At 43.8% G+C, this 288,358-nt stretch overlaps 5 protein-coding genes across 21 annotated transcripts; 2 read left to right on the top strand and 3 right to left on the bottom strand.

Annotated features, from left to right (window-relative positions):
• Positions 1 to 57,680: 57,680 nt before the first annotated feature.
• On the top strand, positions 57,681 to 94,415 carry SNAP25 (synaptosome associated protein 25). Its single transcript, XM_084830450.1, has 7 exons — positions 57,681 to 57,752; positions 59,733 to 59,774; positions 72,997 to 73,045; positions 82,126 to 82,243; positions 87,597 to 87,722; positions 91,603 to 91,747; positions 94,347 to 94,415. The coding sequence occupies exons 1-7, from the start codon at positions 57,681 to 57,683 to the stop codon at positions 94,413 to 94,415; spliced, it is 621 nt and encodes a 206-aa protein (XP_084686576.1).
• Positions 94,416 to 132,764: 38,349 nt separating this feature from the next.
• MKKS (MKKS centrosomal shuttling protein) lies at positions 132,765 to 154,278 on the bottom strand. Of its 4 annotated transcripts, XM_084824895.1 has the most exons (7): positions 154,181 to 154,278; positions 150,686 to 150,753; positions 148,578 to 148,816; positions 143,711 to 145,103; positions 139,346 to 139,521; positions 136,910 to 137,020; positions 132,765 to 134,341 (listed from the first exon to the last, which is right to left on the bottom strand). In XM_084824895.1, exons 4-7 carry the CDS (start codon positions 144,699 to 144,701, stop codon positions 133,901 to 133,903), a joined length of 1,719 nt encoding a protein of 572 aa, XP_084681021.1. In that variant the 5' UTR covers positions 144,702 to 145,103; positions 148,578 to 148,816; positions 150,686 to 150,753; positions 154,181 to 154,278; the 3' UTR covers positions 132,765 to 133,900. The 4 variants fall into 4 exon arrangements, with proteins under 4 accessions (XP_084681021.1, XP_084681019.1, XP_084681016.1 ...); XM_084824893.1 differs by lacking the exon at positions 150,686 to 150,753 and having other exon boundaries at positions 153,669 to 154,278; XM_084824890.1 differs by lacking the exon at positions 150,686 to 150,753.
• On the bottom strand, positions 144,908 to 154,278 carry LOC146358977 (uncharacterized). Of its 2 annotated transcripts, none has more exons than XM_084824928.1 (2): positions 154,181 to 154,278; positions 144,908 to 145,103 (listed from the first exon to the last, which is right to left on the bottom strand). In XM_084824928.1, the coding sequence occupies exon 2, from the start codon at positions 145,058 to 145,060 to the stop codon at positions 144,908 to 144,910; it is 153 nt and encodes a 50-aa protein (XP_084681054.1). In that variant the 5' UTR covers positions 145,061 to 145,103; positions 154,181 to 154,278. The 2 variants fall into 2 exon arrangements, with proteins under 2 accessions (XP_084681054.1, XP_084681049.1); XM_084824923.1 differs by lacking the exon at positions 154,181 to 154,278 and adding an exon at positions 148,578 to 148,767.
• LOC146358976 (uncharacterized) lies at positions 148,606 to 154,278 on the bottom strand. 2 transcript variants are annotated; one of them, XM_084824915.1, is made up of 2 exons: positions 153,669 to 154,278; positions 148,606 to 148,816 (listed from the first exon to the last, which is right to left on the bottom strand). In XM_084824915.1, exon 2 carries the CDS (start codon positions 148,795 to 148,797, stop codon positions 148,606 to 148,608), a length of 192 nt encoding a protein of 63 aa, XP_084681041.1. In that variant the 5' UTR covers positions 148,798 to 148,816; positions 153,669 to 154,278. The 2 variants fall into 2 exon arrangements, with proteins under 2 accessions (XP_084681041.1, XP_084681036.1); XM_084824910.1 differs by having other exon boundaries at positions 154,181 to 154,278.
• A 2,830-nt stretch (positions 154,279 to 157,108) lies between these two features.
• Positions 157,109 to 277,544, top strand: SLX4IP (SLX4 interacting protein). Of its 12 annotated transcripts, none has more exons than XM_084824842.1 (9): positions 157,109 to 157,181; positions 167,774 to 167,835; positions 176,785 to 176,838; positions 239,709 to 239,798; positions 245,001 to 245,124; positions 254,339 to 254,416; positions 256,869 to 256,957; positions 274,618 to 274,727; positions 275,607 to 276,699. In XM_084824842.1, the coding sequence occupies exons 3-9, from the start codon at positions 176,812 to 176,814 to the stop codon at positions 275,812 to 275,814; spliced, it is 726 nt and encodes a 241-aa protein (XP_084680968.1). In that variant the 5' UTR covers positions 157,109 to 157,181; positions 167,774 to 167,835; positions 176,785 to 176,811; the 3' UTR covers positions 275,815 to 276,699. The 12 variants fall into 12 exon arrangements, with proteins under 12 accessions (XP_084680968.1, XP_084680941.1, XP_084680951.1 ...); XM_084824815.1 differs by lacking the exon at positions 167,774 to 167,835 and having other exon boundaries at positions 157,132 to 157,452; positions 275,607 to 275,743; positions 276,614 to 277,544; XM_084824879.1 differs by lacking the exon at positions 157,109 to 157,181 and adding an exon at positions 157,188 to 157,452 and having other exon boundaries at positions 167,779 to 167,831; positions 276,614 to 277,544.
• Positions 277,545 to 288,358: the final 10,814 nt, after the last annotated feature.

Raw genomic sequence — 288,358 nt, 5'->3', positions numbered from 1 at the left:
CAGTGTCTCTGAGTATGTGCAGAATGCCTTTCCCACAGCGCCCACTAATCATATCCAGTACAGACAATTTCTGGGAAGAAGGCTTCCAGGGATGACATCCAAGCAGTCTTGGGCCCAGGTGCCTGGAAATCATGCACTGGGGATGGAGCCCAGAACTGCCGATGATGAGAAGAGGTGCACCAACGAAGCAAAGGTTTGCAGCAATGCAGACTTGGAAAACACAACCGCAGAACTGGGGACCATCTCTCTGGGAACAACTTTCCAGTAGGACCTGCCAGGGCAGAATTCCACAATGGCCCATCTGATTGCCAAAGGCTGCAGGCAGTGGAAACTGGATGAAGCTGCTGATGGTTGCTTTTGTGTACATCAGCCAGAAAGTTATTCCAAAAGTGCAATGCCTGAGATGACTCAGGGCTCTTGATGCCAACGAAGTTGCACGCACGCAGGCACGCACGCGCACACACAGACAGGGAGAGAGAGTGATCTCAAGGGAAAGAGGAATGCATGTCTAGTATCCCAAGATACTAGGAAGCTTTCTTTGACGCTTAATGGAAACTAACAGGTCTCTGAATTTCAAAATAACCAGAGCAACTGTGCTGAGCCTCTTCATCCAGCTGATTCAATTGCTATCCCACTGAAAGGAGGAAGCATAAAACCTCAAGTGAAAAATGTAACTCTTAATTTCCCTTGCTGTCCCTTTTCTGAGCCAAGGCTTGGTCCACAAAGGGTCATGCTTGAGTCTTTCTACATTATTGCACAGAATGTTGTTGGACATTTAACCCAGGACAGCTGCATCTGTAACAGAATGTGAAGGCCCAGAAAAAAAAACAACTGGAAAAAGTCAGTGTGTGTGTGTGTGTGCTGTTTTTTCGGGGGAGGGGGTCCCCCAAGGTTGTTTTTGTTTTTTTTCCAAAAAATTGGAAAAATTGAAAACCTTTAGATTATAAAATATCTTCTTTTAGAATTTGAGTCAAGGTGTTTATATATTGTTACCCAGCCTTTATTACCTTCAAATGATTTCTAAAAAACTATGTAATAAGAAGATTTTTATAGAAAGACTGGAGATGTAAAATGTCTGGAAATAACGAAGCCAGGGGGAAATGGTTTTTAATCCTTTCTGTAAGACTGTCAGCATAGTTATTTCTTCCCTTTCTTATGAAAATTATTGATCCAATATATCTTTTACTGATAGACATCTTGGTATGCTCCAAGTCATGCTCAGTTTCCCAGCATGTGAATAGAGTCACCGTATCATTATATGGAAGAAAACATACATTCTTGACAGTTTGGGTTTTGTTCTACAGAGTTTCTGAACTTGTCTTCCTCTGCCTCCAGATTTTCCTCCTTCTTCTGTCTTCTAGGATGTTTCAGCTGTTTCAGAGACTACTTGCTGAAGTTCCCTCTGGTCAGGCAAAGACTAGGAACCTAAAATCTGCTATGTATAACTTGGTTTGCTCATAAAATTAATCATGTTTGGTATAGTACATTTTTAAAGTATAGTTTATTCAGACGTTAATTACAAATTAGTGAGTTCACTTTTTAAAGTTTTCAACTATAATAATTTTATGAGCAAACCACGTTATACATAATATAACTTTAGGAGCATAAGGCTGCTTTATGTTCCCAAAGCAGTCTTCCTTAACTTGGTGCCCTACAGATGTTTTGGACTACAATGGCTGGCATTACTGACCATTGGCCATCCTGCCAGAGGCTGATAGGAGTTGAAGTCCAAAATATCTTGAAGGCACCAGGTTGGGGAAGGCTGTCCTAAGCAACAAGGTGACTATAAAGAGTGCTCAAAAAGAAAGAAAAAAGTATTGCATATGTTTCAGTTTTCCCACAAATTTCCAGGTCCCCCCCACCAAAAAAAGATGAAAAAAGCTGGGGGGGGGGTTCCCATAGCATCTAAATCTCTGGAAATGTTATACCTCTAATCTGTAATACTAACAGAAACATGTCTAAGAGCTTCAATAAAGCCTAACTTTGAATTTGCAAGGACCTAGTATATTTTACATGGGTTGGATCCGGACTTACTTATACTTTGAGAAGACCCAGTGAAATCAATAGGACTTAATTGCAATGGGTCTACTAAGTATGACTATGCCTGGATCCAACTCAATGTATATACGTTCCATTGAAAGCATGGAACTAAGGACATGCAAATGTGAGGTCAACCTTAAAGAGAGAGGATACAAAAAGGAGATACAAATCCTCCAGTGCAGTTCTCTGTAGCCAAAAGGACTGTAGTGAAGTCCAGTCAATGCCATGTGCAAAACTGCTTTATACCGAGTCAGAACATTTGTCTGTTTAGCTCAGTTGTGTTTACTGTGTCTGTGACTGGCAGGAACTGCCTGAGGCCTCGGGCAATGTTTTTTCCAGCCCCACTAGCTGAGATCATTTTATTTTACTTTGTTTTGTTACTGGAGCTATCAGGGACTGAACCTTGGACCGTGCACCTGCAGAGCATGTATCTACTGCTGGACTACAGCTCTTTCCCAGGAGCCACCTTAACATAAGAGTTATGGAGCGAGCGAAAAAACTGTCTCTTTTACCTGTCCTGTTCCCTTTTTGTTGTTATATACAAAAAACAGGGAAATACCTCTTTAATATAGACTCTTCTGTCATGTTAACATTTATGCCCTAATCCCACCTGCCCACCCGCTTGCTGCTGTATCTCTGTCATCATTCCCTCTATTTCTGATGTTCGGGAGTGAGTGCCATTGCTTATCTAGGCAAAATGGCACCACCCATGCACAAGAAGGAGGTATCAGCATATTCAGGGGATCCCCAATGTTTCCAGTACTACAGGAAAAAAAATCCTTAGGGAAAAAAAACTCTAGGGGGTGGGAACCTCAGAAACAGCCCATTGAGGACTGAACATGCTCAGTGGCCCCAGAATGCTGACTCACTGTTGGCGGGGGTGGGGTGGGGAATGGAATAAAGTATCGTGGAGGAGGAAATAGCTGGCTTACTGGAACAGTCAGTAGGAGCTCTTCATGCTGCAACATTCTGTTGAAGCTCCCACTTATATTCATGTGATCATGGGGGTGGGGTAGAAATTGAAAATACCACTGGGGCAAAAAACCAGTTGAATGGAACATGATTTAACAATGGAAACTGTTACTCCCAAGTTATTCCTAGATCGTTTTATTATGTTCCACATGGAATGGTTCTGTGCTTCGTAACATTTTCAGTTCTCAAACCCATTTCCAGTTCCCAAATAAACACCCTCAACCCCCAAATAAAGTACTTTCTGATATTTTGCTCCTGAGATTATGTGTGGCATATTCTATGTGGCAAAAACCAGAAGGAGACAGTTCACTTCTCAACTCTGGGCCAGCTCTCCCAAGTGTGGCACCATGATGATCAGCAGAGATAGATGTCTGAATTGGTGTCTATATAGTGCAGGAATGGTTGTTGGAACGGTACACCAAGATTTTGTTTTTGCCCTAGTTTGGAGGGGGGGGGACGGCAGGGCAAAGAAGGAGGCATTTGGGCAGCAAAATCTCTTGACCCGCTACTGGCCGAAGTAAAAGCAGCCCCACAGTTTTGTCTTAGCAGCAACCCAATCCAGAACACATTTACTTGTGTGTAACTCCCATTCACATCAGTGGATCAGGCCACTAGTGGATAAATGTCGGGATAAATGTCGGACTTTAGTTATATGCTCCGTAAAGAATTTAAGCAAGTGGTGAATTATGCAATTGCATTTTAGGTCTTGCACAATACAAGAGCTTAAAGTTAGAGGCAAAACCCAGTAGTTCCATGTGATGCATTTGCTGTTGGACTGTACCGCTTCAGATTATGCTGAATGGAAAAGTGTAAAACTAAACGCCCTAGACATCCCAAATTAGGCTAGAACCTTCTCTCTGACATGCAATTATTTTATTAGTTATATTTATATCCTGCCTTTCTGGTCCACACATTGCTGGTTATATGCAGGTAATTTGGGGAAATGGGACAATCAAACATTCTGTCACTCTTGCTCCCCATCTGAAGTGGCACAGTCCAACCACCAGTATATAGCATGGGGCTGCTGATCGTGTGGCTTGGCTGTCAGACATGTCCTTACCCACCTTGTTGAATGGGGGCCTTAGGGCTCAATTTGACAGCCTTTTAAAGAGATTAGAAATATCATTACTGACATAAATTGTTTCAGTAGAAGTAAATGTATTCTGCTGTAGTTAATTTGCTCTGGTTTTGATCCTGTTCATTTGCTTGAAGAATCTTCCTTCCCAGCTGAATTTACGTTGTATTGATGAACATTTTTGCTGAACAACATTACAGAGCTAGGCTATTTGCATTCAAATTTGCTGGAGGGGGATGGCAATATCTGTATCTGGTAACATCTGTCCATCTGTTATTCACCTCTAGAGCCAAGCAGATCCATAGTAAGCACAGCATTCAAATGTTATGGCTCCTATGTGGAACCTGTGCCACACAGAAGAGTTTTTCAGTATCTTTTACATTGAGGGCTATGCTCCTTCCAGTTAATCCTTACTTTGGGAATGGGTGGCACAGGTTTGCAGTCCTGGACTCAGCTCTGTACCTGGATGCCAAGGTCTTGGTGGAGGCCAGGAGTGTGTTTGCACAGCTGGGGCTAGTGCGCCAACTGCGCCCGTTCCTAGAGATGTCTGAGCTGGCCAGTCATGCATGCCTTAGTTACATCTGGTTTGGACTATTGTAACACACTCTATGTGGGGCTGCCTTCAGACACTGTTCAGAAACTTTAGTTAGTCCAGAATGCTGCTGCCAGACTGTTTACCAGAGCTGGTTACAGAGAGCACATGACTCCCTTGTTACAACAGCTTCACTGACTCCCGGTCTGTTTCAGGGCAGAATTCAAAGTGCTGGTTATAACCTATAAAGCCCTATATGGCTTGGGACCTACTGCCTGAAAGATTGCCTTCTCCCATGTGAGCCAGATCTTAAAATCTTCGGGAGAGGCCTTTCTTTCGATACCACCACCTTCAGAGGTATGTTTGGTGGCATTGCAAGAGAGGGCCTTCTCAGTGGCTACTCCCAGACTGTGGAACTCCCTACCAAGGAAGGCTTGGTTGGTTTGCTCCCTATACACTGTCCTTCTACCAGCAGACAAATGCCTCCTTCTTCAAGCAGGCCTTTGGCGTGTAAGCGGGTCTGTTGGGCTGGATACTATTTTTATTCTGTTGTTCTGGTGTTTTTAATCATGTTTTAATGCATTGGTTTTATTATTGTTTTAATCAAGTTTTATTTATGATTGTAAGTCACCCTGAGTGCCATTTTTCTTGGTAGAAAGAAGCGGTACACAACAAATAAATAAATACCCCTTAAAAACTGTTGGGATGAGTGGTACCCCCCAAATGCCTTTGCTTGACATAAATGCAGTAGGTATGTACAAAGTGGAGCATGTTATGCAACAGAGGTACAGAACCTCTGGCCTGGGGGCCAAATTCAGCCCTCTTGGGGTCCCAATCTGGACCCTTTCCCTGGACCACCAATAACGTGGTGGTTTCCTGGCTTTTGTGCAGTTTTGTTCCCATTCTAAAAGGTTGAAATGCCTCTCTTAAGGCTTTGTTACTGGCTGTAAGAGCTTTAAACTACAATATGCTGGCATATTTGGTAGGAATGCTGGCAAAATCTGCTGCAGACCCAAATTCCTGAATTCCCAGGAATCCAACCTCTGGATTCTGCAGCAGACTGGCACCCCCTTACCTGGCGCATCCGCCGTAGCTTGCGGGGTGGCTCTCTGTCTGTAAAAGGCACGATAGGCTAATGGTGGCTACCATTAGCCTATCATAGGAAAATTACAGCCATAAATTGCATTGTTTATGGCATTTGTGGCCATCAAGCACTTCTTCCTATGTAAATTGCGGTGTAAAAGCCTGCAATTTCCATAGAAGGAAGTGCTTTACGGCTGCAAATGCCATAAACTATAGGATTTACAGCCTTAATTTTCCTGCGATAGGCTAATGGCACCTTTTAAACAAGCAGACACCTACCTTGCAAACTACAGCAGATGTTCTAGGGTTCCATGGAAATCTGCGAGGCCCTAAGCAGCCCGGATTTCCCTGCGGCGGGCCCACCCTGACCAGACATCATGGGGGGTGGGGTTCGTCCATCCCTAATATTTGGTATTTTTCACCCCCACCCCTCTTTGGCCCACTTCTTTGGCCTTTGGTCCACCCACCACTGGAATGTGGCCCCAAGGAGCTTTTCCGAAATGGAATCTGGCCTCTTGGGTGAAAGATGTTCAACACCTCATCATACAGTTTTGGAGCATGTCATCCAAAGGTGTCGCATTAATTAATCAGTCTCATCTGATTGGAAACTGCACATGCCATCCTGGAGCTTCCTTTTCTTGCAAATTTTGAAAACGTTGTGCAGCTCAAATGTTAAAAGGCTACCCGAATGATGTGCATATGCATGGTCAAATATATTGTTATGTTGCACTCCTTAAAAGGATAGTATTACCATAACTTTATAGTATCCCTTCTTTGGTAATGATAGATATGATATCTTGTCTTATCCAGTTGCAGAGGCTGCACGCTAAGCCAAGTGAAAAGAAAGACCAGGGGCAATTTGTCCTGAATGTTTCTCTCTGCCTTTGGATGATGAATGCTCATCTGGCATGGGCCAATTGAATTCATGCTGGTTGCAACCATCAAATGCATTTAGCTTTTCAGCAGGAACTGTACCAAACCATGTGTATTTTGAGTTTTAAAGAGCCCACACTAAAAACTATTGAACCCAAACTTCAACATCAAACAATTACCATCACATTATCAACGCCCCATAGGAATATGTTGACTTATACCTATCAGTACACATTTGCAGTTACGTACATTTACACAATTTGATGATTTAATCAAGCAGTTGCAAATCTGCTTCTTTTGTTTACATTCTGTGTTTCATAGATCATGAAGTACAAGAAATTAAACATTACTGTGAATAAATGAAATGGTTTCCCTCCCCCCACGTATCACCTTTAAATTGTGATAATGATGAACATACAGGTGTTGGTGTTGCTAAAGAGAATGTGTACAGTTCCGTGGTGAAGAAAAATCTCTGTTTTATTATTCGGTTTACTGCACTCTTGAGGTATGTATTTTTGGCCCAACCAAGACTCTGGTAGTTCTGGATCAGAATTTCTTTCTTACTTTGATGTAAGAATTGATTTTAGATTTTATTTTTTAATAAATAAAATTTTATAGTTGATTTTAACTGAGGTATTTACAAATAAGAATCAAGTGTTGATGATGACCATGTTAAACATATGAAGTTGCACTGCTGATCATACAAAAATGGGTCAAGACAATCTACTCTGACTGGCCATTGCTCTCCAAGCTCTCGAGCATGACTATGTGCCACAGGGCTATGAATAAATGCATCAACACAATTTTATGAACACATAAATAAAAGTAAATGTCTTGCTTTGAAAAGGACATCATATTTTGCTTGTAATTTCATACGGTGTCTGCATGTAAGCCTTTTACTAGCTTTCAGATGTGACTTTTAACTTAATCAATGGCATTTATATATGATTAGTTTCTCACTCTACCAGCAGTATGACTCAGCATTAAAAACATTAATGCAAGGAACGGCGGGGTGGGGTGGGCAGGGGGGAATGCCATTGCTAGTATACTTCAACCTAGTAAGGGAGGTAGCTTTTTATACATGTTTTAGTAATTATAGAGTTCCATTTCATATTACATTTACAATATTCTTTTGTCCAACATTTACTACCAGAAAATCTGGATAACATTAGAACCATCCTTGCTGAGCATAATTACTAATCATAACTAAAATGGATTTCCAAATCTACAATTACTAAAAGAGGCTTCTTTACATGCAGCTTCTGACACTACTGCCTGGTATTCAGTTTCCGCTTTGAAACCTACTAATTAATTAGAAGTAGCCTATTAGAGTCACAGACAATAGAAAAATACCAAATGGTGCTTAGCAGGGCACTCCATGGCAATCACTAGAGTTTGTAGTGGTATGCTGGTTTTTAAAAAATCTAATAATAAACTCTCCCAGTCATACCAAGACCTGTCACATGTAGGGTGATAGGCTCCAAGGAAGTGCCCGTCTGTGGGGTCAGCATGCAGAGTTCCAGCATGCAGCCTAGTATTGTCTCTCCAAGGTCTCAGCTAAGGTGTTTCCTACCCCTGCTACGTGAGATCTTTCTAATTAGAGATGCCAGGAATTGAACATGGGACCTTGTTGTGTGCTCCGTCACTGAGCTAAGTCTTCTCCCTTAACAGGCACATCAAATCAGAAGTATTGAACCTCTTTCAGCCTGAGGGCTAAATTCAATTTTGGAGAAGCTCTCAGGGGTTGCCTTCCAGTGGTGGGTGGAGCCAAAGGCAAAAGGGGCAGGGCCAAGAACACCAGCATACAGTCAGGGCCAGAAATATTGGAACAAGGATAACTGTTTTGGCAGTTGGCCTCTGTACACCACCACATTGAAGTTGAAAGGAAACACACCCAGATGGGAGTGAAGTCAGGACTTCCAGCTGTAATTCAAGGGGTTTGACAAAAGTGGGGCACTAACCATTCAGGAAGTACAGCCAGTGGCATACATACACACCCATTGTTGGTGGCTTGTAAGTAATGGAACGAATGGCTGACAAGCAGCTGCATGGCCAGGTGTGGCCTGTTTCCTGGGTACCCCAAGACCAATCAAGCAGATAAAAGGCCTGGAGGTGGTTCTGAGTGTTACATTTGTATTTGGTAGCTGTTCACTGGAACTCCCAACATGAGGTCCAAAGAGGTGTCCATGCGAGTGAAGGAGGCCATCATTAGGCTGAGGAAACAACATAAACCCATCAGAGAGATCGCAAAAACATTGGGAGTGGCCAACACAACAGTTTGGAACATCCCGGAAAAGAAGGAATTAACTGGCAAGCTCAGCAACAGCAAAAGGCCTGGAAGACCATGGAAAACAACTAGAGTGGATGACCACAGAATTCTGCTCGTGATGAAGAGGAACGCTTTCACAACGTCTAGCCAGGTCAAGAACATTTTTGCAGAGGTAGGCATGTCATTGTCAACATCTACAGTCAAGAGACGGCTTTATGAATGTAAATACAGAAGCTTCACAACAAGGTGCAAACCACTGGTAACGCTCAAGAACTGAAAGGCCAGATTAGCCATTGTCAGCAAACACCTAAAAAAGCCTGCCCAGTTCTGGAATAAGATTCTTTGGGCTAATGAAACCAAGATTAACTTGTACCAGAATGATGGGAAAAGTATGGAGAAGGAAAGGAACAGCTCATGATCCAAAGCATACCACATCATCTGTCAAACATGGTGGAGGCAGTGTTATGGCATTGGCATGTATGGCTGCCAATGGAACCGGGTCACTGGTGTTTATTGATAACCTGACTGCTGATAAAACCAGCAGGATGAATTCTCAAGTGTATAGGGCTATACTTTCTGCTCAGATTCAGCCGAATGCTGCCAAACTGATAGGACGCCACTTCATAGTGCAGATGGATAATGACCCAAAACATACAGCAAAAGCTACCCAAGAGTTTCTCCAGGCAAAGCAGTGGGATGTTCTTCAATGGCCAAGTCAGTCACCTGATCTCCACCCAATAGAGCATGCTTTTCACTTACTGAAGACAAGACTGAAGGCAGAAAGACCCACAAACAAGCAGGCCTGGCAAAGCATCTCAAGGGAGGAAACTCAGCATTTGGTCATGTCCATGGGTTCCAGACTTCAGGCAGTCATTGACTGCAAAGGATTTTCATTCAGGTATTAAGGGCGACCTTTAAGTTTGAAATGATGTTGGTTTGTTCCATTACTTATGAGCCACCAACGATGGGGGGGGTGTATGCCACTGGCTGTACTTCCTGAATGGTTGGTGCCCCCCTTTTGTCAACCCCCTTGAATTACTGCTGAAAGTCCTGACTTCGCTCTCATCTGGGACTGGTGTGTTTGCTTTCAACTTCAATGTGGTGATGTACAGAGGCCAACTGCCAAAACAATTGTCCTTGTTCCAATATTTCTGGTCCTGAATGTATTTTAGTTTAAAGCCCTTGCTGCCAGTAACAAAGCCTTAGGAGTGGCATTTCAACCTTTTTGAATGTGAGAAAAAACTGCACACAAATCAGGGAAACCACTAAATGATTGGTAATCAGGGGAACGGGCTGGGGGCAGGGGAGGGGAAGGGGGCCTGTCCATCTGAGGAACCCTGGAGACCCAGATTTGGCTTGTAGCCCTGAGATTCAAAACCCCTACATTAAGGTTCAATATACAAGCTAAGGCTGTGATCTGTAACTCAGTCCACAGTAATCCTATAAAGATTGATTGGATTTCTCACAAGAAATTTGCATTGAAATTGTGGCTTTATAAGAGTTGTGTGTGTTTTAAGAGATGTGCATGCCTTTGGCTTACACAATGCGTAGTCAATGGGATAAGTCAATGGAATGAGCTCTACTGGGCTTTTTCTGGGTGTCCATATACATGAATGGAATGGTAGTTTGACATTTGTCAGATCTTGCCCTGTGTTTTCTACACTGATAGGAAGCACTTTCCACCAACTTGATTTACATCCGCCAGCTGTTTGAATTACTGTTGTCCTCAATGTGTTGCACTGTGCTGTTTAGTGTTGAGGAAGTATTTATGAGCCAGGATGTGTCTGGGTGGAAGGGGGAGTGAAATAGAGGGGAAGCATGCCCCTATAATTGTGGTCATAGGTAGGAGACAGGATGGTATGATAGAGCGGGGATCTCAGAATGATGGAAGACCTAGATGGGTGCATGCCATCCCTTTCTTGGATCCCTCTACCATACTGCTGGTTCCTGGTGGCCTGGCTACTGGCCTGGTTGCACTGTTGATGAATGTCAGGTCAGTATGTAATAAGACCTCAGTCATCCATGGTTTGAATATGGATGACGGAGCCCGACCTGGCATGCATCACTGAGACCTGCATGGGTGAACTGGGTGGTTTAGATCTGACCCAGCTTTGTCCACCTGGGTACTCCATACAGCACCACACCAGGCTGTAGGATTGGGGATGGTGGAGTCACCATGATCCATAAAGTTCAATCCTGCTCACCAGGAAACCCTAGGGACAGCCTATGAAGGCCTATGTCTTGCGTTGGGCCAAAGAGATAGATTGGGGATGCTATTGGTATACCACCCACCATGCTGCCCAATATGCAAGACCTCAGCCTGAACAAGCTGGCTGAGGTGGTCTCAGATGTGGTTTTGGAGAACCCTAGGACCTTGGTCATGGGGAATTTCAATTTCCACACTAATGATGTCTTAACAGGACCATGATGTCCATGACAAGCATGGGGCTGTCTCGGTTTGTCATTGGCCCAACATATAGGGCAGGGCATACCCATGATTTGGTCTTTGCCTCTGGCCATGAAGGTGGTGGTCTAGGTATTGGAGGAAGGGGTGGAAATCACCCCATTGTCATAGTCAGACCACATCCTAACTAAGTTTGATCTCACAGTGCCAGTCCCTCACTGCAGAGATGGGGGGCCCAGTAATATGGTCCATCCTTGGAGACTTATGAAATCTCAGAGATTTTCCAGTAGCCATTAGGGATGGCGGAGAATTCCGCCACAGATTCCAGTGAGGCTGGATTCTTTAGAATCCGGCCCCCGGAATCCGTGGTGGAACGGCCTCCTGTCCCCCCCATGGAATCCCCCCAGGATGGCACTTACCTGGGGCGGATGCGGCAGCGGCAGATGTGGTGGTGGTGGCGGCGGCGGCGGCAGGTGTCCTGGCCAGCTGTGGCAGGACTGCTGCCGACACCATTGCCATCCTTGGACCGTGATAGGCTACTTAAGAATTTACGTAGCCTATCACAGCTAACCTGAAGAAAAAAAAAAACGCAGCATACACAAATGGCGGCGGCTACGGCGGCCGCCATTTGTGTTCCCTATTTTTCGCCAATTTATCTTACGTAAATATTTACGTAAGATAAAGCGGCAAAAAATAGGGAACGCAAATGGTGGCCACTGTAGCCGCCGCCATTTGGGTACACTGCATTGGGGGGGGGGTTGAGGTTAGCCATGATAGGCTATGTAAATTCTTACATAGCCTATCACGGTTGTCTGGCTGGATGCAAATGGCGGCTGCTACGGTGGCCGCCATTTGCATCCACACCAGGCCGTCCGTGGCTGGAAATCCGGCTGCAGACGGCTCTGGCCGGCTGCTCCGCGGCCTGGCTGTGGAGCGGAGCCAGCCGTCAAGGATTCCGGGGGGGAGGACCGGATCGCCTCTCCCCCACTGAGGATTCTGTGGGGAGGACGGAGCAAAGGTGAGTTTCATACATCCCTAGTAGCCATAGCCAGGGATTCTGTTGAGACCTTTATCGCACTGTGGAATGGCGAGGCATGAAGGGCCACCAACACAATAGCTCCTGAGTACCTTCTTCAACACTGAAATTCAGATAGCCCCTTGCTTTTGCCTTGTTCTGGCGAAGGGGCTTGTGTAACTCAGTGAAGCCATAAGCTATGCCATGCAGGGCCACCCAAGACGGACAGGTCATGGCGGAGAGTTCTGGCAAAATGTGGTCCACTGGAGAAGGAAATGGCAACCCACTCCAGTATTCTTGCCAAGAAAACCCCATGGAACGTATCACAAGGCTAAAAGATATGATGCCGGAAGATGAGCCCCTCAGGTCGGAAGGTGTCCAATATACTACTGGGGAAGAGCAGAGGGAATTTCCAAGTAGTGCCAGAAAGAGTGAAGTGGCTGGGCCAAAGCTGAAAGGACACTCAGTTGTGGATGTGTCCGGTGGCGAAAAGAAAGTCCGATGCTATAAAGAACAATATTGTTTAGGAACCTGGAATGTCAGATCAATGAATCAAGGTAAGCTGGAGGGGGTCAAACATGAGATGGCAAGATTGAACATCGACATCTTGGGAATCAGCGAACTAAAATGGACACGCATGGGTGAATTCAGGTGACCATTATATCTACTACTGTGGGCAAGAATCCCTTAGAAGAAATGGAGTAGCACTCATAGTCAACAAAAGGGTGGGAAAAGCAGTACTGGGGTACAATCTCAAAAATGACAGAATGATCTCAGTACGAATCCAAGGCAAACCATTCAACTTCACAGTAATTCAAGTCTATGCCCCAACCACTGAGGCTGAAGAAGCTGAGGTTGATCAGTTCTATGAAGACCTACAACACCTTCTAGAACTAACACCAAAAAAAGATGTCCTCTTCATCATAGGGGATTGGAATGCTAAAGTAGGAAGTCAAGAAATCACCAGGATAACAGGCAAGCATGGCCTTGGTGTACAAAATGAAGCAGGACAAAGGCTAATAGAGATTTGCCAAGAGAACACGTTGATCATAGCAAACACTGTTTTCCAACAGCACAAGAGGCGACTCTACACATGGACATCACCAGATGGTCAATATTGAAATCAGATTGATTATGTCCTTTGCAGCCAAAGATGGAGAAGCTCCATACAGTCAGTAAAAACAAGACCTGGAGCTGACTGTGGCTCAGATCATGAGCTGCTTCTTGCAAAATTTTGGCTGAAATTGAAGAACATAGGGAAAAACACTAAACCATTCAGGTATGACCTAAATCATATCCCTTATGAATATACAGTGGAGGCGAGGAATAGATTTAAGGGATTAGACCTGATAGACAGAGTGCCTGAGGAACTATGGACGGAGGTCCGTAACATTGTTCAGGAGGCAGCAACTCAATCCATCCCAAAGAAAAAGAAATGCAAGAAAGCAAAGTGGCTGTCTGATGAGGCTTTACAAGTAGCTGAGGAAAGAAGGGAAGTGAAAAGCAAGGGAGAAGATATATCCAACTGAATGCAGAGTTCCAGAGAATAGCAAGGAGAGACAAGAAGGCCTTCTTAAATGAACAATGCAAAGAAATCGAGGAAAACAATAGAATGGGAAAGACTAGAGATCTCTTCAAGAAAATCGGAGATCTCAAGGGAACATTTTGTGCAAAGACGGGCATGATAAAGGACAAAGAAGGCAGGGACCTAACAGAAGCAGATGAGATTAAGAAGAGGTGGCAAGAATACACAGAAGAACTATACAGGAAAGATCTGAATGTCCCTGATAGCCATGATAGTGCGCTCACTGAACTTGAGCCAGACATCCTAGAGAGTGAAGTCAAGTGGGCCTTAGGAAGCATTACTAACAACAAAGCTAGTGGAGATGACAGTATTCCAGCTGAGCTATTTAAAATCCTGAAAGATTATGCAATTAAAGTGCTGCACGCAATATGCCAACAAATTTGGAACACTCAACAGTGGCCACAAGACTGGAAAAGGTCAGTTTACATTCCAGTTCCAAAGAAGGGCAATGGCAAAGAGTGTTCAAACTATCACACAATTGCGCTCATTTCACATGCCAGCAAGGTTATGCTCAAAATCCTACAAGCTAGGCTTCAGCAGTATGTGAACTGAGAACTACTGTAAGTACAAGCTGGGTTTCGAAGAGGCAGAGGAACTAGAGATCAAATTGCCAACATTCGCTGCATCATGGAGAAAGCAAGAGAATTCCAGAAAAACGTCTAATTCTGCTTCATTGACTATGCTAAAGCCTTTGATTGTGTGGATCACAACAAACTGTGGCAAATTCTGAAAGAGATGGGAGTACCAGACCACCTTACCTGTCTCCTGAGAAACCTGTACGAGCGTCAAGAAGCAACAGTAAGAACCAGACATGGAACAACCAAGTGGTTCAAAATTGGGAAAGGAGTACGACAAGGCTGTATATTGTCACCCTGCTTATTTAATTTATATGCAGAGTACATCATGAGAAACGCCAGGTTAGATGAATCACAGGTCGGAATTAAGATTGCCAGGGGAATTATCAACAACCTCAGATACGCAGATGACACCACCCTAATGGCAGAAAGTGAAGAGGATCTAAAGAGCCTTTTGTTGAGGGTGAAAGTGGAGAGTGCAAAAGCTGGTTTGAAACTCAACATTAAAAAAACTAAGATCATGGCATCTGGCCCCATCACTTCCTGGCATATAGAAGGGGAAGAAATGGAAGCAGTGAGAGATTTTATTTTCTTGGGCTCCAAGATCACCGCAGATGGTGACTCTAGCCATGAAATTAAAAGACGCTTGCTCCTTGGGAGGAAAGCTATGGCAAACCTAGACAGCATAGTAAGAAGCAGAGACATCACCTTGCCGACAAAGGTTCGTATAATCAAAGCTATGGTTTTCCCATTAGCAACATATGGCTGTGAGAGCTGGACTATAAGGAAGGCTGAGCACCAAAGAATTGATGCCTTCGAACTGTGGTGCTAGAGAAGACTCTTACAAGTGCCCTGGACTGCAAGGAGGTCAAATCAGTCAATCCTAAAGGAAATCAACTCTGAGTGCTCATTGGAAGGACAGATACTGAAGCTGAAGCTCAAATATTTTGGCCACCTAATGCGAAGAGAAAACTCCCTGGAAAAGACCCTGATGCTGGGAAAGATTGAAGGCAAAAGGAGAAGGGGATGACAGAGGATGAGATGGCTAGATAGCATCACTGATGCAATGAATATGAATTTGAGCACACTCTGGGAGAGAGCAGAGGACAAGAAGGCATGGCGTGCTATGGTTCATGGGGTAACGAAGAGTTGGACATGACTTTACGACTGAACAACAACAACAACAACAACAACAATTACCAAGGAGCTTCAAATGATGAAACAGGCTAGAAGATAGGTGGAATGCAAGTGGTGTAAGACTCATCATGAAGCTGACCAAACACACCAGAGAGTGTATAATCATGCCTACTTCATGGGGGTGAAGGCAGCAAAGAAGGCCTACCTTGCTGCCCCCATTGTGTCCTTGGGTGGCCATCCAGCTGAGCTTTTCTGAGTGGTCCGGGGGCTGCTTTCCTTTACCCCAGTGAATATACCCCAGCATTGGAACCCTTGGTAGATTACTGTGATGAGTTTGCCAAACACTTTCAGGGCATCATCACTCACCTTCATGCCAGCTTGGATACCGCTATTGATACAGCATCAGTTGAGGTGTCCAGGGCACTGTCTTGTTTTTGAAGCCTGAGAATGTGGACAAGATGCCTGCATCTATGCAAGCCATCTCATGCTCTTTTGACCCCTGCCTTTCATGGCTTCCTCAAGCTAGCTGAGACAGACTGACCGGGTGGATCACGGGAGTGGTGAACGGATCACTGTGTGATGGTGTGGTACTTGCTGTCTTGAAGGTGGTGGTGGTGTGACCACTCCTGATAAAACCCTCCCTGGAACCAGCGATTCATGACAACTATCACCCAATCACAAATGCCCCCCTTTTGGGGTAAGGTACTTGAGAGAGTGGTGGTATCCCAGCTGCAGGTGCTCGTGAATGAAACTGATTATCTGGATCCCTTCCAGTCTGGGTTCAGGCCCAGTTTTGGGACAGAATCAGCCTTGGTCGCCCTGATGGATGACCTTCTTCAGGAAAGGGACAGGGGGAGTGTGACCGTGTTAATTCTTCTTGATCTCTCACTGGGTTTTGGTACCATTGACCACGGTACCCTCCTGGACCACCTCCATGAGTTAGAGGCACTGTCTGACAGTGGTTCAGTTCATACTTACAGAGTCGGTTCCGGAGAATAGCCCTGGGAGACTGTGCCACAGTCCCCTGGGACAACCCCCTTTTCCTCGCCTCCGCACTGTATTTCCGAGCACAGAGACATAGCTTAAACTACACACTAGCTACAAGGGGGAGGGGGGGACATGGTTTCTGGGCTCTGAAAACCCTGTTTCCCACCTCGGATCCCAGAAACTGAAGAGTCCTATGTCCCCCCAAACACTGTTTAGGGGGCAAAGGATTGTTCTCTAAATAAATAAAATAAATAATTATTATTATGTGATGCCACATTTATCTGTTATAATGCATTGTACGAGGAGCCTAATTACAGTATATTCAGCTCATAAAATAGATGTTTGTGGTAACCAGCTGTTTGTATAAGAAAATAACTGCTATTTTCTTCAATGCTTTAAATTGCAGTAGCTAAGACTACTGCATTCACTGGTCAGTTACCCCTCATAATGGACAAAATGGACTTCCACCAGTGCACTTTATGTGGCTGGTCAAGAGAAAAGATAAATTCTTCTTCTTCCTCTTCCTCTTCTTTGGCAATACTTTGCTCTCTGACAGCAACAGTTGTTCATAAATTAACTCAGGACCAAGAAAGATCAAACACAATACCTTGTTGAAGACAAGAAACAGCTGGCCAAAGCAAATACAAGTCTGGCAATCAGGCATTTTTTAATCTTAAGAGCCTCTGGCTCTTGCCACACAGCAGTTATGTGCCAAGAGATGTTCTGTAGGCACATGCCTCTGTTTTACCGTATGTATTTTTAAAAAAAGGAAAAGAAAAAATAGAACAAGAGCCTCTGTTTCTAAATAAATGTTACTGATTTGGGAAAGCAATTTCTGCCTTTTTAGGCTGCAATCCTGTACCCACTTAGCTGGGAGTAAGCCCCATTGAACTCAGTGGGACATATTCTGAGTAGACTTGCATAGGATTGTACTGTAAATGTAACTTCCAGTGACTTTTAACAGTACACTGCGATTTTGCAGTCATTTTGAGATCCACATGGAAGATATTTTTGCCCAGTGTGCTTTGGGAGTTCCCTGCCAAATTGATGCTCACAGCCTGGAAAATCCCTGGGACTTTTTTTTTTACACTGGACATACAGCATGAATTTGAGGTTAGTGTGGACTATTGATCACCCACATAAAGTTTATTTTCTTTGCCCAGAGGCATTGTAGGCTCCAGATGTTGGGAAGCTCTTGGTCAAGATGTCCTTCCTGAATGGGTCTCCCTCCTTTCCACTGTCACCACTGGCCATGCACTTTCCCTCTCCCTCTGGGACCAATGCACACCACTATCCACAAGGTGAGGGCAAGGCAAATGGAGGCTTCTACTTTTTGTCCTTGCTCTTGTCCCTGCTTTGCACACTTGGAGAAGGCAGGCAGCAACAGGAAGGAAGAATTGGAGAAGTGGGGCTGGGGAGCTCTGGGGTTCGGTAGTGAGTCCCCTGCTACAGTGTGGGCCTTGGCAGGTCCCCGATGATGCCAAACCATGATGCCAAGGGGCCAACTAACAAGAGCCCCCTGGACTTGCTCTTCCTCTTGACCATTCCAACCTGCTTGTTCACCTGCCTCTCGCTCTGGCTCAGGCAACAGTGATGGTGGGAAGGAGGAGCAGCAGATGCCCCTCCCACCTTGCTCACCGGCCCTCTGCCTGTCAAGCAAGCGAGTGGTACCAATGGTGAGAAGAGGAGGAGGAACAACAGCCACTGTGAGAAGGTAGACTCACTGAGCATGGGGGCCCATGGACAGTGTCTTGCCTGGAGCCTTCAAAAACCAGGAGCCGGCACTGCCTGACACTGGCCCTGCACAAAGGGTTTGACAGCCAGATAGTGTAGCTGCAGTGGCTGCATTATCAGGCTGTGACAGAGGGCCATGAAAGCCCCTTTGGCATAATAAGTGACGGTTGTGTGATGGTGTGACGTGTGCCTCTTGGACTGTGTCCATCGTGAGCTTAACCAAAAAATAAATTGCACTGTAGGCACCAGCTTTTAAGCACTAACTATCTCAATGTACTGAGTCCAATATCACTAAGGTATGTAAAACAGGGTAATAATGTAGGATATTACATTGCACTACACGTCTATTCTTACAGACAAGCAGATTGTTTTGAGACAGAAGGATTTTGGATGCACTAGTTAGTGGGATGAAGACCTGACAGTCTTGTCCGCTTTAGAAATGAGTGCATCAGGAAAGAGAATAGAAACCCCCTCAATGTTTTGAGAATTATCTGACCATGGTTTTAAAAAAAGGATTCATCATTTATGTTATGCTGTAAGGAAAATGTAACTTTTATTAGATAGATAGATAGAAAGATAGATAGATAGATAGATAGATAGATAGATAGATAGATAGATAGATAGATAGATAGATAGATTTCCTACATTGCAAGGGGGATTTCTAACGCTAGATCTACACTAGTGCTTTTTATAGGTATCGAAGTGCACTGATGACTGTTGGGGCACATTATATATTCCATATACCACTTTTCTAGCTTTATTTCCCACTTTTTATTCCGTATTATCCAAAATACCGCAACAGATGTCATTGTGTGTGCTACAAGGTATAAACGCACGAGAGCGATATAGCGCCACTATGATGGGATCATATTGATATGAGACAAGGTGTAGATCTGCCCTAAGTTGTCAAATATTCTCTCTCCTCTCTAATGAAGGATGAATTAAGTCTAATGAAGGCTATTAGACTTAAGTTTCATGTTCATCTTTTCTGCAGGTTAATATACTATGTTTTGGCATCTACTCTGAGAGCATATTCTAGCCTTATTCCCTGAGTAAGTAAAAAATACACCAAGACCTTGAAGAAGCAGCTACCCATTGTCACAGTGATCAAAGTCATGCCTAGGGAAATTACTGTCAGTATTCAATCCATCACAGTGCATAGGTTGATACACCAATTTTGACCCTATCTGGACAAAGGTGGCCTTGTGACCATTCTTCATGCTCTGGGAACCTCCTGTTTGGATTGTTGCAATGTGTTATATGTGGGGCAACCTTTGAAAATGATCCAGGGACTGCAGATAGTTCAACCCAAGGCAGATAGATGGTTAATGGGGACTGGCTGATATGATCACATGATGTCAATACTTTGCCATCTGCACAGCTGCCAATTCATTTCCAGATGCAATTCAAAGTGTTGGTTTTAACTTTAAAGGCCTAAATTGCCTGGGACAAGGTTACCTGAAGGAACCTCTCCTATATTTACCTACCCCAGCATTAAGATCATCACCTGAGGCCCTCCTCCAGGTGTCCGTGCCAAATGAGGTGAGGCAGATGGCTACAGGAGGGAGGCTCACCTGGCACCTACATTATGCTCTTTTTCAAATTCACACTCTTCTATCCTGGCTGCTGGTTTGCTTCTAGGGATGGGGGAGAATTCCACCACAGACCCCAATGAGGCCAGATTCCAAGAATCCAGCCCCATTGGGACCCATGGCGGAACGGAGCACTCACCTCCGCCTCCCCCTGGAATCCGTCCAGGTCGGATCTGTCTCTGCGTCGATCCTGCGGAGCCAGCCGCAGCCGCTTCACTGGCGAATGTTGATACGGCCAGCAACCATTGCCGTGCCGTATCGCTGTGCCTAGTAAGTCTTCGGACGCAAATTGCGTAGTGGGCGCCATTTGTGGCCATAAAGCTGGTAGATTAGCCTAAATGCAGCCATTTACGGCTGCATTTAGGTTAATCTACCAGCTTTACGGCCGCAAATGGTGTCCACTACATCATTTGCTTCCCTGTTTTTTGACGTGATAGGTTATGCAAATATTTGTAAATGGCTGCATTTAGGCTAATGTACCAGCTGTATGGCCGCAAATGGCACCCACTATGCCATTTGCATCCGGAGACGTACTTAGACAGTGATACAGCCAGCCGTATTGATATTCGCCAGCGATGTGAAGTTAGTGGCCACCTTCCACAGGATCGACAGGGAGCGGAGCCGGCCTGGACAGATTCAGGGGGGGCAGATCTCCTCCCCCTGCAGGCGGATTCCCCCGCGGAACAACGTGTAGGGAATCCGATCATTCCTATTTGCTTCTGTTTTTTGTGCTGCTGCTAGTTTTATCTTTTTTGGATCCAATTAGGGCTGCAAATCAGGCTGTTTCAGAGGTGCCTTACTGAGATCCGAGGTGGTCCAAAGAGAAGCTGGTCGCCGCCAAAGCACCTTGGTCCACCTTGGAGATTTGGAGCTATTCTGATGCTTTCTGAAGCCCAGGCAGCCTATCTTTAAATGTATCAACTTCTGATAGATCAGGGAGGGGGCGAGGAGGAGGACGAAGGGGGGGAAGGGCAGAGGAGGGGGAGGAGGGATGGGGAAATGGTGAGCCTTGGCAAATGGCAACTCTAGTTGCTAAATTCAGGCTGAACTTAACCCAGCAGTCTCCAATCAGTGACACTGGTGGAGGAGGAGGAAGGGGGAAATACTGTATATATTGGAGATCAGCCTTTCTTCGTTTCACTGTGAAAGAGATGGTTACAGTTGGTTAGAGAGAGAGAGTTGGCTAGATCTGTGGTGTGTGTGTGTGTGTTGTACTGCAGCTTTGTTGTTTTTCTTCCTTCCCATCCATCCCTTCTCAATTCAACTATTCCCTTTCCTTCTTTTCTAAATTCTTTATTTAAAAAACCAAAAATATTTTAAAGGTACTTCTGTTTCCTCCTTTCCTTGCCTTGTTCGTTTCCCCCCTCCCCGCCCTTCTCAATTCAACTAATTCTTAGTAGTTTTCTCTTTCTTTCTTTCTTTCTTTCTTTCTAAATCCTTTATTAAAAAACAAAAAAATATAAAAAATAAGTACTTTCCTTTCCTTGTTCTTGGCTCCTCCCCCCCTTCTCAGTTCCTGTATTCCTTCCCTTCCCATTTTTGAACTCTATACCTTTTCCCTAAAAAAAAAAAAAAAAAAAACCTTTTCTCTTCTGTTAGGATTACAGATAGTGTACTGTTCTCCCCCCACTCCTCTTGTAGGTAGTTCTGTATTTGCTTTTCTTTTGCTTGTGTGTGTGTGCACGTGTTTGTGCTTGTGTTGTGGTCAAGCAAACAGTGTGTGGCAAAGCACTACACACAAGTCCACATTTCAAAATACAGTGGGGAAAGCACTACACATGTTAACATATGTTATTTAAATTTAATACTACACTGTGTGGCAAAGCAAGCCCAATAGGAAGCATCTAAAGGGTCTTGGCAGGGGTAGAGGTGGACAAGGTGCTGTTGGGACCCTTCTGTGCAACCAGTGAAAAGTTATAGCTCTTTGCTTTGAGAGTTTTTGTTGGAAAAAAATCAAATTTTCCTGCACCTAGTACAAAAACTACTGGGCTAAACTGTCTGAAATTTGGCAGGTGGAATCAACTCCATGGGGGGCTGCCAGGTCCCCATATTTCATGTATTTAACATGAACACTGAAAAAGTTATGGCATTTTCTGTTTTCCAATGAAAGTCAATGGGAAAACGTCAAATCCAAATAATTCGGATATCCGAATTTCGCTTCGGCTCCAAATCTGAAGTGAAGCAGATTGGGTCTGAATCAGTCTGAAGCAAAGCAGGGCTGATTCAAAAGGTCTGAATCAGCATCCGAAGCAAAGCAAGGGGTCCGTGCACAGCCCTAGATCTGATTTTTTAAAATTGTTTTTATTGACTTTTATTTTATTTTTTTACGTGCAGACTGCCCAGAGAACTTCAGTTTTGGGGTGGCTTAAAAATGCAATCCAGTGTCAGCTCCAGGTTTTTGAAGGCCCTTGGGCAAGATGCTTTTGATGGGCCCCCTCCCTCAGTGAGTCTACTTTCTCATAGCTGCTATTGCTCCTCATCCTCTTTCTCATCAGGTTGGAGAAGGCCAATAAGAAGCTTGCTTCAGATGGAGTTGGGTGTATATGCAAACATATTCTGGGATTTAGGAAAGTAGATCATTTCCATAGGATGATCAGTTTGCTGCTTTTTCTGTGGAACTGGATGACCCTTGATATCAGCAAGGTGATACCTTGTTCTGACAGACAAAAGTGACAAGTAGTCTTGTGGCATCTTAAAGACGCTTCTAGATGACTTTTCATGGGCTACACTTTCAGGGTGGGCAACTTGTGGCCCTCTGGATGTTTTGGCCTACAACTCCCATCATCCCTCACTATTGACTATGCTGGCTAGGGCTGATGGGAATTGTAGGCCAAAACATCTGAAGGGCCATGAGTTGTCCATCCCTGAGCTACAGCCTACTTTGGCTGATGCGTGAGGAGCATGAAGAGGTGCAGAAAGTGCATGTGTGTATACTGTGCCAACAGGTGGAGAAGCAATTGTCTTTTGGCAGTAAGAAAATATACTTATAAATACACACATGAACACAGGAAGCTGCCTTATACAGAGTCAGACCATTGGCCCATCTAGCCCAGTATTGTTGACACTGACTGGCAGCAGCTCTCAGCGGTTTCAGGCAGGATCCTTTCTGTGCCCTACCTGGAGAAGCCGGGGATCAAACCTGGGACCTCCTGCATACAAATCAGGTGCTCTATCACACTGAGCTATGGCCCCTCTCATACATACACAGCCATCCTTCAGCTATCATATTACTCAAGTGAATGCCTCTATATCAAAATCCACTGGTTGAGGATCTAGCCCAGAAAATTCCAGAAAAAGCATTTCCTTAGAAAATGTGGCACAGAAAAAGAAGCACCTCGGCTAATAACAACACCATGTCCAGAGCTGAACTTTTTAAAAAATGAATTACTTCTAATTAATTAGGGGTGAAATATTAAGCAGAATCTCATGGGGAGCCAAAAACTCATCAGCAGTTGAGTAACCATATGACCGTTTAAAGAGAAGCGCTCGAGGAATGACTCAGCTCTGATAGTGGGAGGATGATCTGCAGAGAATAATTTATCTAATGGAATCTTGCCTCCTCTTTCTTCATGTATTTTCCACTGACACGTCTCAAGACATGCATATACATTGCCATACCTGTTTGCAATTAATTGCTGGATTTCTACAAATAATTCTTGATTTCTGTTCTGAGTTCCTCATAAACTGACTGCAAATATCAGAGTTTAAAGGCTTCTACTGTTTTGATTGCAGATTATATGCACAGAATTCTTTACTGGAGATGTTGATGCTCCATGCTAGTATATATTGGTCATCCAGTTCTTTTATTCAAAGTTAGCCCATCACATCATCCAATTAAATCCAGGGCTTTCAATGACTTCAAGATACTTAAGTTAATGTTTTCAATGGCTATGTTTGGACATGATGCTATGTTGTCATTTAGCATGATGAGAATGAGCTGCAGCAAGCCTCATATGCTCCCCCTTCTCCGCTCCTTCTCTGGTGTGGACACGAGGAGATCAGATGCTTCTGCTTCCATTTTAGATTCACTGCAGCTTGGCATGATGTCTGAACCCTAAACTGTGGCTAACCTTAACTATGGTTAGAGGAAACAGATCAGCTTTGTAAACCATGGTTTGAAGTTGGCTTGTTTCCACTAACCAGAGTCAAGATTAACCACAGTTTGTCAGGTTTGGATGACATGGCAAACTGTAGTTAATGCAAAATGGAACCGCAAGTTTCCAGACTCCCCACAGCCATGTTGGAGGAGGAAGGGGGAGTGTGTGAGCCTGAAGCTTTCTGTAGCTTGTTCTCTGCTGTGGTTTAGCGCAGCCTTCTCCAACCTGGTGTCCTCCAGTTGTTTTAGGCTACAATTTTCAGCATTCCTGAACATTGCCCATGCTAGCTGGGGCTGGTAGGAGTTGAAATCCAAAAGGGAGAGGCTAATTTAACACAACGTCTAATTGCAGCCAATGACTGAACTTTGCTCAGCTCAATTTGAAATTGGCTTGGTAGTCATAAGCTTTCTTGCCCCCTAGGGATTGTTTGGTTTGGAATCATATGTATGGGTCAGACATCCCTCTAGTTTTTGTTTGTTCACTCAGTATGTTATTTTGCAAACCACAAGCCTGTTTTAAAGGTTCACGTCGTTTCACAGCAATCAAGAAGAGTTTCATTGAGAGTAGAGGTTTAAATTTAAATGGCTTCTGCACATGCACCCACAGCAGCTGGCTGCATTATGGAATAAAAGTAAAATGCTCATGATCTGGATTCAACAGAAGTCTCATCCCACAATGTATCTCTTTGAACTCGGTATGTTCTCATGAGCCTGGGATCAAGGTTTATTGAAGGAATTGGTGAATCTGGATAGATGTTGCTTTGATATTGACTGCCACCTTTTCAATTGATTCATGAAGGCTTCAGGTGTATATGTGTCATATGTGTCATATATACACCTATGTGTCATATATACACCTGAAGCCTTCATGAATCAATTGAAAAGGTGGCAGTCAATATCAAAGCAACATCTATCCATCCATTCTGTCATTAATCTAAGATAGATGATAGATAGATTAGATGATAGATTTGGTTATATCAGTGTATCATCTAATATATCTAATCTAGAGAGGGCTTCCTGATGTGGTCTTTTCAGCACTAGGTGAAGACCTTCTTTATTTTCCCTGTCTTTTTAGTCCATCAGTTTAAAAAGAAGGCGTTGTTGCATTTTTAGTGCACTGCTGCTGGATTTTACTGTGGTTTATATTTTGGTTTTATTCTGTTTTAAATTTTACAGGTTTTAATACTATGTTTTATTATTGTAATGTATTTTATGGTTTAAAACCATAAAATGTGAACCAACAAGAGAGTTTTGTACTAAATAAATAAATAAATCTATCTTAGATTGATAAATGATAGGGTAGATAGATTCTATGATAGAGATAGATAGATAGATAGATAGATAGATAGATAGATAGATCCTGCTCTTCAGTCCAAAGGACACTCCACATTGAAAACTAGCCTTTCAGAGAACAGTTCTAGCCTAGTCTTTTCCCCGAGATGCCAATTTTCTATGTGCATGGATTTGTTTGTTTGTTTATTTGTTGTGCTGAAAAGAATTTAAATATGTGAGCCCCTAGCTGCAGCCTGAAGTGGTACATCCCAGAAATAGGTTGACGACCTTAGGGATCATTATACCTCAAGGATTTTTTTTTCCTGGGAGTCAAGGGAAGTTCTGGTGGGGTTCTCTAATTTCAAGAACTGACTTTAACCCAAGCTTGATCATGTGAACCCACCAGCCCTGCCTGGTAGAGAAAACAGAGCCATTTGTTTATTCCCAATCAAAACCAATGCTGACAAGGCTATCATTTCGCGTTTGGCTGCTACGCAATGCAGTAAACTGAGCTTGCAGCCTTTTCTCTGAAGTCTTAGAGAAAAGTGAGATCTAACTGATGTGCTACAGCAATTGCCTGTTCTTCTGCAAGGCATCACTTCACAAAATGGCTGCCATCCAAGGAGTCTGCCAAAATTTCAAACGGTGCATTATGACAACAAAATGGCCACACTCGCATAACTAGAAAGGCACAATGAAGGCAAAGTATGGGAGGAAGGGGTCCCTCTCTTTCCTCAGAAGAAGTCCAGTCTGATTCCATTTCTTCAGCACTGCAAGGGGATTCAGCATTTCTGTCTAATGTCTGTAACAGTAGAACTGGATTGTACAGCGGATGGCAATTCCTCCGACAATCAGTGTGCTGCAAAAGGGCTGTTAGCATGAAATATTAAAATGGCAGCTTCAAACTGATTTTCAATTTTAGATAAAATGAGTTTGCAACTTGTTTTTTTGAAGGTGTCTTCAGAATGCAATGGATATTCAGAAAGCATATACTGCAAAGGCTGGTGCTGTATTATTTATTTACAATATTTATATACCGCTCCACATCAGAAGATTTCAGAGCGGTGAACAACACAGTAAAAGAATAAAACAGCAGGTTAAAAGAGTTAAAACATTTTTTAAAAAGACAAACCCTAACAAAGTGGAATTTAACAAACCACGGCTGGTCATGCAAGGAAGGCCTCTTGAAATAACGTCTTCAGGAGGTGCTGGAAGGAACACCATGTTGGCGCCTGCCTGACCTCTAAAGGCAGGGAATTCCACAGGAAGGGGGCCACCACACTGAAGGCTCTTTTCCTGGTGGACTCCAGCTGGGCCATGGGTCCATGTGGAACCACCAGGAACATGCCCTCTGATGACCTCAGTGACGGGAGGTTGGTAAAGACGGAGGCGCTCTCTCAGGTATCCTGGTCCCAAGTTGTTTAGGGCTTTGTAACTAGTACTAATACCGTAAACCTGGCCCGGTAATGAATAGGCAGCCAGTGCAGTTCCCCCAGCAGAGGAGTTGCATGCTGAAAAGGGGCAGCTCCCGACAACAGCTGTATGTGGTGGATTGTCTCAGAGAATAGCCAAAACAATATCCCAGGATTCCTAACACCAAATTTAAGGCCGGTATAGATTTGATAAGCATTGGGGATGCTTGCACTTTTTAAAATTACTAGTGTTGTACTATTTTATGCTGCAGTTAAGGCTCCAGCAAATTTTTGTCATGAGAATCTCACGCTCCTTTGCTGCAGAGAGGAACTATAACACAGCCCAGCCTTCTCCAACCTGGTGCGGTCTAAATGTTTTGGACTTCAACTCCCACGATTCCTGACCACTGGCCATGCTGGCTGGGGCTGATGGGAGTTGAAGTTGAAAACATCTAGAGGGCATCAAGTTGGTGAAGGCTGAAATTACCAAAATGCTTCTTAAAAGTAGGAAACCAATCCAATCACTTCTTTCTCCCCCCTCCCCCACATTTCCCTAAAGCTCAGTCCAAGTGCATATGCACCTGTGAAATTGCTAAGTATGTTATAAATTGCAAAATGCCCATCATGATCATGCTGGAGTGTGTGAATGTGTATGTGTAGAATGACAGCCTATATGGTAAAAGGATCTTGAAAGTGCTGGTAGGTGGGTGCATGTGGAATACATATCTATGCGCAGCTCTCCACATAGATGCACACTGTACTTCCCAGTGGGATTTTTACCAGAAGAGGCCAGGCCATGCAATGTCTGCACTGGAGGGCAATTTTTTTCCTCATACCAATGGTAGCTGCGCAAGTGCAACACCTTGCTGTTGCCCGATGGGAATGGATAACCACTGTTGGGTTGTCCATTCACTTTACTATGGGTGAAAGTAAAAGCCAGGATGGTGTCTAAAGCTGCTCCCCACCCAAGGTTCGCCCAGTGTCTGGGGCAAGGGGACTCATTTAGCCCCTTCTCAGCTCCCAGACTGCATCCTGCCTACTTGGACCATAGAACTTAATGAATGGCTGAGAAACAATTCTGTTCTTCTCTGCAAAGCCTCGCCTCTTCATCTGCATATCCCCTTGCTGAGTTCTGCTTCTTGGTCATGCTAGATGTGATGGAACCTTGATGGAATGGGTTTTGCTCATTGGGGGTGCTCTTAGATCCATCATTGTCACTAGAGGCACAGATGGTCTCTGTGACTCAGAGTGCATTATATCAGCTGAGACCGATTTACCAACTACGACCCTAGCTGGACAGAGATAGCCTTGCAACAGTTATTCACACTCTGGTAACTTCCTGTGGATTATTGCAAAATCTTATATGTGGGGCTGCTTTCAAAAATGGTCCAGCTATCCTCCGTTAGTCCAAAATACGGCAGCTAGATGGCCAACTGGAACTGGACGATCTGATTATATTATACCAGTACTTCTCCATCTGCTCTGGCTGCCAGTCTGATTCCAGGCCCAATTCAAAGTGCAGGTTTTAACCTTTAAAGCCCTAAATGGCTTTGAGCCAGATTACCTGAAGGAACATCTCCTCCCATCTTAAGGTCATTGTCTGAGGCCCTCCTCCAAGTGCCCCCGCCAAATGAAGCAAGGCAGGTGGCTACAAGGGAGAAGCCCTTTTCAGTGTGGCACCCCATTTGTGGAGTACCCTCCACAGAGAAGCTCACCTGGCACCTACATTATGGTCTTTTCAGTGCCAGGTCAAACCCTTTTTATTCTCCCAGGCATTTTAAGAACTTTTTTTAGTGATATACTCTGCTGCTGGTTTTTATTTGGTTTTATTTGCTGGAACAGTGTTATTCTTTACTGCTGGCTTTATCTTGGTTTTGTTCTGCACCATTTTTATTTTTTGCTTAATCTTTGTATTTTATATTGTATCATGGCAGGTTTTACATGGGTTTTTTTTAAAAACAATATTGTATATGCATAGGCCCTTGTGGCAATATGCTTTATTAATTGATTTTGAAAAAGTGCTTTAGTATTATGTATGGTGTCATATGTAATTTTTATGATCACTAATGTTACAGCCCCCTGAAGAAGGCCTCAAAACAAGGGACAGGCTGAAACACATCTGGCTTCTTGTTAATAAATTATTTTTGCATCCTGAGAACCTGTTTCTCTTCTTTGTGACCTACTTTGGATTAGGGATGCATGGATTGAGTAAAATCTGTTCCATCTGTGTTTTGCAGATTGACGGGTGCCTTTTGTTCCACTGTCTGCCCATCAACGGAATCAGATTTTTTTTTTGTTTCCAAATTTGCACAAATGTGAATTTGAGCAAATGCACAGTTGCACAAATCTGCACTTGCGATAATGCACAAATTCCCCCCAATGCACATTTTCATGCTTTAGCCTATGGGAGAGATGTGAATTTTTGGCTGTTTTTTATTTTTTCTTTTCTTATTTTACTATGACAGTATTTGTGCAAAATTCAGGAAAATTAGAAAACTGGTCCACAAATCCATGGAATTTGCCCAACAAGGGAAAAGCTGGTCCTCTGCAGAATCTGTGTGTCAGATCCATGAAAATCCAAACTCATTTTGTTCCATTGCAGATTTCTCTGATATCCCTACTTTGGATACTCACCTCCCTCTGCATTTTGGTTTAAAAGTCCAGTAAAAATACATACATACATACATATTTTCCAGCTCAAGCTGCAAATGAGGATTCATGGTTTCTAGATACCTGAAAGGTTGCCTTGATCTTCACTGCCCCCATTTTTCCATCTAGCAGCAAAATATCAAATACAGGCCCTTCAATATGTCAACATGACCCCATGAACAGAAGCAGACGATTTTGACAGAAGAAGGATGGTTCACATGGCTTTGTTGCCAGAGCCCTTCTGGAGAGAATGATTTTCAGGCATTCTCTGAAAGTGGGCATGCTTCCAATCCTGGCAAGTTTGACTCATAGCCTAACTGATGGCATTGAAGTTATTGCACATTTGCTGCTTTGCCCTGGGAAGACTAGCCCCACCTTTATCTCGTGAACTTCTCCTGAAACACACCAGGTAAATGGACTCTTCCTAGGAGATGGATTTAGAAATCCATTGCTTAAATTCATGTGACTTTTTAACAACCCTCTTCATATATTATTATTTATTCATGTTATTTCTATAATGCCTTTCCACCAACGTCATCAAGGTAGCATACGACAATTCAAATAAAAGCAATGATAATCATAAACAGAAATATAAATATATAAGTAAAAAACAATAACATCATATTCAAGCATTGAAACAGGGATGCAGAACCTCTTTCAGTCGAAGGGCTGAATTCCATTTCAGAGAAACTGCACAAAAGCCGAGAAACCCCCAAATGATTTGTGGCTGGGGAAAAGAGGGTACAGCCTTCTGGAGGCTGGATTAGGGCCATAGGTGGGTTAGATTTGGCCCATGGGCCTGTGGTTGAAAGCCCTCATTAAAAGCATGTATTTTAACTCTTTTCCAAAAAGGCAGAGGATAGGAACCAATCTTAGCTCTGAAGGGGGGTAAGGGGAGACATGAAAGAGGTGTACAAAATTATGCATGCTGTGGAGAATGTGGATAGGGAGGCATTTTTCTCCGTCTCTCAAAATACTAGAACCTGGGGTCATCCCATGAAGCTGATTGGTGGGAGATTCAGGACAGATCAAAGGAAGGACTTCTTCACACAGTTAAAGTATGGAACTCGCTACCACAGGATGTAGTGATGGCTACCAATTTGGATGGCTTTAAAAGGGGGTTGGACAAATTCCTGGAGGAAAAGGCTATCAATGGCTACTAGTCTTGATGGCTATGTGCTACCTCCAGGACCAGAGGCAAATGAGCCTATGTACACCTGGTGCTGGGGAATATGGGTGGGAGGGTGCTGTTGTACTCATGCCCTGCTTGTGGGTTCCTGGTCGACAGTCGGTTGGCCACTGTGTGAACAGAATGCTGGACTAGATGGACCCTTGGTCTGATCCAGCAGGGCTCTTCTTATGTAAGATGGTAGGCTCATCACATGGGAGCTTACTTCCCATTGACTGCTACTGCTCTAAGGGCACAATCCTATGGGGATAGGTGGTTGCCTCCGAACGCAGAGGCGACTGCCTATCCAATGCAGGGCAGGAGATGCACGGAGGGGATTGTCCCCTCCTCACAGTGTGGGCTCCGAGGTCAGTTCCCAGAAACCCACATATCCTATGGCCGTCTAGCCACTGACTAGTAGCCATAGTAGCTCCCTCCGAAGATGAAGAGATCATCTCAAGGTGAATTACCAAGAAATGAGAGTTAAGGCTGCAAGCCTATGCACACTTACCTGGGAATAAGTTCCACTGAAGTTGATGGGATTTACATCTGAGTAGACATGTCAAGGAATGCACTGCAGATCAACTAAGCTATCCTGTGATAATTGTGGTAATCAACTGAATAACCTTGTTCAAACCCATGCATTTGTAAAAGAGTCTCAGCTGAGCATGGATGTCACTTCCCCTAACTGAATAATCAATGAATTTCTCCTTTACTCATACTTCTACCTGTAGGTCCTATATGCACACACACAAATTCTAACACCCACTCACCTCTCATATACCAGAATAAAAATGAATGAAAAAGACTTGGTATGAATCAGCTTTTTATATATTTCTCCTACAGCCTGGTAATAAAAAGAGACAAAAAAATTTGTTCCTCTCTAACAATTAATTTCAAATAGTCAGCTAGCACTCAGGTTTTATCTTGGTAGGAGGGGCATGAAAGAAAGGGTAATTAAGATAACTGTTAGAAAGGGGAGGACTGAAAAACACTGTAAAAATGCAGGCTGCAGTGTTCAATAGTTTGCTTCTAAGCTGATATACAGTCAGGGCCAGAAATATTGGAACACGGATAACCGTTTTGGCAGTTGGCCTCTGTACACCACCACATTGAAGTTGAAAGGAAACACACCCAGATGGGAGTGAAGTCAGGACTTTCAGCTGTAATTCAAGGGGGCTGACAAAAGTGGGGCACTAACCATTCAGGAAGTATAGCCAGTGGCATATACCCCCCCCCATCATTAATGGCTTATAAGTAATGAAACAAACCAACATCATTTCAAACTTAAGAATCGCCTTTAATACCTGGATGAAAATCCTTTGCAGTCAATGACTGCCTGAAGTCTGGAACCCATGGACATGACCAAATGCTGAGTTTCTCCCTCGAGATGCTTTGCCAGGCCTTTACTGCAGCTGCCTTCAGCTGCTGCTTGTTTGTGGGTCTTTCTGCCTTCAGTCTTGTCTTCAGTAAGTGAAAAGCATGCTCTATTGGGTGGAGATCAGGTGACTGACTTGGCCATTGAAGAACATCCCACTGCTTTGCCTGGAGAAACTCTTGGGTAGCTTTTGCTCTATGTTTCGGGTAATTATCCTTCTGCATTATGAAGTGGTGTCCTGTCAGTTTGGCAGCATTCGGCTGAATCTGAGCATAAAGTATAGCCGTATACAGAATTCATCCTGCTACTTTTATCAGCAGTCAGGTCAGCAATAAACAACAGTGACCCAGCTCCATTGGCAGCCATACATGCCCATGCCATAACACTGCCTCCACCATGTTTGACAGATGATGTGGTATGCTTTGGATCATGAGCTGTTCCTTTCCTTCTCCATACTTTTCCCATCATTCTGGTACAAGTTAATCTTGGTTTCATCAATCCAAAGAATCTTATTCCAGAACTGGGCAGGCTTTTTTAGGTGTTTGCTGGCAAAGGCTAATCTGGCCTGTCTGTTCTTGAGCATTACCAGTGGTTTGCACCTTGTTGTGAAGCTTCTGAATTTACATTCATAAAGCCGTCTCATGACTGTAGATGTTGACAATGACATGCCTACCTCTGCAAGAGTGTTCTTGACCTGGCTAGATGTTGTGAAAGCGTTCCTCTTCACCATGAGCACAATTCTGCGGTCATCCACTTTAGTTGTCTTCCATGGTCTTCCAGGCCTTTTGCTGTTTCTGAACTTGCCAGTTAATTCCTTCTTTTTCAGGATGTTCCAAACTGTTGTGTTGACCACTCCCACTGTTTTTGCTATCTCTCTGATGGGTTTATTTTGTTTCCTCCGCCTAATGATGGCCTCCTTCACTCGCATGGACAGTTCTTTGGACCTCATGTTGGGAGTTCCAGTAAACAGCTACCAAATGCAAATGTAACACTCAGAACCACCTTCAGGTCTTTTCTCTGCTTGATTGGTCATGGGGTACCCAGGAAACAGGCCACACCTGGCCATGCAGCTGCCTGTCAGCCATTTGTTCCATTACTTACAAGCCACCAACGATGTGTGTGTGTGTGTATGCCACTGGCTGTCCTTCCTGAATGGTTAGTGCCCCACTTTTGTTAAACCCCTTGAATTATAGTTGGAAGTCCTGACTTCGCTCCCATCTGGGTGTGTTTCCTTTTAACTTCAATGTGGTGGTATACAGAGGCCAACTGCCAAAACAGTTATCCTTGTTCCAATATTTCTGGCCCTGACTGTATTGGCTTACCACACCAAGCCATGGTTTGCAGTAACCATAGTTTAGAACTCAAACCATGGTTGAAACTTTCAAACATACAACAGGCAAACCATGGTTTATGGCTGCTTGGCTGCTGTCATTATCCATTCTCCTAGCTCTCAGCTTCATAAATTGATGGGCTTTCCCACACTGGAGGCCTTCAAGACGAGGCTGGACAGCCATCTGTCAGGGATGCTCTGACTTGGATTCCTGCATTGAGCAGGGGGTTGGACTCAATGACCTTGTAGGCCCCTTCCAACCCTACTATTCTATGATTTTATGATTCATGATGCAGGAGCATCTGGAAAGGAAGCAAAGGCTGTAACTATCGTTTGTCAATTGAGAGATCACATTAAACCATAGTTAGCACAAATTATGCTTTGCAAAACCACTTCACACTATGGTTTTTGGTTCTGGTTTGCCAGCTAATTACAAACCATTGTTCTTCAGTTCAGACTTCACCCCTGACCCAACATAATTAAGTTTCCATAACCATGGTCTGGTGTTATGTCTGAATGGAGCTAAAGAATAAAAATCTATCTAATAATGCAAACCAACCTTCCTCAAGCTGGTACCTTCTAGATGCTTTGGACTACAACTCCCATCAGCCCCATTCAGTAGGGCCAGTGGCTAGTGATGATGGGAGGTATAATCTCTGGGTTGTACCACTTCAGACTGCAAGTGGGGGGCTTAAAAAAAGGTACATGGAAAATAAGTGGCTCCCCTAGAATGTGTCTTTCTTTGGGCAGGGAACATTTTTGTACATAGGAAGGAATAGCCAATCACTTGCCGGTCCCCCAGTCAGAAGTGGTATAGTCAAGACAGAAGTAAGAACTAGAGCTGAACCGCCTCCTCTATGCTGGAAGGAGCAGTTCAGAGGAATGGGCTGCAAATAAGATTGGGCTGCATTGAGGGAAGGCTCACATGGCCTGAGAGAGGGGGGGAAACCAAAAGAGTTGTAGAGTTGTATAAAATATGCATATGCTAATTTATATGTATAAACGCAAATTTGGAAATAATTCCTATAATTTAAATAGAAATACAATACATCTTGCCATAATAGGGAAGGCTTGACCCAGGTGATCTGTGTGTCTGCTCAGTTCACTGTCCAAAAGCTAACTGTTAAGGGGCAAGTTCAAGGCCTCCAAGCTCACTTCTCCATCTTATGGTTCTTTGTCTTGAAACGAGACAGCTCTTCAGGTAGAGGGCTGTTCTCTGTAAAGTAGGATGCATGGCCACCATAGAAGGAAATGACTATGGGGGAGGGAATCAGGGAGATAAAATAATGTTGGGGGCAAAATAATTGAAGGGGGGAATGGATGTAGGGGTTCCTGGAAGGGGGAAATAATGCTGAGGGTCTGATGCATGGCACCCACTAACCCTACTTCTGCCTACTCACTTTTTAGTCTCTTGGTCAAGTCATGTCTCTCAGGCTCGCTAGTTTGCCTTCTTCAAGGCAACAAACCAAAGGGGTGGTTTGGTATTTGAGGCTCAGACCCCATCTCTGCCTTGTACCCAGTTTTCGGCCTTGGGTTATTCACTTATTCCCATCTAACCCAGTGTTCTGTTTCCATCTATGGCCAGCCAAATTCCCCTGGAAGCTCACAAGCAGGGCATGGCGGTGTGATGGTCATCCCTTTTTGTATGTCCCTAACAGCTTGTAGACAGAGGTAGACTGTCTCTGAATATGGATGCTCCATTTAATGGCCATGGCTCATAGGAGGTGCTTCCATGGGCAGAGCTGAGGTGGGGCAAGTAGAAAAAGCTTTGGGTTTCACTGGGGAAAGGTGGGCAGTTGGCAAGGCTTGGAATCATCAGTAGAACTTGTAGCACCCCAGCATTTTGGAGGCACCAGTGTTCCCTGCTCAGAAGCATTGAGTCTTCGAGCAACCATTATCCCAAGACATCTCATAGGACCACAGGAAGCCGCCTTATACTGAGAAGGCCCATTGGTCCATCTAGCCTAGTACTGTCAACACTGACTGGCAGCAGCTCTCCAGGGTTTCAGGCAGGAGTTTTTCCAGCCCTACCTGGAGATGCCAGGGATTGAACCTGGGACCTTCTGCATGCAAAGCAGGGGCTCTGCCACTGAGCTACAGCCCTCCATGACTTGCAAGCTGCAAAACTATGGTCTCGTAGTTTTGAGGCTTGCAAGTCATGGGATAAAGCAGTGTATTGCACCACACTTTGAAATGACACTAAAAGGACACTGCCTCCATCTGTGGTACAGTTTTCAGCATATGAGCATAATGAGAAGAACCAGCAGCAAAGGAAAGACACCTGCGCTGAGGTTTGTCCTGTGAACCTGCATTGCAGCAAGGTGGTGGTGTTGAAACAGCCATCTGAAAGTCCATGGATGTGAAGGATTCACAGCTCCCCTGGCAGTCAGGCTGCACCACGGGGCCTTCCAGGTGAGGGACAGACCTTGACAAGACCGCTGAGGAAACAGGACCCTGGAGCAATGAAGAATTATTGTGTTCTTTGGGAACTCAGAGCTATTAGATCAGAGTCCCACAGAAGGCAATAAAAACGCATAAAATGCTTTGTCACCCAGAGAGATCCATTTTACACAATTCCCCAGTAATCAGCAATAGTGTCTAGTTTCCTGCTGTGCTTACTGCAGTGGGTGTCAGATGCCGCATCTGTCTTGCTGGGGTTGCTCCTGAAACGCAGCCCGCTTTTTGAAAGAGCCCTCCCTGTAGCATTGTATCCATTATGGTTTTTTTACGTATTGTCTGTTGTTTCCTCAATGCTGTTGTCAAATCCTCTTCCCCATCAGACTGGCTCTGTGACGCAGCTCAGCATCCTCAGTACTGCCCTGTGGTCAGCCTGGCTCAGAAAGCCTTGTGACCCTTTTGCTTTCCTTCTCACTGTGGCTGCTGGCCCTGAGTCATGGGGCTGTTGTTGTTTCATGTCACTGTGGAACCACTTCTATTAATATCTCTCTCGCCCTTGGACCAAATCGGCCTCTAATTCTTAATGACAAGTGTCTAATGTGGCTCCACTGAAGGTTACTATCCATGTAAATAAGAACAAATGTAGCCCATGGAGCATTTGGAGGCACAATTAATTTTGTTGGTGCTGAGCCTTTTACCACTGTCATGTCTGGCCCCAGGTTTTAGGGGGCCAAAGTGCCTTCTGGTGGGCTCCCTCCTCTATCAGGGGGCCCTAATAGGCCTTCCTGCCAGCAGTGCTCTGAGTCATACAGCTGGGTTTTGTTGCCATTTTAATTTCCCATAATACCCCTGATGTAGAGCCACAGAGGCATTTTGTGGGAAATTAAAATGGCAGCATGACCCAGCCACCCAGTACAGTGCAGAGAGTCAGAATGGGAGGGGGGTGGATTAAAGGGAACCCAGGGCAGGTATCAGCAGGCCTTATTAGATGTCCATGGCTGACAAGACGTGACTAGCCCAGACCTCAGTAAAATTGTATTTCTTCTTTTCTCTCGGGTTTAGTTCTCATTGGAATGTCCCACTTCAGAGGTACAGAAACACATGATGTAGTGTCCCGCATACCACTCCCCCACCCCCCAAAGCCCTGCATATAAAAAAAAAATAGAGAAGGCTAGGCTAGGCTAGGCTAGGCTAGACTGGAACCTGTCTCCACAACATGCTAGTTTTCTATGTGTAGGGCTTTGTTTGTATGGAGGAGCATTTAGTCAAGTGACACATACACACACCCTTGCAATCTGGAGTGGAACAGCCCAGATGCAGATTGACTTAACTCGGTCAGGACTAGGCTTCTGTTCTGGGCGTTTACAGAGCTGATATATAATGCTCTTTTCTTGGGGTAGACTCTGCCAGCTAGAAACAGAACCAAAGGGTGTGCAGCTCAGACACCGTTTGGCCACTGTACCCTGCCACTAGATTAACACTGACTATATTAGTCATGGATGGCAGCAGGAGACAATTCAAGATATGGGTATTCAAGTTAGGGAGGCAAAATCAACACACTTTTTTTAAAAAAAATAACCCCTCTGAGTGGTAATGTGAGTTGGTGATGGTAAGCTAGTTTCCCTTTTATTCTGTTAGTTTATGCTCCCCCCGCCACTGCTTTAATACAAGTTTTCAGTTTGACAACGGTATAATTTTCAGATGTTGTTGACAACCGCAGGCATTAGCCTAAATTAAACCTATTAAAAGTTCGTCTGATATTAGGGTTGTCAGCAATTTTGTAATACATGAGGTAAATATGAATCTTCTGAGAATCCTTTGTGAAGCCTAATTTTAGTCCTCAGCAGCAGCATTTGGCCCCAGGCCCACACACAAAATATTGAACTGAAGAAGGGTTTCATCTTCATTTCAAAGTATTGAAATGTTTTTACTCACCTACTACTAAAACGTTTTGCTTTAGAGCCTTGGCATCTATATGAAAAGGATCATAATTTGCATTTGTGTAGGAATTTAGCATATTTAAAGTGTTTCACAAACATTTCTGATCCTTGCAACAACCCTGTAATGTAGGTGAGACTTATTATCTCCATATTTCAGATGGGAGGCTGAGAGGTTGTTTTGGCTTGCCTAAGGCTGTCTCCTGAGTTCACAGCACACTTTGATTCAAACTATGATCATCCTGCTTCATAGCTCAGTTAAGAGTCTGCCATACATTTTTGGTATTATTTTGGCCAAAATGTTTGACATAGATGTTTGGCAAATAAGTGAGAGACTCAGTCAGAAATTTTTGGCATTGATTTTTCCATGTGCATCATAATTAAACACTACCAAAAACCTCAGATATATTTTATCATTGCTGAGAAGATTATGAACAACATTCATGTTAGTATAACCAGAGTTAAACCAGAGACCTTTCGGCAAACCTGAGGTCCGTTCATTGAGTACGTCAGAAATATTGATAGTTCAACAGCACAGCCTGAAAAATATAAAATTATATACGTATGTTGAAGCCTTGTAATTCCAGCCCCCAAGTTAGATTTATAGTTTACTTTCACTATCAAAACTATTCACCAGGCCATGCCTTATTTATTGTTCGTCCCTCACTTAATTTCTTTCCAAGCATGACACTGATTTTATTGTCTGTACTGTAGATTTTGTTTCCAGTTTATTTTCTGTATAGGCTCTGATTTTGTTATTGTTGTTACTGGCCACATTTATGCTAGGTTTTGTAAGATTTTTTTAAAATGTATGTGAAAATTATGAAAATTTCTTTACAAATGAAAAGTCAAAAACTAAACCAAACAATATTTTAATGTGTCCCTATTTGAAGGATTACAGCTCTGTCCCAGCAATCTCAGCTGTGATGAGCTGAGATGAAAACAACGTGACATATAATCTCATCCTTAAATATATATATATATATATATATATATATATATATTAGTAAAACTTACCCTTATTAAATAATAAGTAATAATAATTAATAAGTACTTATCCTTATTTAGTTTTCTGGAGAGGGACAGCATACAGCACATAGCCAGCACTAAGCAAATATAATACTCTGGCAGTCCTCCTTAATTTGTTCAACCAAAGTCTTTGCATAATAAGTCTGGACAAATAGAAATACTCCTGATGTCTTTCCCATTCTGTTGTTTTCCTCGATTTCTTTGCATTGTTCATTTAAGATAAGAAGGCCTTCTTGTCTCTCCTTGCTATTCTCTGGAAATCTGCATTCAGTTGGATATATCTTCCCCTTTCTCCCTTGCTTTTTGCTTCCCTTCTTTCCTCAGCTATTTGTAAAGCCTCATCAGACAGCCACTTTGCTTTCTTGCATTTCTTTTTCTTTGGGATGGATTGAGTTGCTGCCTCCTGAACAATGTTACGGACCTCCGTCCATAGTTCCTCAGGCACTCTGTCTACCAGGTCTAATCCCTGAAATCTATTCATCACCTCCACTGTATAAGGGATATGATTTAGGTCATACCTGAATGGTTTAGTGGTTTTCCCTATGTTCTTCAATTTAAGCTGAAATATTACAGTAAGAAGCTCATGATCTGAGCCACAGTCAGCTCCAGGTCTTGTTTTTACTGACTGTATGGAGCTTCTCCATCTTTGGCTCCAAAGTACATAATCAATCTGATTTCAATATTGACCATCTGGTGATGTCCATGTGTAGAGTCGCCTCTTGTGCTGTTGGAAAAGAGTGTTTGCTATGATCAGCGTGTTCTCTTAGCAAAACTCTATTAGCTTTTGTCCTGCTTCATTTTGTACACCAAGGCCATGCTTGCCTGTTATCTCGGTGATTTCTTGACTTCCTACTTTAGCATTCCAATCCCCTATGATGAAAAGGACATCTTTTTTTGCTTTTAGTTCTAGAAGGTGTTATAGGTCTTCATAGAACCAATCAACCTCAGCTTCCTTGGCCTCAGTGGTTGGGGTATAGACTTGAATTACTGTGATGTTGAATGGTTTGCCTTGGATTCATACTGAGATCATTCTATTGTTTTTGAGATTGTACCCCAGTACTGCTTTTCCCACCCTTTTGTTGACTATGAGTGCTACTGCATTTCTTCTAAGGGATTCTTGCCCACAGTAGTAGATATAATGGTCACCTGAATTAAATTCGCCCATGCCTGTCCATTTTAGTTTGCTGATTCCCAAGATGTCGATGTTCAATCTTGCCATCTCATGTTTGACCACCTCCAGCTTACCATTCATTGACCTTACATTCCAGGTTCCCAAACAATATTGTTCTTTACAGCATTGGCTTTTCTTTTCACCACCAGACACATCCACAGCTGCGTGCACTTTCGGCTTTGGCCCAGCCGCTTCACTCTTTCTGGCGCTACTTGGAAATTCCCTCTGCTCTTCCCCAGTAGTATATTGGACACCTTCCGACCTGAGGGGCTCATCTTCCGGCGTCATATCTTTCAGCCTTGTGATACATTCCATGGGGTTTTCTTGGCAAGAATACTGGAATGGGTTGCCATTTCCTTCTCCAGTGGACCGCATTTTGTCAGAACTCTCTGCCATGACCTGTCCGTCTTGGGTGGCCCTGCACGGCATAGCTTATGGCTTCACTGCAAGCCCCTTCACAACAACAAGACAGTAATCCATGAAGGGGTAAATAATAAGTAATAATAATTAATAAGTACTTATCCTTATTTAGTTTTCTGGAGAGGGACAGCATGCAGCACATAGCCAGAACTAAACAAATATAATATGCTGGCAGTCCTCCTTAATTTGTTCAACCAAAGTCTTTGCATAATAAGTCTGGACAAATAGAAATACTCCTGATTATGTAAATGACTGAGTTTCAGATAACAAAGATAAGAAGGGGGATCCTTGGAGGATCGACTTACAATGTCATTAGGAGTAATCTAGAAGCAAACCATTTGAGGACTGCAGCTTAATTGCCTTTAGAAAGATGAGGTACAAAGGCTGAGAACAGGGCTTCTGTATCAATATAGTTGGACAGAAGAAGGCATTTCTTCACATTTGTCTGAGACAGGAGAGAACAAATCAGCAGCACCGGCTGAAATTCCATCTTCTATAGCAGACTTTCCTGCATTGGTCTTGTCGCTGTAATTGCCTTTAAAGATGTCAAAGATCTAACACTGTACTTCTAAAGGGGCAAAGAGCAAACAACACTACTTTAGTTTCCCAAAAGGGAAAAATTATTTCGGGTTGCTCCGTGAGGAACAGCAGCAACTCGGTTTCTATTTGCTGTGTTTATGTGGCTTACAGTGAATCCTATATCCCACTACATCCCACTATTAAACAAACCCCACGGGCCAGGTTTGGCACCGCTGTTGTCTGTTTGCCATATTTGCATACCCTTCTAAGGAGCTCAGAGTCAGAGGACAAACATGAGCTTGTCCTATTTTGTCCTCCTCTCCACCTCCTCACAACCATCCTGCATGGTGGGTTGGGAGAAGAGATTATGACTGACCCAAGGCCAAGTGGAGAGTTTCATGCCTGAGCAGAGATTTGGTTCCAGAATTCAGTGATGTCAGTCAAGCACTCTATCCACTACACCAAACGGGATCTGTTTGTTTGTAGGATTCCTGACTCAGAACTGATTTCTGATTTACTTTATTTATTTAATCAATTTATAAACTGCTTGACTATATCTAAAAAGGCATCTCAAAGCATTTTGCAACATACCATTTTTAAAATACAAAACAACCACTTTTAAAACATTTGGGGCGCAATCCTATTCACATAGGCCTCTGAACACTTTATAAACTGATGCCACAGGAGTCTGAAGTGTAGAACAAATGAACTACTTAACACCGAGCAACTCTTACTACAACTGAATTCCAAATGGCTGCTGCCCTGGGTATACATATCTTCTGCTGGTGTTTCCCAGAGCTGCTGTCCTCCATATAATGATTTATGGAACGTGTTGATTCCTTCTCTGATAGAACAACTTGGGGAGCATTGTTATAACTCTATGAAATAAAATCCATTACCCTGCCTATGATTGTGGAAGACAAGACCAGCCCCCATCGTGCGCCACTTTCTGTATTCCGAATCCCAGCCCACACCAATATGAAGCAGTGAAATAAGAGCAAAGAAATACATGGATAAAATCTCCCGCACAGAGGGAAAGGTCTTGATCCTCTTGAGTGGAAAGGATTTTGCTGCATCTTTCCATTAATCTGCTGGTCATGTGACAGAAATGGATGCTCTAGAAGCCCAATCCATACCCTGGCCTAGCTGGTTGGTCACAGCACAGGGGAAAAGAAGTTTTGGTCACAGATGTGGGGCTGAGGGGAGACGTTTTGTGTCTATATTAGTACAAGATAAATCCTCCCCTGCCAGACTGTGATTTAATTGCTGGCGGGTGTGTGTAGAATGCTCTGGAGGGCTGGAAGTGAAGTTTGGCATTAGCATTCAACACTGATGGCCTAAACCAGGAATGTGTAATCACCAATGCTACTATATCCTGCAGTGTGTAGTTTTTGGGATTTCCTCATAGTAAGATTCCTGAAAAGAAAGTGAGCTGTAGCCAGGAATTAAAAGTCATGGAAGCAAATCAGCAGTATGCTTTGGAAATGAACAAATAACTATTGTACATCAGTGGGGTTCTGTTCAACGCTCCTGTGGCTAATTTAATTTGTTAGTCAGCCTACAAATGCTGAATGCTAGAAAATGTGTATGAATAGCAAAGCTACATGTTTTATACAGCCATCAATCTCAGCTCTGTAACATTGCAGGAGCAATTTGACCTCCAATTAATGATTTGGTGTGATTATGCTTGTATGATTTTGCAGTTCAAATGTGACCACCAATGGGGATAGTGGCATGGCTAAATCAAATCGTTTGTACCGTTTTTAAATGAGGCACACCTGGAAAACTAGAGGTTTTCTTTCAAACATCAGTCAGTGATTGTTTAATGATTGTATTGGGAACCACTGATACTGCTATTATGGTCCAGGAGCCAATGGAATGGGTAAGTTTGGTGGCTGTCCAAGTTTCCCAGATTCTTGTAGGACCATTCCAGTCTGTTGTGCCCTTGTTCCCAAGGAAGATATGCAAATTAATAGGTCAGGATCATTTGGGGTTCATCTTTAAATACATACCTGTTCAGATTCTCCCTCGTTTCTGTTGAACGAAGTTGACTATGCCTGTGGTTCTGAGAGTATGAGAAACAGAACTAACACTGCCTCAAGTGATGAGGTCAGACTTCACAGAATGGAGTCGGTAATTCTCAGAAGGCACAAAGTGATGGGTGCCAAAGACCATTGACAAGGGTGTGGGGTTAAAAACAGCCTGAACTTTCCATATAAGGATAATAGACCTGAATCAATACCCTCTTGAGATTGCTCAGGCAACTTAACCCAACATCTGGAGCTGTACTGGCAAGGAACTCTTGCCTCCATGGCTGCTCTGGTGAGGGGCACCTGCTGCCCCCAATACAACATTGCAGGATCATGAATAGCCCCACTTGAGGCCCATCAGACCTTCAGTGGAATACCAAGAATTGGGGAAAGGTTTCAGAGGGAAGGAGCAGTCAGCAGAACCTGTACATCAGACTAAGCGAGGTATGCAGGTCACCTGGTTAAAGTCTTCCACACTATAGTGAGATATAAAATATAATAATAATTTCTAAGTTTGCATATACATATAAATTAGCATATGCAGATTGTATGCAAATTGGTGTCCTCTGTTGTGCTTTTTTTTGGTGATGCATGTCCTTCTTTTTCTTTTCTTTGGGGCAATTCACATGTGGCCAACCTAACACACATTTGCACAAGCAGGCAACCATTACTAGATTGCTCACGCTAAGCAGGGGTAGGGATTGTAGGATTTTAGAAAGAGCTTGGGAAGGGGCTGTGTAGGCTGATTGTGTATGTGGTGAACATGTCAGTCTGGTTTAGCACATGGTCTTTGCTTTCCAGAGAGATTCAGACAGTAAGAAGGAACAGACCCTGTGGTTCCCGTAACTAAGGAGGATACATGCGGCAGGCCTCCATTCTTTTTTAACTAATTTTTCTTATTAAAAAATTAAAAAAAGAAAAGAAAGGGGGGGGGAGAAAGAAAAAATGTGACTACATAGATTTAAATATATCACTTTCCATGCATACATATGAAATGTATATATATATATGTATGTGTGAACGTGTGTGTGGGTGTATGTGTGTGTATATATATATATATATATATATATATATATATATATGAATGAAAATACAGGTTTCTAAGAACTGTATATAAACGTCAACAAAAGCAGGCCAAATATCCAAATAAATATCCACTCGCAGGTGGCGTCTATACACCACCTGTTCAAATGTTGAAAGAGTTGTAACTTCTTCAATTCATTGAATTATAAGGAGGTGAGTGTTTATCCTTCCAGTATTGAATCCAATATCCTTCCAAGAGAGCTTCGGCTATTGGGCGGTACAGAAATGCAATAAATAAATAAATAAATAAAAATATTGGGCCGATCTACATTGCGCCCGCCATCGCAATGAATTCAGTGTCCCGTCGGGTTAAACACTCTAGCATTAAAATGTGATTATTCACACTCACCCATTTTCCCCATTGCAGTGCTTCATTGAATGCGCAAGCTCGGTTCACACTCGAGCGCTGTGCTGTTTTCCTGCTGTTTTCCTGTGCGCGCTTGTCTGATCTCGGAAGCTAAGCAGGGTCGGTCCCGGTCAGTGCTTGGATGGGAGACCGCCTGGGAATCAGGCTTCCTGAACTGAGCAGGGGGTTGTTCTATCCCTTCAAATGAGATTAAGTTTTACCCCCTCCTATCCCCCGCTCAGGATTTTTTTTTTTTAATTAAGGCGTTATCCTTGCAGAATCGGGGCTTCTCTGCGATGTTTTTTTCCCTAACTGAGGCATCATCTTCGAAGCTTCGATGTTGTGAAGCTTCGAAGATCATGCCTCAATTAGGGAAAAAAACATCGCAGAGAAGCCCCGATTCTGCAAGGATAACGCCTTAATTAAAAAAAAAAAAATCCTGAGCGGGGGATAGGAGGGGGTAAAACTTAATCTCATTTGAAGGGATAGAACAACCCCCTGCTCAGTGCAGGAAGCCTGATTCCCAGGCGGTCTCCCATCCAAGCACTGACCGGGACCGACCCTGCTTAGCTTCCGAGATCAGACAAGCGCGCACAGGAAAACAGCAGGAAGACAGCACAGCGCTCGAATGTGAACCGAGCTTGCGCATTCAATGAAGCACTGCAATGGGGAAAATGGGTGAGTGTGAATAATCACGTTTTAATGCTAGAGTGTTTAACCCGACGGGACACTGAATTCATTGCGATGAATGAATTCTCAAATTCATTGAGATAGCATCTGAGATCAGACAAGCGCGCGCACATCCAGCCCTTTGCTTGTTGCTGAGGAAATGGGGGCTGCTGAGGAAGCTATGTGATCGGTTTGGTTGCCAGAAGAAGACATGGTGCCGTCAAGAGCTGTGATTGGACAGGAGGGAAATACAAACACCGCCGCATATGGACAGGTGGGGGAGGGGACTACGACCGGATACGGTAGCGAAGGCAGAAAATCAGAGCACATTAAGGGGAAATACCGGGATATTAGGGTATTGAAAGCGGGAGCACGGAAGTGGGAAATTCCGGTTCCAATTCGAGGCGGCTACTGCATAGTGTGAAAGGCAGGTGGTGAAACCTCATTGGAAGCGAAAAAAGGTGGTAAGTATAGATCCAGCCATTGTAATATCAGTCTTTTAGCTGTGAGAGCAGTGCAGGGAATCCATTTGCGCGGACCATGCACCAACTTCCAGGAAGCAGGTAGATAATTTAAGAGACCACGTCCATCAGTAATTATTAAGGAGTGTTCCAATACAACACAATACAGTGGCAGGCCTCTATGAAGGCCGCATGAGGGGGTGGGAGCTGCTTGTTAACTCCCCCCCCCTTTGCTCACACATTTACCTCAGGGCTTGTCATAGATGGCCTCTTATCCTATTAGTCATGACTGCATACTGCATGGTTCCATTGGCTTTGTAATGACAATGTTAACTTTATATGTAGTCCTATATTGTGGCTGGGTGGACATCTTATATGTAGTCCTATATTGTGGCTAGGTGGACATCATCGGGGATGGTGTTCCAAGGTACACACATCATGCGCAGCGGTTAGGGTGGAGCTGCACGTGGATTTACCCAGCCTAAGCTGCTTCCCACCACGTATTAGCCAATATTATACATTGGGACACATGTCTACACATGCGTGTGAGATGCCACTGGAAAGCAGCCTCTGCTGTGTGTGTGCGTGTGCATGCGCACATGTTTCCCCCTCGTAGGAAACATGGCCATATATCAGACTTTCAGTGAAAAGGACAGCCCCTTCTGCTTAAATCATCATATATGAGTCCACTGCTTAGAATTGGGGGCGAGGGGGGGAGAAAATGGAAGAACTTCCTTTCCCTTGCTGCAGAAGTAAAAAGAAAGAAAGGAAGGAAGGAAGGAAGGAAGGAAGGCAGCAACCTTGTATAAAAATAAAAAATTAATTAAATACAACTTCCACACAAAATAAAGCCCCCAAAAATGAAATACAGAAAGTAGACCATTTTTGCTTCTAGTCCAGGCAAAGGAGGACTTAACAGGGACATTTTATTGGAATACCAGGCTGTGCTTCAGGAAGTGGGCACTGGGAGAGAAGGAGCGGTGGTGCTGCCCTGCAGCTTGGGTGATGCTTAAAAAACGGCATGTTTTACAGGAGTCCTCCTGTGAGGCATGTGTGCAGCATTGAAGGATTTAGAATTATTTGTTGCCAGAATATGAGTTAATATTTTATACTTTACCAAGGCTGTGGTGGTGGTGTCATTTTTTTAAATCATTGTGTTAGGATATAATTCATGCTTTTCAAAGGAAAAAAATGTAGTGGAGTGGTATGCTATTTGTTCAGATGATAGGGTACTAGTTATCTAGATTCGTGAGTAAATAACCAGTAGATGACTGAAGATCTGTGAAGCGCATGGCCATAACCATCAAGTGTCGCTAAAATCCCACAGCTTTACTGGGGCTTTCCTGCTTAAACACAGGAGCACAACGGGCTCCCTTTACACACACTTCCCTTCCCCCCTTCCCCCCTTATCTACGTTGTTCTATGTGTTTTATTATACAGCCAGATGGCACTGTGGACTAGCTCCTCCTATTGTGGGATTTCCTCTTTTCAAGAGGGAACTCGATGAGCTGTAATTTGATAGCTCATTATCTCCGATCTTTTAAAAAATGGGATAAAGGTCATTTAGCATCCTGGAGGATGACAGCATTATGTAAAGGACCCATAAACCTCCATGATAACCAATCTCAATAGCAGGATAAAAGCCACATGTGGAGAAGCCCCATGCCTCTGAAACAGTGATTCCTGATTATACTCAGGTGCTTTAGAGGCATGAAGTTGAATTGGTGATAGGCAATCTCTCCTTGGCCTGATTGGGAGTCAACCCAGTATTTATGAGCTTTTCCAGTGAGCATCTTAAAAAAAATACTAAATCTATTTTCCAAGAGTTCTCTACCAGTTTGTGATGTTTGTACATCTGTGCATGCATGCCACACACATGCACATTATCACGTTGCTCCCTGCAAATTGTAGCATGATTGGTAGCACATACATAGCTGGGATCCAGTTAATTTGTTCATGTAGCACAGCGTGCTTTGGAAATTGCCTGTTCATTACATGATTCGCTACCAAGCAGTAAACCACATGGTGACCTATGATGACCTCTTTAATAGTCCAAAGAATTGAGGAGAGAGAGGGAAGGTAGGCAGTGGAAATGGGAAGAGAGAGAGAAGGTAGGCAATGGAAATGGGGAGAGATCTGCCTGATTCTTTGCAAAGCATAATACTATCCTCAGTTGGCCCTTTAGTTTATAATAGGAGATATATTATCTCATTTGTATTTAATTTATATTATATTGGGAGAAGGTGCAGAGCAGGTGAAGTGGCTTCTCTTCACACAGCCCTTCTCCACTGAGAGAAGCGCCGCACACAGTGGAGCTGGTTCCCGAAGGATGCCCTGGAAGGATTTTCTTCCTGAGGCACCCACAGGGGACAAAATGAGTTCTGGGGCATGGCCACACCGCCTGATATCATTTGGCCCACAAAGAGCTGGGCAGGGATCATGCAGCCCCCCCTCCCCCCCATCTGGCTGCCTGCCCCTGGTTTATAACATGCAGAGCCCCTGCAACGATGTGTCACTCTTAGGAGAGATACCTTCAGTTAAGTGCTGTTGCAAGAGCCCGCTGTCCCCAATTCAGTTCTAGAGGGGTTTTTTCTCACATGGCAGTGCTCTTTGGTGGTAGAGACTTCCCCATTATATGCCTGTGCTGCAATATTTATTAGAATTTCCAGGTGTCATGGAACTTCAGATGTTATTATTAGTATCATCCTCATCATTAGTATTAGTATTGTTAAAAATCTGCATGATTAAAACTGTATCTCTGCTGGATGAGATAAATGCGGGAAGAATGGACACAGACATGGATACCTGACGAGCAAAAATTTTCCATTGATTGAGGAATTAGCGGGCACTTTGAGGATGTCACAAAAGATCCTAGTTTTGATCTATCCGTTCCTTTCCTGATGGGCTCAGTCATAGGGTTTACTCTGCTGGCCAATCCTACAAAAGTGCAAAAATACTTTTGACTAAAACCAACCAGGCTTGTTTGTTTGCTTACCAGCGGGATCGCCAACAAAATGTTTGGGCTTTGTTTGGGCTTGCAGCCATTCCTCCTCTGCCCACCTGGTTTTCTATCCCCCCGATCCACCCCCCCACAACAGTCAGCCAGCATTCAATGGCCACTGAAAACGATCTCATTTGGGCTTTGGGGGGTGGAGGGGAGGTTCTCCCTAAAAATAAATGTAAAGAATTTTTGTGCTTTCTCAAACTTCAGGGACCCTCTTGTGTGTGGATGATGCCATTTTAGCTACATAAGGACCAGCAGTCTGAGAACTGAGGTTGCTTTTCGTATATACTAGCAGTATATACCAGCAAAATGTTGTAATGTATTCCTGATCTGTGTGTGTGTTACCTGAGCCTGTGGCTGAGGGTTGCAAAAACAGAAGTTAGCATCAAAGACAGGAGTGTTTGCGCAAATCCAGGAACTAAAAAAAAAGTCTGATTCTGTCGAAGGGCAGACTGCAGAACGAAAGGTGTCTGGCAATCTGTGGAATACAGACGGAACAGATTTTACACAATCTGTACATCCCCAATGCAGCTAATGCTTCTTTTATACATACATTTTGGCAATGCCCAGTAGTTGCTTCTTTTTGGGAGGAGGTTATTATAAGGGTAAAATTTGTACTGGAATATTTGCTGATGTACACATTCTTTTAAATTATTTACCTGCTTCATGGGAATTAACGAATGGACAACTTGAGTAGAGCAGGTGTAGGCAGAAGGTAGATCGCCAGATGTTTGGGACTTCAACTCCCAGAAGCCCCTGCCAGCATGGCCAAGGGTCAGTAATAATTTGCATAGCAATGGATCTCAGTAATTTCAGTGGGATTTAATCCTGGGTGAGCGTGCAGAATAGGGTTCTATAACCGTTCTTTTCCCCAAAGCTAAGGATTTTAAAATTCTATTGGTTTCCATTGGACAGAGTGAATCATGTGATTTACTTTCCTGTTGCATGCAACGGGCTATAAAAGTGCTTAATTTTGGCTGGATTGTCCACTCTAATTATAATTAGGAACATCAGTAATTTAAGTGTGCGTGTGTGTATATGTTTTGCTTGTTAAACTAAGTCTGCAGTCCCCAGTGGAGCTTAAAAGAATTAGATACTCAACTTGATCATTTAATAAGGTTGTTGTTTGGACCAGTGCAGACAAACTAAACAAACATTGGCTACTTTCCTAATACACGGACACATCAGCCAATGTACAAGCACAACATTCAGAGTTCAAGAAACTAGAGCTTTGCCAAATTGTGGTGAGGTTTTATATTCTTTGTGAAAGTTGCTACTTCATAACCCAAGAAAATGTTCACACACAAACACACACACACTCCTTGCTTTCCACTCTTTCACTCATTTTTGCACCTGCTTGCAAGCCATTCTTCTCCCATTCTGCTACTACTTGGGATGTGTGAGAGGGAATGTTAAAGCAATTAGACTATTTCCTTGCACTGGGTTATAGGTGCAAATGCACATCCTGTTACAACTAATGCAATGCAGAAGAATCCCATCTGCATTCAGATGTGCATTTGGTTGCCAATCCAAATGTGCATCTGCCTGCTGATGTCATTCCTCTGCATCGCATTATTTTCAAGGCAACGTGCATTCCAATACATGGGAGGGTGCTGGTTGCCATGGCAACAGGGACATGTTCCCTCTTGTCCCTGACATCTGTCCCATTCCAAATAGTTTCACACCCTTTTGCAATGGGCTACAAACATTGCCCCCAAAAGTGGGGCATATGGGGGGGGGGAAATGCTGCTAGCATCATTCTTCTGCCACCATGCCCCCCCCCCCTTTGGTTCAGCATGACTATTTTTCAGTCTGATCTGATGAGAAGCTGTTTGAGGCTTTGAGTGTTAAACCTTGATTCAAAGAACACAGCCTGATTTGTTTTGTCTCTCCTCTCTATCCTGTGCTCCACAGCACAGCTGTAATGCTAATAGCACATAATTAAGAGAATTTATTGTGAAGATATTAAATAGCAGTATGTGGAGACTCTGCAGGGCCTGTAGCTGGAAATCAGAAATTATTCTTCTGTGTACTATACCTTTTGCAAATGAGTAACCTCATTCAATTACTGTACATTTTCTATAAATAAAGATGAGTCATCCCTCCAGTGGAGTAACATTAATTATGACTAAATTTTGATATACTATCTCCTTTACTTAAAGGGATTGCCTGTGTTGCCTTACAAATTTGAAGGACCTTGTCAGAACAAATCATTTATTACAAAATATGTCTTCTGTTCTGACCCCTATGGGTTGCATGCATCTGTTGCTAAATTCTCCCCTGCTGTGGGTGTTACAGCTCATAAGAAGCTACCCTTCTAGGAAAAAGTAATCAAACCTTTTCACAGATTCAGGTCTACATAAGAGGTGGTACAGTATTGCGACAATGTTTTAAGAAGTTATCAAGAGGTGGCATATAGGGCTGCTGGAACTTTTGCAAGATACTGCTGTGCAAGATCTTAATGCATGAAAAGGTGTATCTTATTCCTGTAAGAAGAGGTCACCCGTCGAGCAAGCCTTAGGATGTACTTCCGGCATTTTGCACATTTTTGCAGTTTCTTGTAGAAGGAACATAGCAAGCGGTACTCAGATAGGACTTCAGTGGGAGATTAGAAACTCTTAGGGTGCAGCCCTTTGGTCCCTGGGAGGGCATCCCAAGGGCCATAGCTGTGAAGCTCTTTCCCTGAAGGTGGAGAGAAAGGTCCACATGCAGAGAGGGAGGTCCTCTCTGGAGGTCCTCCTGGGACCGGCAGCGGAAAGCTCCGCCTCCATGGCTGCTCTGCCGTTGCTCTTCCAGTGGTGGCAAGGGCAAAATGGGGGTATTCTGGTTGTGTGTGTGTGTGTGCCAGAGTGGTGGATCAGGAGAGGTTTTCAATCTGCTAGACCCAAAGCCCCCTCATTCCCCAGACACCCACCTACCCCAGAACAGGGGGAAACTACGCCAGCCTTGGTGTCATCCCCCCCCCCATTGGAACTAATGGGGGGATTTGAACATAAAGAAAGCCAGTGCGGCGTAGTGGTTAGAGTTTTGGACTGGGACTTGGCTTCTAGTCTCCACATGGCCATGAAGCGCACTGGGTGACTTTGGGCCAGTCACTGACTCTCGGCCTAACACACCTCACAGGGTTGCTGTGAGGATAATGTGGAGAGGAGGAGGACTATGTGAGAGAGAGAGAGAGAGAGAGAAAAAAGGCAGGATATAAATGTAAAAATAACTAAAAATATAAATGTAATAATAATTTTTTAAAAGGAGGAGAAGGGGGGAGGTAAAAAAAAAAAAAAAAGCCACTTTCTCCACCTTCTGCCCTGGCCTGCACAAGCCCAGTAGGGCTTAAGAAGTGATAGTTCCTCCACCATGGAGTCTCCCCCCTCCCCCATGGGATTGCTCTGTTACTATCCCATCTCCCTACATTAGTTCTTAAGCATACTTCCTAGCCTTGACTAGATCATGCGGCATGGTGCACTCTGCCTTATCTTTCGATTCCTTCACAGACGGATATACAGAGGAGAATCACCTTTAGCGTGTTATGGGTGGTATCATAGGCTACCACTGCACTCCTAGCACGACCGGAACAAGCAGTTTTAGAAGCAACGCTGGAAATGAGAGGGGGGGAACACTCATCTGTGAGCTCTGCTGACCTGCCCCGTTCCAGAAATAAGCAATTCTGCTCATTTCAGGAACTGCTTGTTCCTGTTTCATTAGCACAGGGGCAGCACAGCATCCTGCTCGATAGTTTTTTTAAAACTAGTTCATTGATCCTTTTTGGTAAGAAATGAAATAACAATATTATCGTTTGGTGTCCTTACTGAAAACACTAAAAAGTAATAAAAGGAAGAGCATAAGTACATTGATGGCAAAGGCAATGGCGTTTTCATGTTCAGAACATGCTGGCTGCGCTAGGTTTTCAGATTTTTTATTATTATCGTTATTATTTATTTTATTATTTATTTTATTATTTTATTATTATTATTTCAGATTTTTATTTTTTATTTTCAGATTTTTATGCCACCTTTTCGGTATATATTGCCAAAGTAGTACACAGCCAAAAATTAAAAGAACAAAATCAACATGTCATAAAATGCCATTTAAAAAGTTAAAAATCCGAGATCCTATCAAATAAAAACAGAATAAATAAAGAAATGAATGACAGAACAGTAGGGAAGAAAACATTTTAAAAACTCAACGTCCAAAGGCACAACCGACAAGAAAAGTCTTTGCATATGTAAATCGACCAATTAAACCAAACAACCAACACAAAGTTTAAATCCAAGACAAAATCATCAGCAAAGTAGACGATAAGATGTAATATTTGCAAACTGTAGAAGACAGCAATTTCATGTCAATACCAAAATAACTTTGGCCAACTGGATCCAGAAGATAAAGATTTAACCTACTTTCTGAAAATATGGCATTCCAGGACATCATAAAATTATTTGTGGGAGGTGAGCTTGGCAGCAGCAATGGATTTCTTCTCTGAATTCCATATAGAACTCTTTCTTCTCATGAGTGCCCACTGAGAAACACACTGTACTTCCCCAACCCATTTGATGTCTGCTCGCCTGCCTATCATCTACCTTCCATGAAATTCAGCCAATAGATGTGGGAATACTAGGGGGTTGGCTCCAGAATTAAGCTGGATGAACTGCACTGGCAAAAGTGGACTCCTTCCCCCCCCTCCACTCCTTCCCACTGCAGCCCCTCCAGCCTCCTGAAAATACTACACAGAGAGTCAGGAGACCTTTCTGCATGGGGTGAGCTGTAGTGTGGGGAGGAGGGGGATGCCTAAAAATTGGATGGAGGGACTTTCCCTGAGCAAAGCCTTTCCTCTCATAGAAGGTCCCTTCCTCTCACAGAAAGCAGAGCCTGGATCTAACCCTGTATGTTTTAATGTTGTGATGTGCCTGACTTCCTTTGATTGGTATGTCTCATGGTATCCAGTGCTGTGTTTCTTGCTAGAAGGATCACAGAGGAGGTCACAGAAGTGCAGCTTTTCCCAACCTGGTGCCCTCCAGATATGTCCGGGGAGTATGGCCCCTGGAAATTATGGGAGTGCAGTCCAAATACACCTGGAAGGTGCCAAGTTGTGGATAGCTGTCATATTGCTTTATTACCATCCGCCATTTTTCTAATCCACTGTGACTTCTAAATATATTGTAAAATGTTTGGGTTCCTGCAGTGAGCAGGGGGTTGGACTCAATGGTCTTATTGGCCCCTTCCAACCTACTATTCTCTGATGCTATGATTCTATGGCTCTAATGTAAATGGTTCTAACAGAAAATCCTTGTGATGTTTCTCTGGTATTCATTTTTTTTTTCTGGTGTGTGCATGGAAGGACAGCTTACACCGAAGTACTGTTTGGAGCAGGGAGGAGACTCAAAAGATATTGATATGAAATAAATTCCTTTTAATCAAAGAGGTGCCAGTGCAATATAACGCTTGACTGCTACCTACAGCAATTTGGTTTGTTTAGTTTGCCATGTCTGTGAGGCTGCAGTTATGTCAACATCCAGGCAATTGACTCCTGATCAGTTTTAACTAACAGATCCGTGTTAGCAAGAAGAATCCTGTCTCCCACAGAGACAGTTTGTCATCGAGGGAAAGTGAACATTAGTGATGGCTGTAAACAATATTCAGCATGAAGTTTGCCTAAACTTAATTCCACTCACTGTCAAGGAACATAGGGCATACACAAGGCATTTATTGTGTGTGCATCATTCCCTACTCATGGTTGTTTCCGGGTTCTTTAGATGACAACGTGACCCTCCAGTTTCACTTCTGTGTCTAACCAGCACTTTCGGAGAGTTTTTTTTAGAGCAGGGGAAATGCAGCATTTAATTGTGAAAGCGAGAAAAAGCGTGATTTCCTCTTGTGTTTTTGCTGTATTCCACTATAGCACAGTGCCACCTAGAAGTTACATAGCAGGAAACACTTGTAGTGCTCAGATCTTAATTCTGCCACTAAACCAAAAGTGGATACAGCTGATTAACAGCTGATTAACAGCCTCATGCAGAAAAACTCAGAGTTGGGAAGAGTTGTCTGTTGCTGAATTCCTCCCATCAGCTTAACCAGAAGACTGGGTATTTGTGGTGTGTGTGTATGTGGGGTCAAGTATTTGGGTTACTGTTGGCCCTTCCATTTCCCCTCTTCATCCTCATTCCAAGCAGTCACTTCAGGTGCCCAGTCTTCCCCAACCTGGTGCCCTCTAGATGTTGTTACTGTAACTCCCATTATGCCTAACCATTGGCCATGCTGATTGGGATTGCTGGGAATTGAAGTCCAATGTATCTGGAGAATACCTTCCCCTTTTTGCTTTATTGTCAAACATGTTCTTGGTTAGTGCTGCCTAGGTCTCCCACATTCAAAAGCCAATAAAATCCTGCTTTTCTTTTATTCTGCCTGTTTTGTGGGTTTGGATTAAACACCCCTGAGTTCTATGCTATGTCATTTTTTTAAGGATCTGCACAAGACTCTTTCTATTGAGTTACATAGTTTCCTCTGTTAGCACTCACCAAAATAGTGAGCTTTTCTATACAAGGCTGTTAATATGCTGTATCTACTTTTCATTTCGTCACAGAGTTGAGATCCGAGCACTACACGAAGACCCTTTTCTTTCCTGCTTTTACACTACATAACGTCTAGGTGGCACTGTGGTATAGTGGAATAGTGCAAATACACAAGTGAAAAAAGCATTTTCTTTTCCTTTACAAATAAATGCCCCACTTTCCCTACTCTAAAAAATACTTGCTGAAAGTGCTGATGCAGAAGTGAAATTGGCAGATCACAACATCCTCTAAAGAACCCATAAACAACCATGAGTACGGAATGATGAGTGCACAACAAATGCCTTGTGTAGAAAAACTCACATTCAGAGACAAATCCTCTCTTCTACCATTCTGGATGTCATCACTGGCAGAAACCATTCCACTCCTCATGTGAAGTATATTAACAATCCTTTAAAAAAAAATTCTATAGTTACGGTCATTTATTTATTTTCTCATATTTTTACCCAACGTTTGGCTAACAACCCCCAAACGTTTAAACATGGAGGGGATTTTGAGTGGCTTTCCTCATTAATCAAGAATCCGTATTCACTCTAAATCTTTTTGGATATAGAAGTAGTTGCTTCACTTTGCCTTAACCAAGAATCCTTCATCAAGAATCTGAATGGTACCTAAAACAGGGGACTTCTTACAGGGGTTTCTGCTTCTTACAGGGGGTTCCCCCAATAGCACAGTAGAGGTCAAATTCGGTTGAGGTTCTCTACTATAGTTAGCATGATTGTTAATCCAGCTCTACTGCTTACTGATACTGTGATTGAGCAAACGATATATACTTCATGGCAGTTGCTCTTGTCTCCTCTACTTTCCCTCTCACTTCCTTCTCTTCCTATGAGAGATAAAAGACAAAATATATAGATAATGTATCCCATTTGGGTTTTTTTCTGGAACATTGTTAACTAGGCATGTATCTGACATGTCCAGTGAAACATGTGTGTCATTAAAAAAAAAAACCCAGTGTCATCTAAAACCACAACTTCTGGAATCATTACACAGATTTTTTCTCATGCTTTTTTTCTTGCTTAAACTTACAAATGGACAACAATAATCTACATAAGAGAAATAACACAGAAAATTCAAAATATTTACAGGCAGGCATTACAGAATCTAAACGAATGCAGTTTTCACTAGAGATGTACAAATGTGGGAGAGGAAGAATGGATCTAAAAGACAGAAATAAATAATGCCCATACTTCCAAAGACAGTTCAATGGCATCACTTAACTCGTACAGATAGAGCTGGAATTTCAACCAGTAGATACTGAAGAGAACCACTTTTGGGTTCCATACTGAGACCCCCACTTTAAAAATCCTGGTCCTAGGATTTCCTGTCAGTTTACACTGATAGTGAATTTGACTATTTGGATTATATTGGACCTCCCAGTCTGTCACACAGGTAAAAGATGAGCATTTTCCTGCTGTTTCTCCCCAGGAACCCTGCCTCATTGTGAAGTGGGATGGGGAAGATTATGCACTGTACATCGTCCATGATCAAAAGATAGGATGTCATGGCTACTTCCACTTATTAGGATTAGAAAGCAACATTGCAAACCCCCAGCCTGTGGGTCTAATCTGGCCCGCTGGGCTCCCTAATCTGGTGCATGGAACCTCCCAGAGTTCCTCCAAGGAGTGGGGTTCCCCCAAGCCCCACCCCCTGGAGGTAATCCCCCACTGGAGATTAGGGATGTAGCGGTATAATCCCTCTAATATTGCGCTTATTTAGCTTTCCCAGCTCCAAACTGCGCATATTTAAATATGTGCATTTTTTTAACTTCCTGTTTTACATGGCAATCAAAGGCGCGAAAATGGCGGGCACTCACCGAATGGGATCACGGTGAGTCCTGGAGAGTGTGAGCAGGCACGAGCGGGGGGTGAGCAAGGACAGCATCTCGGCGGGCACAGTCTGGGGGTCCCAGGCAGGGGGAGCTCGACGAATTCCTGGGCCTAGTTGGGTGCCTGCAACATCCCTACTGGAGATAATACTCGCTGTTATTTTTGATCTCAGATCAGAGGTAACAGTGGGTATGTGAGTGATGGCCAGATCACTTTGTATGGTGCTGAGAGTCCTTGTAGGGACACTGGACACTGCGCAAAGGCAGAGACAATGTATACTTCCTTGAGGGTGGAAAGGCAGCGGAGAAGAGCATGTTCCCACATTCTTCTTTCAGTGGAGGAAACCTACCCGTGGACAATGTTTTGACAAGATATTTTGTTGTACAAAATCCATTATACCAGTCCCACCCACAGGCAAATGATCTCTATTCAAGATTTGAAGTTTGGGGCACTGGATGCGTTGTGGTAGATTCTATTCCTTTCCAAGGGTGATTTCGGTGCTGTCATCAACTATGGAGAAGTTCTGAGAACTTTGTTGCAAATTCTTCCCCGGGCAAATCTGAGCTTTCCATTTGGTTGGTTTGTTCGACAACGTTTGAGACGGTGATTTTATAAACAGAAATGAATCAGTTCTGCTTCGTGATTGCACTAACCATACATTTGGCTTCCTATTGAAGAGAATGACTAATAGCCCAGAAATAGAACAACATCACCTTGGGAACAATCTGTGAGCGTTCCCTACCTCATGAGAATTGCCAGCCACAGTTAAATGATTTGATGGTGAGAGCAGTAATCTAAGAGTGTTTTTGAAAATACTGGCTCTGACGCACAAATCGTCAGAAACCATTTGTTGGTGAGACCACTAATCTAATGAGGTTTTCCAGAGTACTCACTGTAACACACGAATGTCCAGTGCGCAACTTACTTAATTTTACTCTACTTGAGTTTATTCCTTTCTGGGGTTTTTTCTCTGTGTGTTCTAGGCTAGCAGGCAGGACAAAGGAACCATCTTGATCCAGAAGCCGTGCCAACTCACCCACAGCCAAAATGGCAGAAGATGCTGATATGCGCAATGAGTTGGAGGAAATGCAGCAGCGTGCTGACCAGATGACTGATGAGGTGAGGGAAATGTGACAGAAATTATAGTGGGAAACCGCAGCTTCATGTAGCTTGTTGTCCATGAGCTAAGACCCGACAAATGAATCTAGAAATGAGGAGACAGAGTAGAATAGAATTCATCTATTTGATGGATAGCAGCCAACGGTGCTCCGCATGCCAGCAGAACCCACCAGTGACGCAACAGGAAGCTCGTGCTTCCTAAAGCAACAGGAAACAAACCAAAACATGTGTTTCCAGACCGGAACAGGTCAGTGGAGCTCCCAGAAGGGAGCTCTGCTGAACTGTCCCATTCTGGAAACAAGCATTTTAGCTCATTTCTGGGGTTGTTCTAGGAAGCCCTAGCTTCTTGTTGCACCAATGGTGCATCCCTCTGGCACAACACAAATGGCAGGGGTGCTGGTGCAGGGCACTGTTGGATACTGCCCTATATTTTCCAGTCCTGCTACCTTGGATCATGTGAACTGGAGAGGCCAGGGATTGAGCCTGAGGATTTCTCTGTGAAAAACAGGGTCAGAATCCAATGCTGTCCATCTGCTAGCTGCCAGTTCTGATCCGTACATGGCCAGGCCCCACCAATTCTGGTCCACAAGCAGCCCCTGCCACTTGCGGAAGGACAATTTAGCACTTCCGGAGGCAACCCCAAAGGAGCAAAAACGCTTGTATCTGGAAGGGAGCAGTTCAGCGGAGCTCCTTTATGTGAGCTCTGCTGACCCATCCCCTTCCAGAAACGAGCATATTCAGTCATTTTGGGTTGCCTCCGGAAGTGCTAAATTGCCACTCCACAAGTAGTATGGGCTGCTTGTGGAATGGAAGCAACCTTGGATTTTGCCGCATGCACTCTACCGCTGAACTACAGCCCTTCCCACAGGGTAGTCAAAATGCAGAAGGGTAAGTGTTGGGACTCTGCCCAATGGAGATGGTTTCCCAAGTTCCATTGTTGCCTTTGTGAAGTCTTCATGGAGGAAGGATAAAGCTCCTTGAAACTGGGGTGTGTGTTTTTTAATCAAATGTTGTATTTTGTGCATAATGAGTTCATATTTTCAGTCCTTTTGGGTTATGCTTCTCGGCTTTATTGCTAACAAAGAGTCCATTGCATCTAGCTGGCAAGTCCTGCTTGTAAGCATCCCATAGGCATCTGGTTGTCTCCTGTAGGAAACAGGATGCTGGATGAGACATGCCTTTGGTCTGATCCTGCAGGGCTGTTCTTATGGTCTTATGTTCTTAGCTAGTTACGGATCTATCGGAATGTGTACATATGTGTTTGTACATATGTGTGTGTGTGAGCCATATCGAGTGCTGTTTTAGGTTAAAAGGTGAGGCATAACATTTACAAATAAATAAATGTGCATTGAGTTCTTTTACTTCTCATTGAAGGCTTATTGTTTCTCGTGGGACCATGAAATGCCACCAGCACCTAGAACTCATAGCATTAAAGTAGTCTTCACTGCTACTCCCCTCCATCTTCATTCCCAAACATGGAGAATTTTGGCTGTAAGGTTCTTGCTTCTTCCCAGGCATAAAACCAGAGTAAGAACCTTGTCCTGTTGAGCGACACCGAACCTGAGGAAGCTGTGCCCTGTTCTAGCTAATGTGGTGGGAAACCACTTAGAAGAGTGACAGTGTGGTGTAGTGGTTAGAGTGTTGGACTGAGACTGGGGAAACTCAGATTCGCAATCCCTGCTCAGCCACAAAGCTCTCTGGGTGACCCAGGGCCAGTCACCACCTCTTAGACTAATCTGCCTCACAGGGTTGTTGGGAGGATAAAATTAAGGAGGGTAGACCTATGTTTAGTTGAACCTTGAACTCCATGGAGGAAAGGGAGGATCTAAATGCAATGGAAAAATGAAATGAAACAGACTTCGTCTTTTAAAAAAAAAACAACTGACAGCATTTGATTGCATTTTGCGTCTTTCATAGGTGAAAGTTGTACCAATTGTAACTCTCTTTCTCTCTTTGTTTCTCATCTCTTTCGCCTCTCAGTCACTCGAAAGCACCCGTCGCATGCTGCAGCTTGTTGAAGAGGTAAGGATTTCATGGTTTATCGTTATTTTTTTCCCAGTGGCTTGCAGGAGTTGATCCTTCTTGAAGTCTATGAAGAGAAATATGATGATGCTCACAAATCATCTTGTCAAGATGCTCACCTCTCTGAACACAATGGTTTTGTTTTCCAAAGCACCTTGTTTAGGATGAATATACATGTTCATCCAACACACATAACCAGAAGCTTTCATACGTGTGGTGCCTTCACCATGCATAGGTACATGTGAAAGATGATTGTTCCTGGGAATGTGCATAGCAATACCACACAATGAAAAGCTTCTTGCAGCTGCTTTATGAGCCCCTATGGTGAAGGTGGAAAACTTGGGGCCCTCCAGACATTTTGGCCTATAACGCCCATCTTCCTTCACCATTGGCTATGCTGGCTAGGGATGATGGGAGCTGTAGACCAAAACATCTGGAGGGCCACAATCCCCCCCCCATCCTGCAGGCATGGCAGGGAGAAGGGTGCATACAAAGAAGACACCGTGTGCTTGGTAGATGAACATACAAATGCAGGTAAGGCCTTAATAGAGCAGAATTTCTTCCATTTCACAACAATACAACTCCATGGGGTTGAGGGGCATTAAATTTGGTTTTCTTCATAGTGAATCACAAGACGTTCAGAGCTCTTTCCAATACATACTGGGTGTTGATTCACGTTTGGACAGAAATAATAGCCCTTTCACATACGCCCCTTTCAAATGTTTGGCTGTCAAGTGTAAATGTGAGGGGAGGAAATGGCAGTTCTTCACGATGAATGACTTTAACGTACCTAAAAGATGATGGTAGGGCAGGGCGGGGGGAAGCTGGCTGAGGAGCAAAGCGGCAAGCGCTTGTTATTTACTTATTATTACATTTATATCCCACCTTCCTTCCATTGCGGAACTCAAGGTGGCTACATGTGGTTCCCAGGTGGTCTCTCCTCCAAGCAATGACCAGACCCAGACCTGCTTAGCTTCAGCAAGGTGGCTGCCTCATGTGCCGTCAGACTATGCCCTGGAACCGTGCAGCTTCACACAAGCAGGCCCCAGTGGCCTTCTCCCTTGAGGCCACTTCCCCTTTCCCCCAACCACCAATACTTTGGTGGTTTCCCAGTTTTGGTGCCTTTTTCCCCTGCTCTAAAAGGTGGGAATGCCTCTCCTAAAGCCAAGACACTGGCAGCAAGAGTCTTAAGCTAAAATATGCTTGGGGGGGGGATTTTGGCACCGCCCACCGCTGCAGTGCACACCTTCCCCTGGCGAGCTTTTTCAAAATGGCCTTCAGCCTTCTACTTGAGAGAGGTCCTGCACCCCTTGGCTTAACCTTTCCCCCTTTGGGTCTCCTTTCCTTTGAAACTTCCCTCCACCCAGCTGCTTTTACTCCTGGTAGTATTTTGGGCCCAAAGGTCTGGAACCCCGTGGAGGTAAAACACGGCAGGGGTGGGGATGGGGGCGGAAGTTCAAGTAGTGGTGCAGCGAGATCAATTTAGTCCCTGGACTTAGTGGTTGTATGGGTGTCCCCTTAGGTGGCCACATCATGCATTGCTTCAGTTGTGAGGCGCACAAGTAACATTTCTCTTCCAACCCCCTCCCATTGCCATTCTATGAGTTAAAACTGCTCCTGCATCCCTGACATGTTAGAAAAACCACAACATTCTTTGCCAGCCCTGATTTAAAAGATAACAACACTCTGAGCATGTGCAGTTTGGCATTTTTGGCTCACTTAAATCACAGCACCATCAGGACTGCGAGAATAAAATGGAGTTTGCCTCTGCATCTGCTGGGTGGTCATTTTGGGGTCCCCTGCATTGTGGGGCCCTGGACTAGCTGCACCATTGGTTTCAGGGAAACACAGACCAGCAGGGGAAGGGTTGAGCATTGCCTTTCCCCACATCCCTTGCCCACTTCAAAGCATCCCTCCCCACAGGCACAAGCTGGAACTTCTGGAACTTCATTACATGCCACTGCAGTGCAATGTGTAGTTTGGTCTACCCAGGGCTAGAAGATTGTTCAGTCTCCATTTCCATTTCAGCCTCTCCACTGAAACAGACGGCAAAGGGGGTCTTAAGCACTCACTGCAGTGGAACTTTCTTAAGCTCTGATATCTATTTATGGAGTGCCAAAGGTTACAAGGGCAGCCTTCAGTTCTTATGACCACATCAAGTGCCAGGACATTTGATCAAGGAGTCATATTTTTAGCACATCACCATTGTCAATATGATGCTTAGGGCTGATTTGCACAAAGGCATTACATTTTAGGCTTCTTGTAAGTCAGGCTAATTGTGTATGTGTGTTTTGTCTATCCGGGTCAGTGAAGCACTGAACGCTCCACAGTGAGTGCATATCCCAGTTTGTCACAGTCCTGCAAAGACCTTTCAAAAGGACATCGAGATCTAGGCTCATGCTGGAATGCACAGATGGCCACATTCAAATCCAGGCTGATGTAAAGAAAAAGTCAGCATGGGTTGGATATTGGCCCCTCCTCAAGTTGTCATGTGAATCATGCCTTCTGTTTGGACATTTTAGGCTGCCTTCTGCTGCACCGGTCAATCTGGGCTGCCCAATCTTATCTGATGATTATTGGCTTTCAGGCAAGGGCCCTTCACAGCTCTACTGCCCATAACCCTTTAACTGTGGATTAAACCCATGACTTTCTGTGTACAAATGAGTTCAAGCACTGAGCTATGCTCCCTCTCATCTATGACAATGGAACCAATTACCTGGGGAGGTGGTGGGCTCTCCCACACTGGAGGCCTTCAAGATGAGGCTGGACAGCCATTTGTCAGGGATGCTCTGACTTGGATTCCTGCATTGAGCAGGGGGTTGGACTCGATGGCCTTGTAGGCCCCTTCCAACCCTACTATTCTATGGTTCTACTATTCTATGATTCTATTTAGGGCAGGGCTGTGGAACGTTAGACTGATGGGCCAAATCTGTCCCATGGGGTCCCAATCCAGCCCTCCAGGGGTCCCCGGATGGTCATGCCTCCTTCCCCCCGGGGTCCCAATCCAGCCTTCCAGGGGTCCCAAGATGGCCACACACCCTTCTCCTGGCTGCATCCCCTTCCCCTCGATTGCCATTTGTTTGGTGGTTTCCCAGCTTTTGCGTGGTTTCTCTACCACCACCACCACCACCACCACCACATTCTAAAATGTTGAAACGCCTCTCCTAAGGTTTGGTTACAGTCAATAAGAACTCTACACTAAAAATATGCTGGCATTTTGGGTATTTTGGCCCTGACCATTCCCCCCCCCCCGCCCCCATGGAATGCGGCCCCAGAGAGCTTCTCCAAAATGGAATTTGGCCCTCGGGCTAAAAGCGGTTCAACATCCCTGAGCTAAGTGATAAGAAGTTCTGTGAATCTGCCTTATACTGGCTTAGACCATTAGTCCATCTAGGCCAGTATTGTCTACTCTAATTGGCAACAGCTCTCCAGGGATTCAGGCAGAGCATCTTTCCCATCACCTCCCACCTGACCCTTTGAACTGAAGGTGCCAGGGATTGAACCTGGGAACCTCCTGCTTACAACGTATGTGCTCTACCTCCTGAGCTCTCGCCTCTCCTTCACTGAGGGCGATGCCCTTGCTAAATCATTGAAGGAATGTATCAGGGTACTGCAGTAAAATGAACAGCATCTGCAAAACGGAGAAAAGTCTTTCCCCTTAAGACGCTTGACCTCTGGGCTGATTCTAAAGAAGTAAAGCAACGAGAAAAAAGTAATTTTTCATGATAAATCAGCTCAGAATTTTGGCAAGCTGCTTCGGAGAAGATCAGTTATTGAGGAAAATGTCATGATCTACTGGGGGCCATCTACATGAGCCTTTTACTCGGCGGCGGGGGCAAGTCGAGGTCCTTTTTATTAGATGACGCCACTTCACAGCCATCCATGGTTTTCTCCTGGAAAATGCAGATTTCCAAGGAGGTGTTTTGCGGCAATGTTTTTGGTTTGCTGCGGGTTTCCTGTGGTTGCGAGTCCTCTGCCCCTTCCCCGAACTGACTTCGCATTTTGCGGTGAGCGTGTTGTAGGTGTGCGTAGTGCTTGCGTCGCTCTGTGATGCCCCTTTACTCCCCCCATCCCTTCGCATCTGCACAGTTACAGAGGCACAGAGACGTGTTTTCATCTATTTAATCACACTTTCACACATTTTTGCAGCTTCGTATCTTCGCAACGGTTGCTTTTGGACTCAGTGCCCAAGGGCCGGGGGGGGGAGGTCTTGAGGGAGGACCAACATCACTCCAGCCACCATTTCGGAGTGATGGCTAGGCATATACCACTCACGCTTATAAGTGCGAACCATCGCAAGAGTCTCAGGCTGGGGAATTGACAAACAGATGGCATTGAAATGAAGGAGCACAAAACACTCACTTTTTAAAGTAAGGACGGACAGAAAGACACAGCAGAGCCCCTAACATACAAAACAGCCACTGAAGTGTTGCACTCCCACACTCACGGGACTGCACAGCTGCGCATTTAAGTATAATGGCAAATAAAAGGGCACGGGGGAGCCTCTTAGGGAAGCATGCAGTAAACTGCGAGTGTATACCACCAGAAGTTACTTCAAAGCTGAAATGCTGTGCAGTTGCGACGGGGTGAGGGGGGGTGAAAGCAGTGCCATGTAGATGGGGCCCTGGTGTTAGGATTGCACTGAATGTTTGTGTGTTTTAATTTTTGCAGTGATAAGTACGTGTGTGTGTGTGAGAGAGACAGACAGACAGATGACAGAGAGAGAGAGACAGAGATTTTCTCCCAAAGAACAGCACTCCCTATAATAAGGCTGCAGTCCTAACCATATTTGTTGTTGTTGTTGTTGTTCAGTTGTTAAGTTGTGTCTGACTCATTGTGACCCCATGGTCCATAGCATGCCGGGCCTTCCTGTCCTCTGCTCTCGCCCGGAGTGTGCTCAAGTTCATATTCATTGCATCGGTGATGCTATCTAGCCATCTCATCCTCTGCCATCCCCTTCTCCTTTTGCCTTCAGTCTTTCCCAGCATCAGGGTCTTTTCCAGTGAGTTTTGTCTTTGCATTAGGAGGCCAAAATATTTGAGCTTCAGCTTCAGTATCTGTCCTTCCAATGAGCACTCAGGGTTGATTTCCTTTAGGATGGACTGATTTGACCTCCTTGCAGTCCAGGAGACTCGTAACAGTCTTCTCCAGCACCACAGTTAGAAAGCATCAATTCTTCGGCACCGGGCACTCAGTCTTCTTTATAGTCCAGCTCTCACTAGGGATGGCGGAGAATTCTGCCATGGATTCCAGTGAGGCCGGATTCTTTATCCGTCTGCGGTGATCTTGGAGCTCATGAAAATAAAATCTGTCACTGCTTCCATTTCTTCCCCTTCTATAAGCCAGGAAGTGATGGGGCCAGATGCCATGATCTGAGTTTTTTTAATGTTGAGTTTCAAACCAGCTTTTGCACTCTCCACTTCCACCCTCAACAAGAGGCTCTTTAGATCCTCTTCGCTTTCTGCCAGTAAATCCCACTGAATTGCATGTGAGTTATGATCATGCTGCACATCTCTTTTTGCTATGAAATCATGACTTCCTACACACACACACACACACACACACACATTGGCCTATTGTTGTTGTTACAAAGGAAAAATGGGATGGAAAAAATTACATTGCTTTTCAAGAGGAAGTGAACTCTGAATCCACACATAAATATATATATGAATTATATATACCGTGTGTGTGTGTGTGTATTAAAGATATATATTATATATAATTTTAACATGTGTATATATTGATTCCTCCTTCATGGATCACTGCCTTGTTGTGGCGAAGGGGCTTGCGTAACTCAGTGAAGCCATAAGCTAGGCCATGCAGGCCCACCCAAGATGGACAGGTCATGGTGGAGTGTTCTGACAAAATGTGGTCCACTGGAGAAGGAAATGGCAACCCACTCCAGTATTCTTGCCAAGAAAACCCCATGGAACATATCACAAGGCTAAAAGATATGATGCCGGAAGATGAGCCCCTCAGGTCGGAAGGTGTCCAATATACTACTGGGGAAGAGCAGAGGGAATTTCCAAGTAGCGCCAGAAAAAGTGAAGGGGCTGGGCCAAAGCAGAAAGGACACTCAGCTGTGGATGTGTCTGGTGGTGAAAAGAAAATCCAATTCTGTAAAGAACAATATTGCTTAGGAACCTGGAATGTAAGATCAATGAATCAAGGTAAGCTGGAGGTGGTCAAACATGAGATGGCAAGATTGAACATCGACATCTTGGGAATCAGCGAACTAAAATGGACAAGCATGGGTGAATTTAATTCAGGTGACCATTATATCTACTACTGTGGGCAAGAATCCCTTAGAAGAAATGGAGTAGCACTCATAGTCAACAAAAGGGAGGGGAAAGCAGTACTGAGGTACACTCTCAAAAATGATAGAATGATCTCAGTACGAATCCAAGGCAAACCATTCAACATCACAGTAATTCAAGTCTATGCCCCAACCACTGATGCTGAGGAAGCTGAGGTTGATCAGTTCTATGAAGACCTACAACACCTTCTAGAACTAACACCAAAAAAAGATGTCCTCTTCATCATAGGGGATTAGAATGCTAAAAAAGGAGGTCAAGAAATAACTGGGATAACAGGCAAGTATGGCCTTGGTGGACAAAATGAAGCAGGACAAAGGCTAATAGAGTTTTGCCAAGAGAACATGCTGATCATAGCAAACACTCTTTCCCAACAGCACAAGAGGCGACTCTACACATGGACATCACCAGATGGTCAATATTGAAATCAGGTTGATTATGTACTTTGCAGGCAAAGATGGAGAAGCTCTATACAGTCAGTAAAAACAAGACCTGGAGCTGACTGTGGCTCAGATCATGAGCTTCTTATCGCAAAATTTTGGCTTAAATTGGAGAACGTAGGGAAATCCACTAAACCATTCAGGTATGACCTAAATCATATCCCTTATGAATATACACTGGAGGTGACGAATAGATTTAAGGGATTAGACCTGATAGACAGAGTGCCTGAGGAACTATGGACAGAGGTCTGTAACATTGTTCAGGAGGCAGCAACTCAATCCATCCCAAAGAAAAAGAAATGCAAGAAAGCCAAGTGGCTGTCTGATGAGGCTTTACAAGTAGCTGAGGAAAGAAGGGAAGTGAAAAGCAAGGGAGAAAGGGGAAGATATCACCAAATGAATGCAGAGTTCCAGAGAATAGAAAGGAGAGACAAGAAGGCCTTCTTAAATGAACAATGCAAAGAAATCAAGGAAAACAATAGAATGGGAAAGACTAGAGATCTCTTCAAGAAAATCGGAGATCTCAAGGGAACGTTTTGTGCAAAGACAGGCATGATAAAGGACAAAGAAGGCAGGGACCTAACAGAAGCAGATGAGATTAACAAGAGGTGGAAAGAATACACAGAAGAACTATACAGGAAAGACCTTAATGTCCCTGATAGCCATGATAGTGCGGTCACTGAACTTGAGCCGGACATCCTAGAGAGTGAAGTCAAGTGGGCCTTAGGAAGCATTCCTAACAACAAAGCTAGCGGAGATGACAGTATTCCAGCTGAGCTATTTAAGATCCTAAAAGATGATGCTTTTAAAGTGCTGCACTCAATATGCCAACAAATTTGGAACACTCAACAATGGCCACAAGACTGGAAAAGGTCAGTTTACATTCCAATTCCAAAGAAGGGCAATGCCAAAGAGTGTTCAAACTACCGTACAATTGCATTCATTTCATATGCCAGCAAGGTTATGCTCCAAATCCTACAAACTAGGCTTCAGCAGTATGTGAACTGTGAACTACCAGAAGTCCAAGCTGGGTTTCGAAGAGGCAGAGGAACTAGAGATCAAATTGCCAACATTCGCTGGATCATAGAGAAAGCAAGAGAATTCCAGAAAAACGTCTATTTCTGCTTCATTGACTACGCTAAAGCCTTTGATTGTGTGGATCACAACAAACTGTGGCAAATTCTGAAAGAGATGGGAGTACCAGACCACCTTACCTGTCTCCTGAGAAACCTGTATGAGTGTCAAGAAGCAACAGTAAGAACTGGACATGGAACAACTGATTGGTTCAAAATTGGGAAAGGAGTATGACAAGGCTGTATATTGTCGCCCTGCTTATTTAATTTATATGCAGAGTGCATCATGAGAAACGCTGGGTTGGATGAATCACAGGTCGGAATTAAGATTGCCGGGAGAATTATCAACAACCTCAGATATGCAGACGATACCACCCTAATGGCAGAAAGTGAAGAGGATCTAAAGAGCCTCTTGTTGAGGGTGAAATTGGAGAGTGCAAAAGCTATTTTGAAACTCAACATTAAAAAAACTAAAATCATGGCATCTGGCCCCAGTACTTCCTGGCATATAGAAGGGGAAGAAATGGCAACAGTGACAGATTTTATTTTCTTGGGCTCCAAGATCACCGCAGACGGTGACTGTAGCCATGAAATTAAAAGACGCTTGCTCCTTGGGAGGAAAGCTATGGCAAACCTAGACAGCATAGTAAGAAGCAGAGACATCACCTTGCCAACAAAGGTTCATATAATCAAAGGTATGGGTTTCCCAGTAGCAATGTATGGCTGTGAGAGCTAGACTATAAGGAAGGCTGAGCGCTGAAGAATCGATGCTTTCGAACTGTGGTGCTGGAGAAGACTCTTACAAGTCCCCTGGACTGCAAGGAGGTCAAATCAGTCCATCCTAAAAGAAATCAACCCTGAGTGCTCATTGGAAGGACAGACACTGAAGCTGAAGCTCACATATATTGGCCACCTAGTGCAAAGACAAAACTCACTGGAAAAGACCCTGATGCTGGGAAGGACTGAAGGCAAAAGGAGAAGAGGATGGCAGAGGATGAGATGGCTAGACAGCATCACTGATGCAATGAATATGGACTTGAGCACACTCTGGGAGAGAGCGCAGGACAGGAAGGCCTGGCGTGCTATGATCCATGGGGTCATGAAGAGTCGGACACAACTGAATGACTGAACAACAACAACAATATATTGGTTGTTGAAAACCTACATAAGTTCACCATGCTTGATATACAATATAGAGGAAGTTCCCAAGCCATGGCAAGCATGGGTGTGGGTGGATTGGGTGTTGGTGGGAGATTCCGTTGCCTTTCAAGTGAATTCATTAGCACATTTCATGAGCCATTGAGCGACACCATGGTGTTAACACAGACTGTAGTTAACTAAGGGAAAGGAGGGAAAGGAGAGCTGGAGAAATAAATAACAGCTCATGCCTAGAAAATGGTTCTGCAACCATTCTTGTGTCTTTAGGCAACTGACACTTCCTTTTAGTGTCTTCTAACTGCTGACAATGTCAGGCTGTCCTAGTAGATTAACATCTCTCCTGCCTCATTCAAAACAAAATCATAATGCCAGACTAAATGAAATAAAATGTATTGAATTGCCTGCCTTAATATGACTTCTCCGGTCTTCCACTGGCCAAGCATAAGAAAGTTTTGGCTTAGATCTGCAGAAGTACCCCCTGCACCGCAATACACCATGTTAAGTATGATCCCCCAACCCTCAAGAAAGCCTGGAGGTGCTTGGGGAGCTGAGGAAGGGACAGGAAAGTCCCCTTCCTCCAATCTGCTCTGTGAGAGTTTCTTAGGATCCAAGCCTTTGTCTTTACCCGAACAACTTTGAGCCAAACATAGTCCTTAGTCCATCAGTCCAAATATAGTCCACTAACCCTGTACTGTGGCCTGCCAGGTGTTTTACGAAGCCCTGTTTTTGCCTTCTGAGGCAGGAAAGGAAAAACGGAGGTTTCACATACACATCTGTGGGCCATCATACATGGCCTGGGTATTGTGTTTGGCTTAGTGAGTCTAGGGCTGTGCAGTCTTGCATTGGAATACATAGGAAGCACTTGCTACATCAAAGGTGGCCATATGACCTTCTTTACAGAGGACAATCCTCTATTTGAAGGGCTGTCCATTCCAAGTCCAATATAAAGAACCATAAGAAGCCAGGAGAGCAGGGGCCATGGAGTTACCCTCAACAGTTAGCACCTGGACAGCACACTGCACAGAGGTCACCAGGTCACAGTCTTCCCCACTAGGATGAGATGCATTGTATTTCTATTTAAGTTAAAATAATTCTTTCTAAATCTGTGTCCATACATATTAATTATCATATGTAAATTTTATGCAAATCAGTGTCCTCTTTTGTCTTATTTTTGGGTGATGCATGTGCTCTTTTTTGGAGATGTGTAAGTGACTGCCCTGTGGACAAGAGACATACCTGTCAACTTCAGAAAATCAGGAGGAGCGCCCCTCCATTCTGATGTCCACATCCCCATGTTGATCTATGACAAAAGCAAAGCTGAAATCGCATTCCATATACATTGATGTTTGCATTCATCTGGCTCACATAATCCTAAATTGTGCTCTAAACAACCAACCAAAAAAACATTAAGGCTGCAATCCTATGCATGTTTAGACAGAAAGAAATCCTACAACTCCGAGCATCCCCCAGCCAGCATGCTGGGAGTTGTAGGACTTTTCTCTGTCTAAGCATGCATAGGATGCACTCTAAGATGCTTATGTTCCTATTCTCTAAAGGTGAAGAGATATAAATCTTCTACTCTTGTTTTCCAAGACCAACCCTACCATTAGGCAGAGTGAGGTAGCTGCCTCAGGCAGCAGTTAATGGGCAGCAGAGAGTGGCAATGGGGAGTTAGGGGGCAGAGTGTATGTGTACCACATAGCCTGTCCTGTACCCCCATAGGTTGCCTGCTGCCCTCAAGCTGATTAATAAAATTAAGCATGCTGTTATTTCTAATCAGAAAATGCCCTTAGACGGAGGAAAGGGAACTGTGTTTAGAGTTTTCTGAAACAATTTTCAGATGAATTCTCCGAGAATTTCCCTTTTCTGTCTCTCCCTGACAGAGAATCTCTCACACCTGTACCTTGGAGAATAATTGGTGAAATCCCCACCCCACCTCATTTCACCTGCAAATATAGTGGAGAATTTTGGGCACGACTGTGGATCCAGTTTTAATATTCATGTTATTTTACAGTGCAACCCTATGCATGTTTCCTCAGAAGTCGTACTATGCTCAGTGAGACTTACTTCCTAGTAAGTGTATTTAGGCTTGCAGGACTCAATGGGACTTCCTTTTGAGGAGGTATGTATAGAATTGTGCTAATATTGTTGAAGAAGTCAGTGGTCTTGCCCCCTGTCCCTTCTAGTCCTCCCATTGCTTCTTTCTTCCACCAGGGTGAACTCACAATATAATTCCATTCAGTATTATCTCAGAGAACATTCTGAGCATTTTTTTCAGAATTTTCTTTTTCAGCCTTCTTCCCATCCCACACACACACTGTTGGAAAATTCCTCCTTCCCCACCAGATAATATTCTATGAAATGCCCTATTCCTTTTGGCCACCAGCCCACAAATAAGGTGGGGAATTCTGGGAGACCATTTTCCCTCAGCCCTTGTGTAACATTTACTAACCAAGGTTCAGATTCTGCTTTTAGTTCTCACTTAAGTAGGGGCTGTTCTTTGCCTGGTCCACATTTCTACCTTTACTTTCCTTTGCCTTGATCTTGATTTCTTTGGGCATCTGTTTAATTTACTTACTACGTAGTCTTGGTGAATTCCCACATGTACATTGATGTTGCTATATACATAACCAACCACTTAAACCTGAATTGTATATTCAGAGAAGCAATGAAGGAAGGAAACTGAGTTAGGCCTGCTTCTTCTTCCTGCTTCTGATGTAATGTGGGAAAGAGCACTCACGGATTCCCCCAGTGGGGATGGGTGAGTTCTAAAAGCCATCTTGGAAAGCTCACTGTGAGGGAAACCTAAATGTTGCATTTCTCACACTATATCAGAAGTGAGAAAAAAGAAAGAAAAAGTACACATTACACTGCTTCTTTTGCCACATAGAATGGAACAAGTGACTGGCGCTTTTTCTTTCCATGAGCCTTTGTAGCTTCCAGAATAGAACTCTTGTATCTCCCTCCACCCCACCTCACCCTGTAGCAAATTAAAAGTAAATCTCATCTTTGGGTTTTCTATTCCTAGTTGTTTGGCTACAAACAAGCTGGTATTTCCATGATGATCTGAGGGGAGGGAAACAGAAACAGTAGAGGTAACATAGTATCGGAACAACTTCTGTTGATCGTACTGTGCTGTACTTTTAAACCAATGAATATTTCCAGTAAAAGATTCTGCCTCATCCATGGTGCATCCTCACCTCTACTCGGGAAATATCTATGTATGAGATGGCTCTTTTTCTGCCATTCAGGATGCCTAAACAACACTGAATTGTGTAAGCATATGGACCTTTGGCTCTTAGATTTTGTTCTTCACTGCCTTCAGTGAGTGCTCTAGGGACTGGTTAGGATGTTACAGTCCCCGCGACCTTTCTCCCATGTTTGGCTGGGGACTAGGAGTGTACCTTCCCTCCTTGCCCATCTAGTTTGCCTGTCCTATCATCCAAGCTAGCTGGCTGTCCACATGTGGGCACAACATTTGAACACTGTGTGTGTGTGTAAGATCCAGTGAGCATAGGTGCTGTTCATGCTGTCAATTCTTGAATTTTATCTAGGATATTGATCACTATTGAGGCCTACGTACATTAGATTTTATATATCTATGCACTATTCAAATGTGCCTTGTGTAGATACCCAACAGGATATGTATGCCCTGTGTATGTGTGTATGTGGTGGGGGGATGGGGAGATGCAATCTTACTCGACCATCATTTGTAGGAGAGAGATGGGGAAGAATATCATCCAAACTGGGCCTAGGTCATCAATACTGGGGGACTATTGGTTCCCACATCCAGCAGGACAAAGATCTCTTGCCAGTTGCTGGGGCACACAAGCACGAGAGTGCTATTGCGTTCTTTTCCTACTTGTGGGTTTTCCACAGACAGAATGCTGGACTAGATGGACCCTTGGTCTGACCCAGCATGGCTCTTCTTATGTTTTTAAAGGCTGACCTAACATTTTCTGATGAATAGTTTTTCCTCTTTCTGAAACCTTCTGATGCTGCAATGAATTCCATAGTGATATAGATGCACTACGGAATGTTACATTTCTTCTGTATTATTTATGGGTGTGACAACTTCCTGTTGTGTCTCTCACCCCTTGCCATGCCTTTTGCTGTTTTACCTTTGATATTCTTGTTTTAAAAAATCCATAGCAAAGACTACTTGTTCTCTCACTAATTTCTTTCTTTCTCTATCTCTGTCTCTGTGTTTCATCTTCTTATTCTTGCTGGAATGTAGAGCAAAGATGCTGGTATCAGGACCTTGGTTATGTTGGATGAGCAAGGAGGTAAGTTCAGATCATTTACATAAGAAATTAAAAGCATATTTTCAGTGAAGTGAATGATTAACTATAGATGTCAATTAAAGGTCTCAGTAACACATGCATATGTGTGGGCCGGTGTTTGCTTATGGGTCTAGATCTGCAACTGTGTCAAATATGTACTGGGTTACTGGTGATGTAAACCTGAAAAAGAACCCTTTTCCTGTGTCCACGGAAAGCAACAAGAATTCTTTGATGGACTTTGCATCAAACAGTTTCAAAGCAGAGAGCTGCAGAATAAGGCTGTAGTCCTCAAATTGCTTTCTGTAAGGAATCCCCCCTGAAATAAAGAACAGTATTTTAGACGTCTGTGTCTTGATTATTGTAGCTTTCACACTGGAGAACCACAAGGGCATTTAGTTGGAAGTCCCACTGCAATCCGTGAAACTAAAGGTCACCTCAAACGTTATGACTTTTCTACATGGAAAGCACTTGGGTGTAGAACAAGCTTGAAAACTACATGTAGAACATCATGGATGAGGGCGGCACATGCATCTCAGTAAAGCCCAAGCCTGCTGCCTGTCACAAATTACCGGTGAGTGTACATGCAATGCAACAGACACACGTGCAGTTAGGAACATAGGAAGCTGCCTCATACCGAGATGGACCATTGGTCCATCTAGCTATACTGTCCTTCTCCAAGCTGGTGCCCGCCAGATGTGTTGGACTACAGCTCCAATCATACCTAGCCAGTACCATCCAATGGTAGGCCAACGCATCAGGGGGACACCAGGTTGGAGAAGGCTGATCTACGCTGGTTGGCAGCAGCTCTACTCGTTTCAGAGATGTGTCTTTCCCAGCCCTACCTGGAGATATCAGGGATTGAACCTGGGACCTTCTACATGCAACCCATGTGCTCTACCACTGAGCAGTAGAGGCTGGTGGGTCTGATTTTGGTGGGGCTGTGAATCCATGCTGGGTTTTCATTAGAACTAGCCAGAACACTAAAGGAGCTACCCAAGGTACTGCACCCTATCCCCAAAATAGGTTCAGCACCTTGGATAAGTCTTTTAGAGTTCTGGCTGGTTCTGACTGAAACCCAGCATGGATTCACAGCCCCATTGAAATCGGAGCCACCAGCCTCCACTGCCACTGACTTATGGCCCCTCCCCATTGACAATCTACATGGACTTTGTGCTTTTTCATGCATTCCTGCTCTTTCCATGCAGGACATCTGTAACATGTGAAGCAGCCCTCACTTCCAAGTAAATGTGTTCACGATTAAAATGCAAACAGACATCACTAGGCACCATCTTTGCAATTACTAGACAACGTTTTCCCCTAGGATATTTACTTCTAAGATAAGGATTGAAAGCATCTAATACATTCAGAGGAGAGGCAGAATTCATACCGTGGTTGAATTCTGGTGAGCCAATATTAGTATTCTCTACAGTCACTTACCAAAGGCATTTCAACACTAGTGAAAATCTATGTTTTGTTGTTCTTGGATCTGTGCCGATTTGTTCTTCACTGTGGTTTGGTGTACATTGTGACTTGGTGTGCAGCCAAGCAAGGCACAGGCAGGCAAGAGTGATCACAACAGCCAGAGTCGACATGAAGTGTGTGGACTCCTATCAGTAGAGTGGCCATGTTCCTACAGCCTTTTAAAATACAATGTATCTAATACTCTCCTTCTGGATCCGTTTGTCAAAAATGGGGAAATGCAAACATGGTATTAATGAATTATTTGGGCCAGAGTTGGAATCCTGCTACATTATACTCTGGTCCATAATTATGTAGCTAGTTTTCTCGAAAGGGACTTGAATGATGATTATAGATACATCAATTGCGAGGCCATTCTTTGCCCAGTATACAAATGGAATTCATTCTGATAAATCAAGAAGCTTCCATTTTGCTGCTTTGCTTCATGGTTCAGCATGCAATTCCGTCTAACGAAACACAATTTCAGTGACTTTCCCTGTGTACTTTAATCAGACATCAAAGGAATGCCTGCAGCAGGAGGTTTTCCAGATATTTAAAATTGTGTTATTAGGCAAGGGCACAATCATAATAATGCAAGGGAGTTATGGGAGTAGGGTTCCTAGATCCCTTGGTTTTCCTTGAAAATGTCATGAAACATTATAGCCCGACATACAGTTCCCTCTGCCTTCATTGAGCAAAGTAGATAACCACGACAGCCCAATTCTGTTACCATTTGATACTTTCTGTTTTTGTGACTTGCATACTGTTTTGCTGTTATCCTGAACCCAAAGTGTCCTGAAAAATCCCACTGATTTTCAGAGGAAGTAGTTTGAGGGCTGTAGCTTTTATCTCAGATCTGCCCATCTCTGTCTATGCCAGGGATGGGCAAGTTGTGGCCCTCCAGGGGTTTGTGTGTGTTTTTTGGCCTACAACTCCCATAATCCCTCACCGTTGGCATTGCTGGCTAGGAATGATGGGAACTGAAAGCTGAAGCATTTGGAGGGCCACACGTTGCCCACCCCTGCATTGCAAACAGTCTGTGATCCAAAGCCCCACATGTCTCCAATGTGCATATAGAGCTCTGTATGACTGGAGGTAGTCCTGATGCTTTCTAGTGTCAACAAACGCAACCCTGTTGCACAAATGGCACATTTGCAACATCAAAGAGCATGATGCACATCCAATGTTCATGGAACTCAGCTGGCACAATGGAACTCTCACCCGGGCACCAGTGTAGCAGAATCAGGGCAATGATATTTAATAGTCCATATAACTAGTTTCACTGATTCTATCTCAGCCCCTTCCATAAGCATGGGATGCTTTTGAGCTCAGGCTCCCTAAACATTCTGGTGGAAGAAGGAAGCTTGATACTAAATTCCTGCTGAATACTGAGATCTGAAGAAGAAGTCAGATAACGAGGAGATGCAACAGTATTGCATACAGGAGCAAGCCAAATTTCTTAAAAGCTTCTTTAAAGGGGTACTGGTCATGCCCAAAGTGCCAGATTAATTACTCTCTGAATGATAGGTTATGGCTTTCTTGAGGGAAAGGCCAGTAAAGATTCAGAACCTGATCACTGTGCTGTGTTCAATGTTCTTTAACCAAATTTGTGTCATTTTTTTAGAGTGATGTGCAGGTTTAATAAAGGATTTCTCAATATTGGTGGGGGGATGTGTGATTTGTGCAGTTGGAATGGCTGTACCTCTGCTTGCTCCTGGGACCCTCTTGATATTTGTGCAGCGTGTCTAAACCATGTATGTCTCAGTAGACAACCCGATTAATGAAACCGTTTGTTAACTTTCCTATGTGATCTTTTTTCAGATGACACTGACAGCAGGAGTTACTTAAGATTTTTAGGTGTTATATAGATAAGGACTCTGACATGGATCATTTGAATGTGCTGATAACAAAGAGCATCCCGTTACTTTGGGTCCCCCCCAAGTCTTTAGGTTTCCTAGGTGACTTGTTTACTTTGATGTTGCAGATAATTTACAAGACAAAAGCCTCATGAGTCAACTTCAGTGTAATTAGTACAGAGCAAGAGTTTATTTCTGGCATAAAAAGCAAACATCTTTGAGATCACTAGTGCAGTGCAGGGGTGATCAGGGGGCAGCCCACAAGCCACAAACAAAACCACAAAACCCACAAAGTACAAAACCACGAAGAGTCTGTTAGTTCCCTTATTAATATCTGGAGGATCTCAGTGTTTACTAGAGAATAGGAATGGAGGAGACGTTAGTTCAGTTCTCACTTTAATGTGAACGTACCTGATTTTGCATTTTCAAACCAACATGCAGTTATCCTTCAAAACTCGCACATCTCTGAATTTTGCAATGCAGTTCCCCAGTCCAAAAACACATACAAAAATGTGCATATTAACGAAAATGACAGGCAAACATGCATTCTGTCCAGAAAACTGCATGCAGGAAATGTGCGTATTAGGCAAAAATGCATACAAAAATACACATATTAGGAAAAATGCAAACAAAAATGCATATGAATTTTCATGCGAACTTTAAAAAACAACAACAATATGTTTGGGATGAACCAAACTTAAGACTGGAAAAATAAGAAATGGAAAGAAGCCAAAATTGACAGATTTGTCCATCCCTACTAGAGAAACAAAACAAGCTAGTTTTAAATCTTCATGGATTTGAAAAAGTAAATTGGGTGGTGGTGGTGGTGAGGGGTTCAACTTCAAGGGCATCAGTGGCAAGTTTTCTGAAAAGCTGGGACTCTAGCCATCACAAGGACCTTCCTCTAATATAACAGGCAGTGCACAAATTATATACAAATTTATGTTCTTGAGATTTGGGAGTCTGAGAACTGTTTGGCATTAGCAATAGGAGCCTTTGGGTCTCCTGGACTGAAATGGGAAAACTTAGTTCCTGAGAGCAGATGATTTGACACGATTCCCCAAACGCCAGAAATTGTGTCACATGGGGGAGGATTCAATGCTGCCCTTGTGCTTGCTAGCGCTTGATAGCACAGCCAGAAACTAGCCCAAACTGCTGCTTTTGGAATGGGATACGCTAGAGGAACAGAGCCCCCATGCACAAGTAAGTCCTGCTGAGTCTAGTGGGCCTTGCAGCCGTGGAATGCAATTCTGTACACGTCTACTGATAAGCAAGAATCCATCTAGGGCAGGGGTGGGCAACTTCCGGGGCTCTAGGGGCCAATTTTGAGGTGGGGGGCAGCTCTCCTGCCACTGCTGCCAAATTCAGCAGCACAGCAGCTAACGATGTGGTGGTTTCCCACCAAAATTTGGCAGTAAACCACTATGGGAGACTAAAACTGACACATTTAACTTGGTTTCAGGCGAAAATGTCTGTTTTTGCCTTGTATAGCAGCTTGCCACTGAAACTCAGTGGCAAACCACTGGGTGGGGGGGTTGCCACCATGGATTTCAGCAGCAGGGAAGTACACGTGGCTGATGGGCTGCAGCTTGCAGCCTTCGGTTCCAATGCTAGCAGCAGATAATTAAGTCAGTGTGTCTGGAATTAAGGTGATTGGGTCCCATTGACTTAGGGCAGGGGTCCAAACTGGATTAAATCCAAGCACCTTTGGTTTACTGGGGCATGGATAAGACTGCCACTTTGGTTCTACTGTGTGAGTATGCAGAAATGGCCATGGCTTTTCCTGGGACTTAATTTGCTGAGTCCTGGAACCTGTTTTCAGTGGCAGGCTCATCCCTGCAATGTGCCAATGAAACGACGATGTAAAGGCCTCTGAGCCTGTGCAGAGTGCACAGCCCTCACCATTAAGTAACCATAATAAGCAGGCCCACAAGTGGGATTAGGGATCAGGAATTGGAGGGTGTGATTTCCAGGCAGGCACGAGCCACAACACCTTCCTGTTTAAAAATTAATTGTCTGTTGCATCAGGCCATCCTCTTTTCCCTTGGCAATTGTCCCTGAGCTGGCAGTACAAGTATTGAAATAGAAGCTGCTGCTGCTGCTGCTGCTGCTGCTCCAAAGCCACCTGAGTATCGCCCTAAGTTGAGGTCATCCTTCTGTGGCTGACAAAGCTGACTTCCAGGAAGATTTGCATTGGCAGGGTGATGTAAAGATGTCCTCATGGCAAGCACACCCCACTCTGAGTCTGATCTGACGTACCTAAATCTTTCTATCTGTCCGTTCCCCCTGGTGGTGATATTAATTACTGAATATTTTTGTTTAGCAGGATGGGTGTTGCACTATAAGCTTGCCAAAAGTAGGAACCTTAAATCTAAATCCAAGGTTGACCCAACAGGGAGGGGGTCATAGCTCAGCAGAGAGCTCGTGCTTTGCATGTATAAGGTGCAGCCATATTCAGACCTGTGTATCCCCAGTTAAAAGCTCAGAAAGACCCAGCACATTCCACATCAAGATGCACATGTATGGTCCATCTCAATTCAAAAGAGTTAGAACCAAACAACAACATATGGATAGCTCAAGGTCACCCATATCAGTAAGTCCAGAGAAAATGCCAATGAGAAAACAGCCAAAGCCCACAATGCCTTCTTATTGAAGGCATTCTGTTACTACACATTCACACTTGCACAAAGAAACAGCCCACCAGTGATGTGAAACACAATTTTCAGTGGAAGATCCTCAGTGTTTAGAAATGCATTGGTTCACAAAATCAGTTAGAAATATAACAAACACATAGAATACCAGTCGTATTGGGCAACTGGAGTTGTGTCCAATGCTAGAGTCACTTAGAGTAGTCCCATGGAAATAAATGGGACTTGCGTTAGACTGACATTGGATTCAAGCCATTAGATGCAACCTTGAGAATGGATACAATGGATACTATACAAGTCTAATCTAATATGAGTAAGCATAATTGAACACATGGGGACTTCCTCCCGAGTAAAAATTGTAATTAACTTTTTTTTGGTGACTATCCCTAAGAAGCATATATATGGATGCACACAGATCTTCGTGTTAAAATTACTGTTTAGAGTTTTCAGTGCCTTCAGTTGTTTTCTTCAAATCTAAATAATGCAAGGGAGATGCATAAAAATAATCTCCAGTCAAGTATAGCTTTCGATTTGTTTGACCATAACATTTAAAGTAGCGTTGGGGAACTTGTGGTTCTCCACATGTTGTTGGACTACAACTCCCAGAATCCCTCACCATTGGCTATGCTGGCTAGGGCTGATGGGTGTTGTAGGCTAATAAGATCTGGACAGCCACATGTTCCCCACCACCACTGATTGAGACCACACTCAGTGTGCTTCCTTTCTCCCCCCCCCCCTCAAAAAAACATTTCAGTTCAACTACGTTTGGCTGCTGGGGAAAAGCTCTTTGGGGAGATATTTATACAGCACATAAAATTAACAGGGCATACTTTTTTGCAGTTTTGTTTACTAAATGTGAGTCAAATAACTATGTGAAATCAGGTCTCAGGCAGTTTAGGAAAGTAGTTTTTTCTGGGGGAAAAATCTGATTTAAAAATTTCTAGAAAATCCACATCACTGCCTCCCACCCCACCCACACCGCTTTAGGTCATGCCCTTCCTCTTTCACATATATATAACAGACCTGTAGCTCCCTCACCCTCCATCATCCTGACACTGTTCCTTACCCATCACCTACCATAGAAAGATTTGAAGAAAGGAATTTCTGAAGCTGAAAGGCAAACTACAATCCTTTTTCTCTCTTTTCTCTCCACACTCTCCCTTTCACTTCAGGGACTGGCCTCTTATTTAACATTTGTGAATTGTGCTGTTTTTCTTCTCTCATATTAATCCACAGAAGTGTGAATCTGTATTCTTTTTGTTCCAATGCGGAAAATGAGAACAGAACCGGCTTCAAGAATCTAATATTCCTCCCCCCCGCCCCCCTCCATGTACTTGGAATTAGTCTTTCCCCATTGATTAAAATGTTTCTTCCCTATCTGGCCACCATGCTGTGTTTGAAAAGTAGATACTGAATCAAATTCTTAGGGGGGAAACAACTGATAATGAAATGTATGGGTCTATAGTAGTGCAAAACAATTGAGAAACAATCACTAAAGTGGCAATCCTATGCATATTTAACTAGGAGTGAGCATAATTGAACACAATGGGACCTCCTCCCAAGTAAACATATATGGGATTGTGTTGCAGGATTGTTAGTGCAGTCTTACTGCATGCATATAATTACTCTGGGCTATTTTGCATAACTTTTGCATCTGTAATACTAATAACAATAATAAATAATGGCATGAGATTATTCTCAGGCACTTGTGAAAATGTGGGCCGTGTAAGCAAGCACCAGACCACTGGCGTTCATGAACATCACTTATTATTTGCATAGTTATAAACCCACTGTGGTGGGCTTAATACATACGTTATACTGTTCTAATGCAAATCAGGTGTAACTCCATTAAAGTGAAAGGAATTACATTGACCTAATAATGTCCAGGAAGCCATGGAAGATCAGATAAGCAACAAAATGGCTAATTATGCTAGTCAAGAAAAGGAATTGCAACAGCCAATTGCATTCATAGATAGATAGATAGATAGATAGATAGATAGATAGATAGATAGATAGATAGACAGACAGACATCTGCTCTGAACCCCCTGAGTCTATGACAGTCTATCCATCTGCTTCTTTGGACATGGAAGTAGGTTCTGTGATTTATGTAATTCCTTCTACTCCATCGGGGTTACTCCTGGCATATAACAATGTCACTGACAGAGGAATAAGACCCATGGTCTTCTCTTCTTTAGAGATGGACCACGGCCAAAAATTCAGATCTGAAGAGCCTCAGTCTTTGAAAAAGTTTGTATCTGGACATGGATCTTAACTCAACTACTCATATCCATTCTTAACACCATTATTAGCTGTATACTCTTTCACCCACTCTCAAATCAGACCAATTACATTTTCAACCATCATCAAACTCAAAGACATTTGTAAGTGGAAGTACTGTAGATATTTTCCATGGAAGACAATCATTTAAATCTTAATGTACATAAATACAAGGTAATAACCCCATTTCTTTCTTTCTCTTGGATGTCATTGATGTCTTAGTAACTGGATGTATTGTATTATGTTTCTGGACTCTGAGGTATTTGATAGCTCCTCCTCCACTTTTACATTTTTGTTCAAATTTATAGACATTGAAGCATCTCTCTCTTTCTTTTGTCTGTGAATGTGTGTGTGCTTTCCCATATTAGTAAAGGGCATTGTTCTTCAGCCCTCTAGGTTTGCTTCCATCATTGCTTCAATGCATCAGCTGCCAATTAATGCATTGAAATGCCACCATAATAATTCAGTTTCTCCATCCGTCATTCTCTCATGTTCTGTTGAAGACAATACAGCTGCAACAACAACAACAAAAAAAATACAATTCATTCCATCCTGTCATCCCTTTGTCCTGACCAGAACAACTCGATCGTGTTGAAGAAGGCATGAACCATATCAACCAAGACATGAAGGAGGCCGAGAAAAATTTAAAAGATTTAGGGAAATGCTGTGGCCTTTTCATATGTCCTTGTAACAAGTAGGTACTGGGTACCAGCTCTGCTCTGTAGCGTCCAGTTCTTTGTCATGAGTGAATGTCTGAAGTTGGTTTTTTTTTTGTCTTTTTTTTTTCTTTGTCCCTTTCCATCTGCTTCATACTGTGGGGATAAAATACTTGTGTTTAATCAGAACAACTGGAACGCATCGAAGAGGGAATGGACCAAATCAATAAGGACATGAAAGAAGCAGAAAAGAATTTGACGGACCTAGGAAAATTCTGTGGGCTTTGTGCCTGTCCATGTAACAAGTAGGTGCTGCCTGCCTGCCTGCCTGATTTCTTGAGCACCCAAGGCTGATCTCAGACATAACAAAGCCTTGTGACGCTCATCCTTGCTTAAGGCACCTGGGCAGGATGAGCATGTGGCATGCAGAAAGAACAATTCTGGTTCCAATGCGTTCGTCTCATAGTGTAGACCAGAGGTTCCCAAACTTTTGGGGCCAACAAACCACTCTTGCCCATCCTTTAAAATTCCTCCCAGGCTACCGTCAACTCCCCCTCCCACTGTCAGCATTCAAATTCCCAGCTATTGGGCATCCAATAGGGCAGCAGCAATCTGTCTCACAAGTTATTCCCCTGCCAGAATCTAACGCTATTGCCCGGAACCTTGAATACTGACACAGGGGTTTGTGGCTTTGCGGCAGTCCCAGTAGAGAAGAGGAAGTGGCTGTTCACCACTTCCCCTTCATGGATGGGCACTGCTGTGACATGGTGGACTAGATGAGGCTGGGATAAATGTGGCTCTGTTCACTGTTTGCGAACCACTTAATGTCATCTCAGAGATCAACAGTGGCTTGTGGGTTTACTGGTTTGGGAACCGCTGGTGTAGACAACAGCGGGATTACTGTAGATGCATTAAAATCAGGCATACCACAGTGAAACCTTCACTGTGAACACTTTTTAATGATGAAGATTTCAACATTTTACAGAGTGTGTACTACGTAGCATTAATAACCTGATCTTCAAAAATTAATGGCACTATTAGAATACTCTTTGTTATTTTTTTCCTGAAGAGGCTTAAAGGGAGTACTTTCTTGACCATGACCTGTGGCTCAAAATTACACAAAGGAATCATTTGGAACAAAATGTTGCCACTATCATATTTTCAGCAGATACCTTTCTTTGCAAGGTCTGGAGACATGCCATGGTTTCTTATTTGATCCCAAGTTATGGGGAATGAAAAAAAAAAATTGGCAGGAAAACTGGACCCCTTTTGCTAACTGCCCATTTCTGAATTGGGTGGTGTACACCAAGCAGAAATGTTGAAATGTGACAGGTTTGCTTGCATGTTATTGCCATAAAATAAATATGCAGCATAAAAATGTAGTGTGTGAACTTTGAAGTGAGAATGTAGACACAAAAGAATGGGCTCTTTGATGGATAAAAGACTTAGCATGCACTGAGTTATTGCATGAATGAATTACTAAAAATATATTAATAAGTAGGTAGGCAGCCCTAAAATTGTGTGTGTGTGTGTTTGTAATCTTCTGTATGTTGGCATTTCATTTATTAGACCAGTGTTATGGTTATTCACCCACTCACCTGGAGTGATTAGGTTGGCAAACCCAACACTCAAGCTGCCCCCATGACGTATAGTTAGATGTGGGCAGACAGGAGGGTTAGATCAAAAAAATGTTTCCGGGCTGGTATATTTCCTGTACTTACCTGCAGGAAGTGGATCTAGGGTGGATCTAGGTGTGGATCTAGGGTGGCTTTGTGTCCTATTTTACAGAGGACCTTCTTCTTTTGGAAGGTCTGTCAGAGATCTGTCCTCTGTTTGAAGGGCCGAGTCCAGATAGAGACAAAGAACCCATCAGAAGGTATAGCAAGCACGGGCCTTGAAGTTGTCCATCCACAGTTAGCACTGGAACGGCAGACTGAGCAGGCCCACAGGTCACCTGATCACAGTCTTCCCCACTATGGTGACATGTATTATATTGTATTTCTATATAAATGAGAGTTACCATTTCCAGTGAAGGCTGGTGGCTCCGATGTCTGTGGGTGGTGAATCTGCCCCTGGTTTCTGTCTGCGAAGCACCTTGGATAGCTCCTTTAGAGTTCTGACTGGTTCTGACTGAAACCTGGAGCAGATTCACCACCCCATGGACATCGGAGGCACCGGCTTCCACTGGACATTTCTTAGTTTGAATTTCTATGAATAAATTAACAGATGCACATTTTATGCACACCTTTTGTGCCCTCTTTTGTCCAGTCTTTTGGTGATGCATTTCCTTTATTTATTTATTTATTTATTTAGCGATGCATAAATGGCCATGGTAGCTGAATCAGTCCTTCAGAGCAATCCTGTCTTGAGCACTGAAAACTGGTCAGATCCCACACAGAATTCAAAGAGCGATCTGAATCTGTGTCACTTTCCTACGTGAGATCCCTTTCAGATAACCACAAGAACATGTCCTGTTAGCCTAAAGCCAGTGCATTGGCCTGGCTATGCTTCTTCCATCACACTCGAAGCCACTCTGAATAAGAAAATTACAGTTGTTCCTTAGCTCCATGGCCTTGTCATTCAGAAGCAATTCCTTGACAGGATATTTAACAGCGATATTTATTTGGAAGGAAGAGGGTGGGGGTAGAGGGCGGGAAGACAAACACTACTGCTGAACTGAGTAAGTGCCTCTACACAGTGATTTGTTGTTCTTTGTCACAGTCACTTCATAGAGGCATATATTTCAGATCCGTTTGTGTCTGTCTGGAAACACAAGATGGCACAGGCTGCTGGCTGCAGGCTGTGACAGTAGCAGGGCTTTGGGATGGTTGAGCTAATGCCCCAGTTCACACGTAACGACAACCCATGGATTGTTTAAACCCTGGGTTGTCAGGGCCATAGCCACTGCCTCCCACCTGCTCACTGCTTCGACTTTTCATTCAGTTTCTCAAACATGGATTCAAACTCATGGGTTGTTGGGGCTGTGTGGGAGTGCGTGTGGGAGAGCCCTGTCTCCCACCTACTTACAGCTTGCATCCAGTTTCTCAAACATGGGTTTGACTTTGATGTGACATCCAAACCCAGAAATCTGGGTTGTTGAGGGAGAAACTCAACCTGCAAGTTTGAACCTGTGTGGCTCTGACATTTCGTGGGTTAAACAACCCATGGATTGCCATTACGTGTGAACCAGGCCATAGTCTCACTACCCGTTTGCATGGACTACTAAAGATAACCAGTGGGCAAAATGGTGATGTGTGTATGTTGAAACGGAGAAGGAGTCTGTTGTCATAAGCAGAGCCAACACCTAAAGTTTCAAATGATTGTCCGTCATGTGGTAATTGTTATACAAAAGTCACTTGAATCCAACTTCTGTCTATTTTAAAATCAACCTAGCATTTAAATCCATAGTTGTTTATTTACCTATTTAATCCCATAGGAAGTTTGATCCTATGGCTCAAAAATAATTAAGAAAGCTTGTGGCACCTTAAAGATTGTCAGCGTTATGATTGTCCTAGGCATGTTTTGCTTGGAAGCACGCCCTAGAGTTTGATGAGGCTTACTCCCAAGCAGATATGCCTAGGGTTACAGTTACACAACACAGTCCTAACCATATTAATTCAGAAGTAAAAACCTATTGATTTCAATTGGGCCTACTTCTTAGTCAGTATGCTTAAGATTGCTGTCATACAGGGCAGTTCTAAGCATGTTTGTTCAGAAAAATAGTCCCATTGAGTTTAACTGAACTAGTAAGAATGCTTAGAATTAAAGTCTGTTAACATACTATGGGTTGGATCCAGATTTACCTATACCTAGAGTTGACCACTGAAATCAATGGGACTGGAATTTGTCATGACTAACTTAGGTCTATTGGTTTCAATGGGTTTTCTGTATGTATAACTAAATGTGGGTCCAATCCTCTGTCTCCAAAGGCTCCTGGCGGAAAACAAAACTTTTCTAGGGGCACAAATCCTACTCATGTTTAGACCGAAAAAAGGCCTACAACTCCAGCATCCCTCCAGCCAGCCATGCTGGCTGGGGCATGCTGGGAATTGTAGGACTCCTTTCTGTCTAGCCATGCATAGGATTGCACCCTAAAGCAATTTTAAAAAATAACATTTATGAAATGGGTTGATGATTAGCACTGTTTGAAATCAATGGCCAAATGAATCACATTTTAACAGTGTTCAGATCACATTGCCGCCACTGCAGAGCCTTTAGGCAGTGGCAATATTGGACATTTATTACTAATAGCACTCCAATGTTTATTTTATTTTTCTCATCCCCACAGTTAGGAGAGCTCATTTTTATATATAGGCTTGTGCATGCCTAGTTTATAATAACTGCCATTTTGGGTTTTTACCCCAAGAGACTTGCTGGAACTGGCATCATTTCTGGGACTGTAATAAGCTTCTGTCAGGTCCAATTTGTAATCTTGGATAGTTTTAGTACTAAAACAACACACCAGGATGCTGCACTTATTAATATTATCTGTCACTACTGGTATGCCTGGATTTTAATTTCTTGGTGGAGGCTCAGTCAAAGATGGCTCCTCTGAAAAACTGTGCAACTGAGTTCAGTGTCTCCAAGATACTTTCCATGGCCTAACATTTCCGATTCTCAGTATTGCTGATGATCCATTTTTGCCTGCGTCCCACTTGCTGTGTAGGCTGTTATTGCTAGCGCATTAAGAGAATGTTGAACTTCTAGGACAGCTGTGCTTTACTGAGAATGCTTCACTTATTCATGCCTGTAGCTGGTGCATGAAAAACAACCACCACACACACACACACAGAGGAATTTCCCTTTCTGATGCTCAACTGCAACACATGCCTGTGTGTGTGTGTGTGTGTGTGTATATATATATATATATATATTAATTTTTTTCCCGCACTCATCATCCCACTATGGCTTGATTTTACTTTTTGTCTCTGTGGACAAAGGTTTGTACATCAACTGTAGATGTATAGTTACTCTTTCCAAGTACCGATATATTATTAAAATATCTAATGCAATTGCCCTAACCTACAGCTCCTTAAGGTAAACAACTTGCCCATGATTCTAATATAACATTGGAAAGGTTGGTGGATGTATACATTCACTCTGCCACACATTTAAAAAAGGATCCTTGGCCATGGTACTGTGCTTAAAAGAAGGCCACATCTGTTTGTTTGTTTTTAAAATAAATCTAAGATGGTCTGTTGCTGTGATGTGATGTACACACTACCCTTGGCGGTTTTGCTTTCGTGTCTGTCTAGCAGTACGTCCTCTGTGTTATATGTCCAAATGTACACGTGTCAGAAAATACAGCTGAATGTTTTCTAGTTGTCTTTATTTCTATTAATTTTTACTGTCCCCCCAACCAATTAAACAAGGCAGCCAAAACAAAAACGTTGCCAACTTGGCCATTGCAATTGATTCCATTAAAAATAAAATTTCTAAGCATCACAGTTGTTGTGGCAGCAACAATGACATGAAACAAAACAAAACAAACACTTTTGTTCAGGTTTATGATATATCGGTATACCAGAAGTCCCCTTTATCAAACACTCATTTGCTTGACTCAGCTCTTGGCTTGAAGAAATAATCACCGCCGTTGTATTTTGGGCAGTTGTCTCTCCCCGCTCGGGGTCTTGTTACTCACCTTCTGTTTTTGCATAGGCTTAAATCAAGTGATGCTTATAAAAAAGCCTGGGGCAATAATCAAGATGGGGTTGTAGCCAGCCAGCCTGCACGAGTCATGGATGAACGAGAACAGATGGCCATCAGCGGTGGATTTATCCGCAGGTGAGGATGGTGGGTTGTTGTTGTTTCTGTCCTGTCTTTTTCTTCCTTCTTGCCTGTCACTGGCATACTAAGAGTGTTTCCATATGGTCCTAGAGAGAGTGTTTGTGTTGTTGTAACTATAGCTGATCCCCCAGATGGCAATGACCAAGTTAATTAGTCCAACTCTTTCAAAAATGTCCACTGACATTCCGTGCCTCTTTTGGGAACAGTTCTCTAAGGGCTCCTTCACACAGAGCTTTCATTTTGTGATTGAGACTGCTCCTTCACAGAAGTTTGCAGGCTCTTTATATGACACAGTGACCCTGCCATAGCCCTCCAGGGCATCCTCTGCAGTAAATGCCCTTTGTTCTGTTTTTAAATAGATCACAGTTAATGAGCTATCAAATTACCCCGTTGTGTTCCACTTCAGATTCCTCCATGAAAAGAGTTAAAGCGGCAAGAAGAGGAGCGAGATCAGTGAAAGATAACGGAAGACTCAGATATGGGGAGAAGGAGCGGGGAAGGGGAGGGGGGAAAGGAAGCGTGTGCAAAGGGAGTCAGTGGTGATCCTGCATTTGAAACGGAAGCAGAAAGCCCCGTTTTAAATGCAGGATCTTAGGCTGGTGTAGAGATGCCCAAAATCTTCAAAGCAGACCATAGGAACCCAAAATCAAAGGACTTGAAAACATAGGCCTGGGATCTCTACCATAGGGTCTTTGGGCGCCAATGTGCCCATGGGCACCTCTCTTGGCACTCAGCAGGTTTCTCACCCCTCCTGATTTTTTTAATTAACTCTTCATTTTTAAGGAGGTTCGCCTGCTGAAAAGTGAGGTGCTGCCCTCCAGCACCATCTTTATTTGCGTCCAAAAGTGCGGCTTTGTGTTTTGGCACTCAGGCCCCACCTCTGCCTTGTCCTTAGGTTCTTGAGCAAGTGACTTGTCTTTTTGTCCCTCCAGTTTGCCTTCTGGGAAATGAGTGCTTTGTGACTGGCCATGTCCAACATGGCAGCCATTTTATGAATGGACAAGGCCCCCATGGCAGCCATTTTGTGAAAGTACCCATAACACTCCCAACATTTGAAATGTGCCCACAGACACCCCCCCCCAAAATGTGGACCCTTGACATATGCTTTTCATCATTTTCCCCCAAGAGACCTGGGGGGCAACCACTGCCCCTCCAGCCATCCTTGCCTTTCACCGTAAATCCTGATCTGAGTTGTGGGAGCAACTGCCTGCTTTGCAGAATCCAGTCCCCCCCCCCCCCCGCACACGCACCTTTGGGGTTGTGGAGGGGGTGCTCAATCATTGCAGAACCACTCAGATTATAGTCATTCGAAGTTAGATTGAATTGGATGGTACTGGGACTATCTCAGAGCTCCACTGGCAGTCTATCATGGCCCAACCAGATGTGCAGGGTGCATGGTTCCCCCTGCAAAGTTGTGGGTTGTCCCTTACAACCATTTGGCAAGGAGGGGAAGTACAGGAAGTCACAGCAAACTCTGTAGAACACATGGTTTGCTGGTGGCAGTGGTGGTGGTGGTGGTGGCATTGCCTACATCAGGAGACTAATTCTTAGTTTTAACTTTGTATATTGATCACTGGATAGCCAGTGTGGTGTAGTGGTTAGAGTGTTGGACTAGGACTGAGGAGATCCAGGTTCTAGTTCCCACTCAGCCATGAAGCTCACTGGGTGACTTTGGGCCAGTCACTGATTCTCAGCCTAACCTACCTCACAGGGTTGTTGTGGGGATAAAATGGACAGGAGGAGGACCATGTAAGCCATCTTGGGTTCCTTGCAAGAGGAAAAAGTGGTTGGATATAAATGTGATAATACATATAAATACATAAATAAATAATCATAAGGGTAATAATCATAATAAATTGAAAAATACATTGTATATCCAAACATCAGACTATATTCACAAAGACTACAGATGTACTGCATCCTGAACTCTGTCATTCCAATATAACATAAACAAGGCCACTTCTCTGTGAATGAGTTAGTTTGGCACCTCCCTTCTCTAGCTATATAATATTTGTTAATTTTGTCACACAGCCCATATTCCAAATTCGTATGCGGCATTCATCACTGGGAGAAGAATTAATCTTCCACCTATAACTAGTAGACACACGTGCTGCTCTCCCATTTCACTATCTTCTCATTCAGCTAAACCCTTAACGTAACCAAAGAATATAACTAACAGATCCAATAGTAGATCATAACCTATAATTTTCTTAATTCTGCTTATAAAAGCTCCAAACAATTCATAGAATCATAGAATCGTAGGGTTGGAAGGGGCCTATAAGATCATCGAGTCCAACCCCCTGCTCAATGCAGGAATCCAAGTCAGAGCATCTCTGACAGATGGCTGTCCAGCCTCGTCTTGAACGCCTCCAGTGTGGGAGAGCCCACCACCTCCCTACGTAATTACAGTCTTGGGACATGACACAAAAAAATAAATTCACTGTAATAGAATCATATCACCAACATTTATCTTTCACTTGTATCTAATTTTTCCAACTCTGGAAGGTGTTAAATGGTATCTGAAAATTACTTTATAAAAGCTCTCCTTACAATTCATACATAAAGTAGATTGTGGATTGTATTTCCAAATCCAGTCCTGTACCTCCTATGTGATACTACTCCCTAAATCAGAGGTCTCCAACCTTTTTAGCCTTTGGGCCCCATCACAATTTGACTGCTGTAGGAGGATGGGGGGCCCAATCACAAAAATGTTAGGAGTGTCCCTGTATCTCTCTGTGTGTGCATGAATGTACTCCCTGTGTGTATGCTATCCACTCTGGCTTATTTCTGTGCTCTTCTCTCTCTCTCTCTCTTTCCTTCCTTCTCTCTCTCTGGCTCCCCTTCCTTCCTTTCTCTTGCTTTCTGACTCCTCTCTCTCTGGTTCTCCTTCCTTCCTTCCTTCCTTCCTTCCTTCTTCTCTCTCTCTCTCTCTCTCCCCCCCCCCTCCCTGGATCCTCTTTTTTGCTTCCTATACTAGCCAATAGAATTATCTCCATTGGTTTTTATAGGGAGTGAACCACACACTCACCCTTGCCGAAAAACACTGGAGGGAAGAGAAGCTCACCTCTACCAAAAACTGTGTTGCCCTTGGTGGAGGCTGCACTTTGCCCCCCCCCCCCAGCTGTTTTTCACCAGGGGAGCTTTTTCCCTCTTTGTAAATGCCAATGCCACAATCTGCATTGACTTGTGTAGGAAGCAAAACAGACCCTCTGCTGAGAATCGGCCGGAGGGGGGCAAGCCCCCCCCGACCAAGAACACTGTTTCCCCAACCTGCAACAGTTCCCCAACCCTGCTTTAATAGTGTTGACTAGCTGAAGACCCTTTTTAGCTGTTCTGATACTTTAACTGGTGCTGTTTTTCATTGTGTATTTTCTCAAATTTTTCTGCTGCTTTTATTGTTCTATTGTTTTTGTTGTTACTTGTTGCTTTTATTTTTGTTTTCAACTTTGGGTGAAATCCAACTAGTGTTTGTCTACCTGCAGCCCACAACACCTCCAGGATTTTATAAATAAATGAATCTGAACATTCACATTTTAAAGAATAGCAAATTGTATACAACAGCATACTTAAAACCAGTTACCACAAAGGAAAAATCATCCAATAGACAAGTATTATTCTCTTTATTTCTAAGATGTTTAATTTGTTAATTGTTAATGATTAACACATTATTATTGTTATTTCATTATTTTAAGAATGTATATACTGCACTTTGATATAGATATTTCCAGGATGTCTGACAAATGAGCAGTGTCATGGTTTAACAGTAAGAAGGGAACAAGCATGTTCCTTTGAACGGGCAAAGAGGCCCAACAATTTTGAATGGATGTGTGGCCCTATGCTATGGTTCAGTCCACTGTTACTCCTTATTCCCCTGCAGGGTAACAAATGATGCCCGAGAAGGTGAGATGGATGAAAACCTGGAACAGGTCAGCGGCATCATTGGAAATCTCCGTCACATGGCCCTGGATATGGGCAATGAGATTGACACACAGAACAGCCAAATTGACAGGATCATGGAGAAGGTAAGGGCTGACCTGCCATTTGCATCCGATATTCCTTGTATGATAATAAGTTATTTTGTAACAAAAAAGTTGGTATAAATGTCAAAAAAAAAAGAAGAAAAATACTGTTTAGTTTTTGGCAGGGATTAATGCAATTCACATCATTTCAATTTGATTATTTTACTTAAACGTACACAGGCTTAGTTGCAGTGGGGCAGGAGGACCAGGGGGTCCTCTGTAAAGTAGGAGATGTGGCCAACCTATCCTCAGCCCTCCCCACAATAAGTGACCCTGCCTTCTTTCCTTCCCAAAAAGTCGGGTTGTTGATCTTTTGTTTTGCTTGAGAAGTGGGTGGAGTAGAGAAGGTTGGTTGATGGCAGGAGTGGGAGCAAATGTCATTGCAAGCCAGATCTGAATTTGAAGGGGAACTGGGCCTGACTAGGGCAACCGTATCTCCTACTTTACAGAGGACAGTCCTCTATTGGAAGCGCTGCCAGTCCTCTATTTGAAGATGTCTTCTATGTCAAGGGCTATCTAGTCGAAGTCCTGTTTAAAGATAAGGAACCCTAAGAAGGGAGAGTGAGCTTAGGGGCCTAGAAGTTGCCCATCCATAGTTAGCACTTGGACAACTGACTGAGGAGGCACACAGGAGGTCACCTGGTCATAGTCTTCCCCCGGATGGTGAGATGTATTGTATTTCTATTTAACATAAATTATAGTAATTATTTCCAAATTGGCAATTATACATATAGGGGCTGTTCACACAACACACTAACCCACACTCAGTGGTTGAGTGTGGGTTGTTTTCAACCATGGGTTGTTTGTTGAACTGTGGGTTAGCGTGTTGTCTGAACACAACATGTCTTCCGTAGGGTCGGTTATCGTGTTGTCTGAATGCAGTCAGGGTGGCTTGCTACCCATGCACTGTGGCCTGTTAACATCCTGAACAACCCAACAACAAACCGTGGGTTCTCAAGGTGGCTTGTTGGAGAAAATAAGCCACACTGCATGGTTAACAAGCCACCCTGGCTGCGTTTAGACAACATGCTAACCCACAGTTCAACAAACAACCCACAGTTCAAAACAACCCACACTCAACCACTGAGTGTGGGTTAGCGTGTTGTGTGAACAGCAAAATACATTAGCATAAGCAAATTGTATGCAGGTCAGTGTCCTCTTTTGGGGGGTGGGGGGTGATGCATTGCCTCTTTTTTTTTCCAATGTGCAAGTGGCCGCCTTAGGCCTGATGCGCAAAGGGATGGGGCTTTTCAAACTGGGGGAACTTGAACTCCTAAATCCTGCAGTTAGAACTTCCACCCCATCACTAATTCTTAGGACAGTGCTGTAGTGATGTGTACTCTAGATCCTAACCAAGAGGAGGCTAGACAGTTTGGGACAGGGCACACTGTTGCCCTCATGTCACTCTACCTCACACACTGGCAACAGGACTGTGTCCAGCTAGAGTGGTTGCAGAGGGAAGAACTTTCTGATCTAAATCATGAGTTGCACATTGCAAAAAGAGGGGGCTAAGGCCAGTACAGCGGGAGTAGTGATGGTGATAGGCAGGGGGCGGGGGTTTTGTGCCATGCACTAGCACTCCCCACTCCGTGCTGGTATTGCCTGGATTGCAACATCAAGCTGAACTAGGGATGTGCGACACTCACTTACCTTTTCGCGGATTGATTCACGGGGGGGGGGAGTGCTCCGTCCCTCCCCCCAGAATCCTTGATGGGGGGGGAGGTGATCCGGTCCTCCCCGCCGGAATCCTGCCCAGCCGGCTCTGCTCCACGGTGGATCCGCAGAGCAGCCGGCCAGGGCCGTCCGCAGCCGGATTTCCGGCCGCGGATGGGCTGGTGCGGACGCAAATGGCGGCCGCCGTAGCGGCCGCCATTTCTGTCCAGCCAGGCTGCTGTGATAGGCTACGTAAGTATTTACGTAGCTACCCCCCAAAAAAACAGCGTACGCAAATGGCAGCGGCTATGGCGGCCGCCATTTGCGTTCCCTATTTTTCGCCGTTCTAGCCTATGTAAATATTTACGTAGCTAGAACGGCAAAAAATAAAGGAACGCAAATAGCGCCCACTACGCTATTTGTGTTCCCCTTTTTTTTCGCCGTAATAGCCTACGTAAATATTTACATAGGCTAGAAAAGCGAAAAATAGGGAACGCAAATGGCGGCCACCGTAGCCACCATTTGCGTACGCCGTTTTTTAAATTATTATTATCATTGGCTTGCCGTGATAGGCTACGTAAGTACTTATGTAGCCTATCACGGCAAAGACCAGGACGACAATAGCAGCCGCGGCAGCCGGTCGAAAGACCAGCCGCCGCCGGACTCACTGTCGGAGCCGCCGCCATCCGGAACATCCACCCCAGGTAAGCCTCGTCCCAGGGGGAATCCGTGGGGGAGCTGGGGGGCAGACCGTTCTGCCATGGGTTTTGGGGGGCTGAATGCACTGGCATTCAGCCTCACCGAGATCCGTGGCAGAATTCTCCGCCATCCCTAAGCTGAACACGCCGCGGATAACTGCGGTTTGGACTGCTGTTCTTCTGCTGCATATCTTCCACAATTACATTTCTTTTCTTTTTACTTGCCCCCTTCCTCTCGTTCTCCCATTCAGGCTGTTTCCAACAAAAGCAGGATCGATGATGCCAATCTACGTGCAACAAAGATGCTGGGCAGCGGTTAGGTGCAATGAAGTGCAGATTCTTCTTAACACTGTCCTCAAGGACAGCACTGTCATGCTTTTCTCATGGTATTGACCAACTAGGTTTGCACACATGCACATATCAACCCCTCTTCTGCTCTCCATTGTAAATGTTGTCCTGTGTAGGTTGTCAGCTTTCCAAAAATGATACTTGTAAATTTATTTTTATTTTCCAGATCTCTTTCTTTCCAAAGGTTGTATATAGTACTGATTTGATGGCTATAGCTCATGACAATGTTCAGTTTCATTCGTTGAGGTTTTTTCCCTTCCTCCCTCCCTCCCCCCCTCCCTCCCTCCCCCCCCCCTTTCTTTCTCGTCTGTCTGTTTTTGGTTGGTGGTGGGTTTGTTTTTTTTAAAATTTATGATGTTTTTGCTGAATGACAAAAAATGTAGGAATGCTCAACGTGCTGTTAAACTTTTAACTATACAGTATTGTTCTTGTAAAACTGTTAACATTCCACAGAGCTACTCCCAGAAGTCTTTTCTTCGGGGGTCATGTTGTTTAAGCACTTACGGATTCAATGTTCTCTCGGTTCTTCATTGCTGTCATCGGTTGTTATGAGTTCATGATTAAACAATGTGGAATTATATAACTTATAACAAGCATTGCACTAAAACAGAAAAAAGTGACGTGATTTATGCATTTATTGCATGAGAAATACTTTTAGACTCCTTAACTTAAGTGAGACCTTTCCATGGCAGTAGCAACATCAACAATGACAAAAGAAAACAAAAAAAATTAGCATGCTCGGTATTGGGACACTGTCAGGACTATGTTATACCAGCAAGTTTGCAGTAGTGCCACTTTATTTCTTCGTGTGTGTGTGTGTGTGTGTGTGTGTGTATGTATGTATGTATGTGTGTGTATATATATATATATATATATATATATATATATATATATATATATATAAATATATACAGTTATGAGTCATGTTCTTTCCTTTCCTTTTTTCTAATTTTAATTTCAAAAGAGATGGATTTGGCACTCATCATTTAACCATTGCCAGCAGATTAAACGTTTGGCTGAAAGTTATGTCAAGGACACACACACACGAAGCATCAACAAATAAGAAATCAGTGTAATATATAGAGTTTGTCTGCTGCTTTCGAAGACTGTCTTTTTTGGGGGGAGGGGATGGCTACCATATGAAATGTTGCAGAAACATGTAATTTTTATAAGGCGCTCTCTCTCTCTCTCTCTCTCTTCCCCCCTACCCTTCTCTCCCCCTATGTGGTTTGTTATTGGTACAGTTCTCTGTTGCTTACCTAGAGCTATGCACACCAAAATCACTGCAATGTTTAGTAGCTGTTATTAATTAAAAATAAAATGAAATAAAAATATCCTACATGAATGAAATCTAGATAAAACTGTGAGATTAAATATAGTTGCCGCATGTAATATGAAATTCCTTCTTGTCTCCTGTCAATTTGTGACGTGATTGACATTTTGTAGCTAGTTTAAAAAATATTAAAAATTATAGACCACAGACTTTCCAAGGCTTTTTTTTTAATCCATGAGTTGGCTCTTGGTCACTCATACCTTCTTACTTCCCACCCCCTGGGAAGAAAAGAATTCAGTAACATGCAGCGTAGACCACATGCTTCTTACGTTGAGAGGGACTGTGGCTCAGTGGCAGAGCACATGCTGAGCATTCGGAGGGGTCCCAGGTTTGATCCCCGGCATTTCCAGGAAGGGCTGGAAAAACTCCTGCCTGAAACCCTGGAGAGCCACTGCCAGTCCATTGACAATACTGGTCTAGATGGACCAAGGGTCTGACGCAGTATGAGGCAATTCTTTCTGTTCCTATGACCTGCAGCCTTCCGTTTAATAAAAGGTTTGCATTTGGGACCAGTAGTATAAATAGGCTTTGTTGTTGTTGTTCAGTCGTTAAGTCGTGTCCGACTCTTCGTGACCCCATGGACCATAGCACGCCAGGCCTTCCTGTCCTCCGCTCTCTCCCGGAGTGTACTCAAGTCCATATTCATTGCATCGGTAATGCTATCTAGCCATCTCATCCTCTGCCGTCCCCTTCTCCTTTTGCCTTCAATCTTTCCCAGAATCAGGGTCTTTTCCAGGGAGTTTTCTCTTCGCATTAGGTGGCCAAAATATTTGAGCTTCAGCTTCAGTATCTGTCCTTCCAGTGAGTGGTCAGGGTTGATTTCCTTTTACGTTTGACTGATTTGACCTCCTTGCAGTCCAGGGGACTCGTAAGAGTCTTCTCCAGCACCACAGTTCGAAGGCATCAATTCTTCGGCGCTCAGCCTTCCTTATAGTCCAGCTCTCACAGCCATACGTTGCTGCTGGGAAACCATAGCTTTGATTATGCGGACCTTTGTCGACAAGGTGATGTCTCTGCTTCCTACTATGCTTTCTAGGTTTGCCATAGCTTTCCTCCCAAGGAGTAAGTGTCTTTTAATTTCATGGCTACAGTCACCGTCTGCGGTGATCTTGGAGCTCAAGAAAGTAAAATCTGTCACTGCTTCCATTTCTTCCCCTTCTATATGCCAGGAAGCGATGGGGCCAGATGCCATGATCTTAGTTTTTTTAATGTTGAGTTTCAAACCAGCTTTTGCACTCTCCACTTTCACCCTCAACAAGAGGTTCTTTAGATCCTCTTCGCTTTCTGCCATTAGGGTGGTATCGTCTGTGTAACTGAGGTTGTTGATAATTCTCCCAGCAATCTTAATTCCAACCTGTGATTCACCCAACCCGGCATTTCTCATGATGTACTCTGCATATAAATTAAATAAGCAGGGTGACAATATACAGCCTTGTCGTACTCCTTTCCCAATTTTGAACCAATCGGTTGTTCCATGTCCTGTTCTTACTGTTGCTTCTTGACCCTCGTACAGGTTTCTCAGGAGACAGGTAAGGTGGTCTGGTACTCCCATCTCTTTCAGAATTTGCCACAGTTTGTTGTGATCCACACAATCAAACGCTTCAGCATAGTCAATGAAGCAGAATTAGACGTTTTTCTGGAATTCTCTTGCTTTCTCCATAATCCAGCGAATGTTGGTGATTTGATGTCTAGTTCCTCTGCCTCTTCGGAACCCAGCTTGTACTTACGGTAGTTCTCAGTTCACATACTGCTGAAGCCTAGCTTGTAGGATTTTGAGCATAACCTTGCTGGCATGTGAAATGGCCGCAGTTGTGCGGTAGTTTGAACACTCTTTGGCATTGCCCTTCTTTGGAATTGGAATGTAAACGGACCTTTTCCAGTCTTGTGGCCACTGTTGAGTGTTCCAAATTTGTTGGCATATTGAGTGCAGCACTTTAAAAGCATCATCTTTTAGGATTTTAAATAGCTCAGCTGGAATACTGTCATCTCCGCTAGCTTTGTTGTTAGGAATGCTTCCTAAGGCCCACGTGACTTCACCCTCTAGGATGTCCGGCTCAAGTTCAGTGACCGCACTATCATGGCTATCAGGGACATTCAGATCTTTCCTGTATAGTTCTTCTGTGTATTCTTGCCACCTCTTCTTAATCTCATCTGCTTCTGTTAGGTCCCTGCCTTCTTTGTCCTTTATCATGCCTGTCTTTGCACAAAACGTTCCCTTGAGATCTCCGATTTTCTTGAAGAGATCTCTAGTCTTTCCCATTCTGTTGTTTTCCTCGATTTCTTTGCATTGTTCATTTAAGAAGGCCTTCTTGTCTCTCCTTGCTATTCTCTGGAACTCTGCATTCAGTTGGATATATCTTCCCCTTTCTCCCTTGCTTTTCACTTCCCTTCTTTCCTCAGCTACTTGTAAAGCCTCATCAGACAGCCACTTTGCTTTCTTGCATTTCTTTTTCTTTGGGATGGATTGAGTTGCTGCCTCCTGAACAATGTTACGGACCTCCGTCCATAGTTCCTCAGGCACTCTGTCTATCAGGTCTAATCCCTGAAATCTATTTGTCACCTCCAGTGTATATTCATAAGGGATATGATTTAGGTCATACCTGAATGGTTTAGTGGTTTTCCCTACATTCTTCAATTTAAGCCGAAATTTTGCAATAAGATGCTCATGATCTGAGCCACAGTCAGCTCCAGGTCTTGTTTTTACTGACTGTATAGAGCTTCTCCATCTTTGGCTTCAAAGTACATAATCAATCTGATTTCAATATTGATTGACCATCTCGTGATGTTCATGTGTAGAGTCGCCTCCTGTGCTGTTGGAAAACAGTGTTTGCTATGATCAGCGTGTTCTCTTGGCAAAACTCTATTAGCCTTTGTCCTGCTTCATTTTGTACACCAAGGCCATGCTTGCCTGTTACCCCGGTGATTTCTTGACTTCCTACTTTAGCATTCCAATCCTATGATGAAAAGGACATCTTTTTTTGGTGTTAGTTCTAGAAGGTGTTGTAGGTCTTCATAGAACCAATCAACTTCTGCATCTTCAGCCTCAGTGGTTGGGGCATAGACTTGAATTACTGTGATGTTGAGTGGTTTGCCTTGGATTCATACTGAGATCATTCTATTGTTTCTGAGATTGTACCCCAGTACTGCTTTTCCCACCCTTTGGTTGACTATGAGTGCTACTCCATTTCTTCTAGGGGATTCTTGCCCACAGTAGTAGATATAATGGTCACCTGAATTAAATTCGCCCATGCGTGTCCATTTTAGTTCACTGATTCCCAAGATGTCGATGTTCAGTCTTGCCATCTCATGTTTGACCACCTCCAGCTTACCTTGATTCATTGACCTTACATTCCAGGTTCCTAAACAATATTGTTCTTTACAGCATCTGACTTTCTTTTCACCACCAGACACATCCACAGCTGAGTGTCCTTTCGGCTTTGGCCCAGCTGCTTCACTCTTTCTGGCGCTACTTGGAAATTCCCTCTGCTCTTCCCCAGTAGTATATTGGACACCTTCTGACCTGAGGGGCTCATCTTCCAGCATCATATTTTTTAGCCTTGTGATACGTTCCATGGGGTTTTCTTGGCAAGAATACTGGAGTGGGTTGCTATTTCCTTCTCCAGTGGACCACATTTTGTCAGAACTGTCTGCTATGACCTGTCCGTCTTGGGTGGCCCTGCACGGCATAGCTTATGGCTTCACTGAGTTACGCAAGCCCTTTCGCTACAACAAGGCAGTGATCCATGAAGGGGTAAATAGGCTTAATACTGAGTATTCCATCTAGTGTCGTTGTTTTAAAGTACGCTGATTTAGAATCATAGAATAGTAGGGTTGGAAGGGGCCTACAAGGCCATCGAGTCCTAATGACTTGGGGAAGACATTTAGTTTTATAAGGGTATGACAGCCCACAATGGGGTGGGAGCGCCCCCAAATGACAAGGAACAAAGAGCATAATGCTTGGGATTCGGGTGGGGGGAATTCTGGAGGAATTCTGATATCTGCAGGCTCAGAAATAAACTTCAGGGCATTCTGATATCTGCAGGCTTAGAAATAAACTTCAGGGCATAATGCACATAGGACAGATGCTTTAGCACACAGAAGCAGGGTGGGGACACCAAAAATAGCTCAGTGCATGAATTGTTTGGCACTTTGGGGCAGCATGCTAAGGGGCCAAACTAGACAAGAACCCAGGAGAGGACTTTTGTTTTTACTTATTGCAGCTGTGGGGAACTCCAGATTTGACTGAAGCAGTGGGGCAGAGGGAAGGAATGCTTCACCCTTTCCCTGCAGGCTGTTTTCCCCACCTAAACCACCCTTTCCAAGCGTTTTTTTTTCCTCCCTGCACAGGAAAAGATGCTAGGTCTGCGTATCTTTTCCCTTATGGGGAGAAATACAGCTGGGAGGGTGGGGAGGGTGGTTATCTTAGGACAGGGGTGTTGAACCTCTTTCAGCCTGAGGGCCAAATTCCATTTTGGAGAAGCTCTCGGGGGGCATATTTCGGTGCTGAGGCTCCAAACGCCAACGTATTTTAGCCTAAGGCCAGATCTACACCTCGTGTTGTATCAGCATCATCCCATCATGGTGACGCTATATCCCCCTTGCACATTTATATCTCATAGTGCATACAGTGATATTTGCTGAAGATAATATGGAATAAAAAGTGGGAAATAACACCAGAAAAGCAGTATTTGGAATGCATAAGGCACCTCAACAGTTCTCAGTGCACTTCAATACCGATAAAAAGCACTAGCGTGAATCTAACCTGAGTGTTGGGAGAGGTATTTCAGCCTTTTAGAATGGAGAAAAAAAAATGCATAAAAGCCAGGAAACCACTAAATGATCAGTGGCTACAGGAAAGGGGAAGGGAGTGTGGCCATCTGAGGTACTCAAAGAGACAGATTGGGACCCCCGGGCTTGAAGTTCTGTACCCCTCTTTTACCAGATAACCCATAGGGAATGCACACACCCCTCCGCCATTCCTCTGATCAATTTCAGAGACCCTTGCAGCTGCATTAAAGTAAGACTGTAAAGAAGAGAAACAGGTTCTCAGGATGCAAGATAGAATTTATTGTAAAAAGCTTCTTACTATAAATTCTGTCTTGCATCCAGAGGACCTATTTCTCTTCTTTGTGATCTACTTTGGATGCTCACCTCCTTCTGTTTTCTTGCATTAAAGTAACAAGCCCATCAGGAAACTCCTGTTGTCCCCATGTCACATCAAGTTTGGCCATAATATGTTCATGTTTGGGAGGTGACTCTGTATGTTCCTAGAATGCTTTGCAATGTCAGCAAAAGAAGGGAAAGGTGCTGGGGACTAAATCCCATCTCATGGGGGTTCTCGAATGACCAGGGTGACCAGATGGGACATAGGGCTGGTTTCCATTGAACGGTTCTGTAGAGATGGGGTGAAAAAGGTTGCAGTGAGTTGAAATTGAGAAGCCAACAAAGGTTTGCAAGACCATGAGTTCAGTCCAACTGTCACCCTGGTTAAGTGGCCATGCATGCAAACAATAGTGGGGCTGTTAATTCTGCTGGATGGTGTAGGAGACAGGAACCTATAAATTACCCAAGATGGATTATCAGTCAGAAAAACGGTGTAATAGATACACCTTCAGATGCCTTGTTTATCTAGACAGAAGGTGCCTTAAGATCACAACATCCATCCCTTGACTGTATGAAGAAGGCCCGAGTTATCTAAATTAACATTTCTAACTATTCCCAGAAAACTAAATACTGACCACGCCCAAAGGGCAATATTAACAAGGTTGTTTAAGTACAAGATGGGCTACTTGGCTAGACAAACCTAGATACTTTATTGTAGGGGTAAGCAACCTTTGGGGGCCTAAAAGCACTTTGTCAATTCAAGAAACTGTCCTGGGCACTACCACAAAATGATTGTCATGGGAGGTGTGACTGATGCCAAAGGACTAGTAACCTGCTCAAAAGAGTACAAGGCAAGGTGGGGTCTGAACCGCAACACACAAAGCAACTCCTTTGAACCCAATTTTCAGTGCCAACAGGAATGTATTTCACAGAAGGCAAACTCTTTTTCTCTCCCTCCACCCTTGCCAGCAAACACGTCCTCCCATTTCTTTTTCTCTCTTACTCTAGATTACCATGCGTAGGCTCACTGTCTGTCTCTGTCTCGCACAAACAGACCAGCCACCTTGGTGGGCATCAGGAAAGGTGCCCAGTACTCATTGGTTCCTGCAGGCACCACACTGCCTACCTCTGATCTATTGGATGGTCCCGTCTAAGATTCTACCGCCTTCCAGGGTTCACCACTAGCAATCACACCAACACTAGCAATCATCCCATTTCTGTTCTCCCAGCAGCTGGGGGGAAATGCTTCCACTATTTGGCTTCTGATATTCAAGTATATACTGGTTCATGCTGAGGGGTTTCTTTTCATACTGCTGTAGTTGCAAACCTGGAAGGGAGGGTTGGTCTGTCTACAGCACCAAAAGCCATCTCCAGTGTCACAATAGGATTCAATGGCCAGTCCGATCAGCTTCTGTACATGGAATGGGGATGCATTTGTTCATTGCCTCAGGCACCAAAATCTTTTGAGCCAACGCTGAGTTTCGAGGAGGGATTTCAAGGATGTAAGAGAGGTGGACCCGTGCAGGTGTTCTGGGAAGCAGTTCCAAACATATGGAGTCATCGGGGAGAAAGGGAGGGGTCCTTAAAAGGATCAGGAGACTTCTCCATAAATTATTACATCCCTCCTGCGCCTGAGCAGCAGAAGACCATGCATCAAGGTAAAGCCAGTAAAGGGCAGTCCATTCCATCTGGACTAAAAGGGTTATCTGGACAAAATATGTCATAACCTTACCTTCATGGTAAGGCAGTCCATAATGAACAAGTCCCATCTCCCCACCCCACCACCATTTCACTCCCTCAAACCTGTGGTCCTCCAAATGTTATTGGACTCCAACTCCCATCAGGCCCCAGCCATCATGGCCAATGGTCAGGGAAGATGAGAGTTGTAATCCAACAACATCTGGAAGGCACCATGTTCCCCACCCCTGCCTCAAAAGGTGGATCTTTCTTTATGCTATATTCTAAGAGTATCAAGAAAGAAGTTGCATCTTGGCTAACGATGAGGCAAATGAAGTGCGACACAGGCAGCATACTTCAATGGCCACGTGAAGGCATGTGCTATTGTAGTAACCCACAATATCTCTGCATTAGATAGGAGGAGTGGGCAGGTTCAGTCTTTTCCGACAGTGTGATTCCCATCCATATTTGCAATAACAAAGAAAAGAAACAACATCAGAGATCAAATTTAAATGTATACTGAAATAAAAGAAATGATTCTCATTGATACACAGAACAGTAATACACAGTCAAGTGATAGTAATACTCTTGATATTATTGACAGCCTGGTTGCTATTGCTCCATAGCAGCAAAGAAGTCAGTTTCTTTCAGCTATTAACAGGGTGCACAGAAGAAAAAAACACACAATGACCTCACAGTCCGTTTATAGTTGTTGCAGTGTTGTTGTGCAGGGATCTAAATCTTCATTCTTAGTTCCTTGTATCCTAAAAACAAGCAAAGCAGGCCTGTGAATAACATAGAGTCTGAGGGCCTTCCCTCTGGAGCAGCTTTCTCTTCTTGAACAAGGCTGGACTGCTGGAATCTTCTCTTTACATAGGTAATTCAAATATATTTATCTAGCAATATTTAACTATATCTTCTAATATAGGCAAATACATATTTTACAATATTACAAAATTATGACTCTGCTATTAAAGCCTATAGTAATCCCACCAACACAATGTCTAACCATTCCCACAAGTAATCTTTGAACCCTAATTAATAATTTGGTCCCAACACAAACCTAAAAACAAGCAAAGCAGGCCTGTGAACAACACAGAGTCTGAGGGCCTTCTCTCTGGAGCAGCTTTCTCTTTTTGAGCAAAGCTGGACTGCTGGGATCTTCTCAAAGAAGCCAGCCCACCCAGAAGAGCACTTACTGAGCATGTTCCAATACCTGGTTCTAGAAAGGGGTGGGGGTAATAACCCCATCCAGTGCCAGCAAACATAGGCATGGTAGATTTACCATCCTTTTCACAATGCTGGGAGCATCAATTGAAGCACGGGTTAGACTAAGGGCTTCATCACACGGCGCTTTTATCCTGCAATTGAGATTGCTCCTTCGTGGAAGATTCAGCTATTGGGCGGTATAGAAATGAAATAAATATTTTTTTAAAAAAAAAGAGATTGTGGGCTCTTTACACGACACCGTGATCATTCAAGGCATCTCCTCCACTAAATGCCCTTCGTTCCGTTTTTAAATAGATCGCAGACAATGAGCTATCGGATTACCCCGTTGTGTTCCGCTTGAGTTCCATCCCTGAAAAGAGGAAAAGCAGCAAGATGAGGAATGAGATCAGTGAACGATAACGGAAGACTCAGATACAGGGAAAAGGGGGGGGAGGGGGAAAGGAAGCACGTAAAAAAGGGAGTTGTTGTGATCCTGCATTTAAAACGGAAGCAAGAAAGCCCCGTTTTAAATGCAGGATTTTAGGCTGGTGTAGAAATGCCATATGATTGCTGTCTCCTCAGGCATTCTGTTGTTTTTCAGAAGGAGACATTTGGAACAGCTTGTCTGGCATTTATTAAGAGAGGGGAGATTATATATATGTATGTATGTATGTGACGTGTATATATATATATATATATATATATATATATATGGCAGGACATGGGTGCAAACCTTCCCAGCTGAGAGGATTCAGAAAAGTTCTTTTCAAATGGTCATACTGGTTAACTAGGCTCAAACAGAAATACACATTATCCAGCACCACAGTAGACGTCTGAAGGGCAATTAGAAGCAGAAGTAATCAGAAGTGGTTGGAAGAGCATCATTTCCCTGTTGGGGTACCCTCTGGGAAAATTAGAGGGAGAAGAATTAGTCATCTATGGGAACTGACTCATAAAAACATGGCTAATACGCTGAATGATGCAATAACAAGCAAAGTGAACAGGACACAGCTATGAATGTATTAAATCTGTTGGTAACGATCAAGCTGCTACCAATATTTTAGAAATTCACCAAAGGCCAGGGAACTTTCCATTTGAGCATTCAGTGTGCACATTTGAAATTTAAGCTTACTTTTATTCTGAAATACTTCAGACTTCTGTTATATAATCCTGTTTTCCCAGACTTCAGGGCGGGAGCGGGGAGGGCGTTAGCTACTGCGGCATCCCTTACAGTGTTGCCCATGGAGCACAAAAAATGTTTGCTTCTGAAATTCAGAAGTCTTCTGCAATTGAAAGTGGAAGGAAAGTATTGCAAAGGGTTTAAAAGTGGTGAGTCAGAGAACACTGGGATCTGTCCACAGGGGAATAGACACCACTGGTGGACCAGATGTTCCCTCCTCCCTGCACTCCCCCCCCCACTCACACCACTAAATCTCCAGAGGGTTGCGGGAACTGAATGGAGCAGATTTGGGGACATCGAAGAGCGCATGGGAAGGAGAGTAAGAGGAAGTCCTGTTGCCCAAGCAGAAGTCCTTTCACACGATGTTAGATGTCATCCATTGAGAAAGGAAATACAAATTTTGAATTTGGACTTGTATACATAGAAGTGACTCCAGGCACAAAAATAAGGATGCTTCTGAGATTCTCTGGTTTTCTTCCTGGATTTTGGAGTTCTAAGGCTGCAATCCTACATGCACTTACCTGGGCATATCTCCCACTGAACTCAGTGGGGCCTACTTCTGAGTAAGTAGGTTTAAGATTGCGCTGTAAATTATCTGATCTTGTTTCCAAAGCAGAACCAGTGCATTAGGAGTTTCTAATCTTTCTTTTTTTTTTTACAAAATGCTGTCAGTTTTGCACAGCTTTCAGTCCCTCCTTTCCCCCCCTGCTACCTTACCCATGAGCGTACGTGCACTGAGAAAACACGACAAAAATGCAGTCTTGATGTGATTGCACATGCATTTGCATCAGGGTTCATTTTTTGCTTCTGTGTTTTCCCAATATGCATTTGTGTGCTTTAGAAAAACATGACAAACAAACCCAGAGTGACGTGATTTAACATTTCTGATTTACCAAGATTATCTGTATGTGATGTAATACATGAAGACACATGTACACATCAATATCCAACACTGCACAAAACACATGCAATCAAGCCCCAATGGAGGCTTTTTAAAAGCCTGATTGCAGTGTGTGGGGGGATGATTTTTGAGAGGGGGGGCACAGCATTAAGGAGGTGAGGGCTAGGCCTGGCATCCCTAGGAGTGACACCCCTTCCCCTGAAAATTCCCTCCAGTGCCACCAATGGAGGCTTTTCAAAGCTTCCTTGCAGGAGGGGTGGAGCAATTTTTCAGGGGGGTTGAAGTGTTGGGGAGGGAAAGGTTAGATCTTCCCTCCCCAGCAGCAGCACCTGCTGAAAATACCCTCCATGGTTCAATTAGGATTTTAAAAGCCTCCAGTGGTACCAACGGAGGCTTTTTAAAAGCTTTGCTGCGGTGGGGGGGGGGGAGGACAGGCGAGATAAGGGCAGCAGGGAAGCTGGCAGGCCAGATGGAGATCTTGCATCCGCAGCCAGAAGTTCCCCATCCCTGATCTAAAGGAATGTCTCCTCCAAGGTCCTGCTTGATGGTTCTTTAAACTGGACGTAGAGCCTTTCTACACGAGGCTTTTATTGTGTGCTCGCGATTGCTCACCCATGGTAGTTTATGGGTCCTTTACATGACATCCTCCTCCAGGACATCTCCTGTGCTTTGCAACCATTATCGCTCCCCCCCCCCCCAATGAGGAAAGTTGGGTATTATTTAGAAATGGCAGAATGAGAGTCTCCTGTAATTGTGCAATTCTGCTATACCACAGTGCCATCTTGTGGTTCTATAATGAAACGTATAGAAAGGCAGAGAAAGACATACACACACACACACACACACACACACCCTGGAAAAAAGCACATGCAACGGAGCCAATCTTATTCCCGCAAAGAATCCGTAAGGAGAAGCCTCGGTAAAGGTGCGGGATAAAAGTCTCATGTAGCATTGCCCTTAGACTGGACAGCCCTTCCAAGAAGCCCTTCAAACAGAGGACTCTCCACGGTAAAGTAGGACACCTGGCCACCCTAGCAACTCTCCAATAACAAATATTTATTCTTGTAGAAATGCAGAAATTATATAAATTTAAGAAAGAAAGAAAGAAAGAGAAAACATAAGCCCTTCCTGTACATTGTGATACAAACCTCTAGCAGTCCAGTGCACTCATAATTTTTCCAGCCACAGCCCCACAGGGAAAAAGCTGAAGTCTGGGAAGCACATGTAGTAGTTAGTAGCTTGTCAGCATTCCATTCAACCTTGACTTTTTGTCTCTATTTCCTTGTGGTTTGCTGCTTTCTGGTCTGTGTATTGTACTTTGCATGGTGCTAAGGAGCAGGGAGGATGCTGGACTCCCATCCATTAAAGGCTGAGCTGAAAACACACCCAAGCGGGGTTTGTTAATGCAGCTCTTCAAAGAAAGTGCAGGATTAGACTGGATTAGCTGCCAACGTCATAGAGCTGCACACATAATGAATTATGTAATGCGATTCTCTTTGTAGTACATCTACTGGACAAGAGCACCATTTCGAATATACAGACAGACATGAAAGGGAAGCTCTTTGTGGCATCGCTTCGCTATAAGCTTAATGGAATGCACAACAGAACTGACACCAGAACCAAAAGGAGAATGATCTATGGCTGCCTCCCGGAACCTGGATCCCTCCTGCTGTTTTGATCTACAACTCCCAGCATACCTGATCATTGGCCATGCTGGCTGGGGCTGATAGGAGTTGTAGTCCAAAACATCAGGCAGATACCAGATTGTGGAAGGCTTTTCTAGGCACTACAGTTGAAAAAGCTCAGTCTCTGGTCTCATTGAACCCACTGAACATCAGACAGTGGAAGTTGGAGACAACCAACTGGGCTTCAGGCTCCTCTGCAGGGCCGGCCCTACCATTCAGCAGAGGGAGGCAAGTGCCTCAGCCAGCAGATGCTGAGGGCAGCAGTGGCAGTTTCCTGGCTGTTCCTCCTTAACTCCCCCACAGCTGTTCCGCTCTATCGAAGGACAGAGTGTATCCCACACAACCTCTCTGGGCCCCTTAAACTGGTATTCTTCTGCCTCAGGTGTGGCAGAGGACATTATCCCATTGCCAGTGTTGAAGTAAGATTCAACTGCCAGTAGGGATGCTGGAGAAATCCGCTTCAGACTCCCATGAGACCGGTTTCCCAAGAATCTGACCTGTGGAGTCCCCAGCAGACCGGCCCCTTTACCTGCACATCCTCCAGATTTCATGCAGGGCAGCTCTCCAGCTCTATAAAAGGCAAGATAGGCTAATGGTGGCTGCCATTAGCCTATCGTGGGAAAATTACGACTGTATTTGGCATATTTTAGCCATTTCCAGTCGTAAAGCACTTACTTCTATTAATTAATTAATTAATTAAATTTATTAATCGCCCATCTGGCTGGTCACCAGCCACTCTGGGCGATGTACAATAATAGAAACAGCTTAAAACAATAAAATTCTACATTAAAAACATCATATTTCTACAAATACCCTAACCCACCCCAAATGCCTGCCTGAACAACCACATTTTTAATGCGTGGCGGAAACTCATTAAAGAGGGGGCATGGCAGAGTTCCCCTAGGGAGGGAGTTCCACCGAGTGGGGGCCACCACAGAGAAGGCCATCTCCCTCGTCCTCACCAGCCTAGCTGCCCTGGCTGATGGGACAGAGAGAAGGCCATCCGAGGCTGATCTTGTTAAGCGTCCTGAATTGCCGCTTCTACCTGAATTGCGGCCATAATGGTGTAAAATATGTCAGTTACAGCTGTAATTTTCTCACGATAGGCTAATGGCAGCCACCATTAGCCTATCTTGCCTTTCATAAACCCAGAGACCCACCATGTGAAATCCAGCAGATGCACCAGGGCTCTGGGGTATCCACTGGACCAGATGTTGGGGGATTTGCCCATCCCTGCCAGTCCAGCTGGCTTCTATATAAGATGTGAGGACGAGATGCCATCTTGTCCTTCACATCAGCAGTAAAATGTCTTCAGCTAGCGCTGCTCCTAAAAGAGTTGGTCCTGTGATGATTGTGATCATGCTCTGCTAAAGGCTGTAAAAGGGGGGAGAGTAGCAGGGAAATGGAAAGTAACTGGACTTGTGCTAGGATTGTTCACTAGTAGCAAAAATGGCAGTTCACATCACCCAAGGGCCATTTCTAGATTACAGTACACAGGGGTCCTAGGTTGTCCTGTATTCTGCATGTCCATTATCTTTCTAAACACTTACCCTGCACAACCTGCTTCCAAACAAGAGGGTGGGATCCAGACTTAGCCACGCTTGGAGTAGACCCATTGAAATCAATGGGGCACATTAACCGTGGCTAATCTAAGTCCCATTTATGTCAATGGGCTTACTCTAAGCATGACTAAGTCTGGATCCATCCCAGACAGCAGAGGCAGCCTTCAGAGCACACAGAATTAAGCTCCCTTCCCTCATAGTGCTAATCTGCCATGATGCAGAAAACAGGATGCAAACGGAGGGGCGGGGGGGGGGGAGAAAAAATGAAGTGGCCAATCAAAGCGCTGTATCAGCGTATAAACTGCCTTAGGACCACTAGTTAATCTGGCCTGGTATTTTCTGCTCTGGCCGCTGCTGATCTTTCCTGAGCCTGCTGCTGTCTAGAATTGTCAGAGATTGAACCCGAGACATTTTACTTGCAGGGCATATGCTTTACTATTGAGCCATACCCTCCCCCACCCCCCTGCCCCAGACACAGACTCTATAATGCTACTGTCAAAGGGCTGTGAACATCAGACATAGTTAGTTAGTATGTTCTACTAACAAAGTTAGTAGAACATCAGACACAGATATCCAGAACCATATAGCAATGTCTTGGCCCCAATAACACTTTCATGTCTAACGCCACCCACCCAACAAACCCACAACAGCTGTTTCATGGCATTTTTAACTTTGATGGCTACCGCACTGGCCCAAGACATTTTTTTCTACCTGACGTGGAGCCCAATGCAGCCAACACCATTGAGAAACACCCAATGGTAAACTGAGAAACACCACTGAGAAACACCCAATGGGAAACTGAGAAACACCCAAAGGGGCCAACACCAAGAGAGTCTTGCTGTACCATTCAGACACCAATTCCCAGGACCAGCCCTATCAGAAGGCATAGTGAGGCAATTGCCTCAGGCGGCAGATGCTGGAGCGCAGGGAGTGGTGCTGACAAGGGTTGGAGAACAGAGCAGTGTGTGCCACACAGCCTGTCCTGCAAGCCCTCCTAAGCTAGCCTGCTGCCCTCAGGTGTGATGGATGAGGCTATCCTATTGCCAGGGTTGAAGTAAGATGCAAAAACTGCCAATCTGGTCAGCTCCTGTAAACGGAATGCCATCTTGTCCTTCACCTCAGGCATCAAAATGTCTTGGGACAGCCCTGCCAATTCCTGCTTTCATCTATCCCTCCTCTGCTCCCCCCGCCCCACACGGCAGGGCTGGCCCTGGATGGCGAATTCAGCCCTGCTGAGGATGAAGCCCACATAGGCAGCTGTTCTATGGGGTATGCTGGCACCTGCCTTCTCAACAAACATGTGAGTGAAAGGGAGAGAATAGTACTCCCCCAGGGGGTGGAAACTGATAGTCAGTCCTCCAAGTCAACAGAGGAACAACACATCCATTCCCCATTGGCTCTGAATCTTTCCATGTCTCAGGCACATCCCCCTGTTAACTGAGTCACCTGTCTCTAAGGGAAAGAAGCGAGTGCAGTGAATAGGACAGATCCTGAAATCTGCATTGATTCGTAAGCAAGAAGTCGCTGCCATTGAAAGCATAAATGGGTCATCATGTCCCCTTTTACACAGAACATTCTTGGCAGGTTTCCCTGTTTGCAGAGTAGCGCATTGAATTCCAATGAAACTCGCCTTCTTCTCCAAGGTTTCTGCAGCGAGCGCTGACTCTTGACAACGTGTAGTGCCACGGTGCACTGACACATCAGCCCCTTATTTTCTTGTTATAAAGTTCCTGGGAAAAGATAATTGGCTTCTTTTCTCTCTCCCACCCCCCTCCTCTCCTCAGCTTCCTTTTTCTTTGTTCAGACAAATAGGCCCATGTTTAATCAGACAACCACGATAGTTCTGTTTTCTCCCCATTGTTGCAGAAATGTTGCCATGGAAATTTCAGCACTTCCTTCTCGAAATATATAGGTGCGATTTCCTTTTCTTTCTTTTTTTAACTGTTTGTTGTTGTCTATAAATGAGAAGGAAACAGGCCAGCAGGGAAAGGAAGGGACCTTGGTGTTTCAGGTACAATGAAGACAATCCTTGTCTTGGAGCTACACAGGTCATCCTCACCATCCATCCATCCATCCACCCACCCACCACACCACACCACACCACACCACACCACACCCCCACTCCCACAACCCTGATTTCAAGTTGGGCCAAACTACATAGACTGCAGGCATTTATTTATTTATTTATTTATTTCCTTCCTTCCTATCCCACACTTCTTCCAAGGAACAAAGGGCAGCATATATGGTTCTTCCACACACACACCCTTTATCCTCACAGCAACCCTGGCAGGTAGGTTAGATTCCACCTAAAGAATTTTAGGCTCACCTCACCCTCTCAGGCAGCCAGGTGGAATGGCTGCTAGTAAGAGATAGTCGTGAGAGAGGAGAAACCAAAGGGGAATTGGTCCCAGCTGAGCCAATGGAGTGGCTTTAACTTTTCTTTAATAGTGGCCACGCTTCTTCATAGGGCAACAGGTGCCCCTCTCACTAAGTAATGGCTCTTATTTTAGAAGATTGAATGCGAACAGAAGAACAGAAGAGCCATGCTGGATCAGACCAAGAGTCTATCCAGTCCAGCATTCTGTTCACACAATGCCCAACCAGTTGTCAACCAGGAACCCACAATCAGGACATGAGTGCAACAGCACCCTTCCACCCATCTTCCCCAGCAACAGTTGTACATAGGCTCATTTGCCTCTAGTACTGGAGGTAGCACATGGCCATCAGGACTAGTAGCCATTGATAGCCTTTTCCTCTAGGAATTTGTCCAACCTCCTTTTAAAGCCATCCAAATCGGTGGCCATCACCACATGCTGTGGTAGCAAATTCCATAGTTTATGCGCTGTGTGAAGAAGTCCTTCCTTTGATCTGTCCTGAATCTCCCACCAATCAGCTTCATGGGATGACCCCGGGTTCCAATAGTTTGAGAGAGGGAGAAAAAATGTCTCCCTATCCACTTTCTCTACACGATGCATAATTTTGTAGACCTCTACCATGTCTCCCCTTACCCTCCTTTTTTCCCAAGCTAAACAATCCCAGCTGTTATAACCTTCTCTCATAGGGGAGATGCTCCAGCCCCTTGATCTTTTCAGTTACCCTTTCCTGCACTTTTTCCAGCTCTACAATATCTTTTTAAGGTGTGGTGACCAGAGCTGTACACAGTATTCCAAGTGTGTTCGCACCATAGATTTGTATAGGACAGTATGATGTTGGCAGCTTTATTCTCAATTCCTTTTCTAATTATGTCTAACATGGGATTTGACTTTTTTACAGCGGCCACACACTGGGTTGGCATCTTCATTGAGCTGTCCACCACAGTTCCCAGATCTCTTTCCTGTTTGGTCACTGCTAGCTCAGATCCCATCAGTTTATACCTGAAGTTGGGGTTTTTTTTGCCCCAACGTGCATCACTTTACACTTGCTTACATTGAACCGCATTTGCCATTTAGATGCCCATTCTCCTAGCTTGGAGAGATCCTTTTGGAGCGCTTCACAATCCTTTGTTGTTTTAACCACCCTAAATAATTTGGTGTCCTTGGCAAGCTTGGCCACTTCACTCCTCACTCCTAATTCCAGTTCATTTATGAACAGGTTGAAAAGTGTTGGTCCTAATACAGATCCCTGTGGGATCCCACTATTTACTTCCCTCCATTAGGAGAATTTACCATTTATTCCTATTCTCCGCTTTCTGTTCTTTAACCAGTTACTGATCCATAACAGGGCCATGCATTTCAGGCTATCACAGACCCACTGAATTTAAAGGATTGTGAGATAACTGAGGGAATGTTGGCTTCTGATCTTCCTACAGTTAAATTACTTCAACTTCTCTTAGGTGTTCCAAGTACATTTCTGCTTTGTTTGTCAACTATTTAGGGAGCAATCCTATGGCTGCTAGTCAGTGGCTAGACAGCCATAGGATAGGTCAGTTCCTGGGAACCATCTTTGGAGCTCGCGCCCCTCCCATGCTGCCTCGTAGACAGCGCAGATCGGCCCCATGCTCTCTGCTCATAAGAGCAGTGCAGGGCAGCATCGTCCGCCCCCCACGCTCCAACTTCCCGCAGCTAAACAGCCAAAATCAGCTGTCTGGCCGCAAATGCAGGGTAGCTGGAGTGCGGAGGAGAAGATTCCCTCCATGCTGCTCCTGCCCTGCATCAGACAGGTGGTTGCCTCTGAGTTCGGAGGCAGCCACCTATCCGGATAGGATTGCACCCTTAGTTGGCTATTTAAGGGAACCATTTTTGTCTAGACAGGTTTCACGGCACTAGGCTAACATTCAAAGTGAAAGAGGAGGACAGCCTGATGTGCTAATCTCAAATGAATCCAGTCAGGCCAGCCGAGATTTTCTTGCTGTGCTGCAGCCTTGGGAAGCCACTGCTTTTTAAAATGTCAGCTCATCTGACTTTTCATTTTGGAAGAACAGGGATCTCTTTGCTTGGCCGTGCTGGCTGGGAATGATGGGAATTGCAGTCCAACACATTTGGAGGGCACCAGGTTGGAGAAGCTGGTTTAGCCAAATGGAATGCGTTGGGTTTTGCTGGATTTTTTTAAATCAAAGGAAGATGTCTGAAGCTTATGAATGATGGCTTTTAGAGACTCATTTCATAGAATCATAGAATAGTAGGGTTGGAAGGGGCCTACAAGGCCATCGAGTCCAACCCCCTGCTCAATGCAGGAATCCAAGTCAGAGCATCCCTGACAAATGGCTGTCCAGCCTCGTCTTGAAGTCCTCCAGTGTGGGAGAGCCCACCACCTCCCCAGGTAATTGGTTCCATTGTCATATTGCTCTTACAGTCAGGAAGTTTTTCCTGATGTTCAGCCGGAATCTGGCTTCCTGTAACTTGAGCCCATTATTCCGTGTCCTGCACTCTGGGATGATCGAGAAGAGATCCTGGCCTTCTTCTCTGTGACAACCTTTCAAGTACTTGAAGAGTGCTATCATATCTCCCCTCAGTCTTCTCTTCTCAAGGCTAAACATGCCCAGTTCTTTCAGTCTCTCTTCATAGGGCTTTGTTTCCAGTCCCCTGATCATCTTTGTTGCCCTCCTCTGAACCCTCTCCAGTTTGTCTGAATCCTTCTTAAAGTGTGGTGCCCAGAACTGGACACAGTACTCCAGATGAGGCCTAACCAGTGCTGAGTAGAGGGGAACTAGTACTTCCCGGGATTTGGAAGCTATGCTTCTATTAATGCAGCCCAAAATAGCATTTGCCTTTTTTACAGCCACATCACATTGTTGGCTCATATTCAGCTTGTGATCGACAACAATTCCAAGATCCTTCTCACTTGTAGTGTGGTTGAGCCACGTATCCCCCATCTTGTAACTGTGTATTTGGTTTCTTTTTCCTAGGTGCAGAACTTGGCATTTATCCCTATTAAATGTCATTCTGTTGTTTTCTGCCCAGCGCTCCAGTCTATCCAGATCACTTTGAATTGTGTTTCTGTCTTCCAAAGTATTAGCTATCCTGCCCAATTTTGTGTCATCTGCAAATTTGATCAGCATTCCCTGCACCTCCTCCTCCAAGTCATTAATAAGAATGTTGAAGAGCACTGGGCCCAGGACTGAGCCCTGCGGTACCCCACTCGTCACCTCTCCCTAGTTTGAGAAGGTCCCATTGATAAGCACTCTTTGAGTCCGATTCTGTAGCCAACTGTGGATCCACCGGATCGTTGTTTCATCTAGCCCACTTTGAGCTAGTTTGCTCATCAGGATATCATGGGGCACTTTGTCGAAAGCTTTGCTGAAGTCGAGGTATATGATGTCTACAGCATTCCCACGGTCTACAAGGGAGGTGACTTGATCAAAAAATGAGATCAGATTTGTCTGGCAGGACTTGTTTTTGACAAATTTTGGGTCTTTTCATTTGCCTTGTGCAAATTAAATGCATATAAACACAGGGAGCCCCCTTGTTCCAAATCAGATCATTGATCTCTCTAGTACTAGAATAGTACTACCTATTCTACCTGGCAGTAGTACTCCAGTATCTCAGAAATAGGCATTTCCCAACTGGAGGTACCAAGGGCCAGTGGAGGCTGATGGCTCCGATTTTGGCAGGGCTGGGAATCCATTCTGGGTTTCAGTCAGAACCAGCCGGAACTCTAAAAGAATTGTCCAAGACACTGAACCCTATCCCCCAAATGGGTTCAGCACCTTGGAGAGCTCCTTTAGAGTTCTCGCTGGTTCTGACTGAAACTCAGAATGGATTCACAGCCCCACCGCAAACGGAGCCACCAGCCTGTACTGCCAAGGGATAAACACAGAACTTCTGAAGATATGCCCTCCCCCTAGGCTACAGGTAGGCAGACTAGGGCTCTCCAGATGTTTTGGACTACAACTCCCATAATTTATTACTACTGGCCATGCTGGCTGGGACTCATGAGAGTTGTGGTAGCCCAAAACACCTTGATGGTGCCAGGGTGCCTGCCCCTACCTAAGCTACAGACCCTCCCCATAGAAGCAGGGAGAAAGCTCCCACTGACTGCTCAACACTTTCTTTAGGACTGGCATTTGAGGGTGATATTCCATTGTTCTTATGGGCACACTGGCCCAGATAATGTTCTTTCATTAACAGACTTACTCAGCATTTCGTCTTTCACATTATGGATCCAAATGGCAAAAGGCATCGACCCTTTACCCAGTCTTCTCCTAATTGTAGCACTTTAAACTCTTTACCACAAGCTCTGATATTATTACTATTAAGCCTCTCTTCTGTCCTAAAAATAATCAGCCTATTTTTTCTTCTTCTATGGAGAGAAGTCCTTTTTATGTGATTATGATAAAACCAAACACATTTACTGTCTCTGTACAAAAATAATCCTCTTGCCTGAGGCTGAGAATCAAGTTGCAGTTCTGCTTCCCTTGGTATTTTCAAACATCTATTTCTCACACTTCCCGAAATCTCATGTTTGAGGCCTAGTTATTACCACCAGCTTTGCCACTCTCCTTACCTAGACATTCCCTTTTTGTAGCTGAACACTCTCTTCCCGAAAAGACTAGAAATTAAGGGATATAAATAAAATTTGGATTGAGCTTGGTTTTGTTGTTGTTTTGCTGCCAATAAGAGGCCACTGATAGATGGTGAGTTAAATATCTGGTGTGAACGTCTGAGGCCTACAGAGGCAAAAAGAAAAATAGGTCAGGCTTAGAGGCCTGGAGTTTTCTGTTGGGAGCAGGTAACCCTGAGAGGAGTAGTTTCATTTCTCCTGTTAAGTGTCAGTTTCATTTTTTCAGGTTTGAAGCAGTACTTTCGGTTTTAAGGGAGGAGGGTATATAAAGAGAGTGACAGAGCCAGTAAGAGAGAGAGAGCTAGAGCCTGAAGTGACAGCAGAGTCTGAAGAGTGAGCGGGAAGAAGCAGCCTAGAAAAATCAAAGGGCAGCTAGGGTAAAGGAACGTTACATTTTGCAACGTTTATTTTCTTTTAATGTCTTTTGCATCGCTCAGCTCTACTGTGTAAATACTTTTAGTTGTGATTTGTTTACTTTAAATCTACTAAGTAAACTGTTGCAGTTAAACCCTGTGTCTAGACTGTCAATCACCCCCCCTCTACAGCCTAAACCCCACATTACTTGGAAGGAAAAGTTTAAAAGAAGGAAGGTCGGACTCTTAAGCAAGAGATCCTTAAGGAGTTGCTTCAAGGGTTCAGGTCATAAGGGGAACCTTGACATCTGGCAAAACTGTAACATGTCTACAGCCTCAAAGGAGAACAATGAAATTATGGCTTCTAAAAATGCATGCTGGGAATTGTAGGCCTTTTTTCCGTTTAAACATGCACAGGATTGTGCCCTAAGTAGATTTGGACATTTGCTTTCCAATTCTGATACATGTGACTGAGTGTCAAGTAGTGTCACCTTTTTATGGCTGCACTACATGACCAAAGCTTCCTAAATTCTTATCTAAAACACACACACACACACACACACACAATGCACCCCCCCCCCTCCATTCACATTTTTATCTGCACAGAGGATTGATTTATTTAGGTATGGAGGCGCATTCAATCCTGTGACCTCTCTTCCACACTTGATAATAGTACAGCCTGGATACAAGTTGGCCAACTCAGTGAGAACAAGGCCCCTGTGACTTGAGTTGCAGAGCTGTTCTTTATAAAGAAGGAGAGCAGATTAAATGCCCCTCCTGAACAAGTTGTATATATCAAGTAGATCAAGGCTGGAAATTTTTTTACAGGAGTTTGCTTCAGGTTACTGGGTCAGGACAATTTCTTATCAGAGGCCAACATTTACCAAGTGGGAAGCTACACAGAGGGTGGCCATGTGTTCTACTTTACAGAGGACAGTCATGTATTTGAAGGGCTGTCCAGTCCAAGTCTGCTTTAAAGATCAAGCATCATAAGAAGGGAGAGCAGGCTGAAGGTGCCCATCAACAGTGAGTACCTGGGCAGCAGGCTGAGCAGGCACACAGGAGATTACCTGGTCACAGTTTTCTCCACTATGGTGACATGTATTACCTTGTATTTCTATTTAAAATGGAGAAATAATACCAAATATGAATCTATATATTTAAATCAGCATATGCAAATAATATGCAAATCCATGCCCTCTTTTGGGGGGTGATGCATTTCCTTGGGGGGGGGATATTTTAAGTGGCCACCCTAGCATGTAATCTGTTTGATAAGGTGATCATCTGAAACATCCTACCAAGAAATGGGGCGGGGGACACACTGCCCGGCTTCTCCAGATTTCTGATCCAGTCGCTGTCTCCTCAAGGCTTAGCACTGATTTTGGTTGGGCAAAGATGGTTACTTGCATTGCAGTTATGTGTTGCATAAGAAGATTATCAGGTGCTCCTCTATTTGGCATCTGTTGCGGGGAGGACAAGGCAGATACTGGAAGCCATTTCCTAGCATATTATCCATGCATCGAGTATGCCTTGTAGGCAGTGAGCTTTGCTGCCCTACATAAGATTTTCTGTGCGCAGTGAGAATGATCATTTCTTCCACGTCACTTGGGAGGTTTACAAAGAAGGATGCCATCTCCTCAGTACCCTCTCCTCTCCTACAGCTCCAAATGGATGAAGTTAAGAAATGGAAGATTTCTCAGCAATAAAAATGGAGGGAGAAAATGGGAAGGGGGCACAGGGAATTTTTTTTTTTTAAAGAAATTAACTGGAGCTGAAATCATAGACTCAATTGAGAGTGTTAAGCAATTCTGAATATGCCCTAATGGTAACAGGATATTAATAATTAAAAGATAATAATCTCCTTGAGGGTGAGCAAATAAAAAATTATCTTTTACTCCAAATGCCAAAAGGCAGGAGTGACATCTGCTGTTTACCAAGCACAACTAAAGCATACCTGCATTTAGTAGCCATTTTTTATTAAGCAGATGGCAACAGAACTCTCTTAACCTTCCCAGTGATGGAGTGATTCAATGTGCACTAGCGAGGGGGAAGTATTCTCTGCAAATATCTGGGTTCAGCCTTGAATGCAAACATACAAGACATATCATGATTGAATTGTTGTTGCCTGTACTTAACCCCCGTCAAAATAATTCACAACATGCAGCCTTTGGAGAAGATGCAGAATAAATTTAAAGTATTCCATTAGCACGGGGGCTGAAAAATACCACTCCAGGCAGAACTCAGACTGGATGTTGAATTTCCGTGTGGGGGGAATCTGCTGCAGATTTGGGGTGGGGTGGGGAATACCAATACCTGCAATGTGTTCCACCTGAATGGAAATTCTCTCTTGGCTTTGCAAGCTGGTCCAGGACACAGAGGAGTGTGAGTCGGCACTTCATTCCTCACAAGATGAAGCAAGGTAGCTTGACACAATGACGAAGGCAACCAGGATTCATCAGAGCATAGTCCTGGAATCAGTTTTCAGTGCCAAGTGGAGCGGCATTGGTGTCTGTATTTGGCCTTGTGAATCACCAAAAACAGGAAACGCATCACCCAAAAAGAGGACACCGATTTGCATAAAATGTGCATATGGTAATATGTATGTATAGTGCAAATTTAGAAATAAGTATTATAATTTAAATAGAAATACAGTACATCTCACCATTGTGGGGAAGAGAGTGGCCAGGTGACCTCTTGTGTGCCTGCTCAATCTGCTGTCCAGGTGTTGTCGATTGGCAGCTTCAAGGCCCCTAGGCTGCCTCCCTTCTTATGGTTCTTTATGTTTAAACTGGACTTGGGGGATCTCTACACCTCAAGTTTATTGCGCATTTATGGTTGCTCACTCACTGAATTGTGCGGGTCCATTACATGACGTCATCGTTGTCCAGTCATTATTCCACTATAATGAATATATAAAAATAACTATTTTTCCAGATATGCGCAAATGGGGCGCCATCCTCCCCGTGTATTTCTCCCCTAGCATGAATGAAGTGCTGAGTGTGGTTGTTGGGGGCGTGGTCATGATGTCGAAGGTGGTGATGAAGGTCTGATGGGCGTTCAGCCTTTCTGCGCCTGAGCCAATTTGGCTCCTCGACATTTTTAGCCTGACTGTTCAAAACAGACTAGCAGAGCAGCAGAGCGGCAGAGCGGCAGCGAGGGAGGGGATGGCAGAGCAGAGGAGCAGCAGAGGGGCTGAGCGGCGGGGACTGGCCAAAAGCATGGAAGAGGGAGGCGGGGCCCGGGGAGATTGGTGGGGGGCTGTCCGTGTGTCAGTCCCCATCCACCAGTAATGTGCAAGGGGAGGGAAAGGGGCAGGAACCCGGGTTCAGCGAAGTATCGCTGAACCCGGAGCGTGTGAAATGCCTCTTCATGGAAACATAACGCTAGGGGAATGGCCATCTACAGAGAAGGAAGCACGTGTAAAGGGAATCAGTTGTGATCCTGCATTTAAAACGGAAAGCCTCATTTTAAATGCAGGATTTTAGACTGGTGTAGAAATGCCCTTGGACTGGACAGCTCTTTAAACAGAGGATGCCTTCAAAATAGAGGACAGTCCTCCAAACAAAGAAGGAACACATGGCCACCCTAAATTGGGTAGAAGGGGATTGATGAAAATTGGGTGCCCTAACTTGCACAAGTGGAAATGTTCCCACTAAGGCAAAGCCACCATTGGCTATAACCTAATGTGCAGTTTGGACCTGAATGGCCCAAACTGTCTGTCTGTCTGTCTGTCTGTCTGTCTGTCTGTCTATCTATCTATCTATCTATCTATCTATCATCTATCTATAGTGTTATAGTTATAGACACACCCCATCACAGCAGTTCTCAACCACTTTCAAGTTCAACTATAAATTGAAATAATCCCATTCACTGATATTCTCAGCTTCTGTAAGAACATGCATTATAAATACTATTTAGATACCACCTAAAAGGGACAGCTGCAGGTCTGAGGCGGCCCTCAGCAACGTACCCTGGTGGATCCCTCCGCTGCTGCTGCTGCTCGGTCCTGGCAGGCTTACCCAGCAGTGATGACCGCTGGTAGCAACAGTGTCAGTTGGCTGAGGGCCACCACTTCTATCTCCCCTAATGACCCAGAGCAATGCTACATCAGGGCATTGTGTGAAATTAAAATGGCAGCAACTTGGTGCTGCTCAGAGTGGCAGGTTGGAAAAAACAATCAAGGGGGACTTAGGGCAGGCATCAGCAAGTGGGCCCTACCTGAGAGTAAGTCCCATTAAACTCAACGGGGCTTATGGCTGAGTAGACATGCATAGGATTGCACTGGTAATGTGTCAAGGGTTTGGACATGCCCAGTGGGATTCCTCTTGCTTTGCTTTGCTTTGAACAGGCCCTCATGCCAGACCACAAACTGCTTTTGAAAGTCTTCTCAGTTTCAAAAGAGATTTGCTATGTGGGTTGGGGTGTGTGTTGCTGTTCAAGAAACACAAGGCCAAAGCTTTGGGTTCAGGCCCATATATGTTAAATGCTCACTACTAATTGCCTGGACAGACAGGCTATTAATAATTCAACATTTTCAAAGTGGTACAGGTTTTACAAATACGACCACCAAAGAGCCGCCTATTTGAGAAAGCTTACTTTCCCAAAACTTAGGCAAGCTTTTACGGCTCTTCATTTTCAAACTATGGCAACAGCAATGATTGACAGGAGATATCCTCAAATTCTTCTGGCTCAACATTTACATATTTGTGATTCTACAGAGACTGAAGATCTACCACATTATTTGCTATCCTGCCCTTTATACTCTGAACCAAGGTCTAAACTTCTGGGTTTTATTTTGTCTTATCTGTACTGTAACGCTGTTCCAGAGAAGTTTTTCTGTCTTTTGTCTGATACAGATCCCACCGTAACTCATAAGGTCTCTCTCTTTGCTTTCGCAGCATCAAAGATTCGTGCAAAATTCATTTCTGTCAATGCAGTTGACTGTTTTGGGATGCCTTGTTTTAATGGTATTTAGCTGTTTTAATTCTCAGATCATAATTATTCATTTAACTATGAAAGTAGTAGATTTTAAATGAATTCAAATGCATTTTAAATAATAGACTGTGAATAGATTTTAGTTTTAACTATTTTAGATTTTGACCTGATGTTGTATCTGCCGTAATATGTTTTAGTTGTTTACTTGTTTTGTATATGTGAATGGCCTATGGCCCGCTACTAAATAAATGGGAGTCTATGTTACTAGTTGTGCTGCTGTATGGTGGAAAGTTGTATGCCCTTAGGTGGTGCACTGGTGGAAACTATTAGAACTATTGTTGGCCATTCCTTCTGTTTCTGATGTTCACGCAGCGAATGCTGTTTCTTATGAGCGGAGGACAGGAAGGCCTGACGTGCTATGGTCCCATGGGGTCACAAAGAGTCGGACACGACTTGACGACTTAACGACTGAACAACAACAAAATGTAGCTAAAACAGCACCACCCATGCCCAAAAGGAACGTATTCGCAGGCTTGGGGAAATCCCTGAAGTTTGCAGAAGTGCAACAAGCCTTTAGATTGAAAAAGAAAAACTGTAAGGGGTGGGAGTTCCTCGAAGCAGCCAAAGGATGACTGAGCATGCTTGGTGAACACAGAATGCTGGCTGACAGTTTGGAGAGAAATGGAAAAAAGGAGTCAGAGGGGGAGTGGAACAGAATGCTTGGAATCCCACTTGTATCAATTATTATTGATCTTATTCCGCCCATGATTTTCTTATTTCTGGGTTCAGGTGGGACAAATATGTGATAGTCATCATATGTTTTTATAGCCTCGCTTGCCCAAATGGACTGTCTTCAGAGATATTTTCATCTGACATGTTTTAACACAAACTTTTCAGACATTCTACTTCAATCTATTTTTCTTTCTTTGATTTAATTCCCTCTTACGAAAGGAAAAGAAGAAGAGAAGTTGGTTGGTTGCTTACAGCTGCTGAAATTGCAGGGTCAAAATGCAAGAGGGAGGGAGGGAGAGAGAGAGAGAGAGAGAGAGAGAGAGAAAAGGAGAGACAGGGAAGGGCTAGGAAGATCAGTATTTAATTATATGTTTCAATTTGAATTACACTAAATGGCATCTTACAGTTGCATCCTTTGTACAAACTGAAAGATACATGAGACAAAAAAATTATCTGCATGAGTAATTCAGACCAAGGTTATGGTAAAGAATGCTGGAAAAGACTTGTCACATGTGGGCAGAAAATTGGGCAATTGACTGGGGGTGGTGTGGGGGGACTGAGCCTTAGCAAGAACTGTTTGATCTTGTGTGAGAGCTGGAAATGTGTGCACCTACACTCTCTCTCTCTCTCTCTCTCTCTTCTCTCACTCACACACACACACACACACACTTTCTGCCAGTTGATCTACAGGCTTCTTGTAAGCAGAGTAGCTTAGAGCTCTTTTTCATTTGTCAAAGAGATATATGCATTCAAAGGATGAATGTCACAGTAAATAGGACATTTATAAGTAGCGTAGTGAGAAGGCGATGGGAAGTCTTTTTGTCCCAAAGGGTAGCGTGGTGGTAAATTTTGAAATGCAACAATTCACCACGACAGTGTGTATACATACACACACACGTGTGTGTGTATCTGTATACAGACACACACGGCTGACATCAAGGGTAAGAATGGTCATACACCTGCCAAGGGTGCACACCCCAGCTGGGGCCCACTCACAAAAGCCCCCTGCCTCTTGCTCTGGCCCAGAAAAGGATGGTGGTGTGAAGGAAGGAAGAGCAGTAGATGCCACTGCCTACTTGCACGCTGGCCCTCTGCCTGTCAATCAAGTGAGTGGTAGCAATTATGGGGAAGAGGAGGAGGAGCAATAGCAGCTGATGACAATGGTGGTGAGAAGGGAGACTCACTGAGGGAAGGGGCCCACTGAGGGTGTTTTGCTCAAGGGCCCTCAAAACCACATACCTACTCCCACAATACACACACACCCCAAAGAGCAGCAGTAAATAGATAATAGCTAGTGTAATAGGATCATCATGACTACAACCTTATGCATAGGTACCCGAGTGTAAGCTCCATTGATCTCAGTGGTGCTTGCTCCTGACCATATAGGTTCAACATGTAAAACACATTGAGCTTTAATAAAAGATGTTCACCCAGCTAAAATGCAACCTCAATCTTGCAAAGGAATGTTACCATTTAAAATGCTTGCTGGTGCAGCTAGATAATTTTAGATCTTGATGGTCTTTTGGGGGTTCCATTAGACAGCCATCTGTATTCCTTCAGCTGTGAAGCACACAACTAACATTCTCTTCTACCTCCCTCTCATTGCTATTCCATGCTTTAAAACTACTTCTGCATTCCTGAAATGTTAGGACAAGAACCATACTCTTTGCCAACTCTGATTTAAAAAGCAACAACACTCTGAGCATGTGCAGTTTTGTATTTTAAACTCACAACATTGAGTTTATGGGCCTGTCATGGCCCATTTTTCTGGCACACACTGTGGCACTCTGATGCAGGACACCAAAATTAGTGAGACTATTCATTGTAGCAAATCTCATGGTAAAAGCTTAATGGGTACAACTCTCCAGAAATCATATAGCTAAACAACAGCTATAGGCGCATTGCTTAGTTCAAGAAACAGTTCAAAGGCTAATAACTAAACCATGTCAGAGATCAGTCCAACTATTGTTTCCAATTTGGGATCTCTATGGTTCAGAATACAAGGCAAGGTCAAGGGTCATGATAAATCCAGGTGAGGTAACATTCCAGGTAATTCAAGATGTGATTCAAGAGCAAATTCCAAAACTAGTATACAAACAGACAGAGATATGTCCCACAATAGATTCTATGTTGGAATCTTCATGGTATGTGTGTAAAGGCAGATCAAAGGCCATGATAAGTCTAGTCAAGGGAGTACTATGGGCTTTTAAGAGACATTCCCAACACAGGCTCTCTAGTCCTTGCTGCGGCTCCTGATAAAAATTTCGGGGCAGACAAGATTCTCAGGTTCATCGTTCATGATAAGTCCAGGCAAGTCCGTACCTTGGACAATTAAAACAACTATAAGTCCAGGCAACAGAGAGAGCACTTAGCTGTAGAGAGGGTCCCATGCAGGGCCTCTATGGTCCATGATTCCAGGAAGATGAAGTCCAAGATTCAGGATAGTTCCAGGCAAGTTCTCAACAATACAAGGCTCAAGCAGACAAGGGTCCAGATTTGATGGAGAGTCCAAGTGAGAAAGTGTTTCGGCAGATGGTGAAAAGTTCAGGCACAAAGGGTTTTAGACAGAAAAGATTAATGTTCCCAGCAAAGGCTCTGTAGCCTCAGTGCTGGCTTAAATGTAAAGGAGGGGCTGTTTGAGCCCCCCTTATTATGATCAAACTGACAAGGGATTCTAGCCTGCAAAGGAGCCCTACGCCAAACAGGACGTCTCTGTTCCACCTTCCACATGGGGATTTTATCCTATGATCGAGATTGGTTACTCACAGAAGTTTGTGGGTCCTTTACATGATGCCGTCTCCCTCCAGGGCCTCTCCCGTGCTTTCTGACCATTTCCACAGATTTATTTGAAATGGAAATAATGAGCTAATAAAAATGTGATTTGAATTTGTCTGTGTAAAGAGGTAGTTGTGCTATAACATCAGCACCATCTAATAGCTGTATAATGAAACATAGAACTTGCAGATAAAGGCAATCGGGGCAGGGGGGAGAGAAGAAGTGTGTGTGAAGGAGCTGATCTTAATCCCACAAAGAATCCAGGAGCAGAAGTCCTGGTAAAGTTGCGGGATAAAAAGCCTGATGTGGAGAAGCCTGATGTCTTAACCTGGGTGACACCTCTCAACCCCCCTCCCTCAGCTTGGTTCGCACAGAAGATTTCGTAGGGTGTAAATCAGAGGTTTGACTCAAAGCTTTATCTTGCAGCTGTGGATGAAAAGGAGTTTCACTCTCCTTCAGCCTGAAATCTGATGGGAGGCCAGGCCGAGCTAGGCTCTCACGATTCTGACATTCCACAGCTTGAGCAAGCTCAAACCAGCCCCCAGCCCCCCTGGCCTGCCATCTGATAAAAAACCAGACCAAGCTAAACTTTTAGGCCCCAGGTTTCCCATGACTGAACTGGGAGACCATCCCAGTCCACTTCTGAGTTAGATTGGGAGGGCTCGCATGTCACACTAAACCATCCTGTGAAGAAGTCACCATGGGTTGATTGTTCACTGAACAACCCACGGTACGCTTGACCAATGAACAGGCTTGCTGTGGCTTGCCCCCCCCCCCCATATTCCACCTCATTCCTCCCGCTGGCTCCAGCACATATCTCAGGCACCTTTGTGGCAGAAATCTTCATTACTGAATTCCCTTCATCAGGATCCTTTCTGCAATTGCTCTGCTGCAGTTGCTGGCTACCAAGGGAAATCCCCCCCACACACATCAGATTGCCAAATCAGATTGTAGTAGGTATGCATACAATTGCACTGTAGAATCATAGAATTGGGTTGGAAGGGGCCTACAAGACCATTGAGTCCAACCCCCTGCTCAATGCAGGAAGCTTGATTCCCAGGCGGTCTCCCATTCAAGTACTAACCAGGGCTGACCCTGCTTAGCTTCCAAGATCAGGCGCATCCAGCCCTTTGATGCGTGCAGACATACCTCTTCAACAATATGACATGCAGATATTAAAATATTATACTTGAAAGTCATGGGGCTCTTGGGTAAGCAAACAAGAGAAGATATTTTGCAGGCATATTTTCATTTATTTCTCTTCCCTGCCGCCAATATCTTTCCCCTTTCACCTTCCTCCCCACACCCCGGTTTCCTGCTTGCCACTTTCCTCTCTTGCTAGCTGTCACATCTGGGTTACAGAACAGTGAGCAGGATTGCTTAACATACATAAATGTCATGGCAAAGCAGTAACATGGAGGGGGAAATTGTGCAAATGTCATGGCAGAGCAGTAACACGGAGATGAAAATTACACAGATCTCAAGGCGGAGCAGTAAATGAAGGTGAAAACTAAGCAAACGTAGGCAGCTGTCATTTGGTCCTGCGCACTAGCGCAGGACCAAATATAAAAATAATTTTTAAGAAGTTGCAAATGCATTCAGGACACCCTCCAGTGACCTTTCTTTGCAATTTATAGGGTCACAGGGTGGAGAGTGCTGGAAAGGGATGAGGGAGGATGGCAGCAGCACTAGCGAGATCACGAGGAGTGGCAGGGGTTTTTGCTGCTCTCGCCGAGTGGTTCTGTAGCTGTTTCCAACAACCCATTATGAAGTTGCCTTGCCAGGTTCAGATGAGACAAAGAACCCACCTTCGGTATCAACAGCCTTAAAACAAGCCATGGGTTCTCTGGGTGGCTTGTTTGTGAAAAATAAGCCACCCTGCAGAAATTGTACCGGGTTCACATGACACAACCCACCATGGCTAATCATGCGACCAAGGTTATTCTGACTCTAAAACTATAGGGCCCACAGCTAGGCCCGACAGCGCTATCATGGCTACAGGAATGAAATGGAGTTTGGATATGCACCTACTGCTCTCTGGATGGTAATTTCACACATCTACACCCAGGTTTTGGGGCTGTGGACTTTGGCCCCAAGCTACACCCTGAAGCTGCTAGCACAAAGTATGAATGCCACTGAATATAAGTATCCAGCCTCTGTTTGATTATTTTCCTCATTTTCTGACTTGCTCTATGCTAATCTGTCACAAACAATAGTAAAACTTGTAAGCCCCATTATCACCTCATTCAGGGGCAAACTAAACATTCTGCTAATCATGTATAGCTACACTACAAGTGATAGTTAGCATAGTGTAGCTATCCATGATAATTTTCCTTACTCTTATGTAAGCAGGCATGCTCCCAATTTGGATTGGGACTATGGTGCTCCAAGAAAGGGGATTAAAACTTCTCCAACCCATTTGCCCCCACCCCAAAAAATCCATCCGCCCACCACTAATGAACTTGATGCAGAAATGGGGAGATGAACTTCAGTCCACAGAGATTGTTTAATATCAATATCCCCCTTTTAACATTATAAATCAAAAGCAGAGCTGTTTATATTGATCAGGTGAGCCTTCAATACACCAATACTTAAAAATAAAGATGCCTGCACTACAAGTTTACACATTCCATACCAATCTGTTGATTTGTTTTTATCCAGCAGGATTATTTGGCACCATCACATTGCTACCAGATGGTATGGCTTGCCTTTTGAAATGACCAAGCGAATATTTGTTAGGATGTTCCAATATGCCTTTTTGCAAACAACACCCCCCACTCCTCTCCCCAAAATAGAGATGCCAGTTCTTAACAAATCAAGATTTTTATTTGTACTAATTTAAGGTTTACTCCTCAGGAAAAGGCCCAAGTACAGAAATTAAATTCTAATAAACCTGAATCTAATTTAGAGCAACATTAGGCTCACATAAGGACTTTGTCAGGCCTAGTGGGATTCTGGACTCCTCCTGTCCCCTTTAAATATCAGATCCCTATTGCCATATGATCATCTGCTTTTGAAAGTAATCATGATTTTAAATGTGGCTGACATGTGGAATGGGAAGCCACTGTTCATGAAACACAGCCCCAACACCTTCTGGGGGTTGCAGAACTTCGGTCTGGGTCCCAGCTGTAGGAGTAAGGATCTGGATTTATGTTTCTTTACCATATCTTTCTGTCATACTATATATTAAGGTCTGTGACCTCTTGACATCAGTCTGACCTAAACTCAGAGCTAGGGATGTACGAAACTCACTTACCTTTGCTCCGTCCCTCCCCCAGGAATCCTCGATGGGGGTGATGTGATCAGGTCCTTCCCACCGGAATCCTCGACGGCTGGCTCCGCTCTGCGGCCGGGCCGCAGAGCAGCCTGCCAGGGCCGTCCGCAGCCGGATTTCCAGCCGCAGACGGCCTGGTGTGGACACCAATGGCGGCCGCCATAGCGGCCGCCATTTGCATCCAGCCAGACAGCCGTGATAGGCTACGTAAGAATTTACATAGCCTATCACGGCTAACCTCAAAAGAATAAAAACAAAAAAACGCAGCATACGCAAATGGCGGCGGCTACGGCGGCCACCATTTGCGTGCCCTATTTTTTGCCGATTTATCTTACATAAATATTTACGTAGGCTAGAACGGCGAAAAATAAGGGAACGCAAATAGCTTCCACTATGCTATTTGTGTTCCCTTATTTTTCGCCGTTTTATCTTATGTAATTATTTACGTAAGATAAATCAGGGAAAAATAGGGCACGCAAATGGCGGCCGCCGTAGCTGCCGCTATTTGCATATGCTGCGTGTTTTTTTTGTTGAGGTTAGCTGTGATAGGCTACTTAAATTCTTACGTAGCCTATCACGATCCAAGGATGGCAATGGCGGCGGCAGCAGCCCTGCTGCGGCCGGCCAGGAGACCAGCCGCTGGAGCTGCCGTTGCTGGAGCCACCACCGGAGCCGCTGCCGCTGGAGCTGCCGCATCTGCCCCAGGTAAGTGCCGTACTGGGGGGATTCCGTGGGGGGGCAGGAGGCTGTTCCACCACGGATTCTGGGCGGCTGGATTCTAAACAATCCAGCCTCACTGGAATCCGTGGCGGAATTCTCCGCCATCCCTACTCAGAGCATTTAGATTTCAAGATACTAGAAATGTGTCAAGCACAGAAGTTCTACCACAGTCTTCTTCAACCTCCAGATGTATTGGACTGCAACTCCCATAATTCCCAGCCAGCATAGTCATTACTATGCTGGCAGGGAATTATGGGAGCTGCAGCCCAACTCATCTGGAGAGTGTCAGGTTCGGGAAGGCCAGTCTACTGTCTCTTATAATCAAAGTTAAGATGGAGGTTTCATCCCGTAGTCAAGATCTTACGATCTACCAAAGAGAGACAATCCTAGCTGTGCTTGCAACTGTGGTTTAATTTAAAGATGGTTTGGTAAATGTGGGAGTCTATATTTCTTGCTCAAAAAGCGTAGTCATCAATATAGGCTTGTCAGTGGCAGCTAGGGTACTGGAACCATTTTGGGAATAGGGTTCAGCATCTTGGATAGCACCGTTACAGTTTTGGCTGATGGTAACTAAAAACCTGAATGGAATCACGGCCCCTCTAGAACTGGAGTCACCAGCTGCCACTGAGGCTTGTTCTCTATGTTTCTGCTGCCCCCCAATCTCATGGATCTAAGTTTAATATGTTACCTTAAAGCTGACTCTTGTACCCATAAATCAGGATATAGGCTGGTGCCAGAAACTGCATTATTTTTCTCTGCAACATAAGCCTCTAAAAAAGGTTGACCAAGCTGTATCTGTACATATATGGAATCTTATGCCTGTCTCTGTATATCCCTTTCATAAAGAAGGAACACTGGACTATACCACTGATGAATCATGGTTTGGAAATCTCCCATACTTTAAAAAACAAACAAACCTTCCCTAGATGTAGAAAGTTAGCACAATAGGGAGTAGGCTAGGCTAGAACTTTTCAGATGTTTTTTTCTTGCAGGATTTTTATAAGGTAGGAGAGCAATTAAAATGGCATCCCATACCTGCAGTGCACAGTCCATTCTACCCCCCTCATTCTGCTATATGTGTAGAAGACCAGGCCTAAATGGTCCACACTGAATCCATTAGAACTCAAAAATGATCTGATTTCTTCCCCTCAAAATGGGGAAGAACTTGGAGCATTTTCCAAGCCAATCTGGGGGTTGGAAAAATGACTCCTCTGCTTAGGCAGGTTCAAATGTGGAATGGACTTTTGCCCCCTACTCACTGGCTGGGTTGACACAACATGACAACCTACATAAAAGTTTGAGTATGGGCTGTTGTCGAACCGCGGGTTGTTGTGTTGTGTGAACCCAGCTGTGCTAACAAACCATGGTGTGATAACCACGAACCCACAGTTCACAATCCAACAACAAACTGTGGGTTCATGGGTTGCTCTTGGTTTGTTAACGCGGCTGGGTTCACACAACACAACCTACGGTTCCACAACCCACACTCAACCTTGAACCTGTTTGAACTCAGTCACTGCCTTTTACCAGGTGTCAACTCTTCAAAGCAGCCTCCTAGGCAAAACAATGGAGAAATGCCTCTGTTGCATAGCCTAGGGGGCTGTTTTGAAGGGCTGCTCCTGGGAAAATTGCTGCTGGCCAAATGACCTCCAGGGGACCCTTATGGGCCAGACGGTCCCTTGCAGAGGATGGGCCTTTGTTCCCCAGCAGCAGTTTTCCCTGGAGGAACACTAAAAAATGGGGCTTAAGTTAGGACAGCTTCTCCGCCTCCGATCTTAATCTAAGCCAGCGAAGGATTCAGGGACTTCTTTGTGGCAAGCACTACGGAGCCCCTGAATCTTGCTTCCAGGACAGATCCCAGTGAATTAGGACAGGAATTGGAAATAAAACTGCCAAGATCATACTCCCCTTTTACAAATCTAGAGTTGGACAACACTTGGAATTAGGGATGTACGAAAGTTCCGCCACGGATCTCGGGGAAATCGATGGCGGAACAGCCCCCCCCCCCCCGGATGGGACTTACCTTAGGCGGATCTTCCTGGCGCGGTGGCTCCGGCAGCAGCTGGTCTTCTGACCGGCTGCTGCCACCGCTGTTTCCAGGTTAAAAAAAACAACAACACGTGATAGGCTACGTAAAGATTTACGTAGCCTATCACGGCTACATTTTAAAAAAACACCATGATAGGCTACGTAAATGTATACGTAGCCTATCACGGCTGATTAAAACAAAAAAACGCGCGCACGCAAATGGCGGCGCCCATGGGCGCCGCCATTTGCATTCCTTATTTTGGCACGTCTTAGTCTACATAAACATTTACGTAGACTAAGACGGCGAAAATAAGGGGAACGCAAATAGCGTAGCGTCTACGCTATTTGCGTTCCCCTTATTTTCGCTGTCTTAGTCTACGTAAATATTTACGTAGACTAAGACGTGCCAAAATAAGGAACACAAATGGCGGCGCCCATGGGCGCCGCCATTTGCGTACGCGCGTTTTTTTGTTTTAATCAGCCGTGATAGGCTACGTATACATTTGTGTACACGCGTGTTTTTTTTTTTTAATCAGCCGTGATAGGCTATGAAAACATTTATGTAGCCTATCACGGCTGACTGCAGGGACGCAAACGGCGGCGGCTACGGCTGCCACCATTTGCATCCCTGCTAGCCAACGGCCGGATGTCCGGCTGCTGGTGGAGCTGGCCGGCAGCTCTGCAGAATCCCTGCGGAGTGGAGCCGGCCGGCCAGGATACCGGGGTGGGGAGGAACGGAGCGCCTCCCTCCCCCGGCCAGGATTCCGGGGGGAGGGACGGAACGCCTCCCCCCCAGCATCAGCATAATCTGCGGAAAGGTAAGTACCTTTCATACATCCCTACTTGGAATACTGTGTACAGTTCTGGTCACTGCATCTAAAAAAGGATATTGTAGAGCTGGAAAAAGTGCAGAAAAGGGCAACTATAATGATCTAGGGGCTGGAGCATCTCCCCTATGAGAGAAGGTTACAACAGCTGGGATTGTTTTTAGCTTGGAAAAACAGGGAGTAAGGGAAGACATGACAGAGGTGTACAAAATTATGCATGGGGTGGATAGGAAGACATTTTTTCCCCTCTCTCATAATACCAGAACCTGAGGTCATCCCATGAAGCTGATTGGTGGGAGATTCAGGACACATAAAAGGAAGGATTTCTTCACACAGTGCATAGTTAAAGTATGGAATTAGCTTCTACAAGACATAGTGATGACCACCAATTTGGAGAGCATTAAAAGGGGGTTAGACAAATTCCTGGAGGAGAAGGCTATCAGTGGCTACTAGTGCTGATGGCTGTATGCTATCTCCTGTATCAGAGACAGTATGCCTTTGTACACCAGTTGATGGGGGAACATGCTGTACTCATATTTTGCTTGTGTGTTTCCTGTGGGCAGCTGGCTGTCCACTGTGTGAAAAGGAATGCTGGACTAGACCTTGGTCTGATCCAGTATGGTGCTCCTTATGTTCGTATGAACTTCACTGGGACGTCTAATTAGAAGAATCCGAGACTGATGATGTGTCCCATTCACAAATCCAGCTCTGAAGGCTATGTGGATAGCCATCTCTGACATAAACCCTCCATATATGCATTCATGGAATCATTTCAAAAAGAAACCGATCAGTGTAAAACCCCAGACAAAATTTCTCATCTCAGCTTTCAAAGCCAGCTGCCATTTTTGTGAATAATAATGAAGAGCAGTAGAGCAACGATGAAAGGGAGAGATTTGTGTGTGCTTGGTGATGAGAAAATACTTAAATACCTTGTCAGACAACACATGACAGTTCATCATTCAAACAAAGGTCAAAAGAGCTGCATTACATTCTAACCATGCACGTCCTCATAAATAATCCTGTATGAACAGTTCCTGTAAATTTATTGGGAAGAAGAGAAGAAACAAAATCTATGTTTCAAGCTCTGGTGATTTTATCAGGAGCCAGCGTAAACCCTGAACCATTACTGGATCCAAAATGACTAATTTTAAAAAGCCTATTAGGGAAACAAACACACATTTTAGTTTTCTTCTACTACATATTTTTGGGGAAAAGATATATTTTTAATTTTTGGTAATGAAACAATTGACTGTTTTTGCTACAGGTCTCCAAGGAAATTTGAAAAAGCAGTAAATAGCAGAACAACACACATATTTTTCTGGACAAAATATAACCCTCTAACATAAATGACATCAGAAAAAGCTAAATGTTTACATCATGAATTTATGCTTGAAAAAACATTTTGAACATTTCACCATTTTAGCAGAATTAAAACTAGTTACTTATACCTGTTTTACAGCTTAGCTTGATCTGCCCGTTGATATAAATTCAAATGAACTCAATATGATGTGTGTTACATTTGACACAGTTTGTTTTTTCATTTTAGAGTTAAACCACTTTTAATGCATAACTAATTCATTTGATGTTTTCTAAGCTGTTAGGTGCTTGCTATTATTTCAACAGCAATGGTGCAGGCTAGTAAGGTGGCCAGGTTACTTCAGCTCTGTTTCCTGCTGCATCACCTTAACAGTCTTGTGATAATATGATTCTGTTTAGCCTTCCATTAATTAATTACCACCATTGCCGTGCTGCTTTCTGGACTATCCATTTATAACACTTCCCAATGAAAGGTTTTACACATGTGTATATAGATTTATTAAGTGGGCTATGAATTTTAATACAATAGCAACAAACTAGAAATAGGTATTTTGAGCCAAGAAATGAGCTATTCCCATCTTTGCAAACAATCAACTTTTTGCTATTCCTAATAAATAAAGAGGCAAGGATCCAAAGAAGCTCGTGGGCATGTGCAAAGTGCTTCCATGTGTACAGGAGGTGCAGAGGGAGTTGATTTTTCCTTCCAATCACAGCTCCTTATGCAACACTGAATTCCATTTCGGGGTCTCAGTCTTTGTTAGAGGTCTTTCATGGGGTGGAAAGAGATGCGGTTGGATGGAGGCGGGGGCTGAAATGGGTGGAACACTGCCAGAATGTGCAAAGAAAACTAATTACAATCTTCAATTACATAGGACAGATCTAAAAGCAGATGGGCTGTCTCTACTGCCACTTGTAGGCCATTCCTTTTGGCAGCAAAACAATCCAGAATGGGATTGTCAGCAGAGGTTATGGAAAACTCGTTAACACAACTTTGGGGGGAGAAAGGCCTCCTACGACATCGTAGCGTGCACCAATGAAGACTTTGCTGTTTATTGCAAAGGCCACACCCACACTTCAAAGCTACGTCTGACCAATCAGAATTGCTAGGAACATCAGGTGGAACAGACCAAAAATGACCCCAATTCATATCAGTGAGAAGGTCACCACCGTCGTGCTCTAGGCAGTGAGCTACAGACTCTAGTGAGCAGCAAAAGGAATCCGCCACCAACTGGAACTCTGCCCAAGAACAGCATAGATCTTCCAAGGTGCTGCTCATCACACTACAGCACTAGAACGGGAGAGAGGGAGAAATATTAAAGCCACTGTTACCCATTGTCTAGTAAATTATGGTTAAGATACCAAACAAATATACTAAACATGCAGAGCAATCTTATGCACGTTTACTTGGAAATGTCCAACTATGTTCAATGGGGGTATACTCCTAGGTAAGTGTCAGTACAATACTATACTGCCTACTCAAAAGTAAGTCCCATTGAGTTTAATGGGGTTTACTCCCAGGGAACAAAATTAATAATTTAGCTGGAAAAAATAAAAATCAAAGTTCTAATCAATCATTCTTATTTAGAAGTAAACTCCATTAAAAGCAATGTATTAATGGCTTATTCTGACTCCCTCGCCGCCCCCGGGAAACCCCCTTCTAATGGATTAATTGTATTACTTAAGCTGTTAGCCTGGTGTCATACATATCAGATAAGTGAAAGAAGATAACACCTTTCTCTAAAATTCAACTTATAGAGAGATAAAGATTTTTTTTACAGTAATTTAAATTCTGAAGAAATAATGAACATAAGTAAAATAGATATTTGTTTGTTACATTTATATCCCACCTTTTTTCTTCTTGCAAGGACCCCAAGGTAGCATACATGGTCCTCCTCCTCTCCATTTTATCCTCACAACAACAACCCTGTGAGGTAGGCTAGGCTGAGAGTCAATAACTGGCCCGAGGTCACCCAGTGAGCTTCCATGGCCGAGTGGGGACTAGAACCTGGGTCTCCTGAGTCCTAGTCCAACACTCTAACCACTACAGCACATTGGCTCTCAATATATTGCCTAGAAGACATGAGGCTGAGGTCTTCCACTAGAATATGCTGATTGTATCTGATATAAAAGCTCTCAATTTTGGAAGAGTAAACATCCTGCTTTACAAGTTGAAGGCCATATGGCTCAAACCACGCAGTATATGAAATTCTATGATTCTGTGTAGCCCCACTCAGACTTCATCTGAGAAGACAGGCAGGAAGGCAGTGGCTGCTTTTTCCTCTGGCTCTTTTTCAGCTCAAAATTATTCTTCCCCTGCTGCTTTTCCACCTGCAGAGCAGGGAGAGGGTGATACAGGGCTGCTACATGTTTCCTCTTGTGAATGAAAAAGCAGCTGGGGGATGTTTTGATGGGGCAGGGCCAGTGGGCCTGTTTGGAATTTTGATCAAGTGTCATGGGTAATGTCGCAAAATGGCTGCCATGGGGAGGGGGGATGCTCATTCATGAAACAGCTGTCATGTGGGGCTAGGGTGGCCATGTGTCCTACTTTATAGAGGACAGTCCTCTATCTGAAGGGCTGTCAGGGGATAATCCCCTATTAAATAGAGGACGGTCCTCTCACAGCCCTTCAAACAGAGGATGCTGTCAAATACAGTCTATTTGAAGGCGTCCACTATTTCATGGGCTGTTCATTCCAAGTCTGCTTTAATGACAAAGAGCCATATGAAGTCGGTGGAGAAGGGGCCTTGGAAGCCCATCAACGGTTTGCACCTGGGCAGCAGACTGAGCAGGCACACAAGAAATCACCTGGTATTGTATTTCTATTTAAATTATAGGAATTATTTCTACATGTGCATCTATACACATAAATTAGCATATGAAAATTTTATGTGAATCAGTGTTTTCTTTTGTCCTCTTTTTTGGTCATGTGTAAGTGGCCACCTTGTAGTGGGCATAGGCAGTCGTAAAACACCTGTTTTGCAGGAGGCAAAGTGGTGCGGTCAAAAGACAAGTAACTCTGCCAAGAACCTGAGGCAGGAGAGTCATGTGGTCTCCAAAACACAAAACCACTCCTTTGAACCCACATTAACAGGGAGATCAGCCCACAAATCATGGTCCCCAAAACCTATGCACCCTACATACTGCAAGGGCATAGAAAACATACCTCAAACCCCAGCCTGTATGGAAAACACACTCCAAACACACACACAGCATGCTTCCCACCCCTCCAGATCAAGCCCCATGATCACCCTGTCCCCCTCACAACCCTACCCCCCCATTGCCTTTGACACCCCCCTCCACTTCCCTCTGCTCACCAGGTGGTAATGGTGACCTCTTTCTTTTCGTTTAGCTTTACCTGGTGGCTGGGATGTGCTGCTAAGCCACATACTGGCCTCCAACTTCATTCCCGGAGAATGCCTCTGGCTTTGCAGTGCACCCTGGCCTCCATGTAAAACTAACAAACCAATCACCCCCTTTACATTAACAACCCTGCTCCAGTTTTTAAATATTAGGGAGGATTAGCCAGCGTTGAGGATGCCAAGGAGGCGTAAAAAAAATGCTATGGTTTTTCAATGTGAGGAAGGTGATTTTGAGCTGAAAAGGAACCAAAGAAAGGGGTGAACAACTTCCTTCTACACACCCCTCCTTTGCTCTAACTCACAGCCTATCCATCCAGGCTGCTTTCGGTTTAAACACAAACACCCACCCACAAAAACATATGGAGGTAAAAATCACAGAACTCTGCATCACGTATACAGCCTCAATAAGGTGTTCCACCTCTGCTCATAATCCCCTATGAATTGAATGGACCTAAGTGCTTAAGCAGCTTTAAATGCTCTCATAAAGCTCTACGTACCATGTGCCTTATGTATGAAGACAAATGAGTTTCTGTACAGCCACCGCCTAACAATACCCAGGGATCGTTGACTGTTAATTGCAAAGCATGTTCTGCACTTTGACAAGCAAGCTAGGAAAGAAACAAAATACTTTTTGTTATAAAAAAACAAAGGAAGAAAGCTCCAGAAAAATAAAGAAATATTTGGGGGCTGACTTTTAAAGTCAAGCTCTCCTCGACGCCCCCACCCCCCAACATTTATTTACCCCACACTTCCTTCAAGGAGTTCTGTGCAGTGCGTATAGGACTTATCCTATTTTATCCACACAACAAACCTGTGAGCTGATTCAGGCTGCAAAGCTGTGACTGGCTCATGGTTGCTCACTAACTTCATGGCTGAATGGAGACTTGAACCCAGATCTCCTGGGTCCAGGTCTAGCCACTATATCACACAGGTAAAAGTGAAAAAGGATACGTTGCTCGTTTAATAGATATTTTCAGGCCAGCTTCACAAATAACACCTTCTTACTGTAATAACTCGTGCTACTCATTTGTCGCACCACTCCCAAGTGAAACAGTGCTGTTCATGCGTCTGCCCTGTTCCCACTTAGGGCACAATCCTATGCGTGTTTAGACAGAGAAAAGGCCTACAACGCCCAGCATGCCCCAGCCAGCCAGGCGGCCCAAGCACTGCTGGCTGACGCATGCTGGGAGTTGTAGGCCTTTTCTCTGTCTAAACACGCATAGGATTGTATCCTTATTTATTTAATGTGCACCCTGACTTTCTACCAGAAAATGGTGCTCAAGGTGGCTGACAATAACAGCCAGCACCTGAAATAGAAACATAATTAGAACAATCATAGAACAAATATATGAGGGAGGACAGCATAGAGGGAGCCAACCCAACCTCTCCTCGCATGTAGCTGAAAAGCCCAGGAGCCCTGGGAGCAGCCACACACATACAAAATACGTACCCGCTATTTTTACAACAAAAGAGTTATGCAGGTGAGGGGAGTTAAAGGCCCCCCCACACACACATACACACTTTCTTACACTCTGTCACCACAAGCATTTTACTTCCAATGTTGCTCCAATGCTGGAAGTGAGCTGGGATGAAGAAAAAAAAGTGCCTGGCATGATGGAGTACAGCAAGACAGAATGGAGGAGGGCTCAGCTCCCCTCACGCACATACACCTTTTCTGTTGTACAATTAGATCATAACCCTCCTCCACACACACGTGCACGCACGCACACACGCACGCATGCACGCACAGAGACTTCATACATGAACAGGGCAGATGTGTGAATATGCAAATATGGGTCTAGGCTGGGTCTGGTTTGGTCCTCAGCTAGACAACCCTAGTCGCACATTACTCCCATGCAGAACCTTACTGAGTGGAAGCAGGAATGGGACCATGATTTTAGCCAGCCCCCCCCCTCCCCCAAGCATCTGTCTTCTGACACCAGCGCATTCAGCGTGGTTGTTTGAGGTTCTTCCTTTGCAATGTGTGAGCAGCCGCTTGCATGTAGGGGCTCCGTGTGATCGGGTTGCCCCCCACAACCAGGTGTCTGGGTCTTGCAGAGCCCCAGTGCGGAGAACAGAGGCTCCTTTGCAAACGACTGTGCTCAACATGTGGATGCCAGAGAACAATGCATGATTTGGAGGGGGGGGGGGATAGAAGCATGGCCCCACCCCTGTTTCAATACAGTAAGGTCCTACATACGAGTAATGTGTGATTTAGGGGCAGGCATTCTGGACAAAGTGCTCCGTCTGAGCCATCAAGTGGGAGCTGGGAGGTGGAACCAAGGGTTAGACCAACTGTTTAGTGGAGGGCAGGCAAAGAGACCGCATGGGGATGCAGTTTTGCACACAAAGAGGGAGAGAAATGGAAATACAATACCGAGCAGCACCAGGCAGAGACTGAAAATGGTGCGGCCGGCCTTCCCCCACCAGATCTGCTGTATTTCCAGAAAGGGAACAAACACTTGCGGAGGCCTTTCAAAACTAGAGGACAGACTTTTCTCCCAAAAATCTACTCCAGGTATTGTTGGCAGCCTAATCTAACTGCTGTAATGCAACCTCCCTCCCTGAACATTCTTGCTGTCCCAGAGCAAAGCCGGCCTTGGCAGGCTGCTCAAGAGACCTCCCTTGCAAGACTGTGACTTCCAATAGACCGAGGGGATCTGTGTCCCTCCAAATGCTGTTGGACTACAATTCCCATTATCCCTGACTATTGTTCATGCTGGCTAGGGCTAATGGGAGGTAGAGACCGAAAACATCTGGAGGGCCGCTGGTTCCCCATCCCCGTGTCAGACCATTACTGCTTGTAAACTGCCTCCTTTCTGTTCCTGTAAGCAGGGATGGTCCAAGTGACTAAACTTTTAATAATACATCGCTCAACTTTTCTCCAAGAGTATGCATTAAATACAGTTGATATTTATAGAGAGCCCGCCTACCTTCAGTTCATCCCATGCCGTTTCATTCCTATTACAAAGCATCAAGCTGCAAACAACTGGGTCATTAGGAATTAGATGCAAGAACCATTTTGAAGCCAAACAGTGAGTCTGCACATCCTTAAGATGGCCATAGCAAGCAGGGGACAGAGACTGTAGAGAAGCTATCGGCTGGGAACCTGTTCGAGGAGGAAGAATAATGACATACATTACCTTATAAACAGAAAAGCCGTATGTTGTGCAGCATCGCATGGAACTCAAATCGTATCAGTTTGATTAGAAATGGGCAGGTTCCAAGGGCCAAATGATGCTTATTTTCTAACGTTCTGGAAGTCAAAGTGATGGAGGCAAACGTCCAGAAAGGCAGGCCTGGGGGTTAGTTAATTTATGAAAGAGTAATTTCAGAATAGAAAGTGCTTCATCGCACAGGCATAATTAATTTGTGGAATTCACAGCTCCAAAATATGTGGATGGCCACAAGGTTCAGATGGCTTTCAAAGGGGATTAGACACATTCATGGACACTAACAGCTATGTATCAACAGCTATTAGCCATTGCAGTTAAATAGAAACCCCATGGTCAGATGCAGTATACCTCTGATTACCAATTGTTGGGAAACAGAAGGCCTTCATGTCCTGCTTGTGGGTTTGCTAGAGCAGGGATGAGGAACCTCCTGCCCATGGGCTGGATTTGACTCATGAGGATTCCCCATCTGGCCCGAAGGCCCCCGTGAACATCTCTCACCGTTCCCGAAGCTTCACCCCCTCAGAGAAAGGCAAGGGGAGAGGCAAGCCAGCTGGTGGAACTGCTGCCTCATGGCACCTGTAGCGAGTGCCTTGAAGGAGCCGCTTCTCTTTGCCACTGCAGCAGTAGTGAAGAAGCTGCTGCTCTGGAGGGACGTGTGTGTGTGTGTGTGTGTGTGTGTGTGAGTGAGAGAGAGAGAGAGAAGGGGCCCACTTTGGGCTCTGGCTCCACCCACTGCTGGCATGCAGCCCCCAACAGGCGCCCTGGGTGCCAATGCAGAAAGTTTCCCCACCTTTGTCCTAGAGGAATCCAGTTGGCCTCTCTGGGAAACAGGATGTTGGACTGGATGAATCCTTGGATGCAATAGACATAATAGAGGTGTACAAAATTATGCATGGTGTGGAGAAAGTGGATAGGGAGACATTTTTCTCCCTCTCTCATAATACTAGAACCCAGGGTCATCCCATGAAGCTGATTAGTGGGAGATTCAGGAGAGATAAAAGCAAGGGCTTCTTCACACAGCACATAGTTAAGCTATGGAATTCGCTACCACATGACGTAGTGATGGCCACCACTTTGGATGGCTTTAAAAGGGATTGGACAAAAATTCCTGGAGGAGAAGGCTATCAATAGTTACTAGTCCTGATAGTCCAGTATCAGAGGCAATATGCCTATGTGCACCAGTTGCTGGAGAACATGGGTGGGAGGGTGTGTTGCGCTCATGTCCTGCTTTTGGTTCCTGGTCAACAGCTGGTTGGCCATTGTATGAACAGAATGCTGGACAAGATGGACCCTTGGTCTGATCCAGCATGGCTCTTCTTATGTTCTTGTGTAACACTGCTCTTTGGAGGTTATTTAATTTGGAACAATTCAGAACTAGGTTAAACAAACAAATAAAAATACCGCCAATCAGTTTCTGTAATAACCTACTATAGGACTAGGCTTCAGTGATGTAAATATTTTCACCAGTAGCAGACCTGTGAGGACAAAAATGATCTGGAATGGGAGTAATTCATCCTGTACTGCTGATGTGCTCCCTCATTAATCTGTTTTTAATTTCAGCAAACCCTGCTGAAATTAATGGAAGCAGTGGAACAACAAACCTTTCCTGATTACTCCCTCCATTACATTTAATTGTTTTCTGATCAGCTCTAACTCCCAGAGAGACAAGCAAAACAATTAGATATATCGACACAAGAGGAAGGATGGACAATTCTCATGAACGCACAAAGGTGCTTTATATTGAGCCAGGCCATTTTATTTTGCTCTGGAAGGCTCTCAGGTAAGACAAGCTGGAAAAAATCCCAGCATGGCTCTAAGTAAAATATGGTGGTTAAAGTACGTTAGAGATTAACTAATTTGCAACCAGTCTACAGCATACTATAGATAGATTGTAATCCTAAACACATATATTTAGTGCCACTGGAAGCAAATTACTTTTGTGGAAATGTTCTTATACTTGGGACCGAAGCAGACTGACTTCACTGGTCTTTATTTAAGATAACAGATTGCAATGAAAGCCTTTATGATCTTGGGACAGTTTTGTCTGGAGACCACTTGTTATTCAACTGAATTATTCAATAGTGTTATATTTCTGTTCTTTTAGTAATGCACATTTCAGAGGTTCATACTGAAACTGCAGAAATGGGGCTTTTAGCTGTTTATGTTTGCTAGGAAGATGGCTATAATATGGGACAGAAAAAAAGGAACTGGAACAAACGCACAAATACTAATACAGAATCTTAACAGGTAGCAATTGGAATATTCCCAAAGGGTTCCATCCAGAATCCTGCTGGGGGAAGGGAGTTTGCATGTTCCTGAATCGGGGTGGAAGGAAGCCAGGAAAATAATATGCTGATTTTCAGTACAAGAGGCAGAATATCAGAAAAAGCAAGAACTTTTTCATTTTTAGTAGAATTTAACTCATATACCTTGTCTGAAGAACAGATAAGATTAGCAAAATGCTTTGGACACTGAACATTTCTGCAGAAATAACATTACAAACACAGGGGATCCAAAGGATCACGGGTGAAGTAAAGCTTGCAGAATGGACCTTCAGCAACCTGCCATTGCATAAGCAAAAGCGCCTTTGGTTCTAAGCCAGTATCTTGTGCTGGATCCTGAACCTTCATTTTGGCTGAGACATAAGTAAGATGTATTGATATGTTTCAGCTCCTGTTTCTGTGTGGGGCCTGCAGTTTTACTGCAAAGCTAGGATTCTTGGGGCTGCAGTGCAATAATAAACCCTTGCCTCATTGTATGCCCGAATGCTTCTGTTTAACAAAGGAGATAATGGAAAATATTCTGCCAGGTTTTTTTCTTGGCAGTTTCTCCCTCAGCATTCTGGAGATATTTTCCCTTGAAGTTCTCCCCTAGTGGATGACAGGGAGAAAAGTACCATTTACATATATCAAAGGATAAGCAGCAGTCACCAGCTTCACTCTGACAAACCTCCATTGCTAAGCAGATCCAAGTCTACAATAAACTAAGCATGGGAGAGGTGGATTTGAATTGTTCTGTCCAGGCGATCGTGGCCTACTTCTCACCATGGCAGTAAACATGGCTTTATTAATTCAGAAATCAGATGTGGACTCATATCACTTAATGTATCTCAATACAAAAACAATTCTCCCCACTTAGACAATTGGATGTCAAGGCAAAAAGTTCCAGCTTGGCCTCTCTCTCTCTCTCTCTCTCTCACATACATTTTCCATATGCGTTTGTACATAGAAGTATTCAGTCATGTGAGCCACCACCTGCATTCTGAGGTGGTACAGCCCAGACACAGGTTTACTACCTCAATGAGAACTAGACTGCTGGTGATTCCAAGGATTTACCTAATGTTAGTCTAACTTAAATCCCATTTATCTCAATGGGTCTACACTAAGTAGGACTAACATGGGATACAACCCCAAGTTCTTAAAATATATGTAATGGGAAAGCAAGGTCTTTTAGGGTGGAATCCTATCGGGATAGTATGCTGCCTGCAAACTTGGAGGTGGCTGACTATCCAATGCAGGGTGGGTGCAGCACGAAGGGGATCCTTTCCTCTGCGCTCCGGCCACCCTGCCTATGCATCCAGACAGCCGATTCTGGCTGTCTAGCTGGGGACCTCGGAGCAGGAGGGATGGTGGCTGCATGGCATATAGGAAGCGTCGTAACGATGCTTCCGCAGTCTTCTCCCCTCCCTGCCCACAGGAAGGCCTCCTTTTTGCCTGCTTTGCACTGTGGTTATGAGCGTGGAGATGGGGAAGAACCATGCTGCTACAAGGCGGTGGGGGAGAGGACCGTTGTTTCTGGGACCCAAATGTTCCCAGAAACCAAAAAGTCCTGTGGCCGTCTAGGCACTGTCTAGCAGCCATAGGATTGCTCTCTAAGAGGTTGAATACACATTCATCTTTGATAGTGTAAGCAGCTCTATAAAAATTTAAGCTGCGGGATTAAGGTGCTGCGTGTATACACCATGTTCAAACATGACACCCTAATTAATAATCCAATGCATGGGATCTAATGGAGCTCATCAGAGGAACTGTCAGAGAAAGGATGTATGCTTTTGGTCTGCCACATCACTCTTCCTTGAGAATCGTAGCATTAAGCTGTCAAAAATGAAATCTTATCCATTACCTGTCATTTGTTTCAGGGGCTCCATCATTGCTATTCCAACTCTCTCTATAGCAACAACGTGATTCTCCTTCAGGTACTGTTTCAGGGCTGGGTGGATAACCTTCTGGCACACCACAAGGCCTACACCATCACTGACTATTTGCTCGCCTAAAGCAAGCAACTGATCTAAGACTGCTGCTTCTAGAGAAACTCCTTGACAGACAATGATGGCTCCTTCTCCACTGTTAGGCAAATCTCCAGACAGAGATACACAGAAAAGCACCATCTTGATCGTGGATGACGTAGCTCTTTTGACGGGAAGCACTCTTGTCGGATGCAATTCCGGTATTTCAATCAGAAGTCCAGGATATACAGCAGAATCCATCACTCTCCTGTTTTTTACAGGTATATAAAGACATTTCCCTAGCACAACCCTGGTTTCAACTCTTTGTGGGATGGTAAATAGAAAGGCCTTTAACACCAAAGCGCTGATGTGGTCAGCTTCTTTCCGGCCAAGCATGCAGGCACGTTTGCTGGTTAATATACTGCGGACCAGGCTAAGGGGAATCTTAGAACTGCTAAAATCCATCGGGATTCTACAGCCGCATGCTTCAGAGGCAAGATAGTCAAGGCACAGGTTCAAGAGGTATTGGCTGATTTTAATGAAAGGACATGCCCCGACGTTTACGGAGGCTGCTTTTTCGAGCAGGCTGCAACAAAGGATAGCTGTAAATAAGCCACAGTCGCTGAAGTGTGCAAGATGATTCTGCACAGAGGCTGTCAGAAGCTTTAGTACTGGATGAGTGACTGAAAGGCCACCGAGCAAAGCAGAAGACTGTGATGTAGTGCGAACGTAGCCCCCCACACCATTGTGGAGCTGTTTAAACCTACCCGTGGGGCCGTAGCAGGACATCATTATCTTATTGAATGCAGAGAGAGCATGGCTAACGGCCTCCTTAGTTAAAGGTTCGCTGGTACAAAAGGAAGGCTTTTTAATGTCAACACGAGACATCCTTGCAGATAAGACTCCGGTCAAGACTTAGAGGCATCTGATTTCGACAAGACACTTTTTAATGAATGATACATATGAGTGTGCACAATACGTGCCTTTTTTTATGCAGTCAAAATGTGATAACACATTGAGGATACAGCAGGACCGCTCGGATATTTAAGAAATTGCTATGCTAGTTGAGAAATGCGATGATGGCAGAAATTGCTTCATTCATCAAGGCCCTTTGATTTGATTTCCAAGCCTGATTTGGCAGAAGACTTTGCTGCTCTTTGTATAAGGTAGGTCCCAACGTGGACACCCACAAAGGACAGTCCAGCCACGAGCAGCCAATTCTTTCTAATCCAGCTGATCTTCGTCATCTCTTTTGCTCACGGAGACATAAAACAACTAAGTGAAATATGCCTACAATAAAAAAAAACCCACAAGATTTCATAAGGCTACAATCAAAAGCAGAGCTATGCATTTGTTGATGCAACTTATTTCAGTGAACACTGTTTTGCAAACAGCTCTGCAAAATTTGAGACTATTTATTTCAAGCATTTTTATCCCACTCCTCAGCCAAAAAGGCTCCTGGAGCAGCTTGCAAATAATCAGTAAAAGAAGACTGCTCCTGCCTGCAGGCTTACAATCTAAAAAGACACAATGCAAGGAAAAAGAAATAGCGAGGGAAGAGGGGGAAAAATGCGTCTTTCAGCAGGGCTGGTAGACTACAGCATAGGGTACATTCAAACTGGCTGAAAACATTCAGGCAGTTTGTCCACTCACCCCCCCCCCCCAACCTCTCAATACATAAACTATTATGTAAGCAGCATGCAAAAGTCCAATATTTTTGGTATCTTTAGAATGTGGAGGGGGGAAGCATTAACCAATGTAGGTAGATGTGGGTTTTGCCAAGACAACACCCTAATTTTATCCTGCAGGGTTTCATTTCACTTATATTTTGGGGCATGCAACAGTAATGTGACTGAAATTTTCACACCTCTTCTCAGCTCACATCTTACTGAGGCAATTCACACTAAGAAGCTCGGTAGGATTATCATTCTAACAGTTTGGGCTTATTTAAAGCCATGTCATGTATATGACAGGAGACGATCTGGCACCCAAAAACAGAGGCTGTACTAGGGAGATATTCGCCAAAGGTGGGAAACTTCACATTTCTTCATGTTAGGGAACTGCTAAATGGTTGTGTAAATCCTTATTTAAAAGGTCTTATCCATATCCTAGTTGCAGGATGTCAGGAGATGCAGCTGAACGGTATCACTTTAATGGCTTTTTCAGGATTCCGAACTTTCACTTAATTTTATTTCAAATGAAAGAGAGAGAGCTCATGATTTTGAGGGAGAACTGTGTAGGTGATTTCAGTGAAATGTACAGAATGGGAAACTAGGAAAAGCAGGATCGTTCACTGCGAGTGCTTTGCCCTTTCTTGACCAACCAATTTCTGTGGCCCTACACACATTGTTCTCCACTGGGTGCCCCATGAGTCCTTATCAATAGATTCTAAATTCTGGCAGCAGGTAGGGGAGGACCCAACATTTCTGGCCCAGCTTGGGGTCCAAATCCAGCCTTCCAGGGTTCCCCAGAGAGCCACGCCCCATTCCTCTGGCCACACCCCTTTCCAAATCTTTTGCTGGTTTCCCAGATTTTGCACATTTTTCTCCCATTCTAAAAAAAGTTGAAATGCTTCTCCTAAGGTTTAGGTACTGGCTGCATGAGCTTGAAGCTACAATAAGAGCTTGAAACTAGCATTTTTGGCCACGCCCCCTTTTCCTTTGCCCCCTCCCACCACTGGAATGCGCCCCCGAGAGCTTCTCTGAAACTGGATTCAGCACCCCTGCTGCACAGGCATGGGATTACCTGTGTGGCCCTTTCTCAATGTCCAGACTGTGGCCTTTGAAACACCGACCGCATGTGTTGAGCCTGGCTTTGCAGGCAAGGGATCTGGACCATCTGTGGCTTGTAACTTGCCCTGGGTACTGAGCTCGGGAGAATCACACTATGGTATGCAATCACTGAGGCTCTCGCAATTCATGCCTGCGCAGTGAGAATTCTCTGGGTTGAAGCTAGTTGTGGACATTGCGTCTGGTCAGCTCCAGGTCTTGCAGCAGCTACCACTGTGCTGGTCGGCAGTCACCACTTGTGGATTCCACGGGCCAGCAGCAACTTCTTGAATGCCCTTCCTGTCACACGTGTCTTTCTGCTGAAGGGCAGAGGGAGGCTGCTACATCCACCATGCCAGCCAGTGCTGCATATCTGAGGCTGGGTGTATGGGTGGTTTGAGTGCTACAGGGGCGTTTCTAAATTTTGTCATGGGGCTGGCTATGGAGTTTTGTTGCTGAGGGAAGGGCACTGCCTTAGGGATTTATTTATCCCAGTAGTCTACTCTACTCTTAGAATGGGGTGGGGGCTTAGAATGGGGACAACGACCTGCCTGTTAAATTTACATTGGCAGGTCCACGTCTGCCCATATAAATCAGCAGGAAGGGCTGGAAGAACTGTACCTCCATTTGAAAAACATATCGATAACTAACATTTTTCTATGCTCACAGAAACAGATTAGGTGGGGGGAAAACCCTTCAGTGATGATCACTGAAGCTTGCAGACAGGCAGGTTAAGGAAAAAAACTGCGGAAGGGATAGATACGAGCTCCGCTTTAATAGCTTCAGCTTGTGCTGCTCTGAATTATGCATAAAGACTGTATTTACAGCAGCTCTGCTGAGGCAAGTGGTGAACCGCAGCTGCACTGCATTACATTCATTACAGATGTGCAGCCCTGCCTGAATTCAGTTTTGCCACATGTATGAAAACATAAAACTGAGGAAAAATGTTCAAGCCAATGACTTTAAGCAGCTGGGAAAGTAGGTTTAAATACTATAAGCAGATGGTGTGTGTGTGTGTATGACTGAGAGTTTTATATATATATTACACATGCACACACACGTATATGTGTGTGTATATATATATATATATATATATATATGTGATAGCTTATATTTAAAGCAGCCAATCCCACATTCACATTTACCTCTGTAACCATTAAATACTGAAATCCCATATTCTCAAGGAATCTAATTGCCCACCCCTGTTTTAACAGTCCGTAACCTCAATCCATTTTCATGGGTCATGGAGCAGCCTATTTTCCCGTTAAAAGGAAGAAAATTGAAATCAGGGTGTGTGTGTTTTGTGAAAACACAAACCCTTCTTCTAGTTTGATTTTATGCTGCCGCTTTGGCCACAGCATTGCAAACAATAACGACATGATGTTGCTTAGCATCTGAAAACTCCAAAGCCGTGTACAAAGTACTTCACATTGTGTTCCTTGCAATAGCCTTGCAAGGTGCGTTTTCTGTATTGCTGATGGGGGAGGGGGGGAGGATGAGGCTTGGCGGGAATGGCTTGCCTAAGGCCACCAAATGAGTTTGTGGCAGAGGTTAGCCAGGTAAACCAGGGACTTCCTGATTTGTAGTTCAGCCTCTTAGTTACCATGCTACACCAGCTCTAAAGGCTTTGCTGCTGCACATCAAATCATCCTATGCTAGGCAAGCAGAACAGATATCCAGCTCTGTCCACTTGCCAATTAACCTTTCTCACCCTGCCCCTCTTACTGATTTACTTTTAGAAACTGCTGGCGTAAATCTATGGCTGCATTAGAGAAACAGGGCCACCATCATGATTTGATTCAAACCGCTGTACCATGCAAGAGGGGTCTCGAGATTGCAGAGCTGGATGAACAGAATGATTCCCATGATATGTGTGCATGTGTTGGGGAGTGGGGCTGATGAAAGAAAGGGCAAACCTGAATTTCGTTGTATTAATAAGATTCTCTTTGATGGATGTTCTTGTAATGATTTTGTATTTGCTGCAACAGGAACTTACCTTTCAATTATTCTGCAGCACTGTCTGGCTATTTTCCTTTATTTTGTTTCTCCTGTTGCAGCACATATGTCACAATGCCAGGCTCTGGGACCAGGTCATCTCTCTTGGGTTGGAAAATGGGGTTGGACTTCATGTTATACCAGCCCCAATGTACCAGCACAAGGCCAGTTCCCATAACAATCAAAACTCTGTAGTTCTTCCAAATGGTTTTAAGACCCATAATGTGTGCTGGCCACTACCTATGTAAAGAAGTGGAGAATTTTAAATAGGTTCTATCACACACAATTTAAGCACAAGGCCCCCTAATATTACTATCACTAACAAATAACAGTAATAGCAGCGGCAGCACAATTAAGCAAAACCTGAATGTTCACATTTTGGCAGCTTGCTTCTAACTACATTTTCTCAGAAATAAGCCCTGTTATCTTAAGCAGGACTCGCTTCCAAGGATGCCGATGGCTGCGGTTGAATTACACTGCAGCATGACACAGAATGTCAACCCAGGTCTCTCAAAACTGAATGACCACCAAACCTTGCTACAGAGATGTGACTGGGGGAAAGGGATTTTGCACGGCCCCTTGGCTCAGGGCCTTCTTTTCCTTTCCATGTCTCAAAGATATTGTAAAAGGTTCCAAGAGATAGCCTCAGTTAGCTTATACACTGCAAAGGCCTCCCAGGCCCTCTGGCTTGGAGATCTGCACCACTACAAGGCAGGCCCTGTGTTGAAACTGGACTGGAAAGTGCTGCTAGCCAGTGGTATAACCAGATCACTACATTATGCCCAATTTCAGGCTTAGATGTAGGTGGTCAAACTGCATCTGGGTTGCACAACTTCAAGTTGTGGATGGGAGCTCACATGATGGAATGCTCCTTCATACCAAAATACCCCCCCCACACACACACACACACACTAAGAAAACTGGCACATCTGGAAGAAAGCTAGGCTAGAACAGTTATCCCTGAGATCTAGCTTTCTACAGGAAGGGAATGAGAACATAAGAAGAGCCATGCTGGATCAGACCAAGGGTCCATCTAGTCCAGCATTCTCTTCACACAGTGGCTGACCAGCTGTCAACCGGGAACCCACAAGCAGGACACAAGTGCAACAGCACCCTCCCGCCCATGTTCCCCAGCAACTGATGTACATAGGCTCACTGCCTGTGATACTAGAGGTTGCATATAACCATCAGGACTAGTAGCCATTGATAGCCGCCTTCTCCAAGAATTTATCTAATCCCCCCCCCCTTCAAATACATCCAAATTGGTGGTCATTACTACATGTTTTGATAGCAAATTCTATAGTTTTTGCATTGCAAATTCTATGCAATATCTTTGCATTGAGGGGCATTCAATTGTACTGAGAAACATTCTAAATGGGTAACAGACAGATACAGGTTTATCATCTAATGAGTGAATTACAGTACAATCCTAACCCCCTCCCTCCTCCCACACATTTACTGTTGGAGGCAGCTAGGTTCTAATTTAATCTATGTATTTATTACATTTCTATACTCCCAGCAGGGGCCTCCACCATAGCGGAGGCCCCCACTGCACTCACAAAGAGCTCTGTGGGTGGAAAGTTATGGCCAGCGGTTCTCCTGCTGGTAGTAGAATGGCTAAAGACCCAAAATGGAGCATGTCAGAGGTGGAATCCAAAGCTGCTCCATTCCATGAGAGGGGCTTGATCTGGACCTTTCACCCACTGGTGCTGTAAGATTCCCTTCCACTGTAATTGCTAGGAGGAAAAGCCAACCCCCTCTGCTCTCCCAGAAGAAAGAAAGGAGACCCCCCCCCCCACCTGCTCTGTCCAGCATGAGCAGACAAGACTGTGGATGAGGCGGAAGATCTGCTTTGTGGATCCCCCTGACCCCGGCTCCACATAGGATTGCTCAGTTAGACTACAAATCTTCTCCCACTTCCTAATAGACACATAGATGAATATTTAGCTGAACTAGTCTCTTGTTCCCTAGAACTGGCTGTTCAGAAACATTTGTCCTGCAAGGTGGGCAAAATAAACAAATATAAATGAATAATTTTAAATTCCAGCTCTCTTTTGAAAAAAGAAAAGAAAGAAGTTATAGTAAGGTTGCAATCCTATATCCATTTACCTGTGAGTAAGACCAATTGAACACAATGGGAACTGCTTCTGAAGCCATGTATTGCAGAGGCAGTGTCTCTTTATTAAAAAAAAAACCCACTTGATTTAAAATGAAATATGTTTTTAATACAAACCAACATATTAAAATTACACTTAGACCCAGTTCGCACTATTAAAACACCCTATGGATTGTCTGGGAATACACGGGAGTGAGTGTGCTGGCTCTTGCCCACTTCGCTAAACAACTCACAAATGCCCATTCCTGGGTTATGCTCCATGATGTCCAAACCCAGAACTCTGCGTTGTTGAGGGAAACAATCCAGAGTTTTGACCCACAGTTTGTTCTTGACTTAAAACTCTGGGTTCTTTCTCCTTGAACAACCCAGAGTTCCAGGTTCAGATGTCACAGAACACAACCCAGGAACAGGGCATTCCTGGGTTGTTTAGCGAAATGGAAGCTGGTGGCGGCAGCATGCTCGCTCCTGCATGCTTCAAACACGTGAACCGGGTCTCAAACATGAATGCATTATCGTCTATCAAACACATTAAGTTAAAGTCTGTTTTTCTGTGTAGAAGAAAGAGCTAGGTGGTGGTGGTGGTAGTTCTGACTATTGATGTCAAGCAGTATGACAAAATAGGTCAACTAAATAGCAAGGACATTTAGGGCACAATCTCTCTAACTGTCCAATAGACTTCACCAGGACAGAGTGACGTTCATGCTCTTCTCCTTGGTTATATAAAGCCTCTATCTATTTAGTTGCAAACCAGTGTGTTACAACTGTTAGAGCAAGCAATTAGTATGTGTCCTCTTGTTCAGGAAATAGAAGAATTACACAATGAGAAAAAATGATTTAGGGCGCAATCCTATGCATGTTTAGACAGAGAAAAGGCCTACAACTCCCAGCATGCCCCATGGCTGGCTGGGGCATGCTGGGAGTCGTAGGCCTTTTCTCCGTCTAAACAAGCATAAGATTGCACCCTTAGTTTAATTATTTAAATCAGCATTTTTCTTGGCGACTTTAATAATTCCATCCTGTTTACATATAAAAATTTGGATGGATCCAGACATGGCCATTAACTACCCTCAGTCCTACACACACAGCATTTAAATGCACACTGGAGGTGCAAAATAGAAACCAAACCTAGCTTGTTGTTGTTGTTGTTGTTGTACTATGACTGCTTGTAACTGGGGAATGACTGACAATACATTATGAATGAGAGGGGAGGGAGAGACACTATCATGGGCTCACTTTTGGGCCTGTATTTGGATTTGTAGATTTTTTTTATTTTGTCACACAAAACATTAACAACATTTTCAGATTTTAAAAGTTCAGTCCAAACTAGCAGAGAGCCAGATAAGTAAATTGTCATGATAGCCAATTCCAATATCTGGGCAACTACTCAAGATCACTTAGGGAGGATTGGTCAACTCTTATACTCTTTAACAAAGGCCTAGTTCTCAATAAGATGGTAAATCTTCAGACTGCAAGTGGAGACTCACATGACTGAATGTTCCTCCATACAAAATAATTCCTGAACAGAGAAAACTATGACCAAGTGTGGGTCCTAGCCTAGCCCTCCCACTGACATGCTAGGCTTTTAAATATATATCTGGCAGAATGGTTCAATCATGGAGTTTTCCCGCCTGCTGTCTGAAGAGATAAAGCACAGACCCAGGTTTAAAGTGTTTGGGCCCAGGTTATCTGAAAGACTGCCTGCACCTGTGTATGTCTGACCACACTTTTAAGATTGGCATCTGAGGCCCTGCTCTTTGATTCACTGGTAAGAACTGTGAGATTGGTAGGTACAGGGGACAGGGCCTTTTCTGTGGTGGCCCCACATCTTTTGAATGCCCTCCCCCACAAAGGGCATATGTTCCCCTCTTTGCTGGTCCTTAGGAGGACTTTTAAGTCTGCATTCCATTAAGTTTTGTGTACTGTGTTTTTAACTGACATGCTATATGCTGCTGCTATCTTATTTATTATTTTAGAAATTTATGTATTGAGTAATGCTTATTGTTCTCATGGTTTGATTACTGCATATTTTCAAGTGCATTGAAGTACACTCTATGAGGGTTTTTACTCTAAAAAGCAGGCTAGAAATCTATTAGTATTCATAATAATCACCTCAGTGAAATCTAGGGTAAGTATTCATATTTCTATTCATAGGGTAAGTAAAGACCTCTCATCCTTTCAGTGCATACTTATGAACAAAATGGGGATTCTAATGTGTGGTTCTAATGTTTTCAGAGCCAGTGTGGAGTAGTGGTTAATGCTCTGAACTGCAGCTATCAAGACCTGGGTTCAAATCTAATCAGTTCTCAGTCATAAAGGTCACTTGGTGACCTTCAGTGTATCACTTTCTCTCAGCCTAACCTACCTCACAGGGTCACTGTCAGGATAACATTCATGGGAGAAGGAAACCCACTGAAGCCATCCTGGGCTCTTCTGAGTAAGGGTGGGATATAAATGTCATGTATTCTTTAAAAAAGCATCAGTGGTTGTGAGTACAGAACCAAGGGAGGGGAGTTTTTAAAAAGGTTTTTCTTAGCATGGATTATAAGAACATAATATCTCAGTACACAACAGTATGTATCTACACAGCACATACTGTGTATACTTAAGCAACCAAAAGACACAGCAAGCAGTCTCCCCATGGAGCACCAGCAACTGTGAATGGGGAAGCCCTTCCTGATTATTATCCAGTTTGATGATACCAGATGACACCCCCTCCCTTCCCACACACACAGACCCCCATCAACCTGGATGTAGCAGGCCAGAAGCTTTAAAAGCTGCAAGAGGCTGGGCCAAACTGAAGGAGGAATAATAATAGTGGAGTGCTGGTGGCATCAGAACCTCCAGGGTCCACCCTGCACCAAGCCCCAACGTTTGGAACATCAGGATTACTTCAAATAATTAACAGCGCAAGCTTAAATTGTTCAAATTAAAGTTTAAAGGACTCTTAAGTGATATCCCAAGTAAAATCTCACTGACCTCAGCATGGGCTCAAATCGTATTGCGGAGGGTGGAGGAAGTCCCTACAACTGCACGCACGCATGCATAGATTTTTTCTATGCCAGAATTATTTGACTTGCTTCCCAGTTGCTCCTCGCCAGCACTGACGATTTTGCAAAGTAAATTGTTAGAGTATTTATGAGGGTGGGGGTTGAATAGGTGGGCCGAGCTCTGGGGAGGCTGGTGGCTCCGATTTCGCCGGGGCTGTGCATCCATGCTGGGTTTCCGTCAGAACCAGCCAGAAACACTAAAGGAGCTACCCAAGGTACTGCGCCCTATCCCCCAAATAGGTTCAGCGCCTTGGAGAGGGCCTTTAGAGTTCTGGCTGGTTCTGAGTGAAACCCAGAACGGGTTCACAGCCCCGCCGAAATCGGGCCCACCAGCCTCCACCGGCCAAGCGCTTTCCTTCCTCTCCTCCTTAGGAAAGGTGAACTACGTCTGCCATTTCAACCCCACCCCGGAGGATCGCCTGCTTTCTTCCAGTCCAGTACCTCTCTCTCTTTCTCGTGGGGTGAGCTACCAAACGCTCTGAAGACGCGACGGCCACCCACTCTCCAAGCCTTTCGACTCCGCGGCTCTCCCCGGAAACGACTTCAGGAGGCCGAGACTACAAATCCCAGGACACACCACGGGCTCGACGAAATACGCCCGAAGCGTGTTACCCGATGCACGGTGGGAAATGTAGTATATGCTAAAGCGACAGGATAGGAAAAAACGCTTTTCCATACGCGCGGGCTGAAGCTGCCACGCTTCTTGCTTCTAACGGGCCATCCTTATCTCTCCTTCCCTTATCTCAAGCAGAGAGGGAAAGCAGATAGGACAGTTGTGCTGGGCCGGACCGGACCGGAGGAAAGGAGTTAACTGTTGTCTTGTGCTCCGGCATTTGTTTTAAGTGTTAGCACGTGTTTATTTCTTCAGATGCAAGGCCTGCAAGAGCTCATGAGCTCTGGTAAATCAAAGCATTTCAGTTAGCTGTAGAGATGTGGCTGGAGTCTTTAATATTTTTTTAAAAAAAGAATGAGATAGACATATAATTTAAATGTAAAGCGTTAATTTTATGAATATGTTCTGTTTTATTCTTTGTGGTTGGTTGGTTTTTACCATATGGGACTTTCTAACAGCATATATATATGCTGTTATATATATATATATATATATGTTATGTTCTCATATATATGAGAAACGCCAGGTTGGATGAATCACAGGTCGGAATTAAGATTGCCGGGAGAATTATCAACAACCTCAGTTACACAGACGATACCACCCTAATGGCAGAAAGCGAAGAGGATCTAAAGAGCCTCTTGTTGAGGGTGAAAGAGGAGAGTGCAAAAGCTGGTTTGAAACTCAACATTAAAAAACTAAGATCATGGCATCTGGCCCCATCACTTCCTGGCATATAGAAGGGGAAGAAATGGAAGCAGTGACAGATTTTATTTTCTTGGGCTCCAAGATCACCGCAGACGGTGACTGTAGCCATGAAATTAAAAGACGCTTGCTCCTTGGGAGGAAAGCTATGGCAAACCTAGACAGCATAGTAAGAAGCAGAGACATCACCTTGTTGACAAAGGTCCGCATAATCAAAGCTATGGTTTCCCAGTAGTAACGTATGGCTGTGAGAGCTGGACTATAAGGAAGGCTGAGACCGAAGAATTGATGCCTTTGAACTGTGATGCTGGAGAAGACTCTTACGAGTCCCCTGGACTGCAAGGAGGTCCAATCAGTCCGTCCTAAAGGAAATCAACCCTGAGTGCTCATTGGAAGGACAGAAACTGAAGCTGAAGCTCAAATATTTTGGCCACCTAATGCGAAGAGAAAACTCTCTGGAAAAGACCCTGATGCTGGGAAAGACTGAAGGCAAAAGGAGAAGAGGACAGCAGAGGATGAGATGGCTAGATAGCATCACCGATGCAATGAATATGAACTTGAGCACACTCCGGGAGAGAGCGGAGGACAGGAAGGCCTGGCATGCTATGGTCCATGGGGTCATGAAGTCGGACACAACTGAACGACTGAACAACAACAAGAAACAGCATATAACGATAGCTAACCTCCAATAGGAGACGGCAGTTTAAGAAGAAAGGACCTTTTGTGTTAGGAGGGCTCGGCCCTTAAAGACGACCTAGACATAGTTTCAATAAATCAAATACAGTCAATTATTAAAAGATATTAGTGTTTTAGGGCATAGTGCATGCTGGGCACTGTAGGACTTTTTCTGTCTAAACATGCAAAGGATTGTGCCTTTACGCATCTTTTCTTACCTTCTTTGAACGTATCTCCTCGGTATGGTTCCTAAATACCTCTCAGAAACTTGTGTGGCCCCGTATATGAAAAAGTACAGTTACCTGGGCGTAAGCTCATAGAACATAGTGGCAGTTAGTTCAGAGTAAACGTGGGCTGCAATGAAGATGGCTAGCGCTCAGGTTAGACTGTCCTAGTGAAGTCAGTCCGGCTGCAGTCATATAAATGCTTTCTTGAGAGTAAAACCTGCTAGATTCATCGAGACTTACTTCTGAATAAACACGCACAAGATCGCACAGTTAGTGAGCTGAACTTTATGGCTATGTGGGATTTACCACACTAAGTCCGACACTAATTCAATGTACGTATGCTTCAAGTAAAGGTGGAACGCGATGCACAATTGCATGTTCATATTTTCGTGTAAAGTAGATCAGGCTGCTAGTTTCAAGACTGCAATCCTATACCCATTTATCTGGGAGTAAGCCTCACTGAAAGCAACGGGGCTTACTTCTAAGGAGACCTGTATAGGATTGCACTGTAGGTGTGTTTAAGCTTAAGGCTTCAGCCATTAAGTCCAATTCTATGGAGAGTTAAGCATGCCTGAAGCCATTGGCCTCAGTATGTCTAGCTTTGCATAGAATAACTGGAATTTGCCCCTCCTGAATTAAACTGGCGGGCAATTGCTGCAAGAGGTGGAAATACAAGGAGCTCTCTTCTGGCCCCTATCATGTGGTACAGGTCTAGACAAAGCGCCCGGATGTGTGTTCGTGAAACCGGCGGGAAGTAGCGGCCGGCATCTTTGAACGGGGTAGAAGGACCTCCTTTTCAATGTCTATGGTAGGCCGCCATTTTGAACGGGGCGGATGAGAGGAGGTACCATGAGGGCCAAGTTCTTTTGTTCGCAGACCGGATTTCGTAGTGATTTTTGAAGCCTCGGCACTCTGTTTGGAGGGGCATGGGAGACAATAGAGAAAAATGAAAACTTCATCGTTGCATGGGTCTATGACCCCACCCCCTTCCCCTCTAGAACCAAAACCCGGGTCTTCTTGGATGGGAAAGTATTATTTAAATGTTTAATACATTAAGGGCGCAGCCCTATGCATGTTTAAACAGAAAAGTCCTACAACTCCCAGCATGCCCCAGCCAAGATTGCTGGCTGGGGCATGCTGGGAGTTGTAGGACTTTCCCCCCCGGTCCAAACATGCATAGGGCTGCGCCCTTGAAGAATAGTCCTACCTAGAAACGCTGCCTGTGGTAAGAAGAGAGTGAATGAGAAGTTGTGACTTGCATCAGCGTGATCATGGAGCCTCGATACATTTTAACTGTCCCTCGCTCAAAGTTCACCCCGCCCCACGCTCTTTTGAGTGCAGACACGTTGTGCTCGCTCTTAAGAGAGATCGAAGGAGAACCCCAAATAAAACCGGAAACCAGGCGGCCGTGGGTCTTACTTTCGCCTCCCCTCCGCCGCTTCCCTCTTTCTAGGGCTGTGCAAGCAAGCGCTGGAGCAGAGGGTTGTGATACTGCGGTGAGTTAATGTGGGAACAGCGAGGGGGAACTGGTAGTGCGGGCCCTGGTCTCTTCTTCGCTTGGTTTGGTCTTTTTCATCCCTTCCTCCGCTGCCCCCGTCCTCCCTGTCTAGAGCAGCCTTCCCCAACGTGGTGCCCTCCAAATTTTCGGACTACAGCTCCCATCACCCCCAGCCAACATGGCTAAGGGTCAGGAATGCTGGGAGTTGCAGTCTAAAACCTTTGAATCCCCAGCACCGGGTTGATGAGGGCTGGTCTGGAGGTTTTCATACCGATCAGACGTACGCTGGAGCCTCTTTTGCAGCTTTTCCTCCCCGCAGGGGCTCCCTTTAAATAACGAAAACGACTCCGGAGCCTTGAACGTATATGCTTTGCCGTCGCTATGTTCATGATAAAGAACTGCTGCTGTTTGTCTTCTCCTTCGCGTGCGTAGAGTTCTATGCGCCTCCAGGAGGCGGGCGGGACGTTTTGAAAATGCTCGTGTGTTCTCCCTCCCTCCCACAGTCGCCATTGCTTCCTACCCAAAGACAGTAAGGGCGCAATCCTATCCATGTTTAGATAGGGAAAAAAAGCCCTACAACTCCCAGCAGCCCCCAGCCGAGCATGGTGGCGTTTGCAGGACTTCCGTTTTCTGTCTAAACGCGCAGAGGATTGCACCCCAAAAGTTGCATAGATTTGAATTGCAGGTATTCCCAAAGTACAAGCAGCTCCAGGATGGAATGTATTGATTTACAAGCCGGATCGACAACAAAATGTTGCAGCTGGCCAAACATTCTGTCTTCCAAGATTTCTGACTCTCTTCCTCCTCCACCACCACCACCACCCGGCCCCGCATGGTTAGCCAGCGTTCTGTAGCCACTGGGATGGTTCACAGGTGACTGCTGGGGACAAGCAAAGTGATGAGCACAGTACCTCCTGCCTGCTTGTCATTTCCACTTTCAGTTAACAACTCTGGAAAAAAACTGTTCCTGTGTTTGTGACAAGCGAACCTGGGAAGTGGGTTGTTTTTGGCCATAGTTTGTTGTTAGGTTAACTCTGGTTTTTTTAACTCATAAACAACCCAGAGTTTCTGGGTTCGCATGTCATGAAACAACCCAGGATTGGGGTGGGGTTGGGGACTTGTTCTTGTGTTGGTAATTGAAAGTGGAAATAAGCGTGTGGGAGGTAGTGTGCTCATCATGTCGCTTGTCACTGGTGATTCCTGGGTTGAACAACCCAGGAATTGCAGCGTGACATGTAAACCAGGTCACTGAGTATGGTCAGTCCTCATTGGGTTATTTTTGGAATTTTTTGCCCCATTTAATTTTTTTTAATGGTACTTTCCTGCTGATACCTCCTGCTTGTGTGTGGATGGTATTGTTTTGGCCACATAATGGGTCTACAGTCAGAGAATGAGTTCAATATTAGTATATAGAATTACATTTGTATCCTCTCTTTCCTCTAAGGAGCTCTCCCCCCCCCCTTTTATCATCACAACAACCTTGTGAGGCAATGACTGGCCCAAGGTCACTAGTGGGCTTTGGGACTAAATTGAATTTGAATGTGGGTGTCCCCAGTTCTAGTCCCACAGTCTACTACACCAGAATGGCTGTTACTAAATAATATCCAGGTTGTTGTTGTTTTTAAGAAGGAGATACTTATGATCCATCTTCTAATGGATCCTGTTATAGAAACTTGGACAGGACAGGCTATTGCAGAGTAAATTAAAATTAATACAGTGGGAGTGAGCACAAGGTAAGTTGGGATCTACTGGTAGATATCTGGGTGATTTGGAGTAGATCAGCAAAGGCTTCAGACTTGAGCGTTCATTGAGTGGGCAGGTATTCCAAAAATATACTTAATAAACAATAGCAACAACAAGCATTTTCCTCTCCTACATTAGGCTGTTGAAATTAAGGCTGTTGGGGGAAAACAGTAGTAGGGGTGTGTGTGTGTGTGTGTGTGTGTGTGTGTGAATGGATTTGTGCCCAAGCGCCAGTTCTGTTACTGAACAATTCCTGTGCTGATCATGTGCTCGGAGGAATTCTGCAATTCGATGTCCATCTTCTTAAGCCACTAGTTTGCATCTGGCTCTGCTTGGTGAACCTAGAGGTTCTAGTGAAAAACAAAATGAATCCCATAAGCATATAAAGGGCAGAATCCAACAGGGTGCTTACATCCCTGCTGATTGTCTTACATCCCACCAATTCTGTTACTCAAGCATTAGGTAGAGTGAAGCAGTTGCTTCAGGTGAGAGATGCTGGGAAGTGGCAGCAAGATGTTGGAGAGACTGTGCCGAATGGCCTGCTCTACCCCCCACCCCAAGTTAGCCTGCTCCCTTCAGGTGCAGTGGAGGATGCTGTCCCATCAACAATGTTGTTGACAGATTCATCTACCAGTCCCATTGGCTTTTGTACTTGGAATGGGAGGGGACTTGTTCTTCGCCTCAGGCAGCAAAGTGTCTTGGGACAGCTCTGGCTGCTACATAGATGGTGGAGCAGACTTGTGGAGGTATTTAAGCAGAGGCTGGATGGTTCCCTCTCAGGGATGCTGCAGCTGCACTGAGCAAGGAGTTGGACTAGACAACCTTGATGGTCCCTTCCAACTCTGATGCACAAGTGTTCCATTTTCTCATCTGTGAAATGTAACATTGACATTACGTTTCTACAGTTGCAGTACAAGCAGATATTTAATGAGTGAAGCAGTTGAAGTTTGTCCCAGTGTGGTGGTAGAAGTGGAAGAGACCCCCTTGCAGAATGTGTCTGTATTTCGATAGTTGTTAAGACACTGCCAGGGGAAAAAGCAGTCAAAAAAAGCAAATCGACTCTATGGCTTGGTTCAGTGCTTTAATGTTAAGGGAGGCTTTTCCAGAGGGGGAGGATCTCCTTCTTGCTCCTCCTTCATTACCCAAGCAAGGCAGTAACAACAAGGTGATGAAGGCCTCCCAAGGGGAGAGAGGTCTGGTGGGCATTTGTCACGAGGAAGAACACAAAATGGTGAGTCAGTCTGGAATTTGGTATGAGGTTTTCAGTGATTAGGACGCGACCTCCCCCATTTATGAATTCTCTGTGGAGGGCACACTACCAAAGGTGGATAAGCAGAAAGAGCATGGCTCGGGGCGGGGGCATTATGGCTTTTTGGAACTAAGACTAGCAGCTCAAATGAATGTAGAACAGCACACAAGAATGTAAAACAGCAGATAATGAAGATTTTGGTCCCAGAACCATGCCAACTGTGTTGGCAAGTGACCTGGTTCACATGTAACAACCCAGAGTTTGGGTTGAATATGGGTTGTTTTGACCTGTGGGCTGCTGTTACATGTGAACCCTGTCCTATGGTTTAGCTATGAGTTGTTAATCATGAACAACCCAGAGTTCACAAACCAACAACAAACCATGAGTTTTGTTCCTGGATTATTTGTAGTTAACAACTCATAGTTAAACCATAGTGCAGGGTTCGCATGTAACAACAATCCACGATTCAATGACAACCCATACTCAGCCCATACTCTGGGTGGTTGTTACATGCGAACCGTGTGTGTGTGTGTGTGTGTGTGTGTGTGAGAGAGAGAGAGAGCGAGCGAGCGAGAGAAAGCACGCGTGAGTGAGTGAGAGAGATTAAGATGATGCTTAAGGAGTTAGAGAGCCAAGCCAGGCATCACAACTTAAGGCTGTTTTGGCTCCCAGAAGAGGAAATAAAGCGGGGACATTGCCAGAAAGCTGCTATAGCACAGATTGAGCTACAAACCTGCAAGCACATTGTTCAAATCTCACCTCTGCCATGAACAAGCCTATCTTAGCCCTGCACCTTTGTTGTTGTTGTTGTTCAGTCGTGTCCGACTCTTCGTGACCCCATGGACCATAGCACGCAAGCCTTCCTGTCCTGCGCTCTCTCCCGGAGCGTGCTCAAGTTCATATTCATTGCATCCGTGATGCTATCTAGCCATCTCATCCTCTGCCGTCCCCTTCTCCTTTTGCCTTCAGTCTTTCCCAGCATCAGGGTCTTTTCCAGGGAGTTTTCTCTTCGCATTAGGTGGCCAAAATATTGGAGCTTCAGCTTCATTATCTGTCCTTCCAATGAGCACTCAGGGTTGATTTCCTTTAGGATGGACTGATTTGACCTCCTTGCAGTCCAGGGGACTCGTAAGAGTCTTCTCCAGCACCACAGTTCGAAGGCATCAATTCTTCGGCGCTCAGCCTTCCTTATAGTCCAGCTCTCACAGCCATACATTACTACTGGGAAAACCATAGCTTTGATTAGACGGACCTTTGTCGGCAAGGTGATGTCTCTGCTTCTTACTATGCTGTCTAGGTTTGCCATAGCTTTCCTCCCAAGGAGCAAGTGTCTTTTAATTTCATGGCTACAGTCACCGTCTGCGGTGATCTTCGAGCCCAAGAAAGTAAAATCTGTCACTGCTTCCATTTCTTCCCCTTCTATATGCCAGGAAGTGATCGGGCCAGATGCCATGATCTTAGTTTTTTTAATGTTGAGTTTCAAACCAGCTTTTGCACTCTCCTCTTTCACCCTCAACAAGAGGCTCTTGAGATCCTCTTCGCTTTCTGCCATTAGGGTGGTATCGTCTGCATATCGGAGGTTGTTGATAATTCTCCCGGCAATCTTAATTCCGACCTCTGATTCATCCAACCCGGCATTTCTCATGATGTACTCTGCATATAAGTTAAATAAGCAGGGTGACAATATGCAGCCTTGTCGTACTCCTTTCCCAATTTTGAACCAATCGGTTGTTCCATGTCTGGTTCTGACTGTTGCTTCTTGACCCTCATACAGGTTTCTCAGGAGACAGGTAAGGTGGTCTGGTACTCCCAACACTTTAAGAATTTGCCACAGTTTGTTGTGATCCACACAATCAAAGGCTTTAGCATAGTCAATGAAGCAGAAATAAACATTTTTCTGGAATTCTCTTGCTTTCTCCGTGATGCAGCGAATGTTGGCGATTTGATCTCTAGTTCCTCTGCCTCTTCTAAACCCAGCTTGTACTTCCGGTAGTTCTCGGTTCGCATACTGCTGAAGCCTAGCTTGTAGGATTTTGAGCATCACCTTGCTGGCATGTGAAATGAGCGCAATTGTGCGGTAGTTTGAACACTCTTTGGCGTTGCCCTTCTTTGGAATTGGAATGTAAACTGACCTTTTCCAGTCTTGTGGCCACTGCTGAGTGTTCCAGATTTGTTGGCATATTGAATGCAGCACTTTAACAGCATCATCTTTTAGGATTTTAAATAGCTCGGCTGGAATACTGTCATCTCCGCTAGCTTTGTTGTTACTAATGCTTCCTAAGGCCCACTTGACTTCACTCTCGAGGATGTCCGGCTCAAGTTCAGTGACCGCACTATCATGGCTATCAGGGACATTCAAATCTTTCCTGTATAGTTCTTCTGTGTATTCTTGCCACCTCTTCTTAATCTCATCTGCTTCTGTTAGGTCCCTGCCTTCTTTGTCCTTTATCATGCCCGTCTTTGCACAAAACGTTCCCTTGAGATCTCCAATTTTCTTGAAGAGATCTCTAGTCTTTCCCATTCTGTTGTTTTCCTTGATTTCTTTGCATTGTTCATTTAAGAAGGCCTTCTTGTCTCTCCTTGCTATTCTCTGGAACTCTGCATTCAGTTGGGTATATCTTCCCCTTTCTCCCTTGCTTTTCACTTCCCTTCTTTCGTGAGCTACTTGTAAAGCCTCATCAGACAGCCACTTGGCTTTCTTGCATTTCTTTTTCTTTGGGACGGATTTCGTTGCTGCCTCCTGAACAATGTTACGGACCTCTGTCCATAGTTCCTCAGGCACTCTGTCTATCAGGTCTAATCCCTGAAATCTATTCCTCACCTCCACTGTATATTCATAAGGGATATGATTTAGGTCATACCTGAACGGTTTAGTGGTTTTCCCGACGTTCTTCAATTTAAGCCGAAATTTTGCAAGAAGCAGCTCATGATCTGAGCCACAGTCAGCTCCAGGTCTTGTTTTTACTGACTGTATAGAGCTTCTCCATCTTTGGCTGCAAAGGACATAATCAATCTGATTTCGATATTGACCATCTGGTGACGTCCATGTGTAGAGTCGCCTCTTGTGCTGTTGGAAAAGAGTGTTTGCTATGATCAGCATGTTCTCTTGGCAAAACTCTATTAGCTTTTGTCCTGCTTCATTTTGTACACCAAGGCCATGCCTGCCTGTTATCCCGGTGATTTCTTGACTTCCTACTTTAGCATTCCAATCCCCTATGATGAAGAGGACATCTTTTTTTGGTGTTAGTTCTAGAAGGTGTTGTAGGTCTTCATAGAACTGATCAACCTCAGCTTCTTTGGCCTCAGTGGTTGGGGCATAGACTTGAATTACTGTGATGTTGAGTGGTTTGCCTTGGATTCGTACTGAGATCATTCTATCATTTTTAAGATTGTACCCCAGTACTGCTTTTCCCACCCTTTTGTTGACTATGAGTGCTACTCCATTTCTTCTAAGGGATTCTTGCCCACAATAGTAGATATGATGGTCACCTGAATTAAATTCGCCCATGCCTGTCCATTTTAGTTGGCTGATTCCCAAGATGTCGATGTTCAATCTTGCCATCTCATGTTTGACCACCTCCAGCTTACCTTGATTCATTGATCTGACATTCCAGGTTCCTAAACAATATTGTTCTTTACAGCATCGGATTTTCTTTTCACCGCCAGACACATCCACAGCTGAGTGTCCTTTCGGTTTTGGCCCAGCCGCTTCACTCTTTCTGGCGCTACTTGGAAATACCCTCTGCTCTTCCCCAGTAGCATATTGGACACCTTCCGACCTGAGGGGCTCATCTTCCGGCGTCATATCTTTTAGCCTTGTGATACGTTCCATGGGGTTTTCTTGGCAAGAATACTAGAGTGGGTTGCCATTTCCTTCTCCAGTGGACCACATTTTGTCAGAACTCTCTGCCATGACATGTCCGTCTTGGGTGGCCCTGCACGGCATAGCTTATGGCTTCACTGAGTTACGCAAGCCCCTTCGCCACAACAAGGCAGTGATCCATGAAGGGGATCATGCACCTTTAGTATGAGGATAATAGTACTGACCTACATACCTTACAGGATGGTTGTAAGGATCAGAAGAAGATAATACATGCAAAAGTCTTTCAACACTGTAAAGTGTTTTTAACATTTATTTATTTACTTAATGAATCTATACGTAGAGCCCTTTAATAAGTATTCCCAAGGCAGTTGACATAAATATATCTGCACACCTTATGTGCAAGCATACATACAGTGTTAAGTATTAAACGTGGTTGGTTCAAGTTAACAGTCATGCACCCCCTCCCTGGCTGTTGACTGTATGGAGTGCTGCAGTGTCCCTCTCAAACAGTAAAGCTTTATCAGTATGGCAGCAAGAAATGCAGTGCTAAAGAAAGCAAGGGGCAGCGTGCATCTGTTGTACAAAGGCCAAGAACTTTAGCATCCTGGGACATTTATGCCTGGAATGTTGCAGGCAGACATTCCAGCCATTCACAAAGACATCAGGAAGGTAGTTTTAGAATAATTTTGGTGCCTCCCACTTAAACTGTTACTGTGGCGGTGGGGAGGAGGCAACATTTACTCTGTGACCACCTTATAAGAGGGCTATAAGATTCTGTCTGTGCTAGGCTTGCAGTTTGCGTAGGAGGATCCTTTTTGACAGAAGTCTCACTTAAAGCTGGGTAGTATTATGGCTATGAGCCACAAGTCAGAAGGGTCTCTCCCCCCATCCCCCCTTCAAATCTCATCTCTGTCATGAATTTACTAGGAAGCCTTTGACAAGCGACTCTCCCTTTTTGCATTGGCTGCAATATGGGAATAATAATACTAAGCTACCTTACAGGGTGGCTGTAAGAAGATCTTGTGGCTACAAGAAAATAAACGTATGCAAACCACTTTGGAGACTGTAAATTTAAATTCCATAAATGCTAAGTATTATTATTTAAGGAAACCTGAAAACTCAAGGAGAGGAATGGAGAGAGAGCAAAAGCAAAGACGTTCACTAGAAAGGGGGAAACGTCTCAATAGAAATCTCCAGGCACATGGCAGCAGAGAACAATTGGAGCAGAAACTGTTAGACTCCAGTTTTATGTAACTAGAAACTCTCCCTGCAGTAATAATCCTGTTGAACACTAGATGTTGCTGTTGTGTTATGAGGACAACTCAGATGGAAGGTTTTCTCATATCTGGGTACCAAACCATGCTAGAATGTAAAAGAGAAGGGAATTGAAGAACTTTCTTAATGGTCGTGTTCAGACTATCAAGTTTTCAGTTTAATAAACTAAGATATGCATGAACTGCAGGCACCCCCATGCAGCCATTTTGCTTCTCCCTTTGCATAAAGGGCAAAACAAGCCACAGTTAACCATAGCTTCCTGTTACATCTGAACTGGGAACAAAGGTTAATGGTTTCCTGCAATGCACCCACGATGTCCGCTTTTACTCCACAACCCATAATCGGCTTCTTTGTAGGTTGTGGAGCATGACATCCAAACCTAGAACACTGGGTTGTTTAGGGGCTATACCCAGAGGTTAGCCTAACAAAAAACCATGGGTTAACTGCTGGGTTGTTTAGCCCCTAAACAACCCAGCACTTCAGGCTGACACATCACATTCCACAACCTACGAGAGGGCTGATCATAGCTTGTTGATTAAAAGCAGAAGTGGCAGGTGCGTGGGAGACAGCACACCCACTCTCTCCAGCTCATGCACGACAGCCCATGGGTTGTTTAAACCATCCACCATAGGTACATGTGAACCAGGTCACAGCTAGACCTGATCCTGCCTGTAGGCTTGCATTCTGAAAGAGACAGAGGAAAATGCTGAGTGGAACCGAAGAAGTCATTTGCAGGTAAATAATAAGTGGGACCTGTAACAAAATGTTGCAATAAAGAGTGCTCCTGTTCAGGGTGCCAGCCATGCCCTCTTACAAGATACTCCAGTCTGTATTTCCCCTCCTCCTGATTGTCCATTCCTACCCAATCCCCCGCCAACAGGCAGCCAACATTCTGCGGCCCCAGAGCATGCTCACTCTTCATTACGTTGGCTTGATTTTTTGTACTTCTACAAATTGATACCTTGTTCTTCTGTGTGGATGATGCTGTTTTGGCTGCATAAGGATCTTCACTTGGAGAATGAGTTTGCTATTTTATATAGGATAATAGAAAGGAGACTGTCCATGGGGACCCAATGCTGTTTCCTTTTCAGATTACAATTAAAACTATCTGTCAGCAACCGGTAAATTGTTGCACTCTTTATCTGTTGGAGTTTCATACTCCTGGAAGTGTTGAGGGATGGATGCTATGTATTTCTGTCACTAGGGGTGCAATCCTATGCATCTTTAGACTGAAGAAAGTCCTACAACTCCCAGCATTCTAGGGATTGTAGGACTTTCTTCGGTCTAAACATGTATAGGATTACACACTAAATGGAGGCCAGATAATCACTATAGTCTAGTTCTGGCTAAAGTGCACAACCTGTGTCTGGGCTGTGCCACTAGAGACTGCAAGCATAGGTTCACAGGATTTGAATGCTCCTCCATAGGAAAAAAGTGTCCTTGCCCATAGAAAACTAGCATGTTACGAGAGAGGTTCTATTCTAGCCTTCTCCAGTTTTGTAGAAGCAGGGATTTTTATTGCTCTTATGTTCGATCAGTGTGGGGAGCAAGGCTGCGCCAATGAGTCCTGCCATCCCTGTGTACAGTAAAATTCTACACATGGACTGTCTGTATAGCTGTATACACACAGCTGTGCCTACAGCTGTATGCATGCAGGCTTACTCCTTGCAGATGTTCACACTCTTCAGCCAGAGGGCAGGGCTACTTGGTGTGTACAATGCATGTGTTGACAGAACATGCGAGCAGTTTGCCTAAATAGGGTTGTTCTGAAGTGACTCCGTTTGACTACCACCATGTGAACATGGCCTATTTGTTCTCAGCTGCTGAAGCCTGAACCATGAAGACATCTGTGGAGTGCTCCTTTATGCTCAGGATTCACAGGAATTGTTTTCATGTACTTTCTGATGCAATATGGCTTAACTGCCACTGTGCCATAAACCCATTAATCTACCTGTATATCTTAATGAGAGGATTTTTGCTATGACAGAAACCAGAGCATAGTTGGATGAAGCCTGATTCAAGTTATCTGCCCATTTCCTGTGGCACAAATGTAACTCCTGAAATGTGTGGGTTGATAAGAGGCTTTATAGGATGAGAGCCTCATTGAAAGCTCTCCTTTATAGGTCATGTTAGTAATTTCCGTAAGATTTTTTAAAAATATGCAAGGTATTACCACCAAACTTTACCCTCAGCATCCTTGTGCTGATTGTATGTTGTGATTTCTCCAAGGTAAGCTGTGGCTGAACTGAGAATCTGAATCAAGTTCTTCCTGGTCTCTATCCTGCAGGCAAGTAAGAATGTTTTCATGTACTTTCTGGATTTGCAACAAGATTTCTTCCACTTATCTAAATACTCATGTACACTTAGGCTGCACTTACCTTGGAGTAAGCCCCATTGAATGCATGGGACAGGATTGCACTGCTCCTTGACCTCAACGTTTCACGAGGCTCTCTTCCACCCTGCCCCCTGCAATATATCTTGAGGACTAGCTTTAAAAAAAATTACTTGACATAATGCAGTCTTGGAAATGTTTTTCAAAATCTGCCACCACAGCTCTTCCCTGCACCGCCCCCCCCCCCCGATCTCCTTGCATCTGCGTCCTTTTTTTCCTTGATCAGAAGGAGTAGCATAGCACATGACAGAATGGTTTCATCACTACAGGCAGTGCCCTCCCACTGGAAGTAAAGAGCCCTGGACTTCATGAGCGCAGCATCGGCATGACTTGCTCTCCTGGTCCTGTGAGGAAGGAGGTGATGCTGCTTGCCCAGGGCAAGTGGGCATGTGGCTAAGATAACGTGAGGAATAAAATTTCCTGCACAGGCAACTCCGACAACATTTGTCTGAAAGCAGGTTTTTAATTGTCAGTTTCACTGGAATTGTTTTTCAAAAGAACTTGTAGTTCCTGCTCTGCTCTTTGATGCACTTAGATTTGCATCTGATCTTTCTAATGGCATCAGCTTTATACTCATGCCTTTTAGATCCTAGGCCTGTATGCAATCGCTTAAAAGCAGTGGAGGCCCCATTCACAGCCCTGCTGTGAATCCACTCTGGGTTTCAGTCAGAACTCTAAAGGAGCTGTCGAAGGTGCTGAACCCTGTCATTGCCCCACTGACATAGGAACCACCAGCCTCCACTGCTTAAAAGTCCTCGTGCAAAGATCTCTGCATCACTTTTTTAAAAGATGGCAGCCCTTCACAGGGCATGCATATATGTGTGTGCGCGTGCATGTTCAAATTTCTAGCTGCCAGCCACTAATTTTAGGCACGTGGGATTTTTCTAGTGCTGCTTTGCTTGATTGGTTCATGAATTACATTCTTATTTGTATAGACGCACACTCTATAAAGCACATCATTTATAGATTAAAGAGATTCTGAAATACCCCTTGTGAGGCACAGAGCATTTGTCACTTTTTTTCAGTTCTAGCTAAGAAAAGAGGCTGCAGTAACTGCACAGACAACTGGAAAATTGCTGTTGAAACCAGAACTGGGAAAGTAATCTCAAATACAAACTGAACAAGCTCCTATTATAATTTTAGATTTTAAAAGAATGGGCAGGATTATGATGGTTTAATTAGTAGCTGATTCCTGTACTACCAGAGGACAAGGAGGATTTGAGAAGGCCCAGCAGAAGAAAATGCTAGGAAGGGTAGATATGCTGATGACACACAGCTCTATCTCCCTGTGACATCTGAATCAGGAGAGGCTGTGCAAGACCTGAATCAGTGCCTAGACGCAGTAATGGGCTGGATGAGGGCCAATAAACTGAAGCTGAATCCTGGCAAGGCAGAAGCCCTGTGGGCAAGTGGTTCCCGAGTCTGGGAGATAGGCTCATTGCCTGTTCTGGATGGGGTTGCCCTCCCTCTGAAAGATCAGGTCCATAGTCCAGGGGTACTCCTAGATCCATCACTGTCGCTGGAGGCCCAAGTTCCTGTGGCAGCTCAGAGTGCCTTTTACCAGCTTCGGCTGGTTCTCCAGCTATGGCCTCTCCTGGACAGGGATAGCTTGGCCACAGCGGTACAGGCACTAGTAACTTCAAGACTGGGTTACTGCAATGCACTCTCTGTGGGGCTGCCCTTGAAGCTGGTCCGGAAGCTGGAGCAAGGGCAGAATGCAGCAGCTCGGCTGTTGTCAAGAGCTGCCCGCTTTCAGCATGTAACTCCTTTGCTGAGGGGACTGCACTGGCTGCCTCTTCACTACCAGGCCAGGTTTAAGGTATCAGTACTAGTGTACAAAGCCCTAGGCAACTTGGGACCAAGATACTTGAGAGAGCGCCTTCTTCTTTACCAACCTGTCTGGTCACTGAAGTCATCAGAGGGCATGTTCCTGGTGGTTCCACATGGACCCATGGCCCAGCTGGAGTCCACCAGGAAAAGAGCCTTCAGCATGGTGGCCCCGTTCCTGTGGAACTCCTTGCCTTTGGAGGTCAGGCAGGTGCCAACGTTGTGTTGCTTTTGGCGCTTGCTTATTGTTATTTTGAGAGGCCTTCCTTGAGTGACCAGCCTCAGTTTATTAAGTTCAGAATTTGTTTCTTTTAAAATGTTTCAGTTGTTTTTAACATGGTGCCTTATTCTTTTATCTTTGTTGTTCACCGCTCCGAAATCTTTTGATGTGGAGAGGTATATAAATATTGTGAATAAATGAAATAAATAAGCAAAGGATTCTTTACATAAAAAACTAGGGCAGATATCTTAACAAGCTGTATCATTAAGCATGGCTTATTACTTTCTAGGGCTGCAATGTTTAGGGCACAACCCTATGCATGTTTAGACAGAAAAAAGTCCTATAACTCCCAGCATGGCTGCCTGGGGCATGCTTAGAATTGTAAGACTTTTTTCTGTCTAAGCATGCATAGGATTGCACCCTTAATTGATTAATTGGCTAGATTAATAGATTAAGGCTGCAATCCTAGACACACTTCTCTAGGAGTAAGCCCCTTTGAATTCAGCAGGATTTAATTCTGAGTAGACATGCATAGGATTGCACTGTAAAAAAAACTTCTGGGCAGCAATTTTTAAAATATATGCATTTGAAAACAAGTACTTATGCATACTGCAGGTGGCAGAAGCATTCTTCCTTCTTTTTCACACAGGAAGGAATGCGTCTATGGCAGCTGGCCATGCTGACTGGGGGTGATGGGAGTTGTAGTCCCCAACACATCTGGAGGGAGCCAGGTTGGGGAAGGCTGTTTCAGAGGATGGTTGCTATGACACACACAGCATTTAAAGATAAAGAAAGTATACGGGACTTGCTTCCAAGTCAACATGCATAGGATTGTGCTTGAAAACTACACAATTAAATCAACTAAGATTTCTTTACAATCATCCTAGGCCCTGTACAGTATTTCTAGATTCATCAGCTTCACAAAATCTAGAAATCTGTTTCTTATTGCAAAACGCTAAGCAAGTTCAGTGGGGCTTACTGCCTGCTAAGTGTGTTTAGGATTGCAGCCTTAATTAGCTAGAAGTGACTTAAGGACACAAACCGGAGTGATAACATGAATACAAGTGAAGCTTGGATATATAAATGCAGATAGGTTTTGAGGTTTGAAGATGACATGGCATGCAGCTGGAAAATGCTGAGATTGCTATACCATCTCAGATTTATTACTTGTCATATTTCAGAAATGAAGCACAATGAACAGTAGCAACAAGATTATTCTGAGCCCAGGCTCTGAAGTATTTCTTGTGTTTGAGAGAGGAACATGTTTCAGTTGTAGAAAAAAAAATAGTTTGGGGAGCCTTTGTGGCTGGCTTTTGATTAGGTCTTGTACTTGTTGTCATATTCTGGTTCAGAAAGAAATTCTTCCCATGTATCAAATTAACTTGTGATTCTGTAGTGGGGAGTGGGGGTGCCTTCTGCCATAGCAGGTGGCTTGGCTCACTCGCTTGAGTGACCTAAGATTTATGTTGTGCAAGCACCTTGATCTGGATTAATCTCTGAAGGGGCAGTTTTTGTGAATGAACCTGCCTTACCACAGAGATAGGAGATGGTTATTTTTGGGTTGTTCCTCCAACCCTTTGACTGTCGTCTGCATTCAGGGTCTCTCATTGAAAATATTGGAGTGGCCATATACTGCACGAGGGTGATACCCTTACCCAACTCTTGGGTAGTATGGCTGCACTTTAGGGAAGAGCGCAGCAGGGGCATGTCTGTGATACAAACAGCCCCTTTTTCATGCAACTTCATTATGATATTACCTTACGATGATGGGACATGTTTTAAAGCTGCCCTGAGTGCCATTTTCTTGTTAGAAATCAAAATAATAAGCAGTGGAGGAGGTGCATAGCAAGAAGTTTCAGTCGAGGGCCCCAAATAAATGTTATGGTGGTGGTTAAAGGATGTGAGTATTTTCCAGCTCTAAACAAAAAGACAAGCTAGAACCCCCTGCCCCCACCCCAGTTTTAAGTATTTATCCAGGAGTTTGGATTATACCCACCCTGTCATAGCTCAAAACTGTGCCTATTTAAAGGCATCTTAGGGCACAATCCTATGCACATTTAGACAGTCCCAGCTTCTCTTCGGCCAGCCTTGGATTGCACCTTTAGTAGCTGTTTGACCCTTCTGAATGGAATTGTGTCTTTAGGTCTGCTTTCACTAGGCTCCTATTGAGTGCTATGTTGGATTCGGTGGTTTGGTTTTCTTTTCAGCCTAAACCTTGCTTGAATTGTTTGTTGCACTTGAGCCCTCTTCCTGACACTGAAGAGCTCTCCCCCTTGCTCTTTATTCCAGAGCTTTACTCTACAAGCTTTTATCCTGTCCTGTTTTATTTTGAATTCAGAAAACATTTGCTTTTAATTACACTGCATTAGCCCTTATGTCAGACTGTTAAGTGTTGAAGTCCAAAGATAAGTAATAAAATAATCTACTCTATTTTTCCCATGGCTTGAGGAATGTAGAAAGCATTCTGGTCTGTCTGATGAATGGCTTGCGCCCCCCCCCCCCCGCCATCCTGAAGCATGATTCAGAGCAGCGTCTGGGGAGCCCAAAGGGGAGCTAAGCATTTATGCAGTATGTGATAGGACAGAGTATTTGGAAGTCTTTCCATCTAGGATTATCTTCCCATCAGAGGGAAAAAACAGGCCACTTACTAGATTACGGTGTGTATACAGAAGCCCTATTCAGGCGCTTCCCTCCCCATGAAAGTAGCACTGGATAGCACTACACAGGGGTCGAATGTGCTAGCCCCATCTCACTGTCATGTCCCCACTGGCCCTGTCTTCATGCACTGGAAGAAGGACTGTAAGGGGAAGTGCGCCAAATGCACGTAAGCTGTCCCTATGAGTTGCAACTCTAATAATGGAGTGAAAAACAGCTGAATAGGGCTAGACATGCACACAGATCTGGAGCCACTGCATTTTCTTTTCTTCTTGCAACTTGACCTGCACTTCATGATCCATTTGACATACATAGCATGAAGCAAATTGAAGGTTGTTTCAGTACTCTCTGCTGCCCCTTCCCCAACTTTCTACAGGCAAGCTGCCTTTCTTATTTTTAAAGTGCCATATGGACATTTATTCAATTAAATGTACATTTGTCTCCTCCCTCCTTTAAAACTGAAATCCGTTTTCTAAATTTTGGGAAATTGATGTAGGGAGAAGTGGGTTAGTGATGTCACTGGTTCCTAGCCAATTAGCACTGTGCACAGCCAGCTTCTCTTACAAACATAAAGGTGTTTCTTCTGAACTCGATCTGGTGAGAGAAGATGGTACGTCTGGAAATGCACACATTGCATTTTGGTCAGCAGCTCACTGCTAAAGTTTTGTATGACTGGATGTACCCCTAGGGAATCAACTATATGGGTATTTTAAATGTCTCCCTGCCTCTCTGTTTAAATCTCACTGTTGATGTTGCTCTTTTAAGAAAGCAAAAACACCAAACCTGATGTAAGTATTAACCAGTATGGTATCAAACCTGTAGCCATTCCAATTGCTCTTTTGCTCAAGTTATTTACTGTGGTTTTCACTCGACTCCAGTTTTGACCTACTCTGGTAGCTACTTTCTGCAGATTTATCAGTGCAAAGTAAGCTATGGCATTCATCCTTATGTTGTTGTTGTCATTGATAGTTTTATGAGATTCCCTATAGCCAAAGCTCTCAGACATAATAAATATATCATAAAAACAAGTACAATAAAACCAATGATAAAACACATTAAAACAACTTAGAGGATTCTAAAAGCAGCAACAACAATGTAACGTAATTTTTTTTCTTAAAAACCTATAAACATCAAAGCAGCTGAAACATGGAAAAGGATGATTTTAAAATGCAGCTGGGGAGAGCAATCCTATTGGTCCCTGGGAGAGCATCCCAGGGCCCTTAGGATTGTTCAGAGTCCCTCTCTCAAGGCCATAGTCCTTGGGAGGGGGACTCTGAGTACCGGTCCTCCCCCACTAGCCCCTCACAGTCGCCATGTAAAGAACTGTGACTGTTGCTTCCTGAGGTCACAAATGCAGCCTCAGAGGGAGGGAAAAGTGGGTGTTCCAGTGGGTAGGGAGGGGAGAAGAAAGGCCGGGATATGACCCAGCTCAGCCCTTGCCAGCGTGCCTCCTCTAGATGGGCTCAAAGGCCCATCTGGAGAGAAACATGTAAAAAAGAGGACAGAGAGGCAGAAATCGCCTCCATCCTCCTCCCACTCTGCTGGCAATGGTCCATCAGGGCACTGGATACTCGGACACCTCTGGGATCGGAGACTTCCGTCCAATGAGGGCACAACCCATAAGATTGTGCCCTGAAGCATATTAAAAAATAAAATAAGCAGCGGGGCTTTTTGTTTTTTTTTAAGAGATCATGAGGTCCTATTCAACAAAACTGCCAGGGCTTTGATAGGATTGCCAACTCTAGTGTTGGGGAACCCACCCACCCTCTCCACCAGCATTTAGGTATCTTTATGGAACCAGTAGTGTCTGAGGATGGATCGTTTTAAGAGGCCACTACCCCTGCAGAGATTAGGAACCCCAGCAAATCCGATAAGCTAGTGATCTGCCCATGACAATGGAGTTCTTTCAAACACCCCTACTCGCAGATCACTTTCATCCTGGCCAGCAAATACCATGTCAAGAGTGTGTCCTGTGAACATGCACTGCAGCCCCATCGTGTGATGCACTGCAGCCTTATTGTAGTCATTGTGTGACTCTGGAGCAGGGCTGTGGGGCAGGGCGGGGGTGGTAGCAGTGGAGAGGAGAGCTAGTGTACGCTATCCTTTAGGTACCCTAATGGCTTCAGGTGGTCTGGTGTGCCCTTTTGGAGGGAAAATGTAAGAAAGGAGGATGGGGGGGATTAACCTGGTGAAGAAAGAACAATTGGTTGTGCCTTACTTGCCAGGGATGTGATATTGGCATACAAGCCACTGTTTATGCTATTCTGGTTTAAATGGCTTTATAACGGGTGGCAGAGAAAGCCCTAACCTAACATCCGTGATGAAATGTAGCGGGCTGGAGAGAAGAGGACAGATTCCTTAGCTGGTTCTCAGAGCAGGATCCAAAGAGCTAAGCTGAATCAAGTGGATGACTTCGTATGCCTTTGTGTTTTCTTTTGGGAACTGACTTTTTCAAAACTAGACATTTTTCTTTTCCTCTGTGTTTATTTCTGTTGAAGTGAGGCTATAAATTCACTCCCTCAACCTGTGTCCTATTATGGGAATGGGCCTGTTCATGAAAGCAGCAAATGAGCAAATAGTATTTATGGAGTTGTGTTATTTACTTAAATAATGGCATTGCATTATTTACTTAAAGTGCTTTTCGAAATATTTCTCAGTATATAAGGACAGATAATGTTTGGGAGGTGGGGTAAAGCAGTTGCTGCCTCTCTGATAGTGGAAGCTGATGGAATGTTGATTAATATGGAACAGATATGGAAGTAAAATCAGAAATGCTAATGTGAAACAGCCGTATTCTAGGGCTGGTTCAGGTTCACGCATGCCTGACCATGACATAGGCTCCATTGGTAATGTGCATGTGTGAATATAGATAAAGCTTTCACACTGCTTCAAACATAGTGCTTTTCAGTGGAGTCTGCTCAAAAACTTAGGATCAAATCAGATGCATCATGGGAAGCGCATGAAATATCTGCCAGTGCTTTGTTTTTACTTTCCTTCAGCAGCAGGTGGACTCCCAAGTATGATCATAGCTGTGCTAGGGGAGGGATTGTTTAAATCTGCCCTCCCCAGTCTGCTTTTCTCCCCAAAAGGGGAGACAGTATGTGCACCTGCTATGTTTTTTCTGGTAGGTGGGAAAGCAGTGGTGGGGGGAGAGATTTTGATCAGAAATGCAGCCCACAGGGAAAGAGTTGAACTCTCCTGTTTATGTTATTCTATTTGTAGTCTGCCATTCAGGGCAAAGCCCTCTCAAGGCAGTGAACCTAACACATGAAATTATGATATGCCATTCCAAATAAAATGCAATAATCTAAATCAGCCATTTCAAACATCTCATAGTCCAAATCAACATTCATATATAGCTAAAGACATTGGGAAGCAATTTAAAACCAGTAGCAAACCATTAAATCAGGGGTGGTCCCCTAGATGTTTTGGCCTACAACTCCCATCAGCCTTAGCCATCATAGCCAATCGTAAGAGATGACTTGAGTTGTAGGCCAAAACATCTGGAGAGCCACAAATCAAATACTCTGTTAACAGCAACTTGAAACAAAAGGATTTTCAAAGCCAGTACTGATGGAGCTAATCATATATTATCTGGGTGGGAGTTGCACAAATATGGGACCTTCACCAAGGGTACGCTGTCCTAGTGCCCATTGCTGCTGCAAAAGCAGAACCTTCTGTGACTTCAGTAAAGTAAAACACACACAATACATGGGAAGACACTTCATGTGTCTCCCATGTGATGTCTAGTTTGGCCCTCAATTCTGACTTAAGTAAGAACATAAGAAGAGCCCTCCTGGATCGGACAAAGGTCCATCTAGTCCAGCGTTCTGTACACAGAGTGGCCAACTGGATGCCTCTGGGAAGCTCACAAGTAGGACATGACAGCAAAGGCTGTCCACTTTCCCCACACTAAGTTTATACACCTCTCAAGTAAAGAGAAACCAAGTGATTAATGTACATGTGCAGAAATCATCTTCCCCCCTTCTCTGAGATCTTTTCAGCATTTGGGCTTCAGTATCAGCATTGATACCCTATGGTCCATGGGGTCACAAAGAGTTGGACACGACTGAACGACTGAACAACAACAACAATCAGCATTGGCTGCCTTTTCCCTAAAGTGACTCATTTTTTATTTACTTACAGGCTCCATCTGAAATTGAAGGGACTGTCATGACATCACACAAATCGGTCATTAAGGTAAGCTTTTCAGAACATGAATAGCAAAAGATTATTAGCATAGTAAACTTTTCTTACCTTGAAATGCACAGCCTAAGATCCTAACATATTCCAGTTCAGTGACATGTTAGCATGGCAAATTATGGCGTTTGTCCAGCCAGCTGTTCTTATGTACAATGCTAGCAAGTTATTTATTTATTTATTACATTTATATCCAGCCTTTTTTTCCTTTTTAAGGGACCCAAGGCAGCATACATAATCCTCCTCCCCATTTTATCCTCATAACAACAACCCTGTGAGGTAGGGTGGGCTGAGAGTCTGTGACTGGCCCAAAGTCACCCAGTGAACTTCCATAGCCAAGTGGGGACTAGAACCAGACTGAAACGGTGTAAGTAGGGATGTACAGATTTTGTTAAATCCGTTCCATCTGTGTTTCGTTGATAGTCAGGTGCCTTTCATTCCATCACCCACTATTTGCCAGAATTGGATTTTTTAACCAGAATGTCATTGTACTTGCGCTAATTCGCATTAGCGCTAATGCACACCTGAGCAAATACCAATCTCCATTAGTTAATGCATTAACTAATGTTGTTGTTCTTCAGTCGTTCAGTGGTGTCCGACTCTTCGTGACCCCATGGACCATAGCACGCCAGGCAGCCTTCCTCTCCTGCGCTCTCTCCCGGAGCGTGCTCAAGGCCATATTCATTGCATCGGTGATGCTATCTAGCCATCTCATCCTCTGCCGTCCCCTTCTCCTTTTGCCTTCAGTCTTTCCCAGCATCAGGGTCTTTTCCAGAGAGTTTTCTCTTCGCATTAGGTGGCCAGAATATTTGAGCTTCAGCTTCAGTATCTGTCCTTCCAATGAGCACTCAGGGTTGATTTCCTTTAGGATGGACTGATTTGACCTCCTTGCAGTCCAGGGGACTCGTAAGAGTCTTTTCCAGCACCACAGTTCAAAAGCATCAATTCTTCAGCGCTCAGCCTTCCTTGTAGTCCAGCTCTCACAGCCATACGTTACTACTGGGAAAACCATAGCTTTGATTATACGGACCTTTGTCGGCAAGGTGATGTCTCTGCTTCTGACTATGCTGTCTAGGTTTGCCATAGCTTTCCTCCCAAGGAGCAAGCGTCTTTTAATTTCATGGCTACAGTCACCGTCTGCGGTGATCTTGGAGCCCAAGAAAATAAAAACTGTCACTGCTGCCATTTCTTCCCCTTCCATATGCCAGGAAGTGATGGGGCCAGATGCCATGATCTTAGTTTTTTAATGTTGAGTTTCAAACCAGCTTTTGCACTCTCCTCTTTCACCCTCAACAAGAGGCTCTTTAGACCCTCTTCACTTTCTCCCATTAGGGTGGAATCATCTGCGTATCTGAGGTTGTTGATAATTCTCCCGGCAATCTTAATTCCGACCTGTGATTCATCCAACCCAGCATGCTCATGATGTACTCTGCATATAAGTTAAATAAGCAGGGCGACGATATGCAGCCTTGTCGTACTCCTTTCTCAATTTTGAACCAATCGGTTGTTCCATGTCTGGTTCTTACTGTTGCTTCTTGACCCTCGTACAGGTTTCTCAGGAGTCAGGTAAGGTGGTCTGGTACCCCCATCTCTTTCAGAATTTGCCACAGTTTGTTGTGATCCACACAATCAAAGGCTTTAGTGTAGTCAATGAAGCAGAAATAGACGTTTTTCTGGAATTCTCTTGCTTTCTCCATGATCCAGCGAATGTTGGCGATTTGATCTCTAGTTCCTCTGCCTCTTCGAAACCCAGCTTGTACTTCCGGTAGTTCTCGGTTCGCGTACTGCTGAAGCCTAGCTTGTAGGATTTTGAGCATCACCTTGCTGGCATATGAAATGAGCGCAATTGTACTGTAGTTTGAACACTCTTTGGCGTTGCCCTTCTTTGGAATTGGAATGTAAACGGACCTTTTCCAGTCTTGTGGCCACTGTTGAGTGTTCCAAATGTGTTGGCATATTGAGTGCAGCACTTTAACAGCATCATCTTTGAGGATTTTAAATAACTCAGCTGGAATACTGTCATCTCCGCTAGCTTTGTTGTTAGTATTGCTTCCTAAGGCCCACTTGACTTCACTCTCTAGGATGTCCGGCTCAAGTTCAGTGAGTGCACTATCATGGCTATCAGGGACATTAAGATCTTTCCTGTATAGTTCTTCTGTGTATTCTTGCCACCTCTTCTTAATCTCATCTGCTTCTGTTAGGTCCCTGCCTTCTTTGTCCTTTATCATGCCCGTCTTTGCACAAAACGTTCCTTTGAGATCTCCGATTTTCTTGAAGAGATCTCTAGTCTTTCCCATTCTGTTGTTTTCCTCGATTTCTTTGCATTGTTCATTTAAGAAGGCCTTCTTGTCTCTCCTTGCTATTCTCTGGAACTCTGCATTCAGTTGGATATATCTTCCCCTTTCTCCCTTGCTTTTCACTTCCCTTCTTTCCTCAGCTACTTGTAAAGCCTCATCAGACAGCTACTTTGCTTTCTTGCATTTCTTTTTCTTTGGAATGGATTGAGTTGCTGCCTCCTGAACAATGTTACAGACCTCCGTCCATAGTTCCTCAGGCACTCTCAGGTCTAATCCCTTAAATCTATTCGTCACCTCCAGTATATATTCATAAGGGATATGATTTAGGTTATACCTGAATGGTTTAGTGGTTTTCCCTACGTTCTTCAATTTAAGCCGAAATTTTGTGATAAGCAGCTCATGATCTGAGCCACAGTCAGCTCCAGGTCTTGTTTTGACTGACTGTATAGAGCTTCTCCATCTTTGGTTGCAAAGTACATAATCAATCTGATTTTGATATTGACCATCTGGTGATGTCCATGTGTAGATTCGCGTCTTGTGCTGCTGGAAAAGAGTGTTTGCTATGATCAGCGTGTTCTCTTGGCAAAACTCTATTAGCCTTTGTCCTGCTTCATTTTGTACACCAAGGACACGCTTGCCTGTTATCCTGGTGATTGCTTGACTTCCTACTTTAGCATTCCAATCCCCTATGATGAAGAGGACATCTTTTTTTGTTGTTAGTTCTAGAAGGTGTTGTAGGTCTTCATAGAACCGATCAACCTCAGCTTCTTTGGCCTCAGTGGTTGGGGCATAGACTTGAATTACTGTGATGTTGAATGGTTTGCCTTAAATTCGTACTGAGATTATTCTATCGTTTTTGAGATTTTACCCCAGGCTTTGGCCCAGCCGCTTCACTCTTTCTAGCGCTACTTGGAAATTCCCTCTGCTCTTCCCCAGTAGAATATTGGACACCTTCCGACCTGAGGGGCTCATCTTCCAGTGTCATCTCTTTTAGCCTTGTGATACGTTCCATGGGGTTTTCTTGGCAAGAATACTGGAGTGGGTTGCCATTTCCTTCTCCAGTGGACCACATTTTGTCAGAACTCTTTGCCATGACCTGTCCGTCTTGGGTGGCCCTGCACGGCATAGCTTATGGCTTCACTGAGTTACACAAGCCCCTTCGCCACAACAAGGCAGTGATCCATGAAGGGGATTAACTAATGTAGATTAGTGCAAATCCCCCCCCGCCCCAAGTGAAAAACTGGTCTGCGGAATCCATGTGTCTCAGAAAAGGCTGGCATATTGTGGAATCCACAGGTCAGATTCCTAGAAATCCAAATTCATTCGAATCTGTTACAGAGTTGCCCGACCTTCCTAGGTTTAAGTGAGTATGTGCACCTTCAGGCAAAGCCTGCAATATACAGATACTTATCACCATGAAAAATGAACTGGATTTCTGACCGATGAAAGAATTAAAATGACGTACTGACCTACCATCAAATGCTGGTGAAATACATAAAGGGCACAATCCTATGGCCTCTAGTCAGTGGCTAGATGGCCATAGGATAGGTCGGTTCCCGGGAACCGACCTCAGAGCCTGAGCTCTGAGATTGGTTCCCTGTGAACTGACCTTCACCCTCTCCCGCGCTGCCTCGTAGGCAGTGCAGAACAGCCCCATGCTCCGTGTTTGGAAGAGGAGCGTGGAGCAGTGAAAACGGGGTGTTCCTGGGGGCGTGCCAGGACGGGGAACTTGGGAAAGCCGGTACGACACATCTGACATGTTGTCTGGCTGCCGCTTCCCCTGTTCCGACTTCTTGTGGCTAGACAGCTGAAATTGGCCATCTAGCCGCAAGTGCAGGGTGGCTGAAGTGCAGAGGGGATGATCCCCTCCACACTACTTCTGCTGTGCATTGGCTAGGTGGTCGCCTCCAAGTTCAGAGGCAGCTGCCTGTCCTGGTGGGATTGCTCCCTAATGTGTTGATTCCTAAGAACCATGAGTGGAAGGGAAATAGCCACTGCAGCTGTTCCACAAATTGCTTGTGCCAGACTTCATACAGTTCTATAATCTGTAGGTTCTATAGCAGTTCTTATCCTTCTGCTTCTTTATGATAGTGTTTGTTTTGCTTAGGTGAAAAAAACACCTTTATACTTAGTTTTGCTTTTCTTGTGCAGTGCTCTAGCTAATAGTTTAAAACAGCCTTTCCATGATTTGAACATGCCTTCTGCATGCAGAAGGACACCTTTGGATCCAACCCAATATTTTTTGTCATTTTTATATGATAAGTATTTAAAAAAAACTATGAACAGTAGTCATATGTTTAGTTATTTGAATTAAGAGTTTTGTTCTGTTTATACGATTTTCCCATGTCAACTGTGCAAAGCTCGTATCAGATAACACATAATTTTTGTTGTCTTGGGAGTAATTGCACACTTGGGTGGTCAATGTGTATTACTTTACTAATGGCTACATGCAGTCTTTCATTTTCCCTTCTGCAGCTTTTAAAGAGATAGCAGATATTATTATCTAAACCAATGCACTGGGCTTTCAAAGTTGAAAGTTAAGTTTCATATTTATGCTCTTCACACACAGTACAACTCTGCTGCCTCAAGAAGAATGCTGGTGGCATCCATATTAGCACTTTCCGCCATTGTGTAACTACAAAATTTGTAGTAGCAGGTGCTACTAAATGGGCAAGGCATCAAAGTACCCACTGTCCTCATTTTAATGAGGAAGGCGCTGAGTGGTACATCAGCCTTCCCCAATCTCATGCCGTCTAGATGTTTTGGCCTACTACTTCTAGTAGCCCCAGCCGGCATGGTCAATGGTCAGGGATGATAGGAGTTGTAGTCTAAAACATCTGGAGGGAACCAGGTTGGGGAAATGCTTTTCCCTCACCACTTGCTAACCTCAACCTAAGTATCGGGATTCTGAGTAGCAGATCACGCAGTGCTGAAACTGTTCAATTTATACTAGTTCCTTGAATTTAGTGGGACTGCATTAGTTAGTGGCTTGAGGCGTTCAGCTTAAATATTAAATACTATTAAGTCACAGGGACTTGGAGGGAAGCAATCAAACTGGAATGTATGTTTCCTAGTCCAAGTGTATTTAAAACTTTTCTAAAGGTGAAGTTTAAGACTCCATATACACTTCTTTTGGACTTTCCAAAGAGTCACTGGCCACATTTGGATGTCACGATAACCCATGGTGTCATAATAAGCTTCTCACAGTAGGTTATTTTTTAAATCATCCACAATGCCCCTTCCACACAACCGGGCTAATAAGCTACTGTGTGTAATTTGACTCACCCCTTCCTTTGCCACCTGTCCTGCTGCAGTCCTCCCGCCCAAGCAGTGGCACTGTTTTACCTCTAAGGTGCTGGAGGTTTGCCGGATCCAGTCAAAACTTCATACACAGCCTCCCCTAGTCAGGAGGCACCTGATCCACTATCAAATCCTGGTGTGATCACTCACCAAGCAGCAAAAATCCTGAGTGCAGCAAAAAGGGGGTGGTGGCCAGAAAACCTTGGAGGTTTGCAGGATCAGGACCAAACTCCACTGGTAGCCTCTCCTAATCGGGAGGCACCCGATCCCCCATCAAAACCCTTTGCAATTACCCCAGGGGAGTGAAAATCCCAAGTGCAGCAAAAATGGGGAGATGCCTATAATAGGATCAGGATCAAACCTCGTAGCCTGCCTCCCCCACTCAGGAGGCACCCAATCCACCCTCAAACCCCATCACCCTGACACTGACAGCAGCAACAATATAAGGTGGCAATATTGCAATTGTGAATTCACCTAATTGTGAATTCACGCCACTGTGCAAATTTGTAGTTGCACGAATTTGCAGTTGCAGTATTGGGAAGACATTAAAGCCTCTTTGCCAGCAATGGCTATGGGGAGAATTGCACTTTAGCAAATGAGTGCTACATCTCTATGAAACTTGGTCCTGATCCTGCAAACCTCCAAAGTTTTATAGTCACCTTGGATTTTCGCTGCTGTCATTGTCAGGGTGCTGGGTTTTGAGGGTTCATCAAGTGGCTTAATTAACCCATCATGGTTTATCATGGCATCTGAACCCAGCCATCAGGTTTGTTGGAAGAGCAATATGGCAATGCGCTCTGAGATCTTTGATCTTAATAACAATTTATTATGCCCTGAGTTTTGTAGGTGACAGTCTGGTTCACCAGATGCATGAAGTGTGTTGCTGATGTCTCAGCAACAGAAAGAAAGTTGGCTACATTGAATGTTAGTGTAATTTAAGTCCCATTCATTTCAGTGGGTCTACTCTAAGTAGGACTAATATTGGATACAGTCCTTGATGTTCTCCTGAGAAGCCTATGCTTGGCATGCTGTATTGCCCCCTTAATCTATAGCACCTTCCACCCGCTTGCCTTGTACTGCCAGTCAGCCACACAATTTAGAATCTCTCCACTTCACTCACTGAAAATCTTGGAAAATGCTGTCTTTCCCCAATCTTTAACTATTCTGGATGTGGAGAAGTTATTAAGAGGAGAGCTAATCCATGTTAAGTGACTGTGACTAGCTGCTCCTATGTAATGCCTTCAAGACTTTCTATCCATGGTTCAATGTCTGAGCTAGCCTTCCCCTACCTACCTCCAGGCATTTTGGACTATAGCTCCCAGCATTCCTATCCATTGGCCATGCAGGCTGGGGCTGATGGGAGTTGAAGTCAAAAACATCTGGGGCGCCATGTTGGGAAGGCTCCTGGGAGAGAGGCCTGAAGAGTGACTTGGTAGGCGGAGACTTTTCCCTCCCCAGGTGGTATTGGTGGCTGATTTTCTTTTCGTTGAGTATTATGGAGATATATATAGATTAGGTAGGTAGGTAGGTAGATAGATAGAACAATATTATTTTATATAAGAGTACACACACAGATCAACATTTTAAGAGTACAGAGGCTTCAAATTAGGTGTTATTGTAATGTGCAAGACATCTTTACACCAGCCCTGTCTAATGATATGCCTTTGTGTTACCAGTTCGAATGAGTAATGCCTTGTATGCATAGTACTGAAACTGTGAGCTTCCACCACTGCTCTTGATGGAATTCATGACAGTCCAGTGATTTTCTGTCAATATTCAGTGTTGTTCATGGGCGACTGCATTTCACTTCCACCAAGAAATGCATTGGGGGGGGGGGGAGATTGCTGTTGCCTTTCTAGATCCCCAACAGAGCACAGCTAATTTTACCATGGACTTCCAAACTACGTTGTGGTCTATAGACCACTGACTCGTAAACAGTAAACCCAACTCATGTGATGAGAGGACCAGTATAAGAAGGGCTATAAGAAAGGCTATTAGCTTGATGATTTGAGTCCTCCAGATTTCCTTTGGAGATGTGTGACTGCCAAAGGAAATAAAGTGGGTCAAGTTTCCATACCGTATTGGGAGTCCAGAAATTGCTATGGTTGCTGATCAGCAATCTTGTGTGGACTCCTGCTACAATGTAGAAATTCAGACATTCATGGTCTACCTCTCCATTTATTTTGGCAGTCAGCTTTACCAGTCATATCAGGGTAGTTTAGCAAATAGCGGCTTCCTCTAGGGGATTTATTGGTACCACACAAGTAAGTATAGCCTCAGCATGGCTTCCACAGAATGAGAGAGACTCACTTAAAAATGTAGATGTATTTGTATTTCTGCTGTTCATCTGTTGAAAACAAATCCACAGATGGTTAAAAAAGAAAAATCACAAAGGATTTTATTATGATATTTATAAATACCTTGGATTAGTTGATGTGGATTTCATGTACAGTGGCTGCAGTCATGTGGGACTTACTTCTGAGTAAATAAGCACAGGATTGCACCGAGTTCCATTAATGTTTCACTAAATCATAGAAGCCAAACTGTCAGCCTTCATTCTCCTGAGTGGAGGAAGATACTATTTTCTATGTATGGAGGCTTATGGTTCAATTTTTTCCCTTCTCCTGACAAAGCGTTTGCTTTGTTCTCCTCCTTTTTGAAGTGGATATATTTCACTTTCAAAACTGTTTACCAAGAATGTCTCTCTTTGAATACTTTACGGTTGCCAAAACAGTGGAGGGAGTGTGGGAGTATAAAACCGTTCATTCACTAGGCTTCAAATTATAAATCAGTGCCAGTCTGTATGGTAATGTGTTTGGTATCAGATTGAAATATAATTTTTTGTTTTCTGTGCAGAAAACAGGGAAGATCATGGTTTCTGCCCTATAATATATTATGCAAAATGTTTTCACTAAGAACTGTTTGTTAGACTCTGGAAAATTCATCTGCTCATCTGTTTATGTCTCAGTGGTTTCAAATGTAATTTTAGGAAGAGAAGAACACCTACAGTCTTAATAGCTTTGCTTCACAGGAGCACATGTATTTTATTAGAAGGCTCCTGGGGGATTTCAGAACATTTTCCTGTTGCAGTAATGCAGTATTTTCTATAGAGGGAGTAGTTGAACTGTCAAGAACCTTTGGTTTAAAATTAACACCATGTTAAATGAGGATTGTTTTACTCCTCTTACGGTGTTTCATTCTAAATGCATGCAATGTGTTTGCTCCTTGGATGGAATGCCACAACATGTTGCAATAAGATACAACAAAGTGTAATGCAAAGTAGCCCTCAACTCACTCAGCTGGGCGTGAGTCCTGTTGATTTGAAAAAGCAGCATAGCTGTGTGTAAGTTCAAAGGTAATGGCATTGGTAGCGCTGTGGTTTCATTTCTGAATACTGCCCATCTCAGTCCTTTTTAAAACATGTGTGCAGCTAAAATGTTATAGGAAGTAAAAAAAAAAACAGGTTAGCAGTAATTGGGCATACTTAAAGCAGGGGTGCAGAACCTCTTTCAGGCCAGGGCCAAATTTCATTTTGGAAAAGCTCTTGGAGGGCCGCATTCCAGTGGCGGGCAGGGCCGAAAGCAAATGGGACAAGGCCAAAATGCAAAACATATCAGTATATTTGAGCAAAAAGTTATTAACTAAGCCTTAGGAGAGGCATTTCAACCTTTTAGAATGGAGAAAAAATTGCACAAAAGCCAGGAAACCACCAACTAATCAGTGATCAGGGGAAAGGGGTGGGGCCAGGGAAGGGGTATGGCTATCTGGGGAGGCCCAAAGGGCTTGAGGTTCTACAGCCTTGGCTTAATGAAAGCTGGTTTAGTATAGTCATCGTAGATTAGACCAGCTGGGTTTTGTGTTAAAATATGAAAACCACAGAATTACTCTGTGGATCTACCCATGCCACAATGAGAAGTATAAGAGAAACTTTAAATCTGTAATACGTATGGCATTTTTATTGGTAACAACAATATTGCCAGTTCCATTGATTTCAGGTGGTAACCAAATTTCATTTTAAAATCCTATAAACTAACAAGTCTCCAAAGATAGCAGTGGCTTTCATTTTTGAGCCGCAACGTTAGGTTTGCCTTGTAAGTGAATTTTATGAGGTTGATAAACTACTGCCTTCCGCACTGAGGCCAGATCTACACCTCGTGTCATATCAATACGATCCTATCATGGTGACGCTACATCCCTCTTGCACATTTATACTTGGCAGTGCACACAATGACATCTGTTGTGGTATTTTGGATAACGTGGAATAAAAAGCAGGTTATAACACTAGAAAAGCAGTATATGGAATACGTAATGCACCCCAGTACACTTCAATACTGATATAAAGCACTAGTGTAGATCTGGCCCGAGTTCTAAAAAGGGCTCAGTACTTTGAAGTGACAGCGTATTATCAAAATAATTTTGTTTCTCCTTTCCTGGCTTAAATTTCTTAGCTACTGGGTGTACCCACCTCTTTCATTCTTAAGGCTATTTTCAAAATATGGGTCCGTGTGGCTGATGTTGCTTCATCTTTCTCCACTGCAGGCCCCCCTGGAGGGAATGCTACTGCCTCCTTTTCTTTTCCCCGGTAAACAAATACACTGTTGCTTAACAAACGAAGGTGCTCTTGCGATCTTTGATGGAAATGATAGCTGTGATTAAAATATTAAATGCTCTCCCACAAAAACAAGTTTGGAGTTCTTCACACTTCCTTAGGGCACTCTCTGGAAGGCTTTAAAGTAGAAGACTCCTAATAAAATTGGGATTATCTGTTCATTCTCTAACTTCCCTACTTATTCCCCTGAGAAATTGTTCACTTGCCAGACAAGCGTGCATTTCTACCTTGTGGATTCATATTGGTGAATCTCTGGCCAAATCATAGGCCTGGATGCTTGTGAAGTTCTGTGATACAAGAGTGTTTGAGGTTAGGGCCTGGCTCCTTTGAACAGAAGGTGAAGCGCATCCTTTGGCAGTAATCCTGTTCTATTCCCCTCCCCCCTTTCAAGTTTGATTGTATTAATTTTTCTGTCATGTGTATTCCGACTGCTTAGCTGCCAAAATCCTTGGTAACTTGGATTGACTTTTTAGTGACTTGAAAAACCCATTACAGTGAATGGTTTTGTAAAGTTCATCTGCCTTGAAGTGACTAATGGATCTTTGGGGTTAAAATCCCAGTCGTATAGCAGGGGTGAGGGAGAAGGCCCAATGCTTGTCTTGGCTTACATGCCACAAACTCACAGTTCATTATACTTTCCAAATCATGAAGAAAATCTATGTTTTTACTGCCAAACATACTTTAAGCTTCCCCTTAAAACTGGAGGGTAGGGACTAGATATCAAGTCATTTAAAGCCATCTGTGAGCTGGCTGGTATTGACCTGCAGTCCCCTCAAGCTTTCTCTGCCTGTGGGTGTGGGAATGGTCTTCAGAATGGGTGAGAACTGGTCTGACATGTGGCTGCTTTGGCCATGTTGAATGTAACTTGTAGCTAGGCTCTGCTCCTTTGGTGGTGCTACTTTAGAATGCAAATTAATTAGCCTAGTTAAACTGTACTGTAATACACATTAATGGCATAGCACACTTTAGATGTTCCATATTTCTGGGAGCAGCCTTTGGTGAAAGTGGTCCACTAGGATTCCATTTGTGTCCCCAAATGGTGCTGGATTAGGTCTATGCTGAAAGTAGGAAGGCGATGAAAGGACGTATGGGACAGAAAGGGGGCTTTACATTATTAACAAAAATGATGAGTCATAGAAATGACAGTACCCGGAGAAGGTGGAGCTTTCATTATTGCTTGATATTAACTAAGACTATAAGTAGTGTCCAACTGTGCCCCAGTGCTAGTGCCATTGTGCTAGTAGGAACCAACGCTGCTTTTTCCCATTGACCTAACAAGCACTAGTTCCGTTGTGCAAGTGTTGGTTTATGCTAGTGCAGTGTCATTAGTGCTAGCAGTTGGATACTACCCTCAGCCTCATGCATTCCTTCTCATCCTCCACCATGGGCAAGAGGCGATCAGAAGTGTTCACTTTCATTTTCAACTATCAACAGCTTGTAGCTATGTGCAAACTGGTACAAACTGTGCTTAGTGTTAACTCTGGTTTCCTTAAACAGGCTAACTTCAAACTGTGGTTACTGATCCCAGCTTCAGTGTACCATAGTTAATAGTTTATCTCTGCTCAAATGTAATGACGAGCCACAGTTAGTTGAAAACGGAAGTGAATGCTTCGTATCTCCTTGTGGCCATGGTGGAGTGGGGAGGGGGAGAGCACAAACCTGAGGTTTGTAGACTTAACACCAAACTGTGGCTTAGCATTATTTCTGGACCCGGCCATTTTGACGATCGTATCCTGTTAAGTAATTCAAGTAAGCTAATTTCCCAGCAATTAGAGGTAGAGAAATTAGATCACAGAAGATTATAATGATGAGTAGAAGTTGAAACCAAAGGGGAAAACTCAAACTTGCCACTTCTTCACATGGACTTCCTTTTTACAGTTTATGTTTTTTCCTGACTGATTTCTCTCCCCCCACCCCCACCCCAACACCACACACAAGAATAAGCCACATGAGTTCATTATATGGTGAGGATGTGGGTTTAGTTTCATTTCTCTAATAACCATGGTGTTCCTGAATATCACACACAAACTGTACCCATGTGTTAATTTTTAGCGCTGTACCATGACTCTGCAAAACATTTTCAGACTACAATTCAACAGCCTATGCTGTTTTTTCCTTCTGTCATTATAGATAGTAAGCATTTTAAGTTGTGACTACTGGAGAAGTCCCCTTTGCAGTGCTGACTAATGGTCAGCTGATGCTAATAGCTGTGTGTTCACTCACTATTTTATGGAATTACTGCTGGTCTAAGTAAGGGCCCATGCGCTTAATCTCTAAGCAATCGTTGTGCAAGCCCCTTCACTGCAATAGACCACAGCTAAAAACTCCCATTAGTTAAAAAAATAAATAAATTACGGAACTGAAAATCTGTCTTGAAATTGAAGAAATAACACTTGTGCTGTGAAAATGCCTTGGGAATCTGTTCTGGTTAATGCCTCTGTCTTGAATGGTGCTAGTAATATAGGGCTAGTTCACCACAATAAGCCAGAATGTCTGAGAATTCTGACCTATCATGAACAAGTAAGCATGCTGGTGCATGCTGCCTTGTCGCTCCCACTTGGCTCCTCCTGCCAGAGGAAACGGGAAAACAAACCAGGCAACCTCCATGGTTTGTTCAGTGTTGCATGCAAACTAGGATCCCTGACTGTTTGGTCTCCTAACAAGCCAAGTCATAAGCCAAGATGGCGCGATTGAGCAGTGTGCACCCGCTGATGATAAGCCAGAATTCTCACACATGCTGGCTTACCATGACATGCGAACCGGCACAAACTGTAGTGCCTTACCTGATTCTTGATGAAATCTGTTGAAGCCAAATACCTCTGGAGCCTTCTCTATATTTATCTTCTTTATTTTGTTTGTTGGAATGCCATGAACTGTAACTGAGAAAGTAACTTGCCTTTGCTCCACAGCATTCTACATTTCTCTGTAATTGACAGCAAGACGTGGGTGCTTGACAAGCTACAACTCAAGAGTGATGAGGTGCTTTAGATTTCTAGTAGATGTTGCTGTGGCAGAGTAAAGTTTTATTCTCATGTATGTAGAAAAATATATTAAAGAGAACTTTATACATTTCTCTGTTTTTCCTTGGTCAATGCCAACCTTGCAAGTACGTCAGTGCAAGTTATGAGCACGCTCCAGGTTTTGCTAGATTGCCTGCCTATGCACGTCTATATGGGCTGGATCAAAGCAGTAATAATATGGGGTTGGGGCGGCTACCCATGTCTTAGCTATATTTCTTCTTAATCCCCCTTTCTCCAACACTTAATTTTCCTATTTGCCACCCATTAAAAATATTACTTAATTCTCCACTAAAGATGCAGGATTGTCACACAAGATAAATTAATTCAGAGCAGAAGTAGTTGGCGAATGTTTCTGAATTATTGAGAAGTCAAACATCATTCGACAAACAATACAAAAATAAAACCTGATCTATAGCCTGATCCAACATAAGAATAGCCCTGCTCGTCAGACCAAAGTTCCTTCTAGTCTAGCATCTAGTTTAGTCAGTGGTCAGCTAGCAACTCAAGGAACACCTACAAGACATTCATGAGAACAATCGCCCTCCCTTGGGCATATTTACTTTGAACACCCCCAGCGGAGCTTACTCCCAAGTAAGTGTGCACAGAATTATAGCCTAAGTTTTCCCTGCTGAAGGGAACCCACCACAGACCTTCCTCTTCATAGCAGACATTCCTATTTGCTTAGCTCTCTGTCCCTAACCTCTTATCATATCCTTGGTTGGTATTATGAGGTAGAATTCATTTTGAAGTTCAAGCAAGAGATATCCCAGTATCCTGTTTTTGGACTTCTCTAGTAACGTACGTGTAGGGTTGTGTCGCCTATTCACTGATCAATCAGATATGATCAGTTGACCACCTATTATTTCTCTGTGGTTAAATATTCTATGCAATCAAGAATGCTCTTGTATAGGGGGCCTTTTAAAAACTGCATCGTGGCATCATCTGCTAGCACAGGATATGTAGGATTCTGAGGATTAACAGTGGCCATTGAGGGTTGTGTGTAGCTGCAAGGGTAGGAAACATGGCTTATGGGGGAGAGGGTTACAGGGAGTGGCATGCTTGCTTCATTAGGGTTTAATATATGGGGGGGGGAGCCAGAAATCTGAGTGGAATGCAAACAAAGCAAGTATTCTGCTTAGCCAACCCAGGAACTATTGTATGTGTGAGTCAGGCTGTCGTTTAAGAATATAAGCTGAATAGTTTGACATATTTTGGTTCTGTGCTAATCAAAAGACATGAAATAACACTGATTCTTGCCACTTACCTGCTCTACATTTTTAAGCTATTATAATCAACTTTTACTATTTATAACAAGCAATGCTCTACAAGTATAAATGCAAAAGAGAAGAAGTGCAGGGGGGAAAATGTGCAGTGGAGATAGATAGATTCATTCATTCTCCTGGCTTTTTTGTTACATGCCACCTCCTGAAATAAATATACTAATCTTTTGATTTTAAACAATTGCCTGGATCCAGTTACTTTTCTGCTGGTGGGAATGCTCCCTGAGAGGAGTTCCGCTCAGAATGCTCCAGCAGAGAGGCAGCGGGAGGAAGTCTTTGCTGTTTCCCTCCTATCCCTGCAGCCCCAGCTTCATCTCCCCCACTGTTCCAGAAGGCCTCCCAGCCACTGGAGCAGATTCTGAGCGGCAGAGCAGGCTGGATGGGGAATTGACAAAGATTGCTGATGCCACCATTCTGTCAGCAGGATTGCTGTGTCGGATCACAAGCCACCCCCTAGATGGAAGGAATCCTTCCTTCCATGGGAGGCAGGTTCTGGATCCAACCCATTGCTTTTCAAACTTAGATTTTTATGGATTACCCTAACTGAAATGTATTATATGAATGTACATCCTTTTGTTGTTTAAAACAGTGGTGGGCAGAAAGTTGTTGAAGTCCAGATGTTTTGGACTTCAACTGCCGTCATTCCTGACTATTGGCTATGCTTGCAGGGGCTTCTGAGATTTGAAGTCCGAAACATCTGGAGATCTACCTTCTGCCCGTCCCTGGTTTAAAACCTATTAATTGCAATTTGCAAAAGACTTACTTTCATTCATTCATTCATTCATTCATTCATTCATTACATTTGAATATCACCCAATAGCCAAAGCTCTCTGGGCAGTTTACAAAGACTAAAAACCTTAAAAATACTATATTGCACTATATATATATATATATATATATATATATATATATATCTCATAAACATATAAACAGACAGCACACACAGAGAGAGACATATCTAAACAATTTTAACAACCAACAATAAGAAATTCAGGACCCAAATTAAAAACCTTATCATAGGCTGCCAAATGCCTGAGAGTAGAGGAGAGTCTTAATCTGGCACCGAAAAGATAAGAATGGCTGGGTTCAGAGAACACGTCTGAACCCAGCCACTGGGTTATCAACACAATAATCAAAGGTTCAGTATGGGGTGAGTGTGGGTTTTTGTTGAAATGTGGGTTATCATGTTGTCTGAACCCAGCCACACTAACAAACGATGGTTTGTAAACCACAAACAACCCATGAAGAGAACCTATGGTTTGTTGTTGGGTTGTGAACTGTGGGTTGTTCATGGTTTGTTAGTGCGGCTGGGTTTGGACAACATGATAACCCACATTTCAACAATGACTCACGCTTCAATGATAGCCTACAATCAACCAATACTCAACCTTTGAGTGTGGGTTATCATGTTGTCTGAACACAATCAATGTTGGCACCAAGCAGGCCTCACTAGGGAGATCGTTCCATAATTGGGCAGGGGGTGGGGAACCACTGAGAGGGCTGTCTCCCCTGTTGCCACTTTCCAAGCCTTCCTTAGAGGAGGCACCTGTATACGGGCCTTAGATGAGGACATTGTCTATGGGTAGGTTCATGCCGGGAGAGGTGCTCTGTCAGGTATTGAGGGCCCGAGCCGTTTAAGGCTTTATAGGTGAAAACCAGCACCCTTTTGTCTTTATTTTTATTCATTCTCTCTGTAATGTGAACTTGCAATGTGCTCTTTCTTCAGATCAGCCCAGATTACACCAGCTGGTAGTAGACAGCAATAGCCAAGTGCGTAGACTATTTTATTAGTCATTCGGGATGTCATGAACTAGCATTTCTGTACATTTGGAAATGGTTCCTCTGAAGAGTACTATTTTCATTCAGCATGTGGAGGGCTTGCAATTTCCTTCTTAAACACATGGTCGAGAAAGCTGCTCTCCTCAGCCCACAGAATAGCTCCGTAAAGTTGGGGAACTCCACTTTCTGTTGCCATAGCAACTGGAACATTATCCTAGTTTACATGGATACTCCCTTACAGCAGAGCTGTGCAGCATTTGGCCTGACTGAAGCATGCCATTCTTCATTCTCCCATATACTGAATCACTGGAAGTTTACATTACATTTGTCTTGGTTGTGGCATGGGAAAGATTGGCTCATGCTGCAACATGACCCTTTTAATATTAAAGAGTTTTTAATGGGATTTCTTGTAACAAATGGCTAGTCATAACTAAACCTAGAGAGGTTTGCTAAGTGGGATAATATAAATGATTCCTTTAAAAAAAATTATCAAGCCTGCATAGAAAAATAGGTACTGCTTTTTACTGCTGCCATGCAGGATGTGGCAACTTTCAAGACAAAGGGGTGCATCCAATGGTGAGTATACACTAGTAGGAATCACTCCTGTTTGCACAAGGTGGGGCATCCAGTTTTTGCAGTCCCCCACCAGTTCCCCCTGAAGCTACTCCTGAGGGTTGGGCAGGGAGGCTTTGGAGCAGGTGAGATATGACATGAAGGGGGAACCATGACAATTGGATGTCCCTCCTTGTGTGAGCAGAAGCACTTTCCACTAGTGCAAAGCCGCCACTGGATACAACATAAGGTCTGCTTGATGCTGTCCTCCACCCAAGGGTCCACCAGTTTTGGCTGGATGTCATAGCCAAGCTTTCCTGTCTAGCAGCCAGCTGCAAAGTCCAATCTATCACAGTTTCATTGGGCCTCGGTTCTAAGCAAGGATGCTTGGGGTTGCACCTTAAATGGATTTTTAGGCTATTTCGGTGCTTAATAGATAAACATTGCTGCTTTGGAAGGCTTGCAGTGCAATTGCCTACATGTTTACTCAGAAGTAAGTTGCCCTTTTAGTGGGCCTTACTTATCCCAAAATAAGTATGCATAGAATCACAGCCTGAGTCAAGTATGGCAGCCGTGGTTAATTACTACTTTCTGCACTTCTTTTCACCTTCTTCTAGCCTATGTCCTGAGCAGCTTTTAAAAGAAAATGTATTTCAAAAGCCTGGAGGGGAAGGGAACTCTCTGCAGGATTTCGACATGGATCGCCTCTTCTCTCTGCTTTAAATCCTGACTACAAGAAGGCAGAATTAGGGAATGTGTCAGACACTTCTTCCTCTTTCTTCTTCCAGCATCTAGGCTGGCTTTCTGCAACCTGGTGCCCTCCAGATCTTTTGGACTACAATTCCCATAATTCCTGACCATTGGCCATGCCTTCTGGGGCTGGTGGAAGGTGAAGTCCAAAACATCTGGAGGGCACCAGGTTGGGGAGGGCTGCTCTAGTTAATTCTCCATACAACGTAATGATTGTTAAGAGGGCCTGAAAGGAGAATGCTCTCGTTGTGATCCTCTTTAACAGGCAAGCTTTAAAAAAGTGCCCCCCCCCCCCCGGATGGGGGTTGGTGGAATTAATTACCATGCAAATGTGTCTGTGCTCTACTAGCTCTTCCTGGCCTTTACTGTTACCAACATGCTGGGAGAATCCCTTTACCAGATGTATGTTCCCAGAAGTAGAGAGGAACTTCCCCAACCTCCCACTCTTTGAGATTCATTAAGAACTCAGGTGCAAGAAGGAACTTGCCAGAGGAGGAAAGGATGCCATTCAGAACCCTGGCACAGACTCCCTCATCCCAAAATCCATGCCAGGTTTTTCTGGCAGCCTAATAAATGGCATATTGAATGGCTTAGGATGGGGCATTTATGCCAACTGTCTGAACAGGTCTATTATTTTATTGAAATTGTTTTTAGCTTTTACGTTGTTTATAAATTTTGTATATTTATATTTTCATCCAGTATTTTGTCAATTGTTGTGAACCGCCCAGAAAGCTTCAGCTATTGGGTGGTATAGAAATGAAATAATAACAACCTCCCCACAGGCCTCTGGGCATTCTTGCTTGCCAAGATGAAAGGCTTTCTCCCCTCTGATGTGTCAGTGAGTGGGTTTGTTAGAGGTTCACTCCACTTTTTGGGGAGCACAGGAAATCCTAAATCAATGGCAACCTCTCGGTAGCCAGCAATCTGTTTATCTGTGAACCTGTTTTCAGTTTACCTAAATTAGATATCAATAATCTATTGTTTGCTTTTTTGTTTTGGAAGTGTAACTGAAGAGTAACCTTTTTTCACCCATGGGATGATTTTTGAAGCAATTCCATGAATAGAACTATGTGGCTAACTTTCTGGGGACAATCCACTGAAAGCAGGATAGACTTTGAAGATTCCCCATTCTGGCATAATGCAAGCATATATGCATGTGGGCTTTCTTCAGAAGGCCTACGTGTGCCAGAGTTTATTGGGATTGTGTGTGTGTGTACTTAAATGCATGCAACTGAACTGAATGCATTTTCTTCCTCTGCTTATCCTTGCTCCATCTTGCTGGGTGGGCAGGAAGTCATGGAAAGTAAGTGGGAAGAGGGCCGGAGAGGTAATGGAGCTAAGGGAGAGGAGGTCCACTTTTGGAAGAAAGGGGCTGGGCAGGATGTGGGAGACTGTAGTCCAGGGAATAAAATAACATAAAACTGAGGGGAATAGATAGGGTGTGTGTGTGTGTGTGTGTGTGTGTGTGTGTGTGAGTGAGGGGGAGGGAGGGAGGGAGAGATAATTTCACATACCAGTTTGAAATAACCAACCAAATCTCCTTACAGGTCTCTAGTAAATATAGTATTTGACTTACACATTTGACATATATATACACAAACAGGTTTATATGTCTCTTTGTATGCCAGTGGTATTTCAGGCCTTTGAAAAGCAGGCAGGTGTTAACCAGAATTAAGACAAAGTTTTCATTATTCTTCCCTTCTGGCAGATTGAATTTGCTTCTCTTAAAAAAGAAGGAGAAAGGAAAGGCACAATGGCACAGAAACCCTGATCTAATTCTGGACTAACCTAGCACTTTTTCTCTGTCAGGTGGCTGTTTGATTTTTTTTTTAAGTTATTATTGTCATGTTTGTATGTCATGGTGATTTTTCTAAAGAAGCATGCTATGAACGACATGCTAGAAGCATATTTGTTTTCTTTCTTTCTTTTTAAAAAATGTCTTGCCCATCCCTTCAGAACAGCGCTCACCTGTCTCTTAGGACTGACTGACCCATGTTCAACCGCTGTTCACATGGAGCCCTTCTCAGCGAGGGTTGACTTGCAACAGATTGCAGTGAGGGAGCTGCTCTGCTGCATACAAAACCCTGACCCAGAATCAGGCCATCTACGAATGATTTAGTGCCAGGTTCCCCACGAACATGCGCTGCGCTACAGGAGAGAGACAGCCCCCTTCGAGCCGCACTCTGCTCCTGAGACCGACAGCTCTCTGCTATGCAAGGCCAACCAAGGCTCATCGGCCCTGCAAGTTTGCTTTCTGAAAAGCACCCAGAGCTTTGACAAAAACATGCTATTAGACTAGGTGAGAGCCTTAATTTTTTTCTAGTAATTCTTATTTATTCTGCAGGACCATCACACAAATATGGATGATTATTTTGAGGCGTGCAATCTGGCATTCCAGGAGTGTATTGTTATTTCTTCAAATAAATATTTAGCCCTGGGGGTGGAGACGAAGCTGAACCGTGACTTGGTTTGCCAGTACACTAACCCATGGTTTATTTAACCCAGGCTGGCAGACAATCAAACAATCCATGGTTTGTTTTCCCAATCCCTGGGTTGTTTGTTTCCCTCTTTCTTCACCTGCTCCCTCCCTGTATTCCAAATGCCTTTGCAGCACTGTAGTACTGGCGTGTAGGGCAGCTGGGTTTTTTTACCACTCTTGCCTGCTGCCTTTGTAGCCTGGTGAAACAACCCATGAGCAACCAATGGTTCTTCTTTGTGGTCTCTGTACATCACACATATGGGCTCTGTGCCTGCCCAGCACCTCAATTCAGGAAACTTCTATAGCTGAGGAATTTTGGTGAGAATCCTCCCCCACCTTCCCAGTGCTCATGTCCCTAGCAGGTTCCTGCTTATTCCCTCAGTTCTTCTTTGACCGCCATTGTGTGAGCCTCATTGGGAACTGTGCTTCAAAGACTGCCTTAGTTGGAAAATTTGCTGAGGGTTTTTTCTTTCTCTTATTTGTTTTGTTTACTGTATTTTTATCCCACTCCTCAGCCAAAAAAGGGTCACTGAACAAATCAGTGAACAAAGAAGACAGTCCCTGCCCGCAGGCTTACAATCTAAAAAAGACACGGCACACAAGGAAAAGGCAATGGGGAGGAAAGAGGGAGAAAATTAGGTACACTGTTAGCAGGGCTGGTGGGATGGCCCTGTTCCACCCTCTCATCTCCCAAAGGAGGAGCAGTCCAACTGGAGCAGGCCCTTGCTCCTTCTTCTTGCCCACAGGGCCATGGATGTCTGTTAGCCCTGGGGGCCAGAGGGTGGGGAGTCCAACTGGAGCAGGCCCTGATGTTCCCTTTGCCCGCTCCCTCGTGCCTACTTCTTGCCCACAGGGCTGTGGATGTCAATTATCTGACTATCCTCTCTCTCTCTCTCTCTCTCTCTCTCATTAATTAATTAATTAATTAATTAATTAATTTGTTTATTCTATTTCTATACTGACCAATAGCTGAAGCTCTCTGGGCGGTTCACAAAAATGAAAACCACAAAGCTCAGCATAAATATGAAAGTTTAAAACCACAATATAACAGTACAACCAGAATAAAACCTAGAAGCAATGCAGAGATTTCAAATACAGATTTAAAACACCAAAGCTATAAGACTAGAAAGCTAAAATGCTAAAATACTGGGTGAATAAAAAGGACTTCACCTGGTGCCAGAAGGAGCACAACGTAGGTGCCAGGTGAACCTCTCTAGGGAGCTCATTCCATATTATTACATTATTTTGTCTTTAATTTTATGATCTGTTCAATTGCAAGATTGCCCTTGGGGTATATGGCTTCGAAGGCTCCACTTGGAAAGTGTGTGAGGTGCTCAGGCAAACTACCTCCTACAGACGGGCACTCTCTTTGTTTGTTGTGCCTTGGGGAAGGCCACATCATAGAAGCCTTCCCACATTGCTAATCCTTCACCAAATTGAGCCAACAGGCTTCATACCAAACTTTGAAAAAGGCCCCTTGAGGCTGTAGATGCCCACAAAGTGAAAATGTCTCAGACTCAAACATTGGTTTCTTTCCCTGAATCTCCACATAATGACAACCCATGCTTTAAATAACCCAGAGTTCACAACTCAACAACAAACCATAGGTTCTTTTTCTGGATTTTTCATGGTTAACAAATCATGGTTTGTTAGCGCAGCTGGGTTCATACATCATGACAACCAAGAATTCAACAACCCATGTATGAAATAAACCTTGGGTTAGTGTTATGTAACCAGAAGAGCTGGGCAAGACATCATTGATCGTAGATGGGGTTCATTGGCAGTGCATCCTGTCCATCTCTCGCACTTGCTGTTCCCTAACCTTGTACAAAGTTACATGTTTGAAAACCTGAGAGTGAAAGAGAGTTGACAGTATTTATTCATTAATTATTGCAGAATTATATGCAAAGTAAGTATATTATATGCCTGTTCCACTTAATTGGCAAAATTCTGAGGAATAATCACTGGTTTGCTGGTAAATATGGCTTGTATTCATTTGAGTATTTATAAACCACATTATCTGCTGAAACAGCATCCAAAGTGGTATTAAAATGGAAAGGTAGATCATGTTTATGTTTCAGCCACACAGTTCGAAGCTAAGTTTTAATTTGGCTTTTTAAACCAATATACTTTAGCTCCATTTGAGGTGACATAACTGCCATATAGTTCTGATGGCAGAATTCAGTCACCCAATTTTGCCTTAGAAATAAGTTGCCAATCCTGTGCTCCATTCACCACCTGTTATAAACGTACACCGTTTAAATGCCCAACTGTTCTGATACCACCCACAATCTGTACACAGCTAAGAGAGGCAGTCAGACAAAACTCATTTGCAAGATTTATTGTCTTAGCGACTGCTGCGATAATGGTGATAATAGTTTCATGTAGGTAAAGTGAAGATGGAAAGCTCTGCCTCTTATCCGTTCTTTTGTGGTTTGTTAGCGCATCTTAGTTTGACTTCTGTTTTCAGTAAGTCCTGAAATCACATGTTAGGTTTCCTGTCTCTTCTGCTGCAGTTCATCTTGTGTCGAATCCGCATGTGTGTGTTTAGAACATGCTTTAAGTTGTATCCTGAGAATTTTAGTAACCAAATTGTGGCCTCAGTTGCAAGTAAAATGATTTCCATGCTGCTCCTTGTTATACTTGAGGTTATAATACTGAAAAATAGACCACACACAGACAGCCAAGTCTCTAGCCACTTAAGCATGTAAACAGTCTGGCTTCTTACGAAGTGGAAAAATTTCTTGTGCGCTGCTCTTAATATGATCAGCATGTTAAAAGTCCTGTGCGCATCTATGTCAGTGTTGCTTGGCATAATCCTCAATTCTGTAGCCTCCTGATAATGTGGAACTAACTTGTGTACTTATGCAGATTTTACATAGCAGTTAGTGTCTGGAGCGATTTGGTATTCTCAAAATATATTCATAGTTTTGTATCTGCTGGCTTTTAAAGCAAAGAGAAACTTTTGGAGGTGATGTGACCAAAATAATGCCTTGCGAGAACCCATTTATGAGAAGCTGTAACTCTCCACTTGGTCTCAATGACAATGCGACTGGCAAGCCTTAGTTGTCTTTTGACTTCATTTAGTTTTCTTCCACTTCTACTTCTCTGTGTGTCATTTGTGTTGAGAATGCCTACTCAGAACATGGGGAACGTCTTTCGACATTCTGTCACGCTGTATTACTACCTTATCTAAACCTCATTTCTTCCTTCATCTTATTTTTTCTTTTTTATCTTCAAAATAAGAGAGAGCTGAGAGAGAGAGAGAGAGAGAGAAAGAGAAAGAGAGAGATGGAGATTGTTGGTGATGTTGGAGAGCGTCATTCGCCTCAGTGGCGATGCGTTTTTTTCTTCCTCGGCCTGTGGCCCCAAAGCCTCCATTTAGAAAGTGCACAGCCTGTGGCAGTAAGGTGCCCTCTTCGGATGGCCACTCCTTATGTCTTCTTTGCTTGGGGGAATCCCACAAGGTTGAAATGTGCCACCACTGCCAATCGCTATCAAAACAGGCTCGCAAGAACAGGTCCGATCGACTAAAAACGATCCTGTGGCAACAAGGCCCTTCAGGCGGTTGACATGCCTAAGGCATAAACACCCAGGGACCAGCCCTCCACAGCCCCTTCTACAAGTACAGAAGCAGTCATTGCAACCCAATCTTCCCCCCCACCACCACTGAGCCAGTGCAAGTAGACCCACCTACTCCAGTAAGGAGCTTGGCAAAAAAAGCTCTCAAAATGGGCAAAACGCCCTAAACCGGTGGCGGATAAACCGGAGAACAAGAGGAAAAGAAAATCCTCCAAACAACAGGAAAAGGAGCGGGATCTCCCACCTCCTCCTCCTTTACTGGATTCTCCTATTCATGTTGTGCCCACCACACACACGACTACTCTGGAACCGGCCTCTATGGTCTCCCTCAACTCGGAGGATGAGTTGAGGGATACAACAACCCCACCACCCCATCCAACTCAGACAGCCACGGGACGGAGATCCAGATCTCCAGCATTATGTTATCCAGTCACCTTGGTATTGACCCGTGCTTTCCCCTTGACAGCCTTCTCGATCCCGATCTCCGGATCGATACCATCGGGATCGTTGGACGGGACAATATGACCGTGATCACTCATGTCCCGAGATTGAGACCGTTTTTCGGCCTCGTCGTCTCCCCCCCACCGACAGTGTTCGGATGCGGATTGGAGACTCCGTAGGGACCGTGATCTCTTCCTCGATTGCTCCCGCTACCTAGGAGCTATTTTGACATCGCATGCTCCGTTTCAGTCTGGGCAATGCTCCGGCTTTGACACCCAGGACATTTTCTGCCCTCCTCCTCTGGTACCAAGGCACTCAATGTCCATAGTGATACACCAAACCAGTTGGGACCATCAAGCCCTGCCACCTCCTGTTCCACCTCATGCCTCCGCTGTGGTTCAACGACCTACTCAATCTCAGGAATCTGGGGAGGACCGCCAGTCCGACTCCTCCTCATATTCCTCTGTCCCTCCATCTATCTCATCACTGGACGATGTCATCGGGACACGAGATAGAACTTCTGATGACATGGGCCACTTCTCCAAACAAGTGCTGAGAATGGTGCAGTCGTTGGGCATCGAGGTCCAACAACCTCCCCAACAGATTCCGATATTTGATGCCATTGCAACAGACCTGTCCACACTGGTGGCCATCCCTTTTCTTCCAGCCCTGCTGAGTGCAGTCTAACCGACGTGGAAAGCACCTTCATCCTTGACCCTGACGTCCAAGAGGCTGGAATTGATGTACAGGGTTCAAGAGATGGACATGTCTTTCCTCTTCCAATACCGAACTCCATAATTTTGGAGTCTGCCTAATGTCGCTCGCAGAAAGCGCATGCCTCGCCTGTGGATAAGGAGGGTCACAAACTTGATATCATTGGACGTCATCTCTACTCCTCAGCAGCTTTGGGGCTTAGAATTTCCAACTACCAGGCAATGATGGCCAGGTATCAGCTCTTCCTCTGGGAGAAAATGGACTCCCTCATCACATACTTCCCTGAGGATCAATGCGACTTAGCTAGAACATGTCACGCTGAGGCATCCAAGCTCTCTCATCAACAGATCAACACTGCCCGTCATCAAGTGGACTGCAGTGCTAAGAGCATGATGGGGTCCGTTGCCCCAAGGTGGCATGCCTGGCTCCACTCTGCGGGCCTAACTCCTGAAGCCTGCTCACGGATAGAAAATTTACCCTTTGACGGTGAGGGTTTATTCAGTGCCAACACGGATGACCAGATGGACTCCATGCAGAAAGCCAGAACGACTGCTTGTAAGATGGGCATCAGTCAAGCCCAGCAACAACAGCAGCAGCATGCCCCGTACTGTCAGCATCGCTGGTACCAAAACCAGACCTATTCACCTCAGTAATCTGGGGATCAGACACCCAGATTCCCACAGCAGCAGCAGAGAAAAAGCTACTCCTTCCCCAGGTTCCAACAAAAGGCGAAGGATGAGGGGTTCTCTAAACATCATCTTTGACTTCAGCTCTGTTCCCCTCAGTACTGACAATTGCAATCCACCTTTCGGAGACTTCCTGAGCCAATGTTACCTGGCGTGGGCAAGAGTGACGTCGGACAACTGGGTGCTAGCTATTGTCCGTCATGGATACAGAATAGAATTCAACACCCCCCTGCCTTTGGGTCCAGTCCAGGTCACTCTGCCTTCGGAGGTCCTCCACAAAGAGACTCAATCTCTCTTATGAAAGGGTGCCATTCAACGCATTCATCCTGATGTCAATACGGAGGGGTTCTTCTCCAGGTACTTCACGTACCGAAACCGGACAGAGGCCTGCGGCCCATTCTCAACCTTCATGACCTGAACAAGTTTGTCACCCTCAAGAAGTTCAGGATGACAACTCTAGCCACAGTTCTCCCACTCCTATGGAAGGGCTCTTGGTTTGCCACGATCGATCTCAAAGACACATACTTCCACGTAGCCATAGAACACTCACACAGAAAGTTTCTCTGCTTTGAGATCAGAGCGGAACTGTTCCAGTTCAATGTCTTGCCGTTCAGCTCTCAACAGCCCCACACGTATTTACCAAGTGCATGGCTGTGGTCTGTGCTTACCTCCGTCTTCAGGGAGTAGAAATCTACCCATATCTAGAAGATTGGCCACTGGTGGGCTCCTCCCGAGAAGCTCTACTGCGCGATATCATGATCATCTTGGATCTTCTTTAGGCATTGGGACTATGAATCAACGAGAAGTCTCACTTGACCCCCACTCGAACAGTTCACTTTATAGGGGCCGTCCTCGATTCCAAATCGGGCCGGGTGTACCTACCAACAACTCATGTGACAAGCCTCATCGTGCAAGCCATGTTGATATTCTCTGCCCGCTGTGCCAGGACACACAACGTCCAATGCCTCCTTGGCCACATGGCAGCCACGGTATCGGTCATGGAATGGGCTCGGCAACGCATGAGACCACTTAACACTGGTTCATCTGGAACTTTGACTTGACCCGCAACCCTCTCTGTGTCACACTCTCGATACCGGAGGTTGTTGCTCTCAGCTTGGACTGGTGGATGGACTCCAGGCATCTGACCCAAGGGATGCCATTCCTTCCCACTCCTCCATCCAGGGTTCTCACCACAGACTCCTCTCTCCTAGGTTGGGGAGCGCATTGTGGCCCCCTTCAAGCACAAGGTCTCTGGTCCTCCAAGGAAACACTGTACTATATACATTTCTTGGAGCTGTTGGCAGTTTGGAAAGCTCTCCGCGCCTTCAAACCGTACCTCCAACATCGACACATCCAGATCCTCATGGACAACACCACAGTTCTCTGGTACCTAAACAAGCAAGGTGGAACACACTCCTCCTTTCTCTCACTCTACACCTTTACAACTGGGCCGTTGCCAAGGACATTTGCTTGATCACTCTCCATATAGCAGGACAAGACAACCTGTTGGCAGACTCTCTCAGCTGCTTCCTCCTGTGCTCCCACAAATGGCAGCTGGCCAAGACATTCCTACAGCTAATTTTCATCCAGTGGGGCTGACCACAGATCGACCTCTTTGCGACTCCAGAGAATACTGTTTACGGACAATTCTGCTCCAGAGGCGGGGTTGGACAAGGTTCGCTAGGCGATGCCTTCTTCCTGGAATGAAAGGAGCACCTGTTCTACCTTTTTCCCCCATTCCCACTCCTCACAAGGTGATCTCCAAAATCAGACAGGATGCCACGAACTGCATCCTGATTGCCTCTTGGTGGCCCAGACAACCCTGGTTCACGATGCTGTTGAACCTAGCACACAGACCCCTCCTACCACTACCGCGGATAGACAACTTGATTTCCCAGGACCGGGGCAGTATCCTTCACCCCAGTCTCCACACTCTGAACCTCACGGCGTGGAGGATCCAAACGTCCAACACATTTCCCCACTGATTCCACCGACAGTGCAGGCTGTACTTGATGCGGTGAGGAAACCATCCACGTGCCGCTTGTACTCAGCAAACTGGGCTTCATTGGTTCGGTTCGCAACCGACAACATCTGTAACCCTAATGACTGTTGTCTAGTGGACATGTTGTTTTTCCTTCAACATCTTTTCAGTAAAGGCCTGAAGTACTCCTCCATCAGGGTCTTTGCTTCAGCGATTTCTGCTATGAGGGGCAACATTGACGGGTGCTCCATATTCAGCCACCCCTTATGCAAGCAATTCCTGCGAGGACTCAGAAACTTGGCTCCTCCAGTGAGAGACTTCATTCCTCAGTGGGACCTAACCCTGGTGCTTAACACCCTCACGTCGGTACCATTCAAACTGCTTGCTACAGTGGACTTGAGGCTGCTCTCTTGGAAGGTCGCCTTTCTGATAGCCATTACGACATCAAGGAGAGCGAGCGAACTCTCCGCGTTGCGAATAGACTCACCTTACACTGTATTTCACAAGGAAAAGGTGGTTCTGCAGCCAGATTTAGCATTCCTCCCGAAGGTGGTCACGGACTTCCATCTTAATCAACCAGTCGTGCTCCCTGCCTTTATTCCATCCCCATCTTTTGCTTTGGAATGACGGCTACACACTCTAGATGTCTGGAGAGCACTGACCTTCTATAAGTCACGGACCGAGCCTTTCCGCAACTCACAATGGCTCTTCCTATGCTATAGGGGACCCAATAAGGGCTCACCAGTCTCCCCTCAGAGGCTGGCATCCTGGATCATACACACCGTTCCACTGGCGTACGAGGTCGCCGGGAGACCCCTACCGACTCGAATCCGAGCGCACTCGACAAGGGGAGTGTCGACTTCCACTGCCTTTGCAAGAGGGGTTCCCAGCGTAGACTTGTGTAAGGCGGCCATCTGGTCTAAGCCTTCTACCTTTATTAAGCACTACAGACTGGACGTCTGAGCTCGAGCGGACTGTGCCTTTGGCAAGGCTGTGCTTTCCTCGGTACTACATTCAGACACCGATCCACCTCCGGTAAGTTAACTTGTTACTTGCCCATATGTGTGATGCACAGAGACCACGAAGACAAAAGTCAGGTTGCTTACCTGTAGTTCTGTAGTTCTTCGAGTGGTCATCTGTGCATTCACACAACCCCCCCACCATCCCCACTTCGGTGTCAACTCAGCAGTCGGTACCGAGGTGTTCTTCTTCTCGGTCTGGGACTACTTGCGGTCTCAAGGAACTGAGGGGAAGGCGGGAACCCACGCTATATATGCCAGGGATGGTGAGGGAGAGGTTCCTGCCAAAAAAACTATGCAGCTTGGAAGTTTCCGGAATGAGTCTCCGCACAGGCGTAGAGCCCATATGTGTAAATGCACAGATGACCACTCGAAGACCTACAGTTACAGGTAAGCAACCTGACAATATTCAATGCTGCGTGTTCATTTGGATGGCAGAACAGATGGGACCAGTGAAGGCCTGCCATGAATTGTTGTTTTGTCAAGCCACTAATACAACTCTTTGTGTCGTATTAGTTTTTTCTCTTCTAAATTGTCTTCTGTTCAAGCTCAGAAGGCACTTCTTTTGTTTTAATATACATAGTGCAGTATAATAAGACCTTTGGAAATTGCCTTTGCGGTGTTCATATGGTACTAATTTTAAATATGGGCCTCATTCTATTTTGAATGGTAAAAGCCATGACTTTGTGGAAATAAATATGGAAACATATTGATCTATGTTCAGAGGCTGTATTTCCTTGAGCATCAGCTGCTAGGGTGGAATGAGAACAGCCTCCATGCCCTGCTGTAGGTTTTCCTAAAAGCATTGGCTGGCCACTGTTGGAAACAGGAGGCTGGACTACGTGGAGCCTTGTTCTGCTTTAGTAGGGCTCTTCTGATGTATGTGGTCACATACCTGGGCCCTAATGTGGATGGTACTAGAGCTTTGGTGCTTCACATTCCAACCCCATGTCAGCCTTCCTCAACCCAGGTCCCTCCAGATGTTTTGGCCTACAACTCCCATAATTCCCAGCCAACAAGGCCTATGGTTAGGGGTTATAGGCCAAAATATCTGGACAGACCCAGGTTGGGGAAGGCTGACATAGGCGATAGCTTTGCTGTTTCCTACCAGCCAGGAGTCGAGTGGCCATCTGCTTTATTGCATATGTAGTTTTGGCTTAGTAGTCTTCATATTGAAGTATGCCTTGAAATGCAATTTAAAGCTTAGTTCTAGTTGGTAAAAATCTGCATAAACCAAAGCGAGGAAAAACATTTTATAAAATGGTTTTCTCTGGTGCAGAACTGCGGGGAGGGGGGTGGGATTCTTTTGCACGGAACACTGCTCCATCCTGTCTGCAGTGGTAGATGCCCAGTGGTGTTGCTAGTACCCCGAGTGCTCTGTAAAACCTGCTTAGCATAAGTTAATCCAATCAATTACACTTACTCTTCCTGGAAACAAAATTCTAACGGTGGTCTCTTTCATGTCACTGTCTTGCCTTCTTGTCACCAAAAACGATTCCTCCTTTGTGTATATTCTGTAACTTCCATTGTTGTTGTTCAGTCGTTCAGTTGTGTCCGACTCTTCGTGACCCCATGGACCATAGCATGCCAGGCCTTCCTGTCCTGCGCTCTCTCCTGGAGCATGCTCAAGTCCATATTCATTGCATCGGTGATGCTATCTAGCCATCTCATCCTCTGCCGTCCCCTTCTCCAACTTCCATACTGGTGTGCATCTTTCTGGCATACCATGGATCCAGAGACTGCCTAGCCCAGCAGCCATGCTTTTTCTGATGTTGCTCTTGTAATTTACAGAAGCAATAGCAGCAACCCTTGGACAGGAGCTGTAGGCCTGCAACATCCTTCCTTTGGCTGCAGGCTGTTGTAATGAGTCCAGTATCTATTGTTATTATTATCATTATTAATTTCATTTCTATACTGCTCAGTAGCCGAGGTGCTCTGGGCGATTCACAACAATTCATAAAAATAAATACAAAAACTACTACTTTATAAGCATTATAATACAACATTATAATAAAACATGGTCTAAAAATTTTAAGATACAAAATTTAAAATGATTAAATAGCTAAAATCAATTTCAATCCACAATTTTTATTACAAACCTATTCAAGACAGCTGACGTAAGTGCCCCATAATGTGCCATTAAATGCCTGGATGTAGGGGGCAGTCTTAACCTGGTGCTGAAAAGATGACAGTGTTAGCTCTAGGGGTGGGGGCCAGCAATGAGAAGGGCCTCTCCCTGGTTGCCACCTTCTGAGCCTCCCTCAGAGGTGGTACTCAGAAGAAGGCCCCAGGTGTTGCTTGTAGTGTCCAGGTAGGTTCATGTTATGAGAGACGTTCTGTCAGGTATTGTGTCAGCATCAGTGGAATGAGGACAGCCTCAGTGTCCTATAATCTTGTGATGCCAGGATTGCTAGGGCTAATCTGTCAGCACTGGCAAGATGGAGAGGAAAGTCCTGCCTGTGCATTGGAGAACTCATTTGAACTCTGCCCATCGAGCATGACGGGCTGACTTAGACCTTGATCCAAACACATGTGTAAATAAGAGACACTGTGATGTAGTGGTAAGAGTGCTGGACTTGGACTCGGGAGATCCAGATTCTAGTCCCCACTCAACCATGAAGCTCATTGGGTGGCTTTGGGATGGTCACTGACTCCCAGCCTGACCCACTTCAAAGGGTTGTTGTGAGGATAAAATGGAGAGGAGGAGGGCCATGTAAGCCACCTTGGGTTCCTTGCAAGAGGAAAAAGGCCAGGATATAACTGTAAAAATAAATAAATAAATAAATAAATAAATAAATAAATAACTATGACATTCTTACTGAATCATCACCATGAAAAATTCACATTGGATTATGTTATATAGGATAATTATATATTGATGAATACTATTTAAAGTTAACATTAATCTCAGTTATAATGAGTTTTCCAGGTCATTTGTTCTAACAAGTGGTCTTTTAGTTACTTTGAATTTTTACAGCTGTTGGGGGGGAGGCAGGGTTGTATCTAGCTGCCCCCCTTTTTAGCGTTAAGTAGTACTTATAAAAATGAATGATATTAGTCTCCCCTTTCAGGGTGGACTTTTGAAGCTTCTATTTCTGGGTAAGCCTGTTTGGAAAGGCTATATTTTCGTTATTCTGTATGACTGAGAACTGCATGTAAGCATTTGGGTTTAATTAGAATTCTTCATTTTATGTGTAAGATTTTAAAAAGATGTTCTGCTAGTGGAACAGTATAATTTCAGAGTTGGATGAACAGCGTTAAGCATTCAACTGCCCTGAAAAGTGTTCAGGGCAGTTGGATTTGAATATAAAATGTATATTATTTGATTATACATTAAACGGAAAATTAAATGTTTAATCAAACTTAAGTGTCAAGCTGCCCAATCCCTGCAGTGGGTATCATAAAAATCCTGTTGTTGTTTTTTGTTTTTTTTAAGTCCAAGCATCTGATGGTAATGTTGAAGGGCAATCAAGTGCTGAGCAATAACCCTGATCTTTACTCTGGCTTTTCTTGCAATAAGAACAGGCTTTTGACGGTGGGAACCTCTGAAAGAGATTAGTAAAAGTTGAAGGACACTTGGGAACCAAGACTGATGTAGACCAGAGCTGTATTTCAGCAAGTAGGAGGGAGAAAAGTAATCTTTAAAATTTAATGTGCCAGCAATTATTCACTGATTGTACAAACCAGAATTTCTATTTTTTTACTTCTAATCTTGCTGTGATGATAGATAAAAAGGACGGAGAGCTAAACATTATTGCTTTTCTTGGCACATAAAACACATGGGATTGGTGCAAGGGAGGAGATTTTTCCCTGTTGAAAGCCCATATTTTTCAATTGAAAAACCACTTAAGTGTAAAATACTTTCTCAGAAGAGTATGTATTACTCGCAGAGGGTTGTACAAATCAATTCCCTTCTACTGATGGGAGGCTGTTTGATCCAGCAGAGGATTCTATCAGCAGAACTAAGAGGAATGCAGTTTTTGGCCATTCCCCCTTTCCCCTGCACACCCACACTGTTCTCAATAGTCCCCCATACTCAGTAGCAGATTTTGGGGGGTCACAGGGGGAGAGGGGAACACCAAAAAATCACCTCCCTCCCTGTTCCTTTAATGGAAGCCTCCACTGGATCAAAGAACCTTCCATCAGTGGGAGACACTAGTGGGATCCAATCCACACTCTTGAACTGTTTGGAAGACTCTTTTTTGTTTTTTGTGTTTTTTTGCAAGTATATCAAAGCAAAAAGAAGCAAGGAGTGGGGACAGCAACCCCAACAAAAGGAACATACCAACAAAAAAGCATATCCATTCACAATCACTATTCATAATACCATTAATTTTAAAAGGTGGCGGGGGGGATTCGACACTTCTGTTTCAAATATATACATTAATATAAACAGACCATATATCGAAATAAACATCCATATGAAATTGATGACTGTAGAATATGCATTCAAGTGCAGCAAGAACAGTAAGTTCTTCAGTCCATTGAATGGTAGGTGGTGGGTGTTTTTCTTTCCAGGCTTGGAAGCATGAGTCTCTTTGCAACTGTAAAAAAACTCATTGTGCGATCCTATTAACTGATCTAAAGTATATATTCTACTGTCAACCCAATTCCTCCACAATAAAAGCTGTTTATCTATTTTCAGATCATGATTCCCCAATTAAGTTAATTTAGCATGAGAATATGGATCAAACTGCAGCTGACGAGATATTATATACCATGGCTCTCTAGCTGCTGAAATTGCAGGTGGAGCCATTCCTTTAAAAAAAAAAAAATATTTATGTCATTTCTATACCGCCCAATAACCGAAGTTCTTAAAGTTCCTAGATTCTACTGCCATCCAGCTAAAAAGAGATGTCAGTTTGGCTCCAAAACAGCCCATGGAGGAGTATTAAAGGAAAATTATTTCCAGTCATTGGTACGAGATAACAGATAAGCCTTATGATATTGGCAAATGCATCCTCTTAGGCAAAAAATGGGGAGGGGAAGCCCCTGAAATAAACTTCCGAAATGCTGAATAGCTTTTGGAAATACGTTTGGGGAATATATAAAGTAATATTACGCAATACATAAATTGCCCATAGTAAGGCATCATCCTAAATATATTAACCTTACCCCTCCCTGCCCTCGGTATTTAAATTAAGTGATGCCCATTTTCCCAAGTCAAGAGATATTGCCACCAGCAAGACACTTAAATTCAGTTTAGTTATTAGATAAATATTTCTAGGCACCTGTATTCCAAGATACTTTATAAGTACTGGAGACCAGCAGAATCGACATTGAGTAACTACATTGGTTAACGTAATACTACCTACTGGCATTAATTCAGATTTTGACCAATTGATAATATAACTCAAAAGGATACCCATGGTATCAATTAATTTTATTAATTTTGGCATAGGTGACTCTAACCTACTGATAAATAACAACAAATTGTCTGCATATAAAGCTGTTCATATTCAACCTGCTCATGCACAAAACCATACATTTCTCTGTTCTGCCTGATTGCACACACCAAACGTCCCAAGCACAAATCAGATATCAAGGGAGAAAGAAGACAGTTCTGCCTTGTGCTCCTTTCTAAACCAAAGAAACTTGAAAAAAAATCACTTGTCATCACTCATGGCACAGGAGAGAGATATAAAATTCTAATCCATCTTAAAAATTTCTGGAGGAAGCCACATTTTTCCAAAGTCACAAATGTAAACTGCCAATGTAATTTGTCAAATGCTTTCTCAGCATCAAGTGAAATAACTGCAGCTGAATACGTTCTTTTAGATCCAAAGCAATCAAATTTACTACAAGCCTTAGATTATCTGCATCTTGCCTTTGGCAAATAAATCCCACTTGATAAGGATACATTAATGAGTGTTTCACACACTGAAGTCTGTTAGCAAGAATTGCTGTTAATATTTTAGCAATCACATTGATTAAAGAAATTGGCCTATAATTTGCACAGCTAGTATTATCTTTACCAGGTTTAGGAATAACAGAAATATAAGCATCATATGATGATGCTGGTAAAGTGCCTGATTCAAAAGGCTTATGATAAAGACAAAAAGGCGTAGGAGTAAAAAAATCCAAGTGCGTCTTAATACTATTCTATAGGAATGGCCCCAGAGCATTCCCATTCCTCATATTCTCAATAACACACATAGGGTGCAATCCTATTCAGATAGGTGGCCGCCTCCAAACTCGGAGGTGACCGCCTATCCAATGCAGGGCAGGAGAAGCACGGAGGGGATCGTTCCCTCCGCACTTCTCCTGCCCTGCATTTTCAGCGAGACAGCTGATTGCGTCTGTCTAGCCGCGGGAGGGCAGAGCAGGGGAGGAGGCTGCCATACAACACATTGGATGTGTTGTACAGGCATTTCCACCCTCCCCGCCCCAGAACGCCCCCAGACATGCCCCTTTTCAGCCACTCTGCACTCTTCTTGTGAGCGCGGAGCACAGGGCTGTTCTGCGCTGCCTCCAAGGCAGCGTGGAAGTGGGGGGAGGTCAATTCTCTGGGAACCAACCTCGGAGCACAGGCTCCGAGGTCGGTTTCGGCTGGCTAGGGCATGCTGGGAGTTGTGGGGCTTTCTTCTGTCTAAACATGCATAGGATTGCTCCCTTAATTTCCTCCACCCACAAATACTCTGCAAGTAGTTCCTTTTGCTACAAAATCCAATTGTGGATGGACCAAACCTGAAAAGAAAGTTTCAGATTCGTAGGATCCCTATCCTTCCTATATAATTCAGAATAAAATTTCTGAAACTCTTAACTTTATATCTTTTGGTGTTATATAGACATTGTTATCATTATCTTTAATCAACAAAACATAATTCTGAGTTCTTTGTTGCTTTACCAAAATGCCAGAATCTTCCCAGGCCTTTTCCCACTTTCCCAGTACCCCTGACCCAGATAGGTCAATGTGAATTCTGGTTTAGATGAATGTCATGTGTTCAATCCATATTTAGCATGTTGTAATCTTTGATTGAAGTCTGGGGAGGGACAGGCCGCAAATTGACAATAAGGACTTCACTGTTTAAGCCAAATTGTCTTCCTGCATGACCCTAATCTTTTTGTTGTGAGATGCATGCAAAAAAATTCTTCCCCTCGTGCCTTAGATGTCTCCTGTTCAAAAGCACAGGACAGAGCTGAACCCTTGTTAATTTCGGAATATTCCTTAAGTTTGGAAGCCATCTGTGTTTTAAAATTATCATAATTAAAAAGTAAAACATTCATCTACCAAGTGCCAAAATGCTTAACAAAATTAGGCAATTTAATTCCCAAATGAACCGGAGCATGGTCTGAAATAGCAATTGTATCAATATCATATGCTGTCACACACTGAAATAGAGAAGATATCAAAAAATAATCTAATCTAAAACAATTTTGATGCGCTGATTAAAAAAAAAGGTATAATCCTGTTCCACAGGATATAGCATGTGCCATACATCAATAAAACCTAGCTCAGACATATAAGCCCTCAGCGTTGAACAAATTGCCAACTGAAATTTGTGAGGGGGATTATTCCTATCCAAAATTGGGTCAAGAATCTCATTGAAGACCCCACCAATGAACAAATAGTCATAACTGAGAGCCGGCAGGTGACTAAAGCACTCATAAAACATAGCAGGTGAATTCAAATTAGGACCATATACATTCACCATGGCAATTATTATGTTTGTAAATTTAACCACCAAAATAAGAAAGATCTGAATCAGATATTGCTTGTAACCCTGATATTGATGTATTTTTATGTATAAGTACAGCCACTCCTTTAGCTTTCTTAGAGTTACCACTACCGTAAGCTTCCCGTACTCAGTCTTTACAAAGTCTGTCTTTTCTTCCACCCAAAGATGAGTTTCTTGTAACAAAGCAAGATCAGTTTTTAACTTCTTGAGTTTGGAAAGCACTTCTTTTTGATTATTGGGAGTACCTAAGCCCCTAACATTCCAACTAATAATATCCAATGACATGATAATTTGCAAATTAGAGGTAGCCATAAAAAAAATATACAGGGAGGGAGCAATTCAGTGGCCCCTAGACATTGTCTGAGGGGCCATAGGATAGTGGGGATTCCCCCTTCCAAGGTTATAGATGGTGCTCTGACCTCGGAAAGGGGAGTCGGAGATCTGACACCCCCCCTGCCTCCTCACAGCCGGTGCGTAAAGAACTGCATCGGCTGGTTTCCGAGGTCAGAAAATTGATCTTGGAGAGGGGGGGATGGGGGTGTTCTGGTGGGCAGGGTGGAGAGGAGACCTGAGAGGCCAGGATACAAACTATCCTGGCCTCTTCCAGCCTCCTTCCCTCCCCCTCTGAAGCACTGTTGCAAGATGGGCAAAAAAATCCCGCTTAATGAAACCCCCAATGATCAGAGGACAGGGAGGCGAAGATTGCCTCCACCACTGCTCCCCCTTTGCTGGCTTCAGCCTGGCAGGACATTGGTTACATAGAAGCCTCCGAGTTCGGAGCCTTCCATCTCACGAGAGCACAACCCATAGGACTGCGCTCTAAAACCATTATATATGTGAAACAGTTATTTGCACCATTCATCCCAACCTTCCCACACCATTTACAACGTATGTCAAAGCCTGACAAAGATTTCAGGTATGTAAAATCCAGGAATAGCATAGATTTGAAGACAACTCACTGGTCATTCTTCTATACTTCTTATAAGGGGGTGCCCCAGTCCAACCCATACCACCTCTTGGGGTTCCTCCAGGGGTTGGACTTAGGCCCCAAGCCCCATCCCCTGGAGGAAACCCCCTCAGAGGGCATCCCCACTGCCATCTCCAGTCTGAGATTGCCGATGACAGTGGGGATTCGCCTGCCGACATGCAGCAGCAGCAGAACCCCCACTGTTAACTCTGATCTTGGATCGGACATAGCAGCAGGGATGCTCGGCAACAAGGGTCGGTACTCATACTAGCTGAGATCTCCATTCTCAGAGGCAGCAGTGAGGGTTGGGATGCAGCTGTGCGCCAGTCAGCACCTTTCCCCATGTGGGCAAGCCCTGCTGCCTCTCCTCCCCACTGTTATCTCTTATGGCAGCAGGGTTGGGATTTGACCGTGCTTGGGGACAAGCCCCTGTGTGGGCAAGTCCCAAATTCCGTCACCAACAACATAAAAAGGGGGTGATATCAGGGAGTAGGACCACACCCCTGATGTCTTTTGGAGTGTGGGTTGGGGGTCTGAAGTTCTGCACACCTGCTTTAAGGAGCAAGAAGGCATCTCCCTCAGATTCTTCTGAGAAACCCGCCGTTGCTGCAGTTGAGGGGAATGAAGCTAGCATGGCTTCTCTCCCCTGCCCCCCTCGCGTATCACTCTTTCAAGCCAAATTTGTAGCACGTTTAAAGCCAGCAACACATACTGTATACCAAAATAGTATTTTAGCATTGATTAATTAAGGGCGCAATCCTGTGCATGTTTAGACAGAGAAAAGGCCTACAACTCCCAGCATTCCCCAGCCAGCTGGCTGGGGAATGCTGGGAGTTGTAGACCTTTACTCTGTCTAAACATGCACAGGATTGCGCCCTAAACTGATTCAACTATTCTAATTAAAATTCTATTTATTTATTTATTTTTAAATGTAGCTTTAACTACATAATAACTATGGCATTGATCAGCTTCGAGGAGGTGCAGGAGTAGAAGGCTGGATCATAGAATCATAGAATAGCAGGGTTGGGAGGGGCCTATAAGACCATCAAGTCCAACCCCCAGCTGAATGCAGGAATCCAAGTCAGAGCATCCGTGACAGATGGCTGTCCAGCCTCGTCTTGAAGGCCTCCAGTGTGGGAGAGCCCACCACCTCCCTTGGCAATTGGTTCCATCGTCGTATTGCTCTAACAGTCAGGAAGTTTCTCCTGATGTTCAGCTGGAATCTGGCTTCCTGTAACTTGAGCCCATTATTCCGTGTCCTGCACTCTGGGAAGGATAAACCAGGAAAGCCTTGTTGTGCGAGTAGAGTTCTACTCATCTATCTCTGCATAAAACCCTTTCTTTTTAATGAAGGACACTTGAATAATCAAGTGTCATTCTTGAGGAGGAATGACACTGTTTCTGTTCTGTTGTAGATCCAGGGCATGGACTCAGAAGGTACAACATTTCAATGATGGAAGGATTTAAATGGAAAAACAGGGGTGGGTGTGTGTGGAATTCTCTAATTTATTTACATTTCTGAATTGGAAAGTGCTCTTCTAATTTTCATAGCTGCAGTTTTGTTAGATATGTTTATGACGCTACAGAAACCAGCTAGGTTTAATGATGTAGTTACTTCATGAAATGCAAAAGGAAGTTCATGCAGTTTAAAAAAAAAGGGGAAACTGAAATTCATCATTTGAATGAATGTGATGTTTCCCAGGTCTGTGTGTGTTTTAGTCTTCCTAATTACTGCCCATTACCACAGCCGCTTGACATTATAATTGTTAACTGTGGGAAATATTTTCCACCTAGTAACACAATCCAATGGAAATTAAAAATAAGGCTTTGAAGTGTTCAACTTGTAAGGACAAGTCTGGAAATGCACTTCTCAAGACTGCTTGTATCTTGTTTTGGCAGTATATTTGGAAATGGTAGTCTTTGGTCAGTCATATTTCTATAAATGGAAGGTGTGCATTCTTGAGAACACTTGATCCATAAATCGTAACCCTTTGAAAATTCATTTGGGTGTTCCCCACACCTACAAGACAGCAGGGGTTGAGTTCCAGTCTGCTGGGTCCTCAGCAGGTTCACAGGTTAAGTCCCAAACTGGGGAATGCTGGTCTACACTGATTGGCAGTGGCTGTCCAGGATTTCAGACAGGTGTCTTTCCGAGCCCTACGTGTACTGATTTCTGAAGGCACTTCTTTTGGAACATATTCTGCCTCATTTCAAAGGTGAAATACTTGTGTCTCGCCTCGGTTATAAAGGATGCACAGACATGTACGTTACATGATGTCCTGTATAAACAACAGAAGTTGTCTTATACTGAGTCTGATCCTTTGGTCCATCCAGCTCAGCCTTCCCGAACCTGGCACCCTCCAGATGTGGTAGACTACACTCCCATCACCCCTGACCATTGTCCACGCTGGCTGGGGGTGATGGGAGTTGTAGTCAAAAACATCTAGAGGGCAGTAGGTTGGGGAATGGTGGTTTACACTGACTGACAGTGGCTGTCCACAGTTTCAGATAGGAGTCTTCCTGAGCCCTAACTGGAGTTGCCAGGGGCTGAACCTGGGACCTTTTGTGTGCAAAGCATGTGCTGTGATCCTTCCCCTAAGTTTGTTAAAGCTATTGTTTATGTGTATTTGGAAGGAATAGGCTGTGATTCATAAATGTTTATGCCCTTTAAAACAGACAAGGCTGCACTCCCCCCCCCCCTCGCTCCTGGCAAACGTCATTTGACAGGGTGACCAAGGTAGCTTCAGTACCAGAATAGTTGTAAGCAGTTGACGGAAGTGAGTTATTTTGTCATATATATAGAAAGACTAACAACGGAGTATTCAAAAATATATATATTAAGCTAAATGTTTCATTTTCTATTCTCATCAGCTGTGCTGTTAAATGGATAACAGGAGTGGCAGTATAAATATTTCAAATGAACCGATGCTAGATTTTTGTAGTCTTGAAAAATGTTCCAGAGATTCCATGTAACAATCGCTTTGGCTGGGGTGATAAGCTGATTAAACTTGGTTTGAACAAATCAATGCAAACATCTTTAAAACTGAAACTAATTTAGAGCTTGAATTAGGACAAAACACTGCAATGCTGAAAGTGTGTGCTATCGCTAGATTTCTGTACCTGATATTTAATGCAGAACATGGAAGAGGAGGAAGAGGAAAAAGAAGAAGAAGAAGCAGTCCATCAACACCCTGACATGATAAACATGTATTTCGTATTTGGCACTGGAACTCCCACAAAATGCCTTTTGTGGAGCAGTCAAGGACCTTCTGAGAACCTGTTTCTCCAAATAAAGTTGGTTTGTTAAGATATTTATATCCCATCCTTCATCAAAATTTACCAGGGCAGCTAAGAGTCAGTTACCTATGCAGCAAGATACTACAATGATAATATAGCTACTTATACAACGAAGTAATATAATGATAATATAGCTACTTAAAGTAACACTTAATGCGGTATAATTCCTGTTAGGCTTTCATTATAGAAAATCCACCAAAGCCTTCCTAAAAAACTTCACAGGGAAAAAGTTCCACAAGCCACTGTAGAGGAATCCCTCCTCAAAATTTGGCTTGATGTCAAAGCATGGACAGAAGGAAGCTGGAGTTAAGGCTTTCTCAGATGAACCCAACAGCTGAGCATGCTCATGTAGGCAGAAACCCTCCTTAAGATAACCAGGTTCAGGCTGTTTAGAGGTTTATAGATTAGCACCACCACCCCTAAATTATCCAGTAAGCTGAGAAATAGCAAGTGCAGTCTTCCTCCTCAACTTGGATGCCACTAGTTCTGCAGTTCAGTTAGTTGGTGGGACTGGAGCACCCTCTAGCCTGGCTTTATTGGTCAGATTTCCATTGTTGAAGCCTGATAATGTGAACAAGATGTTTGGAGGGGCCACATTCTGCCTCCTTTGGGGCCAATGCCTTCCTGGTTTATAAGATCTTGCAAGAGAGGGGTGGTCGTCTAGGTCCAGGAGCTGATTAATAACTCCTTGCAAGAGGGAGTTGTCCCAACTGACTAGAAGGAGATACTCATGTGACCACTCTCAAATAGGTTCTTTCTGTAACTGGAAGATGATTCTAAATACTGGCCAATCTTTAATCTTCCCTTTTTTTGGCAAGGTGCTCAAGTGGGTGGTGGTCATGCCATGTAACTCCAAACATTTTTTAAATTAAGCTAATTATCCTAAGGTGCGTAGGAATTTTTTTCTGGAAAACCCCCATAACCAATCCTAACAAGATAGAGATATTGCTGGTGGGTGGTTCATCTGGCACAGGAAGTGATTCTCAGCTTATTCCATACAGCATTGCATTTCATCCTGAAGGATGTAGTTCTTGGGATACTGTTATATCCAGACTTTAATTGTTTATCTGCTTTTCATATTGCTGCTAATTCCCCCCCCCCCATATTTTTAGTCTGTTGTCATCTTTAGCTTTCTGTTGAAATTTGTTTTTTTTTTAATGGTTTTATGATTTTATTCTACAACTGTACGCCTCTCTGACAGCTCTAACTGAACTGCAGGGTGGGATAATAAATGTTATAAACAAAACATTAAATAGAATTGCCTTATAATATCATCACCTTTCTCTCCCAAATATAAATGTAAAATTGTTATGTCTGCACTCCTTGGTTGGAAGGGTGGGATACAAGTGTGATAAACAAGAAAAATATAGTTAAGACTATTTTGCAAGAAAGGATATGAATCAACTACATGAGTTGAAACTTTGTATTGTTACACATTCATGTCTGTGTAATCAACACATCCTTTAATGCACTGAAGTATTCTGGCATAGGAATTTAACATCTGCAGATGTTTTATGCTGGAATATGGTGTGCATATGATGACTTAATGAGTTGATTGCTGCGGTAGGTAACTTTTTAACATAATGGGAAAATGAAGAGACACTCCCTTCCCCTTTGTCAGTCCAGTTGGGAAGCTGACTGTTTTTAATGGAATTAAGTGCAAGTTCTGAGAAAGCTGTTCCCAGTCTGATGATCCCTTAATGCAGGGGTGGGCAACTTGTGGCCCACCAGAAGTTTTGGCCTACAACTTCCGTCATCCCTCACCATGGCTGGCCCAAGACATTTTGCTGCCTGAGGCATAGGCTAAGATGAAGTGCTCCCCACCCATTCTATGTACAGAATCCAACTGGACTGGCAGTTGAACTTTTCTTCAACAGTGATGATGGGACAACATCCTCCACTGCACCTGGAGGCTACAGACTAGGTTAGGGGGTGCAGGGCAGGCCATGTGGCACACAGCTCTCTCTCCCATTACCTTGTTGCTGCCTCCAAACCTCTACTGCCTGAGGCAACTGCTTCACTTTGCCTAATGGTAGGGCTGGCCTTGTCTCTCACCATTGGCCGTGCTGGCTAGGACTGATGGGAGTTGTAGGCCAAAACAACTGGAGGGCCACAAGTTGCCCACTCCTGCTTCAGTGGCAAGGCTGAAAAATAAACTTCTTCCACTTATCAGTTTTCTGCATTTAACAGACAGTGTGCATAAAGATGGCTCAGGCCATTAACACTTTTAAAACTCACCTGAGGTGTGAGTAGCTCATGCTACTCACCTTTCAAGTGTTACCTTATTTGAACTTGGCTTTGAAAGCTTTTCTCAGGCTGTGTCTGACTGAGGTGAATTTCTTATACAGTAATAATACACATCAAAAGCTGCAAAGATGATAATCTCCTTTCTCCAAATGTATATTTTATTGTCATTTGATAATTGAATGTGCTGCACTTCATTAAAAGAGGAGCTGATAGCAAGAACCCACCCACCCCCACCCACCCTTCCTGTTGCTTCACAGTTTATATTGATTTAAGATTTTTTAAAATCCCACCTTTGCACTTCAATAGCCCTCAAGGTAGCAATTGTATATTATAGCCTTCCCCAACATGATGCCCTCCTGATGTGTTGGACTGCAACTCCCATCATCCATGACCATTGGCCATGCTGGCTTAAGTTGATGGGAGTTGTTGCCCAAAACATCTGTTGGGCACCAGGCTGGGGAAAGCTGGTTTACTACGTATAGCTTTATATTGTGAAAGAATGTACACTCTTGCATCTCCATTGTTTACAGCTGGTCTCTGAAAATCCAGCTAAGCAAGATTTATGGCTTTTCCTTTTGACTATGAAGTTTTGTTTAGGTGACCTGTTTTGTATTTGTCAGGAAGATTGACAGCAGGTGAGAATGTGTTTGGTAGAGAATTGCTCAACTGAGAAATCATCTTCCTTCCCAGCGGCAATCCTGAAGTTTAAGGATTGATTAATTCTAAAGTTGGTTATGTAGAGAAGCATGTGGTGATTGCACATGACGATCGCATATCTGCCAAATGGACTGATGTTGCGAAGCAGGGGCCATGTTTGCACATCACGGTAAGCCAGAATTGTTGAAAATGCTGGACAAATGTTCAAGTATGCTGGTGTGCATTGCTTGATTGCTGCCATTTGTCTCCTCCTGCCAGTGGGAGAAGCTGAACATACCGGGCAGCCTTTGTCCACTGTTTGTTTAGTGCAGCATCTAAACCTGAATCCCTGGCTTGTTGCTCTCTTGGCTTATGACACAAGACAATGTCGTAAGCCAAGATGATTTGAGCTTGTTAGTAAAGCAACAAGCCAGGGATCCCGGGTCTGATGTAATACAAACAAACCATGGGTGGAGGTTCCATGGTTTGTTTCGCCATTCCCAGTGGCAGGAGCAGTGAAGTCGGAGCAATTGAGCAGCAGGTACCAGCATGGTTGGTCGTTTGTGGTAAGCCAGAATTCTCAAAGCCAGGCCAGTGGCTGGGCCCACTCTGGAGCACAGACTACCATCATAAGCGAAGCGAACAGGCCCAAGTCATTTTTCTGTTTTAATTTTGGATGCTGCAGTTATCTGAGCTGTTCGGGCAGCTCAGTTTTCCTCAGTGAGGACTGCCCCTTCTTTTCTTACATTGACTTGCAGCTCTGAAGAGAAAATAGGGTGTCCCTTTGACTTGTATTGCCATTTTTCTATGAATTCAAATGAAACTGGCATCTGCTGTGAGAGATTATAATTAAAACATTTATTTCATTTATGTATGTATGTATTTATTTTCATTTCATTTCTATACCGCCCAATAGCCGAAGCTTTCTGAGCGGTTCACAAAAATTAAAACCAAACAGTACAAGTTAAACAATACAAAAATATAAAAGCATTAAAACCACAATATAACAATACAACCAGAATAAAACCAGAATAAAACCTAGCAGCAATGCAGAGATTAAAATACAGATTTAAAGCAACAAAGCTAAAAGACTAGAAAGCTAAAATACTAAAAATTAAGCTGCAATCCCATACATACTAACCTGGAGTAACACTAGTTGAGAGCAGTGCAGCTTACTTCTGAGTAGACATGCATAGGATTGCACTGTCGGTTATGTACCTGGGATGGGACAGCTTTTTGCAAGGACCTTGCTCCGGAGAATAAGGATTGGAAGGCTCCATGTACTCTGATGAGCTGGGCAAATCCAGCACTGGCAGCACAATCCTATGTATGTTTACTCAGGAGTAAGTCCCACTGTGTCTAGCAGAGCTTATTCCCATGCAGATATGTATAGGGTTGCAATCTGAGTGTTACATTTGCAGCCTGTGTTCCAATGTCAAATTGATCAAAAACCCTCAAGTGGTTTCCGGGGTTGATTTTCACATGAAAGGAATGCCTGATGCAAAATGAGAAGAGGTTGCATAAAGTGTGAATCCATACAGTATAGTCAGTGGTTTTTCTTCTACGTTATCATCATCTACTACTTCAGCAGACCTATACTGCAATCCCTCTATTTGTATGTGTGGATATTTTTTTTAAAATAATAGACTCCTGATGTGTGACTGAGCAGATCTGGTTATTCATCTTAGTGAAGCAGCAGTTGACTAGGAGAAAAATAACTCTTCTTAGTTGCCTGGAGTTATTCTTACTTGCCATAGGCAACCAGCCTCTTGGGTCTCCATGTACCTCAGCAAGTAGGAAGCTGTCAGGCGTGTAATGAGTTTCCAGTTCAAGATACTATCACCAGTTGTACCTTACTCATGCTCAGAGAGAGGTTCCATTTCATCATAATTTGGCATTAAGAAGAAGAGAAGGAGGCATCAGGTAGAATAAAAACTCCCAACAATTAAAATAGTGAAATGACTCCTTGGTTATGAAATATGGCCACATTAGTTTGGTACACTTTCCTGCCTTGGTTATGAATAATGCTGAGCTTAATTTGGGGGGGGGGGGCGGAGGGAACAGCATAGAGTAGAGTAGCCTGAACATGGGGGAACACATCTCTGGTACCTCTTTCACAGTAGGAGCAATGATGTCATGTGCCAGTGCAGTATTGCCTGTGTTGTAACCTTGGAGGTTTGGAGGGCAGTTATAGCTTGGCACATGATCCCTTTGTTAGGACGCCTAGGCTCAGACAGTGGCTGAGTCACCCAGTGAACTTCAGGGCTGATCAGGCATGTAAAACCAGGGCTCTGCACATACATGTGCGCGCGCACATGCACGCACCACAGCTGCCTGTGGATCAACACAGCTGCCTGCAATTTTGGACTTTCCATGGGGATGTGACTATGGAGATGTCATGATGAGCTCCTGCACTTCAAAATTTTTGGCTGCACCACTGGGGGTGGGGTATGTATTTCACAGACTCACCCTCCCTTGCCTTTTGGCAACTGAGCCAACAAGCCTCTGCATTGGGTGCATTTGATGCATTTGATGCATTCATTCATCAAAAATGAATTTGATGCATTCAAATGTGCATCGCAGCAGAAGTAATGCAACATGGAGGAATTGCAGGTGCAGGTGCCTTTTCCTCTGCAACGCATTACTTTCTGTGGAATTAATTTGAGGGAAAGTCAGTCTGGTTCCTCGACAAGGAGAAGCCCCTCCCCCCACTTTCCCATCAAATGGCAGATTGGAGAGTAGCTGTGTACAAGTGTGGATGAATGCACAAAAAGTGGAAAGGGTTTTTTTCCCATGAATGGGTTTCCTCACCCTGAAATGGCAACTTTCATCATGAAAACTGAACCTTGGGAAAAAACCTACACACATGCACACGCGCACGCACGCACAAACTCAAGTTGATACAACGCTAATGGTATGGTGGCCTTGCAATTTCAAATAGTGTTGGATGGTACTGATTATTTAGATCCATTCCAGTGAGGTTTCAGACCTGGTTATCGAATGGAAATAGCCTGGCTGATGCCTCACACCAAGGAATAGACGTGGTGGGGGCGGGGAGTGCAACCCTGTTGGTTCTTCTAGACCCTCAACAGCTTTCGATGGTGACCATAGTATCCTTCTGGATTGTATATCTGGGTTGGGCTTAGGAGGCATGGTTTTAAAGTGGTTCTGGTCCTTCCTGGAGGAGCAGTCTCAGAAGGTGATTCTGGGGAACTTGTATTCCACCCCATGGCCATTAGCCTGTGCGGTCCCTCAATGTTCCATCCTGTCCCCCATGCTTTTTAACATCTACATGAAACTGCTGGGGGAAGTCATCAGGAGTTTTGGGCTGCAGTGTCATCAGTATGCGGATGATACTCAGCTGTATCTCTCGTTTCCATCTACACATCCCAGGGACGCTGTGGAATGTTTGTACCAGTGTCTGGAGAGTGTTCTGGGGTGGATGAAGGTGAACAAGCTGAGATTTAATCCAGACAAGACAGAGGTACTGTGGGTTGGGAAACCAAGTACTCAGGATTGAGGTTTACAACTGGACTTAGATGGGGTGGTGCATGAGAAAGTGCCTTTTCTGCAGTGGCCCCACGCTTCTAGAATGGGTTGCCATTGAGGGTCCATCAGGCCCCAACATTGCAGGCATTTAGGAAGGCCCTCAAAACATACTTGTTTACTCTGGCCTTTCCCTAGTTATGTGTACGTGTGTTTTATTGTTGTTTAGATTGTTGCTTTTATTTAACTGTATCGGTCTATTTTATTGTTATAAGTGACCTTGGGAGGGCTCCTGCCCTGAAAGGTGGTCTAGAAATATTTTAAATATATAAATGATAAATAGTTGAAACCCCTTATGACCCTTTGATATAATTCTCTCTACAATCATGAAGCATTAAAATGGCTCAGCTTTGTAAATCACCCAGAGAACTATATTGAGTGAGCAGTATATATACGTTGAAGATGGAGTGAGCAATCCTATGGCCCCTATACAGCATCTGGGGGGGGGGAATAGGATTTTTGGATTCCTGGATCTGAGGTCGGATACATCATTCTGACCACAAATCCAGGAATCCATGCTCCCCGCCCCCTCTCAGCTGGCACAGAGAGAACCCCACCAGCTGCTTCTCCAAGGTAAAGGGGCATGCCAGTCTGTGGGGAGGGGAGGGAACTGGGGAAGCTAGTATATGATGTATCCCAAGGCCTCCACAGCCTCCTTCTCTCCCGCTCTGAAGTACCCCATCTAGACAGGCAAAAAAGGCCGTCTAGCTAAAATGCAGAGCAGGAGGAGTGCGGAGGCAAAGATGGCCTTACGAGCATCAGTATAGAATTGCATCTTAAATAAATAAGTAAAATCCATTAAAAAAACACAATCTAAACTTAATTGTTAAGAAAATGCTTAATGAAGGCTAACAAGTCTTATGGAAGTGACTTGTCAGTTACATGTTGCCCAATAATGGAGGAGAATAAGAGCAATTCGACAATTTACTTGTGGGGGAGGATCTTTGTAGGTGGTATTGGGAGTGAAAAGGGATTACAGCTATCATCACTAAGATACAGGTACCAATTGTACACAAGAACCAGCATGTCCATGATAAATCATTACACCTTTCCCAATTTTCACGTTCAGCATGCTTTGGGAACTGATTGACATCTCTGCACGCAGCCCTTACTTGTCTTTTCTTTCTGTTAAATAACTAGCCAGACTGACGAGGGGGAAACAGCTGGTTGCTATGGAAACCACAGTTTCACTTGTACTCTTATTTGTGAGCAGTCATCAATGATTTCACAGTTCATCAGAGCAGAACTTTAGAAGGAAAAGCTGAATGTGGCTTATTGATTTCTTATTGGAAACTCTCCAAAGCAGATCTCCCCCACCCCGCCCCCACTCCAAGAAAAAAAAAATCCAAACAGCTATATGGGTCCATTTAGATAGCTGTAGTCTGATAACTTTCTTAGGACCAACTAAAAGTCACAAAGATCTAAGCTCGCATTTGATTTTCACAGAACTCTCCCTTGGGGTCAAACTACATGTTACATTAGTTGTGTGGCTAGCAACTACATCTGTTTGGATTATTTTTACTTAATACTCAGCTTCCTCCCCTCCTATTTTTCATAAGGACCACAGTGCAGGGGAGGGGAAGTTTAACTCTTCCCTCCCCAGCTGTGATTCTAATGAAAATTGCTCCCCTCCCCTCCTGCTGGCACCAATGGGAGATTTTTTTCCTAAGACTAATTGCAGTGCAGGAGGGAGCTTTTTGTCAGGATCATGGCTGATGAGAACCACCCCCTGTGCTTTAAGTTGAGTTAAAGAGAAAAATAGTCGCAGTTGATAGCCACTCAACTAACACCTTGTAGTTTGACCCTCACACTCTATTGAAACAAGCAATCAGAAGAGAAGAGAAGAGAAGAGAAGAGAAGAGAAGAGAAGAGAAAAATATGTTGTGGGTAAAGGGTATGGTGATATCTGATAGCTGATGGCGATTTAGAAAGATTGTTGCAAACTCTCTTCTCAGCTTTTATATACAACTGCTGGTTTTATGTTTTCAAAGCTGTAATGGCCATTGCTGCTTTCTCCTGGGATGCTTGGATCAAACTGAGATATTTTGGACTTGGCACAGATTAACTTAATTAGTCCACAAAGAGCTTTCTGACTCATCATCTTAAGGCTATTGCATATTGCAGGAACATCTAGCAACATCTTCTCTTCTCTTTTTGTCAAACACCCAGACTGAGTAAGAGTTCTGTGAAACCTGAAAGCTAGCTCACTACTTCATGGCTTTCACTTGGTCTACCTAAAGGGATGATGCAACTGTTCTTGACTGAGGACACTGACAATCTTTGCCCATGTTGTTTAAGTCTAGCACAGTCCAGACTCCTGCTACAAGATGGTGCGTCTAATTAAAGCATGAGATTTAATTGATAGTTAGAAACTTGGCTTTCATGCACAATTCTGGTTCTGTTGTTTGTTTTCTGCTGTGTGGATTGTTCTAAGCTGTGGTTGCAAGACCTCCTCCAGAATTTGGCCAGGCTGTGAAGAGCTGGCAAGTGAAAGAATCAGAGAGGAGAGGAGAACCTCCAGGAAGCTGAGCAGAAAAAAAAAAAAAGTTCCCAGGAGGTAGGGGAGCTAAGGAATAGGAGGCCCAGAGGGCAGGCTGGCTAAAGGCAGGGGGCAGAGTAGGCAGGACTAAGAAAGAAGAACCAGTGGAAATAGAAGACTGAGGAGAGAATCTGGCAGAGATGGCAATATTGGAAGAAGGAGGGAATAACGAAAGGGGTTAGAGCTGTAGAAGAAGCTGGGGAAAAGCTTCCAGGGCCCAAGGAGTAAAGAGGAGTGCATAGTTGTTAGGAATGGGGTGGGGGCAGGCAAGAGGAGGCTGGCAGGTTGGCTGAAGGGTGCTGGCCAGAATAGGCAGTGAGTTGCAGAGCAGAGATCTGAGAAAACAGTGGTCTGGTTCACATGTAATGAGAAGCCACTGCGGGTGAATTTCCCTGTTGGGCTTTTTTTTGCAACAGCAGCCACCATTTTGAATATCCGAGGTGCAGCTGAGGGGTGCTGTAACTTCTCCTTATGTCCTAACCTGGCGAAGGTGGCTTGTGAAGTTGGTTGACAAGCCACCTGCAACCCTAAAACAGCCCATGGGTTTGGGGTGGCTTGTCAACCACCCTAACAACCTACCCTCACTGGGTTTGCACCTAACAAGCAGCTGGGATTGCCAACATGGCACCCACGGGCACCGCAACCCATGAGCTGCGGTGATCGTGCGAACCAGGTCAGTGAGGGGTGGAAACACATTGTAGAAGAAAAGCAGGGCAAGGGGAAAACATGGAAAGCCCTCATACAGAACCTAGGTGCAGGAGGGGATGCAAGCCGTTGCTATAGAGGGAGTGGACTGGCAAGAGAGCTTTGATGGGGGAAGCTGTGGACCAGAAGCCATGTGGATGTAGGGTTGTCAAGGCCAAAACCCTGAAAGGACTCCTGTGAATTTATTCATGTATTTATTTTATTAAACTCCTCATAAAATAACTTTCTCTAGGCATTTTACAATAATGATAAAAATACAAATAAAATCACAATAGAATCAGCAGTATAAAACAAACATGCCAGCACGGTATTGCAAGGACTAGGATAATATATATCCCAGCTTTCCAACAGAGCATGGCATTCAAGGCAGCTAACAATAAATTCAGATTAAAAAATCTTAACTAAAACATGACATAAACCCAAATAAAAGCACAATTAAAAACAGAACAATAAAATGAATAAACAGCACCCAACCAATTAAAACCCCTTTCACCAGCAGGCCAGTTTATAATGCCAAAAGCCATTGATTTGAACCAAGGATACTGCAAAATAATCTTCAGAGTTCGATTTTGTTTTGTAGTTGTAACTACAGGTATTGTAGTTTAGGTATGGACTATTATTGCAAGCCCTCATTCTGTGCAGTTCGATCAAGTTTATATTCTGTTTAGGGAGGGGATGAGGGGAGCCATTTATGGCTGGATTCAAACTAGTCAGTGGTGGGAAATGGAAGATGGATGCAAAAACCGTAGCTTAAGCTATTTGGAGGTATAAGAATCGTTATGGACTACAACTTTGGATGTGCATCCAGAGGCGCATCCTGTTCTACATCGTTATGAAAGCAATGGAACAGAAATGCAATATCCACATTTGGAGATATATATACACGCACACACATGAATGCACCTTCAAATCACTGAACATAATGAAGAAGGTAGACAGCATCCATATTGGGGGTATATGCATGTGATATACTATCTGTTGTGGCTAAAAGCAAGGATATCTGAGACATTCTAGAGTTTCTGTGATTATCCAAGGTGATGGGACAGAAAAGGGGGAAGCTCCGTGGTAATGAAGAGAGAGGCTGCATGCATCCTTAAATTGAACTATTCAGCAAAATCCACCACAGTGGGAGGAAACATTAGGAAGGCTTTGTTGATCTGGTCTTAGACTGGGTCAGCTGGGCAGGCTCATTCAGTGGAGGAAAAGGCCAGTGTTGAAAACAGCAGTGGCACCAGGTTTCATCTGTCACATTGGAAAAAAGCTTCCATTACCATTCACCTTCTTTTGTTGTCCTCTCTCAGGGCTACAGCACATGGGTACAGGAACTATGGGTTGTAGGCATCTAGCAGGAATCTTTTAAAAGGGTTGGAAGAGATGCATCACTGTTCACTGAGTAGTACAAATGGCCTTTGCAGCTAATCCAAGTAGCATAATTTAATATTAATTAATGCAGTTGCACATAGTGACGGTTGGAAATTAGACATTTGACAAGTGGGCCTCCACAACAAAATGTTGCAGTGTATCCCTGGTATAAGCATATTACCTGAGTCTGTAGCTGAGCAGGTTGAAGAAACAAAAGTAGCATCAAAGCTCTATCTTAATGTGACTTTCTCAATGTGCACTTAAATAAAAGTTTCTGAACATTTAAAAGTACAACCAACAATGAAGCATGAGGCTTCTGCATGCAACTGAGTGCTCAATCTGGCCTGGGAAGAGATCTGAAGGGACAGTTTAAGTAGACTGACCTTTTCTACAACCTGAGAGGTATGGGGGATTTTTTAAAGCTGGAATCCAAACCTGCCTCAACCTCACCTGTGACCTGCACTATCGAGGGTCCTGGCGGTACAACTGCAGGCACTCTTGGAGGATACTGATTATCTGGACTCATTCCAGTCTGGGTTTCCTCCTAGTTATGGGACTGAATCAGCTTTAGTCTCCCTGATGGATGATCTTTATCGAGAGAGGGAGAGGGGGAGTGGAACCCTGTTAATTCTGCTCTCATTGGCTTTCGATACCATAGACCATGGTATCCCCCTGGATCGACTCTGTGGGATAGGCATTGGAGGCACTGTGTTACAGTGATTCCAGTCCTACCTGCAGGGTCAATTTCATGGAGTAACATTGGGTGACCATTCCTTGGACCCTTGGTAATTGAGCTATGGGGTGCTGCAGGGTACCATCTTGTCCCCATCTTGTTGTTTAACATCTATATGAAGCTGCTGGGAGTGTTCATTAGGGGATTTGGAGCCAAGTGCCATCGGTACGCTGGTGTTATACAGCTCTCCCTGTGACATATGAATCAGGTGAGGCTGTGCCAAGTCCTGGATCAGTGTCTAGACTCAGTAATGGGCTGGATGAGGGCCAATAAACAGAAGCTGAATCCTGGTAAGATAGAAGTCCTCTCAGTGAGTGGTTCCCGCGTCCAGGAGATAGGTTCATTGCCTGTTCTGGATGGGGTTGCCCTCCCTCTGAAAGATCAGGTTCGTAGTCTGGGGGTGCTCCTACATCCATCATTGTCGCTGGAGGCCCAAGTGGTCATGGTGGCTTGGAGTGCCTTTTACTAGCTTCAGATGTTTCACCAACTATGGCCTTTCCTGGACAGGGACAGCCTGGCCACAGTGGTACAGGCACCAGTAACCTCAAGACTGGATTACTGCAATGCACTCTACGTGGGGGCTGCCCTTAAAGCTGCTTGGGAAGCTGGAGCTAGTGCAGAACGCAGCAGCTCAGCTGTTGTCGGGAGCTGCCTCTTTTCAGCATGCAACTTTTTGTTGCTGAGGGAACTGCACTGGCTGCCTATTTGCTACTGGGCCAGGTTTAAGGTTTTGGTACTAGTGTTCAAAGCCCTAAACAACTTGGGACCAGGATACCTGAGAGAATGCCTTCTCCCTTACCAACCTCCCTGGTCACGGAGGTCATCAGAGAGCATGTCCCTGGTGGTTCTACATGGACCTGTGGCCTGATTGGAGTCCACTCAGAGAAGAGCCTTCAGTGTCATGGTCCCCTTTCTTTGGAACTCCCCGCCTCTGGAGGTCAGGCAGGCGCCATCACTGTGTTGCTTCCGGTGCCTCCTGAAAACATCTCTATCCCAGGAAGCATCCCTTAACTGACCTGCCATGGTTTTTATTGGCATTCTGTTTTAACTAAGAATAATGTTAATATGATGTTTTAATCTTCTTACCTTTTTATCTTGTTAATATTTTACCTCTTGTGTTCACCATTCTGAAATCTGTTTTAGATATGGAGCGGTATACAAGTTTTATAAACAAATATTAACAGTGGATTGGCCTAGTTACTCATCCTTGCTGTATGTGCAGTGCAGATTAATTAAGGCAATTTTAAAAATATCTAAGATTACTTGAGTACTAGAAATATATCAATAGCTGGAATGCATCTTTACAGCTGAGTCACTGTGAAATTAGTTTGCCAGGCCTCTGTGTTATAGGTATCACTCACTGAAAGAATAGAATGCTTTGATCTGTTTATCAAAAGCCTGCCTCCTGTTTTCTTCCAGAGAATAAAGAAATAACAGACAGCTGCTTTACCAAAACTTTTCATGTTGTTTATTGGATGAGATAAAGCGTTCAGGAAAAATCTCAAGCGAGTCATTGGTTAGCACTGAACTATCTGGGAACTTTTAATGTCATTAAATATTTTGTGGCAATTTCAAGATGTACTACCTTTTATGGCAGGGGTGGGCAACTTGTGGCTCTCCAGATGTTGTGGCCTACAACTCCAATCATGCCTTATCGTTGGCTATGCTGGCTAGGGCTGATGGGAGTTGCAGGCCAAAACTTCTGGAGGGCCACATGTTGCCCATCCCTGTTTTATAGAATATACCTGTATAAAAGCCCTAGCATGTTGTATTTCACTAGTGGAATCTGGAACAAAATACTGCAGTGTTCAGTGTTCCTGTTCAGGATATTCCATTTCTGTCCACTTCCCCCTGAGTTTTCCACGTTTTCTCCACAACAGTTTGTCATTATTCTGTGCCTGCTAAGCATGCTCAGGCCTCATTCGCTATGTAAAGAAACTGACTTTTTGTGAGGTAAAAGTTTAACTGTAATGTTTTGTTTCAGTGACTGAAGGATTGACGATAGGGCTGTGCATCGCTTCGGTGCCATATCCAAATTGGGGTGCTTCGGGGGTGCCTTGGTATGATCCAGGAGGGAGTGAGCTTTGGCAAATGATAACTCTAGTTGCCAGATTAGGGCTGAATGTAACCCAGCAGTCTCCAATCATTGACAGTGGTGGTGGTGGGGGGGGGGGATACTGGATATATTGGAGAAAAAAGCCTGCATTTGTTCATTGCATGGTCGTGTTACTGGAGAGTGCTCTGAAGTTATTTGGCTAGATCTATGGGGTGTGTGTGTGTGTGTGTGTGTGTGTGTTGGCTGGACTGTTTCCCACCCACGCTTTCTCAATTCAACTGTCCCCTTGCTTTCTTTTCTAGATTATTTATTTAAAAGCCAAAAACACTTAGTACTTTAGTAGTTTACTCTTTCCTCCTTACCTTGTTCCCCCCAACACACACACACACATACACACACACTTCTGAATTATTTGACCACCTTATTAGTTTTCTCTTGTCTTTATTAAAAAAAAAAAGAAATATTTGAAAAGTAGCTTTGCCTTGCCTTGCCTTGCCTTGCCTTGCCTTGCCTTGCCTTGTTCTTTGGCTCATTTCCCCCGCCCCACCCCTGGTCGTTCTCAAATCAATTATTTGTGGTTTTCTGGCTAGATCCTTTTAAAAAACACAAAAATATATATTCAAGAAGTACTTTCCTTTCCTTGTTCTTGGCTCCCCCCCCCCCCGCTGCCCTTTTCAGTTCCTGTATTTCTTCCCTTCCCATTTTTAAATTCTATATCTTTTCCCTAAAAAATAAAATATAAACCCAATATGTGGTATCTTCGGGGTCTTGAATCTGTTGCAGATTTCTCCAACATCCCTACTGTTACAATCAAGCAGAGAACTTGAGAGAGAGTGAGAAGGAAGTTATATGGATTTAGAAAAGATGGAGCTAGGCACATTAAGTTGACCAGACTTTAAAAATCCAGCAATTTTTGCTACAGGGAAGTTGCATGAATCAATCCAAGATGGCAAATGCCAACTTTATCTGGTGCCAGATTACCAAATTTAGCAGTACTTGGGGAGAGGGGTTATTTGCACTTCAAAGAAACCTACAGCAGAGATTAGGGATATTGGCTTCCTCCTACTCACTGCTTAAACACCTAACTTCTCTGATTATCTCTTTATGACCTTTGGTTTGAGTTTCTGAGAACAGCACATTTTATCTGTGCCTAGCACAAAAACTACTGGGCCAGCCTGTCAGAAATTTGGCAGGTGGAATCCTCTCCATGGGGGCTGAGAAGTCCCCAAATTCCATGCACTTCTGTGGAAATAGTGAAAAGTTACAGCGCTTTGCTTTAAGAGTTTTTGTTGAAAAAATCAAATTTCACCAGCGCCTAGCACAAAAACTACTGGGGCAAACTGTCTGAACTTTGGCAGGTGGAATCCCCTCCATGGGGACTGACAGTCCCCCAAATTTCATATAGTTATCATAAAAACTGAAAAAGTTACGGATATTTCTTTTCCCATGCAAGTTAACGGAAAAATGTCATATCAGAATGATTTGGATATCTGAATCTTGCTTTGGATCTGAATCCGAAGCGAAGCAGATGGGGTCCAAATCAGTCCGAAGCAAAGCGGGGCTGCTTCAGAAGGTCCAAAGTGGCATCTGAAGTGAAGTGGGGGGTCCGTGCACAGCCCTAATTGAAGAGGTTAATTGTACAAGAGAAAAATGTATGTCTTTTCCTTAAGACTGAGGAGAGAAACGTTGTAAATATACCGTGCAGGTGGAGTAGCTGTTACTGTTACTATTGAGAGGTGAATATGAAGCCAGGTTTCTGTTCTATATATGGGAAGATAGGATCGAAATTGATACCATCTTATTGAAGAATAACTGAAAATTCTAAAGATTCCCATTGGCCCCAAGTTTGAACAGGGGTGGTTGTGTTGGAATGTTAGTCACTGTTTGGCTGGAGAGTTCTGACTGGAGCAAATATAAGGAGCTGTTGTGGGGGCATCTGGAGAGAGTTTGCCTAGAAAGAGTTTGTCTGGGAAGGTTTTGCCTTAGGGAGAGTTGTCAGGAGGTGTCTTCATGAGCGGCTGGGGAGCCTGAAGAAGGCATCCACCAGGAAAAAGAGCAGCCGCAGCTGGGAAGCCAAGCACGTGAGCTAGAAGTTGAAGAAGGTCTGCAAGTGAGGAGAGGAAGACTCCAGGAGCAGCGTTTGGAGGGAAATGCGGAAGCCTGAGTGTCAGCTAGTGGTGGTGGTCTGAAGACGGAGCAGCTGATGGACCAAACAGAAGACTGCAGGGAAGGCTGTTGAACAACCTTAAAGGTTCCAAGTTGAAGTCACATCCTACCAGAGAGAAGACTGCCTTTCAAGCCCTTATTGTTTGGCCTGTGACTTAACTGGGATAGAGCTTGATAGGGGAATTGTTTTAAGTTTGGTTAGGGTGAGGAACTGGGGCTTATATAACCTGATTGGTGGTAAGAGTAACAACACAGAAGTGCTGCTTTTAAAGTAACAGTATAGAACCCTTGTTTATAAAGTAACAGCAATCTTAAATAATAAGGTTTCTTGTTTTATTTCTTTTTAATAAAATGCTATATATTTTTGTTTACTTTCCTTGAACCTCTGATCTTTTTTGTTTCACGCCTAATGACCAGCTACCTTAGGGAAAATATGTATATTAATAAAGGGGTATAGATTTATGGTGGCAGGGACTGGCCAATGGTGAGGGGTGACCCTCCACAAGTGGTGGGTACAGCAGTAGGAAAGCCCCAGTAATAACAGGTGTTCCTCCACATTTGGTGTTAGCCATGGGATTGTCCTAGAGTAGAGAGTCCCACCTAAGGCTAAAGCTTTTCACTGGCTATTTTGGTGAATATTCACTATTTTGGTGAATATCCACCCTCCAAGGATATTTTTTCTGAAATAATTTTTGTTCTCCAGCAAACTTCGGAGTTTCCCCATGTCTGCTGATACAAACTCTGGTACCTCCCTCTTGTGTGTGGATGATGGCTTTTTGCTTACACAAGGAACAGCTCTTGGAGAACTGGGTTTGTTATTAGTCTATATGACGATATAACATTGGAAGCATCTTAAGAATTATTTTTAGATATGCCAGTGGTTGCTTTATTATTTTTGCACATGTATTGATCTAGTACATTGCAGTAACAGGAAAACAGGCCATTAACGTGTGTGTTATCTTTTAAGAGTTAGCAAAAATACTATTTGTTTAAGGCTGCAGTCCTAAACACAGTTGGGCAATAACGTTAATTGAACATAGCAGGACTTATTTCTGAGTAAACAGACATATCTTTTTGAGTATCAAGACATGAGGGATTTTTTTTTTTTAGTCATACAGTCTGATGTGTCATGTTACATAGTTTTTCCAGTTGGTAATACTCAGGTGCATTGTGCTTGTAAATACTTGCATACTCCTTGTCAGGTATAGGGCAGAATACAAACTTTCCTGTGGGAAAGTTCCATACAGTTGAGCAACAGTGGTCAAGGCGCCCCATATCCTTCATCTATTCCAATTTTGTAGGAACTAGGTTTCATATGTGCCAGTTTTCTAAAAGTTTCTCATTTGTACTGAATTTTCCTAATAGCTTTGGTAGTCCACAGGCAAAATATAGTTCAAAGGACAAGAACCATCTTTGCAGCCACTGGCAAGAATGTCAAGGCTTGATGGAGCTCCTCAATCTCTCTAAGTGCCTTGCATGTTATAAACTCTACCTTGTCATGGCCGTCTTCAGAGAACTCTGGGAATTGTAGTTTGCAATGGTGCCAAGAATTCCCTAAATTGCTGGAGCAAGAGCTGTGGTGGTTACTACAGACATGGAAAACAGCCTCCTCTGGAGAGTGATCCTTGTCCTATCGTGCCATATAGAACTACTTATCTTCCAGGGTGGCCATGTGTCCTACTTTACAGAGGACAGTCCTCTTTTTGAATGTGTCCTCTGTTGGGAAGAGTGGTCCAGTCCAAATCTGGTTTGAAGATAATGAACCATAAGAAGCAAGAGTGAGCAGGGGAGACCTTGAAGTTGCCCACCAACTGTTAGCACCTGGACAACAGGCTGAGCAGGCACATAGGAGGTCACCTGGTCACAATATTCCCCACTATGGTGAGATGTATTTCTATTTAAATTGTAGCAATTCTTTCCAAATTTGCACCTATATGCTATAAACTAGCATATGCAAATTTCTTGTAAATATTTGTCTGTTTTGATGGAGTGATGCATTTCTTCTTTTTTGGTAATGTTGCAAGTGGCCACCATTCCTGGATCTCTGCCATCACATCTTGAGTCTTCATCATATTCCTGGTGGCCTCTGGCAAAGTGTATGTGGATTCATCACATGATGATTTCCCTTTTTAAAAAAAATAAATAAATCTTGACAATCAGAGTTTAGGCATCAGTTGCAGGTACCAGAGTGCTGTAGCGGCACACATAAAGGTATCAAATCACCTTTTTTTGTAAACATAAAATAAAATAGTATCTTAAGTTCTCCACAATGATGATAAGGCAGAGGTGGGCAGATCGATCTCCAGGTGTTTTAGACTTCAACTCCCAGAAACCCCTGCTAGCATGGCCAATGCTCAGGAATGCCAGGAGTTGAAGTCCAAAACATCTGGAGATCTGCTTTGGGCCCACCTCTGTGATCAGGGACACCCTTTATGTCTGACATTTTAGACTCTGGGCCCTTCTTGGTATGTTTGCATGGCTTAGAGGAGCCTTCCCTAACCTGGTGCCCTCCAGATGTGTTGGATTACAACACCTAGCATTCCCAACCAGCATAACGAATGGTCATACTGGCTGGAATGCTGGGAGTTTCAGTCCAGCCCATCTGGAAGGGCCAGCAGGTTGAGGAAGGCTGGCTTAGAAAGTGGCATGGTAGATAAGAGGAAACATTTTATTTACCTTCCATTCAGGAGTAGTGGTTTCGTTAATTGGTTAAAACAGAAGGCAGGTGAACTAAGTAGTACCTGCAGATGTTTCCACTGCAGCCAAGTTATAAAGGTGGGGAAATCTTGCCCTGCTCCCCACCTGCTGATTACTGCTATCTTAAAGTAACAGAGCATGTATTAGGGGAAAGCAGTTTGGAGGAATGGATTAATGGAAGGTTGTCCCTGTCATCTACTGCTGGAGTGCATGATTCAAACCTGGCTTACTTTTATTTGTATTACTATGGTGTGTTATGTATTACTTGTAATATTTATTTAAATGGTGAAGAGAACAGAAAATTTATATGACAGGCTGTCTATAAATAGTACTTACAAAAGGCTTCTCATGCAAACTTTGTACTCTCTCTCCACAACCGAATTTATGGGACATTCATAAATCTTCACCGAAAAGTCATACATTACATCAGTAGCAGCAGCAACAAACAATCCCATACCATTGTGAAATCGTCCGAATGCATTTTGACACCTGTCTTCAGGAGGTTTCCCACTTGTGTCATCTTTGGCTCTGATAGCTCTCCCTGAAAACATGCAATTCCAGTGAACTTTTGAACCTGCGTAGTCTCATCATTCACTCACCAGAATAAAATTTGCGTTCTTCCAGCAGGTATCTTCTCTGAATCTCTGGAGCGAAACATTTTTTTGCCAACATCCTGACCCTAGACACAAGCTATGGGAACGGAATAGTAGTCTATCATTTTAAAATCTGACAGGACTGTCGGTGCTCCAGTGTAGGGGGAACCCTTCCGTCACTGAGCTACTGCAAACCTACTGATCTATGATACGATGGGGACAGAGGGTGGCTTTGCATGGCAAGTTGCACCAAAGAGTGCGTTCACTGTGCAGAGGCTTGATTTAAACCAATCACTGTGTGGACACTTGTTTGTTCCTTGAACCATATTATTACATTGGCTCCCATGCATGTGAATGTGCTTAGTGCACTTCTGTCTTTCTGCTCCAATGGAAACATGATATGGACGCTGGTGGTTGGTGAGACGGTTCACCAGTAAATACAGGGCCACTTTGAGCAATAACTGAGCGGGGGACCCAGTGACCTTACTGGTGGGGATCATGAGACGGTGGAGGCATGAGGGTAGCCAAGACAACACTGTGTAGAGGTGTGGCTTCTAACCGGCCAGTAGCCAGTTTCCAGGCACAATTCAAAGTGCTGGTTATGACGACCTGTGAAGCCCTATACAACTTGGGAACACATTACCTGGAAGACTGCATTCTCCCATACAAGCCTGCCTGGGTTTTAAGATCTTCGGGGGGGGGGGGGCTTTCAGTCCTGTCACCATCAGAGGCATGTTTGGTGGGGACACAAGAGAGGGCCTTCTTGGTGGCTGCTCCCAGGCTCTGGAACTCCCTGCTGAGGGAGGTGAGGTTGGCTCCTTCTATGCTGTCCTTCCACTGGTGGGCCAATACATTTTTATTCAAGTAGGCCTTTGTCATGTAAGCTAGTCTATTGCTGAAGCTGGTTTTTATTTCCTTTATTGTGTTTGTGTGTTTGTTTATTTACAGCATTTATATGCAGGTCCACATCTAGAGAGATTCCAGAGTGGTGAACAACAAAAGATACAAAGATAAGATAAAAGAATAAAACTCCATGTTAAAATAAAAAAATAAAACTCCACCCTTTTTTTCTTTTTCTTTTAAAAACAGAATTCCAATAAAAACCGTGGCTGGTCAGCCAAGGAAGGTTTCCTGAAATAATGATGTTTTTAGGAGGCACCTCCAGGGGCAAGGAGTTCCATATTAAAACAAACCTATTTGTTTTTATGATTGTTTCAGCTAGGTTTGTCTTAATGTTGGTTTTATTAATGTTAGCCACCTTGAGCACCATTTTGTGGTGGAAAAGTGGGGTATAAATCTAACAAATACATAATAGAGCTCAGTGTAGAACACTGATGTCATGAGCCCAGACCTGTGCCGGGCGGTCAGGAGCTGTACCTCTGCAAAGTGCTGACCTAGTGGTCCCTGTGCCTGTGGCTCCCACTGTGGAACACCCACCTGTAAGGATGGTAATGTCCACCTTTTCCTTATGGTGCAATTCTATCTGGATAGTCAGCAACCCCCGAACTCAGAGGCTGCCAAGTATCCGATGCAGGGCAGGAGGAGAGTGGAAGTGTTTGTCAGTGTTTGTCAGAGCCAGTGTGGTGTAGTGGCTAGAGTGCTGGACTGGGAGTCGGGAGATCCGGGTTCTAGTCCCCACTCGGCCATGGAAGCTCACTGGGTGACTTTGGGCCAGTCACAGACTCTCAGCCCAACCTACCTCACAGGGTTGTTGTTGTGAGGATAAAATGGAGGAAGGAGGAGGATCATGTACACTGCCTTGAGTTCCTTGGAGGAAAAAAGGCAGGATATAAATGCAATAAATAAAATTGTCACCTCTGTGCTCCAGACACCCTGCATTTCTGCTAGATGGATGATTTCACCTGTCTAGCAGTGGCACCTTGGAGGGGGAGGGAAGGAGGCTGAGGCGGCCATAGGATATGTCCTATGGCCGCTGCCCCCGTCTCCTCCACTCCCCGCCCCCAGGAACACCCCCTTTTCTGCATTCCGTTGTCTGAATGCAGAGAGGTAGTCAGCACAGTTCTTTGCGCCAGCTAGGGGGAGCAGGGAGGAGAGTGCAGTTTCCTGGCTCCGAGGTCTGCCTACCTGAGGATTGAGATCTGTTGGAGGGATTCTCTTCTGCATCCCACCAGTGCGAGACATACACTATGGTGGGACATGAGAGAGGGACTTTTCTGCTGTGGCACCCCAGTTGTGGAATGCCTTCCCCTTGGAGCCATGATTGGTGCAGATGTTGATTTTGTTTTGACACCAAGTTAAAACATGGCTTTTCACCAAAGCCTTTGAGGGTTAATTGAATTCCCTAACATTGCACACTGTTTTAACTGTTTTTATTGTTTTAGATTTTCTAAGTGGTATTAGCTTGTTTAATGATTTAATATGCTTTTAGCTGTTTAAATTATTCATTGTTTTATACTGTTTAAATTGATTTTACCTGTACCTCACCCTAAAATCTTAATGATATAGGGCGGGATACAAATGTTTTAAATAAATTTTAAAAAAATAAATAGGATCACTCTGTTAGTTACTGTTTGGTGGCAGCCACCTCTTACTAGCAGACTATCTCATCACCCACTGCAGAAAGTGGGTGTTCATGTTTTTCAGCCATAGAGAGATCCTTGAGTACCAGGTGAGCTCTGGAGCATACTGATCTTGCCACAGTGAGACCTACATGTCTATGCTTTGCATGTTACATCAAATACTAGGAATCAGAAAAGTGTTCATGTCTGTTTAGGCCACCATATCTTACAGACTGGCAAAAGGCAAATCCTATCGATTTTAAGTAATGTAAATAGCTTGATGGGATAACATGAAATGCTGGGCAGAAGAAGTTGATTCATTTAAAATATAAAGGCAACATGAATTGAGTGAAATATTTTATTGCCAAAGCTATGGATGTAAGTTAATACAGTGATGTTGTATTGATTAGGTTCTAGTAAGCAAGTATTAATTTTTTTATGGCAGATAACATCTTTAGAATGGTCTGTTATAAGGCTGTATAATACCCTAGTGACATTTTCAGTCATATATATGACCTAACTATGAAATTCAGGAACCATGCTCTACCTAGGCTTATTGATGCATGTGTTTATAAAATACAGTATTAAAACATTCTCTTCTCTCTCATTCTTTCTCTCCTCTCCCCCAAATATCCCAAGTGTGGGAAATTTGCAGTCCTGGTAGATTTCCACGTTATGCCGCAAGACTCCAATATGTTCCCAGTGTGGTTTTCTGATCGTAAGAGAGAAGTAAGACTCAATCATTTCTACTTTAAAAGCGTTAAAGGAGTGGGGTGGGGGGCACAGGATTGCATTGGCTTATACAGCTTGTGAATGTATTGCACATTTATGCCTAGCCATAATCGATTCTTCCATGCAACTGTATCTCTAGTGTCTTATCTCTGTTTATACTGCTGGAGGCTTTTGTTAATATGTCAGTTGGAGTAATATGCTATTTAGAATTGATCAGCTAATTTCAGATTTTAAGGTAATACCTGGGTGTGTGTTCATGTTCTTATAGATCAGCTTCAGCTGCATTTGTGAAGCAGTGATTTGTGCTACTGCAGCAAAGGAGCATCTGCCCTCCTTATCACTACTTACTTCTTTTTACCACCCTCCTTCCCAGTTGCAAGATTGTGTCTGTCTCACTGATTCCTCTATGTCACAGCTGCCCATAGAATGACATATGGGGAAGGGTGGGGGCAAGAAGTGGAACATTATAATTTTTAATTTTGTCTGTGGGAAGATAAGGGATACTTATGTATAAAAGCATTTATATCCTGCCTTTCCTTTTAAAAAGAAAATAACCAAGCAGCATCAATTATTATTGTTATCCATAGCATTAGCCTTCTGCTTTTCCCTGTCTGCTTCCTTTCTCTTGTGTGTCTAGTCTCTTGAGGCCTAGTGTTTTTGTTTTTATTTATACATATAAAATATATCATAAAAATAATTGATAAAATAGTCACTTGGCCACTCCTATTCTCAAATATAAGACTGCTTTGAGATATATTACCAAATTATTTTCTATCTTCTCCCCTTATTTCATTTTATTTATTCATTCATTCAATTTATGAGTCGCCCTATAACCGAAGGTCTCAGGGCAATATACATATTTAAAGCAAAAACAATGCAACCAATGATAGAAACCAATAATAAAACACATTACAAAGTGTTATTTTAAAAGCAGCAACAAAAATTCAGCATATACAAGGTATAAATAACTGAACAGCTAAAAACAGAGAACATGATTTTAAAATGCAACAGTACATATATTAAAAATAAAGCAAGCATCAGTTTAAAAGGCCTAGGAGAATAAAAAGGTCTTTGCCTGATGCCAAAAAGTCAACAAGGTATCTGCTAGGTGGACATCTCAGGCGGGGGGCATTCCACACTTACCACAGAAAAGGCCTGCTCACAAGTAGCCACCCACCGAATCTCATTGTATGGGGACACTCGGCGCAGGACCTCAGCAGACAATCTCAGGGCATAAGCAGGAACATATGGGAAGAGGCGGAACTTTAGAAACTGTGGACTCGAACTGTGAAGAGCTTTGAAGGTTAACATGAGCACCTTGAATTGGGCCCAGAAACGAACTGGGAAGCAGTAAAGACGGTACATTACTAGCATAATATGGTCATAACTCCCAGTTCCAGTGAGTATCCTAGCTGCCATATTTTGTACTAATGGAAGTTTCCGGACGGCCTTCAAGGGCAGCCTCACATACAACACATCGCAGTAATCCAGCCAAGGGATTACCAGGGCATGGATGACACAAGCCAGGCTGTCACTATCCAGGTAGGATCATAGCTGACATCCTAGCCTAAGCTGGTAAAACGCACTCCAAGCCACAGAAGACATTTGTGCTTCCAGTGGCACAGCTGGAACTCCAAGGACCCCCAAGCTATGGACTTGATCCTTTAGGTGGAGCACAACCTCTCTAGAAAAGGTTGAACACTGCTCACCTGGACAGTAGTGGTATTTTCTTTTTAAATGGAAAAGCAGTAGCTCTATCTTGTCTGGATTGAGCTTCAGTTTATTGGCCCTCATCCAGTCAGTACTGCGGCCAGACACTGATTAAGCTTTTCCACTGCCTCACCTGGATCTGATGAGAAAGGGAGATAGAGCTGCATGTCATCATCATACTGTTGACATTGCACTCTAATTTTCCAAATGACCTCATTCAGGAATTTCATGTAGATATTAAATCGCATGGGGACAAGGTGGAATCTTAAGGGCCTGCAAAGCATAAATGCGACATGGAGTCGAGCCGGAGTCCCCCAGCACCACCTTCTGAAAACAGCCATCCAAGTATGAGTGGAACCATTGCAAAGCTCTCCTATCCACACCCAACTCAGACACCCTTTTCAGAAGGATACCATGGTCGGCATTATTGCAAACCACTGAGAGGACCAGGAGAATCAACCGGGTGTATTTATTTATTTATTACATTTCTATACTGCCCAATAGCCAAGGCTGTCTGGACAGTTCACAGCAATGAAAACCATAAAATACAACATAATAAAACACAGTATAGAACTTCTAAAAGTGTAAAAGTACCATGTAAAACCAAAGTAAAACCCAGCAGCAGTTAAATTTCAGGGAAAGCCTGGGTGAAAAGGTGTGTTTTCAGAAGGCATTTAAAAGATGTCACATTTTCTGCCTCCCAAACTGCACAAGGGAGGGTTTCCCAGAAGGTGGGTGCTGCTACAGAGAAGGCCTGCCATCGGTGTTCTTCATTTTGGAATGACCAGCAAGACCTCCTCTGAAGATCTTAAAAGTCACCGGGGTATATATAACGGAAGGCGGTCTGCTAGGTATCCTGGTCCCCGGTTGTTTATGGCTTTATATGATAATAACATAACCTTGTATGTGGCTTGGTAGCTAACAGGCAGCTGGTGCAGTTTTTTTTTTTAACACAGGTGTTACGTGAGCATAGCTAGGTGTCCCAGTGACCACACTAGCCGCTGCATTCTGCACTAGCTGCAGTTTCTGGTCCACCAACATGGGTAGCCCCACACAGAGCGTGTTGCAGTAGTCTAATTGTGAGGTTGTATTGCCCTTGTCTCTCTCCTACCAAAGGTCATTCCACAGGGTGACCAAGGCATCTGGCGCATCGTGATTGAGCTCTTCTGGGTCTAAGGATCTTTTTTTCTGAAGTGGTCTCACTACTGCCTCCCCTAAGGTAAAGTTGGGCGAACTTTACCAAGCACCTTGTCTACTTCCTCAGGTTCTAAAACTGAAAGTCATCCAGCAATATCTGACCAGGTGGTGCCCTGAATACCCTCCTTCCTTTCTCCCCTCCCAACTCATTCTCCAGATATCTTAAGTGTTGGTACTTTGCAGTCCTGTTGGGTTAATATAGAGTGTCTCATTAATATGGGTGACCTAGGAAAAATAATAATGTACTTAAAAATAACTTCCGTTGGGACTTCCGGTTGGAACTCGTGTCGCTCTGGCAGCTTCCCCACGGGTTCTCCATGGGAACTTTCTCAAACAGCTTTTTAAAAGGTTGAAAAACCTTTTCATCTCCCCCTTGGAATTAAAAGGGGAGGCAAGGCAGCTCTGGATAACATCTTGAAGAAAAGTATCCCCCATGAGATAGTGGGGGGGCTGGATTCCAGGATTATCTCCCCAGAGCTTTACCAATGCAAAAAGCTGTACTAAGACTCCTATTTCATAGGAGAAAACAGGGCTGACGTGTTCCATAATAATATATGCTTTAAGAAATATCAACAACTTCTGAGGGATGATTTAAGAAATGTTAACAATATCTGAGAACATCTGAGGACCTGTAAGATCTGTTTGAGAGAAACATGTCTGCACCGGGAGAGGAAAGGAGCTGGCATCAACTACCCCTGTACCCCATGTGTCAAAAGTTTTGAGAACAGAAGATATAGGGGAATTACTTACTCTGATAAAGACTTTGTCTTTGCAATTTATGGAGCAAGCCAGAAGGTTGGATTTAATCCAAAATTCCATCACCGCCTTGCAAGGAGCTGTAGATTTAATTAATGCATCATGGCAAAAAATTGAGACGAACATTAATGAGCTAGAAGACCAAGTAGCAGGAAATGAAACCACGACACAAATTTGTTTTAAAAATGCCTCTGATAGAATTTCTCAACTGGAGGCCTTCACGAGGAGATCCAGTGTACGTATTATTGGGATTAAAAATCTGTCTAATGATGTAAAATTGCCTATTTTTGTGGATAAACTTTTGCATGAGATACTCCCTATCCCATCTGATTATTTACTTGATATTGAGCGGGCATTTCATGTGCCAAATGCTAAAGGGACTGATTACACGATCATAGTCCAATTTGCAAAAGTCTCCACAAAGAATTATATCCTGAGTTTGGCAAGGGAGGGTGGAATCCTTCCCTGGAAACAAGATAAAGTTATGTCATTTCCAGACTACATCAAAGAGGTGGCGAACAAAAGAAGGCAATTTATCAAAGCAAAAAAATGGCAAAGCATGTAACTTACAATATTACTTAAAATATCTTGCTGTGTCTGAAGGTCAGATGAAGAAGTTTCAAAATCATGAAATAGTAGAGGCACAGCTGAACATAAAAATGCATGAGAATTCTGTTACAACCCCATGAACTGGAATCTTTAAACAAGCTTTGTTAACTGTTTGTGTTTAGTCTACATGATCCAGGCTAGCTCAGAAGATAAATGATTATACATATATTCGTTTACTCTCTTTCATCTTTTGTTTTTTCTTGCTTTTCTTTATATTTTTTATTTCAAAATAGATAATATATCTAGTATAAAATATATTACTGACTGTTGAAGGTTTATATTAAGTTTTATTATATAACACTATATATTTATTAATAATAATAACAACAACAACAATAATAATATAGGCTTCTGGGAATGAATTGTAGACCTGTTTCTTTGATATAAGATTGATGATATGATATTGAAATGTAAGGTTTATTAAACTGTAAGATTTTTAAGGTTATAGATATAGTTTTTAAAATAGAATGGCATCAGAAGCCGGGGGTTATTGGAGTTTAAACTTAATTCTTTAAAGGGGAGGGAGGGGGAGGGAAGGGGAAATAATCCTTTTCTTCACTTCCTTTTCTCCTCCCTTTTCCTTTTTTTTCTTCTTCTTCTTCTTTTTCCTTCTCTCTTTGTTATTGTGGTGTCCTCATCAGAATATTGTATTGTTGGGAAATTGTAGTATTGATCAAGTTGTTGGTAATTTTGGTATTGTTTATTTCATTTATAAAGATAAAATAAATAAAAATATATTTAAAAAAAAAACTTCCATTGATTTCAAGTCTGATTTCAAATCCTGTTTAGGATTACGACCTATGTTTGCTTGTTTGCAAGAACACACATGCTTGCAAAGAACATATTCCTCTGTATGTGAGTTCATAAGTGATTTCTGTGACTTAGTACAATATATTTAAGTCTACCTGGAAACAAATTCTCTTCCAGGAAGTCTGCGTGCTGCTAAAAGATGCTGTTGATTCAAGAGTGAAACAGTACCTGAGAGCTCGTAAACGACATGGCCAGCGGAAGGAAGTGGAATATGCAGAAGCAAATCCTTTGTCTCTGGAAGGTAGGAGCTGCTTGCAAAAATAAACACATCGATTTCATCATCAGTGGCTTTTATTTACTTAACCTTTTGAATATTGAATTGTCTCATTACATAGCTTGCTATCAATCAGGCAGAGTGCACACCTTGGAAAAAGCCAAGGTTTATGAGAAATTTCACTATTTTTGATATGATCTATTGGCATGGCCACAGTTGTTCGGACAGGCCAGCATTAGGCTTCCTGCCAACTCACATGCCAAAGACCAGACTTTTGTACCACAATTTAAGGTAAAAACAAATGATCTCATATGCATATGGACCCATGAGAGCGGGCATGCTATTTGTGTATGTGTGTGTCTTATGGGCTCACAAAACTATCCTGCAAAGAATAAAATGAGTCTGTGGAATGTTTTAGTTTGATCATGAAAAGCCCCACTGAATTTCTGTAGGATGGATAGAGATGGAAGATTTGCCCTGCTTGAGAGATCTTCAGAGAATAGGCATGCCATCACTTCCCCCTACTTTGTACCACAAATCCTGCATAAAAGAAAGTGGTGTGTACTTCATTCCAGCATCCAGGTAGCAGGAGAGAAAGTCAGTATGCTGCATATATACCTGGGAAGACAGTTTAAGAGGTGTGGAGGAGGCTATGCCTATCTCCCCAGGTGCTGGGAAGAAACACTTGGAAAATATTATATTGACAGTGCAGTCCTATACATATCTACTCAAAGTAAGTCCCATTGAGATCAGTGGGATTTATTCTCAGGTATAGGATTCTCAGTGTGTATAGGATTGCAGCATGAATCATAGACAGTGATGTGGAGTTATGCCTGCTTCCAAGAGTATGCTTCTAAATGTTTGCCTTTATTGTTAAATCATTCAACCCACTTTTGATATGGCTCTTCAAGATATGTGCAGCAGCTAAAAGTTAGCTATATATTTTAATCCTCTCACATTAGTCTTTCCTCCCGCATTGTGGTCAGAAACGATCTTTGAAAAGAAACCTTTCTGCGTTTTCCACTAGGGCATTAAAACTACCTAGGCTTTTAAAATTTAACATACGTGTGAATGTTTTCCAACATCAGGACTTAAATAGTCAAAGACATGGCCTGTCATGGTAAAAAGGGAGAGGAAGTATTTTATATAAAAAGGAAAAGAACTGTAAAACCACCAGCACTGGAAAAGAGAACTGAAAAGGAAGTGTTACTTCCTTACCTCTGAACTTTTGATGTGATGTTTCAAAGCACAAACTCTCCCATTTGCCTTAAGTAACTTTTAACTGCAGACAAATGGAACACAGGTGGAATAGGGTTTCATCATAGATTCATATGCAGTTTCTAGAAGTAGATGAAACCATATTCCACCCATGTCCCATTTGTTTGCAGAAGAGCCTAATATAAAGTCACATCTTTCTGAATTATTTCTCAGAAAGCAGTGGGTTTTGATCTTTATAGTGAGGGCTGGAAAAATTCCAGGCACTTACCCTGGTCCTTGCAACACTGGAATGAAGACATGGGACCATATATGGAGGTAATAAACGGCCACAATTTTGTTGAAAACTGACATCTGTAATGAGCAGAGTGTTCTCAACACAGAATTCTAAAACTCAATAGTGTAGCCTTTCCTGCCTCCCTGCTTTAATATGGATGAGATCACCCTGGCTCCAAGTGCTGGATCAGTGTGATAGCCGATCTATGCTTTTCTTGTGCCAGGGAGGTATCTGATGGCTTCTGTTCAACCCAGCTGGACAGCCTTAGTTGGGAGCAGGTTGCCAATGCCATATCCCCTCTTGCCAGACAGCTGTGAGAGGCGGTTGGTTAAGCAGCTCTTCCCATTCAAGCAGCCTGAGGGTCCTTAATTCCCTCATAGGCCACACTGAACCTACCAGCTGTGGCCATCATCCTAAACCAGATGACAGTCGCTCATCCCCTAATATTCCTTGCAGTGTGGAGTCAGTGGAAATCCCGATGGCAGCCCCAGCCAGTGACTGGCTAATCCTATGGTGCTGGATGCTGGGATGGGGGGAAGTGGGCAGGGGAGCTGATCTTTTAAGGCAGGCTGTCCTCTCCTTCCTAATTCATGCATGCGTCTTATCTCCCCTAGACTGTTTAGATGCCTTGCTTGGCCCTGCAGGGGGTGGGGCAAATATTCTTCCCAACTGTGACTTAATAGCCAGAGAGCAGCCATCCAAGAATTTGAAATAGTTCAGGAATTTGAAGTATTCCCCTAATCCTGATTATTAATGAGAGGAATCGTAAGGATTATAATTACTGTTTTTATGCATGTTCCTGAGTGCACTATTGGAATCATATTAAGAATAAAAGAATTTGAAACAAATCCCTTAATTTTCCTTCCGAGCCAAAGCTAAGCCTAAGCACATGTAAATGTATTTGTGCATATCCATTCCCTCTTATCTTTTTCTCTGCCCCCTTCCCTGCCTCTGTTGTCTGCCCAGCTAGTGAAATTTAGATTGTAAGCTCCTTTGGGCCAGGGGCCTGTCTTTTTTATTGTGTTCCTCTGTAAAAGTGTCATATACATTGATGGACCCATAGAAAATAATACCAATTAGTGTTGTAGTGGAACCAGGGCTCACAGGATCAAAGCACTGGGACTTTTTTATTAGCATGGAACAATGACATCATGTGCCACCCCCTCAGACTTCCCTGTTACTTCTGAGCTTAACTGCAATCCTCACAGCAGCAACCTTCACATGGATTTTCCCAGCATCGATTTACGGTTGAGCTATCCCATGCACCAAGACCGGTCCTATCATTAGGCAGAGTGAAGCAGTTGCCTTAGGCAGCAGATGCTGGGAGATGGCAGCAAAGTGTTGGGGGAAAGAGCAGTGTGTACCACATGGCCTGCTGTCTTCTCCCTATGCTAAACTGATGCTTTCAAGTGTGGTGGAGGACACTGGTGATGGGACAATGTTGAAAGATTCAACTGCCAGTCCAGTTGGCTTTTGCTCATAGAATGGGAGCAGAAGCCATCTTGTTCTTTGCCTCAGGCAGCAAAATATCTTGATCAACACAGCTCCCTGCATTTTTGGACTCTCTTTGGGGGCATGGCTGTGGGGACTGTCGTGATGAGCACCTGAATTTCAAAATGTACAACTACACCGATGATGATGATGATGATGATGATGATGATAAAAAGAAGTGTGTGTGTGCGTGTGCTGGGAGTTGTCATTACACCTATTTTGATTATATGATTATCAGTCTAACATCTTGGAAACTGGGGTAACTAGTCTGTTTGCTTTACTGCCCAGAGTTGAAGGTCTAGTTCTCACAAACAGCAGATAAGATGGTAAGCCTGTGTCTGGAGTACACCACTTTGGACTGAAAGGGTGAGCAAATTTGATGATGCAACACCCCCCCACCCCCACCTCCTAGAACACTAGCTATTGAGGAGAAGAGTCCTTGCTAAGTCTTCTCCCTGACATGCTAGTTCTTTACGTGGATGGATTTTTATTTTGTATGGAGGAGTATTCTGTTCAGTCATGTGAAGAGGTCCATTCCAGACACAGATTTACCACCTCCTAGTCTGTGTGTGAGAGAGAGAGCAGACTGTCTCAGAGCATTAGTGGTCTCCTCAGGAGCTGTTTGCATGAGATCGCTGTCCTGGTTTTTCTTTTCTGGTATTCAAGTAGCCCCAGGGGAGGAAGGATGGGCTGCCCTAACACTTCTTTCAGACCATGCTGCCCTAACACTTCTTTCAGGCCATTGATAGTCCCTGCAGGAAGTCCTTGGCCTAGGTTTCTTTTCTTCTGCCTTCCCTCAGGCCACACAAATCTTTTAAAGGAGGGGCTGTCTCAACTAAATTATCTCATGCTACTGGTGGTCTCTAGTATCGATGACCTACAATATTAGTTTTACAGAGACAAGATACCTTTAAAGAAAATTACACAATAATGAACCCATTTGACTCAGTTGACCAGAAATGTTTTGCCCAGGGGCTTGTACATTACTTCTGAACCCCATAGGCCCTCCCTAAATCTTTTTCAGTTCAAAACTTTCAGGCTCCTCTGGTCCATCCCACAATGTTTCCAGTTAAAAAGTATTGACAGTGTGTATGGGAGGTGGGGGGGGGGGCATGAAGGAGAAGTCACCTGATGAGGTTGGTTTAATAATTGGTCTAATTCAGCTGCCCTCAACCTGGTGCCACCATATGTTTTGGACTACAGATGCCAGAACTCCTGACCATTAGCTGTGCTGGCTGGGGGTGATGGGAGTTGAAGTTCAAAACATCTGGAGGACACCAAGTTGGGAAAGGCTGGATCAGTCCTGCAACCACCTTTTAATGTGCAACCCATGAAGGTATTCTGATGGTCATGGACCTGTTCACATCACATGTGTTCTTCTCTTGATATGGCAGAATTCTACATGGGATTTCTTGAGCGTTTGACCTGCTCTGGAATTTTAACAAGGACCAGCAGATAGAATTCAAATGAAAGCTCTTTTCCATAGCTCCAAGCGTGCTGTTGAAATATTGAGGAAAGAAAGATAATTGAGGGATTAGATGCAATTAAAAACTCTGGAAATGTAGAGTGCTATATTCTAGTCATACTAAATGTTTATATGCCTGTGTGGGCTAATACTTTCTATGCTTAAAAGAAATTAGCCAGATTTGAAGTGAAGTTTTAGCTCTTCTACTGTGCTTCTCATTAAAAAAAAACTGTTCCATTTTATCTATTTTTCCAAATATGAGAGTGTTTCAGCCCTTGCTGCATAGAAAAAGACCATGTTTCAAATCATAACTGAGAAGCAAAGAACACGGTATTTGAGATCTAAAATAGCTGGGTTGTAAGGAGGAAAAATACATGTTTTTGGAAAGAGCAGGAGTGTCAGGTACAGCAGCATTTTGAGATCACTTAGGCCCGTCTTGTGGTTTTGGAGAAGACTGTGAATTCCGTAACGGAGCTATGCGGGTGCCAGGTTTTGCTGGGAAGTGAACACCTGCCAGGCTACTCCAGATAACTCAGCAGCTCAGAGGCATTTTCCCAGGCTCCCAGGTGAACGGTCTTTAATAGCCGTGGGAGACAGCTTTCTACTGTTATACGCTGTGCCACAGACGCTCACTGGAAGCCTTATAGATGCTCAAGGCAACTTCATTGTGGGTTTTTTTGGTAAACACATGTGGCTGGGTAGCTTAACAGGGAAAGCTGACATGATACTTCCCCTTAGACAGCCTTCCCCAGCATGGTGCCCTCAAGATGGGTGGGACTGCAACTTCCATCATTCCCAGCCAACATGGCCATTGGCCATGCTGGCTGGGAATAATAGGAATTGCAGTCCAACGCATCTCGAGGGCATCAAGTTGGGAAGTTAAGGAAGCTTAACCCGTAACGTTGTGGTTTCTGTTATGTTTTTTTTTTTTTTTAAGGATCTTGCTAACTTAATGATTTTTACAGATTGCTGCTGGAGACCTCTCCCTTTCAACACACAGGTTTCCCTTTCAGCACACACAGATTTTCTTAATTGTGAGGTTCTTAATTGTGAGTTTCTTAGTTGTGAGCAAGCAGCATTACTTTTAAATGATACACAGGCTGTTTCCTGTCTAGTATGAAATTGCAGTGGTTTCTGCTTCTCCCACAGCTGCTCCAGATTTGGCCATTATTTGACTCTAAAAATGCAACCTCCAGTTGTATAGAGTCTTGGCGTGCCTTAAAGACCAAGGCACCCCATGTGGCAGACACTTGTGTGGCAGGCCAGAGCCTGCTTGGTCAAATGCATGAGGTGCATCCGATGAAGTGGGTTCTGTCCCACAATGCTTGGGCCACAATAAATTGATTAGTCCCCCCTTCTCCAACCCAGTACCCTCCAGATGTTTTGGACTGCAACTCCCAGCATTCCTGACTATTGGCCATACTGGCAGGGGCTGATATGGAGCAAAGGGCTGGATGCGCCCGATCTCATCTGATCTCGGAAGCTAAGCAGGGTCAGCCCTGGTTAGTACTTGGATGGGAGACCACCTGGGAACCAGGCTTCCTGCGCTGAACAGGGGGTTGGACTCGATGGTCTTGTAGGCCCCTTCCAACCCTATGATTCTATGAGTTCTATATGTCCAAAACATCTGGAGGGCAACAGGTCAGAGTAGGCTGGGTTAGTCTTCAGGGTGCCCCAAGACTCTTGCTTGTGTTTGCTGCTGCAGACTAACACAGCTGCCCCTCTGGAATTTGCTCCTTGGATTGAAATGTCTGCCATTGTCAGTCTGTATTCAGGGTCTTTCCAATGTAAGCATGAAGCATACTGAAGACAAAGGGTGAGGCTGCTGATCAGCCACTGTCTAGTTTTCTAATCTCTAACCACAGGGGCGTGAACAGAGTGATGAAGACTTTTGTCTGTGGTTGTCATTTCTGCGGCACTTTTCCAAGTGAAATTTGTATCATTTGAATGAGCTCCAACTCCCAGAGGAAACTTTATTTTACATGGAGCAGCTCATCCCTCTCAAGCCTACATGCAGTGCTGCGGAACTAGGCTTTATGGAAGCTTTTAATAACTGAATCTCTGTGTGTGTGTTTTTAACCCTCCTAAAGCTATTGATCTGCTAACTTGTGCCAATTGATCACAATGGTGGCTAAGTAGAGATAGACATTGCCAAGATGGAAGAAGGTTCTAAAATGTCTGAATTCACGTTGGGAAGGAGAAAGGTACTTCTGATTACACTATGGGCATCTTGAATGAGTTGTTTGACACAATACAAGTAGACTTGAACTTAAGAGACGGCTATGACATTATTATTATTATTATTATTATTATCATCATCATAATCATCACTACTACTACTACTACTGCCATGCTTGCTCAGGACACATATCTCTATGCACATCTGTAAACGACCTCCATGTTCAGAGAATCAGACCTTCTGGAACACAAATGACTGGTGGGAAGTTAGCTCAGCTATGCTAGGGGAAGCCATTTCTGCCAGTGTGACCCTGGCTCTATTCTGCCAGAGTGTGTCTGTCCGGCAGAGCTGACTAGCTCTAGGACTTTCTCTAAATACACAGGAGCACAGCATGCATTACTTCAGATCGTTTAGTCAAGGGAGCAGAGTGCCCTCGTAATGTACTCATGGAACCAACAGAGACCAGATTGGAGTTTTTCCAGAAATGGAGTTTTATTGAGAAAGTACATAAAATGGCAATGTTTTATGCCATAAAATAAAACTTCACACAATGTGTGAAGCCTGTTCCTGGGATAGGGAGAGGAGGATGCATAGTGAGAAGGCTGCCAGCCACAGAGGCTACATGGCAATCGCTTGGCTTCTGAGAAGGGGAATTGCAGTGGGAATTGAAAAGCTGGTGAGAGAGGGAGAAAGAGAGCAAGAGAGTGAGTTGCTTCCATTATGCTCTGTCTGCACATTGGGGGTTGGTGTGGGGATCCTTTGTGTCGGGGTAAACAAAAACAAGGCAGAAAGAAGAGTCTTTCCTTGGTCGCGGCAAGGCTTTACCAGGCAGAGTCCATTGGGAGCGGGAGTGCAGAAAAGAGCACTCAGAATCAGGCTGTGTTTATCACAGCCGGACCCTTTTCTGGGATCCCCTGAAGTTAGGGTTCAGAGGTGCAAGAGCAGGCACTCAGCCAGGAGCTCCAAAAACTTAATCAGGCAGATTGCCAGCAAAACTAACAAAGGACAAGTCTTAAGGACTATAGCAACGGTGAGGAACATTTTTTGCCTGAGGGCTGGATTGCCACCAGGGAAACTCCTGGAGGCAGCATACCACCAGTGGGTGAAGCTAGACCGCAAAGTGGGTGGGGCCATCCAGTCTCTCTCTCACTCGCCATTCACACCTGTGGAGAAGAGAGACCCGCTGCTTCAAGAACCGCCCTTTCAAGACAATCCAGGTGCCTTTAAGTAAGTGAAGGCTCCTGAGGGCTCTGTATGCCCCCACATTTCCATTTGGGAATGGTGAGGGTCATGCAGAGCTTCCAGGAACTGTTGCTTCAAAGCGCCTGGAGCGCCTGGAAGCAGTGGCTCCGTCTGCCGCTCTTTTTCCCCAACGGGGAAAGGTGAGGGGTCTGTGGAGCCAGTTTGGGGAAGGAGTGGCATCCCACCAAGTGGGGAGGCCTCATAGGCAGAATCTGGCCTGTGGGTTGCAGCTGCCCCACCCCTGGACTCTACAGAGATTCATGCAGGACTCTGGACACTTGTTGAATTTAGGGGTTCTGAAGCAGTTATAGCCTTTGATTATAAAGGCTCCCAACAGCAGAGGGTGATTTCCAGGTGCACCAAAAGATGGCTTTGGTCATTTTCCTACATAACAAAGAAGGGGAATCTAGGCTTCTTCTGGTGGAGTTTAAAGTACTTCTTGTAAAGAACACTTGAAATCTCAGGGTTCTGCATAGTCGATCAAGAGGTGTTCAAGTGTGTGTTGGATTAGGAACCAGAGGAAAACTGACCATGATCAATGCTGTCCTCCTACCATTGTTATTGTAGCTAAAATTGTTTTAATAGTGTATTTTAAAGTGTTTTTAAATATTAATATGTACACCACTTAGAGCTTTTATTATATTAAGCGGTATATAAGTGTAAATAAATAAGTAGTGGAACATAAGAAGAGCCATGCTGGATCAGTCCAAAGGCTTATCTAGTCAAGGATTCTTTCCCAAAGTGGCCAAACGTGGGCCACGGGAAGCCCACAAGCAGGACATGAGTGCAACCGCACCCTCCCGCCCATGTTCCCCAGCAACTGGTGTACATAGGCGTACTGGAGGTAGCACATAGCCATCAGGACTAGTAGCCATGGATCGCCTTCTCCTCCAGGAATTTGCCTAATCCCCTTTTAAACGCATCCAAGCTGGTGGCCATGACTAAGCTCTGCGGCAGCAAATTCCATCATTTAACTCTGCGTTGTGTGAAGAAGTACTTCTTGTCTTAAATCTCCACTGCACAGTTGCATTGGATGACCCTGGGTTCAGGAATTATATGAAAAGGAAGAAAGAGTATTATTAATTTACTCTCCTTTTCCCTATGTCTTAATGAGGTGTGGCCTGTTCCTTGGAAAATGGTAGTGAATTAATTAACCATCTTCTATTTTGTTTTTAATTCAGGCCAGCTTTGGTGGCTAGGTTGGGCACAGGGGTTTCACCGGTGTGCCGTGCATGTGTGTATTTTATATGCTTTGTGCATTTTAAATTCCTAGATTTTTAGTTTTTAATTCAGATTTATGTCGTGATAAACATGTGCTGCTTGTGTGAAAGTAGCACAGCTTAAGTAAACATGTCCTGCTTTTTTGTTGCAGCCGGTGACTTTCACGCTACAGCCTACTTTGTCAGAAGATGGGTCAATCTGCGATGTATTATGGGACGACACAACAATGGTAAGCTATCTTTGTTTTGTTTTGTTTTGCAAAACAAATGGGTGAAGGCAGGAGAAGTTCACAGGAAGCTGCCTTACCCTGAGCCAGACTTGGTCCTCCAAACCCAGTATTGTCGACACTAACTGGCAGCGGCTCTCCAGGGTTACAGGCAGGAGTTTTTCCAGCCGTACCTGGTGATGCCAGGAATTGAACCTGGGAGCTTCTGCATGCAAAGCAGGAGCTCTACCGCTGAGCCACTGGCCCCTTGCTTTTCATATTGATCCTAGTCCAGTTGTGGTCTTGAACAGAAAATATGCAGTGCAGAAGGGTCTCTCCCTCCCCGTTCCCTTGCTTGATCGTATGAGTAGCGATGTCTTCTGTGGTGGTGCTGGTTATGGAGAGGTAATCCCCCCCCCCACCTTGCAAACAGGTTAGTGGTACTGTTACACAGTGCCCAGTTTGTCCTGGGACTGCAGAGCTGCAGGTCAAGGGAACTCAGGCCTCTGGAATGTTGCATCCTCCTGCCTCCCAGGAAGAGCATCATGGCAAGAGCCTGGCCCCATCCATTGGCCAAAGTACGAGCAGCTGTATGGATCTTGCTTCCCCCTTCACTGGCAGAAGGAACACTCCACTCCAGTTGCCAGTTGTCCTGAGACTACAGAGCTGAAGGGCAAAGCATACCCTAGGCCCATCGATCGGCCAGGAGACTTAGGGCTGCTGGCTTCTGATCTTTGCATAGGGGTGTATGTATATTATAATCCATTGTAAGACATCTTGAGGACTAGCTAATTAAAAGATGGGATATGAATCTTCCAAATCAATAAATAAGCCAATTTGTTCCGGAGTGGGGTGAGACCCGCATGAATACCAGCAAGCACACAGCCCATTCTTTTGTGCAGGAATTTCTAGATCAGAGATACGACATATCCCAGTGCTAGAAGCAGGGTCTGTTCCACCTCTGCAACACCATACTGTGTACTGAGGATCCAATTCAGAGGGGCAATCCACACCCAGAAGCGTATTTGCTTCCATTTGCCAGACAAACCTGTCTGCCAGATTGGGACAAGTATTTGTGTTATGATCTTGCTGCAGTGGTTTTGTTGTATAGTCTTCCCTAACTCATTAGTTTTGTTAACACTTCTTTTAAACTGTGGTCGTCAGAGTAATTGGCTGGGCCATACCACATTTCTGCAATGTTGAGACTCAGCATTTTATCGCGTCTCTGGATGGTGAATCAGTAGATGTTGCCCCATGAGTCAGGCCTGTTGTCAAAGGGTGGTACAAGCGCATGCAAGAAACTTGCTTTTGTTCAGCCTGCCTCTGTAAAGCTGTGTCTCGGTGATGTCACTGGATCTGATCTCTGCTCATGTTTTCCCAAGCCAAGGAGCTCTAGGAGGATGTGACATCAAATCTTATTCTGCCAGAAATAACAAAGCATAAGAGTTGGACTGAAAATCTCCTTGTATCATGTTCATCTTTAACTGAAAGTTAAGGTCTTTTAGAACATTTGTTCAATCCCCTAGATATGTAAACTTTGCTTCTGACAGCAATGCGTAGTGTGTAAATGCATCAGTCTACTTCTATCTTTGCCTTTGTTTTTTTTAGAGAAGGTAGATACGTATCTAATGGTAGCTCTCTGAGTGATCTCCAGCAGATCACCAAGGATGTCTGACTCCTCATTATTTGACAATAGCAGCAACAGAATGACTCCTTTCCCCAAATCATACTGCTAAAATGGAGAAGCTTGGGGTAACCAGGAGTGGATGTTTGTGCGGAAGGACAGTAAGCTCTGTTGAGTTCTGGTACTCAAAACAGATTCCAGTGCTCAAAATTCTCCCCCACCCCATGAACCTATGCAAGACCGTTGTTCCACTCCAGAGGGCCTCCTTGTTGTCATAAAATAGAGGGGAGGGGGAGGAGGATCACGTATGCCGCCTTTGGCTCCTTGGAGGAAAAGGCAGACTATAAATGTAACGGCTAAATAAATAATAAATAACCAAAAAAAATGTCCCACATTAACTGCAGTCACATAATTAACATCACATCTAGTTTGCCCCTCCGAGTCCAGTTTTAATGCTACGTACTATGGTACGGATTAAACAATGATCAAGCATACAAAGGAGCAGTTCTGCAGAATTTTCTTGAGACAGTTTCTAGTCTAGTGGCTTCCTACGCTCTAGGACACTGGGTTTGTTTTGCCCTGTGCTTTTGCATGTGGCAAACCCTTAGTGTTTTGTCAGTTCCAGCTCTTGACTTCAGCATATTTTGTTAGGGCTTATGCAGGCAGAGTGCTCTTGCCTATCAAAGGAGGGGGGAATGAAGACGGAAGCGTGGGTGTAGACTGAAAAAACAAAATGTTGGGTGTTTGAAAACATAATCAGGCAGTTTAGAGAGTGCCCCCTAAACTTGTCATCGGGGGGGGGGGAATACATCCAAAGACACACATGTCTCTCCACTTTCTTATTTTACACAGAGTTGCGTGTATTTCCGGAACGGTTTGTGATTTGTGTCACAAGACTTGGGTCCAGTCCACTTCCTCGGGTCAGTGAAAGTGTGGCACCGGTATGTATGAAGCAGTATTAACAAATACCATATTTTACTGTGCACTGGTTAGAAACGTGGGTGGCTTTATATAGGCCTTTGCCATTCATAGATTCTTGGCATGTGCTCAGGATGGAAAATGTTACATAAATACTTGGGCCAAGATGTTTAAAACTTGAAGCCAGAAATTGCTCTTTGAATTCACAAGCTACACACACCCAGGCAGAGACGACGATGAGAGCTTCTGGGAACCTGACCACTTGTGTGAATCCGATAGTTCCTTAAGGTGCAACAAGTGGACCTCACACCCTTATTTTTGAAATTGAATTATATAAACTAATATAATATGCAAGTGTATGCATGCTTTAGTTTGGAACATCTGTTTGCTTCTGGTGTGTGTTTTTAATGTTGGTTTTACTAGTTTTGTTAGGATTGGACACGCGTGTGTGCTAGGCTGCAGCTGTCCCACTACTGGCTAACAGCAAGCTGTCTAGCCTACACACTAGCCACCATCTCTTTTAATGAATCGGGCAATTGACATTGCCGCTTGGCTCTCCTAGCAGTTAATCCAGGCACAACAGCAACGAAAGGCACTTCTGGAGTAGTTTTGTTGAGCAATTTTGTTGAAACTCGGCATTGCAAGCCAGTGCAGAATCCTTAGGGGGAAAAATAGATTCCCCCCCACTTGCGAGTTCTTTGAAAACAATCATAATTTCCAGATCCAAATGGATCACTGCTTCTGTTAGGTTAGATGGCCTAAAGTGAGAGTCTACAGGTTCTGCCACTTCCTGCCACTGGAGGAAGTGTTATGTTCAGAGAACAGTTTTGCACGGATACCTTTTCCACCGTTCCCACACTTCTTTCGTGGGAGTAGCAGAATAGCCTGCATCAGGATGGACTGATCGGAGGACTAGTGAACCCTAAATGACATGTAAACTGGCAATGCAGGGACTGTTAATGCTGAAAGACCATTTGGGCATGCCCTAAGAGCTTCCCTGCAGCTCCGATGACTTGGCTTCATTCTGTGCAGTGCCAGCTCTGGTCAAATAAAAGCCTGCTGTCTACTAATACTTTCTGCACATACTGCCTAGTAGCATCTGGGCTGCATGAATACCTTTCACTCAACAGTAAAGCCTGCATTGTGGTGGAACATGAGGGGTTCTCATGCCTCCACCTTGGAGACTGTGGAAGGATGTGGCTGAAGAAAGGGTGTGCAACTTGTTCCCTCTCTCCCTGCTTCCTTTTGTCTGGTTTTGTGCTCTTCATGAGCCTCATAGCTCTGATGTTGTGTCCCCTTTTCTGATTCCCATTCTTTGTATTCCTTCCCTATTTTCACAGGTTTTCTTCTGTTTTCCCATCTCCCAAGATTCCTCCTTTCCCCCCCTCTTCTTTTTTTGGCCCAGCAATCCACTGATTGCATTTGCATCCCTATTAGGTTTTTAATATCCCTGTCGACCAAACCCTTCCAACACAATCTCCTCTGTTCCTGCTCTTGTCGCGAAAACTTTGTCTCACTTGTTTGTTTTACAGCGCACAGCAACCTTCTTGCTTCCTTTAAGACATTTAGATATTCACGTGTGGGGATCGTTTAACACAGTCTCCAAAAAATGCTTGAGAACTCCTGCTCTAAAGCACACAGGGGATGGACCATCATTGAGCAGCCTGGGTTCAATCCCTGTCAGCTCTGATTTTAAAAGTCTCCAGTAGCACAGCTGGGAAAGACCCTTGCCTGGAACCTTGAAAAGCTGTTGCCAGCTGAAGACCGACCTAGATTACCCAGTGGTCTGATTCACTATAAGGCAGCTTCATATTTCATAGGAAAATTCACTTCTGCTTTGTGAGTCTTGCATATGTTGGATGTACGTTGTCTTATGAGTTCTTCAGTCTAGAATCACTGATTTCCTTAGTACCCTAAAAATGCTCACTAAGTCAGGGGAGGGGAAGATCAGCATTCCATGACTGGGATCTGTCTTTGACGGTGGAGCCATCCACGGCTCTTGTGATTTCACACGAGAAGCGTTTCATGGGCAGCGGGGGCAGGCAGGCATTTTTCTGTTGAAAGATACATGTGCTTCCAGAGTATGGAGTAGTAGTATAACTCCCAAAGGTATTTTCCAGGGAGTAGGAATGCAGGTGGTGTCCTAATCCCGCAGTTGAGGTCTGAATGCCTTGCATCCGTTGTTCATAGCAGTCCGTCCCTGGTGTAGTGCGCAGCTGCGATTCTGCCACCTCTTACAAAGGCAGCTCTGGTTTTTTGCACATAACTCTGGGGTGGGAAATCACGTGCAGCTTCTCGCACACTGGATGCGTAAGAGTTCACTCATCTTGGAGTTTTGAAATAAGATCGCTTGCCTCCTTATTTCAACTTCCAATTCGTGTCTCTTCTGTGATTCTGTAGCTTGTGAGAATCTGCCTTTTTTGCGCATCCTGTTGCTGGGCAGTCTGCTGATTTAAATAATTTCATACAGTGAACTGGAGCAGTCTCACACTGTAAATACACATGTACACACATCCACATACCCGTTTGAACATCTTTGGGCAGTCATTTTATCCTAATGTAAAATAGTTTTTAAAGATAAATGCACATGAAGCTGGCAGGATTCTTTTAGAGAACTCTTAAGCTGCCTTCTTTCAAAATAGATGGCACCCCTTATCCTCAATAGCATTTGTTGCCTTTATCTAAAGATTAGGGAAGGTGAAACCAGATTGATCCCAAGGGAAGGTGTTGTCTCACACTGACAGGAGGCAAATTAGGAATATTGAGGGGAGGTTAATACGGAGCACAAGAAAACGCAAGAGAAAATGAAGAAAATATCACTAACTAGCCAGTGATAGTAGAGGGCATCTGTTGTATATGATAGGCAAGATCACGTATCTGTAGAGGGTATGTTGGCTGTAAAGAGCAACTCGCTTTCTGCTGTTGGGGTATATAGACAAAAGTATCTGAAGTTTTTTTTCCCCTGCTATAGAACCAAATTGAACTCAGTCTTGCTGTCGACCCATCATAGCCTTGAGCCTCTATACAGCCTGGCCTACTGGGTAAACCCAAGGGCCTCTTTACACCAGTATCACATCTTTGACATGCCAACATCAAATATAGGAAATAACAGTTATGGAGTGATCTACCATAGTTAATAGCAAAATCCATTGCTGTTCTATCCATTAAATCAGAGGTTTGGGTAAAAGTATGACAAACAAGTGGCAAAACCAAGCCAGAATCTGTGATGCAGTCCATGTTATCTGAAACAAGCAGTAAGGATTCTCTTACTTTGGATGTCAAAGACACTGTTCTTTACTGCAGCATCCTCATGCAGCTTTTACATCATTCCAGCATGGAGGCATATTTGATGATGATTGCCGTTCTGTGATGAAAGGCAGCAGATAAGAGTGCTGAACTCATGCTTATGTGCATGATACAGAGAGCTATTTGTCCTCAACGGTAGCTGGAAATCATTTCTCAGAGAAGTCTGCATCTAAGGCCATTATTTAGGCTTTCCACTCCTACTAGACAATACTGACCTTGCACTAATGTCCATTATGAGATGTCTTCTCTACTCACACCAGACATAGAGCCTGTTCAGCAAAATCAAATGGTAAAGCTTTTCCTGGACTGTACCACTTCAGGCTGCAGGTATGGGCATTCCTTGTTTGGCTACTCCCTCCCCACCTTTTCAAAAATAGATACCAAAAACTCTGCACATTCCAAAGTAGTATGTAGTGGGGAAAAGGGTTCAGACCAGCTGACTTCCTGATGTGGTGTTTTTCATTGTTCAGGAAGTTTTACCATTGGGAGTCATTAAAATAAGCACCTTCCTCACTTGCAGCCTGTAATGGTACAGTCCAGGAAAAGTTTTACCACTTCATTTTGCTTAATGAATAACTGGGTCTTCAAATAGCAAAGCTGTGGGAGAAGTTGAAACTGACCATGCATAAAATGATATAGTATAAAACTGTGATGCGCAAATAAAGATGACAAATACCTTGGAAATAATTGTGCACCAAAAATATAGCTGAGACCCCCAAGGTTTGAAAATGAAGCAGTAAATGTTTTCAGCTTTCCCGAGAAATCTGTTCTGTCCAGTGTTGAAATAATGGTGGTAGACTGGGAGAACGTGGAAGTCTGAATTAAACAAAGACATTTGGGGGGCACCACATCCAGACTTGGGTTAGGAAGTAACTTCTGAGAAAGTAATGATACATTTTCTCTGTCTGTAACCATGATTGATGGTTGTCAGTTCCTATGGCAGGAATAATTATGCAATGGTGTGTTCTGATACAGCTCTGGGAGGGTGGGCCACCACAAAGAAAAGTGCCTTTTGGTTGCCCGGTTTACAAGGATTAGAAGTAGATTCCACATGAAGTTAACTTTGCTCAAATTAGCACCAAAGTCCCTGTTTGTTGTTCAAAGATGCCAAGATAGCGAAGAGGGAAAAATAATCCCTGTGAAATCAGATTATGTTACTTATTTCTAGTGTCTGATCCAGTGTTAACTGTAGCTTGAAACAAGGAGCGTGTCCGTTTAGGTTTGCTGTAATAATGTAACTCCCCCGCCCTGCCAAGTCCTTTCATTATCGCCGCTTTATAATCTGTGCTGTAAAATCTGATCTCTATTTTGCTTTCCAGTCATTGGTTACTTTTTTTTTTTTGCATATTGAAAATTATGTTGCATAGCTATGATTCCAAGCTTACCAGAAATGATTCCGCAGTGAATCAAACACACTTGGAGGAGAAAAAAAGGATAATTCAAATCAAGATTGTTTTAATTTTTTTTTTTAGAAGTGGTCCTATATTGCAACTTGTATGACTAATGTCTGTTTGTTTATATAGCCCCATCAATGTACATTGAAGTGTAGGCATGAGTCAGGTTCTTTTTCTTCCAAGATGTTAATTAAATATGCATTTGCACAAAGAATATTAACAGAGCCTCTGCATTCTAGAAGTACATTCATACATATTGCTGACCTGTTATTGCTTTCCCAACCAAAGCTTTCATCACATATCCAGTCTGGATGGTATTATAAACAAGCTATTGTTCTACTTTCAAGAGACATTTGACCTAGTTCACATGTAATGCCAAATTGTATGTTATTTAACCCATGAATTGACTGAGGTGAGAAATTTGTTTTTGGATTAACTCTGAGTTGTTTAACCCCTAAACAACCCAGAGTATCTGGGTTTAGACATCATGCTAACAACCTACAAATGAGGTGATTGTAGGTTAATTGAAAGCAAAAGCGAAGAGCACACTGGGGGCAACGTGCTCACTTATTCCCATTTGTGCCTGACAACTCATTGTTTAAACAACCCATGGGTTCTCATTATGTGCGAACCAGGCCATTAATAAAGGATATGTTCTTAGGTCGAATACCATTCAATCTAGCATAAAGATACCAAATTTGGGGGGGTTGATTCTGGAGATATTCTTAATTCCTCTGGTTCAGTGCTATCGCTCATTCTTTATCACAGTCTTCCCCAAGCTGGTGCCCTCCAGATGTGTTGGACTGCAACTTCCATCATCCCAACCTGTCCAACACTTCTGGAGGACATGGAGAAGGGTGTCTTATCCCATTCTTCTCTAAAAGGAGAAGGTTAGGTTTAGAGATTAAGTGAGCACGTACTCTGCCCTATGCTTTCAGGCTAAAGTAGATGTGATGGGGTAGCCATATTTGTTTAATCATGATTCTACCCCATTCATGTATAAAATGGGAAGAGGGATATAATTTTTACATCAAAGGGGGAGTGAGGATGAAGGGAGCTGAGCCCCCTCCCATCTTACCTCCCTTTAAGCCCTGCCACTTCAGACATTTTCCTCCCAATTCACTTACTTATGAGCCAGGCTGTGGTGGAAAATTGCCTGAAACAGTGGGTTGAAGGGAAGCAAGCTGGAGGAGGGATCAGCTCCCTTCACACATGTTCCCCTTTCGTTACAAAAAATTACATCCTCCTTCCCACATTATATGTAAATAAGGAAGTGATGTGGACAGCTGATGTGGCTGGGCCTGTGATAGCTAGATTGACCCACTGCCACATGCTGGGGAGGTGTGGGGAGAGGAATGAAACCTTCAGATTCACAGGGGGAAAAGTTATTAGTGCTGTGCCGAATCCTGCTCCCTATTTTCAGGAATTTTTCAGTCTCTGCAAAAGAGGTCTTGTTTTTTCTACCTCTTTCTTGGGGAGGGGGAAATTTTGGAGAATTTCCTCCTTGGAATGGGGTATAGGGATATTCCACATACCTTTTTAAGTTTGGGAGATGGCTGAAGGACCTTCCTATTATTTATTTATTTATTCTTGAAAAACTCCGCCAGCACGAGAGGCTTCTCCTGCCCAGCAGCACTTCTTGAACTCCCACGAGGCCACACGACCTGGACCTCTCCAACTGGCATTCAGGAAGAACTCCCGGCTTGCAGAAGCTTCTTTGCAAAAAGCTTCTTTGCAAAGAACAAATGGGACTTTGGGAGCTTTAGAAAAATACGTATCTTGCTTGCTCTGTGTTGCTGCAAGGAAGTGTAATATTCTTCTAAAGCTCTAAATCCCTGATTGCTCGTGTTTTGCAAAGCAGCTTCTGCAGCCCTGGAGCCTTTGCTGAATGCCTGTTGGAGAGGGTGAGGTCCTGGGAGTTCAGAAAGAGCTTCTGGGCTGCAGAGGATTCCTGGGCTCCTGCAAGGGCAGGTGCTTTAAAAAAAATAGAAAGAAGACCCCTCAGCCACCACCTACACTTAAAAAGGAAAACTGAAACCCTGTCCTCCTCCCCAAGGAGAAAGTTATTAAAGATTCTCACTCCTCCTAGCCTCTTTTGCCAGAGTTTTCATTCCGTCCCCACCCCCACGAAATGCCGAAAATGGAAGAATCAGAATTTTTGGCACAGCACAAATATTATTTATTTAAAATCAACATGTATCAAACAGTTACTCTTTCTTAGGGGTACTATAAATTCATAGTATAAAACTATGGCAGAAATATTTGTTCAAGCTGAGCTCATAAAACTTGAGACACTCTCAGGATTTTTGTCAACAAAACCATGGAAAAGGATAGCCAAATTATTTATAATTTAAAGATTCCAATTCGATCTTTCAATAATTAAAATCCTACAGACATAAATATTAAAAATAAAACCTTTCCCCTGTCCAATATAAACGGCATTCTAAAACTAAGTAAAGAACAATCCCTTAAGGCTCAATAACGAAACATAAATAAATGATCCGAAATGAATAAGCAAGCAAAAATCGCTTACACAAAAAATATCCTCAATTATATAATCTTAAATCAAAATTAAAGGCCTTAATCCTTTACTTGAAACTGTGCCCCTACATCATTAAAACTAAACTCACCTCTTGAACAGCCATTTTCAACCTAGTTACTTAACTACCCCAGTGGTGCAATCTTGTTTCTCAGGGAAACAACTGCAGTGAACCTCTGCCTCATGCCACCTGAGTGATGGCTGAGATACGAGTATGAAAGAGAGGATTTGTCGTGGTCGAGATGCTCCCCTAGGTTGACTGCAATGCTTATCTAAGGCCAGTTGATACTGGCTTCTGAGCAGAGCTAATTTACCTATAAATGGCAAGTTCAAGGATATGTACTTTTGACCTTTGAAGTCATCTGCAGTTATTGTGCATGCTACCATAATTAGACCAACGAACAGCCACTTCTCTTGCTATTTTTGAATTACCCTGATAAAATTAAGGATGTTTATTTCCAGCAGCAGTTTTTCAGCTATGTACCTCAAGTTCTTAAATACTTGTAACTTTTCTCCCAAGAGCAGAGGAGGCAGGGTGGACCATCCATTTAGTGAGAACTAGCATGTGGCCGTAAAGGACGTCTTGTGGTTTTGTGAAAATCAGCACAGTACAAGAGTTGCAGACACGACTTATAATGGTCACTTTGGAGACAGGAAAGGTTTAGCAACTCTCAGTGAACTTTCAGACTGGAACTGCACGTTATTTCACTGTAGATAATGTGCTGGTAATGGTGATGTAGGTGGTATTTGCAAGGGAGAATTAGAAGGGGGAGTCCTCATTGATTCCCCCACTTCTACTGTTCACATGCTCACACACCAAATCTGGGCATATTCCAGTCTTGGAGCTTGCTAGCACATAGGGGAAAAGCGGAACACCCCTTTCCTGGCTGCCAGCTCTCCCCTGCAAATGCCTTGTGCATTGATGTTGCACTTGCGCTTCACATGTCCACAAAGTGCTTTGGTCAGTGTTGGTCTTCCCCAAACAATGAAAGGGGCTTTTAAAATTACTAAGGGCGCAGTCCTATGCATGTTTAGACAGAGAAAAGGTCTGCAACTCCCAGAACACCCCCACCCAGGCTGGCTGCGGAGTGCTGGGAGTTGTAGGCCTTTTCTCTGTCTAAACATGCATAGCACTGCTCCCTAAGCTGGGAATAAGAGGATTTTGCCTTCAGTTTCTCCCTAATGTCTCCATACCTTCTTGCAAATAAGGAAATGTCTGTTTTCAGGGGACAGTTAGAAAAGCATAAGAGCATAACAACGAGAAAAACCTAAACTCCAGTGACAGTTTATGGCTCGAATTTCCTTTGCATGTCATTAAGGGAATATTGTCTTGACTTAAAAAAAAAAAAAAAAAGACTGCCCTTTACCCCCTTTTGTATTATCAGTGAACAATAGATCCATTCTTTGCAAATATTCCCTCTGAATCCACAATCTATAGTCATGTGACATCATATGCAATCAGAAGTAATTAACATCAATTAACAACTTCACCTTGGAGTAATCATATAAAGTGTGTATTGCATATGTCTCAAAGCACATAAATGCGGCATTTGTTTGCATATAGCCACCAATCCCTTTTCTTTGAGAGGACAAAAGGTACACTTTATATCTTAGTGAAGTCAAAACAGGTAATTTATTATCTAGTCATTGAACCATGACTAGATTTTGTCATGACTAGATTTATTTTGGAAAACAGTGAAAACAGGTTGGGGGGGAGGGGTTGTTGTTTTTCAGTACCTCTGCTCACCTTGAAAGATGCATTCTATCATTCTATGCTGAACAGTTGCTGGCAAGTAAAAAAATGCATCGCTTCAGTAACACTGTGTAGCCATTTATGTTTTACACTATGTAAAGGTAACAAACATTTGTTCCCATGTTGTCACCCATTGCCTGATGACTATCATTTTTCTATTTGGATATTCAACACCTGTCAGCTGTCCAAATTCAGGCATTTTTAAAGAAGTAATTGGTGAAGTATAGCAAGGTCCCCTTTACATATATCATGCTGTTTACGTACCAGGTAAAATTAACTGGAAGGAAATTGTGTTGAACAGGTAGATCCTGCCTATTCAACACAATTTGCTTCCAATTCATTTTCCCATACCTTATGCTTGCTGCTTGTTCACCAAACCCCAGTTGTTGTTGTTTTCTTTTTTTTTCACCTTTTATCCTCTGCATGTAACCCTCCCAAATATGGTTGTGGAATAAATCAGTTCCATGCGCTGCCTAGTGCCTAACAAGCTGTTAGTGGTAACTATAAACATTTTTTTAGGGCTGTAAGTTCTATTTTGCTCTCAAGAGAAGGTTGTCCCTGTGACAGACATTTACAGAAGCATTAACCCCCCCCCGCCCCCCAAAACCCTACAAAATACTTTGTTAAAAAAGAACAATTATTCAGATATTGATTCCCCAAAATGCTTCTGGCCTAATGAAGTACAAACTCTACCCTCCATGAAAAACCTTCTTTATATTGATGTTAGGATTTCAAGCTTTACTTTAAAATACAGAGCAAGTATTGGGGCAGGCGGGGGGAGTGAGAGAGAAAGCATATGGGAGAGTTCAGTCTGCAAAGGCAGGGATTTGCACTGGTGCTGAAACTGACTAGTCTCAAAATCTAGAAATGCATCTTGTTAATTTCTGCTATACCAGCAGCTATCCAGCTAAAGACTCAAGGCAAAGTCTAGAGTAGGGATGGGTGAGGAATTTGTTGGGTTCGCATTTAATTACCCAATATGCATTTCAAGTAACTGAACGTGGATCCAAATGTAATTTGTGGTTGGAAAACTGTACATTTCTGAGTTTGCGTTTTGTCAACAAAAATGTGTTCAGCTATTTGAAAAATGTGCAAGGAAAATTGCACACAAAAATGCAAACAAACAGAATTTCATCCATTGGTGCATGTGTACAAAAAATGCATAGATTTGAAAAATGCACACAAAAATACATTCAAATTTCTGTGCAGGAAAGAAGGTTTGCCCAGAACCAGGACAGCCTTGCAATGGAGAACTGAGAACTTGAACAAGATCGAGCTTGACAGATTCACCAATCCCTTGTCTAGAGCTGACTGGGAGATTAATTTTGAGATTAATCATTTTCAATTCCCATATGAATCCCTTCTTTGATATAATAATTTTTATTTTTTTAAAAAGAAAAACACAACACAATAACAACATAAGCACACAATATACATACACTAAAATATCTCTTAAGATTGTAAGATATCTACCGTTGGCTCCCCTTACACAACAAATGCTCATTATTATTCTCTAGTTCTTATCTTAGTTGTATATCATACATTGAGTTCACAGACATTATCTCATTTCTCTCCTAATTTCAACAACAACAACAAAAAGAGAATTAACTATCTCAAAGTTCAAAATCCACATACATAGATACCATTTTTCTCTATTTCTTGTACAAATTCTATAAAGGGTTTCCAGTCTAACATAAATTTAGTTGTTGATCCTTCTTTAATTATACTAGTTTTGCCATCTCTGCCAGCTCCATCATTTTCATGATCCACTCGCTCACAGTTGGTATTGTTTCATTCTTCCACTATTGCGCATACAATAACCTTGCAGCCGTTGTCATGTAGAGAAAGAGGGTTCCCCCCTTCTCTTTCACGTGTTTATCTGTTAGTCCCAATAAAAAAAGTTTCTGGCTTTAATTCTATAGTAGTCCTTAATATTATTTGAGCTTAAGACTGTATTTGTTTCCAAAACGTTTTAGCTTTTTTACAAGTCCACCATAAATGATAAAACGTTCCCTCTTGATCTTCACATTTCCCACATTTTCTAGAAACACCTTTATACATTTTAGACAATTTAAATGGTGACATATACCATCTATACATTATCTTATAAAAATTCTCTTTTAAGACTTGTACATGAAGTAAATTTTAAATCTTTTCCCCACATACTTTCCCACTCTTCCATTGATATATTATGACCAACATTTTGTGCCCATTTTATCGTACAATCTTTCACTTTTTCATCCCCTGTCTCATATCTTAACAGTAATTTATACAGTTTAGCAGTAACATGTTCATCATTTGTACACAGTGCTGTTTCGAACTCAGATTCTGTTTGTTCAAATCCACCATTTTTCTCATCTATTTTAAACCTTCCTTTAATTTGCAAATATGAAAACCACTGACATACATGACCTTCTTCCAATAAGTTTTCCCTTGAATTCCCCTTGGGACAGTTGCAATAAATCATTATATCTTATCCATTTATGCATGCTATCAAATTCTCTTCTACGCATTGCTTCTTGTGAAGATATCAATTTTTTTTGATAGAACCTTAATTTATATTTATTCCAAATTCTTAATACAGCCCTTCTTATGTAATGATTATTAAAATCTACATTCACTTTTGTTTCATCATACCACAAATAACCATGCCACCCATATCTCAATTCATGTCCTTCTAGTTCTAAAAGTCTTCCATTTTTCAACGTCACCCATTCCTTCATCCACATCAAACAGCAGCAGAAAAATAGTTTTAAAATCTGGTAATCCCAAGCCACCTCTTTCCTTTGCATCTTGTAAAATTTTTATTTTAACTCTTGGTTTTTTTGCTTGCCATATAAACTTCGTTATATCTCTCTGCCACTGCTTAAAAGGTAAATCTGATGTAATAATGGGTATCATTTGAAAATATAATGGGTATCATTTGAAAAATAACATTCTAGGTAATACATTCATTTTGATAGTTGCAATTTTTCCCAAAAGTGATAGTTGTAATTTTTCCCATTTTAATAGGTCTTGTTTAATTTCATTCCACACTTTAACATAGTTATTTTGAAAAAGCATACAATTCATATTTGTCAAGAAGACTCCCAAATATTTTACTTTCTTTTCACTTTGGAAGCCAGTCTTATCCATCAACTTCTTTTTTCTTGAACATTCATATTCTTTGTTAACATTTTTGTTTTCTGTTTGAACCCTGCCACTGCTCCAAATTCTTTTAATTTTTTCATTAAAATTTCAATTCCCTTTAAAGGTTCTTCCAACATAAACACCAGGTCATCTGCAAAGGCCCTCAGCTTATATTTCTCCTTTTTAATCTTTATTCCTGTAATTCGATCATCTTGTCTTGTATCTCTGTTCAATAGTTCTAAAACCAATATAAACAATAGCGGTGACAATGGGCAACCTTGTCTTGTTCCTCTTTGTATCTCACAAGGTTTAGTCAAATCCCCATTTATAATTATTTGAGCCTTTTGATCGGTATATACCGATTTCACCCATTTTATAAAGTTTTCTCCAAAGTCCAGTTCTTCTAAAGTCTTAATTAAAAATTTCCAGTTGAGAATATCAAATGCTTTCTCTGCATCTAAAAAGATCAGAGCTGCTTGTTTTTCTGGGTGTTTTTCCAAATATTCCACCACATTCAAGACTGTTCTTACATTATCTCTCATCTGTCTCCCTGGTAAGAAACCACTTTGGTCCTCATATACAAACTCCTGCAATATTTTCTTGAGCCTTTCTGACAAAATTGCTTCAAATATCTTACAGTCATTGTTTAATAATGAGATTGGTCTGTAGTTTTTTGTCGAGGTTAAATCCTGTCCTTCTTTAGGTATTAATGTTATATATGCTGTTCTCCATGTTTCCGGTATCTCCCCCTTTTCTAAAATATTGTTCATCATATTTTTCAATGGTTTTAAAATTTCTTCTTCACACTTCTTATAATATAATCCTGATATTCCATCTGGTCCTGGAATTTTTCCCAATTTAATTTTTTTTATTGCTTCCACCATTGCATTTACTGTTATTGGGCCATTCATCATTTGTTTTTGTTCCTTAGTAATTTTTGGTAAATTTTGTTTATGAATATATTTATCCATTAATTCTGGGGAGATATCCTGTCCTTTATACAAATTTGAATAATATTGATAAAAGGGTTTCTGAATTGCCACATTATCAGTTAATTCTAATCCACTTTCCCTTATTTTCACAATTGTTTTCTTTTCTTTTTCCTTTCTAAGTTTATAGGCCAACCATCTTCCTGGTTTATTAGCAAATTCAAAATTTCTTTGTTTTACAATTTTTTTTAATTTTTTTTTTGCATATCTTGAACTGTTAACATCACCATATGAATCCCTTCTTTGAAGGCTGAGTGCTCGTGTTAGAAATGTAGCATGGTGCAGGCATGGGGAGGCAGGACTCATCACTTGTCAGTGATGTTATGGACACTTTCCAATAGGCACCCATGCCACTTGTACAGTCACTTCCTGGGCACCACCCAAAGTTAAGGGAAGCATGCTGCAAATTTAGGAAAGGATAACATCTTTCCAACAATATCATGGATGCTGCAGTTTGAGTACTAAGCAAGTTAAATATGTTTAAAACCAAAGTAGTTCTTTCAGGAAAGACCTATGGATCCAATGGCGTATTTCTTGCATCATAAACATATAATCTGGAAACGCATCTCTTTTCTTTCTTGATGGCCCATGTCATCCATGACTATCGCGGCAAGATGAAGGAACTGAACACCTGAAGGTGTAGAGTCCATTCATTCATTCATTCATTCATTCATTCATTTTATTAATCGCCCATCTGGCTGGTCACCCAGCCACTCTGGGCGATGTACAACAAAACAGTTAAAACAATAAAATTATATATTAAAAACATCATAAAAAATACCCTAACCCACCCCAAATGCCTGCCTGAACAACCACATTTTTAATGCGTGGCGGAAGCTCATTAAAGAGGGGGCATGGCGGAGTTCCCTAGGGAGGGAGTTCCACAGAGTGGGGGCCACCACAGAGAAGGCCCTCTCCCTCATCCTCACCAGCCTAGCTGTCCTGGCTGATGCGACAGAGAGAAGGCCATCCGAGGCTGATCTTGTTAAGCGGATTGTCTGGTGTGGCTGGAGGTGCTCCTTAAGATAGGCTGGGCTGGAACCATATAGGGTTTTAAAGGTCAAAACCAACACCTTGAATTTGGCTGGAAAACAACTGGTAACCAGTGCAACTCCTTCAGCACTGGGGTGATGTGATCTTGCCGGCGGCTGCCTGTAATCAGGCAAGCCGCCGCATTCTGTACCAGCTGCAACTGGTACCAGCTGTCCATGTTGCCTAATGTTTTGATCCTTTCCCCATCACTTTTTCAAAGAGTAATGCCACTGTTTGGTGGTAGATTTTTGGCATTTTAAACAGAAGAATCACCCTGCTAGGTCAGAGCAAACATCTACTGTCTAGCATCCTGCTTCCAACAGTGGCCAACCAGATGCTTCTGGGGAAACTCACAAGAGGGAAGGAATAAAATAGCCCTCCTCCATTGTTTGCCCCAGCATTTGGTGATGAGAGAGACTGCTTGTAAACCAGTTCCATTTAGTTGTTACGGCTTATTGCTGTTTATAGAGCTGTCCTCCATGAATCTGTCTAATCCCGTTTCAAAGCCAACTAAGCTAATGGTCATTGCTTCATCTTGTGGCAGTTAATTCCGTGAATTTATTAAGCACTGTGCAAAGAAGTACTTCTGGTCTGACCTGGATATCCTGCCAGCCAATTTTGTCAAGTGGCCCTGAGCTCCACTATTATGAGAGGGGGAGAAAAAAAATACAAGTTTCCACTTCATTCATGCCATGCACATTTTTTTAAAGCCACTGTCACCAGGTTGGAGCCTTCTCCAACCTGGTGACCTCTAAACATTTTGAACTAGAATTTCCAGCATTCCTGACCATGGGCCAGTGGAAGCTGGTGGCACTAATATCAGTGAGGCGATGAAACCTGGAGCAGATTCACCAACCCACTGTCATCAGATCCATGAGCCTCCACTGCCATTGGCCATGCTCACTGAGGCAAATGGGAATTGAAGTCTAAAACACCTAGAGGTCACCAGGTTGGAGAAAGCTGTGGTGCTGGGTTTTAAAAAAAAACATGCATGGCGTGAATGAAATGGAAACGTTTTTCCCCCCCTCCCTCTCTCAAAGCAAAGCTTTCCCTCATAGAGAATCTGCTCCAACCCTTTCATCATTTGGGTTTTTCTTTTCTGGACCTTTCTCTGCCATAGTAACATTTGTATAATGCCTACTTCTGCAGTCCTTCTCATGTCTGTAATATTTTTCTTTCTCTTACTGACTAGAAAGAATTTGGGATTACTGAACAGGATGGGAACAGATTTAATCTTTTCTTTTTCTTCCACAAGCCTTGGCATTCCCACAGGAAATAAACAACAGTATTCTCAAAACAAGCTTCTTTTTTTCCCCTTCTCTTCCTCTCCCGCACTCCCTGGTCTCCTAATTAACAAATTGTTAATGCAAGTATCATTATTAATACTATAGTGGTCTTATGGTATATGAAGTGTCCACCCTTCCTTACAATCCTTTTCCTCCTCTGTTGTGGAGTTATTGCCTCAGGCAATTTACGTCCCTCCTAAAAGCAAGAGGCTCTCTGGTTCCCACAGAGTCGTTCAAAGGATGACTCATATTCCTTATGCTAATTGTTCAGTTCTCAAAATATAGCACTTATAGGGTGTGGCTCCAAGGGGAAAATCTACTGTACTTATAGGGCATGTTGAGAAGTGTTTCTCATATACATCATTTTCTCCTTTTTTATTTTTCAAAAGCTTTAACCCTTCTCTGTCACTTCTTTATGGGGCAGATATTTTAAAGCGGAATAGTTTTGTAACACAGCAACTGGCATCAAAGCAGGTGAAATTATATTATGGATAATCTAGTACAGGCTTCCCCAACCTGGTGCTTTTCCAGAGGTGTTAGACTACAGCTCCCATCATCTCCAGCCTCCACTCCCATTTGCCCTGCTGACTGGGGGGATAATGGAAGTTGTAGTCCAACACATGTGGAAAGCACCGGGATGGGGAAGGTTGATCCTAATCCTCTCAAGACACTTACTCATGTCACTAAGGGACAGAGAGATGTGACATGGGAGACATGTGGAATGTCTCTTGAGAGTTTTTTGTGTTTACTGTGGTGCAGCTGTGAGAGGGAGCATCTCCAAAATTTGATTGGAGCAGTGCTGGGAGAGAAATATTTAACCCCTTTCCTGCAGGCTGTTTTTTTCTGACCAAAACTGCTTTTCTCTTTACATAGAGGAAAAGGAAAATTGATGCAATGTCTTTTCCCTCCTCAGGTAGAAAAGCAGCTGGCATGGGATCGGGGAGCCATTTTGATCAGGAAAATGGATCATGGGGAAGCGTTAAGCATCTCTCCACCCTCCACATGGCTGTCACCAAATTCAAAGCCCCCACATGTAGCTGCATTAAAGTCATAAAAAGAAAAACCACTGGGTGACACGCAGATGTTCCTCCCATGTCCTGCCTAGTTTAGCCCATATTACCAGAATTTGTTTTTTGACTGAACAGCAAACTGCTTTTGAAAGGCCTAGTTCTCACTGAGGGGGTAACCCTGTGTCAGAATGTACCACATCCAAAGTGGGGGCTTACATTACTGAATGCCCCTCCACACTGAAAACTTGGTGGCAGGGAGAAACAAGCATAGAACCCCCTCTCCATAACATATTAGTTTTCTATATGCAGGGAATATTTTTTTGTTTGGGGTAATGTTCAGTCATGTGAGCCACTCTTCCCCTGCAGTCAGGAGTGGTACAACCTGGGCACAGACTGACCACGTCAGTGAAAACCAGCATCCTATAAGTTCCAAAAGCGATTTGCCATGTGGCACAGCTGCTGTTTGAGAAACACAAGTCCACCCTCCTCACGCCAGGTGTGTGGACCTTGCTGCATGGTTACTTGGGCGTTGGGAATAGATTTTCATCTATCAACAAACTTTTAGAATGTGTCCTTGGTATGGAAACGTCACTCTTTCTAGATCCGTTGAAGTGTTGCCCGAGGTTTTGTTTTCACTTTTGCTTTGAGATCCAAAAGTGTACTGCAGTGCTATCACCTTGGGGCATGCTCAGATCTGTTCAACAATAGCAGAGGCAGTGAGAAAATAGATTACACTTCAGATAGTTCACCTTAAAGCGTTCGGGGTGGGGTGGGGGATAGTATAGAGCCAGGAATATATAACTAGGATGTGGGAGGGTAACATTTACAGGGGCATTTGGAGGTGAGGAGGTGCATTCATTAAATCATATCCTGGTAGTGACCACCGCACTGTTAAGTCTCTTTAAAAAGAACTGACAAAGCTTGCTGCTGTCTGCTACACAGACTCCTGGCATTTGTCACAGTTTGAACCACAGAGACATCGAATATTTGCCAACAGTTTCTTCATATGGCTTGGAATCTACTTGATTGGCCTTGTTTGTTTGTGGTTTAGTGTAATGGCTGAAAAAAATGTACAGCAGAAAGTTATTGCATGGGAGGCCGGCTTGGGTTTTACAGGATTACACACAATTCTCTTCTGATTTGCTTCTCTTCATCTGGAGTGGTCGAAGAAGTAATAAAGAGTACCTGTATATTGTAGCATTTGGTTAACTGTACATTTATAACCTTTCTTATCTTTCGGGTTAGAAAGAGAACCAATCTGCTGGGACATCTGAATATTTTGGAGTATCAGTTGAAGATGAAAAGTGCAAGACTTCTCTAACTCAGCAGGAAAAACAAGACATCCTGAAAAAGATGTAAGCACTCCCCCCACCCCGCAACACATACACTCACTTATATGTTTAGGACAGCCTTCACCAACCTGGTGCCTTCCAATTGTGTTGGACTACAACTCCCATCAGCCCTTGCCAACATGGCCAGTGGCCAGGAATGCTGGAAGGTATAGTCCCAAACACCTCCAAAACATCCAGAGGGCACCAGGTTGGGGAAGACTGCAATATTAGGGATGTCAGAGAATTCCGCCACGGATCTCGGTGAGGCCGAATGCTAGTGCATTCGGCCCCCCGAACTCCGTGGCGGAACGGCCTGCTGCCCCCCCACGGATCCCCCCCGGGACGAGACTCACCTGGGGCGGATCTTCCGGGCGGCTCCGGCGGCGGCGGCTGGTCTTCCGACCGGCTGCTGCCACCGCCATTTCCAGGCTTGCCTTGTGTAAAAAAAAAAAGACGTGATAGGCTATGTAAATCTTTACGTAGCCTATCACGGCTGGATGGGTAAAAAAAAAAAAAAAAACCACGTACGCAAATGGCGGCAGCTACGGCTGCCGCCATTTGCGTTCCTTCTTTTTACCATCTTAATCTACGTAAATATTTACGTAGACTGTGACGGCGAAAATAAAGGGGAACGCAAATAGCGTAGCGGGTGCTATTTGCGTCCCCTTTCGATTCACCGTTTTAGCTTACGTAAAGATTTACGTAGGCTAAAACGGGGAATCAAAAAAGGACGCAAATAGTGCCTGCTACGCTATTTGTGTTCCCCTTTATTTTCGTCCTCATAGTCTATGTAAATATTTACGTAGATTAAGGTGGCCCAAAAGAAGGAACGCAAATGGCGGCGGCCGTAGCCGCCGCCATTAGCATACGCGGGGGGGGTTTTTTGTTTGTTTGTTTACCCAGAGCCCTCCTCAGCCAGAACAGCCAGCCGTTCGAGGATTCTGGGGGGAGGAACGGAGCGTCTCCCCCCCCCGGCCAGGATTCCAGGGGGAGGGACGGAACGCCTCCCCCCCCCCCCACTGTCAACCTAATCCACGAAAGTAAGTCACTTTTGTACATCCCTATGCAATATACAATAGCTGCTTTGCGATCTATTATAGTGCCAAGGTAGGATTATAAAAAAAAAAAACAGCAACCCTTAAATAAATAATAGAAACTGTGATGCAACAGGAATGGAGGGTTCTGCTATGAACTGATATTCACATGGTCCTAACAAGATCCCTGAAGGTGCCCCGAAGAGACTTACTGTAGCCCACTTTTGAGCTATCAAATAAATAAATATATAAATCTCTAATATTAAATTGCTGGATTTGGGATCAACTGAGACATGTTAACCCATTGTAGTTTGGCATCTGCTGTGTTCATGAAAATGGAATACAATACAGGCAGGCTAAGTATCCCAGGGTGCCACCGTGCTGACAAAATTGCCCACCCCACGAAGGTGGAAATGAGCTCCCTCTTGCTTTGTCGGAAGCCATTGTCTCTTTCGGATGGAAGCCTTTTGAGACAATATGCTCCGTAGGTTATAACATCTGGATAGGATCTCGCTCTTTCTTGTAGACTTGAACGCCTGCAGTTCATTCTCCAGATGTTTTGGACTACACTTTTGGACTGCGCTAGGCCATTAGCCATGCTGGCTGGGGCTGATGGGAGTTGAAGTCCAAAAACCATCTGGGGAACGCTGGGGAAGGCAGCTCAGTTAAAGAACACCAATTACCCCAGTGTAGATGGTTTACTTCTTGATCGTATCCATAATGGGCAAGCATGGTTGTTTGCCAAGATGCTGAGCAGGCGTATCATTTTCCCAAAGTGGAGCTCTTGGAAGCCTCTTAGAATGTGCAGAGAGGGTGAACTGAAGCAGTCACGAGATCTGCATTATTAAAGTAAAAAAACACGCCCTTTGTTACTAGAGTGAAGAGAACAAAAACAGCGAAAGCAAATGAGAACAAACCTCAGCCCAGCAAGGACACCGTGGAAGTATGTCTTGGCTCGCTGTGTTCAGACAGGGAGTAGGAAGAATGCATTTCAAGCTCCTTCCAGCGCTCAGTCTGAAGCAAAACGTAGGCGTACAGCACAACCGAAGGACTGCATAAATACAGCCGAGAGCAGCTTGGGGCTTCCTGTTTCGGAGCGGGACAATGATGTGAATTGGAGACAGACAAGCAATGCTAGCAGCCAGCAAAAACTTCATTTTGTGGCGTGGTTAGACATGACTTCTATGCAGGAGCCCTTGGTGGTTCTGTGAGTCAGCACTGCCACATCCAAACCAAAGTCAAAGGGTGACTGAAACAGCACAAATGCTGTTCTGAGCATGCGGGAGCAGGAGGCATGAGGGTGTCTCTGAGGCAGGATCACTCGGTTCCCAGACACGCAGCCGTGCGGGTTGTTCAGAGCCATCTTTTGGAGAAGTCCCCACCAAATCCCACATTGTTTTCTAAATGAGGCTTGGCAGGATCCATGTCTGACGAAGAGTTGCTTACTTGAAGAAAAACCTTCCCCTGAGACGTGTTTTTATGAGAAATACTACAGCCGTCGTGCAGACAAACCCAAACCAACCACAGTCACCAAAGAATAACCCTGAATGCTTTCTCCTCCTACAGTATATGCCAAGCCTGCAGAGAGACATCCAAAACTGGGGAGGGAGTGGGTGTGTTAGGGGAAAAACCAATCCCAAAAGCAAGCCACAGAAAATGGATCCCCAAACTTTAAGCTATAGAAAGAAACGTGTACTACATTATGCCATCTCTGTTGCCGGTGTCCTATCTAATGAACCTCTGTATCAGTTTCTGGAGGAACTTGCTCAAAACTTGAAAGTAACTTTTAAATAAAACATTCTCCTGATCCAGTGGCTTTGTTAAGGTTATTAAAAAGGTTTAAGATCCTTAGAGCAGGAGTGGTCAACTTGTGGCCCTCCAGATGTTTTGGCTTACAACTCCCATGATCCCTCAACATTGGCTATGCTGGCTAGGGCTGATGGGAGTTGTAGGCCAAGTCATCTAGAGGGCCACAAGTTGCTCACCCCTGCCTTAGAGGCAATGAAATTGAACAGGACATAGGTTCCATAGCACTATAGTGGACTATATGCATGGCTGTTGAAATCCTTTGCTCCAGAGGCATCCCAGTGAATTCCTGGTAATTTTCCACCGCTGGAGATTGGAGAGTTGCTGATTAAAACACATTTCTTCATCACGTTGTCATAAATCTGCTATGGGGCCTTTATCTGCCCAGTTGTTTACAGCCCAGTGTTCATTGTATATTGTAATGGGGGAAGGAAGAGGGGGATTTATGATCTCTTGCTCATTTTTCCCTCCTAGGTCTTATTCCTGTTTTATTGTATAACTTTTCTTGTGTAAAGCCCATTTAGAAGAAATAGAGTACACTTAATAGAATACATCTCCACAGCTAGCAGGTTGGGAAGAGCAAGAGCAAGATGGAGAGGACGGAACAACCGTATTTGTGCCTCAAATCCACTTAAATTGGCTTTAAGCTAAATATCCATTATTGGATTATTATGAGCTTTGTCATTTACGTGACTCATTTTTCCTCCCTTAGTTTGCTGCAATAAATATTTATGAGGAAATAAAACTGCATCAGAATTGCTTTAAAGAGGCTTAGAGCCTAAGTGGCCACAAAACTAGTCAGTGCAATTGATCATGGAAATGATATACCTGTTTTGTTTGTTTCTCGTGCACCCTTCCCTGAAGTTGCTCAGGGTGACATACAAGGGATTTGCCCCCCTTTTATCCTCACAACAATTCTGTGGAAGATGCGGAAAGAGTGTGATCGGTCCAAGGTCACCCAGTGAGTTTCATGGCAAGTGGAAATTTGAACCCAGATCTTCATTGTCTAGTCCTTGATCTATCCAAAGATACTGAGTTGTGTGGGTTTAAAAAAAAAAAAAACTATTATCAACAGATAGTTTGAATTGGTTTTAATATGGTATTTTAACATCATTCTAGGCTTGTTCTGTAGTTTGCTTTGGATGTTTTCAGCATAAAGTAACACAATTATAAATAAAAATAAGAAAGCCATTTTTACCAGTGGTTCATGCTCCTGAATGCAATATCTGAAGTAAGACTGTGGTCCATTTGTGGATCTCATCTCAAGTCACCTAGAATTCATGGTTCTCTCAGCAAGCTGGATCCTGGAGCACCAGACTGGGAGTTGGGAAGATAGCATGGGTCTGCCAAGTCCCATAACTGAAGGAAGTCTGATAGTCTGATCCTACACATGTTTACTCAGTGGTAAGTCTCCTGTGTTCAGTGGGGCTGACTCCCAGGAAACTGTGCATAGAATTGCAGTCTGGATTGGTATTGATTCTGTATTGTTTATTTGTGTATTTAAAGCATGTATAACCTGCTCTTCAGTGGGAAAGGCTCCCAGAGTGCCTTATAGATTAATAAATACAAGAGAGGCCTGCCCTCAGGCTTACAATCTAAGAATACATGATATAGAAAGAAAAAAGAGATGGGGAGGAAAAAGGAAAACAAGAATACTCAGGCACAGTTCTTAGTGTTGTACACTTCCTATAATGACCAGCTATTAAGTGTGATTGTCCTTCTGTCAAAGGAATAATAAGACACAGTTACCACTCATTAGACCAGTGATAGCCAACCTTGAGTCCATAGGTGTTGTTGGACTAAAACTCCCATCATCCCTGTGTATTGACTGTGCAGGCTAGGGATGATGAGAGTTATTGTCCAACAACATTTTGGAACCCAAGGTTGGGAACTACTGTTATACAGCCCCATTTGGTTTCAGTGGAAATTTCTCAATGGATTAGATATGCTTATTTTGCCAAGGTTATAATTCTCATGTATGCAAACATGCTAATTATGATCTCCAAAGCATGATTCTAACAATCTATTTATTTTGGATGGTGCAGATTTATAATTGCTAATATATCTTTTGGGGTCTGGGCTGTTCAGATTTCATTTTATTTAAGCTTCAAACTGCAGTTAGAGAAAAGCATGTTGACAGTTACTTCATTCTCTAAGGGCGCAATCTTATACGTGTTTATACGGAAAAAAGTCCAGCATTCCCCAGCCAGCCGTGCTGGCTGGGGAATGCTGGGAGCTGGGAGTCGTAGCGCTTTTTTCCATCTAATCATGCATAGGATTGCACCCTAATTCACTTTAAATTCTCAGTGCTCTGAGCTTTTCTATGTATCTGTATATTTTTCCCTTATGTGGCAAACTGTTGGATTGGAGAGTGATTTCAATAGGAAATATATCTATCTTCTCCAGCACCACAGTCTTGATCAGAATTTGGGGGTGGGGGTGGGGCTTTGATCCGTGGCTGCATTCTCCATGATTAAAACCCGGTAAAAAAAATCCAGCTATGGAGCACACAACATCTTGCCTAGTTTGGCTCTAAATTACAACAGATAAATCTTTTAAAATGTTAAATAGGCATGCAATGACTTGACTATGGGAAATCACCATAATTCTTCCTTTTTTTTCACCCCCTTCTTCTTTTTTTAATCTTTTGTCCATCAAGAGATTCTCTGCCCAGTTTGTGAAGACTCATTGACTAGATTTATTTTATGAGCCATAGCATGTTTGAGCAAGCAGGGCTCAAACACCCCAGCATTAGTTTCTTAAACAAATCCTTTCCTTGCAAAGGAGGAGGTAAACGCACCATGCTCAGTTTAAACAATTAAAGAAGGGAAATATACGACTGCATAGATTGTGTATCATTTATTATTAGTCTGAATCTATGGTTCAAGGATAAATTGATGTTATTTCTGGGGGAAAGCATCAATCAGTAAATTAACGGTGTAATCCTATACATTCAGAAGTAAGTCCCAGGTGAATGGGTATAGGATTTCAGAGTTAACCATTAGCATTGTCTGCAGCACTTGGTATTAGCATTGTCTGCAGCACTTGGTATTACAGCATACAGATTTTTCAGTATTTTTATGAAGCTATTTTTTAAAAATAATATCAAATCAGGCTAAAGCACTAACAGTGCAATGTCTTATCAGAAGTAAGTCCTATTCCTAAAATTCCAGAGCATTAAAACCTGGCCCATGGAAATCCAGCCTAAATAAGAAGCAAAACATGCTTCTAGAAAGGTTCAGGTGGACTTAAGGGGAAGGGAACACTACAACGGTGGAGCACAAAATCAATAGTATGTTTTTTTTGAGCTGGCACATGAATGGAATAACCTAGGAGGAGCTGTGACCAATCTAAAAGAAAGTGGTGGGACTTAGGAAAGTAGGCAGTATTTAATGCATAGAGGGAGCAATCCCATCAGGATTGATGGTTGCTTCTGACTCCAGGGGCAACCGCCTATCCAGTGCAGGGCGGGAGGAGTGGTGAGGAGTGGATCTCCTCCTCACTTCCTCAGCCCTGCTTTCGCAGCTAGACAGCCAATTTTGGGGAAGCAGCGGCCAGACAACACACAGGATGTGTCAAACCAGATTTCCAACTTCCCCAGCCGGCCCCCAGGAATGCCCCATTTTCGCTGCTCTGCGCGGCTCTCACAAGTGCGGGGCTGATCCTGGGGAGATGGTGGGCTCTCCCACACTGGAGGCCTTCAAGACGAGGCTGGACAGCCATTTGTCAGGGATGCTCTGACTTGGATTCCTGCATTGAGCAGGGGGTTGGACTTGATGGCCTTGTAGGCCCCTTCCAACCCTACTATTCTATGAATCTATGATCCACGCTGCCTATGAGGTGGCGCGGGAGGGGGTGGGGGTGGGTTCTCCAGGAACCAACCTCAGAGCACGGGCTCCCAGATCGGTTCTTGGATGAACTTGGATGAATAAATCTAATGATGGTAGATCTAGTTCTGCTATTGAAAAGGTTCAGCAGACCTGCATTTCTCATTCAGATGTCCTTCCAAAATTCCCCTTGGGCCCCATCCCCAAATCAGGATCAGTTTCAGATTCTGAGGTCTGATCTTTGAGTTTATCTAGATCTGGTGAATTCTGAGAATTTCCAGCAGTTCTGGGGGGATTCTTTTTCCTCTCACACTCCCGACACCAACCTTATTAGAGGTTTAAAGAAACAATTTTAAGTAACAATAAGCAAATGGTTGTTAAGAAAACAATCAAACAATCTGATTACCATGTCAGGATGATGGTGGGGGTGATTATGATTATCATCATCCTAACCTCCTCCTCCTCCCCACCAACCCAAACGTGGCAAACTAAAAGCAAACATGGGCACAGCACTTACATTAATTCTTATTAAAGATACATTACAGTAATTATAAAACTATTAAATTTAAAATAAGTTCATAAAAACAAATATAAATGTAAAAGAGTATAATGTTTCAACACCACACACAAATAGTTAAATAAAAAAATGGAAATGGATTGAAAATTTGATAGCGGAATAGAGACATCACCTCTGTCCTTGCCAAAGTAATCCAGAAATGGACTCCAGATCTCAAACTATACTTCTAATTTACCACTTTTTTCATACGCCAACTTGTCTCCCACTGCTACATCTGCAAGTTGCACAGGCCGTGTCTGGACTGAAGGCATGTTTTGAACTTTCCCCACTGTTAAAACCAGGTTGTCTAGCTATCCAGTCCCTGGAATTCTGTTCGCTTCTTTTGACACACAGCTTCACCACACCTGTGCAGAAGCCTGTTGCCATGATTGAGTGTGTTAATAGCTTCGTTCCATGTCTTTGCAGGAGTCTGTCTATAGCAAGGCCTCAAAGTCTTTGAAAACAGGGCTCAATTATGTTGGATACTGGGCACGTTCTTGGTACAGTCTGTCTAGAGATGTGGTGCATTTCTCTGAAAGCTTTGGGGGCTTATAAGATCACCTTTTAAAAAGAGGCAGGCTTTACGAGCCCTGAACGTCTTCTCTGGGTCAAATTAAAATCTGGGCAGGAGAAGAATTACCAGTTCCCCTGAATCAGCCATCCCCAAACATGCTCCTACGCTTCCCCCTTTACCTACCCCTTGGTGAGCAGGAGGTGACAGCGAGAGCAAAAGCAGCATGCAGACAGGGGGAAGAGAGAGGTTTGCTCCCCCCCCCCTTTATTCTCCTCAATGATCTGCTTCAGGGTGCAAAGCCCAGAGAACAATGGGAGATGTTGTTCTCCGGAGGGTTGTTTGCAAAGAAATCTTTAAACATTCCGGAACCGATGAGAGCTTTGGAGAGATGGGCAATTTCTCCGATTCTGGCCTGATTCTATCATGAGCAGATCTACAGATTCACTACTGAATTTGCCTCTAGTTAAAACCAGCACCTTGAATTGTATCAGAAGACAAGGGGCAACTAGTGCCAATACTGGAATGGAGAAATGGTATAATATGCTCTTGGATTGCCACTACTGCCAAGAGGCAGGTTGTATCAGCTAAAACAGCCTTCCTCAGCCTGTTGCCCTCCAGATGTTTATGATGTCAGCTTCCATCAGCCCCAGCCAGCATGGCCAATGGTCAGGAATCCTGGGAGCTGTAGTCCAAAACATCTGGAGGGTACCAGATTGGGGAAGGTTGAACTACAGCTTCAGAATAGCTGTTAACAGCAGCCTCATCTTTAGCATGGCCTTGAAGTTACCTAGTTGTAAACAACTCACTAGTCTGCTGAATGAGAGACAGGGTTGTAGACCTCTTCACTGATGGAAAGCCAGAACCTATATGGAAATTTCCCATTTTAACAAAGAACAACAGTAGTATATGTTTTGTAGCAATGGAGCAATATCCCCATTTCCCAAAGTACTGACTTCTGCAATTAAAGGAGTGTTTAGGTGTTACTGTGAACGCAGCCCTATTTTTGTGGTAGGCCTCTTAACCATTGGGCCACCTCTGTTCACCTTCTCGAAGCTGTTTATAATCTCGCACACTGGCATGTAATTGCAGTTAGGGAGTCCTGCTTGTTGCCTCATTCTTGAGGAACAAAAGAGATGCACTTCAGCTCCTGCTGAGGCAAAATAAGGACCTGCATTGTTCTTCCAAGCGCTGTTGGGGTGAGTAATATCTCCTGGCTTGTTGGGTCACCGTTTTCAGAAGTGATATCGAGAAGGATGAAGGCCATTTGTGAGGGCCACATTATAGAAGACTGCCAAGCCTTGGATGTCTAGTTTGAGGGAAGTGTGATGCTTGACAGCTTCCCATAGAGAAAGGGCCAAAGGTTCATTTTGGTGAGGTCATGTACAATGAGGTTGTAGTACAGCAGGTGTGTACGAATAGCTAAGTGTGCTGAAAGTACAGAGAAGCTGAGTGGCTGAGTTCTGTTTTGGGTTGGGAAGGAAAGGCTGTGGAGGGAGGCCCATAAAGAAATAGAAAATATAGTCTAGAAACCTCAATGTATTTGAGTGGGTGTCTAGCACTAACCAGCAGGGAGTTTTACCTCATTCTGGTTGGTCCAGCTATTTCCACAAGAGGAGTGTCAGAGAACTAAAGGTTTACTCTGTTTAGGATCAGTGCTAGACAAACTTTAGTTTGGTGCCATGGAACCTTAGTCTTCCAGTGCGAATATTCATTTGGGAAAACGTCAGTATATGATTGCGGGCAATTGTGATACCGAGGCATCTGTTTTGCTCTGAAAGAACAGTCTAGCAGCATGTTGCACAAAGAAAAACATTTTCTGAAGGAAAATATTTTCTACAGGTGCTAGTAACTACTTTTTATCACATACACACGCGCACGCACGCACACAAAACACAATATATTTTTTAAAATAATAAGATATGTATTTATTGGAACAGGTCTGCTCTAGCAACAATTCACCATTGCACAGAAAAGGGAAACTTAAGAAAATAAATTGGGAGAAGTAAGAAGTGATTTTCACACACAGATTTTCACAAATACACACACTCTTTTTTTAAACCCCCTGGCATCAGTTTAATGAGACTGAGATTGCTTCCTGCAACAGACTGCTGGTGGTCTTTGCGGGTGGAGTTTGTTTGTTTGTTTGTTTTTAAACAACAAAGCCTATTGGCTCTGGGCACCCTAGTGGACACCAAAATTTCAATATAAATCCTGGGTCCTACACAAGCACGCCCAAATTTAGGAGGCAGGGAGAGCAGCCCTCACAAATGCCTGGCCTTGCCTGGCCCCCTCTGCTGAGTGATAATAGTGCTGGCTGGAGAAATGCTCTGAGCATGTGCAACCACTGTACATGCCCAATAGCAGCCAGCAGGTTTCCAGGGGAGGAGAGGACTAAAACAATGAAGCAACTGACTTGCTGGGGCTGGGAGACCTTCTAAGGACTGGGAGAGAGGGGTAGGGGACATCATTGCCCCCCTACAAATAGTAAAGAGAAGGTCTATTATTTCTAACAGGAGTCACTCAGTGTGTAGAACCGCCTTCCCCAACCTAGTGCTCTCCAGATATTTTGGACCTACTCCCATCAGCCCTAGCCAGCATGGGCTACGGTAAGGAATGCTGGGAGTTGGATCCATAATATTTGGAGGGCACCATGTTGGGGGAGGCTGGTGTAGTTGATCAGAGATGTAAGTGCTCTTGAAGAATAATCAGCTGGTGGGACAGGTGGACAGTTGAGGAGACCCGGTGCAAGAAGTGCTGAGTGGGGACTGCCTGCCCTTGGGGGACAGGGGGATGGGGCAATCCTGTTGAGCTAGAAAGCCAATACCCAGTGAACGTCCAAGGTATGTAACGAGGACTAAGGACGAACCTGCACTATCTCTGGGACTGGCACTATTCACACAACCCATCTCACAGCCCTTTCATAAGAACATAAGAAGAGCCACGCTGGATCAGACCAAGGGTCCCTCTAGTCCAGCATTCTGTTCACACAGTGGCCAACCAGCTGCCCACAGAAAACCCATAAGCAGGACATGAGCGCAACAGCACCCTCCTGCCCATGTTCCCCAGCAACTGGTGTACATTGGCTCATTTGCCTCTGGTACTGGAGGTAGCACATAGCCATCAGGACTAGTAGCCATGGATAGACTTCTCCTCCAGGAATTTGTCTAACACCCTTTTAAAGCCATCCAAATTGATGGCCATCACTACATCTTGTGGCAGTGAATTCCATTGTTTAACTATGCCCTTTACTTTTACTGTCATTTCACTTTTCTGTTAGCATCTCGTGTTTTGTGTAAATGCTCCCCCACCCCACCCCCATTGCAGCCTTCCCCAACCTGGTCCCCGTCGAGATGTGTTGAACTACTGCTCCCAGAACCACCCAGCCAGCTATGCTGGGATTCTGGGAGTAGCCCTGGTTTGTACTTGGATGGGAGACTACCTGGGAATCAGGCTTCTTGCACTGAGCAGGGGGTTGGACTCGATGGTCTTGTAGGCCCTTTCCAACCCTATGATTCTGTGATTCAACACATCTGGAGGGGACCAGGTTGGGGAAGGCTTCCCTGAAGACCAGTTTTCTTCCATTTATTCATTTGAAGAGAGTGTCTAAGAAATAATAGGTGGATCAGTTTTATTACACTTGCGCAACTTAACATGACTGGGCTTGCCAGCTGCAGAATTTGGGACCCCCCCCCCCTCCCCTGCATGTTGTTTTGGGATGATTGCTCCAGTGGTCTCGGGGGAAGAACTGGTGTGGATCTATGGCAGCATCTATATGGATCCTCTTTCAGGGAGGCAGCACATTCTTCCTGCAGGTAGGTGGTCTGAATGGGGAAGAAGGTTCATCATTAAGCTTTCATTTGAAAGTAATTAGGGAGGAGCTGCTAGAGCTTGTTTGTTTTACTCTTTTTCTAAAACATGTTTTTTGGGGGGATGATAACCTGTCCTTTGATACCTTGTATGTGAGACTGGGAAGTGAGGGGAGGCAACTATAGACTTCTGTCCTAGCAAATGTAAGAGTCTGTCAGCTGGCTTGGGAGTGGGGGGTGGAAGAACAGGCAGCCACCGGGCAAAGCCACTGCTGATGAAAGGCACAAAGACCTTTCTGGCTGGAAGCCGCCACTCATCTTGAGGTTGCATCAAAATCTTGAGTAGAGGCGTGAATTGTTGACCTTCAAGTGCTTTGAGGTTCATTTCTTTTTTAACAACCCCTCTCCCAGCCCCCTCACCTTCCCCATCTCTCAAAACAGGAATTACCTTCAGTGATGGCAATTTGTCCCCAAGGCCACACGATGAATCTACGGTTGCCTGATCATTGATCTGAAGGCAGGAGTCCCAGAACCAAGTTGCACAAATTGGGCATTGCCGAGGATATGGGGACGCTGCTGCTGAAAACAAGGGCTGCAAATCCCCTGATGTACTAGCTATTGCAGCCTTCCTGTGGGTTTCTCTGCCCTCACCAGCAGCAACCAGTGAGGTGGGGTGGAGGCAAGGGGACGCATATAATAGTGACATTGTGATGATGAACTGAACGGAAGTGAACAAGAGGGGCAAGTAGGGTGGCCACTTGTATGGTGCCAAAAAAGAGGAAATGCATAACCAAATGCATCACCAAAAAAAGAGGACAAAAGAGGGCACTGATTTGCATAAAATTTGCTTACACTAATGTATATGTATAGATGCAAATTTGGAAAGAGTTTTTATAATTGATTTTAAACAGAAATACAATGCATGTCACCATAGTGGGGAAGACTATGACCAGGTGAGCTGAGTACTTGCTCAGTCTGTCAGTGGGCAACCTCATGGCCTCTGCTGGCTCTCCCTTCTTAAGGGTCTTTATTTTTAAGCTAGACTTGGATTGGACAGCTCTTCAAATAGAGGACCGTCCCCTGTAAAATAGGAGAAATGACCCTAGAGGCCGGGGGAACCCGAAACACTTGCTGCCATTGTTGGTGGCAGCCCACTGCCGTTTTTACTGTGCAGGTCTGCCTGTAAGTGTTATCAGGTAAGATCACGCTCTGCTCTCGTGTGTGGTCTGTGCACTGGAGTACAGTGGATAGTTTGCATTGCTGTCGCATATGGCTAGCTTTCCTTTGCTTTCAGGGCCAAAGAAGAGAGCATGTTCAGCAGTAGCTTTGCCACGGAAGACAAATGATGTGAAAGCGGAATATATGCTCTCTACCCCCAGCCTGTACCTCTGCTGGCCTCTAGCTTGGCGAGAGGATCTAGTGGGGATCCAGTTTGTTCCGTCTGAGCTTGAGAAAGAATTAGGCTTGATCATCTAATCCTGGGATAGGTAACACATGGGCTGCATGTGGCCCCTGCCACACCCCACTCCATAGCAACAACAGGGCACTACAATTGACAAATTTAGTTTGCAAAGAAGCTAAATCTGTCTGTTTAGTGCCACTGAGTGCTATGCAGCATTTTGCCTCCAAATTTCAGGGGCAAAATGGCAATTTTTAATTGAAATATATATATTTTTCCCCTCCCAGTGCGGCCCACAGGGGGGATGCAGGGAGCAAAAATGGCCCCTGGACCTCCCAAAGTCACCCACCCCTGATCTAATCCTTAGATTCTAAGGAAAGCATAACTTTACTCTTCAATCTCAAAAATAATGTTGCTTCAAACCCACTGTGATCACAGCTGACCCTTGCTTGCGTTAAATGTGGAAATACAGGCCCACTGGAAGAAGTGGTCACTGTGAACTTCCCCCCAGTATTGAGAACATCTTGATGATTCTTGGATCATTGCTTTAGGGTTTTTAAACCAGCTTCAGCCACTCCTCTGAAATGTATCTCACTCCCCTTTATTATAGCTCAAGATAAGTGCAGCTGCATTTCTAAAAAGAGGAGGTCTTGGGTTGAAGCAAGCCTGTTCAGCAGTCACACATTCTGACCTGGGCTCTTTTCTCCTAATCC

This window comes from Heloderma suspectum, chromosome 1 (genome assembly GCF_057233095.1).
Source record: "Heloderma suspectum isolate Gila_16-S chromosome 1, 16-S_ref, whole genome shotgun sequence".
NCBI lineage: Eukaryota > Metazoa > Chordata > Lepidosauria > Squamata > Helodermatidae > Heloderma > Heloderma suspectum.
This window is presented reverse-complemented; position numbering and strand designations above follow the sequence as displayed.

Excerpts from the sequence above, each read along its gene's own strand:
- LOC146358977 (XM_084824928.1), bottom strand. The coding sequence starts at position 145,060 with ATGACGAAGATCAGCTGGATTAGAAAGAATTGGCTGCTCGTGGCTGGA.
- MKKS (XM_084824893.1), bottom strand. The coding sequence starts at position 144,701 with ATGTCTCGTGTTGACATTAAAAAGCCTTCCTTTTGTACCAGCGAACCT. Across the intron at positions 137,021-139,345 it reads CGGCATGGGATGAACTGAAG|CTTGCTTGTCAAAGTGCAGA; the intron begins GTAGGCGGGCTC and ends TTTCTTTCCTAG. Across the intron at positions 134,342-136,909 it reads CTTCATACATAAGGCACATG|TGCTGTAGTGTGATGAGCAG; the intron begins GTACGTAGAGCT and ends CTCCCGTTCTAG.
- LOC146358976 (XM_084824915.1), bottom strand. The coding sequence starts at position 148,797 with ATGGGTCTTAAAACCATTTGGAAGAACTACAGAGTTTTGATTGTTATG.
- SLX4IP (XM_084824807.1), top strand. The coding sequence starts at position 157,228 with ATGGAGCCTCGATACATTTTAACTGTCCCTCGCTCAAAGTTCACCCCG. Across the intron at positions 176,839-239,708 it reads CACACAAATCGGTCATTAAG|TGTGGGAAATTTGCAGTCCT; the intron begins GTAAGCTTTTCA and ends AAATATCCCAAG. Across the intron at positions 254,417-256,868 it reads TATGGGACGACACAACAATG|AGTTGCGTGTATTTCCGGAA; the intron begins GTAAGCTATCTT and ends TATTTTACACAG.
- SNAP25 (XM_084830450.1), top strand. The coding sequence starts at position 57,681 with ATGGCAGAAGATGCTGATATGCGCAATGAGTTGGAGGAAATGCAGCAG. Across the intron at positions 59,775-72,996 it reads TGCTGCAGCTTGTTGAAGAG|AGCAAAGATGCTGGTATCAG; the intron begins GTAAGGATTTCA and ends GCTGGAATGTAG. Across the intron at positions 87,723-91,602 it reads AGCGGTGGATTTATCCGCAG|GGTAACAAATGATGCCCGAG; the intron begins GTGAGGATGGTG and ends ATTCCCCTGCAG.